This window comes from Passer montanus, unplaced genomic scaffold (genome assembly GCF_014805655.1).
Source record: "Passer montanus isolate IOZ18808 unplaced genomic scaffold, ASM1480565v1 scaffold1, whole genome shotgun sequence".
Lineage (NCBI taxonomy): Eukaryota > Metazoa > Chordata > Aves > Passeriformes > Passeridae > Passer > Passer montanus.
Window position 1 is genome coordinate 870,651 of NW_024356504.1, and position 288,358 is coordinate 1,159,008.

At 41.6% G+C, this 288,358-nt stretch overlaps 2 protein-coding genes and 1 long non-coding RNA gene across 4 annotated transcripts; 2 read left to right on the forward strand and 1 right to left on the reverse strand.

The window, feature by feature from the left end:
- Window positions 1-5,094: 5,094 nt before the first annotated feature.
- Window positions 5,095-25,344, reverse strand: BOLL (boule homolog, RNA binding protein). Of its 2 annotated transcripts, none has more exons than XM_039696857.1 (12): window positions 25,033-25,344; window positions 22,957-23,097; window positions 19,995-20,086; window positions 17,809-17,863; window positions 17,291-17,369; window positions 14,753-14,919; window positions 14,153-14,224; window positions 13,427-13,474; window positions 12,134-12,259; window positions 10,612-10,686; window positions 7,258-7,324; window positions 5,095-5,445 (listed from the first exon to the last, which is right to left on the reverse strand). In XM_039696857.1, the coding sequence occupies exons 1-11, from the start codon at window positions 25,048-25,050 to the stop codon at window positions 7,307-7,309; spliced, it is 891 nt and encodes a 296-aa protein (XP_039552791.1). In that variant the 5' UTR covers window positions 25,051-25,344; the 3' UTR covers window positions 5,095-5,445; window positions 7,258-7,306. The 2 variants fall into 2 exon arrangements, with proteins under 2 accessions (XP_039552791.1, XP_039552781.1); XM_039696847.1 differs by having other exon boundaries at window positions 22,957-23,100.
- A 9,882-nt stretch (window positions 25,345-35,226) lies between these two features.
- Window positions 35,227-214,812, forward strand: PLCL1 (phospholipase C like 1 (inactive)). The gene is made up of 6 exons (XM_039699150.1): window positions 35,227-35,741; window positions 174,069-176,540; window positions 178,715-178,918; window positions 188,421-188,496; window positions 191,597-191,706; window positions 213,074-214,812. The coding sequence occupies exons 1-6, from the start codon at window positions 35,481-35,483 to the stop codon at window positions 213,254-213,256; spliced, it is 3,306 nt and encodes a 1,101-aa protein (XP_039555084.1). The 5' UTR covers window positions 35,227-35,480; the 3' UTR covers window positions 213,257-214,812.
- A 48,618-nt stretch (window positions 214,813-263,430) lies between these two features.
- Window positions 263,431-264,451, forward strand: LOC120496448. The gene is made up of 3 exons (XR_005626301.1): window positions 263,431-263,609; window positions 263,734-263,896; window positions 264,355-264,451. It is a non-coding gene; the product is annotated as an uncharacterized LOC120496448 (long non-coding RNA).
- The last annotated feature ends 23,907 nt before the right edge of the window (window positions 264,452-288,358 follow it).

Consider the following 288,358-nt stretch of genomic DNA (forward strand, 5'->3'; position numbering starts at 1 on the left):
TGATATTACATTTCAAAATATAAATCACAGACTTTGTGAAAGGGCTACATTAACTTCAAAAATAAACAAAAATTATGATTTTACATTTCAAAATATAAATCACAGACTTTGTGAAAGGGCTACAGAATTTAAGGTGCATCACAACCACGACACAACTCCTGCTCAATCCCATGACTTACAACTGGATGAGTATTCCAAGAGGAGAACATCTCCCACCTTCCAGCCTGTTAGGCCACCACTGGGAAAAAAACATTAGTCTGGGCAGCTTGTATCAGTGAATTTGTTACAGGTAAGCTCGTCAGGGAAAAATTTTGAATAGGAATGGATCTTTACTGGTGGTACATTCTCATAGATGTACCACCAGTAAAGATCCATTCCTATTCTCAAGGGTGATGTAGTGAGCAGCATAACTGCAAATATCTTAAACCTCTACCAATTAACTAAAGTATTATTATTAATAAAGATTTCACTAGGACCAAAACTGACTCAATGAAAAACCAAAGGCATACTCCCTCTGACAAAGTCAAAATGCAAAATATTTGGACCAAACATATTTCCTATTCGGGCTGAAATGTTTGCATGTTTATAAAGGATACATGGCAAAAAAAAAAAAAAAAGAAATCAGCATTATTATTGGTTATAGATAAGTCATCACTGACAAAACGTAAGCAGAGGACATAGACATTAAAAAGATACAAGACAACAAATTACAAACAAAATTTCTTTGGAACCTGAGGATAGTTGAACAACGAGTTTGAGGACTCAAAAATAACACATTAAAAACCCCCTGAATATTAAAAACCTCAAAATGCAACATTTTTAAACTTTAGTTCCCCTTTTAGCTTTTTTTCAGGCTTACTTCCTTTGTTTTATGACTTAAAGCAAATGTAAAGTTTTTGCTTGAGTAAGGATAATGACAGAAACAGCAAAAAGCTTCCATCAGAAGAATTCTGCAACTCAGTTGTCAAGTATTTTTCACACTCCCATTCCCAAGAGCAATTACTTTAACTAAAACACTGACATTTCCTTCTTTTTTTCTCTAGAATGACAAAGATACTAACAAAGTATCAGGGTTCCATTCTGAAGGCTCTGAGGTTTGGAAATTTGCTTTTTTTCTTGAGCCTAAATGATTTTCCTTTGAAGGAAGAGTTTTGTGAATGTGACAGGAACAGTCTTGTTAAACACGTTAACTTGAGCAGAAAAGCCAACTTTTCTGCTGTAAGTTTTAACTTAAATGTTCTAAAAATAATGAACAGAGATGACAACAATGGTTTGCTTTTGCAGTCATTAAAACATAGTTTAATGATCAAAGTTAAATTTCATTTTCTCATGTTGTTTTAAAGCCATATTAAAACTCTGATACTACAATAAACAAAAGTTACAATCCAAACAGTAAATATAGACCAGCTGGAATTAAACTTGTAGCTACCAACTCAGAACTTCACTAGAAATCCAAAACTACAGAAGCTTGTTTATTATTGCTGTATTACAAGCAATTTCAATAGAAAGAGCTTTTGATTTCTAAAATTGTTAACAGTTCTCTAAAATGAGATCTGCAAATTTATTACATTTTTCTCTGTGCATTCACAGCATCTCACTTATCAAGGCAGTAGCAAGTGTATCATCTGTATCTCAATACAGTATCAAACACTAGAGCCATAAGTTAGCCACCAACTAAACCCATGGATTCTAGAAAGAACCTGCATGGGCTACACCTGGATTTTCTGTATAACAGCTATATAAAGATTAGTGTGCAGGACTGCACACAAGGCATCTATCCTGGATCCTTAAAATAAGGACTAAAGATGACTTTTTTTTTTTATTTCAATAGGAAACTTAGGAAGTTTTTATAGCAGGTGAAGTGAACCTACTATAGTACTTCAACATTACAAACGCACAAACCTATTTTACAAAAGAAAAAAAAGTATTTTGCAGCTATACAACACAACTTTTCACATTTTATAACTATGTTAAACAGAGAAGAACATTTCAAGAGAGCCATGTGTTCTGCTAGTTACTACTGGAATGCAGTTTACTCAATGACTTATTAGCTATTTTGGAAAATGAGTATCCGAATATAAAGAAATGCCAATTTAAAATGAAAACTGTGAACAGGTTTTCAGGACCAATAAATAGATTTCTGTTGCCTAAGATTTGAAGCAGGAACCAAAAATGCTAACAAACCAGAGAATTCTACATTTTACAAGAAAAAATAGCCAAACAGATATACAAAAATACCTGAGAGACAATTGCAGTAACTTTCTGCCTGTCCAAGTTTTTATCCCGTGTTAATAAAACAGAGAATGCTAGAACAAACCTTCCACAAAGGAAATGTAACATAAGCAGACAGCAGTTGCTAGAAATACTGTAACAGCTAGCTTAGTAAAAAAAACCAACTAGTTCTCAGTAGAAGATACCAATCAGTTCTCCTAAATTCTAAGGGGTGGGAGCCAGAAAATTAACTTAGTTTGCTAATATGGGAATGTGAGAGCCAATGCATAAAGGTGATTTGTTATCAATTACTGCATGCCCACAGGGCACATGGGGATACATTCCCTCCTAGCATGAGTGTGGAGCCTCACTATTATCAGTGGGAAACTGCAGAAGGCCAAGAAAACTTTCTCCAACCCCCAAAATCCTCATCTGAGGACCTACAGTTAACTAAACTACTTCTGTTTAACAGCATGGGAATCTCCACATTCCAGAAAGCTGAACTAGCAGAATAGGACTGCAGTGTAAAGGAATAAGAAGTCATGAATGCTAGAACATCAAAAAAGCACAACTGTAGGCACTGAGGAAATGTAATTCTTCCCCAGTACACATTTAATTCAACTCCAGGGATTCACACAGGTAAGTCTGTTCCATCTCAACAGTGCCTACAGGGAGATTCAGCTCCTGGAAGGTTGGTTCAGTCGCTGCTGTCTGATGTCATGCCATCACTCTTGGCAAGCACTCTGAACAAAGATGAGTACACTATAAATGAAAAGGCCTCAGTATTTCAACAGTGACTGCCAGCTTCTGGAGGAAAACCAATAGTCAGAGCTACTTGGTTTCTTCTCAGTCTCTCAAACCAAAACAAAGCTTTGTTAAGACCTGAAGATACAATCCTAACTAACAGTGCCTCCAGACTGATGTTACACATCCCACAGGGGAACACTGCAGGGACAGTTAAGTAAGTGCCTGACACTGAGTATCCTCACAAACAATCAAGTTCACATGCAAGTAAAAAGAAAGTGAGTGATCTCTGAAGCAAAGGCCATGGGATTAACTCATTATCAACAATCTAACATCTGCACCAATCAAGAGAAAATAAACTACATTTTGTGTCTGTCTGGAGTAGAGCCACAATCTGATGACATGTGACTGCACAGTATTTGTACACTTTCAAGCAATTAGTTCAAGAGACTTCCCTCTAAGCACTCTTCTTTTAAATTAGCACTCACTGTAAAATTTACTCCTTGAATCTTTGAAGCACAATTAAAAACAGGCAACTCACATTTGTAAACAAAGTGCAGATTTAAAAAATACAGGCTTAGGACTAAATCTCCAGAATCCTGGCTCAAATGTGTGTTTCCTGACACCAAGAAGCAAGGCTCCAACAGAACATAATCTTTCTTTGGTACCTTCAGAGACTAAACTTAATTAAAAAACATTTACTATGTAAAAATTCTTTCATGGAAATGAATTGGCCTTGATGAGCCAAGATTTTTGTGATAAATTTGTATCAATGAGATCTAAAATGTGAAAATTAAACAGAACTGGACAGATGTGTTTAGTGGTACAGACTTGCTCAGAAACATGAGAACCTAAAACAAATTAATACTTTCCCCTTCAAAAACAGGCTGAGCTCTACATGTCTCCAAAACAAGGGTATACTTCTTTTGATACTTACTGGTAAAACAATCTACTACACCTGCTACAGCAATAAAGTGTTAAAAAGAGAAACTATTAAAAATATATTTGTGTACATTTTTCTACCTAGCAGAAGGTGCAAAGTCACTTGAGGAAACTGGCAACAAAGACCTAACACATGGCATCTCCTTTCCTAACAATTTCAAACAGCATAAAACCAGAACTGGAGTCCAACTCTCTTCCTGAACAACACCATAAAGTATGACTGAACACCAGAAGAAATCTTAAAAGACATTTACATATCATACATGGATTATTCACTGACTACAGTGTCTGTTTGGCAAGACCTCTGAATGATTAAAAGGAAGAAAGTACCAACAAGACAAATCCACACAAAAAGAAAACCCCCAAATTACTACAAAACAGGTAAAGTTGAATAACTCAAGGATATTTTAGATAGAAAAAATAAAGGCTTCAGTGCTACAGAAGCAATAAGCCATACCTTGCAATCCTCTAAACACAGAAGCTGCATTTTCAATCTTTGGGGAATCTGATTTTGTAATGAATAGAAGGAACCCTAGGAGGTGAGAAGCAAAAACAAAAACTAAACTAACAACACACCATGACCAAACCCCAAAATTATTTTCCTGAAATCAAGGAAAAAAAGTAGTCCTTCATCTCAATTTGTGATACTTCCAGGGAGTTCCTTATTTTCATACAGACAACAGAAAACCCCAAAGAAGCAAAGAAATTTTCATTGCTTTTTCTAATTCAAGTAGCCAATTCATTCCTTTTTCTATAGCTAAAAACATACCATAAAACCAAATGCATATGCAAGAAAATTATTAGAACGAGAACAAATCATTATTCAACTAGGGGTCCAAATTTTATTTTAAAAAGTTATTACTCCAAACACTAAAATGACACACAAGTAAATTACCTTATAAAAGTAGAGAATACTGATAGCAAGAAAAATTAAGCTAGACAAATAATTTTGGAATGGAAATGAAATTCACACAGATTTAAATAACTAGATTTATCCACAGTACAAAAATGCTGTATGTGGCAAAAGGGCTTCAACTTCATAACTAATGTATCACTAAGTTTATGTAACCCAGAAATTAAAAGGTGACATTATCTCTTTAGTAGATGTATACTGGTTTTCAGTCTGGGTTAGTAACTGGAATATATACAGCAGTCTGTGTTTCAGAAATCACTCTCCTGTCCTGAAACAGGGTTTTTATCAAAAAAAGAAATGCAGAGACAAAATTATTATTTCATGTGTTTTTACCTGACCAAACTACAAAATTTCAAGCTATTTCTTGACAAAAAGTAGTGGTATTTTAACTGGGGAACCTGCAAGGAAATGTCAGAAGTTAGGAATAACATACCCTCCTCCCTGTGACAGGTATTTTAGCAAAATACATATCTAAAAACCCCAGTGTTTTACATCTGTAGAAGGTAGTGTAAACTTTTATCTTCCATTCTGTAATCTTTTCTAGGATGAAACTGATGACTTCATGCACACTGAGGTTTCAGACTCACAGATGAATGATGCAGAACATTTCTTCTCACAGAATGCGACCTCAATTCCTAAAGAGAGGGAAAAATGCTGTGTTGTTTCTTCCGTTCCAAAGTGTGTCCCATTTGCTGCATTAATAATGCTTCAATGAATAGTTACAGTCCACTATTGCATCAGCTGCACAGATTTGGTTCAAAAAGGAAAAACAGATTTTTCTTATGCACCTAGGTCATGAAGCCCACAGTGGCAGAAAATATCCTCCTTTATTTACAAGCATGCAATCTTAGAAAGAATTCAGAATTATTTTACTGAAAGAAAATAACCCAGTTTTGTTCGTTTATCATACAGTCTTACTAAAGGATGTCAAGGTATTAAAGCAATTGTATCCTCTTTATAATTGGATAGGGAAAATTTATTTTTACAAAGTATTCTTTGAAAACCTATGTAATCAATTCTGTTTTTTTTTTTTCCTTCAGCATTCTCTGTAGTGTAGATTAGAGCAGTGTTTTACTATGGGTACTTACAATAATGCTGACATTAAGTTTTTAGTAGCTGACACATAAAACCTGAACTAACAACCTGAAAGCTCTTTTATTTGTAAACTGAGAAGCAATGGACTGTGTTTACATAATTTTTCAGTGGATGCCACCAACTGCTGACAAAAGGATGGCAAGATGCAGAAAACACAGCTACCATTTTAGGTACTGGCACAAACAGATTTTAGAATACTTGCACTATTCTGTTTCTTCTTCCAAAGATGAAATTCTCTTACAGTCCCCCTATCTCAGCTGCTCTATATCCCAAAGGTACACTGTCCTTGCCTTGACTCTTTACTTAACTATGTCATATGACAGACTCAGACTGTCCTTTTTTTCTAACCTTACTTCTTAGGCCAGGCCTTTTCATCACTAACTTTTTTGGTTTTTTAAATTTAAGTTTTTACTCTCCCTTCTGGCTCTGATGGTTTCCTAATACAACCAGCTGCAGCTCATACACCTCTATCAGGATATCCAAACCACTGTAATCTCAATATAACATTCTCTTTTCATCAGTTACTGACTCCCCATCATGTTGTGCACTGCTTTTCAAAAGTTCCATGCTTTTCAGTTTTCATATCCACTTTACAGGATTTCAACCCCAATGTGCTTCTCTTTTTCTTTAGTTTAACTCTTATTAGTATAGGTAGGGCACAAACATATTCTCTTTGTCTACTGAGAAAATTAGGCTCAGTTTTACACTGGTAGGCTTCTAATATTTGTTTAAAAGCCACAGCTGGGGGGAAATCATACAGGCACATCTTAACGTACAGCAAGGCCCTGCTACAAATCAGCGAGCTGTTTAAAGGCTATCAAGTCAGAAATTGACACTAATTCTAAGATGTGCAAAACACATGTTCTTCCCTAGGCCTCCTTTCATCAAAATCCTTATTTTTTAAAAAGTGTAAGCAACAAAGAGGCAGCATTTTCACAGTAAAAGCATGCTTGAGCACCTGCCAGAGTGCACCTTCCCTATAAACACAAGCTACCGGAAATTGCACAAAATAGGGAGAAAAAGGGAAGGAGTTGTCAAAAGGGAATTAAAACAGATTTCAGAAACAAAAGAATCATACATTGGAAGTACAGAAAACTGCATTCTTACTGAAGGAAAACAATCCAAACCCATACAAAACTTAGGCAGTTTAATTAAAATGATGGAGTTTACATATACATTACCATCCCAGGAATGAATGAGACTGATATATAGGGTTTGGTTTATGAAGAGAATTATCAGCAAGCATCAAACTGCAGGAAGCAGGCAAGTGATGCTGCAGACTGTGCTAGAACTGAGCACGTTTTATTATTCACTAATTCATAAATAGCAAGCATTGCAATGAAACAACTGACCCCAAATGCCACAACTGGCAGCTGCTAGCTGTTATGGTGATGATGGATCTCAGCCACACAGGAAAGACTGGTCACAAAAAAGAAGAAAAAATAAATTAATCAGTAAAGATAGACTAGAGTGGCCCAAATGCTTAAATAGTGAATTCTCTATAGGGTCATCAAGTAAAGAGAAAGCAAAAGGAAAAAACTCACCGAAATGAAGTAAGAGCAAACAAACAGAAAAGAGAAGTTTGTAAAGAGGACACAGAATGAAGTAACATGAGAAAAAGCATGCATTCCCTGTACTTCTCCATGTTAATATCAAATTAGCAAGTGGAGTTTAAAATAGCCATTTTTGAGGCAACAGACCTAGCTGCAGCTAGTGACAAGTCCCTTGGCAATCATATAACTAGAAGTTTAGATTCACATTTCTTAGACTAACATATCTATAAACAAAAGGCTTAGCCTCTTTCAATTTCACTTACCTATACAGAAAATATGCAGCAATATTTTTTGTTGTTTCAGATGGAATATCAGACAATAACATGCAGTACAAGCATAAAATAACTAAACTTTTCCCCAAATGATTACACCAGAACTCTTATGAAAGACATGGTTTACATAAATCTACTTGCATGTGTATCTATACAAACATTTACAAACACATGTACATTTATATGTATTATACACACTGAACACAAATCTTCCCCTATTACTCTTAACTGCAGAGAAAAACAGTGTGTTATGTTGAGTTCAATTTACAGAACACTCACCATGCAAAGGCCATCATGCACCCTTATGATCTGAATGCAAGGACCCACGAACTATAGCACAAAACACACTTTACTGCCTGGTACTGCTGATGCCACCCAAAAACTCTGCTTGACACAAACTATGGGAAAGGCAACAACTGCAACAGACTAGAACCATGCCTACTGCCAAAGAGGACACTGCAGCTCAAAAGGGTAGATAATAAATAAAAAGCTAAAAGCATGAAATAAAACAAACCCTATGCACCCACTCAGTCCATGTGCCAGAACCTTTTACACTTTGCTCACTCTGTAGACTGCAATTGTGTGCTCAGCTCCTCAGGGGTCTCCCCCACTACACACAAACTATACAACTAACATTTACCAGGCCAGTGTGTCAGAACTTCAGATAAACACCTCACAAAACCAAACTTAATTCACAGATATTTGTCCTGGGCCTGAAATCAAAGATCACAAATGTCAATCCTCGCTCAAGGTTCCACTGTTACTGCAGCCCAGGTAACTTTTACTACCAGACACTATTTAACATATACTCTTTGGAAGAATCTAAACATTCATCTCCATATTAGAAGATGATATAGGACCTGAAAAATACAGTAGAGATAAGAAATCTTCTCACTTCCTAAAAAAGATGTGTCACCCAGCAGCCTTTGAGAATGAATGTCAGCCTTATCCATTTGTATAGATGGGAATATCTGAAGTCACCTCCACATGCTCATCAACAGAGCATGCTATTAACTGCCAAAAGAATTAAGCTTAAAGTCAATATATTCAACATTATTAGCAAACACACAAATACAGGGAGGAGATTAGCATTTTTGATTTAAACTTGATCTTGAATACCAAATTTGGATCTCAAAATAATTTATAGTTGGAAGTTGGAATATGTTGTTTTCTAATTTTCATTTAGCATTATTAAAAACTTTGTACTAAAAACCAGCATTTTGTTGATGTAACTCAGTAGTTACTACTATTTGTACTGATGGTAGAACAGAGAGAATGGTGTGCTGTGAGCTTCATTTCAAAGCTGTAAGAAGTCTACAACTGACAAAAATATCTGGATACCAGCTGTAGCATCCCACTCTCACCCCCCAACTTACAGCTCCTAGGGCAAAGCCCAGCAATTGCACTGGGAGTACACAGTGCAATAGAGGCAATTAGCAGATTACCTCCAAGGCACAGTCATCACTTCAGGCATTACTACTGCCCCGAGTTGGCAGTTTTCAAGCAGCACATATTTGTTGGGGTATTTTAAGTAGACTACAGCCACCAGGCCTTCTGCAGCTGGGGAGCAGGTGGTAATACCACAGCCACTTGCCTAACACATAGCAGTGTGCTGACAACATTTGCCTTTTTCAATCATTGGTGAGAGCTCAGCCACACTGCCACACAATACAAGCTGATCACGTTCATTACCTGGGAAACTGGGTATGTGAAAAGGCAGTATGAAAATTTAAAAGGGAAAGTTATATTTTAGAACTACTAATTAGTAGTAGTTCTAGTACATGAAGCTAACTAAATAAATAAAACCTAAACAACAAAGATATTAAAAATTCAGCATCAACCTGTAATGAATAAAATTATTAGAATTCAGTAAGTCTTTGGAAAGGTTTAACTATCTGTGAATCTACTTGAGACTTGAACAGAGCAGAGTTTTTAATTCTAGGTAACTAGACTTCTGAGAAAACAGGAAAGAATGTGCAAGAAATAGAGGGCACTTTATTCCAAGACAACACTTGGATTACAGCCCCCTCTGCTGGAAATATCTACTACATATTGTTACACAACAGTCCAGAAAAATGCTAAAAATCAAAATAAGTTTAAGATATGTGGAAAACAGAGTTTCTAACATGACTTTTATTCATTCATATTTAGTCTTCCACTTGCAGCTGAGTAAACACCTTTCACAGAAGAGCAAGTGCTGTAACATCAAGTATAATTACTGACAACTTTAGATCTCTGTCATCAGGCAAATCAGTTCTGACATTATTTCATATAAGGCATCAACAGCCTTATTAATTTAGGCAAGAGCACCTTAAATTGGAAACCAAAAAAATCCAACAACTTGCACCAGGTGGCATGGAATAATATTCAAATGGTCTTTCTAAATCCAAACTGCACAAGAAAACACCCAGAGGTGACTGACTGGGACAGTTTTCCATTTTCTGCATTTCAAAATATCAACTCCTCATAACATGAGGCACTTTTCTAAGGCTGAAGTAATGAATATAAGGTCAAAACCCAGAGAAAGAAACAAGGATTTGTAACCATCACCTTAAAGAACTGAAAAAGGGTCACCATTTTCTCTTGACATGTTTCTTATTTGCAGTTTACTTTGTAGCTCAGTCTTAAAATAACTAGTCATGTTTTCACTTCTTAGCTTCCCCAAATAGTTCCAAAATAAGTAACATATTTGTCCCTTTGTAACAAAACTTCAATTGAAGAAAAATCTCAGTTTCTCTCCAGTATTTCCCATTTCCTTATGTACCAATCAAGTAATAAAAGACCTTCTCAACCATTTCCCTCTTGTCTTACTGTCACTGCTTCAAGAAAGAAGACAGCAATACTGGCATGCTTTCTGTAACTATCTTGGTTTGATACTCACAGCTGCAGGCATGGCTATGTGACTCTGGACATAGGGCTGGTGATGTAGTGTTTGAACTCCATGATCAGAATACAGCTGGCATTAAAAAAAAAAAAAAGAAGCAAAAAAGCTTGTTTCACAATGTTAAGTTTTTTAAGCCTTTCATAGAAATTTAGAATCCTTAAAACTTCAAAATGTGGGCTAAACTACTGACTTTTTTAAAAGCACAACTTTAATATTTAAATCTGTTTTCCCCACAGATTAGCAAAGTTCAGTAAACTTAGTTTATCTTAAATCACTGTCACAAATCACTTTCCTTGACAGAAGTAGCAGCTTCTCTATTACAAATTTCACTCGGCTCTAATGGGAACAGTGTTTAAATGTGTAGATTAGCACATTGAAAACTTAATTCCCAGCAGTATCATACTTATAAAATATTTACATACAAGTAATACTATTCTTGGAATTGTACATCATTCTTCTGAAACACCACACACTGTTTCCTTTAACGTGAATGAATTGCCTACCTGTAAACCAAGAGCACATTATATCCAAATATTCCTTAATTAATTTTATCTATTTTCTTAGTGCTCATGGTTTTCAGATCTCTGTATACACCTTTATATCAAAATCATGAAATAGTAAGGTAAAATAGTACTCTTAATAAAATTATGATTATAAAATAAATACCAAGATTCATGTACCTTCAAAAAAGAAGAAAAACCCCCATAACCCAAGCCTTTTATTATTCAGTAACTTTGTCAGGAAATTAAATTACTTCAGCATGTCAGAATTTTCCACTTCAGATGTCTGAAATACCAGTTTTGGAATTTTTCTTGTAGTAATAAAATACACATTTACTTTTGGAATTATACCTGTTTACTAGTATTAATAACTAGATGTCCTAATTTAACATCTATTTGGCCTCCCTGCTCATGAGGAATGAATATTTGAGAAGCATCAATTAATACCAATGTGAAAAAGTGTGTAATTCAGTTTTTCCTGTAGCCATCTGCTATAATTTTTAATATACAATCATGAAGAGATTGACTGAATGATTAAGTATTTTTTGCTTAGTTTTTTGATTCCATATCAGTAAAATTTCTAATGCTTAAGAAATTTTTGAAGTACAATAAAACACTCTTAATTAATTCAGATGATCAGAATATTTAGAAACAGGCTTCTACTCACAGAATAATTACTTTAGAAAACTATTGTGGTTCAGCGATATTCAACCCAAGATCCCAAATAACAAACTCCCATTTATTTAAACATTACTTGCAAACAAAACCAATTGTCAAGTCCTTATATTGCTGTCTGTAATACCTTTGTGACTCTAAAACATTTCAGAATCAAAGCATTCTCCTAGACAGGAAGAGAAGTTCAAACTTGAGGACACCTGGAATTATTTAACATCAACATAAGCACCAGAACAGTTGACCTCACTGCTCTAACAGCCAGTGTTTAAAGAAAAAGATTGTATTTTTCAATGACAAATAAGCACTTCAATTTTCAGTACACTTTTTTACATTTTTTAAAATACCTCAGGAACTGCAGCTTCCATTAGGAGAGGTGGAGATATACATCCACCTTCCTGGTTAATTCCTATTGGCTGATAAAAGACTTCAGATGGTTGCAGATACAGGAGTGGAGGTGAAGAGGTAAGAGACTGAAAGAAAACACATTATTCTTATAAATTTTATAATTTAAGCAGGATAAAGAGTTTAATTTACAGTCTTTTTTGCTACATATAAACAAAAGATAAACCTTTAAAATGAAGTGTCAAATTAATCTTTGATTACCTGAAAGAAACTAAGCAAGAGGGAATTAGACAGAAAGGTCAGGTAGTATGAGAAAAAAAATGCCCTTCAATTTTACATGATTTTTAGATTTTATTTACATTTTGGAGAGCATTGCAAAATGCTAAAATTTGTAAAATTCATATTTAATCTCAAAATCACAGAAACATATTACAGTTAAATTTTCCCTTGCAACACCATTAACCAGCAAAACAAGTTTTTTATATTAAAATAATTAGAGTATCTCCATAATTCAGCATCTGATTTCAAAGCAGTAGATTGATCTATTAGAGTGGAACAGACCATAACTGGACAAGGCTGGCTGCTATTAAAGTAATGACACTGATTGTAACAGCTTAAGCTTCAGATTCAAACTCTTCAAGTCCCTTGAGTGTCAAGATTTCCATATTAAGCTAGTCTGACAAAACAGATAAACTCTCCCAGAGGCTTCATTGTAACAGCTCAAGCTTAAGGATCTTGGTCCTCCCTTCAGGTTCAAACTCTTCAAGTCCCTTGAGTGTCAAGATTTCCATATTAAGCTAGTCTGACAAAACAGATAAACTCTCCCCACAAAATGACTAAGTCAACAATATCTTCTCCCTACTTCAAGGGCCTGGGTTTCATTTCACCCAGTGTGTGTCCACATACTCCTGCTAACTCTACCCCTATGAAATGTCACACTTATCAGTTAATTGTTAAGTTAATATCCATTTCTTTAATCAGGTGAAATTTAGTAGTTTTTACCTGCTTCTAAAGAATTTGTCAGGTAATTTGATACGAGTATTTTGCTAAATGGAAGGGGAGGGGAAGATGTTTTCTCTACATCAGGCTTACATTGAATGTTTCAACAGATGCTATTTTATGCCTTCCATTGTAGCAGTAATTGTTGACATACATTGCTAAAATACAGCAATTAATAGTAATTAATTTCAATCAAGTTGTGAATAGCGGGAAATCTCACTCTTGGATAAGCACAGCATACCTTTAAATTAGGTGAAAAGTAATGGTAAAATGCTGTAACTATGAACTGTATTTACCTGTGGAACAGACCACTGCCACTGACTTGAAAGACACTGTGTTGGTGCCTAAAATTGAACAAGAAGATGTCAGTAATGTGGTGAAGAACAAACACACATACAATACTACTATTCTGAAATCTGTAATTAATTCTTAACTAAAAGGAGGAAATATGATTTTCATTAAGCCCCAAATTACTCTGGAACATGGTTTTGTCTATTTCCACTCCACCTCGAACTTGACCATTTCATAAACTCCAAAAACACTGAAGTCAGGTTCTCCACAGAGGTGCCCAGAGCACATGAATCAGTGGACCCAAGCTGGACCACTAAACAACGTAGCTTTAAGGGAAAGGTCTTTATGATCAGAAGGGTCAAGCACAGGAAAAGGCTCTCCAGAAATGTTATGTGGAGTCTTCATCAATGGAGCTACTTAAAACCCAACTGCACAAGTACCCAAGCAATCTGTTCTAACCAGGCCTACTCTGAGCAGGAGTCTGGCTTAGATGATAAGCCAGTTGTCCTGCAACACACAAGAAAATGTAATTTATTAAACTTTCATGTAGTTACATAAGCAGAATAAACTGTATATTACAGAAAAGTCTTCAATATGTTAAAGTTAAAATATGTTTCACACTACTATTACAAACTATTTCCTAAGAATAAACAGACCTTGGACAGTGCTGCAAATAGTACTGCATGGCTGGAGGATTAGTGATGGTCTGAAAATCTTTTTCAAACAGATACCTGATAATGGTATGTAGGAGACTGATAAACAGGTGGAGCAACCATCACAGGTGAACTGGAAACAGAGCGAGACTTCAAAAGAAAAGAAGTTACAAATCTTAATGCAGCCATTTCATCAACTGTCACTCCTATTACACACAGCTCCAGAGTACTATGATACTGAACCACCCCCCTCCCTTTCAAAAATGATTCACAAAATTTTAATCTACAACTTAAACTGCTTCAAATCCAGTGTCTCTGACAGCTTATGTTAGATCAAACAAAAATCTCTGGCATACTCACTTACACCATTCTAGAAAGCACTAGGCCATCACTATCTAGAGACAGTAAAACTTATTCCTGGGACAAGGCCCAGACTGATTATGAACTGTCCTGCTCAATAGGTCACACCAAAGGAAAAGTGCTCTGTAGAAGCAAAATAAACTGAAGTGTTATTTAAAAAAAAAACAACCAAGCAACACAAAATAAAGTCTAATATAAGGAAGCAAATTAAACACCTAGCATGAGACATAGCTGAAGCAAATGAAGCAGAAGGGACTTGAAAACACTGCAGCTCTCTTGGTCCATAGAAAAGCATAAATACCACAATAAATTCCTTACTGGCCATGGCTGCTGAACAGGAGAGACTTCAGATGTATGAAAATAAGCCACTCCATTATGGTAAACATATGGATATCCACTTGAAGTGGTCAAGTACATTGTACCAGCTTCTGGTGATACAGCAGTAGCTGTGTACATGGTACCAGCTTGTGGTGTCACAGCAGAACCTGGAATAAATATTTAAAAACTTATTAGTAAATAACTTTTTTCAGATGTATACACCACGAAAAAAAGAGAAGATCACTTTTGATCTTCACAGAAAGAACATGGAGCAGCTTGTCTAATGCCATCTCAATTCCCTCTCAAACATGAATTAAACACAACACAACATGGGGAGATTTCCAGAGAGCAATAAAAAAAAAAAAAAGGGAAAGTTAATTCTGTAGCTGAAATCACAAAATAGTAACATAGTACAGAAAAAAAATCAGGAAGAACACAACGTAAACAACATCACTAAGTTTTGGTTTTTCATCTTGCCTTGCAAAGGTAAAAACCACCGTGAAGTGCCATTTTATGAACAGAATACTGCAGAGATCACCAGAACGCTCAGTGGATGACCAAGAAAGGTCCCACAGGGGTTAAAGAGCTTTTATTGATAGTGAGAGTTTGACTAATTCCTAGAAAAGCCCTAAGACAATTGGAGACAACACAGCTGATAGATTATGCATAGACAGGCTAAGATGTTTGTTAAGATAATGTTAAGCACACCTTAGGAAAACTAAAGACTTTTTTAGCTCCAGTAAGCAATCTAGAATAGCACTTCTTGGTATCTCAGATGAGGACATCAACACAATCCCACGGCCAACAATCCTGTCCACTAGCTACCAAGTAATTGCACAAACTTTCTGCTAATGTTGAATAAGTCTCTGGCAAAGAAAAAGGAAATCTTCCTCATCAAACACAGAAAATTCATTGATGAAAAAATACATTTTGATGCTGGGGCAAACCAAGTGGTTCTCCCAATTATGCTCAAAGCTCTCACCCCAAATGATCTTATGACAGAAGAGCTAAAAATAATTTTGCAGTATGAAAGACAAGCACTATATATGTGAGCTACAGAGGACAGCAGTTTATTGTCCAGCTCTCTAATTTTGTGGAATATAATGGAATCCACAGCTCTACAGTGACATTTTAAGTCCAGGTGTTCTGGCTCCATGAACCCAAGATGAGCTGCAGTAGGACAAAGCATCGTGGTGACTGAGATACACTAAGCATGAGAGCAGACATACTGAAACCAGGCCCTGGGATGTGTCTGGATGGCAATATGATCTTGTATCACAGATTTATCCTAGGCATGAGAGACAACAAGTCTACAAATAAAGATCTCAAAAGAATACAGCAGCTTTCTTTGAAAAGCCTTTTTTAAGGATTTTTGGTTTACCTCTCTGTTGCCTCATGTCTCAATTATAACACAGAGATATGTCTCTTTTCTATCAATTTACACATTTGCTACAAGAGTCAGAGGAAGGAACTCCCACAAGTCAGGCAACACAACTGAGAAGATACAAGTCAAAGATGAAAAGTGAAATAAAGCATAGCAAGAGAATGGCATACAATCTCATGATGATAACTGAGCAAAGATCATCCTGAATAATTTCTAGAGCAAAGAAATTGTACAGTTTGAACAAGGATTCCACTTTCCCAGGCAAACAATAACCCATAGACTTACACAAGGGAAAAGGGCATACTTGGGCACAAGCAGGGGAAGAGGAAAATTTCCTGTCTTCAGCAAGTGTGTCTGCACCAACAGCAGCAGTGTACATGTGAACCACTTCTAATAGAGCACAACACACTAAAGACAGCTTCAGGATTAAACCAACATTCTTCTGTATTCTGGCCTCAGAATGAAGATGAGCAAAAGGATGGGTTTTTCCTAACTGTTCCAAAAGGTACCACAGGACAAATACTGCAGCAAAGTCCCAAAGCACACTTCACTGCCTGCTGCAATGCTACTTAAAAAAGAATTCTACTTTACATTTCTGACACACAGCCCTTACTGAAGACAACTGACAGATCTCATCTTAAAAGTTGGTGATTTATAGCCTACATTTTCAGTATCCATTCAATAGCTTAGAACAAACAGCTCAAGAAGAGAGTGGGGACTACAACCACCCATTCCTCATGGTTTCTACCAAAGAAAGCAAGATGCAACAGTCCTAATGGGTTTTTAATAACACAAAATAATCAATGAATAACAATGCCACTAACCAGCAGAGCCTGCTTTATCCTGTAGAACCTGTGAGGACACACTGAATGTTTAGATTTAAGGTTCTGCCAGGCAACTTGAATTTCCATTCAGTTTGTTCCTAGATAGGTAACTCTCTCCAATAAAGTAAAAGAAACAACATCTTGAGAGATAAAAGAACCAACACACCATAAATCTATTTATTTCAACATTTCCACTGCATGTATTTGCTTCCACTGCAAATCATGCTGAGCACATGCCAGACACAGCATTAATGCAGTGTAAGACCAGGTACATCTTGGTTAAAAACATATTCATATTGACAATACACAAATACAAGTAAAAACACATACGAGCATTAGGACTCCGCACTTGTTTTCTTATTGCTGGTCCAATATTCAATTTCTTATCCTTATAGTTGAGCTTTTTAGCCTAAAATTAAAGAAATCAGACATTATTATTTTCTACACAAATCTAGGTATCTGAGAAGTGAGAAATAGCTTAGTAGGTTAGACACATTGAGCATGAGGGCAGTTATGTTGAAACCAGATGCTAGGATATGTCTGGAACCTGGTGAAACTCCTCAAGGTTTGTTTTTAATACTAACACACAGTTAGTAGACTGCAACATAAAAGGAACTTCTGGAAGCATCATTCAAAATAGAAGAGTAGGACAAAAGAAAAAAAAAATCAGAGGATGACCAGAATATTAAAATTTAATATTAAAAAAATCTTAGATCTCTTTAAACCATTTTAACTATCAGACCGAACTTCTCTTCAAATGCAACTTTGCAATTAGAGGATCAGAGTACTCAGGCCTAGTATGAAATTAATCAATTAATTTAAAAGACATAATGGGGACTGCCACTTACATCTTGTAAAATCTTCTGTGCCTCTTCTTGGGTTTCAAATGTAACAAAGCCATACCTAAACAAAAATAACAGAAGCCTCTAAAGTTTGTATTTACAAACACAGCACATAGTTACTTGATCTACAGTACAAGTGACATTACAAGGTAAATTAATGGGTAAAAAAACAACCTAGAAGTAAAGATTTAATTAAGTGCATTCTTAGCACCTTTTTAATTACATTCAAAGATGTGGCAATATACTACCATGAATGACCAGCTGTTCTTGTTACTCAACCTTTTTTCTGTTAAAAAAAGATTTTAATCTAAACCTTTCACTTGTTGAGGTGACCAAAGATGAGACACTTGACATTTTTTTGAAGTTAATATTATACAGTGATTCATAGTACAGCTCCCACCTACTTCAGCAACAACTGTGAATGTTCCCCACTGCCACAAGCACAATCCACTATTTTAAACTGAGTTCTCAGAAAAAGCAGTGATGCAGCCATTATCTGTGAATTCTCCTGTAATTCTTAACAGGATTAGCATTAAAGAGTTCTGTGGAGATCAAGGATGAAGCAATTCTCATACTTTGTGACATAGTGTGTCTTTTACCATACCTATTAACTGCTGCAATAAATCAAACTTTCCACCCCGAACTCCTGCTTTTCCAACCCCCTCAATTCATTTCCAGAGTAATCTTGGTGGCACTGTCAGTGCCAAGTAAGTATCCAAAAGTATACAACACATAGATAAGAAAACCCAAAAAACCTTGCTCCTCCCTCTAATAAATTTGATGTCCTAAATTTCAAATAATTGTAAAATCTGTGAAATGTGTATTTCTGTGAACATGATTTGTTATTATTGTCATTTCTCAGGGTCACATTACAGAAGGTATGAGCTTCTGTCCCTCCTGCCAGCAGATCAGATTTTCCAATACAAAAGGTTATCATTCTTTGTGAGCATTTGTATGCTGATTTTAATACAGAACTTGAATAAATCTGACCAGCTGTACTTTCAAATTTGTGGGCTTTTCTTGTATTGGCTTCTCTAAAGCAGAAACATTTCCAAGTTCAAAGAAGACAAAGTATTCTCCTCCTTGGGCCCTTACCTACAGAGACTTTTCTTTCTGTAGACTGTCTGGACAATAAACTAATAGATGTAATCACAAACTTGTAAGTTTTTAAAATCAAGCTCTTGTCAAGCAGAAGCAAAGGATCTTATGTTTGGAGTTCAGCAGAAATCCTAACAGCATGGCAAGTAATTATTTTCCAACATACCTGCTGTGAGACATACGTTGGTAATCACAACTGCATAATTATTATGGGTTATATGGACACACATACACTGCAATTCTCAGATACTTCTTGGAATTTAGTAAAGGGACAAAAGGTGTGGTGACAGATCTGGGACCAAGTCTCTGAAGTCATGCAAGTGCACTCTGTGCTAAGAGCTGCAGTTAAGCACAACTTGCTGACACATATTAAGCTCTGACAGCATTAAAGCTGTCCTTACTCCTCAGGAGAGAACTTTAGAGGTGAACTCTCATGCACATTGCTTTTTGCTTCAGCCCTCTTTCCTCCCTTTGCTGGCAGTGCACTTCCCCACCTTATTGACACCACCATCCTTTGGGTTACAGCAATGATTTTACTATGCAATCTTAATCCTTCTTTGTATTTGGTCTTTGCCATTTCTCCTACTGGTGACTTCCAGTCTCAGTCTCCATTGTAAGTAACCATGATTTAGTATCAGATTTGTCCCCTATGCTGCTGGTCCAGAAATCTTCACACAAAAATCTGTTACTGCCATGCACTCCACCACAATCAGGTGTATCTCAGCTCTTCCTCCACTTTAGGCTCCTTTCCATATGGGTTTTCAGTAACAGAAATATATTTAATAACTAAATAACCTTGCTAGGATAATCTACTTAAGTAATAGGCACTAAGAAAACCTGAAAAAATTGAAACATGGATTCTCTCCTAGCTATACACAGCTTCATCTTGTAACATGACTAATAGAGTTTTAGTTATGCAAATTGGAAACATCTATATAGAAATATTAAAGGGCAAGAACAGATTTTTGCACACACAGAATAACTGAAACATCAGTGATAAAATATTATGAGCTATTAAAAAACCAATCAAATTTACTATAGTCAGCTTTCTGTTATTTTCAATTTCCACAATACACTTATTCTACTATACCAACCCCTTTGATACTCCAGCTCTGTCATTTATTATCTTCACTTCTGTCACACTGCCATACTGAGCAAAAAACTTCTTCAGGTCATTTTCATTAGTCTAGTATGGTAAATCAAGAGGGGATAAAAAGGAAAAGTTGGTTTGCATAGTTATTCAATTAATTAATTCAATGTTTACCTTAAGACTATTAATGGATGTACTTCGGATGAAATTTGCTACAAACTAATTATAACCCTGCATATGAAGACAGAAGAATGAGCCTCAGGGCCCACTTAACTACTGCATTAATTATTCAACAGTAATTCTAGAAACTTCTCATTAAAACTTCTCATGAGTAGATTTATGCAACAATTGTCCTTTTACAGTTAAGATCAATGAAGCAGGTGTACTAGATCTGAAGTTTAGTTTCTGTTAATTACATGCTAGAGCAGTTTACAGTACAAAAAAATCACTGCCATACTTTCAGCTGTAACACAACAGAGCATATAGATATACACAAGTCCCACAAATCCCCCTAAACCACAGTGATTTAGTGGTCAAATCCATTGAATATACCATGATCCCTCTTTCTGAAGAGGTTTTAACATGAGAGTCTGCAAATATGTACAAGCACACTATATGAACTCCCCACTGTAAGTAAGAAAATGTTATTTCAATGGAGAGTGGTCTAAGTCAACTTAGAGGGAAATGCCCCCTTCCAAGTATGCAGGGAATAACTTTCTAAGCTTTGTAAAGACTCACCTAAGCTTTGTCAACACTCCTCTGCCTTCTATGAATATTGTTTTACAATGTAAGCATGTATCACAAATGATGCAGTAAGCATCACTGAGTTTTAAGTTTTGTTCTACATAGCCCTTAGCTAATGCTACACCTCACACATGGTTATATACACACACCATTCATCTATGCTCTCCTTAACTTCAAGTATACCAAGTACTATTTTACTTCTTAGTTAATGACTTGGATTGTTTGTATACAATTTAGGGAATCCTCTCCAGCACATCAAAGGTTCATGTGTCTCATCCAAGCCTGAAATTGATCGGCGCCCAAAGTACTACCCAAGGATGTAAGGGCTTGCTACATGGAACTGTGAATTTGGAAAGACAAAGGTTTATGTACAGAGCAGTGCATTGATGCAGAGTAAGAAGGAAATGCTGTTCTAAGATGCACAGTGAAATCTGCAAGCATCTGTGCAAACATAACATTTAGAAACTTATGAGAAACACATATAGGACTTGCCTTTTCCTGCTTATGATAAGACAAAGGCATTTGTCAGATTCTTTAAGGAGGTTACAGGCTTAGCATTAGCCTTTGTCAGTGACACATGGCCTGCACCACTAAAGAAAGAGCTCTTCAGACCAAGATGAAAATGTTCCCAACTCTAACTTCCCTTGCTGAATTGTTTCTCTAAATTTGAGAGACCAGGTGTTTCCTCTTGAAAACAGAAATCACTGTCATGGTGATAGACAAAATGGTAAAATCATAGAAGAGCTTGCTAGAAAGCAAACAAGTTTTTTGTGGATTAACTGTCTCCCTTTTCCACAAAAATAAAGTAAACAGCTTTTGCATCATCCCAAGTGACTTGAATAAGACCTTTGGCTTAAAAAATACCCCAAAAACCCCAACACTTTTTGCCATGAGATTGACATATAAACCCTATGAGGATAAGATCAGAAATTTAAAGCTGTATTTGGTATAAAGAACCATGCTAAATGGAAGAGCAACTAAAATGGCTACAGAGGTTTCATCCTTTCTATTTCCTCACCCCTCTGCAAAAAAACTCCATCCTCTTTATGATTACAAATGTTTAAACTGCTGTTGAAAATACAATTCCATAATAAATTTTAAAGTATCAGCAACTGAATCAAGTGAAGAGACCCTTCAAAATGACCAATAAGTATGATAATTTATAAAAATGTTGATGTTATACAGAAAAGTATTTTAACCTTTGAAACTGGGGTGAAGACAGAAGAGAGCAAGAGGGGGTCTTTCTATAGCTCCAGAAATTTGCTTACTATTGGTGCAAAAAGCTACCATGCCACTTTAATGAGGTCTAAATGTACTGAAGGTCCTGTACATCTTAAAATATGAACACCTCTATTTGAATTATCTCTGCCAAATAAAATAATAAATTCTGGAATTTCTTGCATTTGTCATGCAAAACAGTCTGAGTGAATTGTCAATTCCTGTTCCTCTTCAAATGAGTCAGTAATCAGAAGGTCTAGGAGGATTAATGCAGGGAAGATGCACTCTTGGTGGGAACAAAGCAACAGCTAACCAAGCACGTTTTGCAAAAGTCAATGGCTTAATTAATTATCTAAAGTGGGAAGAGAGAAAAAACCTTAAGCTTATCACAAATGTTAAAAGCAACTGAACAAGGTAAGAGTGGCCCAATGTCCACTGCGATTTAAAGATTTCAGGGAATACACAAAGGCACGAGCTTTCTAAGAATTAAGATCAATACTGCAAATTACTCAGAGAAGCTTACATACTTCTTTTAAAAACAAACTCTTGCCTTAAAGAAAATTACTATGGTGAGGAATATACGCACTGCAATTCTTTGTGTGAACCAGAAGTGCTAGAGGAACAAAAGCCACTGACGTTTGCCCACAGGCTATATGAAACATTGTGACAGTTTATTAAATTACACTAAGTGGCATACATAAACAAAACCTTCTACATGCATTTCTGCCATCAGCTCTGCTGATGACAAAAGCTATCTTCTATGAAAAAAGAAAACTCTGAAGAAGTGGGGTGTCAAAAGGTTCTAGCAGCTAGGTGTACAGTCAACTTTGTAGGACAGTTATGCAAATAATGACTTAAAGCTTTACTCTCTACTGTAGGCTTAGCTACTAAAGTGAAGAAGAATTGCCAACTTAAACAAATACACATGACTGTCTCTCTTTTTTCCCTGTTGATTTTTATACTGTTATAAATTAAAATTTAGTAGCAAAAAGAGGGAAGAATACCTTAAAATCAATTCCTCCAACAAAGACACGATTTGGAGTAACTGTTCCAAACCTTGGAGAACCGATCAGATTATTTAACCTCACCGGTGACACAGTGTTGGGACATGAAGGTAAAGATTCTGTTTGCATCTGATCAGAGGCCTGCTGATTGAAAGAAAACATTTTCAAAATCTTACACATTATTTATCAGTAAATGAAGCAACTCTCAACAGACAATACATACAGAATTTTTCAGAAGGCACAGAAGATGCTGAACATTAACCATGCATTTTTATTCACAACGTAGCTCAGTATTTAAACACAAGTTCAATCTTAATCAAGTCAGTAAATTGGTGAATACACTATAGTCTGAAGTCCAGTGTTTAACACACTCTTCCAAACTGAACACCAATCTTGGTTCAATTTGCAAAGCACCCTGCTGCACAAACTTCAGATTATGAATTCTATTATCTTCTCTCTACTAGAAGCCCTTATTTTCAACCTATATAGAATGGACATTTTAAACTCAATCTGCGCTCTCACACACATCTACACAACTCTATTCTCTGCAACAGCATCTGGTTAATTTTCCAAGTGCTGAGCACCCATAATTCCACCACAGGAAATCAACAAGCTCCACACCCCTCTGCAGAAGAACAACCAGATTGCTCTCGCCCCACTAAAGGAACATAACTCAATGGGATCTCATGAAAACCATTATTTGGCGAAGCCTGCCTGATGTTTTAACTTCCAGCATGCTTACACTTGTGAACTGTGAAACAATTTTATTGTAAACTCTTTTCAAAACAAAGTAGTAGTGCCTTATAACGTCAATCCTAACTGCGAAGATCATAGCTGGAAAGCAGCCACATGGTGTTGTCACTAACTTCCCCAACAGGATTATTTAATTCTTCTTTAGCTACCCAAGAGTTACTCCTACTAATTCTAAGTAATGGATTAATGGTATTATTGTGGATATTTTAAAGGCAATAAATAAAGCTTAGTTCACACAATTCCACTTTTAGAGAAGACACAAGTCTTTCCTGAATGTACTAAAACACACACACTTGGGGCAAGAGGAAAAACCTGAGGCTGTTAACCTGATCTGTTCAAGAGAATCTAGTACACATCTCTCCTACTGGGAATACTACTCTAGAGTACTAACCTGAACAAACCCCACCTCTAGTAGGCAAGGAACCAACAGAGTCACTACAGTCCCCAAGAGGATTTGTTTTTGGAGCAAAACACTCCCAAGAGACAGGACAGTTTAGAGTCTCCATCTCTCACACCAAAGACAATGCTCCAATGTACAATCATCAGTAATTGTGCTCAGCGCAAAAGCTTCTGGATTCAACTATAACAATTAACAGTTGGCAGCACAGCAAAAATGGGTTCCTTACCCCAAAGAGCCCAAATTGCATTTTCTCTGTACACGTTTTAAGAGCTGATATATTAAAATAAGCCACAAATGCAAATACCCCAATGGAAGAAACGAGGAATTAATCACACCACTTAGGAACTCACAATAATGAATACTGTAAATCACAGTGAGTTTAAAGTGTCACAAGTTAAAATTTGTATTGTGATAACCACCTCCTTATCATCAGCATGGCAATAAGAGTATCACAAAAACCAAATATGTGGCATCAGCACATCACTTGCCTAAATATTTATTTCTACTGTTTTGTAAACTTCCTTTTTACCAATTTCCCCAAATAACACAGATATATATATTCACAGATATATACAATATTTTTACAGATTACTTAGTGCGCCTGGCACCTGTTCGTTAGCAGAATCACCATATTCATTTTTACACTGAATACACGCCCAGTCAGACAACCCAACTCCACAAAGGCCTGGTGATTAGGCGCACTTATCTCCCAAAACACCTCTACTTTCCACAGCCCGTGTGCTGTCCGGTCCGAGGCAGACCCCGTCGCCGCGGCACCGTGTCCCGCACACCCGGGGCCGCCAGCGCCTTCTCCACAGCCTGAGGCCGCCACGGACAAAATGGCGGCCCCGCGCGGGCGGACGCGAGCCGCGGCGCCCCAGCGGGACGGCCCCNCAGCCCCGCGGCCCCGCCGGGCTCCTCACCGCGCCCTCGGGATCCATCGGTCCTCGCAGCCGCCTCGGCCCCCGGCACGTTCCCGGCACGCGTCGCGCTCCTCAGCTCCGCCTCGCGCCCAGCTGACGCGCGCCGGCGGGGGACGGGCCTGCAACGGGCGGGGGAAGCGCAGCCTGGCGGCGGCGGTGTTAAACGCAGCACTCGGCGCGACGGAGCGGCCCTTCCCTCACACGCCTCAGCCCGCCTTTCCCGGGGAAATCTCCCTTTCCCCAAATCCCTCTCCCCGCAGCCCCCGAGTACTTTCACGGGATGGCTGCGACGGGGCGGCCGGGCGTGCTTCTGCCCCGGCACCCCCCCGCCTCAGGGCCCCGGGGCTGCCGGTCCACCCGCGCCCCCGGAGCGGGCGGCTCGCGGCCGCTGCGGTGCCCGGAGCCGCGGCCGCTTGTGCCGATGGCCCGGCGGGTGTCGGGCGGCCCGGCTGCTCTGCCCTCCCTCCGTGGCACCGGCGGCCCCGGGGCGGGCGGGGCTGAAACAGGGGTTTTGAAACAACAGGCAGGCTGTTTGAAAACAGGCTGTGGGTCTGCGATGACCTTGAAGATAAAATTTCTGGTCTACTCAAGAGAGCTGGAAAATAACACATTAATGACCACTCCCCAAAATACTCAAAATATTCGGGTTTTTTTTCCCACCCTTACTGAACTGGAGGAGAAGGACCAATAGTAATGCTTGTGTCAAGTGTACTTCAGTGGTCATTTACTGAACAGCACTGCAACCTGCCCTCCCATTCCATGATTTCATACTGTCTGCAAATGTATTTTGCCCCTAGAATATCTCTGGTATTAAACAGGTCTGGAAAAAAGTCTTTCAAATGCCAGCCTCATAATCAATGCAGGTACGAAGGTGCAGCCTGACGAAAATCCTTTATCTGCTGACAGCAGCAGCTGGTATGCAGACAAGTGTGTGCTGAGAGAACCATGCCAGAGGGAAAACTGTTTTCAAAGTGATCAAAAATGCACAGGCCAAGTCACTGCAGCTCAACTCCGAGACTCAGTGTCAGGCTCACTACTATCATTAGTTGCTCTCATGGTTTATGTTTTTTCAGTGCTTTAAAATAAAGACTTCAAGGAAGAGTATCTTGACAGTATCTACCTTATATTTTAGTTGAATTCAAATATTTGTATTTTGCTTTATTCAAATTATACCCATCCCACCTAAATCAAACAGGTCTTCACACCATGCAAGTGTCCCTGAAGCACAGAATTGCAATCCCTGTGGGACTCTACACTGCTCCTTAATTTTTTGGTGTGGCTTCAACACCTATCACCTTCTGCAACGTTACTCTTATCACACAGAATAAAAACCCATAATCCTAGAAAAGTTTCTAATAATTCTGTGCCTGTAAGATATAACAATATAATGCTTAACTCTTACTGTTGGTTTTTGGGGATTTTTTTAGCTGAGAAAATTGTATAAAAGGCAATTTTAGCAGAGCTGATACGATTTTTTAGAAGTACTTATTTTGTGAGATTACAGAACTCTGCTGAATTGCATTCAGAATATATTCAAAATATTAAATATATTTTATGAATATTTATCAGACAGGAACAAAGCTTATCTTGAGAACAGCACTACATTTTAATGATGTGAAAGGCAGAATTGCCCAAGCCTTTCATGTGCTTCATATCTTGATGTGGGGAATTTAAAGTGAGAAAAGCTGAAAGAATAAACAAACATTCAGAGACATGAAAGTGTATTTTACATAGTTTTAATTGTTGTATCTTCTACATTATACCTCCTCCTTTAGTTAAGACACCCAAATCTGGGACATTTACATTCAAAATAAGACAGTTGTGACAAAAATGGGACTTTTGCAAATAAATGAGAAAGATTGAGCTATTTTTTACTGTGATGCTTTAAAACCTGAAAATTCAACACACCTATAAATGCAGCAAGATTAGGAATAGAGCTGGTAAAAAATACTGCCATGCATACAAGATCTGAATATCAGAACAAAGGCTGCTGGGCTGCCCTGGTACTGCATGGCTGCTTCATTAAGGGAATTGTTTCCTGGTTGAGGGAGCCACTCTCAAAGGAAGTCAGGAGTGTGACTGTATTTCTGATTCCACATGTCAGCAATGTATATAGAATGAAATGATCTCCCCTGCTCTTCTCTCCCACAAATTAAAAGGCAGTGCTGGACAGTAAAAAGGCAGTAAAATACAAGAGTCTGACTATGCTGGTTCCTGTAGGTTTTTGCCTTTTGTCCTTTTTTTAGCATCAGAGAAAGAGGTTAAGTGAGGAAAAATAAACTGAAGAAAAAGCAAGAGAGAGAAAAATAGGGAGAAAAAATTAATTGGGAGGAGAAAAAGAATTCTCCAGGCAGAAAAAGACAAGTATATTTTATGAGAAATACATGGGCCTTACAACAAATTGCCATTTCACTGATTCACTGACCTTGAAAGGACCTGCTACCTTTTTTGCTTCTATTATTTTTATCTCTGGATAACAACACTAGTTTTCCCACCAGCCTTTTAAGATCCTTTCATGGAAATATAAGCATTAATATATCCTTGTCAGAAGGTGTACCTAATGAAAGATTACTTACTTCCTGCTCTTAAGTTCATAAAAATGTCTCTTAGGATGTTACTAGAAGATTGGCTTCTTTCTCTGTTGCATACACAATTGTATTAAAAGAAAAAATAAAAATATGTATCTTGTGAAGATGTACACACTAATTTCTCTTATGAGCTTGTGACTGGATTCTCTACACTGAGCTCAAATTGAAAAACCCAAGAGCTCTTAGGTGTTCAAGGACTTGGAGGAGACCTCTCGAGGCAGTTAACAGTGCTTAGAAGCACTGATGGTGGTCACATGAGAAGTTCCTCTGTGTAAAAATTATGGTCAGTGCTATTTTTCTGCAGTGAAAAATGCAGAAGGAAGTTACTAATTTCTGGTAAGTTTTCCATTTATTCAAATGGGTGTATTTCTCTTATGTGATATTCTCATTTTGCAGGCCCTTTTCCCACATTCCCTTTCTTGGGCTGGGCACATCTCTCTTCTCTATGAGCTGTGACTTCTCACTCCCTCTCAGTTTCCACCATTCTCTCTAACCTTTGTCTCTAGCTCCTACTTTGTTTCTGGTTGCCCTAACAACACTCCTGCTCATCTCCTCTTGCCTCTGTCCCCCTAATTTAAAAACAATTACTAGATACATAGGAAAAACAAGAACTCAAAGCATTGATTTTTAAAATGGATTGCTAATCTTTTCCTATTTAACCCTGAATTTGAAGAGTTTTTTCCGTATTGTTTCAGTTAGAATCTAGCTTTATGAGATTGCTTATCTGTGTGAGTGATTACAGGATTTTTATGCTTTGTTTCTATTTTCTTTTGCTCAATTTGCAATTCACTCTTTTTTTCCTATATTTGGTAGAATAGAGGCTCAGGCCATCTGTGAGCTCTGAAATGTTTTTTTTTTTACCTTTTGCTCTCCATTCAGATCAAGGGGGTTTAAGCGTTTGGACAAATAGGTAATTTAAATTCCATTTGTTTTATTTGTAGTGGCTGATAGGAAATAATCCAGTATAAGTTTTGGCCCACACTATGGACCTTGAGATTTACAAAACAAGAGACATAATTCTTCCATTCCTCCTTAGTTTTTTCCTATCCTCCCTCAAATCACAAAACTTTGAAGAGTGCTGTGTTCAAATACGGCTCACTGAGCTTCATTGTGTGTAATATCTGCTCATAAAACCATTTCTTGGCATCTTTGAACATCAGACTTGCAGAGTATATATAAGAAAAGCTCTGCTGCCTTTTGACATCTGCATAGCCTGAAGAGTTAATTCACCTGAATCTCCCAAACCTTGCTACCAAGTCTGACTGTACATCTAAGATGAGATGAAGAGAAGGTAACTGGTTAGAATAAGAGGATTCTTCCAAACCACAAAGTAAACATGTGACTCTAAGTTTGCCCAACACATTTTATTATTGATTAATCTGTAAATCTGTGTATTTGGGAGTAAAACACTCCTGGCCTTTTGTTTGCAGAATGTGCATCAGGATTAGCACAACTGAAACAAAGATACAGTGGGAATTAGGATAGTGTGTAGATTTTAACCAACAGCTGATTGAACCCCACTCAGAAAAGACACAGATAAACAGTGGTTAATAATTTATGCATGTTATACTCCTACAGTGGCAAATTTCAGGAAAATAAGCTTACTTAGATTAGTCATTAGGCTTTTTTTTTCCACGTCCTTCTAACATGACATTAAGGTACATGAGATTTTGCAATAAATTAAATACACTTCATCCCTGATGGAAAATATTCTTAATCTTCTTAAAATCCTATTCAATTAATACCAGAGGAATTTAAGTTATTTTGAGGATTACATTGTAATCATAATCAGATTGTTTTGTTTAGTTTTTTTTTTTTGAGGTGACTTTTCCTAATGAATTGAGAGAGAGGGGCCAACTTTGCATACATGAAAACAAACTAAACATAAATGTTTTTAGCAGTTTTCAAATTAATGTAACCCTGTGCTTGGAAGTGGTATCAAGGACTAGACCACCCTGCATATAATTTTAGCTTCAGTTTAAAAAGGAAGACTTTACAGGGTATCTGCTCCCTGTTTGCATATACTACTACTTTAAATCAGTGTAGAAGCTGTCAGAAATATTGCTGAGAATTACCGGCTTGACTTTTTTCACAAGAAACCAGCTTTCTTTGACATGAGGAAAATGTGGGTATAGGTCTTTCATTGTGAGGCCAGTCAGGCACAGTGATCTAAAGACAGCAATGTACATTTAACACTTACTTGCTTCAGATGCATCTGGTTTAGCATTTTTGTTTGGATCGAGGGGCAGGTTTGAAGCAAATCTCTGGATTATCCTAATTTACTGACTTGTTTCACATCATGGAGTAGTTTCTGAGTGCAGACTGAGCTCCCAGTTGAAACCATGAGCTATTGTTCTCTTCTCCAATGTGCAGATCTTCTATCCTTGGGACTGGACCTGTACCTCCACCAGAAGTGCCAATGGAATGGATTTCAGGCTCTCATCACCACGCCCTCCCCACACAGACCCACTGCTATTGGGTTACTTGATACTTTCCCTCACATCCTTATCAGGACCCCTCAGAAAGAATTTAAAGGAATTCTTTTCTCCTGGTGGTTAGGCTACTGCATAAAACCTCAATGGTCCAGGATGCTCATGATTAACTTGTTTATGTCCAAAACTAGTTAGGCAATGAGGAAGGTTGTATGATTAACAGACAGAAGGATAGCCTAAATTCCATTCTTGATATACTGACCAAATTTTCTCAAAACTCTTTATATGATTCCTGCTGATGTTGGCAGCAATTTCCTTCTGAGGTAGCAAGATTAAAGACTGTAAAGGTAGCTTTTGTACTAGAATGTTACCAGAATACTTTCTATCCTTAGTAAGAAGAATTCCTGGCTAATAGGTATCATTTAAAACTAATGCTGCTTCCCCAGCTACTGTGCAGTTCATGATAAGCCAAATCATCATCAAAAAATTGCAGGTAAGTGTGTGGGAGCCATGTACATTTCTAACACTGAATATACCCATTGAGCTAGCAAGTTACACAGTACACTTGAACCTACTCTTAAGCAATTACCAAAGAATGGAGGAAATTAAACACATCTATTGGATCATACTCTCCACAGTAGTTAACAAGTTCATGTAGCCTGAAAGTTAGCAACAACTACAATTAAATTTCTATGTATGTGTCACAGTTGAAGAAATACTACAAGCAATGATCAGAGGAGTTAAAAAGAGCTCAGTGAAAAACAGTCATTGGTAAATGTTCTCATTAAGTGGAATTACCACCTACCTTAAGCAAGAGTCATTATTATTATCATTAGACTTGAGCAAGAATTCACCTTTAAGACTCCTTCAAAAGCTCAAGGAAATTTCTGTTATAATGTATATGACATGCCTTCTCTCCCCTCCCAACAAACTAACTAGGCAACTTGCAACTAAACATGGGCAACTTGAGAAAGCTTCACTGGTTGCACAAATGAATAAACTCTGTTTTACCTAGATTGTAGCATGACTTCTGGGATTATCTCAGGCTGTCCCTTAAAAACCTTGTTAACTTCTCAAACTTCAATCACTTTGGCCAAAAATCTGAAGATGGGTTTGACTTATGATGTGAATCTTCATGCAAGTGAAATTAATTCTTGGCAAACATCTACCCTTGAAAATCAGATGGGAAAAAATGTTTAGTTATTTACAAAACTAAGTAAGATATTTTACCATTCTCCCTTAAAAATTTTCTAATGTCACTTTCTTCCTTATAACCTGGTGCCAAATTTGGTGGAAGAATCACTTTCTTACCAGGAATCTACCCTTTATTGTCTATAAAATTTGGTTCAATTGTTGCTACCTGCTATGATTTTTTACGGAATCCATCTCAGATTTTACCTCCCTTTTCATTCCAGGCTTTACCTAATCCAGGCTCCAGTCAGGATTGGGCCTGTGTCTATATAGTAAGCAGAGGCTGTGAATTAGGATTAAGTATGATCTAATTTGAGGTCCTGATTTTACCATTTCTCACACTTAATTGATGCACTCTCTTTTCTTTGGGGAAAACAATACTCGTAAAATAAAGGATTATTCCTCAGAGCTAAGAATTTGCAGAAATCTTCTATAACAACAGCATTTTAATTATTAAAAACACTGGATTTGCCTGAAAGTAACAGAAGACTGAAAAGAATTAATCAGTGACTTCATCTGGAACAAGAACATCATTAAGACAGAGGCATATCACAAAAGTCTCTGGTTAAGTTACAGAAGACAAAACATTTACAATACTAGAAGATACAATGTGATGTATAAGTGTAGTGAAGCTTTTTCAAAGATGTAGGAAGCAAGAAAAAACAAGAATTAACAAAAAAAAAAAAAGAAGAGGCATTGAATCAATGTGTGTGTGTAAATATATTTAAATATAAAAATTGAAAACATATGCAGTATGTTTGAAAATGAAGATTTAACTACATTTGCTTTACGTTGCATTTTGCAGTTGCATTTATTTCACATTGCATTTTTTACCCAGCCTAAAAGATTAATTATAGCTTTAAAGACAAAATATGACTTGGGGTTGCTTTGCCAAAATGTGAGTGAAACTTAGCAACAAGTACACATTTGTATAAATAAATGGTATCATTCTTTTTTTTTATTGTTTTATAATATCACATTCATGATGTAACAGCGCAGACACAATAACCGCTAAGACTTTAAAAAATCACTTCTTTAAGAATTATCTAGCAAAAGTTTTTCTCATCAATGCTAAAACTGCTTATGATTTGCCATCAGTGTGAATGCATATGTGAAGAAATCAACCCTTTTCCCCATTGCTTTCCCTGCCTTGTGAATTAGATGTTCATCACACAGGAAAATATGTCAGTTTTCACACTTCCTCAGCCCTGCTCAATTGGTACAGAAGAACCACTTTTGGCTCCCAGAAGAACATTTAATTTTAAGGGCTTCCCAAAATGCCATGTCTAGGTGCAAGCACTGGTTTATGTAAGCTGTGCTTCAGCACAGCTCCAAGACAACTGTATTTTCAGCCAGTTTGTGATACAAACTACACCCACTGAGGAACAATTGTGTGCCTTAAGGATGGAGATGGAGTAAGATGAGAGTAAAAAAAATCCACATTAAAACAGAAATTGGAGGCACTTGCTGACTTATGTTCAGACAAACACATAGATGTTTTTATCTACCTTACCTTCCTTAGTTTGAGTGAACTCCTTGACTCTTCTCAAAAATCTGTTCCTATCTGAAGTAGGTATGGACAGCACAGCAGTGTCTTTGTACAGGGGACTGCATGAAACTGAACACAGAACCTGTTATATACACTTATCACCAACCAGTCTTGCTTTATTTAAACTTTCTATGCAAGCACTTTTACTGTAAAGCTTCTTTTTGTCTGCTCTCTTTTTTATTAGACACTAGAAGTATCAAAACCAATTGCTCTTTTCCTTCATAATTCATGGTTCTCTACGAAGAAAAGCAGATAAATGCAGATGCCTCAGAAGCATCTAGAGATGCAGTCAGAAAAATAGATAACCTTTTATTCTCTTCTAGAGAAGAATTTAACTAAACCCTCACTTATCTGTACCATACAAAATTCTAGAACCTCTGCATCTTGTGGACAAACAGATAGAAAATACAGATAGAAAACACAAATCAAACATACAGTGTTCCATGTAGGTTTGATTTTTATGAAACATAACATCTGTAGATCTTTCCAGTTAAAGACTTCAGGTGTCAAAGGTTGTAATATAAGGGGAGAATTAAAAGGTTTTAAACCTTTGATGTCAGAAGACCATTCATTTGACAATAAATCTCTCTCTAATATTAAATGTGTCAAACATATCCTAGGAAGGATAAAGTTCTTTAATAAGTCATACACATCTCTCTGTGAAACACACTGCAGAGTTTTTGGTGGATGCAGACTTCAGTTATGCACTGTGTTGTTCCCAAATAACTAAATGAATGATTAAACTTTGTATGATTTCACAAAGTACAGGAAAGATTTGCAACATATTTCTACATGAAGCAATAATTCCCTCTATTAAAACACTGCATGATAATTACCTTCTCTGTTGTATTTAAATTAGTCTTACATCAGTCTGTGGATACATAATAAGTTTTTTTTAGTTAGTTTGGGGTTTTTTCCCCCCTCTGTGTTGCAGTGATTTGGTATGATGTCCTCTGACTTGTACAATGCAGACTGGGGTTAAGTCCTTCATTCCCTTACAGTCTCTTCTCTCCAGTATTGCTTAACATAAATGTTTCTTCAATATTCATCATTTTCTATCTTCTTTTAGTGCTACTTATTTTGTGACATTTTTCACTGAAACAAAGCAAAATAACGGTGGTATACATGTATTGTTATATTTTAACAGAAAATTTAGAAGGAAGCAAATGAAAAAAAGTTCAGTGGTGTCTAGATCTGTCCCTCAACTAGAATATCTTTGTGTTGAATCTGATAAATGCCTCAATACCCTCAACAGAAGTTCTAGACCTTTTTAAACATGGAATTCTAAATTATGTAAAAAATTTATTCTAAATTTATCTATTTTGTGTGTATACATATATAAATTTCACATCCTTTAAGCAGCAATTATGCCCTGTAGCCAGGCATTTGCTAGCAGCTAATGACAGGTTAAGGTAAGGAGGTTCTCTCTTATTTTCTTCCTTAATCAGTGACTGCCAACAGGTGCCAAGCATGTTCATTAGGGAACTACTTTAGAAACCAGGGAGAAATTAATATTCCCACAGAATCTTACTACCTTTAAAGCTGGTAGCTGTAATTTTGACTAGTCCTACATCCCCAGTGACTACCAGCTCGCCCAGCCCTACCCGTTCTATTTTCCATCTCACTGCATAATCTCTTCACCTCTTTCCCGGGCTTTCACCCTTGCCGCACTCCTCCCCACCTTTCCTGAGGTGTCCACGTGGCTAATCTCATTATGACTAAATACCCCCTGAGGAGTGACAAGGGACAGGGCGGGGCTGGCCCGCTCTCTCCCGCAGGCCGTCCCTTCCCGGGATGCTCCCGCTCCGCGCGCGGCCGCCAGGGGGCGCTCTCCGCCCTGCCAGCGCGCCCGGGCCGGGGCCGTGAGGGGCAGGGCAGGAGCGGGGCCGCCCCGCGGCGGAGCCTCACGCACCTGCTTCGCTTTCGGCTCGTTTATAACAGGCGGAGGAATGCCAGCGTGAGTCTTCGACGTCTTTTGTGAGCTGTCTCTTACGGCTCGCAGCCTCAAGGTGCCCCTTGCACCCACGGCCCCAACGCCCGGCGCTGGCAGCGTCCCTGTTCCTACCACGGTGCCTCCACTTGAGGGCTGCGCGTGCTGCAGGGTGTTTAACCTATCACCCCTTCCACACGCTGCTTTTACCCTGGCACAGAGGCAGCCCAAACCTGCCCGAAACACGCGCGGGGAAGCGTTCCGGCACACGAACGCTCTCGACGGGCAGCACGGTCCTCCACGGGCCCTCTCCGTCAAGGTCGCGGCGGAGGCGCCCAGGTGTTACAAGTCCTCCTACACCGCCCCAGCCGCCCCCCGCGCACCGCCCGTCCAGGCGTCCCGCGGGCACGCCCCTCCCCAGCGCCATTGGCTGCCGCCGCGCCGCCGGGGGGCGGCCGCGCCGCCGATTGGCCGAGCCCGCCGTCCGTCAACATAAGCCCGGCTCCTGTCACAACAGCGCGGGGCTGTGGCCGCACTTCCTGCGCGCTCGCCGCGTCCCCCGCCCCGCTGCTCTGGCACCGCGGAGTCCCGCACGGGCACCCTCCGGCCCCGGGACGGACATGGCTCCTCCGGGGAAAGTTGGCACTGCCGCCGCCGGGCCGTGAGAGGAGCGCCGCGGGACGCCGTCCGTTCCTCCGTCCGTGCGACTCCCCCGCCCTGTCAGCACCCCGGAGAAGTTGACACCGCTCGGCGGGGCGATGGCAGAGGCTGCTGGCGGCAGAGAGCAGCCGGCGGCGGGCCGTGCTCCTTCCGACGCCGCTTACCGTGCCGAAGAGGAGCCCGAGCCGGCATCCCTGGACGCCGGGGGCAGGAGGCGGGAGCGGCGGAGCGGCGTTTCGGCCGTGGGCACCGCGGAGCGCTTCCCCGGCGGCAGCCTGGGGCCGGCGGCAGCGCCCGACCCCGACGCCTGCCTGCTGGAGGCGGCCAAGGCCACCCCGCGGAGGAGCAGCATCATCAAGGTGAGGGTGTGCCGCGCCGCCGGGAAGTTTGCGCGGGTCCGGGTTGCTCAGGCTGCAGCCGCCCTTCGGTGCGCCCTGCCCGTGGGGTGGCCGGGGTGGGCAGCGGGCGGTGGGACCCTCCGGGACGGGCTGCGCGCACCCTCCGCAGGCGAAGCGGCCGCTCCGCCGCGCTGCCCCGCCTGGTGCGTGCGGAGCCCCGGGGCAAGGTGCGTGCCCGGAGCGAGCGGCTCTCCGGGGTCTGCGATGGGGTGCTGCTCCTCCCAGGGGTCGCGGTCCCCACATGTGTTCGTGCGTGACCCATGGGGCAGCTTCCCGCCGAGTTGTAAAGTTTTTGTGTAGCAGCTCGTACGTGTCCTTGTTTAATATTTATGAAGCACCTGGAAGGCAGAATAAATAGCTTCTACCGCGCTGGCTTTCTTGGTTCTTGAGCAGCAAAATATGCAGTGTCACAAATTAACAGAAGGTGTGTTTGGATACGGGCTGTAGTACAGGTTGTTGCGGAGCAGCACCGGGTGTTTAGCACCTTTAATGCGAAATTAACAGGTCGGGCGTGACCTTAAAGCCTCCGCCTTTGTTATTGTCTGGTAAGGAAAATGGTTTTATGATTATGTTGATTCTTCTTTTTTTTTCCGGTTTAATTTTTTTTTTTAAATAAACTCGGTGGTTTTGAATTAAATGGTATGTCTTTGCAAGTATGTAAGCTTAATGCCAGTTTCTGGGGAACCGATGAATGAAATCTCCTGAGCGAACTTAATTTAGCGTATGGTCACACGTGATCCTCTTGTTAGTGATTTGCACTTGGAAGGCATCGGGAGAACAGCGGAAAAGAAGATTTCTCATCTGTGAATGTGTGAAGGCACTGGGTAGAGCTCTACCTTAGTGCTGGAAGCTCAGGACGCATGCTTAGCTCTCCCAGCTTAATATGTCTATCCAACGGAAGAACAGATACGCGAAATACTTGCTTTTTGCATTTTAAAGCTATAAACGTTCAGAGCAGACCGAGGTGGTTAAATGCAAAAGAGCCTCGAGGGTCCTTTGCAAGTTTCACATTGAAGTATTAACCCATTAAGCCCAGCAAAGCGTTAAGGGTGGTTTTAGTTTTGTGAAGACATCCACTGTGTCTTTACATGGGAATGCTTCCAGTCTGAAGCTGCATAAATGTATAAATGCTTTGCTAAATCAGGACCGAAGTTCTGTAACTGTACTAGTAAGGAGGTGATATTTTCTCTTAGAATTGTGTGAAGGTTTCAAAAATCAAAAATACACAATCTTGGATTTCAGTTAAAAATGTATCATTATTTTTACAGACTATACCAGCTCCGTGTGGTAGATGTGTTTTAATGTCATAAATGGTGGATAATTGTTAATGACTGAGTAGCATTTTCACTACCGGTTGATAGCTTGATATTGATAATTTAGCACACCCGATAATAATCAGCACGTTAGTACATCGGTCACTCTTCTAACTGGAGGAAGTTCCTTGAGACATATCCCAGGATGGTGTTTAGGAGGAGAAAGATTCCTGACAGAGGTAAGGAAGTATTAATGTTCTTGTACAAGGAACTGGTAAGGCCTCATCTGAAATACTGACTAAACTCAGTTTCCCGTGCTTAGCAATGGTGCATTCAAACTGGGGCAGATGCATAGAGGGATAGCTAGGATGGGCTGGTAGGGTCTCTGGATTGAATGCTGTATGAGGGGAAAAATAGATTTCTTGGACAAAATCAAAGGACTCTTATGTGTAGATCCACTCTGGAAACTAGAAGGTTACTCTAGTAACCTAGAAGGGCCCTGTAAGGGTTTGGAATGGGCTCTTGATAGGAGTAGAATGAAAAATACCTTTGTTAATCTTAAATTTAATTGTTAGATAGATGGATATTAAATCAGGTAACATGGCTGTGTCTCATAGCAGGTGTCTGAACTTGAGAATTCACAGGCTGTGTATCTCTAAAGCACGATGTTGGGACCCCACTGAACATGGCATTTCTTTTCCCTCAAGCTTATCTCAGTGGTATGTAAAAGTGTTTTGAACATAGTTCTCCTTTGGCATTATACTAGGAAATACTATTAACCTGGGGTAGCAGCCAAAATTAAATAATGTATTTGGCTGCATTTTCAGGAATTTCTAATGTACTAGGACATGTTCATCAGGTGTTAAATGCAAATTTTAGTTGGAATTAAGATAAAACCCTTCAACTTACATTTTTCCTTTTTTCAGGACTTCAACACGCAGGATTTGTGCACAACCATTATGTTTTACAGGGAAATGAATTTTCTAATGATTTATTATGTTTATTTTACTCTGAAATGTTCATTTTTCATATAAATCTATAGTCAAAACAGTATTCCATTGCTTCCTCTAAGCTGATCTTATCTGCTGAAAAATGTGACTTTAAGCAAAGGGAATTGCGCAGTAAGGACAAGTTCTTACTCTGCAGGAGTTGAGCACTCCTGCTCTGTTTTCCATTTCTCTCCCAGCTATTTAAAAGTGTACTTTAAACATGAGTGGTCTTGCTCAATTAAGCAAAAAGTTAAAATTCTGTAAATTTAGCTGGTCAAAGTACGCTTCTAAGAGCACTTTTTCCCCAGCTGTCATTTGGAACTCTGGAAGTTTCAAGGTTAGCATCTGAGAGTTCAATTCCAGTGGAAGCCAGACTTGCTTACATTGGAGTGTTCTGGCACCCACAGTATAACTGTGAAGTACAAAGGCTGAACAGGGACTTGCTTTAAAAACCTTCCCTGCAGGAAATTCCACTTGGCATATATTTTAAGTAAAATATGAACCCTTCTAAATAATATTCAGTCCATTCATGTGCTCTATATTTGGCTTCAGAAACCAGAGAACTCATTTGTATAAAAAGAACAAAGTGTAGCCAGAAAATTGTTATTCCCATTTTGCTTTGCTGATGTTCACAGCTTTGTAGATTGAGGTAAATGTAAAATAAGACTAATGAGAAATAGTTGTAGCTGTTCTTGGGCACTAGGTTGTTTCACTAATGTGCGTTAGTTGTTGTTTTTAGATTTTGTGTTTTGGTTTTGTGGGGTTTTTTCCTAATGCGAGGAAGTGGTAAGTGGTCTTGCTACAAAACTGGAATGAGGAACCTGAAATCAGCAGACAAGAATGCTTGGAGGTAAAACTAGAGAAATGGCAAGAGATCACAGAACTTGACCTGTTTTCTAGGAAGCCTAAAGATGGAGTGTGCATTGACTAAATGATTTGCCAAGTGGTGTTGTGTTTTTTTTTTTTCCTTGCTTGTGAATAATCCTGGCCCAGTTGTTTGCAAATAGAATAATAATTGCGACCACTTTTAGGCCAGGAGAGCAGAAGACAGTGCTTGGAGAACTGGATTAGTGTTTTGCAAGCCTTCCTGTGTGGGGGGCTCTAAACAGAGTAAATGGATGCTGTTTTCCTTCTGGCATGTTCCTTCTGCCATTGCCATGTATGAGCACTTTAATAAATGAGTAGGAAGGCTGTGTAATTTGTTATGTAATGCTACTGAAATACTTTGTAGCTTTCTACCAAAATATTTCTCTGTCAATTCTTATCAGCCATCTCTCTCTGCTTTGTTTGCATGCAAGACAAACTTTTGGGATCATGTGTTTGTTTTCTTCCTGGATCTTTGTTTTAAGATACTGTAGCAGATAACGCAGCAGACTGTGCCCATGAAATGAACTTGAGTAGCAGCTGCAGACTCTCAAACTCGGAGACTTCAGTCACAGTAGAGCTGTGAGACCTTTCACTGAAGTTCTTCCAAAGGCTATTTGCCTGCTTCATGTAGAGATTTCTTTTCCTTTAAAAGCCTGTTGGGTTGTCCTTGCTTATAATACACTACTAGCCTAAGAACTGCAAGTTTTAGGGTTTTGCAGTTTAATTAATTAGTGGAAGTGTATCAAGATAGCCAGCTGTCTTATGTCAAGATTTGTATTTATGCTTGTGACATTCTCAGCTTTAAAAAAACCCCTTGCAATGAAAGCAGTGAGGCTTAGTTTCTTTCAGTTTGTTCTGATGTGTGGTGACAGAATTCAAGTATTTCAAATACATGCCACATCCATTTATGCAACGTAACTATTTAAGACTGTTTTCAGAAGACAGAGTTTTTCAGGACTCTAATGATTCTCCAGAAGCTTTTACATAGCTTTTTGTTGTGTAAGCTTGCATTTAGGCACTTGCTGCTTAATAATCTAAAACTATGACTATGTAAGAGTCATTAAAGCTGATAAACTATTTGATAGTCCAGTGCTGATTTTATCATGAATGCATTCTTTGATGTATATGTACCGGAGGAAAAAAGGACAATACGTAAGTTGAGATTATTTTAAATAATGTGGTAGAGCCTAAAAAGGTATTTAGAAGGGCAAGAATGACATGTCTAGCCATGCAAAGACTGCTACAAAATGGGAAATTCACCAGATAGATCTGGAAAAATGTAACTGGTGGGTGATGTTTTTATGTATGTAAATTACCAAACATTGTGGGAAACAGGGAATTGATATTCACTCTCTTTCATAGAATGTGAAGTCAAGGAAAAAAACAGTGGTAGTTCTTTAGCACCAGGTTGAAAGAAAATTACAATATTTCCTGATGCTGCATGTGAGTAAATCATGCATTTTACAGCCCCAGAAATCTGTGCAGTCAGACATGTAAATGGGTTTGAGCAGGTTTGAAATGACAAATTGATGAAGAGAGCTTCACAATGCACCAAAAGCATCTGGCTTTGAAAGTTCCTGAACTACAAGTGCCTGAACTCTGGGAAGCTGCAGCAAAGAATCGACCACTTTGTACTTCCTTGCTTCTTATGTGTCTCCCCAGGCGTGTACTTGTCTTGGGATACCAGCCTAGATTGATCTTTATCTAACCCAGTATCTGTTTGTTAAAAAAAAAACTTAAAGGAATTGTTAAGAGACCTAGGAAAACTGGTTTTCATTACTTCTGGTATAAAATTTCCTTAGAAATTAAAGAATCCTCTTTGTTAATTTAGTTATTTAGAATTAATGTTTGCCAGCTTTGCAGAAGAGAAGTGGTTTAAAGATATGTTTTGGTTTGCTGTGGCATAGCTGTGTTTTTTTTTTTTATAACAGTGCACCTCTATTCCATACACCACTATTTTTCCTTAAGCATCTGTTCAAGACAATTTTTGACAGAACAAATACTGGTTATAGACCTGCTTTTGTCAAATGAGTTACAGCCAGTAATTAGTATCAGTGAAGATGGGCAATTTTTCTTTGAGCTGTTGTGTTTATCACTGACATACATTCTGGTGGAGTGCAGTGGATATTTCAGACTGGGGTTTAACTTCTGTCTCTTTCCTCTTTGTTCCTAAAGCAGTATCAGTAGATCCAGTATAGCTGTGCCTAAGTTGGTAACACTGTAGTGAGAAAGATTAGGTCTTGTGGAATTTTTTGTGTCAAACTATCAATAGTAATGATCATAGCAATGGAAACCACTATATATGAAATTATTTTGGCATATGGGACTTGGGAAGCTGTCCCAAAGGCTCATCTGGCTAAAAGTCTCCTAAAAGTTAATGGGTGCCTTTACACTGACTTGTCTAAACTTTACTACTTGAAAAATTTTAAACAAACCCAAACAACATACATCCAGGACAAACTGCTTCCTTTGAAGTTCGTAGCAAAAATGTCTGCTAACTATTCTAGTAGTAGTCCATATTTCTTGGTTTGGTTCCACTTGGCACATAATGTAAGACATGACCAGTGATCTCAGTAAATGCGTGGGTACAGATGGATAAAGCCTTGTTTGAGGTGTTTTTCCATACCAGTTCAGAAGAGTCAAGGTGATTTGAGTGTCCTGCACTGGAATTACTGAAAGGTGACCTTTCTGTAGGATAACAGCAAGTCCAGTGGTCTGCAAACACAAGTTCTGGCAGGTTTTTTCAGGAAGTTGGTTGATAGGTTTTCTAGGTAAGAGGTGGGAGCTGTTAAGGTTGGGAATAAGAGATGAAGTTGGTGATACTGGTTGATTTGTTTTTCAATTATGTGCATAAAGACTTTTAGTCAGAAGTATATAAATGATAAAAAATAATATTCTGATGAAATAATGGGGCTGGTGGACAGAGCAGTGGTGGAGGAGGAAAGCTTTCTATTGCTTTCTAAATATTTCAGTTAAGCAGCTGTTAATAAAATTAAGTTTTTGTATCTGTGTGGAGATGCAAATCCTGTTTCTCATGCTAATGTTTTATTCATTTTGTAGTTCCACTGAGATCACTGCCATCTGTAACAAAAATGTTTTAATTGAGTTAATGGTATATTTTTTTTTTCTGTTCTTCCCTACAGTAGATGTGAAAATGCAGTCAGTTACTGTAGAACCAATAATACATCTGCTGTGGTGAAACATTTAGCTGGTCATTCTTGTAAGCTTAATCAACCTATTTGATTGGTAGGTGTAATTTCTGGTAATATTGGGTGATTTTTCTAAAATACGAGGAAGGATGATTAATATTACTTTTAATAACACATGTATTCTAGTTTGGGTTTTTTAAGCTAATGTGACTTGAAGGTTTTGATATGTATGACAGTTCAGGAGCTACTCAAACTTGATTAAAAAAATAAATGCTGCAAATGGCCAAATGCCTTTACTAAGTGCTAACAAGTTCTGAAGACTCATAAAGATCATTGTATGTGTAGGTTTGGAAATGTATTGACAATCAAAGCCTTGTTCTTAAATCTTTCTGTACCATAAATATTCTGGGGTTTAAAACCTACTTGTGTAGAATCCTGTTTTCTGGAAGAGTCTTATGTCTGAAGTTTGCAGTTTTAAGTGATTATTAACCCCTTCCTGAAATAATGTTCAAATTTCTTAGAGTACTGTAATATCTTCATTATAAATATCTTCAGTTGTGGTTCACTGTTTAGTGTGTATTTATTAAGTTGAAAGACTCTGGCAATTAAGACTTCATAGAGGCCTTAACTGAAACAAACTGGAATCAAACTGAGGTAAAATATTACTTCTCTTCCAGAGACACTTGCATCAATGAGATTAGCCTTGGGATTATTATTTGAGGCAGCATGCATCGGGTAATTTTATTGTGGGATGCCTATTTAAAGGTGTATCTCAATCTAAAAGATAACTGGCAACAAAGTATTACTGTACTGAGGGAATTAAAAAAAAAATATTCCAGCTCTAAATGTATACTGAGAAAATTGGATTCTCCTTCTGAGTGGCCTGCTCAGGGGAGTACTGACACACCATGTCTTAGATAATCCCAGCTGAAACAGCTACAGAAGACATTCATTAGAGTCATATTGAATTTTCCCCACAGGCTCCTCATCCTGCTGGATCCTGGTTGTCCTTCAGGTTGACCTGTGTTATGCTGCTTTGGTACTTCTTGAAGGGGTAAAAGGAGCATGTGTTTGCTGCCCAGCTCTTTGTTCAGAGTGGAAATGTGTTTGAATACTTCAAAGTTGACATACATTGATTTGTGTGGGTGTAAATGGCTGTAAAAGCTGCAGAGTGGTTGGTAATTAGGACTCAAATCATCCTTGTTCATTGGATGCCTGTTTTGGTAACTGGGATGCAACTTCTGAATGGGCAGTAAGAATCTCAGTTGGAAATCTATTCAGTATGAAGCTGGCTGCGCAATTTGCATACCTTTCAAATAAGTCTGTAATCTAGAGTGAAGTGCAGTGCTCAGCATTTATTATTTTATGGACCCAAAGTCTGTTAAGCTAATGTTGAATGGTGATTCTCCCAGAGTAGTTTGGACCTAATTACCTGTGTTGTGCTATAGGTGGACACAGGATGTTTTTAATTCATTAGATGGGTTTGATGGATTACTAATTTGTTTTGATTGTAGGCTATGAAAAAAAATTAATGCTATTTTACTCTTTCAGATAGTTTGGAGGATAAATACAACAAAAAAGGGAGTTCCTTAATTAAAATGCAGGATGCACTTGTGGTATGAGATGCCTGCTGCTCATGGAAATGTCAGTATGTGTATTGCTTTTGTGTATACTTGTGGACTTTTGTCCATTTTGTGTTGATGTATCTCCTAGAGAATGTGTCTGCTTAAAAACCAAAACAAGAGCAAGCAGCCAGACAAAAACTTCTGCCAGGAGTATTGATGAAGAAGATGCCATGAATTTTAAGAAATTCTGTTATATTGGGTCCTACTGCAGTCAATGAATTTTGAGGAGCAGGTGTGCTTTGGAGATTGCCTGAGAATGACAGGTACACCATGCTTGCAAGAAAAAGGCAGAAAGTAAATAGCAATAAGAGGTAAAACTCCTTGGTCAGGAATCAGATGCTAGTGCTTGACTACACCAGGAAAGAGCAGGGTGAGAGCGCATGTCTGGAAGCTCAAGCGAAATTCAGAAAATTGGATTATACATAATCAGAGTGCTGCTGAGAGCATGGCTGTCACAGGGAGCAGGCAAGGCTGAAATAAAACCTGGGAGCCTGGCTGGGAGGTTGGGCACTGCCCTCGGGAGTCAGCCAAGGGTGCACAAGCAGGACAGGGGTGAGGTGGAGGACCAGAGGAGCAGGATTTGAGGAAGAATTTTGAGCACAGCCATGAGGATCACACTTGCAGATGCAGCCCTGAGCTCCATTGCAGGGAAAATCACACAGGAAAATAACAGTTTGTTGCCTGAGCTGGGTTGCTCTGGTTTTGTGGTCTCTTGGGCATGCATTGTGCTAGAGGTGTGTAGGTGTTTAAGGGGACTGGCTGCTGAATGATGTCAAGTTTGGGGAACCTGGAAAAGGGCACCAGGTGGCTGCCAGAAGCCAGAGAGGGGGCTTTTTTGCCACAAACATTTATGGCAGCTCTGGTTGAGAGAACAATGGGAGGATGATTGAAGGCTGCCTTGGTCCTGCTCTTGTCAGCTTGGTGGTGATTCCTTGAATCTCTCTCTTAAGTGAAGATTGCTGCCTGTTTGGGCATCACCTATTAAGCTTTCCATACCCCTGTAGCATTTAGGCAAGCTTACCATTGAATTTTAATATCACTGTGATGTTTTAGTTTTGCTTTCATTGTTGGGATGTTTTTTTGAGGAAATAGATTATCTTGGTGATTCTGTCAGTTTTAGCCTACTTGCACAGAAGAATGACAAGAATAATTTTTACTTAGTGTTAAGTTTTCTCTTAGGACACAAAACACATTATGGGCAACACTTAGCATAAATGTAGATGAGTTCTGGGTTCTCACATTTAATTTTTTTATAAGCTGTAGTTTTGCTTGGAAGACCCATGTGAATTTTTCTTGTTGTTGTTCTTTTAATTTGATTTTATAACAACTTCCATGAATAGCTGATTAGAAGTTGTATTTGCTCACCTAGAGGGGCTGCTGAACTCTCTGAGCGAGAGCTGTCAGGAGAAAGCACTGTGAATGGATTACTGTAGGATCCTTCCTCTTTTTCTGAATGAGATTATGTAGGAGGCTATTGCATTAATTTAGCAAACGTAATAGATTAATCAAGGTACTGTATTCCATTGGAGTATGACACACCTACAGTCTGCTTCATGTAAATACTGTAATTAAAAATTCTCTGAGCACTGGCGCTAAAATAGATGTTGGAATTCATGGAACATAAGAAAAAATACTTTCTGCAAACATTTTGTGTTCAGTGATAGATGGAGCCCAGTCCCACAGACTGCCTGGAAGCTGCACAGGATTTATTGGGAATGGAGCCTTCATTTGCTGGAGCCAGCCTTGCTCTGTGGGTGACACCCAAGCCTTGGCACAGGGGTAAGGACAGGCTTGTCCTGGGACATACACATGGATGGATCCTGAAGGAAGGCTTGTCTTCTAGTGTTATGTAAAATCAGCTGTACTTGTGTATGATTTGGAAATGCAAGTTATGGTATTCACATAGCTTGTGAATTTCTTCCTCAGTGTTATGATTCACAGTGGCAGTTGCTCCCTAAAGCAATGCAGATTTTCAGTATAAACATAGTTTCTGCAGTCTGAAATCAGTGGCAATTTTTCCATTGCCATCAATGGAGGAGGGATAGGATTGAACACAAATAGCCAATCACTAAACCCTGTTATTTTCCCTCACAATTTTCTTTTTCAGACTCTTAAAATGTGGTTAATTATGTTATGCTGATTCTAGTTTGAGCTAGGCCAGGTTTGTTTGGCAAAACTGTATGACTTTAAATACAGTGCTAATACTGCTGAAGAATGAATTTTGGGGGATTATTTCTAGATAAGTTGTTCTTATTAGAAGCACAAAAAAGACTAAGATTTTATTAGAACTGAGAAAAAAATAGATGACAACTCACAGCAAATACATTTGTTTGTTTGCTTGGCAGTACTGCTGCGGCATCTGTGTGCTGAATGCAGTTTACAGTTCTGTTCTTATTCAACACTTCTTTTTCCTACATCCTTATGGATGAAAGGGAGGTACTCTTACATGGTAGTGAGGTACGCTGCTTTAATGGACAGGGCTAGTGCTTAGAAGTGAGTGATTTCAATGGACTGATCCAAATCTCCGTTTGATCTCGAGATCGAATTGGAGCCTGTTTGTGGCCTTCAGAATATTCTCCTGGTACCCTTGGTTGCCAGAGGAGTGCCAGAGAGTTCCCTACAGCAATACCTTCCCACTTTGAAGACTTATTTATTTTAACCATTATAACTACTTAAATTATTTTACATTCTCATGCTAAGCATAGATTATATAGACCAGTCCAAGGACTGTGGTATTTTCCTGCAGAAGAAGCTGGGTTGCAGCAGTAGATGGGGGAGGATAAGTAAATTGTTTGGCTTGAGAGAGTGAAATGTGAGTTAAGCATCGTGCTTTGCCTAGGCTCATCAGCTCTTCTGGGAGGGGCATGGGTGTGGAGAGCAGGTAAGGCTTAAGTGATAGGAAAAAAGGTTGATTTAATGAGATGAGGTTAACATCCTCATTTGCATTGACCAGCGTAAAGACTGTAACGATGTCCCCGTGTGCTGTGAAATGCTGACATACAAGCACTTGTGATAAAATCTTGTGCCTTTGCCCAAAGAGCTCACCTTTCAAAGGGCTAATGGCCAGTATCATGTTTACAGGTGAGCTGGGGCTGGATGGATGATCCCGTTTACCAAGAACAGATGAGACGGAGGGGAACAGGGAGCATAAACAGGGCAATGCAGAGCACAGGGCTCAGATGCTGGGAAGCTGCAGTTGTACCTGCTTGTGGCAGTGCCTGTGGTGTCTGGGGAAGAGAGCAGTTTTCTTCCTTTTGAAATTATCAAGACTTAAATGCTGATAAATAAAAAACCCTGGAGCTTAAGAGCACATTCTTATCCTGTATAGCACTACCTTGCCTTCCCAGTATGGAGTACCACACATTTTTCTTGGCTTACTTAAGAAAATTGGCATGAAGCTGGTGCCTGGCTTCCACACAGCCCTGCTCTGCAAAGAGGAAACTGTATCTCACTTCAGACCAGCTTTTAACTTCTCCAGTGATACACAGCTCTCAGCTTGAATAAACAGCTAGCTATATCCTACTGCAAGTGCATTTGGCATAGTTTTTAGAAATTTGAGGATTTGAAAGGAACAGTGTGGGCACAGTGTTCTGTTCACCAGGAGAAGAAATATCAGCTTTCTAACCTAAGAGGGTTGCAGCATTTTCTGTCTGCTTTGAACAGTTGTGAGGCAAAAGATAGGACCCTGCTGAAATCCACCATTGGTGGGGTGTAATATAGAACTTTATATTTAATCTGAAATACCATTTAGTTTGTTTATTTATCTGTACACCTACTCAAGGATTGCAGAATGTCTCTAGCTTGTGTTGTGGCATATTGCAGCCGGGAGCACATATTGAACAGTTCTCCAAATACTACTCAAGGAAAACACTGAAGTGTTTGTGTCTGGATGTGTGTATGTTCTAAAGAACATAGTTCCCACTTGCTCAGTTTATTATCTTCCCCTTCATCTATGGGAATATGTATATAAGTATTGTATATTCTTTGCATGATAGTAGAAATTCACAGAACATGTGAAATTGACTTTTTATGCACAAAATTTTGCAGTATTACATAATTTTAGCAGTGGGAAATTATGGGTTTTTTTTTCTTTGTATGAATCCAAGAACTGAATGTGGTGGTAGTTATTGGACAATACAACTTCTTTTCAAAAGGAAGAAAAGGCCATTTAAATTCAGTGTTGCAGCAGAGGTGTATGAATAAGAAGGTCAAATATGGTTTACACTGCTAAATAATCTGCATCTATTGGAAATATTTTTTCCATCTCCTCTTTTCAGAATACTGTAAATACAGCTTGGAATGGTTTATTTGGAAAGTTTTTTTTAAAAATTGTGTATGGACAAGTCTCAAGTTTTGAACTGATGATCATCAGGAGGTAGCTGAAACTAAAGCTGGTACTAGAGTGCCTATATAGTGATTTGTGTTAGGTCTTAATTAAAACATGTTTCTATGTGGACAAAGGCCATGGGCCCATTTCTTGTAAGATGGAGATGAAAATAAGAATGAGAACAACCAGAGAATGAAGAAGGGCAAACAATGCATCCATAGACTGATGTGTGTGCTGCAGAACTGGTGTGCTTACCTACAGCCTGAGCTGGTGCTTTCTGCAGAAAGCTGCTGTAGCAGGAAGAGAGGTGCAGACTGACTTGAGCTGCTGTGGCAGACTGAGATATACCAAGCACTCCTCTTGCCAACAGAATTGCTTGAACAGAGGTGTTGCAGGCCAGAGGTTGTGTGTGTTCTTCTGCCTGCTACACCAAAGTAGGATCTGATCTGTACAGTTCTTAGGTAGAAAAGACAAATTGGGAGCCTTTGACAAAGAGCTCGGTATCCCAAGTGAGCGTTACCTTTGTGAATGCTGGATAGTGGGAGTTAGAAATGAATGCCATCTTTCAGGGTAGGACCAATGAATGCCCCCAGCAGAAAAATAGCAAGTTACTTGCAGTTTGGGCAGGGGAAATTGTTCTTTGATCTTCCTGGCTATGTGTGTAAAAAGTCAGCTATACAGTTGAATTAATAAAATAGTTTGTGTGGTGGTTTTTCTTTGTTTGTGTTTGTTTTTGGCTTGGGTTTTTTGGGATGCTGTTTGTCATGCCTATCTGTATTTTAGTGGTTGTTCAAAATGCATTTTCTCTTCATGAATTTTGTATGCTTCTAATTAGAAGCTGATATCTAAATCCATGGGGAGCATTTGGGTATAACCTTGTATTGCCCCTTTGGATTTATTATGCTCCAATAAAGTAATTAATGGATGAATGCAAATATTAAAGTATATGAAAGAGTAATGTTGTAGAAAAGATGCAAACATGCTGCGTGTTTGTATAACTCGATATCATCAGTTGCTTTGCAGGTGACTTGGCAACCCCTTAATCTCTACACCAGATTTTGTTGAGGTACAAAACTTGAGGATTTCCTCCCTCTTTCATGTTTTTGAAAATACAGTGAGTTTTGTTTTCCATTTGGTTTGGTGCCTTTTTTTTGTTTGTTGTGGTTGGTTGTGGGTTTTGTTTTCTTTTTTTAGTTTAACTTTTTTGTTTTTACTGTTTTACCATTGCATATATGATATGTGTTTTGGTTGCTGTAGAGAAGATTTTACTGCATCAGGAAGGTTTTTGGGATACCTGCCATGCTTGGATGTATGGGTTGTGGCAGTTCAGTTGCAATTATCATTTTAAATCCCTTTTAAAAAAGACTGGAGAGGCTAACTTCAGGAGCATTGGACTCAAGACATCAGGGAGGTATTTAGCATCCTTCTGGAAAGACCTGAGGTGGCTGGACACATAACAGCTGTTAAATGAGCTCCTAATGGTGTCAGATGAGCCACTAAGAACCAGAGAATGCCAGGCTGCTCTCTTTTCTGTGATGATTTAGTGCTCAATAGCAGTAAAATAATCCAGGCAATGCATCAGGGAGAATTGCTGCTTTTCTCAAGTGGTTCTTTAACTTTCAAGATAAGCTTCATGGTGTTTCCAGTGATAATAATGATTAATGCTTCCTTTGCTGTTGACTGCTCTAGGGTTTGTTTCTTGGTAGTTTATATACTATACGAGAAGTTTAGCACTGTCTCTCCCAGCAGGTCATTTCCAGCCATGCCTAACTGCTTAATTAATTGAGTCATTACGATAATGGATTTGTAGTTGGTTTTACAAATCTGTCTGAGTGCCTTCTTCCCTGAGGACACCGCTGTACCTTGTTCTGAGAGGTGTGAAAAGCAAGAAGAAAAGTTTAACTGCCAAATAACTGCACAGAGGAGCATTCAGAGACTTGGAAGAGAGCAGCTCAGGAAATAATTCCATGCTCCTGCTCACTTCAAAGTATGTTCTGTGTTGTGAAATAGTTACTTTTAGGGGAAGGACTGTTTGGCTTAAAGAGAAAGCAGAACTTGTACAATGTTAGTGGAAGGACCTTTCCCATGTAATCCTGTATAAGTAATCTGCTGGAGAAATTGTTGCTTATATTAATTACTGTATGCATAGAGCCAAAACACAGGGATGTTCAGGATGGTGTCGGAGTATCTATTACTGGCAGAATACAGAGAGATAGTATGGAAGTATATATTCATAGGGACAACAAAGGCTTGTTGACCTACAAAATCCTTCCCTCGGACTGGGGCAGTGAAGGGGGAAAAATATCTCAGGAACCCAGTTAAATTTTTTTCATAACATTTCTCTTGTAGTTTTTTTTTTTTTCCCTGTAAGCAAGAGTAGTTCATGTGTGAAAGCTTCATCCTGGCTAGCCATATTTTGTCCATCGTGTAAAGCAGTGCCTGGTGTCAGGACCACAGGAGCCTTGCATGTCTGAATGTATCTGGCAGGCTTGGGGGAATAGGCTGGGTGTGTAGAGCAGGGGATCAGTGCAGAATGCTCGCAGTGGGACCTACTGTGGCCTTGGGTAAGTATTTCTAGCCTTTGCCAGAGGCTGCTTGCTATTTTTAAATAGCTGCTTTACCTCATATTTTAGGCCAAATACCTTTGCTCTTTCCTGTTTGGTTTTTTCCCCAATCTTATCTTGCCACTTAAAAATAGAACATTATATTTTACTGCTAAGCAAATAGTCATCAGTTAATGGTGAAGATCATTAATTACATTGTCAGGTTAAAAACTGGCTATCTGTAATATTTTTTCCACCTAATCATGGTATTTGCCCTGTATGTTGGATTTAAATGTATTCTGCTTTGAAACAATTTGCTATGTGAGCACTGTTTTCGAAATGTCTGGAAAAGCCACAGCAGTGGCACTCAGCCTCTGAATGTTTGCTCAGATTTTTTATTTGCCCCCACTCACTCTCCACCATAACCATGTTACTGTCAACTCAAAATCTGCTCCTTTATTTTGGTCTGTGGCCTTGCCCATACTGGAAAACAATTTGACTAAAACTGTAAAAACTACACATAGAGTCCATTTTATCAGAAAAAAAAAATTTAGTTCACTGTCATCATTGTTCCCTGCTAAGTGTGGGTTCAGCTCTGAGACACGTTTTGACTTGATGCATTTATCTTGTCGCTCTTGTATCTGTGCTGTCCCTGAGCAGATCAAAGCTGAGTATTGACCCAGTTCTTCCAGTGTGTTTGGGGTCCTACCCAAGATCACCTTGCAGCACCTTCACAACAGTAGGGTTTGCCAGGACTTGCAGGAGTCTTGCACTATGATGCCAGCACTGGACTACTAAGAATGACAATATTATGTTGTCAGCAGACTTGTTGAATCCCAGTCAGTTCTGGAGTTTTTTTCTATGATGCTTTTAAAAACTTTTGCTGTATCTAACAAAAGTGTGGTGCTGTGATTATTGCTCTTTTGGTAGGACACCCTTCCAGTGTCTCAAGACTCCAGAATATGGAATAAGCTGGATAGTTTCTATTTGAAAACTAACTTTGGATCACGTAGGAGTTACTGTGTTTATTTCTTTTACCTCCACAGTAGTGTTGAAAGCTTTTATTTTTGTTGCCATGATAACGTAGTGGTGAGTCTTTAGTTCATGTGTTATAGTTTCAGAGATGAAAACCCCATCCTTCATGTGTGTTTAAGATTGGTGGTAAGAGAAGGAAAGGTAGACACTCCCTAAGGACACTATGCAGCACAATAAAAGGTTGGTTGTTTTTTTAAATAAGCTTCTTCCCCAAAAGCAGTATGTCTACAATGCTGATTAAAAAGAGTGTGCAGGAGAGACAAATGAGAGAACAGCAGAGATTATTTTAGTGAATATGAGAGGAGTCTTTGTGATCACTCTGTAGAAGGATGAAACTTTTAGACCATTATATGAAAACAGAAATTAATTGCTTTTCTTCACTGGGCTTTGAGACTGTCAGATGCCTCTTTTGCGTTTGCTGTCGGTGAGGTTAAAGAGGACACAATGTCTCTGGTGCTGGGCTGTTTGGCTGCAGCCCCAGCCTGCACAGCCTCCCTGCTGACCACAGCTGTACAGGTGGGGAAATCACTGTTTCCTTTGGAACAGCTGTTACTGAAGGAGACACCTTTGTCTCAAATATGACAAATACTGCTTTGTGTGACAAGTTGTTAGGTACTCTTCCTGCAGCAGTTGGCTTTAAGTATTAGTGTATTTATGTCATGTTCTCTTTCTGCAAGTGGTTCTTCCTTTTTGCATAGAAGGGTGGAGACTGTGTACATTTCTCTCCCAAGCAACGTAAAAAGCTGAAGATTCTTGGAGGCTGATCCTGCTTAGTATTCAGCATTCACCTTTTGTTGGAATGTGTCCTGAAGCTATTTAGGCTTTGTATTTTTCCAGACTGATGGAGTCTCTTTAGCCCCAGAATTTTTCTTTTCAGTGCAATAATGACACTCTCTTGGCTTCATTGTTCTCGACCATTTTTCTGAATTTTTCAATGCTCGAGGCAATTTCACCGTGGTATTTGATTGCTCTCTTGGAGTCTGTGTGTTCTCACTGGGTTGGATACTTTCCCTTTGGACTTGCTCTCCCCTCCTGGAGCTGCTGTGGTGGTGTGGTAATTCAGGCAGGTCATAAATAACCCTTGACAGAGGTGTTGCTATAAACTAAATTTCTTGGCTATTTGGGAACCCTTCAGTCAGAGAACAAATCCTTGATTGCCAGTTCCTGAAATCAAGACCTCCTGCTTCCATGTAGGGAATCAGAACTGTCTGATATTTCATTCTTTCCTGCTTTGCCCTGTAGAGTTGTCTCAAAGATGAATTCAGTTGTCTTCTTACGTGGCCTTTGGAATTTGCCAGCACTGTTAAAACTCCATTATTTTGAAAAGAAGCCCCCAAATGTTATCTTCTAGGGGTTCTATAAATGATAAGTTTTTATTATGAAGAAAAGTAGTACCTTGAAAATATTTTCAGAATTAAACTGTCTATATTTCAGTGGATAAAGAAAATAACTGAAGGATACAAATGGTATTATGTTAATCAGTTTCATAACAAGCAATGGCAAGAGCTGCAGTGATGAAACAGCATAATGAGTTACTTTAAGCATGAGTTACTTTAAGCATTTGAGAAGGGATATAATCTCAACCTGCAGTTTTTAGGAGTGGAAATAAACTTTTCTAAGAGGTTTATTTTGGATACAAACTGAAAGGGATTTCAGAATGATCGATTCTGTAGCCAAACAAAACTAGAGGCTACTGTTACCAGAAGTCAGCTATTATTATTTTACTTAAAATCTGTGTAGTTCTGCTTTATTTTTCAATATATCTTGCTTGATAAGGTTACAACCATGTGAAAGGAAATCTGCTGTCTATGAAATACCTACTTCTGCTGCTTTTGCAAACTACTTTGACATATGTGTTTCTATAGAAAAGGTGGATTGCTTTCTCAAAACTCTTTAGACTTTCAAGGTGGTGAAACCTCCTTCTTCCACAAGAGAGACCACCAGGAGAAATATGCTTGGTGTTAGGCACCAAATAGCTGTTCTTCTGGATGCTGCATATTATGTATCAGACATAAATATATACATATATATTGTAGAATATACAGATTCTGAACTGGTAACCTGTTTGTTCTTCAAAGATTCTTTTATCCATGAATGGCTTTGCTCAACAGAAAACCCTTCATTTTAGCGGGTTGTCAAATCTAAATAAGATCTTATTGAAAAATCGGCTCATTAAAAGGTGTAATTGCAAAGTATATGAAAAGCACTGGGAAGAATGTGCATTACTGTAGCCAGCTCTAGGAGATATAGTTTAGTGTGGATATTAGTGACAATTGAAGACTCTGCAATTGAGTCTGGTTTAATTTCTTCCTGACACTTGTTCTTCTGAATGTCTTTGTATCTAAAAGCTCTATTTTTTTTTTGAAAGATGGAGAAATATGAGCTAAAACAACCCCTACCACAGAAAAAGTCCTCCAAGACTATTCTAGTAATGACACAAAACTAGTAAAAATATAAATAGCATTCTCAGTTCTTTCTTCCTTTGAAGAAGCGAATGGTGGAGGTTTGAGCTTTAGAGCATGTAAAAAACCGTTTGAACTATTACTTTGATATGAGTTATAGAGGTGTAACTATGGTACTTCTTATGAAAATGTTTCCATAACAAACTTCCTATTACTAATTTTTTCCACCAAAACGTTATTTAAGGCAATGAAATTCTCAGGTCCTATCTGCAATTTCTGGTAACCGACTGATTATTATTTTTTTTTTAAGTGGACATTTCAACTATTCAGGTAGTCTGTGGGGATGTATTTTCTGGAGAAACTGGTTTCCTGTTTCTAAATACCATACTTTGTGTGAGGAAAAACTCTGCAAAATGCATATTGCAAAATATTCTAAGCAGTATTTTCTTGTCAAGGTCCAGTTGCTAATGCTGTTTGTTCCTTTTGAACTTGCTGCCAGGGAAATGGGGTTTGTAATTTCTGGTGAAGTCTCTGCAGCTCGCTGTTTGGGTGTGGAGACTGTCTGGAGAGCTCTGTTGGTGCTCTCCCTCCTGCACTGGGGATGTGCTGGGGAGTTAAGGGTGTGTGAGGAGCAGCCTCGGGCTCTCACAGGTAGGGAATTGCACTCGGAAGCAAAGAAGGCTGCAGAGGCTGAGGATGTTGCTGTGCAGCTGAGGGACAAGGCACATACAACATTATTTTGTCTCTAATTTTCAGAGGATGTTTGTTCAGAAGTGTCATTTCTTATCTTTCTCATGTTAATTTATTTTGCAGTAGTTTATAATGACCACCCCAACTGCCTTGATTTTTCTCCTCACTGGAGTTGCTGTGTTTGGCTTTGTCATGGAGTTCATGTACTGAAGTGTCCTTTTGCTCACTGTTCCTCCAGATGCTTTGTTTTATGATAGCTATTTTCTGATGATCCAAGCCTTGTAATAGTTGAATCTGTAAATATTTTTATTTCATCTTTGTTAAGCAACATTACTGCAGAGCATGTTATGACAGTCCTTCAGTTCCAAATAAAGGAAGCTAATGTGCTTTCCTTTTTTTTCCCTGGGAGCTACAAAATTTTGGATGTCAAATGTAGTTCCTGCATTAAAGCAGCGTGGTGAACAAATGCACTAACATGACCATTAAATTAACAGAATGTGATGGTTTAGAACAAGCACCCTCCCTTAGGTTAGTTTACTGGTAATTTTTTGTTGTATAGAAACTATTGTCAAAATAGGTCTAGATGCAATTAATTTAGTTATAATGTAGCTCTTACACAGTTATGATTTGGGGAAGATAACTTTTAGCTTATTTCGTGTTGTGATATTTCAAAGATTCAGATAACTGAAAACACGAAGAAAATGTTTTATTTCTTGGATTGTCTTATAATTATAAATGGAAACTGATTGTTTCCTTTTTTTTAGTTCTGTTTTTAGAGAAGTGGATGAGGCCAACATTTTTTGTGCTGGGTGGGACCTTCCTCTGAATACTGTCTTGGTGATTATTCCAAGGCCTAGAAAGGTTTCAAAGCTGATGGATGAATTATTATTTCCTCTTCCTGTCTTCATTTTTTCAATTTTGTTGTGAAAGTAGGAAGCGGAGAACTGTAGGCTTGGTTGTAAATTAAATACTTCAGGCTTTTATTGTATTTTTTTTGGTACTAATATGTTCTTATTTAGCAAAACCTTGGGTTTTGGCTGTTAGTCCAAGGAAGATCTTTAAATGGTTAGTTAGGCCATGTGAAAGTGTTTTTACAAAATGTTTATGTATGCTGATCAAGATGAATTAGAGATTATGTTTAAAGGATAAGTTTTTCTGGCATCAGTGAGAGATAGCTGCTGCTGTGCTGAAGCAACCTCAGGAAGCCTTGCTGTTTCAATTGCTGCATGTACTCCTTGTGATATGCTCCTGCTTGACTTCTGGTCCCCCTCAGCAGCCTCTTGACCATGATAAAGCTGACAGCTTTACAAAAGTGTGAAACAAAATAGTCCAGGGTAGCAAAGTCCTCATTGCTTTGGCTGATGACTGTCGGACCTGCTGTAGTAGCAGTGTCTCACACCCTTGGGAAGCAAACTTGGGCTATTAAATTGTGTTGCTCTTATGCAAGTTTCTATAAAATAATTTTCAAATATAATTTTGCATTAGACAGACCTTTTTGAGGTGAAAATTATGTTAGAAAAAGGAGATGATACAATTCTAGGTGATACTGGTCTGAAAAATTCAGATTCAGAATTTGTCAACAGCTGTGCATCAGAGGTAGGTGAAGAAGAAAACATGGTCACTGAGACAGGTGTTAGTCTAAATACTAAAGTAATTAATAAGTATTTTTATTCCTACCCCAGCAATTCGTGTGGTGTAAACAGAAGCTTAGTATGTTCTGTTGCAGAGTGATGCAGTTTGGACTAGAGTACTTGGAGAAATGAGAGGCTTATCTCTTGGATTATTCATTTTAATCATGGCAATGGACTTGTAAAGCACCACTGATGTATGCCTGGCTCTGTTCTTTGCCCTCTGCGTCAACCAGACGATCTCCCACTGAATTTGTGATGTAAATCACTATAAAAGTAGACTAAGCCAGATACTGCCTTTTTTAATCCACTACACACTTGTGGATGGGACTTCAGAGATAATAATGGAGGCATTTTTTCAAATAAGACTGAGACAGGGCATTGAAACAATTTGCCCACATGCATGCTAAATATTAATCTCTAGGTTGCTTAATCTCAAGTGTCTTTGGGCAGTTTTACTGACAATTCTAAAGTTGGATTAGAAACACCTGGTAAGCCTGTGGCTCACCAGTGATGGTTAATGTTAAAAGAAGAATCTCCTCAATGTCGTGGTTAATGTTTGAGGTAGATACATCTTTGCAGTCTTCACACTCAACATTTGAACACCAGTCTCATTTTTGAGTACTGCATCTTTTGTTCATGTGTGAAAAAATCCTGGTTTGGATACGTTCATCTTTGTAAAATCTTATGTCACTTACTGTTTCTAGAAGCAAGTAAAATCAGCTCTGATGTTTGCCATGAGCAACAGATAAATCTATAGATTCAGTAAAATTGCCTTGTTGCTGATCCATAGGGTGTTCCCTGTGATCTAAAGCCTTTGTGTGTGTAGGCAAGGAGTAAAAGGACCCTGCTTTCCTACTTTTCATTAAACGTTGCTTTACTGTTAGTTACAATTCTAACTTAGGAGAACCTGCTTTTTATGCTGTGCCTCTGGTTCTGTCAGTACAGGTGGTGCACAGATTGTTCTCATCTGCTTACTGCTTCATCCTGGAGTGCTGGGGATCTGTGTCTTTATCTGCCTCTGAGATGAGAGGAGTGCATTGGCTGCCATGCCAGCCTGAGCCTCCTGAGAGTTGGTTGAGGCAAATGCCTGCCATACTGGATTTCTGCAGGGGTTCTGCTGCAGTGGGTGTGCTTCTGTTGCTGTAGGCAGATATTTATGGTTTGCAGATCTAGGACAAGACTGCAGTGGGCACCCTTGACTACTACAGTGCTGTGTGGTCTTGTGGGAAGCCTGCTGAGGTGGGCATGAGGCTGGCAGGGGTACAGGTTGGCAAACTCCCCTGCTGTGGTCGTTTACTGGGGACCATGTGCCATGTCCTTTTCCATTCTCTCCTGCTCACTTGGGTATGGATATTTTCTCACATTTGACCCCTTTCCCTCTGATTAAAGTACTTGATGCATATTGCTGAAGTAGCCAGGAGTAGGGTGGGTGAGACTCTGCCATGGCAGGGGTCAGGGAGGAGTGGGCTTTTACTGATGCTGTCATTCCTCCTGGACCTATGGCAAGGGATATTTCATCTGTTACAAAAAGGAGCCCTTCTTCAGGTTCTGTGTGTTACAATGAAGCTGTCTTGGGACTACATTTTCATTAATTCTGCTGCATTTACAGGACATCCCAAAGGTTAAATAACTGGAGTGATGGAATATGGTTATTCCAACATAGTGCTGTGCTTTAATGAGGAGTCAGAAGGATATTGCTACAATAGAGGCTACAATTGTGATTAAGAGCCTACAGAAACCTCTTTAATTACACTGTCAGCAGTCTGCTGCTGTTGTTGGATGATTGCTTTGTGCAGACTGCATAGTGAAGGAAAGATGGTGGGGGGTTGCTTCTCACTTATCTTTAGATCCATCCAGCCAGAAAACCTTTTACCATTTTTTAGGTCTGGAAGTAAATGTAGCTGCAACAGATTCCATACCAAGACCTTTTCTGTCATTATGGTTTTGTGCAATATTTCCTTTTACATGCGTATGTACAGACTGTTTCATTGAACAGCATGGTAAGCGTTTGGAAATCAAAATTTATAGTACAAATTAAATACATTTTGGGAAGCTGACACTTAAAATGGAAATAGTGGAGGAAAATGAACATATTGAACCACCCACTTGACTGCTTACTCATTCTGTTTCTTGACACACTCAGCTTCTGCTGGGTTTGCTACAGCACAGAATGACAAGAGATGATTCTTCATTTCCTTGTCCCTTGCATTGCTGTTCATGCTTGATCTGAATACTGTTACATGATCTTGATGTTCTTGGAAGGCTGCAGGGAAGAGCAGACGTCAGATATGGACTCTGCTTCGTTTCCTGGTCGAGGGTAGGTATCAGCTGTGTAGTGTAAGTAGGTAACTCTTTGGCTATATGTGCAATACTTTTTTTAAAAATAGAAACAGATTCCAGAAAGCAAAGACAAATGTTCCAGGGCCTGATTCTTACAAGCCTCTACAAGTGATTGCCCCATCTTTGACTTCTTGGGAAAACACAACTTTCAACAACAGCATAGTATGCTTTTCACTACGTATGCTTTAAACTACAAGTTGAGGTGAGCTCAACTGGTACATGACTCCCCATCTAATAGTACATGACACACAGAAAGCTCTTTCAGATAGTCTTAGAGTAAGGTCACAAAGTCAGATGTTTGAAGTGTAGGTGCTTGTGTGCAGTTATGCCTTTGAAACTTTTTCCTGACCTTTCTCCAGATATTGGCAAGGCAACTTATTTTTCCTACCTTTCCTGCTGAATGATTTTGGTATTTTAATTTTTTTTCTTGTTCTCTAAAGGCAGGTAGCTGATAGGGAAAATTTCAGCTCAGAGTTGAAAGCTGGCAAATGTGAAAGAAACTGAAAAAGGCAAGTGAGCAAAATTAACAATAGATGGTTTCATTGGCTTGGCCTTCACTGTGAATGACTTCTGAATGTGCGGCTCAAAGAGAGCTAAAAATATTTTGTCAACACTATTTAGTCAGAGTTTACCTAACAGCAGTCTAATCTGCTGAAAAAATCTTGAAGGCAATCACAAGGAAGTTTTGCTTTTTCAATTTGCTCATATCTTGTGTAGGTCACACTGATATTGTTGTATTCTCACTTTCACAATTAATGGGTTTTCATTAACCATTAAAAGCTTTTATGGGGTGTAAAGAAAGTAAAATATAAAGCATATACCCTCAAATGCAAAAATCACCTTCCATCTTCTCTGCAATAGGAGAATATTTGTGGCTCCATTTGATCTTATGGTCTCTGTTTTCTACTGAAGTCTTGGGTGAGCAGGACTGTAGTTTTGCTTACATGCACAAAGCTTTGCTGTTCAGTTCGTATTTTCTAGGCAGCAAACTGCAGACAAATCTCAACTGTGAAAAATTCAAAGAAAGCATTCTGCTGAGCTGGTTGTCATCTTGGTCTTCCAGCCCTTTTCTGGGAACCATGGCTCTGTCACCAATGCACTGTGGCTTGCTGGATCAAAGGAATGCAGTCCCTCAAAGGTAGCATCGCTGGGCTGAGCTGGGCAGCTCTGGTGCCAGGGTAGGGGAATCAGGTGATGTGTAAGGCACAGCTCAGCTCTTTGCCCACAGCAGAGAATGTCATGCTGTAAGTGTCTGTCTTCCCCTTAAGGGGAAACAACTGCAGAGCTGTTTCTTTTTAATTGTTTATGAGAAAAAAAATGCACGTACAATACCTTATAATTACTCACTCAGCGCATCCCAGGGGTAGTGTGTTTTCACAAGCATGTATTGTTTAGGTGAAATAGAGGTATTTTTTATTCTTACAGAATTTTTCATAGTGTGTAGCAAAGATAATTAACACAGAGATAATACATTTTCTTGGTGCTAATGCCTTGTTACAAATATAGGCAATTTGATTAAGAAATGAGGGAGAATGCATTTACTTCTTCCCAAAGCCCTAATGGTTTGGTTAAACCCCCCTGACAACTGTTTCTTAGTGCTAATGCTTTGTTATAAATATAGGCAATTGGATTAAGAAATGAGGGAGAATGCGTTTACTTCTTCCCAAAGCCCTAATGGTTTGGTTAAACCCCCCTGACAACTGGTCAATATTTCTTCACCTAGTGCAACAAACTAAGTATGTCTTTTGTGAAACAACAGCCTCTTCTGGGCACATTTGTCTCAGCATTTCAGCTGTCAGCAAGAGAGAGCGTGCCCTTGAGTGGAGCCCCTGATTGTTCCCTGTTCCTGAGCCTGGGATCTCGCTGCAGAGGGCTTTGATGGAGGGTGTGGCTGGGCTCTGTGGAGAACAGGGATGTGAGGATGCTGTGCTTCCTATTGAGTGTCCAGCCTGGGGTCAATTAGTGCTAGTCCCTACAAAGCCCTTGACAGCGAGTGCTTACCCATCAAAAGTGTGGTCTTGTTTACTGTTCTCCCTGCTGGAGCTCTGGGGAAATGGGTGCCACCTCCTCCTCTGCTGAGGTATAATGGGATTTTGTCAGTTGTGACAATATTGGGCTGTCTTGCTGAAAGCGAGGCTGGGCCAGCTGGTACACCAAAGCATGCTGAGTCAGCACTCCAGCTGTTCCTCTTGCTCCTGAGCTGTGCCTGGCCAGGCAGCTGGGAGCACCGAGAGCCTCCCTTTTGCAGCCTGTAGCTCTGCCTGCCCCAGCGAGCCCTGAAGACTGAAAGAAGAATAGGGTATCAGAGTGTTGTCATGGCTGAGTGTCCTTTCTCTCTTTTTTCTTATAAAAAGGAAAAACCAATTCCATTCTTCTGTTGCTTTTTCTTTTGACACCTCGTTGAAGTTCCACCTCCATTACCCTGTTCTGTGTCTTTGGACTGTTTCTTGAGAAGTGGCTAGTTAACTGATGAGGGGATTCATCTAATGGCTGCAATAATCTATTTTCTGATCTGTAAAGAATAAAATTTCAGTGTCAGGAGACTTAACTCCTGCAAGTACCTTCTGTCAATTTGCCAAAGAGAGACAAGGGATGGATGGTGGAGTGAGCAAAACTATCCCAAAACTCTAATGAAGAGAACTTGATTTTTTTGTATATAAGGGGAGAAGATAGCTCACTGCTGTGGTGCAGCTATTAGTTGATCTATTACATACATGTATTTGCTCTGTGATGCTTCACAATCATAGTAGAATGAAAATAAAAATTTCTTGTCGTGGGTTGAACAGTTATGTGACATAAAGGCTCTTTTTCTGTTGAGTTATTTGTGTTGCACACATGGGTAAGTAAGCTATTTAAGTCCTTTCAGAGTATTCTTGATGAAAAAAAAGCCTTTAAAAGGCCTTGGAAGTAATACTTTGATTATTCTTGGCCTGTTTTACATCTTTCTTATCCTTTAAAAAGTACTGGGATAGAAGAAAATTGGTATATAGCAATGTATTTTCAGGAGTTTCTTTCCTAATACTAGGCAAAAAAAACCCCCAAACAAACAAAGAGGCAAGTCATCTAAGTTATTCTCTTTGATTTTTGTGGGCTTTCTTGCAATCACTTTATCTCACTTGAAAATAGTTTTTCTGCCTGCAAACTGTGTGAAAAATACATATGCAGCAAAGGAAATTGATGAATGCTCCTCATGGGAGTAGTTCTGGCCATGAATAAAGCGTAGAATGTAAACAAATGGAAAATTTAGTATTTCCACCTGCCTAGTAATGTTTGAATTGTAACATTGGAAGAAAACCCATATAATAGGCATTGAGAGCTTTCCCCAAAGAGGCAATTTAAAGCCAATACAGCATTGTCTCCTATCAGTGCTGATCTAGCATCCTGTCTTTTATTTTCTTACTCTTTCTTACTCTTAAGGTTGGTATGAGGCAGCATGGTCTGGGAGAGTTTTCTCAGTAAGTGGGGCTGCTTTCCCCTCTGGACAGCGGAGTTCAGCTCTTCCTGCCTGATGTAATATACTTGTATACTTCCTTCTGTATGACAAGAGTGTCCCCATGTCTCCATAAGGCTTTGGTTGTGGTTGGTAGGGTGGGCATAGACCAGGGATCCAGAGTGTTGTTTAGGCAGACTATTGGGATTTTTTTTCCTTTTTTATTTTTCTCCTTTTGGTGTTTTTTTTTTTTTTTTTTTTTCAAGGTAGGAGGAGGCAATTATGCTGAAGAGAGGCAGAGACCTTTGCTTCTTACAGCCATGGGGAATTGTGGCCGCCACAAGTGTGTGCAGACGTGTTCCTCTGCCCTCGGTGCTGGCTCTGCCAGTTTTGGGACCCAGTGAGACCCTCCTGTCAGAGCAGCACACATGCTGTGTTTTGGTTTTTGGACCCTTCTTGGCTGTGGAGACTGTAGTATTAGTATTTTGTTCGTTTGTAGTCTGGCAGAGGGAGTTTGTATATCAAAGTACAGTGGCTTAGGACTGCCTCCAAAACCGACTGCAGTAACTGTGCTAAATATTTATTGTGGCTCTGCTCAGGATAATCTGAGGTAAGACCATGTTTAAACCCAGTGGAAGATCCTAGAAAGCATTTCCAGCTTTATGTTGGTTAAATCAGTTCTGTTCCTTTACAATTCTAGTGGTTTTTCCCCTTCCTTGAGGGCAGCAAATATGGCAGTCACTGACCAAATGACTGATATTTGTGGATGTACCTTGGAGCCACCAAGACTTGGGAAGTTTAGGCAGAGATCAGGGCTTCTTCTGTACTTCTGCCTGCCTGGCTGGGTAGCCCAGGCTGCACATTAGTGCTACCACTAAGATCCATCTTGGAGTGGATATTGTCTGTGTGGGATGTTGGTGGAAGAACCACAGCATTTGCAGGTGCCACATGAAAATCCAGAACTTACCTCTGGGGTGCTCACTGTGTGAACCTGTATGGTCATAGCCAACTTGATTACTAAAATAGCTCCCAAAATAACCCTTAAGATCAAGTCTCATCTAAAGAATCATCATCTGTGGCTATCACATATTGAAATTCCTAAGGAAAAAAGCAATCACTGGATGCCTTATCAGCTGCTGTTTGTTTCCCCAATTTAATTTGAATCATGATGGACAAAAAATGCTTTTTTGGGTTTTGTTTTGTACTTTTTTCTTTTAATCTTGACTGAAGAAAGCAGCATTCGTAAACACATTTTCTTTCTTATCTGTGGCTTTTAATGAAACAAATCACATGGTACTGTCACCTCTGCAGTCCCTGCAGTCCTCCATCCTGTGCATACAAAGGACAATATTCAAACCTGTACTGTGCTGTAAATTGCTGCTGAGGCAGTCAGCAGGCACTGACCCAGACGGTTCCTGGTGGTGAGGGAAATGAATGGAAAACTGAGAATCCTTTTGTGGCTGTGTTGTTTGCTTCTTGAAATTGGAGGGACTGTTTGAATACTGCATGCTTCCTGATTTCTACCCTTCCTCCCCTTCCCCCAGGATTTAAAATATTTAACTTGCTAAAAGACTTTGGTTTGAAATCCCCTAAGTGGGAAAGCGCTGATTGTTGGCAAGTTCAAGTGTAAAATTGGTTGTAAGTACTTGTGGGGGAGCAGTGCAATGGAGCTGAACAGTACATTGAAAATGAGAGTACTCTAAATCAAAACACGTTTGTTAATTAATGTTCATTGCTGGTTTCTGAGAGCACAGCTAGTAAACATGTAGTCCAAAGTCCATTTAAGTCAATCAGCAAAATCTTACTGGAATTAATTTGGACTGGATTTCTTGATTAATTCCTTCTTCTAAGATACTTTTCCTTAAATTTCTGTTATAAGGTGTAGATCTCTCTTCTTTGGATGTTTCAGGAACATGATTATATAGTGGTTTTATATGATTGAAGTGAACCAGAGAAATAACTTAGCTATTAATTAATATGGAAATGTATAATTAAACAATTTTAATTATCCAGAAAGAAACAGATAAACATGGATTCTTCTCTTTGCGTTTTTATGTATTTAAAATAACCAAAGCATATAAAAAGAGGAATTAAAAGCAGTATTTTGGGAAAGCCTAAAGTAAGTTAATATTGCTGCTTAAGGCTTGCTTTTGCCTCATCAGAATTGCTAGATGCTCAGCTTAATTTCATTTATTTTTTAATCTTAGTCTGACCCCTCTGTAGAGATGAGGGTTAATCCACTGAAAAATTGCTCTGTTCTGCATTGTGTGCTGTTAAATCTTGCAGAACGGGTTTGGTTGTTGATTATATTCCATCATTCTTGTAGTGGTCTGTAGGTCTGATTCTGTGCCCTGACATCAGACCAAATAGTATCGAGGCATTTTTCTTTTTACCCAAAGCTGTCTTGCAGTACTGGAAGCTTGTGCCAGAGATCTTGGCATCTTTCTTTCCAGCTCTCCACACAGTGCACTCTCTCTGGCTCTTCTCCCACTTGTTTTGGAAGAACATGCTGGATATTCCTCCCCTCACTATTTCCATGTAATTTTTATTTGCTTTGTGAGGGCCAGGGAAGAAGTGCTGCTCCTTCATCCAGCCTGTGAGCAGGCGCACTCCCTGGCCCCTGGGCTCCTCCAGGGCTGCTCTGGGTTTGGAGCCAGCTGGCTTGTAGCTCCTGTTTGCTCGGGGAGGCAGTTCTCAGCCTCAGGAGGGCTTGGACACGGGACATTTTGCACTGTGTGGCGTTTTTCTTTAAAACTCACCTAAATAATGGAGCAGGGATGTGCTTTCTTTATCCCTCATAAACAAACAGCTTTTCCTACATTCAAAGATGATCAATGTGGTGATTAAGTCAGCTCATGGAAGGCAGACTGTGGCAGACTATTGCCTGGGTGGTCATGTCATGGCATACCACATGTGTATGTTTTAATGCTCTCCTCTGTGGTTACACAGAATGTTTTCTTTGAGACTCCTATTTAACCAGCACACAGGAGTGGCTCTTTACCTAATGATCATCTCTTATTTGTTTTTGTCATTGTTGTGTGTGTACCCCATGCTGTATTTTCCATGTGCTGCTGAAGTGATGCTTTCAGGATAGGATTATTAACTAACTCATGAGCTTTCCCTTGGTTCTCATTAGTATAATAGCTTAGTGTTGCTCAGGCAATAATTACTTGTGCCTGCAAACTGAGGGCATATCTTTAATTTCATAAGCATAGTAACTGAGATACGGAGAAAAGAGCGTAACTTAGAACCTGATTTAAAAGGCTTTTGTTTTGAAGAGTCCTTAGTATTATATATCTATGAGAATGGATCAAAGAGGGGGTCATCATGTTTTTCTGACACATGAAGACAAGGAAGAAGAGCTGGGCTTTTTCCCCCTCTAATGTCCTTCTTGTAAATTGCAGATCTGTCTGATCTGAAATTCAGCTGGTGAAAGACATCACTTAATTTGCACAAGGCAGAGAGTGTTAAGTAACCTTAGGAGTAATCAGGCCCATCACCAATTAAGTCTCTGTTTTATCAGGAAGATGCCTGCTCTTTCCCTGCTGTTTGTCTGCTCCGAGCTGTTTGTCTGCACGCTCCCTTGTGGCAGTGGCAGATGGTTGCTGCCTCCTCCATACCAGCTACAATCCTTGCAGCACTGAAGACTAACAGGTGGCATCAGGCTGCTGCCCCCTTCTCCTCCTCTGAGTGTTGTTTGCTGCAGCTGCCAGGGCTTTTGGGATGCACCAAGCCAGGCTGGCTAACCTGGGTGCCCAGTGGGTGCCCAGGGCAGCTCTTGGGCAGCCTTGGGAGTCCCTGCATGTGATGAAGGATGGTACCATGGCCGGGTGTTCCTGTGAACTGCACTGCAGGAGAAATCCATTTACCATCTTATTCCATGGGATCTGGTACTAACTTCTCAGTTCAGTCAAACAATCAGCATTTTTGCATTGCTTTCCTGGGACCCAAAGTAAAATGCGAATAATTACATTTGGCTGTGGACTTTCTCCTTATGAAGTTGTTTTGCTTTTTCTTTTAAAAGAGCCTAGGGACTCAGTGAAGGGTTGTGTCTCAGTCCAGCTTTGTGTCTGTGACAGTGTGAAAATGGATGTTTGCACATTAATAAAAGCAGTTAAATGGGGACCAATTAGATTTATAGCTGCTTTAATGTTTTTCCTTTTTGATGCCAGAAGAAAGTAAAGGGCTTTAGTGTAAGGAGAGTGATGGCCACAGTGATCTAGCTCATCTGATTGTGAATGCTTTCTGACTACAATATAATATGCATGCAGTGCAGAAACATAAATCATAGTTCACAGTGAATCATGTTGTGAAGGCCAGTGGAAATGGTGTGGCTGTATTAGCATCTGTCCTTTGGAGTAAACAGAGATGTGTATTGCAGTAATACAAAGAATGGGGAGTTTTGGGGGGTTTTGTATGTGTGTGTTAATTTTTCATGTAGACTGGCCAGGTAAGGAGACTGTTTACAGAGCAAAAGAAATTAGGCATACTTGTTTTGTTTCATCAGTTTCCTTGCTTTATATGCTTGAGTGTCAAGATTTCACAGCACCTGTGCCTGTGTAACAGTGGTGGATGTGTACTTAGCATATATTTATTCAGTACCAATTTTTGTAACTCAATGACATTTATTCTTTCTATTCCTTTGTAAGCTGTTGGATGCAGCGTGGTGTAACTTCTCTTAGCAGGCAGGATTGAAACCCTTCTGAGTCAAATCACTCATTTGCATGAACACATTGCCTCTTGCTGATCGCAAGATACATAAATATGGAACAAAATGAACCAAAACACATAAATAAACTCCTGCAGGTACTGATGTTAATAATAATTTACAACTGTTTTTATTCTAACTCCCCATTTCACCTGCCCAATCATCAGGGTCACGGTTCCTCATGGCCCCTGTTCAAGAAAGCACTTTAATATTAGTCTTAAGGACATCGTTATTCAAGACCAGATTTTTAATATTTTCCTGTTGTTAGACCCTGTAAGACCTGGATTTAATCCCTTGTTTGAATTTCAGCATGTCCTTTTCTATTCTGAATATGGACGCTTTTTAAATTGAAGCCTGATGGGTAACTGTGTAGGGAAGGAATACTTCTTTAGACCTCATTTGATATTTTGTTACATAAAGAGGGAGAAAATAACCCTTACCAAGGAGACTATTTTTCCCATTTCCCAGTTTTACTTTTTATTCCTTATGGTGTTGTTGGTAAGGATACCCAGAGGTTTCTGCAGTACAGGTGGAGCTTCCAGTGTCTACTGGCATGTGGGAAGGATGCTCAGTTGTACCACCTGGTTCTTAAACTATTGTGTGTTGGTTAGGTGGGTTAACTGTTTGTCCTGTTGCTGGCTGTTCTGGTGTTGTTTTTGAAACAAACATAGAAGTACTTGCAGTAATTTTTCTCTTCTGAAGTTACTTTTAATGCAGTAGAGATGCAGACTGTTCTGGGTTGTTTTTTTAAAATAAGAAATAATACATCTCAAGTTTTTAGTATTTTGTGCACTCAATCAAGTGATCCAAAAAGCATGTAGCTGTGCCATTTATTACCCTCAATCATTGCTCTATTACCCTTGTTCATTGCTGTTAAAGTTTGTAGATGTTGTATGCAGGTAAGTGATTGCAGTTAGATTTTGATTCATGTGCTTATCTGGCTGGAGTGATTTTGCTTCCTTGTTTTTGCACTGCTTCTCTTTATTTTAGACTCAAATACCCAAATCACAAAAGAAACAACACACTGTGGTGCAGAAGACTGCAATTCCTTGGACTGCTGTGCCATGTCATGTTTTCAGTGTGGGAAAGAAGTGAGGATGGGCAGTGTGTTTTGCCCTTCACAAATTTTAGAGAACCCTAAAATGTAAATTTTTTTAAACCTTTTTTTCTCTCGCTCTTTTTTTTTTTTTTTTGGTCTGGTGTTGATGTTTTTGGTTGGGGTTTTTTTGTTATTTTTTTTGTTTTTTGTTTGGGTTTTTGTTTTGGTTGGTTGGTTTTTTTTCTCAGAAGAGAGGACCAAGGAAAGGAAGGTGTGAGAGGGTGTTGGAGAAGAAGGGGAATGGAGGCAAACTGACCAAGGGTTTGTTTCATTAATGTACTGAGAAGTTTGACTAGAGTGGCACATAGAACTTTCTGAGAACTCGGTCTCTTACTGTAGACATTTGTCTTCTGAAATATTGAGGCGCTCAGCTGGGAGGAGAAAACTACTCACAATATGGAGTCAGTGTGACAGAGGAGATTTGGAGAGAGATCTGAGTACTAGGGTAAAAAGGCAGAATCCTTGAAAATAGGTGCTGCTGTCCAAAAAAAGAAGAGACTCTACCTAGAAAGGGCTATGGAGGAAGATACATAGCAAGAAAGAGTCTGGAGAGATGGAGCTAACAGGAGAAAGCTGCAGTTGTGAGGGCTCTTAGTGATTTGAAATACAGAGAAGGAAAGCACTAAAGAATTAACAAGTTTGATTCACAAGTTTTTGCCTCATGTCCCTTTAAGTTATACAAGTCTTGCAAAATGGAAATCTAGAGGCCAAATGGCTTATAAGGAAGAGCATGAATGAATGCACATCGCATTCTCAACAATTTTCAATTTATTAACCAATGCAAGTTGCGTTTGGTTTATAAGCTTCAGAGAAGACAGTTGTCAGTGCCTTCATAATGCCTCACTGGTGTAATAGGGAAAATGTGTTCCTCATGTAGGGAATCAGTGCCTAATGATTAATAGCAACGTCAATGTGTGTATCTATAAAAGAACTTCATTGCTGTATTAGAATTTACTGGCTGAGGAGGAAATGGGTTGCTTCCTGTTAAATACCAAGTTATTGCTACTTTAGTCAGAGTTTTATTTGTAAGTAGGCAGCACTGTTTACTTGTAAAATCAACATGGCTTTAATTTTGTGAAATGCATGTATGGCAGTTTCTCAAAGCTAGATAAATAGAGCTGAAAGAGAACCCAGAATTTTGGTATTGTCTCCTTCAATTATCTGTAAGTGAATTCAGTTTGTACTAATGTTGTTGTTAGCCTTCTCATGGCTTGATGGAAATGAGCATGTAGAAAGTTCAGGAAGAGGCAAAACTGCTTTCAAGTCACGTTCCCAAGTGTTTTGCTGATCTGTAATGGAGAATGACAGACAAACACTGATCTGTGTTTTGTTGGCCCCTACAGTAGCACGTTAGCTTCTTTCATGTAACTTAAAATTGGGTTTGCTGCTTTGTTATTTTATTTGAATGTGCAACACAAAATGAAGTAAATCGAACATGTTTTGAGCTGACTTTCTAAAGTTGTCTTTCAATAGTCAAAATTAGGTTGTTCTCTAAGGAACCCTGAATTTTTATTTAAATGAAATTACCTAAGCACCACAGCTCTATGCAAGAGAAGGAAGTGCCTTGATGAGTACAATATTATGTTTGGATCTTTGTTAGCTTCTCAAAACACACTCTGATTGCCAAAGAAGTGTCTCCAGGCATGTCTGCCTTGTTTAGCTTGGAAGGGCAGGATTTATATTAAATATAGGTATATACAATAGAGTTTCCAGAGCACCTATTTATATATATGTACGATGGAAACTAGACAGACAAATCACCTTTTTGTTGTTTAGGTTTAAGAATTTGAGATGAAAGGAATCCTGGCATTGCTCCCCCTTGCTGGAAACTGCAAGTCCCATGGCAGCAGTCGTGGTGGAGAGGGGCTGGTGACTTATTTTTATCTGAATTTCTTGTATGTAGTTCTTGCATCTGACATGTTTCTTCCAGAACAGCTTCCCAGGGAAGGCTTTTAGGCTCAGTATGAGCTGATGCATGGGAAGCACAACACAGAGGCTTTGTCATGGGCTCTTCCAATAAGTTCAGGTGACCCTGGGTGAGTTATTTAATATCTTCATGCTTTCATTTCCCCTCCTACTCTTTGCCCTTGTATTTTGTTAGTTGGGATGGTATCATTTACTGAGCACAATGGAAAGCTTGTCTTAGATGGGTCATCCAAGTATTATTATAATCCAAATAAAAAAAGACGGATTTTTCTCGTCTCTAGTTGGAGAACTTTGACCATGAAAAGTACTAACATTGTGTTTCTGCTGTTACTTTACTACTGATAGTCTTCTTGTCCAGCTTTTCTCTTTATTTTGGATCAGATTAACACATACTTTATGCAAATGCCTGATGTTTCCAGTTGTTGATCAAACTGGGAGGATGGAGGAAAAAAGAAGTAATTCAAAGGTTATTTTTACTGAAATAAAAGAAAATAGAATTTTTCATTTTGGGTCAAATGCAGTGTTTTTGATGTGTCAAAATAATTGATTCTGATATACGTGAAGCTAACTGCGTTGACATTTTCAAAAGTGTGTTGGTTTTCCCTTGCAAAGGAAAGGGAAGTTCTCAAATCGGGGCCAGAAGTTACATTCCCCCTTTGTACCAGCTTGAACTAAGCGCGGTGTGCAGGATTTTCATTGCTGTTGGAGGGGCTGTGGAGCCAATTCCCAGCACTCCAGTGGCACACCATGAACAGCCATCATCTTTTAGCAGGCTCATAGTGGCAGTGGAAACTGGGATTTCCATGACTTCTCATGTAGGACAAGAGTAGAGCAAACAGGATCATGTGGATCCTCCACAGCTGGAGAGGGACTGGGGTTGAAGGGCAACAGGGAACAGTGGTGTGCAAATCTAACATTAATTTGTTTGTGGGCAGGTGTTTATTACAAGAGCTTGAAAATTTAATGTTGTGGAAATAGTTATAGTTTATTCTGGAACTGCTGGAATAAAATTTTAAGAGGTATGTTTTCTCGTGTACTGTTTTGCTGAATCTGAACTAAATAAGCACAAATTTTCAAAATATTTTTCTTTTTGTTGTGTCCAGAGTGTTTGGGAAAATTCACCATGTGATTTCAGTTACTCTGAAGTACAGATTTTGACAAAGTGAACTAAGTCTGGTTCTCATTTTATAGAGAAATGCCAACTGTCTTTTCTACTGGCTGTGCATTTTATAAATTAATTCAGTGGTCATGAATTAAAAACAAGACTATTAGCATGAAACTTTGTGATAATGTAAAAAAATCTTTTAATTTCCATTGCATTTCCTTGTTTGTGGTACATGCAGCACCATAGTCATAGAACAGTAACAGGAGTGAACTGATTGTCATTCACAAAGTAGCTGAGACTGAGGAGTTAGAAATATGGACTGGGAATGACATTTATAGTGTTGGCTGTGAAATACTTATGGAAATCCACTTCTTCCATAAATATTAATTTGACATTGGTTCAGGATTTAATAAGTGGAATGACTCAGGATGATAAAGATGCTTTATTACATCTGGATAGCCTTAGGCAATATTTCTGTATGCCATTAAAAAAAAGGTATGAAACAGATATGAATAGATTTTAAGTTATGGAAAGCAAAAGAGGGTAATTGGTATTTAGAGTATATAAAGTAGGGTCACATTTTTCTTTTAAATTTACATAAGTGGAATGAAAGCCAGTTCTGAATGACAAGGGAATACATCTTGATTTCTTTCCATATTTGTCACATATTTTCAAGGCACCTGTGCTATGAGTTTAAAAATGCCCATGTGCAAAGTACAGGCTTTGTTCCACTGTAGCACACATAAAAATGCTTTAACTGAAGATCCAAAATAACTCAGAGGTGACCTTTTGCTTCAAGACCTGACTGCTTTAAAGGCTATTTATAGAATAATAAAATCCTTTAGGTTGGAAAAGATCTTTAAGATCATTGAGTCCAACCATTAACCCAACACTGCCAAAAGATCATTGAGTCCAACCATTAACCCAACACTGCCAAGTCCACCATTAAACCATGTCCCCAAGTGCTACATCAATGCATTTTAAATACTTCCAGGGATGGCAGCGCCACCCTGTTCTTGGGTAGCCTGTTCCAGTGCTTGACAATCCTTCTGGTAAAGTCATGTTTCCTAATATCCAATCTAAAACTTCTCTGACACAACTTGGTCTGTCACTTGGTAGGAGAAGAGAGCATTCCTTGTTAAGTGGACATGCAGATTTCCTGAAGTGGGTTTGTTGCAAAGGAACGTTCCCAGAGAGAGGAATGCTTGCAAAACCATTCTTCATTCTTTGTTTCCTTTTGTTGATTTTTATTGCCACGTTATTTCATGGCATCCTCCAGGTCATAGGTTTGTTGTCATAGTGATGATACTAATCTTTGTAAAATAATAAAATTTAATTTTTTGACAGCAGGAAGAGAAAGTAGATCAAGTTGTTGATAGGCAGTATCATAATCATTCTTCTTGGCAGGAAACTTGTACGCATGATAAGTCTTCGTACAAAACCTAGACTTTTATCTTCTTAGGGAGATTTTAATTGCGTTTTTGATTAAAAAAAAGTTTAAGACTGTTTCAAGCTGTTGTTTACTATTCGTCTACAGCCATGAGTACTTTTTTTTAAAGGCACATGGTACTACATGTCCTTTAAAAAGAAAAGAAGCAAAAAACAAAAACCCAAAAAACCAAAGCCCCAAGCCAACCCAAACCCCTAAAAATATGAAGTTAAAACGTTCCTGCAGTGTTCCTTGGTAGCTATTTTGGTTTGACATTTTAATTATAGTCCAAAGGCCCCAACATCCCTTTAAACCTGGTTTTTATAAAAGCAGAGAATTGTCTTTGTTCTCAAGAGCTTGTAGTCCAGGAGAACGGACAAAGCAGATGTTTGAAGCAAGCATGGGGACTGGGGTCACTTTGGCTGAACCTGCACACTCAGTGCTGCCAGTACTGGCTTGTGCCATAACCTCCTACTAGTGCAAGGTGCAGTTGATCCTGTTGCTGTAGATAAACGATTTGAACTTGTTTTCATATGAAGAGTTTGTTCATTGTAAGGGCAGGTAAAGCTGGCTCCACCAGGACATCAGTTTGTCTGGAAAGTCACTGCTTTAGTTGTATAGATTTTATTTTTTATTTCTGGACATCAGTCCCTGGGGTTCAATTTCTTCTTGCTGGGCCCAAGACATTTAAGAAAAGATTTTATTGCAAGTCCCAACTAAAATAGCTCAAGCTTGTGAGAATGTGGAAGCGAGGTAACAGCTGCAAGATCGCTCCATGAGAAAGATCCTTCCAGCTATCCAAGGACAATTCTAGTACAATGGGAATGCCTGGAGGGGTGTTCTACAAAGACAGTCCTTTTTAGCTTGTGAATTTGTAATCATTTTTGACATCTGATATATGAGAGTTGGGAAAAGTTGATTTTCTTCAAAACCCTGGGGGAGGTTCCTCTAAAAAGGTAATAAATGCAATGATAGGGACTTCGCTGTGAAACTGCAGTTAAAGGCAAACCATTTATATAGTATGGAAGGCAGCTAATGAGCTAGTTCTGAATATTCTCCTTATTTAGCTTACTTTGAAATAAAACTAATGTGACTCATCTGCACAAACATCACCTTCCAGGGAAACATACCTTTGTTGCCAGTGAAGAGCAGTGGTCAGTTCCTCTGCTGCAGAGCCCAGGGTGTGATGTCCTGCAGCACCTGGGTCCTTACAGTTCCAGGTGGCCCTTCCCCCCTAAGGGACAGTCTTTTTTGTTACCAGTGTGGGAGAAGGGCTTAGATGGTTTTCATTTTATTATGAAGTTTAATGATGTCTTCATTTAGGGGAGAAAAAAGAAGTTTTAGAATTAGCTTAGTCGTGTTTTGAAGAAAAAAATGAGCCTGACACATGCTCCTCTAAGCTGTCAAATGTAGTTGGCTGGTCCCCTGTGCGTATCCTGGCGGTGAGAGCTAATGATCTCTGAAAACACTAAGGAGCAAAACTTACTGCAGGATCAGAAATCCCAGCAATGCCTACTTTGGTCCTTGGCTGCTTGTTACAAAAACCAACTTTGTAGAAATGTGAGAAGGCTCTGCTTCAGCAAACCATTTGTTGCATTTCTTTATCACATGCTTTGAATGAATGCTGAACTTGATGTGTTTTTGTATAGCACATTAGTTTTTTTCTGGTTTTGCTCCCCCTTCTACCTCCACTGAAATCTGTATGCAAATATATTTGAATATAGCTGTTTAGAGAACTTATTTCTCTCAGAACAGCATCTTAGCATGAAAATGGAAGCCAGATAAATAATAAACTAAAGTAATTCCTAGTTTTGACAAGGTATAAAAATAGCCATAACTGCTTGTTCTTTTGATTTAATACACCTTTAAATGATTTCATGATCTTCTTATGGTACGCATGACTGAATTATTTAAAAGAGGAAAACCCTAGGGACAGTGTAGCTCAGAAGTGAGTCTTTTATCTCTAGGCTGAAAGTTCAACCAGTTTGTAAGGCTGTTTTAGTATTTGGTGCACTGGATAGTCAATGCTGTCACTTGGCTAAAGCTTAGATTTATCAGGGCTCTCAGGCATCTAGGAGAGGGCTGAGGATGGCTGGAGCACTGAACACTTTGCTCCTCTTCCTCTTTGGGGTATCTTGGCTTGGAAATGGGACTGGGGTGGTAGTTTCAACAATTTCTGCTCCTGTACAGTGTGACTTGGCTATCAGTTCAGTCAGAGCATGGCAGCTGGAGGAGAAAGAGGCTCTGGCATCACATGCACCAGTCCTTGTTTTGATAAAGTAGGCAAATGGTATTTTAAATATAACTGAAGGTAGCTTTTACCTTCCCAGTTACACTGCTCTACTTTTCAGCCTGCAGATTAATTTAAAAGTATTTGTCAAGTGAAGTCTGAACATGAAATCTTCTTTTAATGGCCGCCTTCTTCAAGTGAATTGGCCAGGTATGATGATCATATATGATGCTATTAGTTTTTCCCCAGATAAAGCTTTTTTTGTGTGTGTGTGGTAGTCACACTCATATTTGGGTTTTTTGGTACCAATTTTATATTAATGTTTGTGGAAGCAAAGTATATAATTAGAGGTGGCAGGAAATCACTGTTAGTATTAATCATCTGCTTAATAGTTAAAACAGTGGGGAGAGCCAGTTGAAATAAACACTTGTTTTCCTTCTAATTATGACAAGATAAAACTTGAAGCAGTATCCAGCCATGGAGAAGACTACAGTATTCAGCTCTTAAACATCGATCAAGAAAAGGTTTTGTTATTCTTCAGAATGATTTGCCATCTGGTAGATTTTAATCTAGATCTTTCATGTACAAGAGCCATCAAAAATTTGGCTGTACACTTGTGACTGCAGGGTTCAATATCTTTTTTTTCCCCTTGCAAATGATTTCCTTCAAAATAAAACCTAATTAAAGTAATGCTGGAATACCAGTCCAGTAATGTCCTGTGCCATTTCACTACCAGTTTGACATGTAGTAATGAATTAATTAAATTCTTCAGGTTTTATAGCCAATATAACACATACTGGTTTCCATTCATGCATGCTTTATTAACGTGATGCTATGGGTATTAATGAGTTCATCCTATTGTATATCTTGTTGAAATCAGGCATGCTAGGATTTACTGTGTTAGAGAACTGCTTTGGAAGTAAGACTCTAGAATGATCTTGTTTAAAAAAAAGGCAACGCATTATGCTTGTATTTATGTTAAACTTGAAAAATGTGAAGTGCCAGATGGATGGAAGGTGTTCATTCTTCATGTTCTGCTTTTATACAAAATAGGCAAGACAGACTAGAACAGTCACTCAACTCTTAAAACCCAATGAAACACCCCAAAATGAACAAAAATCCCAAAAAGTTTCTGGAGACTACTGCTGTTTGTGGGTGGAGACCAGAGAAAAGGCAAGTGGTTGCTAACACTCTAAGAAGATGTATATCTTGAACATGAAATCAAAATGTTTGCGTTATGTCTTGTGCTTTTTTTAACCACATTAGTGGAAAGATGTGGCTTGAGCCATACGCACAGTTTATAGGCTTGGATGCTTTGGAAGTGCATGTACCTATTAAAATAACTGAGAATGAAGACAGCAGGGATTTACACAGATCAAGAGGCCTGTTAAGCAGAAAAGCTCTATGGCTTTCTGTATTGTAGAGAAAAAAAATGGTGGTGTTGAGATAAAAGGAGTTTACCTACTGCTGGTTTTGCAATGAAAGGTTTATTGACTTTTCGCAGACATCAAATAAGTTTTCACTTGCTTTTTAATTTATTGTCGTGCTGATGAGCTTCTGAAGGGGCCTCTGTCCCAGTGCAGAGCCCAGGCAAGCAGTCCAAGTGCTAGTCTCAGTCAGCAGCCCCCCACAGCCTGGCACAGAGCCTGATTATTCAAAGTACAGCAATGGGCCTGGCCATCAGCATCCCTTGGATAAGTCTGCTTTAGCAAAAAAATCATATTAGGAAGATACTGTTTCTGAGAATTCCTTTGCCCATTTGAAAGAAGCAAGTGGAGGCAAAGGCAGTCAAGTCTACTTTCCAGGTTGACAGCCTTGCTTTTGCAGCTACAGCTCTCTGGTGCCATGAGCTGCCCCTTCAGGAGAAGGAACATGCCCTGCTGATGCTGCCCAGCGCTCTGAAATACCACAAACCACATCTAGGAGGGGGCATTAGAACAGAAGTGTTGTAAGGAATCCTATTGTTGTGCTTTATCTGCCAGCTTGTTGTGTGTGAGACTGACCCTGCTGGTTCTGGGGGAAGATAAAACTGAGACATTTCTCAGAAGTGTGTGTGCACTCACTTGTGTATACAGAGACCTGCATCAAATGGCTTTTCCATGTTTGGTGATGGAGTTTTTGCCAGACTGTTTGGCACACATTTAATCAGGGATTAAAAGAGAAAGGAAATGTCCTTGTAAAAACTTCAGCAGTTAGGAAACACTTTGAAGTTCCTTTGCTGTTGCTTTCTTCTTTGATCTCCAGATTTACCAGTCATTTTTATCCCCATGAATGTGCTTATTAATTGCTTTTATATTTAATGTTTTAAGGGGGAACGCTGTTTTACCTTTAATCAGCAGTGAAGGTGCTATGATCCCGTCATTTCACTCCAGAGCAATAAAACTTACTCAGGAAATATGATAGCAAGTTTTAGATTTTTTTCTAGAAAATACTAGCACTGTAGCTGTAGCCTGTAATAATGAATCCACAGCTTACATCCAGTTCCTTCTCCAAGGTTTTAACCTTGAGATTGTTCATTACAGTACCTCATTGTAAAGTATTACAATTTGTATTTATTTTGTCAATGACAGGGACTTCCCCACAGTGAGAGAACTATGGAAATATCCAAATTTCTCATGTTTGGTTAAAAAGAAGTGGGGGAGGAAGATGTTACTAATGCCTTCTGCTACAGTGATTTGTTTCCTGGATCTGTCACACTTTCAGAGTAATTCTGAAATATTTGCAATGTAAAAGAGTTTACGCAGCATAGCACAAAGACCCAACTTTATTAACAGTTGTAGAAACCAGAACAGAAGGGAAGGAAATGGAGGTGCAATCAGAACCAGTAAAAGTTTGGCTTATTTAAAAAAAAACAGTGCTAATGTTTTTTGAGACTTCCTCCACTGTCACCAAGACTACTAACTTAGAAACCCAAATACACAATGCCCTTCACTCTATTTGGAACAACTTCAGAGTGACTGTGGACTCGGACTAATAATTGCATAGAGATTCCACATAGTTCATACTTTCAAGTCTCCCAGTTTAAAGGCTAAATCTTTACTTTTCTAACTAAACCTTGAGATTGTAGGGGTGGTAAGGCACTGAAACAAGTTGCCAGGGAGGCTGTGAATGCCCCATCCCTGAAAGTTTTCAAGGCCAGGTTGGATGGGGCTTTAAGCAACCTGGTCTAATGGGAAGTGTCCCTGTCTGTGGCAGGGAGGTTGGGATTGGATAATATTTAAGATCTCTTTCAGACCAACCTTTCTGTGACTGTCTGATTAATTTTTTTAAATGGCATCACTTAATGAGGTGTGCCTAGATCTGGTCCTCCTACTCTGAATTTATAGTTCTTTGAGGTGACTTCTTTCCTATTTGGAATAAAAGGTCAATAGTTTAAGAATATTTCTGTCACATTTTTCACGCAAGCAATGCAGTTCACTTTGTGGTGCTTGAAAGCCAATAAATAGTCCTGGCTTTTTGCAACAGCAGCATGCAGCAGCTGGGGCTGTTTGCTCTGAATTGTAACACAGACTACGGGGACTTGATAAGAAGACACTGTGTGGGAGCAAGATAAAATTATATCCTTGGGATTATACTAAAAATACATGTGTGAAAACGGTGTTTTGATGGCACAGTTTGATTTAACCTGTCCTTGAAGATACCACACCTCTTATAGCCTGGTGCTGTTTTATCTGCCTTCACAGATGACATATGGGGAAAATAAAGCACAGTGATAATGGCCAGTGTCCTGTGTATCTGAAGCTTTGCAAGCAGCAATTGCACACTGCGTTTATAACCTCAGGCACTGCATGATTTTTGTACTTATCCCTGCTTGTCAGACCACAATTCCCACTGGGTCTAAGAGCTTGTTCTACCTCTTCTCTTAAGAGCAATAGCAGAAATGTCTGTTTTTCAGAGCACGTTGTTGGAGCATTGCTTCTATACCTGTGTTCTGCAAACTGTGTTCATTTGGCTCAAACAAAAATAATGTTTGCATAATACTATGCAAACAAATAGGCACAGGAACTCTCCAAAATAAACGTAGCTTTTGTTTTGCACTATAAAAAAAAAAAGATAATGAGAATATTTGCTGCTTGGAGATTGAGGTATAAAAATCAGTATGAAGTAAGAAAGTTTTGACTCATCATAAATCGACATGGATAGGTTGTTTACTCTCTTGTAATCACCATTATACTCAGTCTTATGTATCTTAAGTCTTTCCTAGGGTCTTGCGGCATGTGTAAATTTTCTTTTAAAGATTGAGCTGTCACCAAGGATCCATTTAGTCTGGGAGAAGGAGAAGAAATCTGCACATCTTAGTCTGGCTTTACATCCCTGGAACATATTGTATATCCACATTACATTGGTTTTTTTGTTGAATAGTCTCACTTTTTGGGGCAAGCACTACTCAAGGCAGTTCATAGAATCATGGAATATGCTGAATTGGAAGGGACCCATTCTTGAAGGATTTTTAAACAATCTTACTATGTTCTTTAACTTTATTTCTTGTTTATCCTTCCTGTAAGGGAAGCTCTGTTTCTGTTTAAATACTTCTGCTAAAAGGATTTGCTGGTGTGTCTGTTTTCTGGTTTGATTTTGAGTTGCTCCCTATTCCCTTTCATTTTCCTTCCTTCTCTGCCATAACCACAAAACAGTCAGGCTGCTATGAAACAAAAATTAAAGATTATAAAGATTAGAAGGCAGCAATTATTCAAAGCCCTTCAATGAGAGCTATAATAAAAATTGAAATCCTTTATGTAATGCGCTGTATCCACTGAAAGTATTCTTTCAAATAAGGAAACAGGCTTTTACTGTCAGCATTTGCTGTGCATGGTGAGATGCTGTGAATTTGGATGAGTCTGAAGGGGTCAGGTTTGTGATCCAGCACTCCCAGGGCTATAAAACTCATGAGAACTATATAGAACATGTTTCTAAATGTTGTCCTGGAGTGAGCAGAGCACGTATTCATTAGGTGGAGATGGATCAGGCCTTTCAGATTTCTCATTTCATTGCTGAGCTATTTTATTTTGTTCTAGGTAATGGTTTTCTTGCTTCCTGTGGGCAAGAAGTGCTAAAGCAGGATCTGGTGGAAATCAGGAGTGAATTGCCTGAAATTAAAGTGAGGAGCAAGTGCTTTGTTGGGCTTGACTGTTTAAAAACATTGTGAATGTATTTCAGGAGAGAAACAGTCAAACACTACTATTTAGGCTACAGCAGATCTTCCTGGCTTCACCACCTCCAAAGCAGCCTGGGCTGCAAATTGTGTGACGGCAGTAGCCCCGTGGGACAAAAAGGGAACTGAGTCAGTGATTGGAGCTGAGCAGGACAGGGAGTTGGAGAGTGAAGACCTGATTTCAGCCTGGGTACCATGTGGGCACAGACACCCAGTTCATGGACTTCGATGGGATTTGTTGAAAGGAAAGCAGGTTTTTTTTGTTAGACTTACTCTTCAGACTGACAGTGGAAAAAATGCAGGAGTCCAGTTGGTAAAAGAAGTTTGAAAACCATTATTGTACACAGCTGTTTCACTATCACCATCCAAAAATCATCCTTTTCTGCTTCCATGGCATGTTCATCTGTGGGAGAGGAGTGGATATGCCATCTCTGCTGCTCTCTCCTGCTTACCAGCTGAATAAATCTCTTCTGAGGGTTGAGTGGGGCAAAGGCCGAGACGCAGTCAGGTTTTGCTTAAGGAATAAGCAATCAGTCTGACTCAGCATTTTTGTTTCTAATGATGTGCTTGTGTTCTCCATCCTCTTCAGGTCCTTGATTTATGCTCTAAGCAATGTGATAGTTAAATTTAGAGTTTTTTCATGTGCTATTTGATTTATTATTCAGGATGTTTTTGAAGACTTGTGTCAAGTGTTAACTTGTTCCCCAGGCTAAGAATGACTGGATTGTGGATGTGGTTGTAGCTGCTCGTACTGTCTTTGTTTCCCTGCAGGACAGGAGAGGTCATTCAAATGCTGCAGTAAATGTTGAAAAACCTGAAGCTTAGTTCCTGATTAGTTCCCTCTCCCACATCCCGTGCCCTCTGAGATTCCAGTTTTGCTAGGAGTCATAATTTTTTGCCGACTACTTTCAGAGCTCTCTTGATCCTTGTGAGACAGATTCTGGCACAGCTTGTCATACTGGAGGTAGTGCCTGTTGTCTTATGCTGGCAAGTGGAAATTATCTAGTAGCTCTTAAGTGTGCAGTATTCCTGAGGAGCAGCTTGTTTGTCTGGAATTCTACTTGAAGTTTTTCAAATACCCCCTTGTCATGCTGAATAATGTTATTGAATCCCAAGGTGAAGTTGAATTTTCTGTAGTGCCTCCTCTGCATAGTACCAGAAGAACTGAAGGCATCTGTAGCTGACCAGCAGCTTTGTCTTTTGATTTTGGAGTGCTTTTTTCAGGGATGGGGAGGTGAGAAGTGGAACCTTTTTTGGAGAAGGATCAAAATTAAATTAATTGAGGTGGTTAGTTTATAGTCCAGCTGGTAGCTTTTACTTTCTACTTATTTGTCTGATCTACTCGTCACCTTGCCAGTTTAGTTGCTGTCTTGATTTTGCAGTTTCAAAATACAGTGGGATGTCTTGTATTATCCCATGCAATGTTTAGTTGGTTATAACAACAGTTTGTCTTTGGTTCTAAAATCCCCATTGTACCATAAAATGTAATAATGTCTGCAGAAGAATTAATCACATGAAGGAAGAGGCAAACAAAACCCATGGAGGATGCAATAGGCCAAATGAATTCAGGGTGTGTTTTTTATTTGCTAGGTTTTTCTGTGTTTATTTCCTCTTTCCTTTATTATTGTCTCCTTGTGGTTTGACAGAAGATGCGAGGATGGGAAGGATCCAGCTTTGACAGAGGTCTGTCAGCCTGCTCTAAATTGCTGCAAGGCAGTTGTAAATGTAGTGTGGCCAGCACTTATGGTATATTTTATACAAACTGAGTACCCACCATCTCTTTGTTAGTTTTAGTGTTTTTTGGAAATTTGCCTCATTTCCTGGCACTGCTGATTTAATTTCACAGGCTGTATTAAATCCCCTTTTTGTTAAAAAATATCTTAAGGGGGTAAAATATTAATGTATTGTAATTCTGTTATGCATCTTCTGAATAATGCATCTGTGACACAGGTTTGTCCAGGTTTACCTACAGAAGCACTCAAAAACCCACATTTCTTCCTGAGGGCTGTTGTTCAAACACAGTATGTAGCAATTTGGCATTTCACTGAATTGTATGCAATCATGTAGGCGAAGCTGTATCTCTTGTGTGTATTTTCTGCAGCCCTCTGAATTTCTTTTGCTTAGAAAATCTGCCTCACTGTTCATTTGCAATTGCAAATAGCTCCATTGCAATAGCACCCAGAGGTGCTTCAATAGAGTGAATGCAACTTATTAAAAGATGACCATAAATCAGTAGGTCTCCAGAGTGGACTTAGTGGTTTAGCTATATTCCAAGTGAAATTAAAATCACAGAATTGCCATTAAGTTTATTAAAAAAGTATATTGTGGAGATGAGAAGCAAAAAAACCATCCAAAAACCACAAACAAAAAAACCCCCCAAAACAACAACAAAAACCCATAAAATGTAGCCAAGAAACTGCTATTATTAAAATATGCATGTTTTGTATCCTATATTGGGAAGTAATTTTTGCCAAAAGTAGAAGTGCCAGAGGCTTCCACCAGTACATTAGGGATTTCCCTAGCATTGATTTTTACAGGAAGATACTCAGCTACTCCAGTAAGGAGTGATTATAGAATAGAGGGAGGAAAAATAATGCAGGTGATATTGTGTGACACATGGGTTACTAATTATTTAGAGCATTCAGAAGTGTGGTTGGGATTTCTGGCCATGTTGAAAGAAGTGAGGAAGAGTGATGGTGGCAGACACAAGGTTAGTGTTCAGCAAGAGATTCTGAACAAAGGCTGTGGACATCTCTGTGGCCTGTGCCTTTGCAGGGAGTAGATGTGGGCTCTCTCCCTAAAGGCACGAGCAAGCACGGCTGTGTGCTGAGCAGCAGTGAATTCCAGACATCAGATCTTCTTCCCTGGTGCTCACTTGCACTGGCAGAGTGACAGAGCGATGGGCGCTGCTGGTGTGGGCTGAGATTCTCAATACTGGTAAATGAGGAAGTCTGGAAAAGCACAGAAAAACGACTGTGGGGGACTTAACAACTTCTGGGTAATGGCGTTATGAAGAATTCGTCTGTTTGCACTTGCTCAGAGCTCTCTGTAGTAGTACAGGAGCCTCATGGTGAGGGTAGATGAGTCCCCATTGTTGGAATGCTACTGTTCCTTAGTAAATCATGCAGATGTCATTATGGAGGTGTTACCGTTGTACAGGACTTGTGCAAAAGTCAGTCAGTCTGGACTAGGGGTGACCTGCTAGAGAGGGCAACAAGAGAAATTATTCAAGTGGAAAATGGTTGTCAGCCTTCAAATGTGATGTTTGGTCTGTATTGGAAGGAAATGCGGACATCTGGAATGGGAGGGAGCTGTTGTGTACCTTGTCCAGGTCCTCAATCTGGCTGAGGTTTCCAGAAGGCAAGCATGGAGACCTGGCTTCCAGACTGGCACATCAGACACAAGACAACTTGCAGATCATAGCATATTGACAGGAATTGCAAGTGCATTTAAAGATGGGGAAAATAGCAAAATATGACAGCTTTAGACATGAGGAATGTGAATAAGAGACAATGAAATTTAGCTTTGTATGTAATCAAGTGTATTGTGTGGTTGTCTATAGAAGAAAGCTGAAGCAGACATTTCAATGGGGCAAGATATTTGACAAGCAACAGTGGTGAAGAAGACTTTGGTCAAAGTTGAATGAGAGCCTGCTTGTGACTTACAGACCTGCTTTATAAAGCTGTGGTGTCTGCATTTAAAATGCTGCTTTATTTCTGTGCTTTTTCAGTGTCAGAATGACACAGATTAACAGAAAGGAGTTCAGATAAGAAAGCAATAAATAATTAAAATGTTGTAGGAGAGTCTGAAGAATGAAGCAAGTACAGATTAAGTTTGGCAACGTGTAGACAGTGGAAAGCTATAAATCTGCACCCATTTGAGTGTAATAGCAAGAAAGGGGAATGCAGCACTGCTGCTGGGTACGTGTAAGCACATTGTTCTGGCCATTGGTTGTGATAGAGCTCCATAGGCCTGGCTCTGCAGGGCACTGCCTGAAGAGGTTAGACTGCAGGAGCAGGGTCTGCATGAAGCCAGAGTGCAAACAATCATGAAGGCAAAGAACAAGATGCAAATCTCAGGAATATCAGCTGCTGGAGACTGAAATGAGAGTAATTCTGCTGTTTAGAATGGTTTAGCTTTAGAATTAGGCTAGAGGAGCATGATAAAATGCCAAATATAGAAAGGAATCACATGGAGAAGATGATGGTTAAAAAGCCCCCAAAAGCAGAAACTGGCAAATGCAGGAGATTAGACTTTAGCCATTCTCCATTATTTTTATTTGTTTGCATGAAGACATTAACAGGTATGACTCATGGTATTATAGAAAATATTACTTGGTGTTGTTTTAATTTTTCCAAGTTTTGGAGTTTTTTTGTTTGTTTATTTCTTTTTGTTGTTTCTTTACTGGCTGGAAAATGGACAGGGCTAGATTGGATGTACAGAGCTGCATTTTCATTACTGAACTCAGCTGTGCTCTCATAGATTGAATGGGCTTTTCCTTAGAAAAGTAATTAAGGAACGAAGCAGACTTTAAAAAAAATAGAGATTTAAATCAATGCTATTTTATCAAGTTTTATGTTGCAGTGTATCTTGATTTAAATTCGCAGTGTAAGTAATCTTGATGTTAAAATTCCTTCTGCTGTGGAGACTGTGAGTCTCGAGGCAGTCCAAGAGATTTTCTCTTTTGCATAGTTTACCACTGGTACGGGTTTATTGGTTTCTTAACAAAACAAAGAAATTAAGAAATCCAACTCCAGAGCAAACAAGTTTTTCTGCTGGCTCCAAAGACTCTGTGTTGGCTGCACTGATGTTTATCTAGGATACAGCCAGGGGCTCCTGGTGCTGCACCTGGGGAGTCCTGCAGGGCTCTGCCTGCACCTCTCCAGTGGTCCCCCAACACTGCCTGCCTTTCATGGAGCTGGGTTACAGCCACATCATACATCCTTCCTCAAGGCACAGGGCTGGCAGAGCCCCTAACGTTGTACCCACGTGGCAAAAGCACCTGCAGCTTCAGGAGGAGGAGGAGGAAACAAGATCTCCACGATCCTCAGATAACCTGTGGTTTGTGGTACGCAAGGCTCTCACTGATTGCCTGATTGTAGAGAAATGAAACCACTGCAGTATTCTTTGGTCTGGTAGTGTTCTACAGGGCTTGAGTAATGCTGCCTCACATGGACACTCCTGTGATCCCCATCCCTGCTCTGCTCCCCAGAAGAATAGTCGAAGCTCTGAGAACTCATCCCTTGCCTGCAGTCGAGGTCAAGACAATGAGCTGCTTGGTTGATTGAAAAAGTCTTTTAGGACAGCTGGAGTGGAGCTGATGAAAGCAGAGCCTGAAGTGTTTTCCTACCAAAAGCAGTGACTCTTGGCTAAGCTACTCTGCAAGATAAGATTGAATCAAAGCCATTCCACATTTGGAGCAAACTGTCTGTCTGCCACAGCCCCTGCACTGTTGTCATTATAAAGAATAAAGGGAAGTGGGAAAAAAGGCATTTTGGAAAAGCAGAGAGAAGCGCTGTATGAATCTGAACACCCATGCTGGGTATTCAGCTGCACAGCCTGACATTCTGTATGCACTTGCTGTCAGATTGATGTAGAAATGAGACCTGTACGTTTACCAGTTCAGCTAAATGGTAGGCAGTCAGCCACTGCCCAGACTTCCCTGGATATTTGGCTGGGGGAAGAAGGGGACAGAGTTACTGACTTTGATCAATCATTTGTTCCATTGCTGGGTTGTGAAGGAGATGCTGGTTCTTGTCTAGTTGGGAAACTTGACCTCTGTAAACTAGTGTTACCACTGAAAATAGGTGTTAGGGTAAGAGTTTTGAGATCTGGGGACAGTGCAAATGGGATCGTTAAAATTTATGTAGCCTCGAGACCCACTCTCTTTGAAAGGCTTCCCAGTGATTGTCATGACCTAAAATGCTCCTCCTCAGACCATAAAAGTGGGTCTGCCCCGAGAACTCTGCATTGTTTTAAATGCCATTAGCTACTGAGGACAGCTGACTGTGCTTTGGATCTGGAGGATGTCGGGTGGGGAGCCACCTTCAGGTGTGACCTATGAATATGTTCTGTCTCTCTGATGAGTATAGTGAGGGGGAAGGGCACCTTGAGGATATTGGGCTGGAGCTGCTGTCGGTCTCATACGTCTTCAGTCTACTTGTGGAAACAGTGGCAAAATCTTAAGAATATGGCATTTGCTGCCAGCATGTGGTAATTTATAACAGAGTGAGCACTTTGGAGTTAGGCTGGATTAGGTCCTTATAAAGCAACAGAAATCTTAGATGTAGCATGACATTGTAGATCCAGTAGTCCATAAAATTTCATGGGGTATTACCTGTCCTGTATGCATAGAGAAGAACTCAGTTGGCCTTTTTTGCAAGTTGCTTGTTTTTCTTGAGATCTAACACTTCTTTGGTTTTTTTATTTTGGAGTAACAGTTGGAGTCATGGTTATGTACACAGAGATTCAACAGCTAGGAGCTTGCAGAACTGCATATCATTTATGCTGATAAAAGATGAATTATTAATGGCTCAGGTTAAAGGAGTTTATATTGTAGTTACCATTGGTTTGGGTTGGGTTCCCCCCCTCTGCCACACTTCTTTATTTTTAAAACAAGTAACATATGTGTGCTATACAGGAGGTATGCCTGTTGTTTGTTTATACATTTCCTTCACATTCCTCAAAAATGGAGCAGTTACATGACCTCAGGATGTTGTTTCACCCTGAAAGACTCTGTTGATACTTCCAGTGTGTGTTGCTACTAGGCAATCTCGAACTTGTTTAGTGGGTGTAAAAAGTTCACACTGACGAATCTGCTGAAAATAAACTCAACAACCTGAACATTTTTGTCTGCTGCAGCTTCCCATGCTTTGTTTGATTTGGTTTGGTGCATATTGCCAAGGGGAAATCTAGGGATGTTGAAGTGTGTGAGGTGTGTGTTTTGAGGGTTCTAGGTGTTTATAATAGATGTGTGTATTTTTTAGAACACAAAAAAATTAGTGTGCTTTTTATTTAAATGCTTTGTTTAGTGGAACCAAAATAGAAAAGGAAGATAATGTTGGCAGAGACCAGAAGTAAACAGGATTGTATCACATTAAAATTATACCAATTGGGATAGGCTGCCGAAACAAATATTTATAATGGAAAAAACCCTAACTTGTGCCTGTTGGAACAGACTTTGTTCAGGCCTTTTTTTGGGCTTACAAGGTGATTGAAGGGAAGGAGGAAGAAATGATTTATGTAGTCCATTTCATGGTTGCTTTTACTGTTTTTGCACAGCACTGGAAAGAAAACCTTCAACGCAAAATCTTAGGAATTTTGCCCAAAGCAAGTCCAACAGAAAATATTTCATCTGTGTAGAGGCACAGGCATACTCACTCCTTGATCCAATAAACTAAGCATGTCCATAGTTTAAATGCTGTTGTAGTGTGTGTTAAAATTATGCATATACTGAGGGAATCTGCTGGACTGGGGATTGCTGCCAACCCGGGAGATTTGAGCATGGCCCCATGAAGTGTAGCCCACCCACCACTCTGCGTTTGCGTAGGAGGAACCACGGTCCAAATGTTTGCATTTGAGGGTACAGACCTCCCAAAGGGCGAACAAGTTTGCCATGGCATTTGCAGGATCCAAGTACATTGCACTCTGTCAGGGCTTTCACTGTGGCTAAATGCCACTAAATGCTCTGCAGCTCTTGGAAGCAGCCAAGGCAACTCCAACATTTGCTTAAGGATTAGCCCTTCCCATCCTTCAGCTGAGGCCATTAGCATTAAAAATCACAAAAAATCTCTTGCTTGCAGTGCCAGATTAGAAAGGATCATTTTCTTTAAAAAAGGGAATTTGTTAGCTCACATTTTGGATTTGAATAATTCAAACTGTGCTTGTTGCTGAGGTGTTTCTTATGATGTAGGTTTGTTTTAGTTAGTGGTATCAAGTCAGAGCTCAGTGGCCTGAAGGCATGAGCAGTTACCACATATATTTGTTTTGAAAATGCCAAGCAGAAATGATAGCTGTTTAACTTTGTGAGTGATCTTTTTGTTTTCCTCTTTCTGAAGCAATAAAATGGTTGTTGTAGGAATTTGTAGGGATACATATGATTTCCTGTGAGTCCCATTAGAAGAGAGAGCTTAATATATATTTTTCTTTTATACAGGCAGGTTGTCTGTTATGATGGGAAGAACTTTTATTTTAATATAATAGTCATGGTGTTGTTAGGCTACTGGTAAATGAATAGTGATGCATTATTAAAAGAAACTCAAGTGTTTCTTTCTCGGTGCACATACAATTAGTTAATTGTGAGCCATTGCTTGAGTTACTTACTGCTGCAAATGTAATAAAGATGCTCATTAGCACTGATGAGCCTTTAAAAAGATTTGAGTGACTAAAATGAATGCCTCTGGGATGGTTTACAGAGGTTCTCATCTTTGGTTGAGCCTTGAGAAGAGCTGTGTAGGGGGTAGTAAAGCTGTTCCAAGCATTAGTGCTTTTAGTGTGGTCAGGTGGCTCCTTCCACAAGATGAATATGAAATACAAAATTATTATTGAAAAGGAGATGTGACCTCAGTCACATAAAGTATTGGGCCAAATGAATAGTTACTATGGCTGAAAACTCACTCAGCTGACAGGGAGTAAACTCAGCAAACAAATGTCCCTTTTCATCCAAGGCATTGCTATGGATAGATGTCACTTTGTTAATGCCATCATTAAAATTAACCCCTGTCTTGGAGAAATCCCATCTTCTTAAGAAGAGACTTAGTTTTTTAGCCTGGTTGCAACTCCAAGCAAGCTATGGCACAATGATGGAGTAGCTGCTTCAAAGTGGAAGCAGGTGCAGCTGAGCCCATTGGAGAGCTGCAGTTGTGGCGTTGCAGTTGTGCAGGGAGCTGCAGTGCTGCATTCCAGGAGTGCCGGGCCCCTGACGCTGCTGCTTGTCCTCCATGTACCCCCTGCTCCCTTAGTAGAGAAAATCCGGTTGGGCTGCTTTCAGCAGTAGTAGATGATATGATAACCAGTTTTTCATCCACAAAATTAGCATGAAAGTAATGGATAGCAATGAAATAATTTTTTCTTAATTGCACAGGTTTGAGAGAGCATTAGACAATTTTTATTGCAATTTACTCTGGCATATTTTCAAATGTTAGGGTATGCCAAAAGGAAAAAAAATTAACAGATAGAAATAAAGGAAAAATAAACTCCCAGCTATGCAATGCACACCTGATTGTTAGGAAGTTTTTTTTGTGTTTTCAGATTATTTAAAACAGCTAACCAACTCCATCCATGTAGTTATATTTGTTGAAGTTTATACATGTTATGCTGTTGATGGATGGTGAATCCTGCATAGGGCTTTAATTACCAATGGGTTTAAGTCCTTCTGTGGCTGCTGGCCCCACAGCCCCTGGCATTGCCTCATGGTGTCTGCAGAGGAGGTGCAGAGTGTTGAGTGAGGGGGAGAAGGTGTCTCCTTTCTGCCAGGCAGAGTACCTGTGCACCAGAACCTGCAGCATGCTGCTACCTTGGCCCAGAGATCAAGCTCTGATGGCTGGGCTGCATTCCCTGGATTTGGCAGGGTTAGCAAGCCTTCCTCTCTCTAATGCCCCATTCTTTTTAGTGGGCCTCTGGGGGATGAGGAGTAAAAAGAACAACTAGACGTCATGAATGACTAAGAGACATGCTGTCGGTGCTATTGCTTGCTGGATTTAAAAGCAAATTAATAAGTACAATAGCAAGGCCGATATGATCACCAAATGTTTTCTACCCAGTTTATCTGACAAATGCAGTTTGAAGTGTTTGTCTAGTTATTCTTTCTAAGCAGTTATTTATGGTGTACCACATAGTGCCGTAATAAAGGCAAACTCGCTCTTTGTTTCTGCTTTATTGAAACTACCAGACTGTGAGAGCTTATCAAAGCTGTGGGTGCAGGGAGGTGTCTGCTGACTCCATTTAGATGAACCCTAGAATAGAAAGCTCTGAGGAGCAAGGCCCCTGAGAAGTATTTTGGGGTCTTCTCCTTCCCTTATTTCTGCTTTACACCAGATTGTCCCTTTGCTTTCTTTTCTGTTGTCTCCTCTTCCTTCATTGCAGCTGGCTGTGACTTTTGTGGGAGGCCCGTCACAGAGAGCGGCGTACTGTGACAAAGCAAACACAATCCCTTAGTTCAGAGTGGGGCTATGAACTTAGCACTTTACCAATTGGGCTGACATGAGTCTATTAGTTTGGGCATCCCCTGTAGATTTCATCAGTGAGAGCCTCTAAACTAGCAAAGCACCGGTTAATGCCACAGTGATGCCTGAAATTCCTGTACAAGCATCAAACCATGGCTCTTGCTGAGCTTCTCCAAGCATGTACACGTAGTTGGCTATTCTTGCTCAGGATCTTATTTTGCTCTCCTTTGAGTGTGTATTACATAAAACACAGGGAAAGATGCTTACCTGAGTAATGGTTTTCTGAACAGTGTTTGAATTGAAATACCCTGAAGGCAAAATGATAAAGTTTGAAGAAAAAATATCCAGGTCAGCATTTGTGTGCTGCATGCACACAAATTGCTATAGCAGATTTGGCAGGAATTTGTATGGTGCTCTAGACACTGTAAGCACGGACTATACATCCAGGGCTGTTTCTGTATTTAAAATAAGAAAAAAAAAGAATACTGTTGTAGTGCCATAAATTACTTCTGCATCTTCTTTTGGCTTTTCATGCAGTTAGCCTTTTAAAAAAAATTGTATTCATGATGATGGTATTTAAAGGTGCATTTGAAACAGAGCCTAACTGCTTAAAGTTTTGGTACTTTGACCTTTGTGGTCTTTGCAGATAGTTGTGGATTTTTTCTCTGTGCTCCCAATGATTCTGATTAATGTGTGAGACTGCAATTAAATACTTACACAAGTGCTTGGCAGAGGAGAGCTGGGCTTAGAGGAAAAGTACAAATAGTAGCTCAATTTTATTTTTAAAGGCTTTCAGGATCATTTCTTCAGGTCTCACACGTGTTAAAAATGGAATGCAGTCACTAAAAAAAGAGCAATAGTTTCTTCTAGCTACAAAAATGAGGCATGGGTTTTGGTTGCTCTGCCTTTACCCTACAGATTTTACTTGTAGACTCTTATTTATTCACTTGATGTATGGTATTTAATTTCAATGACATTGTTTAAAAATGTGAATTCTTGTTTGTGGCATATTTCATTCTGACAGGAGTTTAGAGAGACTTCTGTAGATATTGGTTAGAAAATATTGACATATGTAGGTGCACTAGCTTTTGTCAGCAGTTCTTTGCTGGGTGTTATGCATTGCCCTAATTGTTCCTTATGAAATTGCATGCTTGGCTGTATGAGAAAGCACAATGCATTTCTGGGGGCTGTCAGTTTGTGACTGTTCCCCTCACAACAGGATTCTTCCTCATCTTCTTTTTGCCACATTGTCAGGCTGTTTTGAGAGGGCTGAACTGGGGATGAGAGGCTCTCCCCACCCATGTGGCTCTTTCTTTTTCCCTAACTTCCTGTGAAGATTACCCTGTCCCCTCTGGAGCACTAACAGCTAATGACAAGCCCTGATGCTGACAGAAGCAATGTGATCTCTAGACTGCAGTGCCAGCTGCTTTGGAGCTGGGAAAAGATCCAAATGCTCAGCGCAGCCTGTTTTGCAAAAACAGCACTAGTATTGGATTGTTTTGGGGTCTGTGTGTGAGGGAAGCTGTACTGTGTTACTTCTTTAATTGTAGATGTCTAGAGATAAGAGGCAAAACATGTCCATTCCCAAATCTCGTGTTTGCCAGCAGTTGCTTGAATGTGTCAGGTAGTCTTCAGATAACTGCATTTCAATAAAATCAAGTTTTTCAGGTTTTACTTTTTAATTCTGAGCATTCAGAGTTGTCAATTCCCTAGCCCCTGAAGAGATGATTCCACCTGGCATCCAGTGTCATGGGAGATGGGAGGGAAGGAGATTCCCTGCTCAAGAAGCAGCTTTTTTCTGTCCGCACCATTTCCATTTCTTATTTTTGTTTCCTCTGGAAACGTTTGGCTTGCCAGAAGCTGCTGACTGACATGAGGCAAAAACATGCTATGTATCTTCTGTGAAAGGCTACCTGTATTCAGGCATCTGGAAGATCTAACTAGATCTTTATTTCTAGAGTAAGAACCGCTCAGCAGGGTTGTCAGGTGGCAAGGTGATGACAAATTATGCTTTGTTACCTTGTGCTGACTCATGTCATGCGTGTCATGCCAAACTGTAGTAGTGAAAAGCACGGAGTGGGAGACTGTACATCATTGCTTTGTCTTGTGCATGAACTGGATACAAGTTCACCTTTGGTTGTCCAAAAGGTCCTCTAAAAATAGGACCAAATGTGCCCTTTTTTTATTGCATTGGGGGTGGCGGGGGGTAATGGAGTGGTGATGGGAGTAGCTGTGGAGCTCCATATGTGTTAGATAACTGTGATGTGGTGATATGGCTCTTAGTGAAAAACAGAGATCACAGATATTCAAGTGGAGACTTCTGAATTCCAGGTGGATGTGATTTTAGTGGTTGTGTACCCCTGAAAGTGTCCTCTGGCTTTTCTATTTTTCCAAGACTTGACATCATTTAATAACTCACCTTATTGCCAAGTGAAACAGTGGAGACTAATGAAATGATTGCATAATCCCATTGAGAATGTGCTGAAAAATATTCAGAAGACAGCCACAAAATGAGCAGTCCATTGTGACTAACTCTTGGAGCCAAGAGCATTGGTTATTTTTAAAAAATCCAAAACAATAAAACAGAAACCAACCCATAGAATTTTTTCCTTTGAATTATTAAAAAATAAACACAAAAGAATATGGAAACTAAACAAGTAAAAGATTAGGGGGGCTTTTGACAGCTGTACAACTTTAGCAACCTGCAGGAGTATGGAATAATTGGAAAAGTGATGGTTGTAGCTCTGCTGAGAAGAGTATATACAACATTAGACTTAAATCTATTTAAAAAAAAACCATGATTGCCATGGAATTGGTTCTGAGGTGGAGAACAGGTTGTATCTAGCTCATATTCAACTAGCTGAACTGCGAACAACACACTAAACTTGATCAAGAGCCTCTGTTTGCTACCAGAACATGTTTCTGTGGAGCTGAATTCAGATTGTGTATGCCAGCATGTGTTTGGAAGGACAGCCAGCAGCACTGAACGCTTCTGGAGTGAGTCAGAAGGGCAGAACCTGGAAGCACCCGGCTGGTGGAGAGCTGGGTTTGCTCTGCCACCTCACAGTGCTTTGTGAGCAGACAGAAATACTGCCTCCAGCTTGCGTTTGTCCAAGTGGGTTTTGTCTTCTTGCAGAGCTGTGGGAAAGTTTAAAGGAGACTGCAGAGTGTTTAAATGGATCAGGAAGGAGCAGATTGTTGTTAACTGCATCGTCTGCTTCATCCACTCCACCTGGTAGAAGATGGGGGTAGCTGCTCTTGCAGCTTGTGCTTGCAGGTGACTTCTGGTGCTCTGCTCTGGAGGAACCAAGCTGCTGTCAGCTCCACTGAGCCAGAAAAAACAAAAAAGAGATTGCACAGGGCAAGGAGTGGGTCAGAGGCTGAAGAGTGGCAAAAGAGTTAAGTGTGCAAAAACAAAAAAAAGGAGGAAAAAAAAGGAAAGAAGCCACTAACTTAAGCTGCGGTGCATGTGGTCATTGCACGTGGCTGTGTGCTTGTTTGGAGTGATGCTTGATGTTAGGACAGGCATTTACAACAGCAGATAAAAAGATTTTTTGGGCTTTTTGGCCTCAATAGTTGCACTTATTGCTCAGGGCAAAGGCGTATGTGTTTAGTTTGGTTCCTTCCTTTTAAAAGCTGTTCTTGCTCCCTTGTCAGTAAGCTTGCCTGACAAGTTAAACAGATAGTAGGTGGAATGAATTTACGGATGGTTTACTGAGCATCTAAAAAGAGTAACTAGTCATGAGATCATTAGTAATTATACTGGCTTTGCTGAAATAATTCCTTTCCAAGTAAGTGCTACCAGCGGGCATAAATTGTTAGATGGAATCTTGTGATTCATGTAAGTGTGTATTAGGAAAAGTTAATATTATAGGAAAAAAATGAGAACAGCTGTATTTATATGGAAGTTGCAACATTTCATGTGATCACCTTCACTTATAGTATAAGCCAAGAAATGTATTTTTCACACATTTTTAGAAGAAAATTACCCTCACAGATGCTGTACATTAGCTTAGAGAAAGCAGCATGATCAATAGGGTTATGGGAGAGGATTGAGGAGATAGTTAGGGCACGTGATTCTTTTTACAGTAGTAATGTATTTTTTTTACCCTGTTCTGGTATGATTAATCCAAAACAATACACTGACAAATGAAACATACAGCACAGCTAATGTGGTAATTTTAGTTGCAGTAAAGCTGTATAGCTCCATTGGCTTTTACTGGGAAGATGCCAACTTTCTGCACTGGAATATGTGGCCAATAATTTCAGAAAAAAGTAGAGCTCCTTAAAGATGGCTATTTTATGAAGAAAATACATATTCTGTACTAATTTTGGTCTTCAGAGCTGCTACAAGATAGCCATGGAAATCAGTTCAGCTATTTGTTGAACTATTCCAGCTACTAGTTCAAATAACTTTTGTTTGAAATTACATTATAGTTTACTTAAACTGATAAATGAGTCTTGGCAAGAGGTGGCCTTCAGGGCTGAGCTCAGACACTTGCAAATGGTTCTTGTTTTCAACAGAGCTCCAACCAACAAGGAAAGAATGGACTGGTGCTTCCTGTGGTTAACACAAAGTATTACTGACATTGCACAGTCATTCTCTACCTTGTTAGTCGGGAAAAATAAAAATGTGATATAAGAATCATACTAACCTGGTGCTCAGAATGAGACACAATTAGTGCTAAAATTGTCTATTTTGTGACATTTCTCCTTAGGAACTGTCCTTAGCAGTGTTCCTAATTTCTCTATTGGCTTAGTGTCCTTTTTTATAAGAGCACTTTTAACCCTCTAAACAAGGCCACTTTTCCTTTAAATATGTGAAAAAAACCCTACTTATTATCATCAGAAAGATTTATGTGCACAGAGAGAACAGAGTACCTGAAGTGTAAAAGTTTACAGTTTAGTGTCTTAAAAAAAAAAAAATCCCTAGTGCAGTGGAACGTAGTCAAAGTTATCACTGTCTCCAGATAGAGCTACATTGTGAACTGATTTCAGAAAAAATATAGGAAACTTGATCTGTACGAGAAAACCCCCTTTTGCCAACAGTGTATGAGTCTGTTTTTAGAGGATGCCCTACTGAGAAGAAAGTGCTGGGCTATTTCACTGGTGACTCTACAGAAATTTAGGCAAGCTGTGGAAAAATACCTGCAAAAACCATTAGCTGCCACAGGAGCCAGCAGCAGCTCACAGTGTTGCCCTGCCTGGAGGCACAGGGATGTGGTAGAGGAGGTAGGGCTGGGGTCATTGCTTCCTTCTGGAGGGTCTGGTGGAGATACCCCCCATCCTTCACCCTGCAGGCACCTTTTATGGATCCCCTTCTGGGGTTGAAGGGCAGTCCTGGAAGTGGGGCATGGCCTGGCAATGGCTCAGCAGAGGTAGCTCAAATGAGCTGTATTTATAATAACCTGCATTTCGTCACTTCTTCACACACCAAGGTCAGTTTTGTCCCTTAAATGCAGGAGCTTCGAAGCAGCTGTTAACAGGTCCTTGAATGATCTAAAATCCAATAATGCTAACAGATTAGGGAACACCTCCTTTCAGAAATCAGGAAAAAATTGCCTTATGCAGCCAAACTACAAAAATAAGTATAAACCACGCTTAATATATACACAACCAGATGAGCTGTGTAAACCCACAGCCTTCCTTTCGGGGTGAAAAGAAGGAAGAGGTGCCCCAAAAAGGAGGATCTTGGCAGGGGGTGGGGAATAAAATCAACAGGCCTCTAAGTCACAAAATTATGTATAGCAGTGTAGCAAATGAGACAGTTTCTTGGCTCTGATCTAGGAAGGGAAGTCTGGAGAAGATCAAGAAGCAATAAACAACATCAGGTTATAAAGGACAAATTCTGCCAGGCAGATTTGATCAAAACTTTAGATCAAATTACACAAGTAAGTGATGAAGTGCTTGCTCTATCTAGGAAAGGATGAAACTGCTTTGTAATGAAGGGATTAGTCTTGCAGAAGCTTCTTGCTCAGCTGTGGGATGAAGTGAGTGTTCCCACCCAGGAAGGAGTGGGGAACAGCAGTGTGCAGTGCTGGGAGGAGTATCCAGGGGTCAGGTTTTGCATAAGGGCTCAGCTGAGGAGAATGAAAGCAGATTTTTCACTGAGGCTGTCAGACATGTAGATTTGGGTCTTCTTCCCAGCCTGAACTAGCTGGTGTTTGTGGGGGGGGGAATAAAATCAACAGGCCTCTAAGTCACAAAATTATGTATAGCAGTGTAGCAAATGAGACAGTTTCTTGGCTCTGATCTAGGAAGGGAAGTCTGGAGAAGATCAAGAAGCAATAAACAACATCAGGTTATAAAGGACAAATTCTGCCAGGCAGATTTGATCAAAACTTTAGATCAAATTACACAAGTAAGTGATGAAGTGCTTGCTCTATCTAGGAAAGGATGAAACTGCTTTGTAATGAAGGGATTAGTCTTGCAGAAGCTTCTTGCTCAGCTGTGGGATGAAGTGAGTGTTCCCACCCAGGAAGGAGTGGGGAACAGCAGTGTGCAGTGCTGGGAGGAGTATCCAGGGGTCAGGTTTTGCATAAGGGCTCAGCTGAGGAGAATGAAAGCAGATTTTTCACTGAGGCTGTCAGACATGTAGACTTGGGTCTTCTTCCCAGCCTGACTAGCTGGTGTTGTGTGCAGAGTCCTGACCCAGGCTGGGGGTGATTTCATAAAATGGCATGTGCTGTTTAACACTGTTTCTCTATAAAGGAAGAAGTGAGCTGCAGAGGTGGTTGAACTCGACAGTGGAATTTATTTGCTCATGCTGCTTGGCAAGTCAGAGAAATAATGTAAATGGGAGACAGTTTCTGGAAGCTTAAAAACATATTCAAGAAATAAAATAGATTCAAAGTGCAAAAGTTGGCACATTTTTGGGGAAATAATTAAAAATTCAGATACCGTGTGAAAGAAGACCCTTGGAAAACAGTAGTGCTGGAAAGGACCTGGAGTTGATCTTGGGAACGGATAACAGCATGAGCTTGGTGTGCACCAGAAAAGACATGCCAGCATCTATCTCGGTTACATTGCCTACAGGACTCTTGGTGACCTTGCTGTGAGCCAGAATTTTTTTCCAAAATTAGCAAGGAGGTATGATTTCAAAGTAAGGATTTTGTATATTTCAAAGTGCGTTTTTTTTCTTTTTTTTTTTTTTCTTTTTTTTCTTCTTTTTTTTTTTTTTCAAGGAGTGAGCTGTTGGTAAAAGAAAAGTCAACTGGTTCTGCTGAAAGCACTTTTTTAAAAATGAAAAGTTTTGGTTTGGTTTTCTAAATAATAGTATCTAGGTTGCAGAATCAAAATGTCAGGACTGGAAGAGCTTATGTGCTAAAACTAGGCTGACAGGCAAATGGAAATGTGGATGTCTTAAGGCAACTCTTTGGTAGTGTAGCTGGTGCATGCCAGTCAAACTTTAGCATGTCAAGTAAGTAGATTTGAGGAGATGTGTGGTTAAGGTCTTTAAAGGACAAATACTGATCCATTAGCAAAATAACTATAGAACACTTTCTAGGTTTTATTTGGAAACTGGATCTTATTTCTTTTGGAGAGATGTATGGTTTAGAATGTTCAAATGTCTTAGAAGGGTCTCAGCTAGGTTAAGAAGTAAATGCTTGTTTTTGCACCCAAATTGCAAACTATATGATTAGTGTGAAACAGGCATTAAAATAAAGGCGGGAAGAAGTTAAAAACATCAGAAGTTCCTGCTTGAAATACATTTGTTACTTTAGAGCTGTAGCATTCTAATTAGTAGACTTGCCCTTCGCAGAGAAGAATATATCCAAAGGGCATGGCTGCAATCCAGCTGTAATTGTGGATGTTTCTTATATCCTGCAATCACAACTCTTGCCACTGGGAAGCAACGAATGTATTCACCGTTCAGGGAAGGACTTTTTGTGTACCCAGTCGTTTAATCAGCACCTCAGTATGTAAGTAACTTTATAACCCAGTGTTAAGCAACATGTATTTCTAAGGGTTAGGTGCTTAGCAGCAGGAGGCAGGGGTGGTCCTGATCTCCCAGCATCTCTGTGCAGAAAACACTGTTCTGCCTCAGCTGTCTCCTGAAGTCTCATTCAGCTTCTGAAGCAGGTTGTGTCACTGGAGAATGGCTAATACCTGTACTTTATTCATAATTTTGGTAGTGTTTGAGGAGACTTCTTACTTGATGTGCTGGTAAGATTGGTTCAAGTTTGAAGTTGTGCTGATGAGAGCTTCTGTCCAGCAGCCTGAAGTCAAATATTTGTGCCAGTAGCTGCCTGGTGCTCTGCTGAGTGTGAGGGGGTCTTCCTCACAGAGGCAACTCTTCCTAAACACTCCCTCATTTGGGAATAGAGAGGGATAGATCATCTTCCCCCCACACTGTTTTCTCACAGGAAAGAATCTGTCTCCTCCCCATGATCTGTTTTGGAAAAAGAATGGTTCAGCATAAGCAGGATAATATCTCTGCATTTTCTTGAATTGTCGCTTAGAACAGTTTCATCATGTTCTGACAGCTTTTATGAGTGAGTATGTAGTCTGAGAGCATTTTTAGCAAAATGTTATGCAAACATTCAAGTCAGGGTATAAAACATCTTCCGGCTAGATTTTTTAGACACAGCAATTAAAAAAAAAAGTATTTTTTTTTTTTTGGGGGGCGGGGCAGGTAAAGCAGGCTTGAGAAAACAGAATAGGAAAGTCTGTAAGCAGTGTGCAGTCATCTAAGTTTGAAAAACCCAACTACACAGCTCTGCAATACAGCAGGGTGGGGTTTGTTTCATTCTGAGGGAGTAATTTTGACTCCTTTTGATTCCATTGTACTTGGTGCAAAGAAGGAAGGTGTCCTAAACAGTTTTGCTAACCAGTGCGCTGATGCTGGAAACACATTGCAATTTTACTTGTGATAGTGAAGTCATGGACACTCCTAACTGTGGAACTGGACCTACTACTGGAAGTAGTACTGAAGTGCAGCTACTACTGCAGGATGTTACTGTCTTGGAGAAAAAGATTAATGAGAATCCAGCTATGGGGCATCCAGAGGTCTCCTTTGATACTTTGATATTTGGCATGAGCAGGTGTTGTAGTGACACTTCTGTAGCTGTTAGAGCCCTGCAATTGCCCCAGTTTCATACCCCTAGAGTTTAGATTCCTTGTGTCTGCCAAGGGCTCTGCCTTGATATTGATGGTCCCTTGTGCCCCTAGGTTATATGATTAGAAGGGGATAAATACAGTCAAAGCATTTCAGACTGGTGCTTGTGCTCAAACTTAAGTTTTGCAAGGCTCTTGCACAAAGAAATCAACGATAAACTTAGTAAGTACTACATGGAAAATGTTTATTATATTGGAGGGAGACTGACATTTCCCATAAGCATGGGAATAATCCTGCCCAAGGTAACTGAATGATTCAAACTCCTACTAAGTCAAGGCCTGTAGGAGCTTCTCAAAACCTAAGAGGAAGTACCTCAGGTTATTACAGTGAAATAAGAGAAAATCTCCATACTTGTCTACTGCTCTAAAATCTCAGTCTGTGTATGATGGGAAAACATGTCTTACAAAGGATTCTTTTGAGACAAATGTTTTACATCTGTTGTCTAGGGCTGATGGTCTAAATGAAAGGGAGAAAGATTAATTCCATCTATTGACTGTGCAGCATTTTATCAGACTTATTGCAACTAAATTCACCATCTGTGCCTTTCTGTCAGGGTCAGTAATAGCTTTTCCTAAGCATTTTTTTTAGAAAGGACTTGGTTTTTCCAGTAGTGTAAATAACCCTGTGTCAATGTACATTTTGAACAAAATCATGGGGTAGTTACTACATTTTTTAAAAAGGCGTGTTTGTAAGAAGTTAAATACCCAATTTTTTATATGAGGAAATCTAACCATCTTTTCTTTGCTTCTGTGCTGAGAGATTATTCCCAGAGCACCTTGTGCATTTGAGGCTTTCTAAAATAGACTTTGTTAAAGCTGGTAAACCAGAAATGTCACTGAAGAGTCATATTATGAGATAGCGACACCTCTAATTGGAGCACCATGTCTCATGTTTACATTGGAAGTACGATACAGCTCCCTTGTGGAGTACTAGAAAAAGCAACCTCATGGATTTCCCCAGGCTTGAATTTGTCAGCCTTAACAAAAGGCAGCTATTGGTTTTGATCCCTTCCAAAATATCTCCCTGTGGTTTGAGCAGTGGGGGTTACCAGTTAGCCCTGGGTGTACCTGTCAATGTTGCACTCACTGCCTGCTTTTAAAACTTCTTATTTTAACATCTTTGGTGCACTTTTTTCATACTCCTTTTCCCAAGTTTAAGAAAGTTCTGGATCCCCTTGAGGAGCAGGTACTTCTGATGAACTTCAGGAAAAAAGAATCTCTGCAGTCACAATGCTGCTCCCCAGCTCCAGCCAGATCTGGCTGCTGCGTTTGCTCATTAGAGCGAGGATGCAAACAGCAGCAGATGCCTGTTGGTGGTAATTAGATAAAAGTACTGCAAATGCTGCACTGAGAGGGGAGGTGCTTCCCAGACAGGTTGGAGAGGGATCATTCCTATTTTGAAGGGCTGTTATTAGACTTCCCATAGCCCAGCTTTTCTGACTGTTTTGCTGGTTAAGCCAAGTGTACCTCCTTTCCTGTGTCCTACTTTCTTTCTCTTTCAGACAAGTCCCTCATTCTCCTATTTTCATTGCACATGACTCTATTAGTTGTTAGTTGGTTATGATTAATCTGCACCCCTGTGTAGGGACAATTGTTTGGCAACTCTGGTCTCATTCTTTGCATTTTGCAGAGTGTGGCCCCAGCTGCCTGGGGACACAGAGCAGAAAGTGACCTTTATTGCAGCTTGGGCTCTGATTGCTGGGTGTCAGAGCAGTTCAGTGCCAAGCTTGTGGGCTGGCTCTGGCTTTTGAGACAGGTCGTCTTCTCCTGTGCTAGCAAGAGGTGGAAGGCTGCTGCACAGAGCAGTGGGGTAGAGAGACAGGGAGGAAAATTCTTGGTTAAGAAGGATGAGCTGCCTTATGATAGCTGCTGTGTTGAGCTCAGTTCCTCTTTACATCCTCAGCCACATAAGTCATTCTCGCACGTGGAGGGGCTGTGGACCTGGGAAGAGGAACGACATCTTGCCTTGTCAGGCCAGTGCTTTGACTGACCTGGTAGCCTTAAAATAAATGGCAGGAAGACTGTTGGAGCAGGACTGCAGGAAAGGGATGCCACAGACACTGGGGGGTATTAAAAGCATTCTCTTGTGTTTTATCCAAATTGACACTTAACCTGTTGGCAGTTTTCAAGCCTGCTGCATTCCTGTCTCAGAATTAGATGTGAATGGTTTGCATTTAAGATGAGGTGGTTTTTTTAACATAAGCTACAAGTAAGTGCTCTATTGTGTATTAATATCCACAGCTCTTTGAAAACTGTGAATATAGTGCAAACTCCTCTTATGTTTAGTGGCAGTGTACAAAGTTCACTCCAACCTGCTGGCTTTGTGTTTTCTAATGCCTTGGTGAGGTCCTTAGCTGTGAAGTGGACTTTATCAGCAGCTATGTGTGATTGCAGTGCTTCAGTCCAGGTGTGGCAAGCTCTCCTAAAATGCATTTTTGTGTGGTGTTCAGTCTGTGCTTTACCTCTTGTAGTCTTGCTGTACAGTTTGGCAATTCCTCATTTACATGACCAGTCCTCTGTTTGAGTTTGGCTGTTAAAAATGCCTGCTCAGGGTGCAAGCACTCCCCTTCCCTCTGTGCTGTATCAGGGTGTGCCCAGCCAATGCACACACCCGAGACCGTACCAGTACAGGCCAGGAGCCAGTGTCACCCTGCTGGCAAGTGCAGCTTACCTGGGGGTGTGAGCAGCACTTCAGAGGAGAACATGTCAACTCTGGGCATGGAGAGGATGCTTCAGCCCCACTTTTACCTCTTACAAAGACAGGGATAAACAGAAATGAGAAAGTCTGCACAAAGATCCTGTTACCTACCTTTCTGTCTATTTGGGTTATCTTCATGGGCTCCTCATCTCACAGCATGGGCAGGGCTTCCTGGTGGAGGCTTTTCTGTTCTTTATTTTCATTCAGGTGTTGTGCTTGCAGGAGGTAATCTGGATCTGGGGGACTGTGGCTCCCCTCTAGGCTTCTAACCCAGCTGAGGATTTTTCAGATCCAAAGCCTCCCCTTGGGAATTTCTTAATCCTTACTTTGATTGAGAAGATATTTTTGGTTAATTGGCAGGGTTTTTTTGCTTTGAAGAATTATGAAGTCCTTTGGATGTGGCTGTGTGAGATATGACTCTTCCTAGGCCATGGAGTCTGTTGATTTCAGCCAAGCAGAAGAGCCCTCCTTAGCAGAATGACAATAACTCTTTTCTTTCCAGGCTAAACAGTGACCTGTTGTCAGAGCATACAGTTTTTGTGTTAAGAATCCTATGGCCTCTATAAATACTGAAGCTGCGAATATTTTAGAAAGTTGTGTAACTGAGCTATATGAAAGTAGCTTGCTTTGGACTCTTGTCTGAGGGAAAGTACAAATTATGTTGTGAACCAGAGCTCTCAGAAGATCAGTAACATCTTCCAAGACTAGTCTAGAAACACTGTTAGGTAATTGATTACTCTGATGTATTTGATGTAAAGTTAAATAAATAAAAATGCTAAGTAGGATGGTATGTCACTTTACACTGATGGTAACAAATCAGTCCTGGGGATTCTTTCTGTGTCTAATGCCATACTTAGTTTGCAGTACCCTCACAGTATATTCTTGTTTTTCACAATAAGCTGTAAGTGCTAGTTAGGAGAGAAGAGTTAGATCTTCCCACAAATTGGCTTAAGGGAATGTTTTAATGCATCTGTGCCTATATCCGTTACTGTCCCTCCTGATCCTATAATTCAAAAGCAGATGTCAGCTGCAGATAAAATGTATGACATGGCTCATGATTGGCATAGGAATTGAAGAGGAACCTCTGAGAAATGTGCTCCCTTTGCAGGGAGAAACATCAGCATGTACAGTTGAGTATGGCCTTAATGATCTTCCTTAGTCTGCAGGTCAGACCTGACATTAACCAAAGTGACTTGGAATAATTTTGATCAAATGGCTTAAAAGGTCATACGTAAATTGAGTTTTGAGGTTGCAGATGACCTTCTAATGGATTACAAGCTTTTATCATGAAAGCATCAGGTACAATTGGTTTATACTTATGAGGGGCTCTGACTAAGACTGATGAGGTGAAATTAAAAAAAAAAAGGAAAGCCAAGTTGAATTTCTCTTTGGGTTCACAGGGCTTAATTTCTTTTTAGACACTGAGACCCCTTCAGTTTGAGGATTATGTCCTAAGTAAAATAATCACATTCCGTTTAGGAATATCTGAAACGAAACTGGATGATGTATGGGAAAAAACCCTGTCAAAAGCAATCCAGCACTAGTAGTAAAATGGACTGAATAACATCAGACTGTTTGAAAAGGCCGTGTTTACCATGTCAGGAGAGAGCACACTGCAAAGTCTGGCATATTGTAATTACTTTGCTCCTAATGTACAAAAATACTGCGATGCCTCAGGTATGGCGTGATAAAAACTGCTAAGAATGTGCTGTATTTTGTCCATTTTAGCTCATACTGAAATACAGGGAGAGCATTTTCACCCTGCATTTTTTACTTTCTGGCTACCTCAGGGCTATTCTATCCAGCTGTACAGCTGATGAGGATGTGGGGGCTTGTTTCCTTGCCTCAGAAAGCAAGACTGCCTCTGTGCTGTATTTTGTCCTTTTTAGCTCATACTGAAATACAGGGAGACCATTTTCACTCTGCATTTTTACTTTCTGGCTACCTCAGGGCTGTTCTATCCAGCTGTACAGCTGATGAGGATGTGGGGGCTTGTTTCCTTGCCTCAGAAAGCAAGACTGCCTTTTGCATATTTGATTCCCATAGTATCGGGATATGCATGAACCTTTTGCTTTCTTGCCACTATTAAAATTAAGAAAAAAGAAGTGTTGAGACAGATGAATGAAGTATCAATGTAGTAAAGGGCACAAAATAAAATACTGTGGAATGTTTGCAAAATGTGGTTAATGGTCATAAATATTTTACACAGCATTAATCCCAGAGATGCTGATGGCTGGCTAGCTGTCCATATCTTTGAAACTGGATGTTTGGAAGGACTTGCTGTGATGTTTTTGCAGGCAGTTGTTTTATGGAACTTCATTCATGGGAATGTGGCTGCTCCTCAGCATACAGTCAATGTATTCTTAGAGACCAGGGAATGAAAGTAGCATCAGCTGGGATGAACTCTATTCTTGAAAGTCAAGTCAGGTTTCCTTTGAAGCTGAAATAAATTTCAGTTTTCATATTCCAAGGTTGACAGTCCTTATTCAGTAGACTTATTGAGCCTGTAGGTCCTTTAGGGTTGGCATAAAAGTTATATAAATGTAGATGTTCATTCAGTTTTCAGTCTGCAATTGCTGAAATAATTGCACAATCTATGTACTTAATGTAGTTATTCAAATAAGCTTTAAAAAATTTACTATTTACTGTTCCTGAACCCTTTAGATCTCAATTAAAATGATTTTCTAATTAGTTTGCACTACTAGGTAATGATGACAAGTGGGGATAGTGATATTTCAATCTAGAGGATATTTGGGTAATGTTAGTTTAGGAGCAAACAATTTGTCATCACTCACTTTTTGGAACAAAAGAGCTAATTCATGTTCAATTGACAGTAATTTTCATTTATAATGGTAGGTCATGCTGAAGAGTGTGTGGCAGTATGACTCAGGTTTTTAAAAATTACATCCATATGGTTGGCTTGTTTTGAAAAGCAGTTTGAAAAATAATATAGGCAAAAACATAAGTCTCTGCTGTTCCTTTCCCCATCTTATTATACAGAGGACAGCACTTGTTGTTGGAATGCCTTAAGTTAATTCTTGTTTGAAGTCAAAAGTGCAAAAGGTTGCGTGTTGTTTAGATGTTGTAGTTTTATGGGTGTTTTGTTCATTTCTTATGAGTGGTACTGAAAAGAATGAAACATAGAAAGCAGGCTATTTCTGCAGAGGCTGAAAATGGCTTCTGAGCCATTCAACTAGAGATTAATTATGGGGTAGTCAGCAAATGTTCTAGGGGGAGCTGTCCATGGAGAGTACTTGTAGGTTTAGCTGGTGGATACTTACTTGAAAGACTTAAGGGAAATGAAACATAGTAAATGAGGTGATAAATTAGACAGAGGATACATTGAAACTGTAAAATTAAATTAGGATGAAAAAGCAAACATCTTTCTAATAAGCTGTTCAAACTCAGTAGATACCTGGTTTTGACTCAGTAAATGACTGCTATCACTGAACTGAAGATCTGCAAAACTGTCTAGGGCAGAGACTGAGAAAGATGGTTTGCAATCTTTGGGTGAATGTCTTCTAAAGACAAATAACCTTTTGTTCCAGTAGATGTTCATGGGAGAAAGCTTCCATCTGCTACAAAGTATGGGGAATGTTTGGTGTTCCCCCTGCTTCCCTGTGTTTTATTTTAAAAAAGATGAAATCTTGAACTGTTTATATTCTTTTATATTTTCTGGAAGCCTCCCAGGCCTTGGGAGTGCCAGCAGAGTGAAGGTCCAAGACCCTTGGCATGCTCTAATGTAAAGTATGGGTCTTATCAAACTAACTGCTTTGGGCTTTAATTTAGAGTTGAAATGTGGAACTGTCTAGCACATTTCTGTTGCATGTAACTCTTAAAAGCAGGTTTTAAAATTTGTTTTCAATTTTCTGTTAAAAATAGAGGAGGCTGCAACAGATATAAAGAATACAGTGGTGCCAGATGCCAGAACCTTGCTATAGGCAAAAATGTTTGCTGCTCTGACCTTCATATGTAGGATTCATTTATCACATCAATGAAAGGGCTGGAGTCAGGTCATCTTGTGGGATCCTTCAGACATTTATCTTTCTGCAGCATGTGCAAGTCATATCAAATGCTTCTGGATTGCACGTCCCATAATAACTGGTTGTAACCTGCAAATGGCATGAAACTGCAGATGTCTTTTTGAGCTGACAAGCAGGGAAGGAGGAAACAGGGGAGAGTGGCAGAAAAAGGCTGAATAGAGTCAGTGAGCACAAGGCATGGGTCTGGGCAGGTGACTCCCTGCTGGGCTCCATTCCCCTTGAAGTCTTTTAGGGATGGATCACAACAGAGTGTATGGAGAAGTGGCAGCCCTTCTGAGGCTGCAGTGGTGCCCATCTCCTACTGAGGAGTGTCCTGTGGGAAAGAGACAACACAGGAACAGCAGTGCTCTAATGGAATGGTCAGTCAGACTTGCTGTCACCTTAGAGCCACCTCTCCTGCACACTTCAGTTTGTCCGTCCATTGCTCTGTGTTAGTTGGGCAAGATCCACGGTCTGTTAGACTGGACTCTGTGGAAATTGAAATCTGTTTATTACACAGAACAGCTGAAACAGACTGATAAGGTACAGGCTAGCTCCAATAAAGCCTGCAACTTAATTTAATGACAGCGAACAGTGAAAAACAATTTAATTTTAATTGCAAACTAAAGAAACATATGTATTTCTGGTTTTCTGAATAATGTAAAACAGTTTCCAGATTTTCTGTGGCTTTAAATACTAAAATGAAGATGTGTTCAGTGGAAGCTTTCACAAATGTGACACAGTGTGGAAACTTGGAATATTTTTTGCATTATAACAAGGCTGTTTTGTTTTATATGGAAAAAATACTCACTGCTTCTGCAGTGGCAGTTTATATTCCTGCAAGACTGCTGTGTAGACGAAGAGTCACAGTTTTGCTTGCAAGTGGATGCAGGGGCTTAAACAGCTGGACCATCTTATTTGTGTTACTCTTACATTTAATTTACGGGTAATACCACATGCAGTGATTTAGGCATAGTGTAGATCTATCAGGCACTTAATTAAGAATGTGGAGTCTAATCTATTAAGAGTTCCAATAAGGCATCCTCGATATTTGTGGTCTATCCATATGTAGCAAGCAGAGAGGGATGAGAAAGTTCTGGTCTGGCCACTTGGCAGTTCAGTTGTTTCCCCTCCTGCAGTGAGGCTCCACATCTTCAGGGCGCGTCTGTCCGCCAGGCCTGGAGGTGTCAGGGAGAAGAATGGCTGTTGGTGTTTCTCCACTCCATTCTTCTCTAGAAAACAGGCAGGACTCAGTTGCCTTTTATGCTTCAGCCTCTCTGATGGCTGGGCTGGGGAGCTGAAGAGAATGGTTGCTGGAGGGCTGGCTGATTTGTGTAGCTGGAAGGGTGAGGGACAGGTTAATGCCAGTGTTACCCCTTAAAAGGAGGGAGGTGCTTCTACAAGCAAAGTCTGTCTTGTGCTGTCCTGAGGTAGTGCAAGCAGGCTGTCTCCTGTAGTGCATTTGCTCAGGTTTTAAACGATGCTACTTCCCTTCCAAAATACAATTATCCAAGAAAACTGATATGAGGAAGAGGGACCCAAACTGTCTTTGCAGAAATGACTCACTGACCCTTATAAAGCTTAATGTTTTGTGCTGTCTCTCAACAACTGGATTTAATATTAACTGAGAGACAAGATGGTCTTCAATTTACTGTGTTTCACCAAGACTGAGGAGTAAAGTGGAGCTGATTTACAGGGATGAGCTGTGCAGAGAAATCTTGTGCTCTGTATAAAATAATGCTCTGTGTGCAGAGAAGGTGCAAGGCCATGCCTCTAAACAAGGCAGTGGTCTAAACATCTGTTAGTGTGGTTAAGAGCCAAATGTGAAGGAAACATTTTGGAGCTGGAAGTTGTGTGCTGGAGTTTTCCATCAGGATATGGGGAAAGACAAACCTCCCTTGAAACAGGCATTACTTTCTACTTCAATTCCAAAGTGCTGTCTGCTGAAGAGACTGCCACCAACAGAAATCCTCTTGTCTCTCATAACTGTTTCCCTTTAATCTTAGAGCATCTCCTTTCAGTTTGGTTTTTCTTTTTTCCCCCCTCTAGTTGTGCAATGAATTACACAGATGGCCTAGCATAAGGAAGAAGGAAAATAAGGATGATGCTTTTTGATGGATTTATTTGTATACAAGTCCCAGTGGACCTAAGTATTAAATAGCTTCCGTTTTTTAAAGTTGGCATAAGTATACAGAAGACTGGGCACATGTCACTAAAGCTGGATTATAATTTTTTTAGTAGATAAAGTGGATTTTAGTCTTAGAGTGGATTTTTAGTAGAAGCTTGTAAATGACTGAACTTGAGTTTCTGAAAAGTATAACATAGTGGGGGAGAAACACAAATGGTGATTGAAAGGAAATACTACTTTAGAAGAAACTTTGAAGCTGTTGTTGGGATGAGCAGGTACAAATTGCCTCTACCTATTAGTTTTTACATGCAGAAATGTTTAAACAGATAATATAAAGTACAATTGGGTATAAAATCTGCTTGTCTGTCTAGTGAGACAGTGATGAAAGTTGATGTGCCCGAACCCTGTTGGTGAATGCCTGCTGAAAAGCTGTTTTCCACTAATCCTCCATTAAAAGCTTTGGCTGCTGCTAAATGTCAGAAGGAAGGGACTGGTCAGAAAGAGGTTAAAGAGCTCACCTCTGTAATAACATATGTTAATGCACTTTGATTTTTCATTGCTTTTTTCTTTCCATTGGTGGCAACTGCTGAGTTACCTTGGGGAGAGAGGGAAGTATCTCCAGTTGCTTACAGCTCCTTTTAAAATGCAATGACTGTTGATATGCATTGGAATGCAAAGGAGTCTTGACTGAAAACTCAGCTGAAAGCAGGATCCTTGCATGCAAAGCTTTGAAGATCTGAACTTTTTTCCAGTTGCTTACAGATCCCTTTAATATGCAATCACTGTTTATATGCATTGTAATGCAAAGGAGTCTTGACTGAAAACAGCTGAAAGCAGGATCCTTGCATGCAAAGCTTTGAAGATCTGAACTTTTAAATGTAAAGGGCTAGCCAATATTTTTGGCACTGTTAGAGTTGATGAATAACCCCTGTTCATGAGTGGCAGTGCTTAGGATGCTGAGGAGTTATAGCTCTAGGGAGAAATGGCATGTGTTAGCTGAGTGTGGACACCCTGGGATTGCACTTCAGGCATTTCAGCTTCCTCCTTCAGCTGCTGGAGAAGAGGAGGAAGTGATTGTTCTTTCCTCTGCTCTTACTCATTGACCTTGGACACTCCATCCATAGTTATTGTGTATTTGAGTTATTTCTGGCTCATTGTACAGTTACATAAATGCTTGTGCTAGAAGAGTGCAGGGAGTAGGAATATTCTGCTAGAGCTGGAGGCAAAGCAGAGATACTTCGCTTCCTTCCCCTCCTGACAGCAGTGCTGGTTTCAGTTGGGAGTGGGTTTAGAATCCCGGGGTTTGCTACAACATGCTACTCTTCCTGCTCTTTATTTTGCAGCCTTTCATGTGTCTGCCCTCAGCTGCTGGTCTGTGTTCTCACAAGTTGATGTGGTTGTTTATTTCTGTGTGTTTTGTCCCCCTGCATTGTTGCTGGATCCTGCTGAATTGAATTGTAGGCATTCCAATTTTACTCTATTGACAAGGTGATAGCAGTGCATGGAGGTTCCAGAGATACCAGCAGTTTCTGGAAGAATCCCTGCATTTGATAAAATTAGAAAACTGCCTGCCTTTTACCCACCCAAGATTATTAACTCATGTTTTGCAAGCAGAGTTTAAATTCTGCAGGAATTAAGAAAAAAGAAAGTGGGTTTACTGAAGGAAACTTCCCAGGCATAGGTAATTGAGAAAATGAGTTCTGTTTGGTTGGGTGTTTTTTCATGCCAAAGGAATGCTTCTGTTTAAGGGGAGCTTTCTTGAGCACATGCCTTTCTTTGTAGTGCACTTGTGTGTTTTTCAGGCTGAGGTATATTTGCAGTTTAACTGCAAACTGTTGCTTGGCAGTGAGAGTTACAGTAATTGAAATCAACCTGTCAATAACTATATTGATTTGCCTTGTCTTTCTGGGTGTCTTCTTGAACTGAAGCATGAAAGCATGATCTAGTGGTGCCTAAAGATAGAAAATAATTTCTTTAGAACTGCAGATTCTGATAACCTCTAGAGATGTGCTTGGCTGTTGTCAAGTTGTTGTATGCATGTATGAGCATGTAGGCAGCCTGGTTTCTGTGTAGTGGCTACAGTATTCTCTCATTCTCCTAGTTCAAGACGAGTGTACAGAGGAAGCTGGAGACAGTGGTAGAGAGATGTTTTGCCTTCCAGTTGCAAAAAAATGGTCTGATTTGGAGCAGGGAGAGTGAAAAGGCATAATGAAAAATCAGTAGCTATGTGTGGGAAATTAAGCTCTTTGAGTACAGAGGGGCAAGTTTTAAATGCCTGGTGACTCCCAGATGAATTGGAATTGATCCCACAGCTTTGCAAATGGATCAGCATCTTTGGATATCAAGGCAGAGTTTGGTCAGCCCTTTAAGAAATGGGGAGTAAGCAACCTGTTTGGTGAGACTGAAGATGGAAGTGTGCAAGAGGCAAACAAGCTCAGTTCTGGCAAAGAGCTATGCGGGTTCAGTGCCTGTGAGAAGGAAGGTGGCTTATGTGGCCATCTAATAATGAACTGTTAAATAAACCTTGCAGGCCATTAAAGGATGGAAATCGTTATAAAGGATGTGCTAGCTTTTACTTACAAAGTACATTCCTGTCAAGCTTTAAGAGATGCTAATAGAAGTGAATCATATGTGGAAAATATATTTATGTGTAACTGAATCTTGTCTTTATTATGTGTGTGTTTCCACATGTGTGCAACTCACATACTGATGACTGGAATTTGTTTGCACATATACATGCTGCTGTCTAAAATCACAGCAACAAAAGATTTTAAAAAAATAATGTTGAAAGTGTGATTTGCTTAGTATATAACGCTTTTGTCCTGGTAACTACTTTTTTCAAGTTTAAAAGGGTAGGGTTTTTTTTCTCAAATAAGAATGAGAGGTTCTATTAAAACCTTTTTTTGCACAGCTAAGGTATAAATGCACAGCTAAGGTATAAATGTATGTTCAGACCTTGGCTAGTAATTAGCTTATTCTCAGATGGGTAACTTGCCTGAGGACCTAGGACACTAAACTGCCATAATTGCCTTGTAGAGATGGCTGTTTGTTTTTACACAGACTTCAGTGTTGTTGAAAATAGATTATTGTTCCACTTCCAAAGGGAGAACAGTAGGAAGAGCAGAGAAATCAGGGAGTATGGGGCTTTATGAACAGATTAAAAAAATGCTCAGGTCAAAGAATCTGAGCTCTAAATACTGTTTCTTTTCATGCACTACCAGGGTCACAATGCAGGGTGGTGGCAGTGAAAGTGCAGAATTGCAAGGATATGTTTGCATTTCATGCAAGCAGCTGAAGTGAGCAGGGCTGCAAAGCTGCAGTCTGGGATGTTTTACTGAGAGATGCCAAGCAGAGCTCTTGTGGAGAAGACTGTGAAATGATTAAAATTCTCACATGGTGGTTAATATGCTTCTTATCAATATCCTTATTTGAGATTCATGACTGTACATCACAGAAGGCTGCGTCGTGATTAAACCCACTGCACTGGTTTTCCCTTCTGCATCAAACAGGTGGAGACAAAAAGACACGAAAGGATAGCTGGCTGGAAAACATAACTGGCAAAGGAATGAGATGACAGTTGAAGAGTCAAACTCTTGGTTCATCTAAGCAGGCACAGAATTAGATTGTAGTTCTGGAAAAAGTCAAGTAGATTGTTAGCATGGCTGAGTGCCAGACTTGCTTTTTTCTGTGTTTCAAAAACCATGGTGAAGTTGGAAACATGAGTGAAATGTTAAGATCTGTTAATAAAATCTCATTCTGTCAGCCACTATGTAGCTGGTATTTCCCTTCTGGAATCAGAATGAATGGGTGAATAGTTTTAATATATAATGAGATCTTATGGGAACAACAGCATTGCAAGTAAAGGAAGAAGGATATCGAGAAGGGAATCATTCATGTGAAAGTTAGACTTGCCACGCTGGCATCTTAGTGCTAGTAGGGCACAGTCCTGAAGGCTTGTGCCAGTGTTTTAAAGCTAGAAACAGCAGGATGCTTGAACCATGAAAGCAGGCACCCTCCTGACATTATGCTGTATCAAGTCTCTTGTTCCACTTCCCTGCCTTTTACCCTGTTTTCCTCTATCCACTGGAAACTGCTCAAGGCAGAGTCATGCCTTTTATCTGGCTATAAGATGCTGCAACTTGTGAGGAACATATTTCATTGGTTGCTAGAGGAACAAGAGCATCAGTAACAGACCCTTGCATATAAAATTCTTTAAGTCTCTATAAAGATGCATTTTTCTCAATCTGTGGCAACTTGTAGATTTCTAAAAACTGAAAGTGTACACTAGAGAAGGGCTCAGTCTGTACTGAGACCAAGCTCTGTGCTGCTGACTATTCACTGTCTGGGCTGGATGGGCTTTCAGTGTGACCTTCTCATTGCCCTGGTTCTGTGTCACATGGACAGAGAAACCCCAATGGAACTTGTGTTCCTCCTGGGCAAGAGAAATGCCAGAAAACCTCCTCCATCCATGGGATATCCCTCTTTCCGTGACTACACAGTGTTGTTCAGTGCAAGCTTTATTATGCTGTACTTTTTATTAAACATCTTTATGACTTGGGCTTGACCCCCAAAGAATTTTGAGGTCATTTCTGATGGAGCTCACCCTTACTGTAGCAACATGCACCTTGCACTCCAGTGCACAAATAACCACATATTGTGGCTTTGTGTATTGCAAGATGGAGATATATTTTTAATACAGTTTAGCACAATGTTTTCCAAGCTTTTATTACCCAAGGACTGCATTGTGATGGAACATGAAATCTTTCCAGATAAAATGTTCCCAGACTTAAAATGATACTGTCTCTTATTAGCTAGCTATTAGGCATGGGATATAAACTGGATAGGATTATTTTTATGGGATGATTATTATTATTATTATTAGTTATTTAATTGGTCTTGCTCTGATGGTTTTGCCATAAAGCTTTTCTGGTGCTCTTTCACCAGCAGCATCTGGGCTATTTGCAGGTTGTGTTAAATTTCTTTCCTAAACAACTTCTGTTGATCCATCATGGACACAAATAGACAGTTAATATGTACCCAGGAGGATATGCTCATGGTGTTCTTAATTGCCTCTTGCAATAGGTTGCTGTAATACTTATATCTAATTCTTCCAGGATGTTTGTGGGTGTGTGCCCCATTCCCCATCTCTAAGGTGGTATTTTCCCTTCCATGGCTGAACCACTCTCTCTGTGTGAAAGAAAGGGCACTGGAGGCTGAGCAGAGCTGCAGGTGCTCTAAATCCATGCCCAAATAGAAAGGGTATACAACAGTTAAAATGTTCTTTAAAAAGTTATTATTTCGATATAGTGCTCAGATTTCAACTTTCCTGCCCTCCATCCTTTGAGTTACTTTTCAAGTTTGTGTGAGCTTCCAGGGTAATTTCTACTTCTAAGATCAAAAGACTTTTCACAGTTGTACAGGTGAAACTATGATGGACCTCAGGTATTTCAGAAAAGCTTTATGGAAAGGAATTTCAAGAGCTGGATCATAAATATACCTGAGCAAAACAAATACAAAGGTGGCAGACTGGCACTTCAGTGCTGAAGTGTATCTCACACCCAAACCAGCCAGTGAACAGATTCAAGAATAACAATGTACAATGTATACTCAGAAGCAGAGGAAATAGAGATTCATAGGTGTGTAATGAGGACTGCTTCTTGTAAACAGAACGGCATGAGGCATAGATGCTAATTAAGCATGCAAATTGAATTTGAAAGGATTTTAGAGCAGGGAAGACATCGAAAAGCAGGCTTGATTTTACTAGAGGATAACATGAATGATTTGCCTTTATTGTTAAACAGGATCCCTCTAGGAGCTTAGATTTAGTAGTGTGTAGAGCTGTTTAGAATCAGGAAGGGAAGTGCCAGGGTTGAATTGACAGGCTCTCCATCCTTTCAGAAATGGCAGATCTGCCCTCCTAGCTCAGGAGTTAAAAAAGGAAAAATTGAGTTTTTAAAAAACGGTTTAAACTTTTTCAAATTTAAATGAAACATTTATGACTTAGTTGGTGATTGACCTTTTAGCTCTCTCACAGTGATCAGTGCTTTGCTAGACTGCTGAAGGATTTTTTTCTCAGCTGAGAGTTACCAGTATGAAGCTGTAATTGTGGGTTTTAACTAGAGCGAGCTTTGCTGACACACCTTCCCCGCGAGCTAAAGAAATCACAGCATTTTATAACTTTCCGGAGGCCGGCAGCAGCTGGGAGAGTCTGAGCTACAGTGATCTGTCACTGTCGTTATCTTCCCATTCACAGAGCTGCAAGAGAGGACTATTAATCATCCTGCCTAGGGCCTGGGAGCGTGTGGAAATGCACAGAGAACTGCCATAACTTCTGAACAGTCAGCGTGGCAGTATCCCTTAGTTGCTGAAATACTGAATCTGAAATACTGACAGATTCATCTGAACCTGTGTGAGGACCCCTTTTTCCTTCTGGGCAGGTGTCAGAGCTGCCACCTTATCTCCCCTGGAGAAAGCAATAATCAGTTTCTTGTGGATCCCCTCCAGGAGGAGTTAGTGTGGCATGAGAGTTGGTTTGGCAGGAGGGACTAGAGGGTGTTTAGGTTTGTTGTAGGTATGAGCACTGAGGCAGTGGTGGTGAGGAAAGAGTGAGAAAAGAACAGAAGCCCCTTTCTGTATCTTGAAGGGACCACTGAGGTGGGATGAGAGCTGATGCTGGGGGATGAACGTGCCAGTTTGTCTTCAGCATAACTTCTGGTGATCTGAGTGCTTTAAGGTTGGAGTTAAAGTTTGCTAAGGTCAAGTTTTGAAAACACATGAGTGAGATTTTGTGTTGCTTGCTAAATGTTCTGGGGTTCTCAGCTTTAGGATACAGGTTGAATTGAGAAGAAGAGTTGTGCTAAACTTTGCTGTGAAGTCAGCCACAATTACTGGTTTGTGCATTTATTACATCGGTGTTACTTTTAGGGTTTTGAAAAAACCTTCTATTTCAATTACATCTGCAGATTTTCTGCACAGACAAAAGGTAGGTGTTACTATCTTCCATACAGTACAACTTCTTATTTGCAAGCACTGCTCCTTCCTTTCTTCTTCCTACATTCCCCTGTAGAAATTTCCAGGTAGTTCTCCACTAGCCTCAGGGTGAAATTTTGCCTGCACCAATATCAGTGGGGAATCTGCTGCTGATTCCAATGGGATCATTATTTCATCCTGTTTTGGGAGGAATCTTTGCCTGAGTGAATGCTGCAGGACTTGGTCCAGCAAGAGCTAGTGCTCTCTTGTCAGCAGCACAGCCTCTCCCCTTACCTAATTTCCATAATAACTTGGAGACAGCAAGGCTTTTTCAGTTTTTTTTTCTTCCCTATTAAATCTAGCCATGATGGATGCTCAGTGGAAGCTGAACATTACTTCTGCAAAACAATCTCTGTAGTAACTACAGAATTTAATGGCTTTACAGTCCCCAGACAGGCTGTGTGTACAACAGGCAGTGCAGCAAGCCCTGAGGTTGTTGGTATTGTGTTTTCTGTGGATATAAATTCCAGTTCTCTTCACTCTTTCTAGGTAAAAGCTTCTCTTTGGATAAAGGAACAGCTGATCAAAAAGGGCAGTTCTAGTCAACAGTCTTATTAATAATGACAACCCTAATATCACCATCACTTCCATATAGTTTCCATCTCAGTGACTTCACACACTTCCACTCAATAAACATTCTTATACTTGGGTAGTCAGCAAAATATTGATTATCTCCTCTACTTCATTTTGTTGTTTATGATCCAGGAAATAATAGTGAAATGACATGACTTTCCTGCACCAAAGCAGAATTCAGAACTTACATATTTTCACCTTCCATATTGTCCAAGCTCCTTCCAATCTCTAGTCACACAGAGCTGTTTCCCTAATTTAAGCCATGTCTTGATGTATCTTAAAAAGATCTAGTAATTTAGGTAAAGTATAATTCTGAAATACCTACAGTAACTATTTCCATCAGTACTGACACCAGCTGAAGAAATTTGATAAAGCAGTCACAAGTCTAGTATTTGCAACACTGTAAGGGAATTTCAGTCCTTCAAATGGTTCATGTGCTCACAGTTTGCCTGCTAAATTTATTAGGAAAATGTTAATCAGTGTTGGTTGTCAAATTCAAACAGACAATTAAAGTCACATCTTCTACACTAGCCCCAGAAGACTGCTCAAATTTATAATTTGTACAGAAGGCTGGAAATTTTAATTATTATGACAAAGACCTTCCCAAGCTGAGCACGACATGTCATTCCAATACCTCTGGCGTTTTATAGTTATTCCCATTTTTAAATGATATAACTCTTTCTATTGCCTCCAACACACTTGTATTCCAAGAAGCCAGATGTGCCAGTCAGATATGCCAATAGCTCATCCTACCTCTGAGAAGCAGGCACTGTAAACTTCAAAATCCACAACCCTCTTTAAAAACAAACCCAAAACACACACACAGTAGGAGAGCAGAGTATCTTCAGGAAGATACCGTACTCCCCCCCAGCTTTAGAAGAGAAATTTGTGAATGTAACAGCAGAGCCTCTCTGTGGAAGAGGACTCACAATCAAAGAAAAGCTGAGAAAGAAGCATCAATTCACAACACTCTGTGTTACCATGATCCCCAAGTCCTAGACTGGTTTAATAGGAGATGAAATGATACTGCACACTTTTTAAAACAAAATGACCGTCCAAAGCTTCCTTTTAAAAAATTGAGTGCCAGTTACTGTTTTGGAGACTAATGATGAGCAAAAATTTGCACACTTTATAAAACAAAAGGACCTTCCAAAGCTTCCTTTTAAAAAATTCTGAGTGCCAGTTACTGTTTTGGAGACTAATGATGAGCAAAAATGTATTGGTGCCTCTCTGGAATTAACATTGCAGAAAGGCACTGGCTAGTGTGCGCACACGGATGAATACATAACACCTTCCACCAGAAAGCTGAAGCCTCTTTGAGAAAGCACCTGCCCATAGCTCTCTTCCCTCCATTACTTCATGCTGACCTTCAAGAGCTGCTGAATGAACAGTAGGTGTTCATTTCCTGTCAGCACCTCAGCAGTGGCAGAGGAATATGAAGGGTCCTGCTGGAGTTCACGCTGCCCAGAAGACTCTTCAGCAGTGAAATCCAGCATCTTGTTAGAAAAATGTTCTTCTGCCTTGGCTGTCACAAGAGCAGACACTCCTTTGGTTCTTTCATCTCACCCAAGACAAAAATTTAAACATGTCAACCAAAAATCCTGTGAAAGAAGATTTGCAAGCAAGAGAATAGAATAGATTGCTTCATGGAAGATGCAAAGTAATCCAGTTTACCTCTCTGCAGTCACGATCCAATCTGCTGTACTAACACACGTACACACCCACCTTCCCTTCCCTGTTGTTGCTCTGAGACCAACATGAACACACAAAGGAACCCATATGCCTGAGCATAAACCTTTGGCATTATATTTGCACTCTGCATAAAGATGTGAACTTTCAACTCTGCAGCTGGAATCAGCCAGAAAGTCTCAGGCTTCACACATTTTGTGAAGACAAATTGCTATATAATCTTCCCGCATTTTCAGCCAGCACTTGCATATCCCTTCACAATGAAGGTGCCAAAAGGCATGGCTCAGAGCCAGAGGAAAAACTGCCATCATTCTTAGCAGTTTTCAGATTCAGTGCATAGATTTTGTTACATTATAAAAAAGGTGCCAAAGACTCTATAGAGACAAAGTCCCCCTTATTCTGCACTGTGCTGTCTATCATGCTTAAGATTGGAATGTTGAAAAGCCATTTCACGTATTTACATTTTAAAGCAGACCAGGGTCTTGAATCTTACAAAACCACTTTCTGTGAGGGAAAGAAGGGAAAGAAAACTGTGGTTCTGGCAACCTCAAATGAGACAAATGTTGTCCCTCCCTATCGGAAAATGGCAGGAGAATACATAGGCATGTGCACAGGCAGGTTTCACTACAGCTTAGCTCAAGTAGGTTTTTATCATCATCTGTGGGTTTCAGAACAACTTCCTGAGCACCCTGAGGAAGCGTGGGTTTTGCAGCTGAGTTCACCATAAAGCAGAGAATTCCCCAAATTGAGGGAAGAAGACTGGAACTCCCATGTCATCAGGTTGTTAAGATGTTTTTGAAACACTTGCCAAAACTATATGTTTGAGCTTAATTAATTTGCAGCAAATCGACATGAATTTTTTAAAAAAATAGTTGGAAAAGGAGACTAGTTGTCACTGAAGGAGAGTTTCTGAAGGACATAAAAGGTGAGGATAGTCCAACTTTTCTGTTTCTGGAACCCTACAACACGATGGATATTTAATACTTTAGATATGAAAGAAAGTTGGTCACGTGGTACCAGCTGGAAATAAGACACCATGTACACATAAATATCATCTACATAAACAGGGCACAAGTCATTGTGCAATAATGCTAAAAACATCTGCTCTGTTAAAATACCCAGAATGAGTAATACATTTAATACTGGTGTAAAAGCAGTCCACAGTATTGCACTTAAAACACATTCATTAAGGCTCTAAGGTGTTTTTCAGGCTTTCTTAAAAGCAATACTAATGGATGCTGCTAAAACAATAGTGTGATTTGATTTTTATAATAATAGCTAAAAAGCCTTGTAGAACACAAGACCAAGCAACAATGAGGCTGGGAACTAGAGAGCTCAGGCTTTCTTTTACACTCAATTAAATAGTTAATTATGTCATGTGCTCACTTTTTAATCACTTTAAACCAGTACAGCAGTAAAAGTAATCATTTTGTTTTTGTGAGAAAGCTTCTGTTGTATTCTTAGTTGTCAGGAATGAGAATTGTTTATGAAAAAGTAATTTATAGCAAAAGCTTATGTGAAATATAGAGCTTTATGCATAGAAAACTATATGAACCACAATTCAGAACTGACAGAAACATCAATATGCTAAAGTTTAACATTAATTCCTCATAGTTCTCGGTTCTTTAATGTACAGTTTGTAAAGTTTATATATCATATTTGCTACTCTTTCATAGAAGTTTGTATCTGTTCAGGTCATCTAAAACTGATGAAATCCCATTCATAATGTGCAATGAAAAATGATATTAGTATGATTTAAATATTGGGGCTTCATCATGGGCTCTGTTGCTTCTCCATGAAATAGGTGAAAGAAAACCCAGAAGAAAATGCATAATAAAATTTACATGGCTTTCATGCATTATCTCCTAATCCTAAACCTTACCCAGCTCTGTTCAGTGCACAGCTCAAACTCAGCATAAGGTCTGTGCACAAGCAAATGCACCACTGCCAGCAGCACCCTCAGACATGGCCCTGCAATCCATAAAAGTTTCTCCAAAAATACAAACTTCAACTCTCTTCATTTATGACATCTTTTCTCTTATTTGAATATTTCCTTCTGTATAGGTGCCACCAGCTTCAATTCACTCCAAAAGTGCTTTGCTATACTCCAGGGCTTATTTTTATTAATTGCACCACATTTATTGCCCTGCAAGAGCTCTTACAAAGCTACTGTTTTGTGCAGGCCAATGGACTGGAATAGCTTCCCAGTGCTCTTGCTTTTCCTTTAGCTTAGTTTATTTCAAGTGCAGCTCTTCTCTGGAAAATATCTCTGTCCAAATGACATGGTAGCATACCAGGGCTGTGTCCTTGCTGCCAACTGGATTCAAATGCACTGTACAGACAGGTCACCTCCAACCTCTGCATAATTCTGAGTCAGATCAGCCTCATCTAATTCATTTGTTGTAAGTCATTCTTTGTACAGTTTTTTTCTGTCATGTGGAGGGATAAAAAATTGTGTTATATGACTGTCCTTCTAGTAGCAGCAGCCTGTATTGCTGTATCCTTTTTTAGGTCTGGCAACATGGGGAGTTAATTTTCTGGAGATACTTGGCACCTTGCACTATTGGCTTCTTTGGCTCGTGTTCTGTAACAGAGAATTTTTTTTACCTCTTGCACAGGACAAACTGTATATTTTGGCCGTTTACCTTTAGGGATAGAGCTACCACTTCTGCAGATCCCTTTAGGTCATCTGGCAGCTTGTTTATACAGCTGGGACCACAAAGAGCAGTGGACTGCATTCAAAAGGATGGCAGAATGAAAACAGATACTTCCAAAGGCTGAAGTCTGTATTTCTTTGCTGAAAGAAAGGGGCAGTTTTCTGTGTTTTGTGACACCACGTTATTCTTCAGAGTCATGTTCCTAATGCTTGTTCTCACTTGCCCTGCAGAGCTCAGCAGTGACCCCATGCATCTCATACAAGTTGATAAAGACCCAGATCAGTCCTTTTTTTCCCATAGGTGTCTTGTTCCCTCGTCAGTGTCATGCACATCACACAGTTCCTAGTAAAACTGACTAAACTCTTGGTTCTCATGGGAATATGATTAGGCACAGATGATTGAAGTCCTTGTTCAAGACTCATACAGCAGAACTCCAGGTATTTGGACCACTCCCATTATCCTGAATAAGATCTCCAAAATGAGGAAGGCTATTATCATGCATATATTTTTGTCAATTGGCATATTGGTTGTTTTGTTTTGTTTTTAATCCAGCAAAAACCAAACATCCCAGTAAATTCAAATGCATGGGAATTAGTGGGTGATGCTGAAGGAGGCTGGGACTCCCCCTGAGGAGGTGATGGGGTGAAGGTGGTCGGCTCTGCAGGCTGTAACTGAGCTGTAAACAGAACACATTGCTTGTGTCAGTAGGAGTTTCTGTTTTAATTGTAGTGAGAGGGTTTTGCTTATGGAAATTAAATAGTCTGCTTAAAAAAACTATTTGATGGAGAGCCTTGCTCTTTCAGCTGCTGAATACAGTGATATAGAGCTCTGCCTGACTGGCTTAGATTTTCTTTAAACTTTTTGTTTAGAAGGGCTATTGTGCACTGTTAAATTCTGCAGGATTTTCCCCTTATGGGTGGACTGCAGATTTTGATCCAGCCTTCATTAAAAGGAAGCATGTTAGTTCGTGGCTTGGAACTGCTTTTGAATTGTATGGAAATAAAAGGATCTAAACAGCATGCAGCTGAAATTAAAAGCCATGGAAGGACAATTTCAACCAATGTGTTCTCCTGAACATATTTGGAAAACAGTGAGACAGGATCTGTGAATTTATAAATATGAAGCAATATAAAAAGAACCTTGAACTTTCAATCAAAGAGGCATGTAATTAAATTTCTCCCTGCTCCATAATTTTCTATTGTATCCTTGTTACCTTTTTTTGTCATATCTATTTGCAGCTTCACAAAACCAAAATATCTTAATTTGAATAAAACAAAAGCCTATTCATGCTTGTACTATTCATGTGGTTTAATTGGTTTACAAAATACAAATGTTCTTTGAAAGAAACTGATTTGATTTCAAGAGGCTGGGAGCTGTCCATCATACATAGTCCTTCTGCTCACAAAAGGCAAAGGAACAGAACTAGACATTAATGGGTTTGCTTCAGCTTGCTTTGTTTTTGATCCTGTTTGGGCTGAGCTCTTGCTGTTGCTCGGTGAATTCAGTAGGAAAACATTGGGGCTGTAGCTTATTGCACGAACAAAAATAGTTTTCCACATGTGAAGTTTAAATGGAGAGCTGAAAATACTTTTCAAATGCTCCACTTTCCTGTTCTAGGTAATATCAGCAAATATCAGACTGCAAAATTCATTATTGCCCTTGGAACACCTGGGCAGATGGTATTGTGTGGTAGAGGTAACACCAATTAACCAGTACAGAGCCAACCCCCCCTCCTGTGGGTTGGCTCTGTGCTGTGGTGCATACCAATGTTAGTGGGGTTAGAAAGAGATTCCAGATTAGTTTACTATTCTTTCTCTCAGTCTCTGCTCCCAGATGAGCAGGTCCTTCTTGGGGGTATCCAGAAAAAGGAGGAGGGGGATGCAGCCTTGCAAGCTTTTCCATCAACCTTCTTGCAGTAGCTGTACAGTAGCAATAAGGCACTACAGCACAGGCTAAACAGCTCAGCATGCAGGATGTCTGGTCTAATTCAAGACAAAAGAAGGAGTTAATGTAGGAAACTGTCAATCAACTCTGGAGAATGATCTATTCTGCACGAAGAACTGAATTTTATCATATGAAATAGTAGTTTATTTAATTTTTTAATGTGTTCCCTAATGCAGGGACTATCAGCTGAAGAATATTCATATTGTCTTTGGGGTCCATCTGAGAGTGGGGGAATATATGCAGGATATTTCAGGGAGGCTGCCTGCCACTGAGGCCATTTTATCATATGACTTGTTAGTAGCTTATTTATTTTTTTTATGTGTTCCCTAATGCAGTGGCCATCAGCTGAAGAATATTCATGTTGTCTTTGGGGTCCATCAGAGTGGGGGAATATATGCAGGATATTTCAGGGAGGCTGCCTGCCACTGAGGCATCTTCAGTGATGTTAGCCCCTCGTCTGTGCCCTCATGAGACCATACCCAGCATGTACAGGCTTACTCTGAAAGGGAAACACACAGAGCTGTCAGTCAAGTCTCTCTAGCTGTCAATATAGTTTATGTGTAAGCACAGACCAAAGGGCACAAGAAGATGCACAACTGACAAAGTAAATCAAATCACAGTTGACAACAGGTTGCAGATGCAGGAGAGGGCTGACAATGGATGGGCAATGGAATTTTAAAGCAGAGGGAAGTCTCTGAAGGATATGGAGATCATAAAAATGGAAAATACTGGTTACTGGCAGCAATAATCTAAACCCACAGTGTGTTACCTCAATGGGAAAGTATTTGCATGTTAAAAGAGAGATTAATGCACAGCCTAATGTGGTGGTAATAGGAAAAAAGAAAAATCTATTTGCACTGTCATTTGTCGCTCTGCATCTCCCTGACTTCTGAGGCTACTTTAAAGAAAATATTAACTCTACTGAACTGCAGATTAATTAGTGAAGCTAATGAATAATTCAAATCTTGAATTTACCCAAAACATCTCCTTTCAGTTTATGTGCTTTGCTAATAGGAAAAGAGAAGACTAGCTTCTTGTTTCATTTTTTTAAAAGCAAAAGCCTCAGTTTATCCTTTGCAAAAATGGGCTGGATCAGGAGTTCACAGTAATGGATTTAGCAACCTGCTGAACAGGCAACTGTTACCAATGGAGTGCTTTTGTTTTATGAGCGATTCATTAGCTGAATGTTGTTTCAGGTGTTTATCTCTTGACTTTTACAGATAAAAAAGGTGTAGCAACAGTTATTTTTTACTTGTTATTTGCCATGTGAAGCATCTTGCTTCACTTTTTCTGTACAAAGTAGAAATCAGCCTGGAATACAGGATCAGTATAGATTATAGAAGTGTTTTTCAGTGATGGAAGCAGAGTTGCTTACTTGATGTTTGCTGGTGGTAGGAAGAGTAGATCACATCTGGTCTTTTGTCATAAGTCCTGGGTTTGCCTATGGGAAGACTGGAAGGGAGCAGGTCTGTGCCCAGCCCAGCATTGCTGAGAAGTCTCTGCATTATGCAGCTGCTGTCACCTTCTGGTAATCTCTGAGACCCTTTGTGTCCCTTCTCCCTTCTCCCACTGCTAACTCACATGAGTGGGAGCAGCAGGGCTTTTCGCTTCTGCCCCTCACCTTGGGACAGGTGCCTCCTCCTGACACCAGCACACTACAGTGCTGCTGAAGAAAGGACCCTAGCAGGGTTGTTTTCTTGTGGTTGTGTGGGAGCTGCTGTGCCTTTTGGGGAGAAATGGGCCAACTTGGTAGGAAAAATATCACATTTGGCTCAAATACTGTGGCTGCCGAAGAGGAGCCATGTCTAGGACTTTGCTGAGCTTTCATGACCAGAACCCATGGTGGTACTTTGGGTAAAACTACCTTTTGAAAGAGATCATGAGTATGACTTGTGATTCATTTAATCAAAAGGTGCTGTCTCTGGACTGCTTCTGTGCTATCTTGTTTGCCTCATGAGAAACCTCAGAATGTGGCTGGAGCCAGTTGCTGCACAAGTTTGTGCTGCAAAGTCATAAAGCAATAGAGATGGCTGGCACACACTGGATGGCTTGAGTTTTAATATTGATCTGGAAAGCTGAGTCCTGCTTCTGAAAAGCTGGTCACCAGCCTGAGTTCATTGGTAACTTGGTGAACACTTTCTGAGCAGGAGGAAGGGGATTATGGTGGTTGGAGTTGGCTGCTGAAAGCTCTGTCTTTCTGTCACTTCTCTGAACGTGGCATGTACAGAGCAGTGCTCTGCAGAGAAGAGGGTAGTAGGTTTTGCCCATCCGAATTTGATTTGACTACTGCCATTAAAGAAGGGATAATTGTTACTGCTCACTCTTTGAAAATAAGACTATTCAGAGCCATCTTTCAGACATCTTCTAAAAGCCCTTTTCTATTGTAGGCAAATTTGCAGGGACATAATATATTCTTGCTCCCTAAAGGTTTTCCTCCACCTGCTTAGGTATAGTCCTCTGATGTTATACAGTTGCTATGGAAATAAATGACATCACTGTCTGGGGAACATGGCTTCATATGAGAAATCAATAAAGTAGAGCAAATGAATTGTCAGGCAGCTATGTTGCCTCCCTGTCTTACTAATATGAAAAAAAAAGTCATGGATGAGAAAGTGATAAATAATATTTTTTTCCCAAGGAAGTATGTGTTTTCTGAGCCAAATGTCTAGTAAGTTCTTAGACTTCAGTAGAACTACTGGTAATTCCCTTAAAGATGTATAGAGAATTCCAGTCAGTGAGTTGGTGATTTCCCACTAGTATAGCATCACATTTTGTGTTCCAGATTTTCCATTTCATTTTCTGTTTTTGGTACCAGCTGGACAGTAGAACGCCATAAAAGGAGCTGGGAGAGAACTGATTGCAGATATAATTGGAATGCCTGCAACTCCCCTCATTAGGTGCCTGGGTTGCTGCCTCTGCCTTCAGGCTGGAGGCAGCGTGGGCAGGGAGGCCACCTGCCTGCGGAAAGCTGCTGTCACCGCTGCTCCCCTTGTCCAGGGATTCAGTACAGCACTGCTGAGCCTGGCAGCTGGAGCTGTGTGACACTTGGCAGCCCCACTAGAGCCCAGCCCACTTCTTGTGGTGGTTTTACTCATAAGGTATCCCTTCCTAGGAACGAAAGGGTTTTTCCTGTTCCTCCAGGGGTTATTGTGGGTGCATTGCTGAAGATGTATGGGTGTAGGTAAAAGATGCTGCTGCTGTTGCAGCATCTTTTAAGTGGTGTCAGTGCAATAGTCCCCAGGAGGAACACAACCGAATTAAGGTCCTAACCTAAAGCGTGTGTCCTAAACAGCTCTTTCTGACATGGTTCATCAGTTAAGGAAATTAAATTGAAAATGCTTTAACTACCAGAAAAAAGGACTCTAGAGTAAGTGTTAACTTTTGTTCTTAAAACTCTAAATGGTTTAAAAACCTAGGTAAGGTCATACATGTTGTCATGTATGAAAACAGCTATAATGTAGCAACTAATAAAGCAACTAATACTTTGGAGCTTACAACATTTTTCATTGTAGTGACACTGGTCCTTACTAGTCAATGTGTGATGGACAGTCTTAAAAGGATTAGCAACCGATTCACTCCCTCACAGCAAGGCTGAGCACGAGACAGTGCTGTTTAGTGGATTTGCTGTCACACTGTGAGGAATTAGCCAGCTCTCTTCGTGACTGGAGCGCACTTGAATCCTGGGATAATTTCTGGATGAATCAGCTATGCAAGAAAAGCGCTTTCAGAGGTAAAATATATATGTTGTATGGACCCATCTAGGCAGTAGTGGGTTGTTTTGCAATAGTTCTTTAAACAAAAAAGCAGGCTTGGACTTAAAATATGTATGGAAAGGAGTCCAGCTCTGACATGATGTGTCATTACAGCTCAGATGTCAATGTAGGACTGCTGTGGTTAATGACTGAATGGAGGAGTTCAGCACTCGTACTGTATGGTTAATCTCTTTGTTCCTAAGCATTATATTTATCACTTAGCTATTGAAAAAATGCCAAGGAAGCAGTAGCAATGTCACCCAAGCATGCCCATTGCAGCAGCCTGAGCTGCCAGTAGGAAGATATTGTATATATGTAGCTTTAAACCAAGATATTTCAAAAATTGCCAGGTGTTACTTCTATGTATGAAGTCATGTGTCTGTGCAAGGCACAATGGCAGGAGGGTTTGGTGTAAAACCTGGTTTTTTTTAACAGCCTTCAAGATGCTGCAGAGTTTTTGCCAGCTGGTGTGACTGGGCTCACCTTAGTTTCCCTTTTGCAGTAACTTTCCACTCCATGTCCCAGCACAGCACAATGATGACTAATTCACTAATCCCCAAACTGGTATCAGAAACCCCACACAAGAAGATTGAGTTTGTAGCATTTCCCTATTTTAAGCACTGGGGAGAAAAACAGTATTGGGAGAAATTTATCTATGTGAAACAGGCACTGAAATGTGATAGAAACATTCTGGTAAGAAAAAGGTCTGACATTTTTTTGTCCTCTCTCTTCTTTAGAGCTGCATATGACAGCAGGAAATGTTTTTGTTTTTTTTTTAAACTCCTTTTTGTTTAAACTACTGGTACTTTAAGACTTTGGGGTGTGAGATCACCAAAGTAGCAGCAGCAACCTTCAGGGACGTGGCACATAGTTCTTGGCAGAGGTCAGTCCTGTCTGCTCCGCACACATAGTTCTATTGAAGTTGATAAAACTGTTTGTGTGGCCGAGGCAAGTAAGATTTGGCTCTCTTGGGAGATAGCTTTTAATAGAAGATGTTCACTAAGAAGCCCTGATCCTGTTGTCCAGAAATGTCCTTCATAATAAAGAAGAAGAGAATAAAACCAGGGGAAAGGTCTCTAGGAGCAGAATAGCTCACAAAGTGTATGTTTTTCATGAAATATCAATTTCGTTTTTTTTTTTAATAGCATCCAGCTAGTCAAAATGAGGAGCAGTCATGTAAATATAACCGTGAGTTCAGAGAAGCTGCCTAAATAAATAAAAAAAACAGGCACAGTTTTGCTTATTACATACTGACTGCTTTTCAGCTTTACTTTAGCACATCAGGGAGTTTCAGTGTGCCTCTCCAAGTCAGAGGAAGGGAAATAATACAGAGGATGGAAAGTGAGAAGTAGTAGAAGGCACAGATCTAGATAATAATAACAGTAGGGGCAGACTGCTTGCCATCTTGGAAATGACAGATACAAATATCCTTGAGTTTGTGCTGCAACTCTTCAAATTTATTGTAGACTCCTTGCTATTTTGGAGCATGGAAGAGGGACTAAAAGTTCTCTGGAGCCAGACAGGAGTCTTGATGTTTGCATAATGCAAAAGATGGGTCTGGAATATGATACGTTATTTACTATTTATTCCCATTCCTCTGTAGAACTAGCAAATGTCTGTTGCCCCTTCTAACTGCCTTTAAAATTTTCTTGGACCACAAATGACCATTAAAGGCATCAGGCAGCAACATTTGTAAGCATAGATGGCAGTAGATGGTGCAGCCATACCCAGGGGAGGAGGCATAATCAGCTCAAAATAGTTGACCAGACAGCTCCCACTTGGCAGGGCAAGGTCCCCTGTCACACAGGGCAGATCAGTCCCCTGCCCACGCTGGGTCAGCTCTGCTCCATGGGACCCTAGCCAAGCACCTGGCAAGCCAGCACAAAGAGACCACAGCTATGGGAGAGATCATCAAAGGGCGGCAGCTCAGTGTCCTTTATCAAGCTCCTGGATAATGCATGCAAATTCTGCAGGATGTGTGTGCAAACAACACACACTCGAAGGTTAAAGCTCTTTTATGCAGGGAGCAGCTTTCTGATGTGGTGGCAAGAGGAAGTGATGTGTGGAAGCAATGTTAATTAAATGTCACATTTACATTAGGTGCCAGGTGACTGGGTTAAAATACTGGTGCTGTGTAAAACAGAAAACAGGAGTCTTGCAATAATTTCTAGAAACCTTATCTTTATAATTTGCTTACATTCTGGTTGTTGCTGGAAGCCCCAGTCAGCAAACTGCATTATGCTAAATGTGTTCATGAAGTACTTCAAAGCAGTCCCTTCCTTAACGAGCACTGCATTTCTCTTCCAAATCCATACATGAGAAGCCACAATTGCCTGTTCATTTATGCACTGTGCCTACACAAGAAGATAATGTGCCAGTACACAAGTGGCTGTATCTCGAGGTAGTATTTATAAAAATTACATATTGACAACTATTTTGTCTTCTGTATATTTAAGTATATCCAAGATGGAGGTGGGAATTTGTTATAAGCCCTTCAGTCTCAGGAGAGAGTGGGCTAAATGGCACTTTGCAGAGAGCTAACTCATGTGTAAGGGGAGATGCTTGGTGTAAGCTCCAGGCAGGCGGAAGGGCAGGATGTCTCCTCTTGTGCTGTGGGGGTGTATGCAAAGGGATTCTGTGTGGGACCAGAGGTGACAAGGCAGTGTCTGCTCAGGTGTTTTGAAATCCTTCAGCACTGAGAAGTAATGCGCAGGAGGGTTCAGGAGGCTGGTTCCAGGAGTCTCTGAAACCATGTAAAAATCTTGGAAGATTCCAAGGGCCTGTGGGACTTTTAGGCCCTTCTGGTGTTGAAAAAGGGCTGAAAAGCATAACCCTTGAGCACAGGTTAGGTTGGCTTAATATTAGCTACAGGCATAAAGGGGCCAGTGTTTGGGACTCTGTATTAATTTAATACTCTAAAGTATTAAAGGCTAAAAATATAATTCCTACTTACTATGGTTCAACCACTGGTAGATTTGTCAATTCTTTTTTTCTTTGGATAGGGTTATATGCTTTCATGATAAAAGAAAAACCTTTATATAATATGCTCGGATTTCTCTAAATCATTTGAACTATTCATATGTGTCTTTTTGATTAAAAGCTAAATCCAGAGACCTCACATCATATTGAATTAACCTGCTAAGTGGATTTAAAACTTGAGATTTCGGAAATTAATTTAGCATGTACGTACAAACAAAGAGACCTGTTCACCTCTTCCCATAGCTGTTGTTGACAGTGCACGTTTTGTTGGTAGAGTTCGCACATGGAAGTGCAAGTAGTGAGGACATCAGCTTACAGAATTATGTAAATCACTTTTGTTTTAATTCAGCCAAAAGTAATATAGCAAGGAACAAAGAGCCCCACTTAACACAAATAAGGTAAGAAATGATGTATTTGTTAAATGGTAATATTAACCAAGCTGGTTCTAGCTTTTATGACCAAGCCTAGCTTGTGCTATTATTAAAAATCTGCTGTAAGCAATACAGCAAGTGAAGCCTAAAGTGCAACGTGAAATTCAGGGAGAGAGGTGCTGAGCTTGAAAAGGGATCACATCTCTACCACAGAGAAATGAAATAGTGTAGAGAACCATGAAAGTCAATTCTAATGTGCAGATGGTTCTCTCCGTACTCCCTTCTCAGAGCAGCCACTGAATTGCAAAGGCTGCAGCAGCACAGGCAGGAGGGGTCTCACAGTGGGCAGAAGTTAATGGTTGGCAGTGCAGTAGTGGCTGATGAGGTCAGGATTGCTCCACAACCCCACCACAGCTCCAAAGGCATGCTGACTAATATGTACATGCTTTGTGAATAAAATAGACATGTGGGAGTGCAGAATTGTTATTAAGTATAATATTAGCTCAACAGATTCAGTGCCCATGGGTTGAACGGCTTCTTTTTGTGCACAAACTTTGGGGAAGGTGTTTAAAAAGGAGTTTCTCTTTTAAATGGCCATTTCTGAGGCCTGATGGCTGTACTCAGCTTCTTGGAAGAGCAGCAACAGCATCCTTTGTGACAGATTTAGTTCAAAATCTCCCCTCTTCCCCAATTTTCTCCCTCTCTTATGTGAGGGATTTTCAGCTTGCTGCCCTGGAACAAAATTATCACAATTGTCTTGGATGTTTTCCTCTTTTTTTTTTTTTTTTTTTTTTTTTTTTTTTTTGGTAAATCTGCTCTCCTCATTTGCTGGGGACATTTGTGGAGAGGCTGTGTCAGCATCTGCTCCAGAACAGCTCCGTGTGTCTGTCAGCAGGGCAGTGGGGAGATGTTTGGCAGAGTCCTCCATCCTCCCTGCCTGCCTTGACAGCTGGATGCCACCAGCAACAGCAATGGGGCTTCATTGTGTTTAACACTGCAAAGCCCTGCATGCTGCTGGGCTGCCGGGGATGCAGTTGCAGCTCAGTGGGTGCCTCAGTGGCAAATTAAGTTTCCATTCCTGGACTCGGTACAGACATAAAAATTAAAATGAAAAAAAATAAGAGCAAATTAAAACAAGGATAATTTCACTCTCTGGTTGTACCTGCTTTGGGCACCGGAGTGCCGAGATGTGCAAATGCTCTGAGTGCACGCTGTTTGCAGGAATGAAGCTTTAGTCAATACCCATCTATGAAATCATTAAAAAGAAACAAGCCAGGCTGTCAAGGATGTGTCTTTATTAATTGAGCTGAAACTTCAGATTGGTAGAGAATATGGCTGGCAGGTGCTGGTGGATACTGACTGCCTTCAGCTATTAGTAATAACCCCAAGGCATTTGCTAAACATTGCTTTGAGATATGTTAAATGAGTTGTCAGCTCTCACGTGCTTAAAAATCTACTGAAGCAGTGACTCAGTGAGCAGAGCTGCTCATCTCAGCCAGGCTGGATGGTCTAAATCTAAATGGTACTGGAAGGGCACAGTGGGATGACAGGAATGGTCCCACCTATGGGTTGTCTTCTAAATGACTACAGACTTTCAAGATGAAGATTCTTCATCCAAGAAAAATACTATAGAAAGGAGATACAGACTGTACAAGCTTGGAACAGTATGAATAAAATAGATTGGAAACAAATGCTTATTTTTGTTCATAATAAAGCAAAGATACCACAAGTGAAACTGTCAGGCCCAAAGAATATACTTCTTTTCGTACAAGAAATATCTAAGCTTAACTGCTCTGTCAGATATATTTTGGTGGGAATGTTAAAAGCAGAACTTGTTTCAAAAAAGCAAAATCATAATGAAAAAATAGTTTGGAAGTTATTAAAAATGTCACTGCTGGCCCAGGAAGTCTCTTAGTCATAGATACCTAAAATTTGTCCAGAGGACCTGTACTAGAAAAGGGTCACCCACCTAATGCTCTCCTCTAAGTCTCCCATATTCACAACTGTCAAAGAAAGCACAGCAGGTTCTTGATTAACCTCTTTGAGCCATTCTTTATGTGATCATTCAGAAACTTGAGTACTTGAGAGATTGGGTAGGACTTTGTTTTCTCTGGTATTGACTTTTCCCTCCTGGATATGCACTGTCATTAGAGAAGGACATCGCCTATTTGCTTGTGTAGGCCTATATGGATATTAAAAAGTATCCTGCCCTCAGGAGAAAGGAGCAACCATTCTTCTCTGAGGCCTCCCCTTGAATTTAGTGAGATGATCATCATGACTAATGACTTATAAGCAAAGTAGGTGATGCACAGATACTGGAGGTTGAAGAGGATGCATGTAAACAAAACACAATTATGTTTTTGTCTTACTGGCTGGGCTAGTACAAATGTTTCGGTCACTACAGGTGGCCTGAGAAAAGACCCTCATGTAGGAGGTGAGCATTTGACCATTGAAGGAAGAAGACAGTGTGACACCAGAGAAAGTTCGTATGGTGGTTCTTTTTTTAATAACTTTTTTTGTTCTGGCTGCATACTCTGAAAGGAATATTTTCTCCCCTGTTGTGGAGCTGTATTAGTTTTTCAACAAAAGGCGCAAGGGGCCTGACAACGCACAGATAAAATCATACTGAGCTGTGCTTCCTGGAATGTGGCACATCAAACAGGCCTTTGTTGAGTGGTTAAAGAGCCTGTTTCGTTTAGATGCTATTGAGACAGAACACATTGTTTTCACAGACCCTGGGAATTATGCCCATAAAATGCGTTCAGCAGTTACATTTATGAGGCTCAATTCAGCACTGCTACGGTGTTGTTTGGGGGCCTTTAAAGACCAGGCATGAAAGCAGAGCCATAATGCTCACATTGACTCTCATCTGCTGTACTGGGCTGTCTCTTGGTGCAGCACATCCAGCACTGTGCAGGGGGTGGGGGGTCCGAGGTCCTTTTGCTTTGCTGCCCAGGGGAGGCAGCCTGTGCTCTGTCTGGCAGCTTGGCTGGGGTAGGTTCTGCTGGTCACCCTTTCAGGGGAGAAAGAGGCTGCTCTGGTGGCAAAGGGTTGAGGCTGTGGCTCCCTGAACAGGGCACGCTGATGTGCAAGGCAGCAGCCAAGACTGCAGCCCCTTGTTTGGGCTGGTGCTTCAGGCACAGTGCCCGGACCTGTGGCTCAAGACAGCAGGTCCTTCCAAAAGCTGCCAGACTGGCAGGGCTCAGCACTGCAGCCTCCAAGGGCTCTCGTGGGCTGGCTGCGTGTATTGTTGGGGGGATGAATGGTGGTTGACCTGACCAACAGAGCCAGTTCTTGGGCAGGAGAGGGAGGAGGAAAGAGATCAATGTTTTCTGTAATTCAGAGTAGACTTTTTCTCTATGGAGGGTGTTTTCTATATAAATTCTCCTTGTCTTCCCCACCTTCTTCCCTAGCCTGTGGTGAGGTGTGGTTGAGGGTACCAATTATGTAATATTTTTATATAACATTTTGTTACAATATACTATTATACATTAGTTGTGCAGTGTAACATAACTATTGTACAGTGTTACACATATTCTGTGTAATAGTGTTACACATATTCTGTGTATTAGTGTTAAGTCCTTCCCCCTGCACTTTTTCTCCTGGCTCAGCTGAAATGAGAGCCACAGCTCAGAGTGCTATGCAGAATTGCTTTTATATTCCTCAGTGCCAATTCCTAAAAAATGACAATAACAATATTTGGCAGTTTTAGGGAAGGGCTGTCTAACCTGTTGATAAATATTGACAAGGTGTTCTGTGAGTATTAATATGTAGGAAGATGACTTAAATACAGATGAACAATTTCTGAAACTTCTAGACAAATTCTGTGCTTTTTGAGGAGTGAAGTGTCCCATGATACTCCTTCAGGGGTGTTGCTGACTCTTAGGTACAGGCATGCACCATCCATAAATACATGTATTTTAGCACACACCTGGATCAGTTTCCTACATTTCTGTGTGGTTTTAGGATTGCACTGCTGGCACAAGAGAGTGAGTGTGTGGAAATGTTTGGTTTAGGGCTTAGACACACTGCAGGAGCTTGGGTTTGGACATGTTTTAAGCCACACATGGAATTGCTACTTCTGCCTCTACAGTGTGACCACTTCTGTCAGGCACCACCGACTGTTCAGAGCCTGCGGAGAGCCTAGAGCAGCTTTGGAGTTGAGAGCACCACAGGCCTCTGAAATTAATTGCTTTGCTCCTAGGTTAGGAGTGAAATAGCAAACTGGCAGTACGTGCTGATGTATTTCTTATGTGATTTTGAACTCATGCGTCTGGTTATGTAAGATATAGATGTACAAACCCAGGCTGTGTTGATTTGCTGTATTGCAGCTGTTGGTGGCATGTGATTATTTTAGTTTTAGTTTCGATATTTTTGGCAAAACTGTCTAAAGAAAAAACAAAAGCTTAGCTATGGAGCTATACTTGCCAAGAAAAAAATGAAGGTTTTTTTAGCTCCTGGCATATCTTTCTCCATTATCTGAACTGGTACACTCTACTCTACTTGTTTTAAGCTGTACACTGTATGTAGTGCTATAGCCAGCACTATCTATGGTGCCACTACCCAGACCTACTTCCCTGCCATACGTAAATGTAGGTTTCCCTTATCTCTCTGTGTCTGTACAGTCTGCCCACATGATTTGACTAAAGCTCATGTCTTCCTGCTTACACTGTGTTTCTTTGTTGAAACTGTTTTTGGGGGCATTTTTTCTTTGTGTGAGGGTTTGTTTTGTTTTGTTTTGATTTTGTTTTGTTAGGGTAGGGTGGGTTTTTTTTTGTTTTGTTTTGATTTTGTTTTGTTGTTTTGTTAGGGTGGGGTGGGTTTTTTTTGTTGTGCTTTTTTTTTTCTTAGCCGGTTGATTTAGCATAAAACCTTAGGGTTTCAAACCTATGCAGCCAATTCCTTTAGAAGTGTACACTCTTGGTAGAGTGAGTGCTCTTCAGGCTGTAGGTGTGACACCTGGACATGTGCTGTGTCAGGGCATGGTTTTTCCACAAGGCACTGGTTGTAAAAGGCTGCAGCCTGGAAAGGGAATGTCCTCTTGTTGAGTGTCAGTGCTCCAGCAAAAAGCAGAGACCACTCTAAATGCCACACTCTGCAGCACAAGGTATATGTGCCATATGTACAGAGATTCAGCCTCCAGTTGGCCAGGATTTGAAGATGAGTGTTGGATCAATGTGGTGTTTGGCATAGCTCACCCTGAGCTCTCCAGCACGACCTGCAGTTCTGGCTGGCTCCTCTGAGTCATGGCAGGAAGGGATCTCCTGGAGAGAGGAGAAGTAGTACTTCATGAAAATCAGGCTCCCCCCAGGTGTGGCAGGGAGGCTATCTTGAAATAAAAGGCTCAAACTTGCCCATCACTTTTGAAGTTAAGGAATTTAATCAGTTTATATTAATTTGAACCCACTTCTTAGAATGTTTAAACATGTACATAAATATATTGTTACAAGAAGCCTTAAAGCTAAAACTAGGCAGGGTGTTTGTAGTGCTAATTGGTGAATGATAGCTGGAAGGGCTGTGCCTTGTCACTGAATTCTGGTTTTACAGCAGAGTCCCTTTCCTGCTGGTCAGCTTACTTTCTTCAGATAGTAAAAGAAAAATGCTTCCTTTTCCCAACTGATGTCAAAGTCTGATGGATGATCTTCTTTACGTAGAAATTCCATAAAACGACCAGCTCCAAAATACTTTGAAATTTTGCAGTCTCTTCACTGCCTGTGGCTACTACCAGTGCTTTTGTCTGTCTGCTTGTTTTGAGCTGGGAAGTAAAAGGCTATATTTAGTAAGATGGTATCTTTTGATCTATAGCAAAAATTCCTGGGTGAAAGCAGTGACAGAGTGTATCTTCCACCAAAGCTGTACTGGATGAAACAGATTAAAAGTCAGGTTAGTAATTTGCTTTCCAGAGGACCTTGCTTGCACAGTTCTTGCTTGTTCATGATTTTTGTTTCAGTACTGTACTCAGATTTAGTGTTGTTTCATGTTAAGTGTGTAATTTTAAATCTGCTCAGCTGTTTTTCATGTCCTTTCAGCTAATAGAAACAAAATGAATCATCTTTATTTTAGCAATGCTTTCTGTATCTTAGCTAATGAGATTTCCAGGTAGATAATTCTTGGATTAGTTACCAGTGTTTGCAAACCCCAGACCTGGACTGGGTACTTGAGAAGGTGACGAGAGCCAAGTGGAAAAACAATGTACTAAAAGGTAGATTAAACAGCTCAATGTGTTTTGCAACACATGCATAAAATGGTCTGGAAAAATGTTGGCACTGCCCAGCAAAGCATATGGGTAAGGAAGGCTTGTGTAACTGGAACTCAGCACCTCTGCAGTTAGGCAGTATGGTAGTTTTGTTTCTTACATACTTTTTCTTACAGAAGACATCTCACTTTTTCGGTTTTTTAACTTCATGTTTCATATTGACTCCTGTTGCTTTTATACTTTACTGTCTGCTATGATCCTAATGATAGTGCAAGCATTAATCTGGTGGCTTTGGATAAACAAATCCATTTGTCTCTGGTTCAGTTGATTTATGTGTAGGAGAAGTTAATCATGTTTCTCAGTGATGAGATGTTGCTTACTTGAAAGAGCTCTCTTGGAAGAATGACCACAAGTTTACTGTCACCTGTGAGTGGAATGTGGACATTTGGAGCAGGATGAGACCCCAGCCTATGCACAAAATCTCCCAGATTTGTTGGGGGAAAGTGAGAGGTGCACCACATCCTGATTTGTTTTGCTAGAGGATCTGGAATTGTCTGAGTAGATGATGACGCCTGGTGCCTGCATGCAAGAGACTTTTTAAATTAAAAGAAGAATCTATTAGCATAGGGATGCCAGGAGAAAGCAAAGTTATTTTTAAAGCTTCCTTTCATACAGAAACTATTTTTGAAATGCTAATGGTGGTGTGTTTGCCTTGTGCTGCTGTATCATAAGCAAGATTTGCAAATGTTTAAATGCTCTCCTATTTTGACGCTTGGCAACGTCCGCTCAAATTCTGCTGGCATGTTTTTACAGCTTGTTACTACACGCCTTGGAGCTCCAGCCTGGAGAAAGGCTTTGCATCGTGAATGCAGAGGCATTAGTGTATGGAGTGCCTCTTCAGAGCCCAGCAGGAAGGGTTCAGTGGTCACTGATGGCACGTGTCTGTGGTCTGCAGTTGGAGTTTCAGCAGAGGACCATCGGACTTTGTCCTGTGGCATTTGTTCAGAGAGCAATTGAAAGGCCTTAGGTTGTGTTTTAGCATGGAAGAAGACTTTTATAAAGACATAGTAATTATTTTAAGAGGTTTTTGTGCTTTGCTGATTCTGGACAGAGTACAGAAACCACAGTGAACCAGAACCACCTAAGTCCCTGGGGAATTACATATACCTTGCACTGCGTTGTTCTGCACAGTGGTAACTTCTGCCCCAGGGCATAAGAAATCCCCAAAAGGGATTTTTTTTTTTTTTGTTGCTAGTTTTAGTGTCTTTGTTGGAGAGTCTTCTCCTGGCAAAACCTGGAAGTTTTTGGCCTCTATGGAGCTGAGCAAACAGATTTTCTCCCCCTTTACTCTGTAAGTTGGAGGCTATTTCTGGGAAAGCACTAACTCTTAGGACAGCAAGCAGCCCACTGAATCTCAAAATGCTGAATGCGCAAGTAGTTTATTGAGTTAGAATTTAAATAGCCCTGACTTGGAAACCAAGGTACATTGACTCTTATCTGTAGTTACTGCAGTCTGCTGATTTTGAATTTGCACAGCTGAGCTGCCTTTTGAATGGCAAGAAAATTGTGACCTTTGAGCATCCTATCAGCTTCTGAACACCGGCACACGAATATGTCTTTTCTTTTGAACTGCCCTAGTAATTTTTTGACATTACAGCCAGCATTTAAGACTTTCTCACTGTGAAGATGTACAGACAGATGTGTCATAAGGTACTTCATGTTCTCAGCTCTCACAGCCTCCTTCTGTACGAAGGAGATGAAGTTTTGGGAAGAGGATAAGGAGAAGTGTAGCTAAAAATAAAGATAATTGGATGATAGCAGTAAGGCAGTCTCTAGTTCAGTCTCACTTTGCAGTTCAGAGTTGCCCTGAGGTAACAGACTGCTATCTGGCCTAATCTGTCTAATATCAAGGGGAAGCTTTTCCTTGACGTCAGGACCTCGGGGACCAATTTTGCTGTGCATACCAATCATGAATGGTGCAAGCACTTCCAATGAACAGAGATCTACCTGGGCTACAGTGTTGCATTTACTGACAGCTCAGATATCTGCCATCTTTGGCTGTTGGCTGTGCCAGTTAATTCAATCACAGTAATTCAGTAAAGCTTGTGTGTGGAGCTGAGCAATGGCATGGTGAGAGGGAACCTGAGTAGCTTTTGAAGAACCCTTTTTGCATGGCTCAGATGATAGAGCAGCACTGCAGTTACAGGGGCCTGTATTGTATGGACCACTTGGGTTGTCTTGATACCCTTTAAGGAGTTGTTGGTGAATGCATCTTGTATCTGCCCCAGGATCTGGGCTGCAAGGTGTTTGCATCCCATCCATGGGTCTTTCCAGCTCCCCTTGCTCTGGTAGCAACTTAAAACTCTTACATGTTTTCCTGGGCATTCGTTTGGATAGAAGCAGTTGCTGAGCATTTTGCAGACACGGAAACTTCAAGCAGGTGAGGAGAATGGTCTGAGCATTCATTATTTGAGGTTGACAAGGACCCACAGAGATTTTGTATGTCAAGCCATGGTCCCTTCTGTGAGATCCTGGGAGAGCCAGGCTGTGTAACTGTAGGCCAATGGACATGGGAAAGGCAGAGGAGTACTGAGAGGCATGGATAGAAGAACAAAGGGAATTAAGAGCTTGCTGGTGTGTATCTCCTAATGACCTAGTGTAAGATCTAAAGAAAAGGGTGGTACAAATCATGTGATGAGGAGGAAAGAAAGATTAAAAAAAACCTATTAAGCTTCTGTTGTAATGATAGTGCTCTGTGGAAAATGAAAATTTTCTTATCTTCTTACTTAGTTAAAATATATAATTGTTCAAAATTCACACCACCACTGGAAGGTGAGTCATAAGATAATTGCAGCTGATCCACAGGACAGCTAACATTTTAATAGAAGCAGAGGTTCCTGACATCCTTTAAAAATGCTGCTTTCAAAATACTGAAATGTACAACATGTACAGCCTGTCTGGTTTTCCACATGTAGTAGGGAATATGTACTTTTCATATAAACATGTGTGGACCATCAAAAAGCAGCTGTCCTTTGGCACTGCATCTCCCCATGAGGGCTCTCTGCTGTGAACGGGAGCAGTGCTGTTCTCCCAAAGAGCAAGGGGCAGGGAGAAGCAAAAAAAAAAAAAGAGCAACAATTTCTCTTGTGTCTGCTTGTTCTGAGAAGCTTTACTGCTCTCATGCTAAAATAAAAATAGCTTCCTCTTCTACTGAGCACAGTAGCATCTGCCTGCCGCAGGCAGGCAGTGCCAGCGTCCAAATTATTGTGAATGCTCATTTGTTGGGCTGGAAGAATAACTAAAAATGTTCTTAATGTACATAATGTAAATATGGAGTAATGTTCATGGGAGATCAGGAGAGTGGCAAGACAGCTTGGGATGACAGTTTGAAAAATGTGGCTTTGTGGGAGGGGTTACTGAGGTTCTGGAGCTAAGCTCTGTTTGTAATAAACTACAAAGTGAAAAGCTCCGGAAAAGATGAATGTGAAGGACTTAGCATCAGGACACTTTGTCAGTGATGAATGGAACTTGGCTACTTTTGCTGCTTGGCAGTTTTACCTCTGCGCAGTGCCTGTTACCTTCTGGGCCATCTATAATCACACTGGCTGTGGCTGTTTGGACACACGGCACAAACCAGGACAGAGCAAACAGTTCTGCTGTCCTGCTGATGGCTCAGCTTTTTAATCAAGTACATTACATATCCACTGTGACAGAGAAGCAGACATTTTCAGGTTTTTAAAAATGACTTAAAAAAGGCTGGATTTGGAAGTACAACATCCTTTGGACTGTTATAAATTACTGTTGTTATCTTGGATGAAATGAATTTTGGAGTTCAGCTTCATCTCCCTGAAGGACACAATTTATTTGTTGTTAGCCTGAAGCATGCTTCAATTTTTAGACTGGTGTCAGTCCTAATGTAAATAAGAGGAGAAGCAGAGGCTTCATTGCAGATGGACAAACCTCCATGCTGGGCTGCTGGGAGGGCGCAGGCTCACTGTGCCAAGCCCCAGCTTTCCCTTGCTTCTGGAAGGAGAGGGGCAGCACTGGCTGTGAGCTGCCCGGGAGGCTTAGGATGGAGCAGCAAGGAGCCTGACAGGAGCAACATTAGCCAACATTAGCAGAAGCAACAACAGAATTATCTGCCAGAATTTTCTTTTCCTCAGGGATAGGGATTCCACGGTGCTGATGACAGGGTAGTCCTGTGCTTCACGTCCCTGCTTGCTCCTGGGGGCTTTCCTGGGTTTCTTCATTTAGGAGTTGGATTTCGATGATCCTCATGGATCCTTTCCAACTCAGGACATCCTATGATTTAATCTTTGCCAGTCATGACTGTTATGGACAGATGAAGCCTGATTTTGCTATCACTTCTTGTCAAACCCTTCCAGGTCAAAATTTCTGGCCTCAGTTGCCCACAGTGGCCGCATGTGCAAGACCAGTCAGATTTTGCATTCCTGCCTGGAACGAAGCACTGGGTTTTCAAGGCATGCATCTGTGGAAACAGCTGTATTTATGCTAGGAGAAAACACTTCCTCCTTGCCGGCTCCTCCCAGCAGAGCTCTCTGCAGCCCTGCCAGCCTTTTGTGGAAGAGGAGTGGCGGCTGCCGGCAGGCTGCCAGGCAGAGACTCCCTGTGCTGCTTCCAGAGGCTGTGTGGGGATGCTCCTGCTGCCCCTGGGGAGCAGGAGGGTGGCTGGGAACCAAACTGGTCGCTGGTGATTGTTCCTGATATGTGCCAGAGTAAGTTTCACTGAAAGTTTGGGACTGCATGATTTCCATGGCTTTCAAAACTTAGCAGTTCCTCCAGACTACAGAAAATGTGCATAACAAGGAAAACCAGAGGAGACAAACGAACTGCCTGCTATGTTACCATGCAAGATGGTTCATCAGTCATGCCTCCTTTAGGAGAGCACCTGGAATTGGGGAGATCAGGCAGCCACATCTGCCAAAATACCTCACCCTCAGCTGGGAGACCAAAACAATCAGGATTTCATGGTCCCTGCCATACACCTGAATTCTGTCAGATGGTGCACACAGACAGCTGGTGTCTTGGGCATTATAGTCCTTTAGGGGAGGTTTATATTACACACACATCCCATGTTTCTCCTACTTGCCTGGGAGCTACATTTTTGCATGCTCCTTATTTGAGATGTATAATAACAGGCTTTAAACAGCACATCCATAATTAGCTCTGCATAATTTAACTCCACTGCCACAAGTACGGGAAAGTGCCTTACCCTTGCTTAATCTAACAGGTGAAATGCAACGTATAAAACTTAGCATGGTAAAGTAGATGTCTTTGTCTTAAAGCAGTTCCATATGAATGTTCTTCAGAGCTTGCTTTGCTGTTACTTGCCAGGCTATGCCATACTGGTTATAACAGATTCTGCTAGAAAAGTTTCTGTACAAAAAGAATAGCAGATCCAAGTTGCAGTTAGGGCTCAGTGGTTCCGGTTTTACTGCCTGTAGTGATTTGTATGGCAGTAATGACATTCACAGATGTTGAAGTTTACGTTCCATAAATTACAAGGAATTGCAGTATTGACTGGTTTGTTCAAGAGTGGATGCTGGCGTAGTGTATGTCCTGTGTGTCTGCCTGGGGCACTGGTGTGGTGGAGCCCAAATGTGATGCTACAGGCTCCACTGATAGAGTAGAGTATGTGCTGTGTGTCTGCCTGGGACGCTGGTGTGGTGGAGCCCAAATGTGATGCTACAGGCTCCACTGATAGAGTAAGGAGCAGCTTAGCAATATTTTCTTTCCATCACCCCGGTGAATAGCTTCCTGTAGCATCATTTGTTTTGGAGATGAAGCTGTTACTGTTCAATGATTTGAGACATTAAGAAAACACTCCTGTGTTTTGTTTCTAAGTGGATTAGAAATGTGCGGGAGAGAATATTCCCTTCTGTGTTTGGCAGTTCGAGAAATAATCGTGATTGGAATCTTCATGGCTTTCCTGTTGTGTCAGAGGTTTGGTTAGTTCAAGCAATTGAGAACAATTAAAATGGTGTCAGGCTATAAGTCTGTCTGAATTTGGTAGCTGTGCTTTTCAGCCATGGTGGCACAGATCTCCTTTCTATGCTGTTGTACAATGTACCGACACACTCTAGATTTTTTTGATTTATCTTTGCTGCTGAATCTCTGGACACAATAGGTCCTCTTGACTGTTTGACCAGCTTAGTGGTACCAGATTTTAATTTGCTCTCAGTTAAGCTAAAAGCTTTCCTCAGTGAGAAGAGGATCCTGTTCTGTACACCTTTGCACTTCAGTGGAATATGTACATTGTTCAGGTATTTGCAGACCATACAAATCCCATCACTTTTCTTTGGGAATAAACAATATGCTGGCTCTTTTATTCAAGGCCAGAGTAGCTGAAATAGCATTTACTGTTTTTACAAAGGATTTCTTCTGTCTTTGTCAGCAGTAACAAGTTACCATTAACTACTCTGGGCAGCAATTTTCTCATTAGGTATTTTAATGAACACAGAAAGGTTTGAATTTCTTCTTATTTCCACCTTCCTTCTGGTAAACGCAGCTCCTAGATGGTACAGGAACCACGGCTTCCAAAGCAGGTCTTGGTTCTTAATGTAGGCTGCATTAATGAGTGTAGGAATTACAATACCAAACTCATCAGCTCCATGAACATACCATGTAGATAAAGGGAAAAGATCTTTAAAGTTGTTTGGGTTTTTTTTTTGTTTTTTTTTTGTTTGTTTGTTTGTTTGTTTTTTGGGGTTTTTTTTTCCCCAAAAAGAGAGCTTATGTAGCAAAGAGTTGCTATAGGGATTTTTGGTTAATAGAATAATTATACTGTTAGAACAGACTGGGCAGCAGTGTTGCTGCCATGCTGGAAAATATACTGTTGCTTCACTGTGCTGATGGAAGAGGTCTTTTGAGGATGTGCTTTGGGTCATAGGAAAGACCCAGTCCTGTTATTCTCATAAGTGAGCCTCCTTAGCTGTCTCTGGTATTTCTTTTTCTTTTTTTTCTTCCTTCTTTTCCAAATTCAGTTTTTCCTCATCTTCCATATTAAAGGTGAAACCAAAGGAGAAGTTTCTGTGGGACAAATTAATGTAACTAATAAATTACAATTCAACTATAAATGTTGAGCTTTTTTTTTAACAAAAAAGAAATACCCTGCTGTTTTCCAGCCTCTTGATATCTTCCACATCTCTGATACTGATAGAGGTGTCAGGCTTCCCCAAGTGACAGCCTCAGATGGAGCTACAGGAGGAACTTCCACAGCATTGTTCTTTCAGCTGCAGTTTACTTTTTGGTAACCTGCAGATTGTTGTGTGTTTTAATTCAGTTAGTGGCTGGTTGTCCTTTGCCTTTGCTCACTGTCCTTTTACTGCTGCCCTTCGGTGGCTCTCGGGTGTCACTGTGGTTCTCCTTCCAGTTCTGCCTTTGCTTCTCTCTCTGCTGCTGCTTCACCTCCCTTCCACCAGTGTAGGCCCTGGGTGCTGCTGGGGTGGATGTGGGGGAGTGGAGGTGCAGTGTTAGGTGCCTGATGTGCTTATGTGCTATAGCAGGGAACGGGTTATCATGAGCTACCAGAACCTGTTGGGACCCTGTGTTTTTAACTTCACTCAATATGTATGAGAAAATGCCCAAGAAAGTGCCCTGAAGATTATTTTCATCAACCTGTACACAATATCTGTTGATCTGTTTTTTCAGGTAAAATTTAAACTATATTGTGTTGCCCAGAATGTAACTTTGATATTCTGTGCTGGATGATCGTAGTGCAGTCTCCATTTGTGGCCTGATGTTCCAGCACTGCTCTGTGTGCTGCACCACACAATGGGATTAGTGATGTTTAATTATTTCAGTTCTCCCAACTGAAACACATGTACTCTTTCTTAATCTTTGTTTAAACACCTCAGTGCCTAATTCAACTCACTCTTAATGAGCCAGCTTCTTTCAGTCACCCTTAATCCAGCTCAAGTGCTTTTGTGCACTGCAGTTTCACATAATTTCTGCAGGGGATGAACAGTTTGCCCTTATTACTTGTCTGCTGGGTAAACTGAAAAGGTAGATCACATCGACTCTCTGAGCTCCACTGAGGGCTTCCCTTGCCTTTGGTATAGCACCCAGTTTGTCGTGTTTTGTAGGCAAATGTGTGGCCTTTTTGCTGCTGCTGTCTGTGAATGTGAAGCACAGTTGCTATTCATTTTCAGAGGATTTCTAGGTCAGGTTCAATTTCAGTCACACTCAGTGTTTCTGAGCTAGCGTATTTATTGGCTATTCTAAAAGTTTTGGTTCAGATGTCTTTCAAGACACTCATAGTTCTTTTAAATATCTCTGTATTTCTGCCCTATTTTAAGATGTCTCTGCTTTGCTTTTAGCCTGACAGAAAACAATTTTCACGGCTTCTGCTACATAGCTGTCAGTTTTGGTATCAGAGAGGCTTGGGGGTTGCTGTACTCTGAGGGATGACTCCCTCTGTTTCAAAATGATGACAGGGAAAATTTAGGAATGCTGAAAGAAGCAAAGGCATATTGGTAGTCTTTCCTCTGGCAAAAATTAGAAACTAGTCCGCTGGCATTTCAGAAATGTCAGCTTCATGTTCCAGAACACTTTTTTTTCCCTTTTGCGTATGCTGAAAGTCAGATATTTAACCTCAAATGATATTTGGAGAAACTTCCTTACTCTAGCATCACTCACCATATTATCTCAGATAAGGCTTATAAATTACAAAAAATGTTTTATACCAGAGTTTAGTAATTCCAGGTTCGTGGGTGGATTTGCCATGGGATGCACAAAGTTTGAATCCTTCTGTAGTCTTAGCTGTGTGAGCAGATTCTGAAGTCAAATCTAATCTTGGCTGAAACAAGCAGTTTTTAAAAACAATTCTCAACTGTTGTGTGAGTTTGGTAAGTCACTTTAAAAGGGGTCTTAGAACATGAACATTTGAATAAGTGACCTGATTTTTTAAGGCTTCAAGTATTTGCAGCACCAGATGTCATCTGTTGTTTTAATATGGGGATGTAACATGGACTAAGATGTATGGCTTTCCAATGTGAAAATGTCAATGTTAACTTTTCCCCCTGAATTTGTGTAAAACTGAACTAAGCCTGATGTTTGTGTTGTTTGGATTGTTTTTTTTTTCCCCTTCAAAGCTGCATCCATGTAACAAACTACCAATTTACCTACATATAAATTCTGCAGAAGCAGAGTTAGGCAAGTCTTTGCGGTCAACACTGTGGCTTTTTTTTGTTAACTGAAACATGGGGTTTATTCCTTCCTATTTTTAAATGGATGACCTCCAAAGCTGCATCCATGTAACAAACTACCAATTTACCTACATATAAATTCTGCAGAAGCAGAGTTAGGCAAGTCTTTGTGGTCAACACTGTGGCTTTTTTTTTTTGTTAACTGAAACATGGGGTTTATTCCTTCCTATTTTTAAATGGATGGAGTTGAGAGTTTAATTTCCTGTCAGAAGGTCACATGAATGAGAATGGCAGAAAAAGCTTCTTCAAGTTGTCTTCTTTTCTTGTGCCTATGGGTTAATTTGTTTCAGAAGCAGAAACAGACTGTTTTCTCCTCATCTGCTGAAGATAAAAGTTGTAGCTGTCTGGGAGGTCCCATCCACATTGGAGGGTGTGGCTGGCAGGGCATTGGTTGGTGTTCCTGAAGATACCTTTTGCTCAGAGCTGCACTTCCCTCGTGTTGATTCCATGTGCTGCTGTGGCCATGTTTGTCTGCATCCATCCCTGGCAGCTGGTGCTTATGCCCATTTGTCTATATTTCATAGCAAATGTGTGGCTCATTTTACACAAATCTTTCCTATCCATCCCTTAGTCTTCCAGGATGTTCCTAACGTTCCAAACTAGAAAAAAAAAAAAAAAAAAAGACTATGCAAAATGAGTGGCATTTGGCTAATGAACACTTCCGTGCAAGATTTTACACCAAGCATATTTTCCTGAAAATAGTATATTTGGCAAGTAGTGAAATTCTTGGAAAGGAAAAACTTATGATATACTGAGCAGGGGAAGGCTGCATGTGCTTGTGATTTGGAAAAGTGAGAACAGTCTGTCTGAATCTTCATTTCCTGGGAAATTAAAAGCATTTTAATGCTTCACAACTTGAGCTCAAGCAGAATTTAAGTGGGGGAATGTGTCTCAGAGTCAGCAATGGTGAGAAGGAATAAGAGAGCAAGAGAGCTGAATCTGTGAAGTGTAATTGTGAGCAAGTGGTGGCATGAAGAGTAGATGCCAACCCTGTTAGCACAAAAAAAAGCTTTTGTCTCACACTTGTACAGACATGTCCTGGAAGGCACTTGGCATGAACAGAAAGAAGCTGCAGCATGAAAAGCATGCAGAGAGACTGTTCTGACATAGGGAAAGCACTAGGTGGTTGTTGTTTGCTGTAAAAACTAAAAGAGAGGGAGAAGATGCCAGAGGAGTAGGCAGGACAAACCCCAACCCAAGTTCAACTGAAGTGTTTTTCCCCAGTAAAGAAGGAGGCTAGTGGGGCAATTTCACTTTAATCACTGAAAATTTGGAAAATGATCCTATGGATTCATAGTACTACTGTGACATCTGTGTAGACGTTGACTTAGGTAAATTAGAATTAGGTAAAATAGTAGTTTGCACTACTTGGATGGAGAAGGTTCTGATTGATGTGGTGTCTCTGTTGTCTGCCATATGGGTGTGGAGTGGCAGGACATGAACATGGAAGAAGATTCAGGTGCCTGGGTGACCTTTGCCTTCATCCTGCTGAGCCAGCATCAAGAGGGGAAGGGGAGCAGCAGCACCCTGCTGAGTGGAAGCCCCCAGGGTCAGGACATGGTGCTTCCCTGCTGAGAGAGTGGGACAGGGGGTCACTTTCCATCCAGCTGGAGGAGCAATGAGAGCAAGCTGTGCTCTGGAGGAAACTGTTGTTTCTTCTCTCTCTGGGTCCTAAGGTTTCTTTGACTTGATGGCTGAAGATACACTTACGAGAGGAAAATGTGATCCTAAGCAGAAATCCCTTAAATCTTTATTTTCCATGAGATATTGAGGAAGGGTCAGAGGTTCTGGGAAGAAACGTCCGGTATTTTGATCAGCAAATAAAATACAATTTATTTGTGGGCTTTTATTTAATTTCCTGTTTTTGAGATTACTATGGGATTTGCAGTGAGGAGATGGATATTCCAGCTCAGTTTTTGCCTTCAGACCTTTGGTGCTGGAAGTATACTCTGTTTACAGAGCTGCAGTTGACCTTCTTTAAATAAACTAAAAAGCACTGGAAATGTATTTCTGGCTTGCAGAGTTCAGGATGTCCCATCCAGAACATGCATTCACGTGAACAGCGTAACAGTCACAGTAACTGCAGTTTTTCAGCTTTCAGTGGTAGACATGTGGTTTTTAGAAGAGTTTTTGAGGGAAGCGGGACCTACAGAACCTTCTGTTGCAACCAAAAACCCAGCCAAAGAATCAGCAAAGCAGCTGATACTTGCAGAGTTGATGCATCACACCTGAAGTGTTGAAGTGGCTGGGGGCAAGTGTTAGTTTTGCATCCACCCTGTGCAGGTGTCTGGGACCTGCAGCTCTCAGCTCAGGGCTGAGATCACCCTTCTGCTCACAAGGCTGTGGTGGTCTTCTCCAAGGAAACACAGTGGGCTGGACACAGTCCAGAGCATCTGCCTGAGGAAGAAGCAGCTTGTGGTCCTGCTAACCAAAGTAGACCCTTGGCAGGGTGAGGAACAGCCCATGGGAAGCTGCAGGGTCATGGTGGGATGCTGGTGGCTCCTGTCTGGCAGTGAGTGCTGCCCTGGCTGTAGGAGAAATGCACTGGGCAGTGCTCCTGCCATGAGCCCTGGTTCACTGAGTGCCCTCAGGCCTTCCTTTCCCCTAGGTGGAGGTTGAGGTAGCACGCTTCTGTTTGATGTTGGAGCCTTGGTTTTCTTTTCTCTTTCAGTGAAATCCTACTAATGAAATTTGTCAGTGAACTTTTCCTACTTCTCACCCTTTTCTTCAACAGCCTCAGAAACTCAGAATGTCAGAAACTCGTTTGTGGTAAAGAAAACTTCCTGTTTTGCTTGATGTTGTCTTGCTGAGTCTCATGTTCCTTCTGCGATGACAGAGGTGCATAAAACTGTCCAATTTGAGAAGTGTTCAGAAAGTAAACTTTAGGTTTCTGTAACTGGTTGAAATTATCTCTTTAGCAGATTACCAAGAAATGGAAGTTCACTGATGTAACTATTGAGTGTCTTGTTCTGAGTTGTAGAAACATCAGTAAGTAACCTGACCAGAATTATTTGTTAGATGAATGAGTGATGTATTTTATTTTGATAGAGGCAAAACAGACAATTCTGATGAAATTTTGCTGTCTTCAGCTTTTTGAAGTTGGTGCTGCCCTCATGCCTTGGTTTGGTTTTGTTTTTTTGTTGTTTGCTTGGGCTTTTTTAAGCAAAACTCTTGAGAGATAGGTGTGAGAAGAGTAATTCTCCCTCATATTTGAACTAAAGGACTTGAATATATATATTTTAACTGATATTTTTCCACTTAAAAATATTTTTTTTCGTATTCCAGTCTGTTGAAATCAGCAGAACTATGCAGATTTGCACCAGTTTGGAGACAGAACATTTTCTTGATGCATTTTTAATTCCAAATTCTTAAAAGTATATGTACTTTATTAATAGAAAGAAGCTTTTCATTTCAAGGTACGTGCAAATACTTTTTCTGGACAGTTAAATGATCTAAAGTCACCTGGAATTTCTTTCCTTGTGACATTTTACTTAACTTTCCACATTTTGGAGAAATATGTATTGCCTTCAGATGAACAATCTCTTTTTACTCCTATTAAATTCCATGTGGAGGTATGAATATATATAATTAGAGACTTGGGGACAGGCTGTGAAATAGAAAATGAGAGAGCAAGACTTCTCCATTTCTGAAATCATCTCAGTGTCATCCACTAATTAAAGTGACCTTCTTGTGCCCAGGATATTGTGTGGCTGTGAGAGCACTGCGCATGGGACAGAGGGAGCTTAAGGCAAAGCCTTTGGCTCTTGCAGGAATGGAGTCCTGAAAAACGCACCATTTGGGAGGTGCTATGGCTGGTCTCAATGAGTCTGAAGCATATAAATTGTATTAAAACCACCATGGCTCTTTCCAGAAGGTGCTGCTGAATTAAGAGCATGCCAGAATCCATGGTGTTAGGCAGAGCTTAGTGTAAAGCAGACCATTATTATTGGGGGGTGAGGCCAAATATAGTGGCACACCTGTGCAGCTCAACAGGAGTTACTTTTATAAAAGTATCTTTATGTGCAAATTGTGTTGATCTTAATTTGAAAACAGCAGCAATATGCTTAACAGACTTAAGTAAAACGTGAATAGTCACTTGACAGATGAGAGGTTTTTTGTCTTTTTATTTGTTCATATAGGCTCCTGTTAAAAGCTGATGCTTTCTGTTATACACAATTTTGAAATAGCTTTTAATAATCCGACTTTAAGCCTCAAATGTTGTACTTAACTGTTAATTAATAGAAGCCTGAATCAGATTAAGAGTTGAAAGTTCTTACACAGGGAGCAAAGTTCAGATGTACTATCTGTAAAGAACTTACAGTAAATGCAACCCCAGGTGTAAGAATGTTGAGGCACTGTGCTGGGTGTGGTAAGCAGCAGTTACACTAGAGATGCTGTAGATAGGAGAATGTAGATTCTTTATCTTGCTCTGCTCTTGAGACTCTTGGTGCGGTAACAGAAACCTCAGCCTGTGCTAATGGGAGCAGGGCTTCTTGGGGACTGTGCAGCAGATATTTTCAGTGCATTAGAGGTATTAACCTGTCAGTCAGCTTGGAAGAACAAACTGAATGCTTTTAAAGATAAATCTGTAACACTGTTTTTCAGTAGTACACTGCATTTTCTGAGAAATGTCAACTAACACCCAAAAAACTTTGATTTATTAAGCAGTTGGTAAGCTACAGAATTGGTGTTTGTCCTGCTGTAATTAGTTATCTATAATGAAGCCCTACATAGGTGTTAGGCACATGGAGGTGAAATTATGTGTATATATTCCTTTGTAGAGCTTCATATTTTAAATTTGTTTGTGCAGGTCCATACTTGAGACTTGATCACTGAATTCCCTTCCACCAGATTGCCAAGTGCTTTTTGTTGATATGGACTTCAGTTGGGCCATGCTTTGCAAATTTTATGGAAAAGAATAGCTCATACGGACTTCATATGCATTCATTAATTGCTTTTTTCTCTTTTATCCCTTCTGATAGAGAAGTTTAAGGGATAGTGAGCTTTGAGGATCTAGATTTGCCCTTTTTGGGGAAGGTGGGGATGCTGACATGACAGATGAGCATGGCCAGAGCTTGGGGGTAGGTCATGGTTGTCCTTGGAGGAAAGCAGTATTGCTGTGGCAATATCCATCTGCTGTTTGCATACTTGTGTATTCTGGTTTCCCTGTTGCATTATTGGCAGTGTTTAACAAGGCATGTCACTTATGCTTGTCTTGTGATCTCTTATCAGTTAAAGCCACATTTGCAAGGAGCAGAGAGTACATTCCCAGTCTGATGGACCATCCCAAACCAGTCAGTCTGGACGGACTTTCTGAATGCCATGAAAATAATAGTTTAGTTGTTGTGTGACAACTAAATGCTTTAAAAATTATTTTTGTAATGGATTACTTATATTTGCATTGCAGCTTATGAGTCTGTGTCAGTGCCACAGCACGAGGCATACTCATCCCATAGGAATGGTCCTCTGCTGGCAGAGTAAGTAGAGAGGGCCTCCTTCCTGGCTGTGCCCCTCTCTCTTCTGGTGTGCCTTCCCCCTGCCTCCCACCTGTGTACCCTGGTGCCTCCACTGAGTGAAGGAAGGCAGAATTTAATCTGGAGGGGAAGCTGTTCTGCCTGAGTGGGCAAATAGAAGGAAACTGTCTCATTGACTGTGATGCTTTAATCTTTTTTTATGAGCTACCTGGAGTGCAGAGCCCTTTATTTGATCCACCATTAGAGCTGGCAGGGGCACAGCAGGATCTCTGCTAGTTTGAGCTGAAGGTTTGAGTAGCTTTTGCCAGCTGCCTTCCCCTTGGCAAATCTCCCTGTGAGCAGAAGCGAGAGCAGGGTGTCTTGGTGTGTGCAGCTGGATGCAGCCCCCGGGAAGCCCAGCAGCAGCTGTGCTGTGGCAGGGCTGGGCTCCTGCTTCCTTGGGAAGCCCAGCAGCAGCTGTTCCCTGAGTGCTCTGCTGTGGCAGGGCTGGGCTCCTGCTTCCTCTCCTGGTCTTGGGAGAGCCTGTGCATCCACGGCAGATGGGTGGGAGCAGTGCCCGTGTTTCCTGAAGGTTCAGTCCTGCAGGCCCTCGTGTGGGCCAAGGGCTGCCATCCCCTCACTGCACGCTGGCAGCGTGCCTGGTGAATCTGCTTTGCACGTGGGCTGCATTGAATCTGTATGAAAGGAAATGGTGCATCCTTGTTTACCTTTTACCTTTCCATGTCCTCCTGCAGTTGCTCCCTCCTCCCTGTTGAACTGCAGCCCCTAGGCAGGGACTTGCCATCATCTTGGCAGGGATGTTCCTGCTGCAGCATGACAAGCTAGCAAGGACCTTCCCTTCCTTAGCCTCACTGGGTCCGTAGGCTCCCTTCCCTTTCCCTTGTCCCCTCCAGGCAGGGGAAGAGGCTTCCATCTTCCTCCTTAAAACATTCACCTTGTTGACTGTGACCACTTATTTATAGTGTGTGCCTAAGCTGTGATGTTTGACCTCCCTGTGTGGCTGGGGCAAAATTCTGTCTGCCAGAGAGACTGACTGGGCTCTCGGCTTGCTCAAGAGAAGGAGTTTTAGTCTATAATGTAACAGATGAGTGAAAAGCTCTAAATGGAAAATCAATGGCAGGCTAATGATCACAGCCAGAGTAATGGTTTTAAATCCCTGTTTTTCATATCTTGTAAATGAATATAAAAGTTAGCAGTTTCAAAGGAGATGTTGAACAATGTAGCATGAGTGTTAAATTTAGCATGAATTGGGGGAGAATGAGGAGAGCAGCATATGGTCACATTAAACACAGGAGCCATGAGTGAGACAGGCCATCGTGTTCCCACAGCCACAGCACTGGGAATGGAGAGGGATTCATGGGAAAATGCACCCTTGAAATCCTGGTGGGTTTGTTGCTCTTTCCACAGAAACCTTGAACTTTTTTGTTTAAAGTAAGCTGCTTACATCAGTGGGAAGCTTAACAGCGCTTGAAACAGCTCCCCACCCACTTTCCATTTTTGTTGAGGGTGAAAAATACTGATGAGTGGAGCCTGATAAGGTCAGTTCATTTAATGCAAATCTTGAGTCCATTTTGCAATTAAATATACTTTCATTTTTCACAAACTCTTTTCCACTTCCATTTTAAAATTACTCTTGCATAACATAGGAAATGTCTTAAACCACCACCCCATAGAACATATGTGGTAATATAGAGAAGAAAATAACTGCTCTTACTAGGCTTTATCTCAAACTGTATGATTTATTGTTACTGCTCTGTGTAATTTCTCTTTATTGTTAGCACAGTATTTATTTTTAATTATTATTAACACACTTATTCTGTTTTAATAGCCTGACTGATGAGCCAGTGTATTTTCTGAGTGTCTTTTAAATTAAATTTCCTTTTAAGATTTTTTTTTTATTTTAGAAATTAGAACAATGCAAGTAATATTCAACCTTTTAGGCCAACTGTTGCCTCTTTTTTCACACACCTACCATTGCTGTGCAGCACCCCGTTGCAACAGCTGGTTGCTGCCATCACACAACTGTTTACTAACCACTAATTATAGCACTCCACAATAGAAAAGAAAACATTGAGCATACTGTGTTGGTATTTTTAAGGGTAGCTAGCTGGTTTTATTTCCTACTACTCTTGTTAGTTGCATGTTAGCTAACTTGCACCCCAGTGTGTTCTGCTGAAGGTTGTTTATATCACCCATGCTGAGGTCTTGTCAGGCTGTGGTTGTTGTTATTTTGCTGATGACAGGGCTATAAATTAATTTTGAATTGGATAGCTCTGGGAGACAAAACTCCCACATGTAAGAAATGGTCCACAAACAGATGAAAATTTGTGTTTGAACACCAACCATTGTTTGTGACTTTTTTTTTAATACAAATATTTTTTAATTTAATAAGGAAAGACAGAATAGGATTGAGCTTCACTGTGCAAGGGGAGCCAAGTTTCAGCATAGGTGAACTACTTGGGGCACTGGAGGTTCATGATCTGAATAAGCAAAATCTCTCAGAAAGTCCTAAAACCATCTGGGCTGGCAGTGCATAGCTGGAGGGGGTAATGCAGTCTTGGTATCTCAAGAGCACATCTGTGCTAACCAAGTCATTGGGTTTTGCTCTGTCTCTCTCTTTCATCTTTCTTAATATATTTATAGAAGAGAAGTACTTCCAGACACATCTTCCTACAAAGAGGACTTGTGAGAAACATTATGTGCTTTCAAATAAGGAATGAAATGTACTCGCTGATCAATTTTCTGTCCTCATTAAGTCTCTCAGAGGTGAGTTCAAGGGAAGAAATAAAGATGGGAAGAGTTTGGAAATGAAGTATATTTACAATGAAAAAAGATAACTCAAGAATACTGAAAAAGGCTGAAACTCAATGGCTGGAGAGATGGAGAACAGACTCAATTATCCTAATGTGCAGCTGCACTACCACATGTATTGTTTTCACTTTACTATCAGATATTTAATGCACGTGGGTAGCCAATGTTCTCTTTTTGTTTGTTCTAAATATTTCCTATGTGTAATGCAGTAAAAGATGTTGTTCTCTGTTGTTAGAACAGAACAATTTGGTAAAGAAACACTCATCAGTGTTTGCACACACTACATATTTAATGACAGACTAATAATAGAAAGCTTATTCATGTAATAAAGGAAAGGTAAAAAAAATAATGGCAAGCAAACTCATACCTTGAATCTGGAATTTCAGTTTCAGGAAAAGAATCTTATCATAGTGATCCACTTCTAGTAATTAGTTGTAATTCACTGTTAGACCAAATTTGCATACAGTGTGCAAGGTGAACCTCTCCTGTTCCTGGATGCACAAGTGAGATTATTTCTGTGTTGTGTTCCTGGAAATTCCAAAGGTGCACAAAAGAGCATCGTTTTGGTTTCTACCAAGCAGGAATGTGTCTGTAGCCAGCAAGGTCCCAGAGCTCTGAAACTCGGATTTCCACTATGTAGACTATTTCACTTGGGGGGAGAAGGGGCAAGATGAGTTTTTTGGGTCTTGAAGGGAAGTTATACTAAATTGTTCCCTGTTTGAGGTAAGGTTCATTTCTTGGATTTGAGCTTACAGTGAGACAGGCAAAAATAGTGTTAATGCACAGCTATGTATGAGCAGTATTTTCCATTTATCTGACAGATGAAACAACGCTGCTGAAGTTTAATGAACAAATGAAGTAATCGTGCATTATCTTGTGAGATAGTCCTTATAAGAAACAGAAGTATATAAATCTAAAATCTCCATAAATGAGGGAAGATGAGGAAAAACATTCAGATAATTCTGCTGGTTTTCCACAATGTTGCATGATTTGCTATTTTATTCTTCTTTATTTATTATTTTATTCATCTTTATTTATTACTTTATTCTTCTTATTTTATTTATTACTTTATTATTCTGGCTAAATTTTGAGGTGCAAACTTCATTAAAACAATCCTTCTTCTATCATCAGTTTCTTATATTTGCTGGTGTTTCAGAAGATATGTGAGCTAATAATTCTTGAGTTTAGGCAAGACCAGTTTGCTTTCTCCCCATACATTATATGTTGACAGACATAGCATGCATTCATTCCACTGTTTCCTCTTCCTTCTAATTTTCATAGAGCGAGAGAGAAGCAGCTAAACATGTGAGGGGAAAAAAAGAAAATTGATAAACATCCTTTATAATGTTTGCTGATGGGGAGGATAAAGGAGGATTCAGCATAGAAGGCCCCAGTTAGGCACACACTAGTGAATGAGCAGTTTACTTTTAGCTGGCTGTTTGCACCAGAAGGAAGTACCTTCAGTGAGAAGAGAGTTCTCAGGTTTTGCAGCAGCCCTAGAAGCAGGACCATGCTTTGTTTTCCACCTGCTCTGCTGCATGTGTGCAGGCATTTGGAGTTGAGTTAAGGTTTCACATGACCCTGAGATTGTCTCTATCACATAAGGGATGAGAACAAGTCCTGACAACCTCCAGGATGCAGGGGAAGATTTAAGAAAATGCACTGTCATATTTGGTTTTTTCCTTGCTCTTTATCAAGCTCAGGTCTCCCTAATCTTGGCAATGGCACCTCAAAATACAGGTTACATGTTAGGCCTATTCAGTGACAATACTTTTTATTTGTCAGTCAGCACCAGGAAGGTAAGGGGCAATTGGATTGATCTTTAGTCTTTACATGCAGTGGAAGTCTACATCTTCCCTTTGCTTTCTTGTCTCAGTAGACTGTGGAGGGAGATCAAGGAGGAGGGGGACTTTCAGTGAGAGAAGAGTGGGAAGGTGAATGCCATCTTGTGACTAGCTCCTTGCTGTGTGTCCTTCAGAATCAGCAGTTTGGTGTGTGGGACATTTGCATGCAGCTTACACTTTGGAATGTGCATGTCAGAAGCAAATTGCCTTGGGAAGACAATTATAGGTCAAACACATTTCATATTTTTCCATATGCTTCATTGTGAATACGTACAGAATAACATTGCTTTTATATAGGCTGCTTTTTGACTACAGTGAAGTCTCTCAATGTTGCTTGGAGCTCAAGAATTAAGTAGTTTTAAATGGGGTTTATAATCTGAGATAGCTGAAGCTATTTTTAACATGTAGGGTGTGATTTGGCTCTCTTGTGTTCTCAGTTTTATCCATTGTAGCGTGGCTGATAAGAGCTGTTGTTGCGTGCTGTGCGTTCTTTGTCTCAGCCATGAGGATGCTGACTTCCTCCCTTTTATTTCAGGAGGTCATTAGTGCTGATGAGATTAGAGGTTTATAACTTCAGGTCCAAGTCATTATTCCTAATTTAATCAATGTATTTGAAAATGTTTCCTCTAATAAAATTGTAATGACTTTATATGATTTGTCATGCTTATCAAAAACATGGTTTAAAAATTTTTGTATTTTGAGACCCTGAGCTTCTGAAGAGTAGACATTAGTACATCATTGCTAGGCCAATTTCCTGCCTCTCTGTCTGTCTGCACTGTAAATCAGAATAACCTAGTCAGTGTAATCACAGTGATGTACAGCCAGCCTGGCACTGGAGTCAGGCCTTTGCAAACAGCATAAAACCCTGGGAGAGGTCCCTTGTGCGTGATTGCTTCTCTGCCGCCACCTTCATCATTCAGCAGGGTGCTTTGCCTCCCTAGGAAAGAGAATATCAGCGGGCTCATGATAAAGGAAAAAATAACCATCTATAATGTAGAGGCTTGACTGGAGAAATGGCTTTTATGTTGCAAGGGGAATGAGCTAAATAGCCTCCCACAGTAACTAAGGTAAGGGGAAAGCAATAGTGTTACAATAGGGCTGGGTGTTAGTTTAGAGGCTCTTGAAGAAAATGAATCCAAATGCTTGGTTTTCAGGAATGCTCCTGGAATGTGCTAGGACTACTATTTAATTCAAATTACATTTCTCATAAGGTGTACTGTATGCATTTGTGTTCAGGCAGGTGAAGAAGGAACAGGGGACATGAATTTAGTATATGCCAGGTGGATGAGTCCCCTGCTTGAACACACAGCTGCTGCTGCTCCGTGTGCTGGTCCCCCCAGGTCAGCTTTTGTGGGTTGGAGAAGGAATGGAAATCATGTGAGTGATTTTGATCTTGCAGGTGATGAAATTATGCAAGGGGGGAGGATTTGACTGTGTCTGAGGTCGAATGAGGGGTCTGTGGGAGGGATGACAATTTTATGAGCTCTTGGCATTGTTTAGTGTCCAGAAAGCAGGGTGGTGGAGTTGTTAGGGGTGGGTGCAGTTGTGATGGAGGGGCTGCTGTCAGACAGTGCAATGCACTGGCAGCAGAGGGGAGTCAGCTCACTGGGATTCCCTGCATGGACTTTGGGGTGGTACTGCTTCTCAATGCTCCTGGAGAGGAAAAGCCTCCCTGCAGGGCAGTGCTTACGGTACAAATGACCAAGTCCTACTGCACTCTGCCTCTAACCCTTCTCAGTCTGAAAGCAGTGTGTGGGTAAGAACACCAAGAGAGGTTTTTGCCTGTGTGTTTTAGCAGCGTGGTGGCTGCAGATACGGCAGCGTAACTGGCAAATCACAGTAGGCAGATGGCAGGTCTCGCACTAGGAGAGGATGTGTAAACGACCAAAGATAGGTTTTAACAGCCTTTTTCAAAGCCAGAAGTTTGTCACTGTATAAGCTCTCAGTCTAAACATCCCTGTGAAATTTCAAGCCTCAAGTCTACTAGTAGTTTATTAAACACTTTTGGCAACTGAAATGGATGCTGTGAGTCACTGTGTGCACGCATGAGTGGGGGTGTCTTGCATGTCGCAGGCATTTGCTGCCTCTGTGCTGGTTGATGGGCTTACCCAGCTGGCCAACCTGCCTCAGGTCTGCACAGGACGAGCAGAAGGAAAACCAACCCTTGGAAACAGTCATGCACAAAATGCTTTTGTTTGTTGACAAGCTAGGGCAGAGCCACTGCCCGTAAAGCGGTGACATACTGAGTGTGTCTGGCTGTCCCGGTGTGTCTCTGCCCTTGGGCGTCCATTGGAAGCATGAGCCTCTGCTGCCACTGGAGGCTTGGTTCAGTTTGACCTTTAGTCTTAGGGATAAGAACTGCTGATTGCCTTCTGTATCCCCCGTCTTTGCTGTGTAGGGCTGCGTGGGGATGTGCTGGTGCTCTGCAGGCAGATGAAAAGATCAGGCTGGCTTTTCTCCCCTTCTGACTGCTATTCTTTTTTTTTTCCAGACTGATCTGTTTTAACAGCAAGACTCAGTTAAGGAGAAGAGTATTTCCTGTACATATTGCCCTGTGCAAATATGTAATGTAATTCAGCTCTGTGGAGCTGCCATATTTTCTTCTAACATCAGTGCTGGCGCTGCCCATTAGTAATATCCATTTTCTTTTTTCAGGTGTTTTAAGACTGTAGAGAAATAATTTCTATTTCCCAGGACCTAACAGGTAGAGTGATGTTAGCCACCTCAGCAAGTAAGCTAAGGATAAATACAGCCAGATTACCACAAAATTGGGATCAAACCATTAGCAGCTGGAGCAGCAGATCACCATCAAATCAGCAATCCAAAACTAACTGTAGTGGTTAAAATACCCTCCTTTTATTGATGTCAATAGTGCAACTCTCAGTAACATTTGTTGAGAAGGAAATGTGCTCTCAGGAGAACCAAGGTTTTCTTTTTCATATGCTTTTTTAATGATGATGGAAAGCTGAAGAGAGTGAGGTGTCAAAAGCTCTATCTTGTCCCCTTCTGAAGTGTGCTGCTGATGCCTGACAGCCACTTCTACATGGGCCCCTGTTTATTACTTCTGCCCTTTGTTTATATTTTTTCGCCCTCTTTGTGTATTGCTATTCTCACTGGTCTTTTTCCCTTTTTTTCTTTGACTTGAACTCTGTGACTCATGCCTTTATTTTTCTTTATGTTCCCACTCTCCTTAAGGGCTCCCCACTCACTGTAAGAGTACATTGCAATATACAACATTTCATTGTCTCTCTTATTTATTTCATAACTAGAAAATGAAATGAAGTCATGGAATGGGATTTATTTATGGAATCAGAGAAAGTGTTTCAGCAAATGACCAGCAGCATCAGTAGAGCCTGGTTGTATATGGTGCTGTGTCCGAATCATGTGTGCACTTAGAAATTCAGGCTGAAGCTGGTGACTAGTTTGAGGAGGACAAAGTTTATTACTTTTACTTCTTTGAACCAAACAGATGAGCCTCTGGAAACATCAGAAATCATAGCTTTGGAGAGAAGAGCTGCAGGGCTCACTTCGTGACAGTGATCCTGTAGATCTTGCATGTAGATTGAACAGTCTGATGAAAATCATTGTGAGTTTGAAGTTAGGAATAGGTCCAAAATGGGGAGCACCACCTGGGAGCTGTTGGTAGGTGAATGCTGGTGTGTCAAACCATGTTAGGTCATTTGAAGCAATTAGCAGTGGGAAGAAGTGGGGTTAGGCTTCTCTAGAGCAGCAGCTCTGGAAAGTGGATATTGCACTGCATGGCTCCCCTGTTATCACTTCTCTCCTGGTGAATGTTTTTGGAGAGGTGGAAGGTGGTCTTCAGCCGCTGCTGGGGGAAGCTGAGGCAGATGAGCACACACTGTGTGTGTTTGTGTGGGTTGCTGGTGGAGTTCAAGGCTTCTGTTTTGCTAAGGGGCCATTTTTGGCTTGGTGAGTGAAAAAACTGTTTGGAGTTTCCTGAGTCATGTACTATTACTGCTATACTGCATTTAGGAACTATTTCCTTTTGTTTTCCTGCTATTTGACTAACAGAGTTCAGCTAGACAGCCCTTGATCCTGCTGGCATGTTACTGGCAGTGAAAGATGAGTTTAGAAAGAAAATAGACCCCTGAAACTTAATTCAGTGGTGCCAGTCCCTGCTGCTGGCTGAGTAGACTATTGTTTCAAACTCATGCTCTTAGGTGTTTCTTCTTATTTTTTGTTTTATTTGCATTAGGGAGAAGATAAATTGGTTCAGCAGCATCTGTGCATCACCACTGACATTTTAATTTTCAGTTAAAAGATTTTAATGAAAATCCAACATAATTCAGTATGAAAAATGAGATTGAATTGGTATTATACATGCAGACTGAACCAATGTCAATTTACGTATCAGTTTCAGGAACAGCTCTGTCTGATTAATTCAGGCGGTAGCAATGTTTGCTGTTAAGGGGCTCTAGTTGCTCTTTTTATATAATTCTGCTGTTATTCTACCAAGATAATTATAGAGACAGAAGCTTTGTGCTGGTTTTCCCAGTTTCTCTCTGATAGAGTTCTTTTCTTCTTCTGCTTCTCTGTCTCTTTCTGGATGCTGTGTAAGCATCCCTGCAAGATGTTATTGCCCTCTGGGCTTCAAGGAGAGATTTGTGTAGAGAAAATGTTTGCTCTTGCAATGCCTCAGAATGTACCAAGCTTTTTTTTATTATTATGCAAGTTGCATTTGGAAAGGTGTTGGTGGAATCCCTTCATGGCTCTCGTTTTAGCTGTGTGTGATGTGTTCTTATACAGCTGCATGCTAGTGCTTGTGTCCGTGCGTCCTGTCTCAAGCCACAGGACTTAGCACAGCTTTACTCTCAATTCCTTGTGTTAGTCACAAATGGAGTATAAACATGTCCAGGATGTGTATTTAAAATGCATCTATTTGCCAAACACTGTCTCTTTGCAAAGGCCTAAATGGAAAACACAAGATGATTTTCCAGGCCTTAAGTCCCATTTTTCCCTGTAGAGTAAACACCTGCATCTGATCAACTTGAGGCATTTTCTGTCTCTGAAAATTCTGATTAAGCTATGGGCAGCATGTAATTTTCATGGTGAAGCTGTGCATATGGCCTGCTTTGGAACCTGGTTTTGAGTTTGTGCAGAAGTTCTGCACAAGGTCTGCCGAAAGAAACATTTTTTCATGTTGTCACTGTATAAGTCTTTAAAAAGGAAATGGCAGAGGTAGTGTGGCACTTCTGCATATGTTTTCTGGTATTATGTGAGTAAGATCTCTCAAATACAAGAAGGAAAAACAATTACAATTAAACTTTTAAGAAACCAGCATATGGTATTATCCAAACTGAGCCATTTATTATACCTTAATTATTGGGGGAACTCATGGTGAAAAGGGTATGGTTTAGGTTAAGAGGCTTCAAGTCCATGTCTCCTGCCTGCCCTGAGATTATCTTTATGGTTAGAAATGAAAAGGGTTGTTTTCATATATGTAGTCTGTCTTTTTTTCTGGAAGATATTCCAAGCAATCATGTTGAAAAAACACTTGGGAATGACGTGTGGTGTCTTTTCTGCAAAGAAACATTTTATTTTACCAAGACAACTGTTTGACTTATTTCTGCTGCATGCTGCTACATTCCTACCATGAAGATATGATTCACAAAACATGTAGGCTTGATACAGAGCTTGAGCAGTCTCTGAAAACAGAGGGGCGGTTTTGTGGCTCGGTGTTACAACATGTCAGCAGCATTCACAGCATGTCTGCCTTCTGTTTCCTGCATGATTGTGGATGCCTCAGAGATCAGCAAAGCACTAAAATATCTCTTTAAGTTTCACTGAATACAGTAGATCTGTGTTTAAATGCCTCATTGACTCAGCAAGAGCTGGGGATGTATCATCAGATCTGTGCTTCATGCAAAACGGAATAATAGAACTTGTGTTTATGTGGATATCACTCTGGAGTCAGATCTGTAGCTTCAGTGGTTGTAAGTACCTCTGACTCTGTGGAAAATATATGTGGCATGTGTACCTGAGTTTTTCAGAAACAGGATGCAAGGAAAACCTGCTTCATATGCAGTCTTGTGTATGTGCCTATTGGATTTCAGAATTCAATTTCAAGCCCTGTATTTTCAGGCAGCAGAGAAAGAGGAAGCTCCAAGCTTAGCATAAAGGTATCCAGAATGAGTGGGTCACCAAAAGTAAACTCTAAACTGTGGAAGGTAACAGCCCAGCTCAGTTAATACTCTAAAAGTGTTCTACCCTTCAGTTCTTCACAGGTTTAGATATACCACTTTGCCTGCTTCTGGTAATCACGTTGACCCTGAAATCAAAGCATATATTCAGACCCACTTCAAAATTTGTCCTTTGTAGTTTAGTATTGTGGGTGATTTCTGGATGGTGTAGTTTTCATGGTTTCATACACTTACCAAGTGAAAGTGCACCTGAGTTTATTCTGGGGCACATTCTTACTGATAGGAGAAAACAGTTTTCTGTGAGAGTTTAGGAAGGAACCACAGATTGAGATTGGGTTATGCCAATTTACACCCAAAATCTCTGTCTCGATGTGGTGGTGCACAGTGCAGTGCTTGTTGAATTACCACATTTCACTTGAAGCTCTGAAATCAGTGTTTGAGTTTTAAAATACCAGCAAATGGTTGCAGGCTGGAACATTCCTTTTATATCAGGGCAGTAATGCTATTTCAGTTTGCTGAGCAAAACTGAAAGTGTGCTTTGATTAACAGAGTAATTTAGCAATTACAGAATATCTGATGTGCCTCAATTTACCTAGTAGCTGAGCAACTCAGTGACAGGTAATGTGTCACTTTTAATTGTCTTTGCAAAATGAGTTAGAATTGTATTATTTCCCAGAGTACATAGTTAAAAAACACATTTGCCACTTTACTGCTTTACCAGGAGTTGATTATTTTTCTCTTAGTTACTAAAGAACCCAGATGAAAACACTCTATGGGAAAGAAAATAAATTGATTTGGCTTATGTATAGGCATAAGGAGGAACATATTTTTAATAAGCTTCAATATTGATTCAAAGTGAGAAAACAGCAGAGACAAAACCTACTGAAATTAATAAGGTATGGAGTTTAGTGTTGATGGTAGTTCTAAAAAGATTTAATTTTTGTTACTCTGTCTGTAAAATATCTGGTTCTGTTCAAGTGTTTTTGTACTTTTCTCCTGACTCCAAAGATGCCTTAAAATAGTATTTCCAGAAAATACTGTATAGTTAAGAATAGGACTTCCACAAATCTCATACATTGCTCCTGTGGGCTAGGTTCTGCATTCATTAAATTGAGCTAAATAAACAACAATTGCCTTGTGTGAACTAAGGGACTTCAGTGTGATTCGGCTCCGTGTGAGCATTAGGGCATTCATATTTTACTGCAGCCTCTGCTGCTGAACTACAAGACAGAAGCATGTGCATACCATTTACCACATCCAAGGGCACTGTCTAGGCTGTTTTCTACCTTTTCTATATTTTTGCTTTAGGAAACATGATGATAGTGTTAGAAACTGCACTGCAAACATTGCATGCTGTATGCAGCAAGTAGAGCTGTTCTGCAATTACATAAGGTAGTTCAGATGAAAGAGCCTCTGTGTTCTGTGTCTGAGAGAGGAGACTTAATTAAGACAGACAAATTCTTCTGGGTATAACAAAGCAATTCTCCGGTTACAGCCCTGATTAGACTGCAGTTCTTCTAAATGCATTACCAAAGTCTTCGTTATTATAATTAAACAGATATAAAATATGTTGTCCCTTCATTGCATAAAGCTTTGCTTTAGGGTTAAGATGAGAAATTTCATCAAGAGCTTTGAAACAGAAAGCTGACAAGCAAAGCAGGTGATTTCTATATTTTTCTATAATTTTTGTAATTTTGTCCTTTTTAGTATTCCATTTAAAGACAGACACAGAAAATCTTAAGCAGTCTATTTACAGCAATGTTATTTTCCTGAGGCAACCAGCCAGGAAAAACTGGTGTCATCTGTAAAAATGGAGCTCAGACATTGGCCTCTTCCAGGTATGGTGGGTTTGGAGCAGTCCAGCCTGAGAATGGGTGTGCTTCCCTGTGTCCAGAGCACTCACTGCTGCTGGTTTCCTCCAGGGTGCTCTCTTGCTTACCTCTGGCCTCTTCTTTCCAAGAGTTAGCAAGTCCTGCCGCTGAACAGAGATGTTGCTCCAAGGTGAATAAAGGGAAAAAGTATACGTGTTTGGGAACATTAATTTCTCATACATCCAACTAAAGGAACTGATGAAAAATAACAAGAAAGAAGGGAAGGAGTTGATACTTCAAGAAGAAACTGACTTTTTCTCATCATTTGTCTTTTTACTGTATCTGTTTATGTAAAAAACACCATTAAATTTAGAATCTGTTTCCCTGGTGGGAGGGATTATTTTTAAAAGTCTCAAAAAGCCAGAGCTCTGGGATTTAAAAAGGACTTGAGGAGCTGTTGGATGAACAAATGCATAGTCACACCTATTTTACTCTAAATACAATATTAACAAATGAACAGTGTGACCGTGGGGACAGTGTGTGTGTAAGTGTTTGTAAGATTAAAGCTTAAAATGAGCAACAACTGCATCACACAGTTGTTGCAAATCATAATCTATTTTAAAGGGCCCATTGAATGAACTGTGAGTTCTGAGCTGATTTTTGTCTATGCAAAAGTGGCTCCCCAGTGCTCACTTATGTCACTCTTCTGCTACCACTTGTTCACACTCACAAAACTAACCGTGGCCAGTGTTTAGCTGTCCTTGAGTACCCTCTTGAATTGCTCTGGGCAGAGTCTTGGTGTTAATGACAACTGTGCAAGATAGGGGAAGCTTTGTGGTTTAGCAGTGGGGCCTGTGGCTTTTTGTCCTCGAGAAGGCAAATACCAAACTTGGACCTCTTAAAAGAAAAAGCTTCCCCAAACTTCTGGCCCAACTGCTCCTGCCCCCACTCCTAGACATCCCTTTTTCTGCCACGTATCTCCCCAGGTGAGGGGATGGGTGAAGACCTGGCAGAAGCTGGCTTTTCTCTGAAGGTGCTGAGATTTGTGTGTCAGAAACATTTCTGAGTCTTGTGTAAACCATGAAACAAATCCAGAGCAGACAGTGTGTCCTCAGGGTCCTTCTGGGCTTCTGAGCTGAACTAGAAGCCAGGAGGTTCCCACTCTTCTGGCTGCAAATCCAACATTTTTCTTCTTGCTCACCATTTTCTAAATGTTGCAAGTGACTTGGAGATTTGAAGTGTTACTTTCTCCACATAAGTGCTAAGTTATGTTGCAGCTGTAGTTATACAGCAGTTAGAGTTAATTTTTTTTCTAAAACCCCTATAACCACTAGTTCATAAAATTAAATATTAACTGGATGGAGGCAATTACACCAGGTTGGTGATATGCTTAAACTGTAAAAATTCATGTATAAAACACAAGGGATTGTAATACTCAAGCATGCACATAGTTTAATTCTAAGATAAAAGATTTATGATTATTTAGCAAATATATATATATATATATGTGGACAGGATAAAACTACATTATAATTACATTCCTTTAGTTGTTAAAAAAACCAAAACCAAATGAGCAATTGGGTTTTCTTCTCCCTAAGATATGGGCTCTGGGAAATAGGAAAGTTTTGCCCTTGAAGGTGGATAATTTTGAAGGAATGCGATTAAAAATTGTAGCACATCTCCATAGCAAATCACTTATTCTTTAAATAAATTGGATGTTTACGATGCTGCAGTTTGCAGCTTTTCAAGGTGCTTGTAACCTGCCTAATTTACTTCTTATTTTGATAAGTAATGAAAACATTCTGTGTCTGCATTGGGTAAAAATTTGGAATACGCCTACTTATGAGAGTCACATAATAAGATTTAATGAGGCTACCACAGCTGTTTCTTGAATCCTTCTTTCTTTTCTATTAATGGAGAAATCTGTGTTTTGCTTGTAAGGGAGATGCTTAATTTGTCATACCGTTGCTAAGTGCACCACTGAAATAATTGTTTCACTTGTACATTTTCAGCCCTGCCAACTCCTTTAGCAGTTTATGAGCAGTTTCATGGCTTGAAACTGCTCTGATACCAGCAGGCATGGTTTATGTGGAAACCTTGCTTTTCAGTCTAAGGGTGCTGAAGGGGGATGTCTGCTATGCACTGTGCCCATAGATGCAAAGCTAAAAAGCTGTAGATGGGAGTAAAATAAAAGTAGAAAATACTTGAGGAATTTTTGAGCCTGCGGTTAAGTACAGCCACATTTCGGTGCCCATATTGTAGAGGAGCAGTCAAAAGCTTTCTGCTGTCCCTGCTTTGTGATGGAGCTTGTTGACAAGGTGTGAGCACAGGGGTTAATAAATCACAAGCAGGACAGTGCCACCTCTACGCACATGAGGGGGCTGCTGCAGGGAGCTGTGCATTATAGGTCAGATAAAACACTGCCCTGTCTTGCCCATATGCTTCATATTTGCCTTTATGTATTTTAGCTCAACCTATTTTATAATTCAATTACGACTGACAATTGGAATTTAAAAAAAATCCCATTAAACCAGTTTCATTACCTAATTTTATTGATTTTTGTAACTTCATTGCTAATTTTAGGTATAGGGGCTTGTCTGAATCGGTGCAAATGTGATTAATGAAGAAATAATTTAAGTTGATTAAAAAGGGTTTAAAATAATGTGATTAGCCTGTTGAGATTTGTGTGGCTTATTGGATTACACATTTTATTCCTGGAGGACTGTGTAAGATTCAGAATGAAATTAAATTGGTCACCCTATTTTGGGCCCCCAGTGCTTGGTAATCTCTAGTGCCATGATACCAGACCAGAAGGCACAGTCCCATTCAACTGTTTTCTCTTGGAAAGATATGGGATTTAATTTTTGAGTTAATACCTAGATAATCAGGCCAAAAAATAGCACTGAAGTCTGGTCTGCTCTCCATTAAATAGGGCTTAAATGAAATCATGTTTGATCTCATGGGATGTCCTTTGGGAAGGAATCAGGTGCTGATGAAAAAGTGATGAAGACTCTACAGCCATCCTTGGGAGATTGTGACCATTGTCAGTTTTGCTTTTCTTGTTTAGACTCTTGACTTGATTTTGAATGTGTCTATTTCCAAGATTTAAAAGAATATATCACTCGATAGTACTGATCTTCTCATAATCTTTTATAATCATCTTCATAATCAATGATCCTTGTGGATCCTTTTGAGTTTCTAGGGGATCCATAAGGAAATGTAATTTGAAGAACTTCTTAAAGTACATTAACTAAGGGCTCAATTAAACTACTGAATTGATAGCACTATATTCTGAAAAAAAGAGCCCAGATATCCCTTAATTAGAGCATGGGGTGTCTGTTAAGTTTTTCCCTTATATTCAGGCACATTTTTATTAATAATAAAACAATAATTATCAATACAGACAATATATGTATTAAACTAAAAGAATCTGTAATCCTTTACTTGAATGTGTTTTCCAAAATCTTTCTGATTCTTGTGGCACTTGTGAATTTCCCAATTTTCAAGGTAATTTCTAAACTGAGAGCATCACATGATGGACAAATACAGCAATATTATAACTTTTCTATCCTGAGCAGATACTATGTTTATACAACCAAGTATACTGGTTTGTGTGTGATCTTTTTGTTATATTCTATGCTGATCATCCGTGATGACAAAGTTGGCTTCTTTTTAAGCCAGAATTATTCTCCTGCATCAGAGTCCTGTAAAGAAGAACTGGCCCTGTGTTTTTAGAATTACAGCCTTGTATTTTGCTCCTTATTGGCAGATACTTATTTTTTTATGTATTGCCTGTCAAGCAGTCTTTTGACTGCTGACTCACATTCTGTTATTCATCACTGTTGAAGCTTGGCTTTGTATCATCTCTAGACTCCATGTGTATTGATTTTATGCTTTCTTCCAGGTCACTCTAAAAATGCTAAATAGCACTGGGCTAAAGAATGGGTCCCTGCAGGATCCCATTTGAAGCATTTCTTCATGATGAGTGTTTCACATTTACTGTTGTATTTGAAAGTTATCATTTATCTTGTGTTTGATCAATTTAATGTCTTCTGAGTTTATTTTTATTGCTGTATCTTCTTAATCAAAATGTCATTCACTACCAAGTCATCTACATTGCAGAAACCATAATACATTAGGGTCTATTACAATGACTTCATGTGTATCAACCAAACTTTTAATATCGTAAAAGCACAGATATCAGGTTAGTCTGACAAGCTCTGTTTTCCATAATGTTGGAAATAGGTAATATTAATAATCTTTTTATTCTTAATCAAATCTTTTTGCAGCTTTTCCATTATTTTGACAGTGAAAATTACCCACTCATAGGTGCAGTGCCAATCAAGTATTTAGAGGTGTAATGAAGGGGAGTACTACTTGGGCATGTTTTTCCTTAGCCAGGTCTTTCTAAATTTATTTGGCTTTTCCTCCTGAGTTGCTACTGGCATTCTCTTAATTTTTGTCTCAGATGCCTTCAAAGGAGGTTCTGTTACAGAAGGAGGATTTGTACAATGGAGTTCTCCTGGGAATGCTGAAGCTGAGATCCCCTTTTTCCACAACTTGCTGCTACTACTTCTGCTTGAAGATGGAAAGTGTCTTTCTGTCTTTCTCAGCTTTATATTCCCTGCAGGATGATGAGTTCAATCCATGTCCAAGGTGCCCTTGCAGACTAAGAAGGATTAGAGCCTGTGAGCAACCCAAGCACTTGAAAAAAACAGAATATTTGGGAGTAGTAGTGGTTGGAGACATTACATCTGATGAGCTGGGTCAGTCCCTTACAAACTATAAGCCTCCTTCCAGCTGGGAGTAGATCTGGCACTTGAAGTGTCCTTAGTGAAGGGGCTTTTTCTTCGGGGAGAATGGAGAGTATCCATGAAAAATTTTCATCAGGGTGGTGTCTTCTGTAGGCTTATATGGAGACATTGTGTGTATGTATTGAAGAGTCATACAGGAATCTGTTCTTCTCTGTAGATGTTACTTAGTGCACAAAGGGAGAGCTACTTGTACTGATGGAAACCAGCTGGATGAAGCTTCAACACGTGTCTTCTGTAGGCTTATATGGAGACGTGTGTGTGTATTGAAGTGTCATACAGGAATCTCTTTCTCTCTGTAGATGTTACTTAGTGCACAAAGGGAGAGCTACTTGTACTGATGGAAACCAGCTGGATGAAGCTTCAACAACAATGGCACAAAGCTTTGGGAAGTGACAGCCTCATTACAGACTCTCATCTTCTTGTGCTCTTGGAAGTTTTTCAACCTTGGCTTCATGGCCCTACTTATAAAAAAGAAGGGAAAAGTAGTAACTTCAGCATGATATCACACCAGAAAACAAACCTTTCTTGCATTGTGTGCTTTTCATTTCAAAAAAACATTTCCAGATGGAGTCTTTATGTGCTGCTGGTTTGTTATTTTGCTCTAATTTGTCATTTAAACAGCAAAGGTAAATCATCTTCAAGGTAAAATTGAATAAATTTGGTAGTGCTAGTCATTTTAAAAAGAAAAGGAAAAAAGCAAGTACACAACAAAGCATTTCTTAAACAGCAAATCATTTTAGTTCAGGTGTTTTCCCTGAAGATCTGCTCCAGACATTCTTTTGTATCTCCTTCCAATCTTACACAACAGTACTTGAAAGTGTTTTTTAGTAATGGAGCAAAAGAGGAAATCAGACAAGCCATTATAGTCTTGCCTCCTCTTGAGCTTCTCCATGGGGACTATTGTCTTCACTCAGTTTTCCTGCCCTTGCAGTGTACCCATTTTGCAGGGTGACTTTTTTCACCAGAAGCTGACCATATTTATTATTATGGGTCTTGGTGAGAGCCCAGTGCCCATACCCAATGTCCTGGTAGTCCTGGGGAGCCTGCTGTAAGTACAGATATTACTCACTGCTCCCCAGGACAGTTTTATTCCTGTGTCTGAGCTCCCTTAGTCCTTGCTCTCTATGAATTATGATAGTGCTGATGTTTCTGTGTGGAGCTTGTGCTTGAGTTAAGCTGTTGGTTAGTGACACCTCATTGGCTTTGCAGACATGCCAGTAGGACTGTTTAGGTATTTGGAGAATTGTTGGCCACTGTGTTCTGAAGCTGTTTCTCATGTATGTGTCCATGTTGTATTTTTGGTCGGCCTTAAGTTTTCTCTTTGCTCCATTATGTGTGTAGCTCAGCTTTTAACAGCACGTGTATTAAATTTTGGATCTGGTCTTTGTTCCCCGTGTGCACAAATCCCTGAATTAGTAGGGAGAGGCTACTGCGGTTGATCTCACAGCAGTAACATCTGCTCTTGCCATCCTCTGAGCTGTGTGTTAGCCCAAGTGTGACTGGCAGCATCCCAGTAGCTGCCTGCACCAGGGATAAGGTGGTTTGGCTGTTCAGCCCCTGTGCACAAGTAGCTGCTTCATGCCATGAGTTGTCAGCCTGGATGAATTTTGAGTAGGCAACCTTTTCTTTGTTGACACGTGAGTTGTCACAGTGGGTATGTACCTGATACTTAGATCCTACAGGCCTTGCCAAGAAAGATTAGAGGGAGTTTGGCTCCTTAATTTGGTGTTATAACAGGGGCTGTGAGGAGAGTTGATAAAATCTGCAGAATGGTCAGTCCAAGGATGGTCAGAGCATGGCTGAGATTTACAGAAGAAAGTTTTGTGTGCTAAGGATAAATACTGGCTTCCAGTGATCATTGCTACCTGTTCTAGTCATGTGCTGGTAGTGTGGGCTCAAGCTTTGATCTACATCCGGTCAAATGGATTGAGCCCTAGATGTGTATGATATCCAGTTGCAGCCCTGGCCCAGGCTTTGACTTTGTGGTTTTTTTGGATGGTTTATATAAATCTTGCCTGCTCTGGCTCACTTCATTCTAGAAAAATTACTGTCATTTGTCAACCTGCTACACAGTGCTTTGAGTGCCATTAGTGACTCACTGACTTCTTTACTTTCTGTCTAAAGGTACATTTTCCACCAAAAGTAAAGCCACAAGTACAGTAAAGCCTTAAGATTTTCAGGGACTGGGATTCTGTCTTTGTGTAACTGAAATGTCTAAAAGTATCCCTCCCAAGATTATCCTGTAGAGTTAATTAGTTTCTCTTAGAAAACAGAAAATCAGGTAATCAGTTGGCCATTTAACTGGGTCATCTGGAGTTTCCAGCTCAGGTAGCTTTTAGGACTATTTATTACAGTCTACTTGTGAGAACAGACTAAGCTGTCTATTACTGATTGCTTAGTGCTAGGTTCAGGAGAAATGTCAAAGATTAGAATCAAAGTGGTGAAAATGTGAATTGTTTTTTTGGGAAATAGCTCTTAATCACACTTTTAAGGAGTTTATCTCTCAGGATTGTTACTGAATTTCTCCCGCTTTTCAGGACGCTGCAGGTCTTTAAGGGTTTTTGGTGTCTTTGGTTATGTGATGGTTTTTGCCTTTCTTATCCTCTTTAGCGGAATCCTGGAGGACTGTCAGCACTTTAGAGAGCCTTCAGATAACTTCATTTCAGACAAATAAAGCTTGACCTTTGTGTGCAGGTTTGCTATCTAGTTCTTATTATTGCCCTTGTTCCTAACTTTAGATGGGCAATTTGTGTCCTACAGTTTTGACAAAGAGGGTGGGATGAGGTGAAGAGCATGTTTACTCATTTTTTTTTTAATCCCACTTATTTTTTTCTGTTAGCTCTTTGATTTAAACAGCAGAAGTTTGAGCAGTCAGAGGTCAGGGTGAATGGGGTGGAGTTTTCCCACAACTGCTGATGACTTAGTGATCCTACTGTTTATGTATCCAGTCCCTCTGACGAGGATGATGTGTTCAACAGGAGAGCTTCTCCTATTTTGGGAGAGTGCTTAGAGTGGTGTTCTGAATCCTTCCTTTAGAATCATTGAGAAAATGTTAGGATGCAGTCAGGCCAGCACAGAGACATCTCCTTGGACCTTAATGATTTCAGAGCAGCAGTGCATATGCTGAAATTGAAGTGCATATTGATGTGGTCTTGTGTTTGATGTCTTGAGGTGTTTTATGTAAAAAGAACTGAAGGAGACCCTAGTTTTGAGTCACTTTGAAAAGTGTCTTGCCTTGGAAACACAAGGTTTCCCGTGTAAGTGGGGATTGCCTTTCTGTACTTGCACATTGCATGCAAACTGATTGTGTTTGTTTCCAGGAAGAGTGCTTTGTAAGGAGCATGGTTGTCGCTGGTAGGAAAGATCTTAGAGTGAAAAATCTATGAGTTAGGTCTTTATTTTCACATTGATGTAGATTTATCTTATTTAGAAAATATCATCCTTTCTTTTTCATCTTTTACTGCCACAATAAATTCAGTTTCATCATTACAAGTGACTGAGGGTAAAGGGCAGTTCTAGGCCAGTTATTGTCCTGTTACCTAGACAAGATCAATTTTGATGACCTTAGCATCTTGGAGAAAGATAGACTTCCCAGTTCCAAGATTCAGGGCTGCATCTAATTGTGCTTGCTTATTGCTTAGGTTAATGAAGAGGAACAAGTGCTGTTGCATGGGTGAACACTGAGGAGAGGTTTTTTTTGTGTTTTGCAGTGGGAATGTTATTGGCAGATGGCACAAGAGAGAAGGTTTCCTATCTATGTATGTAAGATGTTGGCAGCTTTTATTTTGCTGGGTGACTGTACTTGTTCCTGTTCTTAGCATTCAGTAAAATGGAGCAGCAGTTTAGCCACTGGAGACACTGCTGCACAATATTCTTAGCTGGATGTCTTGTTTTGGAAGATCAATATGTTGAAATTGGATTATGGTAGAGAAAGCAATAGCTACACTAAAATTAAAACACAATGTCTGGAGTCACAGTTGAACAAGCGTAAGATCAGTGAGGAGGCACAGGGTACAGAAATAGTCCCCTCCAGGCATTGATGTGAGTGGGGCTCAGTGGTGGGAGGACACTCCTCTGCTCCCCAGAGTGGTCTCTGGGGATCTGGAGGTGTGTGGCCTGGCTAAACCATGGTGTCAGGATCCAGAGTGCCTTGCTCAAGCATTATGTGTGTGGTAATGCAAAGGTGAGTGCCTGGACTGTCAGTCTGAGAAAACAGCATTGGAACTTACAGAAACACCTTTTGACTTTTTGCTAGACTGAAATAATTAACTTTGTGATAATTATGAATGAAAACTTTCACATTATATCTAAAGTAACAGCTCTCACTTTGAAAGAGTGAGTATGCTCTTAGTCTGGAGAGACCAAGAGGGGAATAGCCAATGCAGCAGTAAGCTCAGTTAGCAATTGCAGTTTTGTGGGATTTGTGTGTATTGTACATTAGATGGAGGACATTGTTAGTACGAGTTAAAATAATCCCATCAGTGTCAATAATAATTAAATCTTGTAAATTGTAAGCAATTAGTCTGTGGATTAGGCTTGAATTCTGTTCAGTTGATTGAAAGATGCAGCGTAGTCCTACTCTGATACAAAGTGCTGTTGTACAATTCTGATGCTCCTTACATACCACTAAGTACAAAACCAGAAGTATCCGCCAAAAATAAAAGCAGGTAAAGATGATACAGAGGATAACCTAATCCCCACCAAAATCTCTGAGGGGTTAAGACTAAGTGTTAAAAGGAAATTTTTGTTGTTTGTCCATGAGGTCAATTAGGGGTTTTTTTTCCCAGCTGAATACCTGAAAAATGGCTGATTAATTCCCTGACTTGCTTTGATCAAAAGACATGGGTATCTTGGAACTAAAAATAAATGTCTTTTATTTTTTGCAGAAAATAAGGTATTTACATAACATTTGTGCCTCCCTAGCTAAGACAAAATGACAGACCCGTAGATAAATCAGATAGGCCGCTCTGATGAGATTTCCAGGTCTGGCCCTGAGGAACCTCTGTCAAGGAATTAATCACTGCAGATTCTGAGGCCGTTAATACCTCTTACTATATGAGAAAAATAATCCTAATTAATGATCAATCTTAAATCTAAATACTGCTCCTGTAAACATAAGGAAATAAAAAAGAAGAGGCTCTTCTAAAACCCATGGAGTAATCTGCTACATTCGTTTGTATTCATTAGCATCTACTGCCTGGAGATGTTCATAACCAAAGCCGTGTATTAACACACAGTATGTTAATGCAGGAACAGAATATTTTAGCATAAAACTGTAATTTGAAAAGGAACTGACCTGAGGCACTCACTTCGTTGCCTTTCTTCCTGTTTCTTTCAGACCCATTCTCATAATAAGTACTAAATAAATGGCAAGAGTAATTATTCTTGTCAGTAGAAGTCTCTGTACTTGTATAATGAGAAATCTTTGTCATAAGAAGTTTAGAGGTCTTAATTTTGTTCCCAATAGATCCCATGCTTTTAAATTCAGTAGTTAAGGGCCTGGAGGTTTGGAAATGTTTTGGATGTTATTGAATGAAGTGAGTGAATGACAACAGCAATTTTGTAGAAACATTCATACTGACTAATCTGCTGGAAGTGTCTATACAGACATGCAAATGAAGAGCGGAGAGATCCTTGTGAGCACCAAAACTGGTGCTCTGTGGCTTGGGGAGCACACAAGGACCTGCTGAGACGGTGCAGAGCATCAAAGGACAAGGATGGGTGGATGGAGGGCCCTGCTAGAGCAGGACTTATTCATAGGATCTGCAGAGGAGTATTGCCTGAGCAGGTTGAATGACACAGCAGATCAGCTGCAGCTGAGAGGAACCAGCTGCTGGGGTAGGGAAGGTCCAGGCTGCAGAGGGTTTGGGAGTCAGGGGTTTTGGCATCTCAAAGCAGATCCCCAGGGGCTGTTGGGAAGCTGGTGCCTGGTGCATGTCTGATGTCTGGGCCTGAGGCAGCAGGGTGGAGGGCTGAGTGCTTAGTCCCAGCATCAACATTTCCTTGCTTTGGGGTTCCTTTTCCATTCAAAATTCGGGCAGCTGAGGTCCCTTCAACAACAGAAGGCAGAGAACTAAGGAAGTATTGCTAGTGGCTAGGGAAGTAGGAGGGAAAGCAATTTTAACAAGTCTTTAACAATTAATTTCAGTCTTAAGTAATGTTTTAAAAATATTTTTGGTAGCTGTTGGATAGTTTATATACTAATGGGGTAGATGGTAATCATGCGAGAAAAGAATGATTTATACTTCATAATTATTGTGAGATGTTTTGAATTTATAATATGAAGGGAAAGGTTCAACTTTAGTTGCTGCACTGACATTACAGCTTTGTAGGCAGCTGGGTTTACAAGAAGTAGTTGATACTGAAAAGACAGTCACATGTCTGGCTGAGTATTTTCTCAAGAGGTGTTGGAATATATATTCTAAAGACCAAGGCTTTGGATTTCTTGTCTGGCTGTCCATTTTGCTGCAGTGCTTTGTAGTTGTTGTACACAGAAATGACCAGAATGTTGTACTCAGAAATGACCACAGCTACTTTTCCAAACAAGTGGGGAGACAAGAGAGTGTGATATATCTGCTTTGAAACTGGTCATAACATATACAACTGGATACTGCCTCCTGTAGCAAGTTGCTGAGATCTGGAAGACAGTTTAATAGCTGCAAATGTCACTCATGAAAACTTGCTATCTCTAATGCCACAGTCAATCAAGTTGCTTTATAGCTCAGTATATTTTATAGCTCAGTAGGGAACTGAATCGCAGGAAGGAATAAGATGTTGTGTTTTGAGGTTCAGAAGAACATTAATTACCTTTACATAAATGTACCTTTTGTATTATTTATGCACTTGCAGAATGGGCAAAGAAAACATGCTAATTTTTTAAAATGTAATTATTCCACAGGATCCTTCAAACCAAAAATGTGGAAGAAAGAAAACAGTGTCCTTCAGCAGCATGCCATCAGAGAAGAAAATAAGCAGTGCCAGCGACTGTATCAGCTTTATGCAGGCTGGGTGTGAACTGAAGAAAGTGCGTCCAAATTCCCGGATTTATAACCGTTTTTTTACTCTGGATCCTGACCTGCAGGCTCTTCGCTGGGAGCCTTCCAAGAAGGATCTGGACAAAGCCAAGCTTGATATTTCTGCTATAAAAGAAATCAGACTAGGGAAGAACACAGAGACATTCAGGAATAACGGACTTGCAGATCAGATTTCTGAGGACTGTGCTCTGTCAGTAATTCATGGTGAGAACTATGAGTCCCTTGACTTGGTTGCCAATTCAGCTGATGTGGCCAATATTTGGGTATCAGGACTAAGGTACTTAGTTTCTCGTAGCAAACAACCCCTGGACTTGATGGAAAGCAGCCATAATACCCCACGGTTTGCCTGGTTAAAAGCTGTATTTGAAGCAGCAGATGTTGATGGCAATGGCATAATGTTAGAAGATACAGCTGTGGAGCTAATAAAGAAGCTTAACCCCACCTTAAAGGAATCAAAGATTAGATTAAAATTTAAGGAAATTCAGAAGAGCAAAGAGAAACTGACAACACGAGTAACAAAAGAAGAGTTTTGTGAAGCGTTCAGTGAACTTTGCACAAGACCTGAAGTGTATTTCTTACTTGTGCAGATATCCAAAAACAAAGAGTACCTGGATGCCAATGACCTCATGCTGTTTTTAGAGGCTGAGCAAGGAGTGACCCACATAACAGAAGAAATGTGTCTAGATATTATACGCAGGTATGAGCTTTCTGAAGAAGGGCGGTTGAAAGGTTTTCTTGCAATTGATGGGTTTACTCAATACTTATTGTCCTCAGAATGTGATATTTTTGACCCAGAGCACAAAAAAATAGTCCAAGACATGACACAGCCTTTGTCACATTACTACATCAATGCATCCCACAACACATATCTAATAGAAGACCAGCTCAGAGGGCCGGCTGATATCAATGGTTATGTCAGAGCTCTGAAGATGAGCTGCCGGAGTATTGAGCTGGACGTCTGTGACGGCCCAGATAATGAACCCATTATTTGTAACCGCAACAACATGACGTCGCCGCTTGCCTTTCGAAATGTCATCGAAGTAATAAACAAATTGGCCTTCTTTGCCTCAGAATACCCTCTTATTCTCTGCTTGGGGAACCACTGCTCTGTACAGCAGCAGAAGGTGATGGTGCAACACATGAAAAGAATCTTTGGAAACAAACTGTACACAGAGGCACCTTTATCCTCAGAAGCCTACCTCCCATCACCTGAGAAACTGAAAATGAAGATCATTGTGAAGGGGAAGAAACTGCCCTGTGACCAGGATGTATTAGAAGGAGAGGTCACAGATGAAGATGAAGAGGCTGAAATATCCCGAAGACTGTCAGAGGATTTCTCGAGGGAACCAAAGCTGATCTGGCTCTGCAAGGAGTTGTCTGACTTGGTGTCCCTATGCAAATCTATCCAGTACAAAGACTTTGAGACATCCATGAAATCTCAAAATTATTGGGAAATGTGCTCCTTCAGTGAGGCAGAAGCCAGTCGGATTGCAAATGAATACCCTGAAGATTTTGTTAACTACAACAAAAAGTTTCTGTCCAGGGTATACCCGAGTGCTATGAGGATAGACTCCAGTAACTTAAATCCTCAAGATTTTTGGAACTGTGGTTGCCAGATAGTGGCAATGAACTATCAGACCCCAGGGCCCATGATGGACCTACACACTGGTTGGTTTCTACAGAACGGGGGATGCGGGTATGTTCTCAGACCTTCAGTGATGCGTGACGAAGTGTCTTACTTCAGCGCAAATACCAAGGGTATTGTTCCTGGGGTCTCCCCGCAGGTCCTACATGTCAAAATTATCAGTGGGCAGAATTTTCCAAAGCCCAAGGGTGCGTGTGCAAAAGGGGATGTCATAGACCCCTATGTCTGCATAGAAATACATGGAATTCCTGCAGACTGCACCGAACAAAGAACTAAAACTGTGCAGCAGAACAGTGACAACCCTATTTTTGATGAAAGCTTTGAGTTCCAGATCAATCTACCGGAGCTGGCCATGATCCGCTTTGTTGTTTTGGATGATGACTACATTGGGGATGAGTTCATAGGACAGTACACCATCCCACTGGAGTGCTTACAGCCCGGATACAGGCACATCCCACTGCGCTCTTTTGTTGGTGACATCATGGAGCACGTTACCCTCTTTGTTCACATTGCAATAACCAACCGAAGTGGAGGCGGGAAGGCACAGAAGCGTAGCCTCTCAGTGAGGATAGGGAAGAAAGCAAGGGAGTACACCATGCTGAGGAACACTGGTCTCAAGATTATTGATGACATCTTTAAGCTGGCAGTGCACCCATTGCGGGAGGCTACTGACATGAGAGAAAATATGCAGGTATGAGACTTCCATTGTATGTGTTGGTGTGTCCTGAATGTGAAAGTCTTGGTGTGAGCTGCTGCTAGGGCAGGCTTGCTGAAACTGGTGGAAGCTGGTGAAACTTCAGACCCACAGCTCTTGTCAGCCTTTAAATGGACATTGGCAGGCTGATAGCTACGGGTGCTAACTAACAAGCAAATGTAAGATTAGGCAGAAATGCTTTAAAAATCAGCATGCCCTCTCCAAACATGTTTTACTGGTTAATTTTGTTTTCCTGAGAAAGCAGAATTGAGGGTACATTTGTGTCCTTTGCCTCTGGTCCCAAATACTACATTTCCTCATTGGTTTTAAAAAACATCAACAAGCTTTTGTTTTGCTAATTGAGTGAGAGTTATACTCTTAATTTTCTTTGGTGGAATATAAGAAGCAGTCAGTGAATATGTCATTAAGGTCTTGTGTACACCAAAGAAACCCACTGTGCAAAGAGCAGCATGTTTTCCTGAGTGTGTGTTGCCACTGTTTGCCCCAGGGCTGCAGATGTTCAACATAGGCAGTGATTGCCACTTGGATTGCAGTTTCCTCCCTGCTGAATAGCTGTTTTGTCTTGGCTGGTTGAGGGCTGGCACAGACACCAGTGCCGTGTCCTGGCTCAGAGGGTCCCCTGGCACTCTGTCCATGCTGCTGCATGCAGCAGAGCCCGCTGTGGCCAGCAGCATCAGGGCCCAGGTGCACAGCACTGTCTAATGTGCTTGGGTTGGACCTTGTGGTTGGCAGGATGTGAAGTGGCAGCAAAGCCAAACAACAATGTCCCCAGTGCTCTCTGCTGTGATGGGAGCGACTGAGGGTTGATTAAAGGACAACTCAACTCTGAGCTTCAGGCACTGCCTAGAAACAAAACTGAGTTGCATTAAACAATGAGTTTTCCATAATAAATAGCTGGAATCAGCTGTAGCTATCTCCTTGGTAAAGATACAGAAACAGTTCATTTTTTTTCTCTTGAGAACAGGAGAAAAACATGTAGCACTTCACTGACCCCATTCTTCTGGATGGAGTCTAAAGCAAATGAAATGTTGACAGCTGGAAAAGTTTACAAAATGACATAAGCTTTAAATCACTCCCAAAGGAATTGTCTCAGCATATTTTTAAGAATGGGAAACTCTTCTCAGCCTTTCCTTTCCTTCAGGCCTTGAAAGTAACTAGTTTGAACTGCTGACTCCACCTTCTGTCTAGGTCAGGCACTATATGTGAACTATATAAATGAAAATTCTCTAAATTTGACTCAGAAACAGTATTAATGTACCTTCCAAGCAAAAGTTCAGTAAAAGATCATGTTCTGGAGAATGCTGTGTCAAGACACAGTTTTGGATTTAACTGCATGCTGTCATATTTAATTAATGAGAAAAACATAGCCAGGCATTGTTTGATTATTGGGGTTTTTTTCAGCAAGTTGTGGGAGGAACATTTGCAAGGTATGGGTTGTTATGATATCTTACTTGGCTATTGTGCATCTTGGTCACTTCTTGTACAACTCAAGAAGGTAAATGATGGGTGCATGTCAGCTGTGTATCCTCTGACCTGATAAATAAATAAATCCTGGCGTGTCATTTTCGTTTGACCTGTATATCTGGTATTGATTTTCTTACATGTGACCTATGAAGGGGAAAGAGTGTGTTTCTTTATGATGTGATAATGTAAGGCTGAAAACAAAGTGAGTTTTTCCTGCTTGCCTTTCCCATGGGAAATACAAGATCAGTCAAACTTGTTCTTGCTGGAGGATGATAATGGTGGGAGAACAAAGTGATTACAGCATCAAAAGCAATTGGAGTCTAAGCAGTTGGGAAGAGAAATAGCATTTTAGGCTGATGGTTTAATATGCTGGGGACCAGAACTTGTCCCTGTTAGGGCTGGATTTGCAAGGCAAAGTAGCTGATGAGCTGGCTGTTGGGATGCCTGAGCCTGGGAGAAAGCTGGAGCTGGTGGTAGGCTTTGGGACAGAGAGTGGGACTGGCAGGGAATCCCTGTGTGAGATGGAATCCCATGGTCTGTGGAGGGGCAGGGGATGCTGAACAGCAGGATAGCACTGCCTCCCATCAGAGGAGAGAAGAAGAAAGGGCTGTCAAGGTGATGGCAGGTGGGGGGGGACTGAGTGGTGAGTGGCTGCCCATGCTGAAGTGTTTGTGTCCCTTGCCCAGAACGCCATGGTGTCGGTGAAGGAGCTGTGCGGGCTGCCGCCCATCGCCAGCCTCAAGCAGTGCATCCTGACCCTGTCCTCGCGCCTCGTCAGCAGCGACAACGCGCCCTCGGTGGCCCTCTGCATGAAGGACACCTTTCCTTACCTGGAACCTCTGGGGACCGTGCCCGATGTGCAGAAAAAGGTCCTGGCAGCGTATGACCTGGTAAGCACTGCTGCCTCTGCCTTTCCCCACTGTTGTGGACAGGGCAGGCTGTGCCCGCTGGCTTTCACACACCCAAATGTTCCAGTGAAACAAACAAGGCTCTTCAAATGACTCGGGCTCTGCAAGATGGCCTTCAATCACCACAATGCCACACTGGGCTTTTTGTTATTGTTTCCTTTTTTAAACACGGTTGTGGCTAGCACAGGTTGGTGTTTGAAGAGGACTTTGTTTACAAAACTAGCGGCAATTCAGCCTGTACTGGCACTGGTAGTCCTTGTCCTTGGGAAGCAGCAAGATTTGTGTGCTGCCCTTCTCTGGCCTCCTCGCAGCAGAGAACAAGGCCAGTAGACAGGGAGCTGCAGCATGGGAGTTCCCAGGCAAAGCTGAGCCCTCCCTTTCCCTACCCTTTGCAGCAGCACTGTTAAGTACTGCCCCTGTCCCTGTCAGATGAAGTCAGTGTTGCCCTTGTTGGAAGGGAATGTTAAAATGTCCGTTTTCCTGCACAGGCAAGGAGAGGTCAGTATGGTACAGGAATGCTTACACAAATGTAGAGACACGAGCTGGAATCGTTCCAGATGAGTGCTGCTGCTCGTTGTATGACATATGTCACTGCTGCGGGTGACTGAGCAACAGCTGTGCGTGACTTCCAGCAGCAGAAGTTGCTGTCACACTGTGCCTCTTGGGCCGTGGGGTGCCCCGCTGCTTCCCAACCTTTTTGGCAGTCTGCAGCAACCGATAGCAAGATGCACAGTTCAGCCGAGCCTGACTGGAACAGTGCACTGTGGCAGCCAGGCTGGATCACCACTCATGTTCAGGGGACAGCAGTTTTTTCTGCAGCTTGCATTCGTAAGGAATAAAATGATGAATAATGCTGGGAGTATCAAATTGCTTCCAGAGACCCTGATGTGTTGCAACGAGTGGTCGCAGCTTTGACCAGTTATTCATTGTGCCAAATGCCCATCTCCTTACCATCTCATATTTTGCCTTTATAACACACTTTTCAACGGAAAATCCACTTGCGGGGTGGGAGAAGACACTGATGTTGATTAAAACAGAAATACTAAAAGTACTCTTAAATAACCCCTGGGTTACTTCCAGAATAGTTTCTAGTACTTGGAAGTGATTAAGTAATGGTAATAAAATGCCAGATGTAACAATACCAGAACAAGGATTTGCAAATCCAGTTGATTCCCTTATTTTAGATGGAATCTTTTGGGGTAGATTTGCTACATGGTCTCATGTCTTTGTGAAAGAGCAAATACCACATAAATAAGAGATTTTTCTGTCTTTGGAGGCCTGCTTAATGGAGTTTTACCAAAATGAACGTGTCATCTCTTATCTTTGTAATTATATACTGAAGAGTACACTTGGGACTTTTCAAGGCCTCCTTGTACTTTGGAAACAGTTTTTCAATTTAAATAGGTGAAAGGCCTCTTTTGGATCTAGACAGAAACACTTGTATAACTGTTTTAAATAATGGTTGTTCTCACATTTGTCTCCAATGGGGGGAAATGTAACTTGAATGTCAAGAGAGCATGCAAACAGTTCAAAACCAGAGAGAGAGAGGAGGGAGTTGTGCCTTGCCTACGCAAGGATTGATTTGAGATATAATTTTGTTAAGGAGAGCATGATACTTTTATTTTTACCTACTTTGGCTGTGACTGCCTCTTACTTTTTTAAAACTATTCGCTTCTGAAAAAGAAAGCTGGATTTAATAAGTGGGTTTGCTACATTTTGGATGCTTGCCTTTTGAGACAATGCCAAGAGCAGAATATTGAAAACTATTTAGCCTTTTCTGTGTTTGAATAAATGAACTGTCTCTATCAATCTTAATATTTGAAATCACAGTGTGGGAAGGGGTTTGCATTTTCAATGTTGATAAGGGGCTTCTCCTTGCTATGTAATGACTTCATATAATCCAGTGTATATTTCTTTTTAATATTTTTGGTGCAAATGAGAACACAAGGAGATGTTGGTGGAAAGCAATATAAAATATTTTAGCTTATTTATTAATTTTAATTCAAGATATGCTACAGTTCAGCCTTTTATATTGTTGATAAATATGGCTTCAAGGAACTGGGTCCACAAGTGCTTGCTGCATGTCTCTTCACTTCAAAGCGCTTTCCAAATGAAAAGGCCTAATAGCATTTTTAAATGCATAAAATAAAATCTGTTTATATTGGCTTGTCTCTTGTATGAACAGGCCATACTTCTTAGTTCCTTTTACAGTAAAATGGAAAAAAGTTTGACCTTAAATCTCATAGTGTGACTGCAGATCTGCCTCACTCACTGGACCCCACAGTACAGGGAGCTTGAATGCTGGGCAAACACTTCCTCACCACCTCTGAAAAACTACATGTGCCACATTCTTTGAAAAACCTGCTTCAAAAATAATTTCTGATAAAAACAGCCCTAATGTGTTAGAATTTTTCCCCCTTACAGGAAGTTGCGAACTGAATATACCTTTTTATTTTACCATGGAAAGTATAGCCTCTGCCTGTGTGCTTGATGGGGCATGCACAGGGCTGAGGGTCCGGGGAAATGGAGGTGCAAGTGCTCAGAAACCTGCCACAATGATCTGGAAAACAATTAACTGTCTGTTCCCTCCTGCTCAGCCTTTGTCAGCTGTGAGATAGACAAAGACCCATTTGTGCAGTTTGTTTGTTTTTTCCTGGGCAATTAATTTTACCATTGTGCTCTGCATTAAATATTTTCTTTTGAGAGAGACCTTATTAGAATAAAATTTCATGTGCTGTGTTTAAGGAACCAGAACAGTTTTTCAGGACTGCGTTTCCCTCGTTTTCTGGTGGCATTGCAGTGGTTTAGTGGAGCTGTACTGTTGGCCATGTCTCATGTAGGAAGAGGCTTCATTGATAATACTGGGTTGTATAGAAGTTTCTGCAGAGGAGGGGAGGGAATAGGATTTGCCAAAATCAAGAAAATAAGGTGGTCTGTTGACAGGACACAGCCATTTTGAAAAGTGTGTCAATGATCAGAAATACAGTGTAGAATGGCTAATTTCAATTTACAGCTTTAGTTGATTCCATACATAGAGCATGCTGAATGGATTCTGGTCATGCTGTCATTGCTTCCCACGCACACATCCTAAGATGATGTACTCTGCCACTTTTAGAGTTGTTCTTCAGAGCTATCCTTTCCCAAGGGAAGGGCTCTCACTCTGCCTCTCTACCTGTGTGCTCCCCCTTGTCAGTGGTTGTTCAGGTGGGCAGCATGTGCAGTGTGCCTCACAACCTGTCAAATTAATGCTGGTGTTCTTTGATCACACCTAGAAAGGAGTTACTCCATGTGAAGAGAAGGGATGGGGCCCAGCTGGACCTGACAGATGGTTGAATTATTCATTGCAAACTGTTACCCTGTGAAGTTAGGATTTTTTTTGGTCAAGAATTGTTTGGAAACAGATTGTGGTTACTATGTCTGCACGATATATTCATGTGCTGATGCAAGCATGCATGAACTCAGGGACACTTGTGCACTTTGCATTTCAGTTATTGGTTAAGCATTATTTTCCTCCAAGATCAAATTATTGAATAATTTGAAAATCAGAAGTGATAAACAAGTGATAATAAATGTTCTTGGTTTTGCCCAATCTCCTGGGTCATGTGCATACAGAAATTTTGCTAAGGAAAATTAGGTGTCCAGGTTATCTTTATGTGTTTTCAAATCGTAAATAACTATTTGAAAGAAGTGTAAAAAATATTGAGCAATTAAGGACAGGGTAGCTGCAAGTAATGCTAAGAACCTCTTAATTAAGAACATCTTGGCCGACATGGAGCTGGATTGGGGATTTTTGAGAGGACAAGGAGCATCCATGAGGTTGCTGGGAAATAAGAAGAGGTATTTTAATGGCAGTGGTTTTGTTGGCATGGGTATCAATCCATGCATGCTAGCAGAGGTCTGCTGAAGTGTTTGTCTGCTGTTCTTTCATATTCAGTCATTTTGGGTTTGTATTGGTGCAGGCATGACGACATTCCCAAGAAGAAAGTCCTTTTTCCCAGCTATTATGTAAATGCAAAATGACTAAGTAGATTTTTGTGAGCTTTTTCACTGAAGTTCATACCTCAGCTGGGATATAGTCATCCCCAGAGGAGCATTTTTCACAATTCTCTAAGCAGCTGAAGACAGGGGATATTGCAGAGCAGAGCAACCACTGCCAAAGAAGTGTCATAACGCACTGACGTCAAACACAGTCCAGCACATGGACATCGTCTTGAATTTGTATTTGTTTTAAAGAATTTTCCATCCAAAATTGGACAGAGACTGAGAAAGTTAGTTTCTTTTTCTACTTATTAAGGAAAGTCCTGTTTCTTTCTGTGCTTCCTACAATTCTCTCACCCACAGCTCTCAAAGTTTCTCGCTCTGATTGCCCGTGTCCATTAGTCACTTCTAAAACAGAACCAGAAAAGAGTCAAATCAGAACTCCCCTTGGAGAAGGAAGTTCCAGTTGGATACTTCAGTTACGCTGTTTTAGCATAAACATATTGAAAACTGACCTCTCTCATTTCCTCCATTACTCCTTTTGTTCTGTAGAGGACTGGTCTTCATGCACAGATCACATCCTGCAACAATGATTTCATATTTTCCCAGAAATATTTCTAACTGAAAACATAAAGTTGGAATTTAAGGTGAATTTTATGCGGTTTCGTCTCCAGTTTGTATCCATAAGGTATTTCAGATGTTTCCAGCTCACGTGACCATCCTTAATAGCTGTTTTTCATGCTGGGTTGTTGCAGGAAAAGACTCTGATACTGAAATCTAGCTTGAGCTATATTGGGACAAAGAGACAAGGTGAGGGACAGAATGGTGGCCAGCAGCATTCTTTCTATGTCCTGGCACTGCATACCCATCTTTCTTTTCTTGCAAAACTTGCTGACACACAGCTGATGGCTTGGTTGCTTTTTGTCCCAGACGTGTACAAGAAATACTCAACACTAAAAGGAATTCTCTTCAAATTTTCATGAGCTCAGTTTTCTCTTCAGCTATTTCGTGAATTGGTTGTGGTTTTGAAACCTCTTTTAGTTTTGATTGTTGGTGGGTTTGGTTTGTTTTTGACGGGTTTTTTGTGGTTTTGTTTTGTATCCAGGCAAAACTCTTCATTGTCAATGAAAGGCATAGAAAATGGGGACAATGGCCATGAGGAGACACCTAAGAGAAAACTTCCTTTTAGTCTGAAGTTCAGTCAATTTCTGTTTTAAACTTTGGAATATATATGAAAGGTTTCCTTGAACTGTCCATTTTATCTCATTTATCTTTCCAGCAGGAGCAGTACTTTAATTTGCCACCAGGAGCTTTTCCTCTCTTTTTTTTGTCTTCTTTTGGTGAGACTGCTGTGTTAATTTCCTCTCTCCTTTTCAATTTATAGAATAATTCACAATGAAAAGAAGAAATTGGTCTGTAGCACAAGAGTTCATTAAAGTAAAAAGAACATTCTTTTGTTCAGTTTGTACTGATCCTGTGATTAAACTGCCCTTAGTACAGGCAGTAAATAACCCTGTTAATTTCATGTGAGTAATATGATGCCCTCAGTATTAAGATATTTTAAATTTCACTTAAAATGTATTTAGTTTAACAGAAGTGACAAAGTAAAGCATTGTTCTTTGTGTGAAGCACTGGGATTTTAAATTTGATATTCCATGCTATTCTCAGACAGTGGAGTGAGACAGGTCAGTTATGTTTTCAGCCCTTGGTCTGTTTCACTTCCTGGGTCTCATATACCGGATGAGGAGAGAACTCCTGGGTTTGTGCCAGCTCCTGCTTCCTGTGCTTTTTTGTGAGAATCCACCATAAGTGTTACAGAGAGCTTCAAGTGGGTTGAGATTAATCAAGTTTATACTTCTTCTCTATACCAGAATCAGGTTTTATGTGCTTTCATTCTTTTTTTTTTGTCTGATTTCCTCCTCAACCTTCCAGTTATGTTAAACACATCGATCAGTAAAGTTTATCACCTTTCTGACATGGAAAATGCAAGTTATCCCAAAAAATCCTGCCAGCTTCAGCAGTTGATAAAAATTTCCTCCCTCCAAGTGGACCCAGATACCAACGAACATCCATCCTCTAAAAGTTGCTTTTCAGTAAATGTCACTTGGATGGTAATCCCTTGAAGCTCAGCATTCAGGAGTTAACACACTCTGGTGGAGCACAGGAGTCCTGAGGGAGTAGGACATCTCTTGCTCTGTGAGAGTCACTCATGGAAGCGAGCTGCCGTTTGGGATCTGACATTAAACAACATCCTGATGGGCTCCAGCCAGATGGCTGGGACTACACAGCTGCCTGGAGGGCTGCTCAGAGGAAAGAAGCAAGGAAATTCATGCTGAAACATGAGAAATCTCACTGTTCAGTTTTGAGATAGGTTGGTGGGTTTCAATATATTACTGGCAAAAGTGGCCTTGAAAATCTCAGCCGGTCCTGTATGAGGTTACCTTCCCAGCAGAAAATCTCACGGCCTTCCATGTTGTGTTTTTAGTGCTTCTGGTTCTTGTCACTTCTAGAAGAAGTAGGTGACATCCTATCAGATGTGATAGCAGCTGGAAAAGCAGGAAATTACTCAGACTTTGATATCATGGGCTCATTTCAAAACTAGAGACAGAAGAGAAAAAGTGTATCTAGATGCCATGACCCTATGCTGTGACTTTATTCTTGGATAGCAGTTCTTGCCTGTTATACTCTTGTCTGTTTGAATCAGTCTGTTCTTCCAAGTGAACACCCAGGCTTTGTCCTTGCCCTATCTTGTTGTTCCCATCTTTTACAGCAGCATTAGGAAGGAGGACCTCATGCCCTCTGAAACTGTACATGCAGCTCTTGCTGGGGGCAGAGTCTGGCCTGTCATGTAGGGATATGGGGTCCTGCACGTTGTTTTATCAGAGATGGTAAAGGTGCCATAGGCCAGGCAAAATCTTACCTCGTAACTGGCTTGGGTCCCATGATTTCTACCTAGTGCATTATTTCCTAAAGAATGTGAGAGGGAGGATTCCAGGTGATGAACTGAGGTTGTCCTTTAACCCTAGTTACTGAGCTGAGGAACGCTGAAACCACTTTCAGGATTTGTTGTGGGACAAAAGCTGCTTATTTTTGTCAAGATTACTGCAGGTAGGAAGATAGGAACAGGTTAAATTCTGCTACATGATCTGTTTTTAATTGTTTGTTCTTGCTGAGCTGAAAGTAGTGAGACTTTGATGTTAGCATCAAAGGAGTAGAGGGTTGCTCTACCTACTCTGCAGTAAGGGAAAATTGACATCCTAGTGCTACTTTGCTCTTAAAAAATGAATATAATACCTTCATGTCTGAGAATCCTTAAACAGGCATGCCAGAAACTCCTGGGAATAGGCCCAGTAGTTGCACGATTCTTGAGCCTGCTTTTTTTGTGTGTGGTGGTATAATTTCCTGTGGCTCTATATATATATGCATGTGTGTATATAAAAACCTCACAAGTCACATTCTGCTTGAGGGATCTGAGCACAGGAGAGTCTGACACAAGGGATGTCCTGTACCAGCTTGGCTGCAGCTGACCTCACAGGGCAAACCTTGCTGTGGGGTAGAAACACAGACACAGACCCAGTGGGGACCCAAGCCCAGGGTGATGGCTGCATGGGGTGCAGGAGCCATGGGAGGTGCTGGGATCTCCTGGCTGGACTGGGCAGTGCAGGTACTGCCTCACAGACCCCAGCTCTGTGTGTGCAAGAGCAAAGAGCACGTTTGGCCTCTGGCTGCCTCTCCAGTGACTTCCAGGATTTTTGGGACTCCTACTGAGTTCACTGCGCAGACCAGCCTTTGGGATTTGTAGCTGTCAGCTGAATGGCTCCTTCAGCGCAAAAGGAGAATGTGCTGTGTTACAGAAAATCCAGAGATTGGGTAAAAATTGTAATTTCTTTCTAGATGACAAGTGAAAATATCAAAGAGCGAAAAAATCAATGTGGTGCATGAACAAGTAAGTAATAAGAATGAAAGGCAAAGGACACTATTGAAAGTAATTTAAATCTCAGGCATATCCACTGGGCATGTTCTGTTAAAAAACAATTTTGCACTCTCTAGGTATATCAGGCTTTTTTTCACTCTGCCTGTGAAGCTGATAATGGGTTTTGTTTTCTATGTGTTGTTTTTTATATCAAAGGAAAGGCATAGGTATTTTTGTTAAATACAGCCTTAGTACATTTAATTAGAAATAAAGATGAGATGAGCAGCAAAATTTGGATCTAAATTCCTCCAGAATTTGGAAGTTTGAGTGTGACAAGTGGAAGCGTCTCTCATTCTTTGTGTCTAATTAAAACAGTAAGATGTGCTAATTTGCAAGTGTTAATTTATTACTGTTATGCTGTCTTCTACTAAAATCATTGAAACCTACTACTTGGGTTTTCATATTTAGTGTATTTGAAAGCAGGGAGGCTTTTAGCAGTTGCAGCATTTTGGCAAAGCTTTCAGGTGGTGATTTTTCTAATTTCAGGGTGTAACATCAGGCAGTCACTCTTCAGTTTGCTTCATTTCTAATTGAAATGCACTGCTCTCATGTTTGGGTTTGATTGAGGTTTGTGGTGGACATCCCACAACAGTGAGGTTATTCTCAGGCACAGTTTGTTAAACAGCATGTTCTTGCCTTCCATACCAGATGTATGTACCATCTTTTGTAATTCACCAAACAGAACAATGGGACAATATTCTTGTTTGCCTGGGCTTCTGAGAGGTTTTCGAGGCTTGCTCCCATCAAAGGAGAAGAGTATTTGCATGTAGGGAGGCTCAGGAAACTCCTCAGGTAATGGACCCTTCATTTGTTTGCTGTTAATGGGCTATTTTAAGAAGATGTGTAAGTAGGGAAGTCTCTTGAAACTGGTGAGTAGGCTTGTTGAAACTGCTGCTTTTGGTTTGTTTGCTTTTAGGTGGATTTTTTGGGGTTTTTTGATTTTTTGTGTTGTCTTTTCTGTTAAACTTCAGAAGGATAGGATTTGGATCTCCATTTCTCAGAGGAGAAACTTAAGAACTGCTATTGGTATCTGAATTTCTGCATAGAATAAAATCCAGCACAAGGCTTAAATACCTCTGGAAATCACCTCTATTCATGATTTGGTAAAATACCTTTGGAAATCAGCTCTATTCATGACTTGGTAACATTTTTAATAAGCACCTATGTCGAGGACTATACTTACTTCCCCTTTTAAGAAAATACCAGTTAGAAAGCGTTTAGTTGAACACAGAATGAAGTTTGTCTGCTAAATGTTTTCTTCTGAAATCACTTGTGTTTCCTTCATATTGTTTGCAGTGGTGTCTCACGATGTAAAACAACTGTCCATTAACTTTTGGAACAAAACGTTTTCAGAGCAACTGATACTTAGCATGATAGAGATCTGGGAGGCCCCCATAGGAAGGAAGGATCCAATATTTATCATATCACTCTCAGAGCAAGCCTCCTTTCCAGTTTCAGCCTTTGTACTTTCTGTGTGTTAGATGTTGCAGGAAACTCTAGTAATGCTGGTTTTTTTCTACTTTTTTTTGACAGATGATTCAAGAGAGCAGGGTTCTTATTGAGACTGCAGACACCACTCATGACAAGATTGTTCAGTGCCAGAAAGCAGGTAATCCATTTATAGTGAGCAGTTCTGGGTGGAAGATGGGAAAATAATGTGCTATCATTTACTTACAGTTTGTGACTAATATAGCATTTTTCACCTGGATGTAAGTGAGCATTTTGGTCTTTCTCTAGCATTCTCTACCCTCCTGAAGGCTCATCTTCCAATAGCAATGCAGGTGTTAGATCAGACAAAAATGCTCAGCTTTCACCTTAGAAGCTATTTCTCCATCTGCTCTATAGCTCTGAACTGTCTGACAGCATTTAAATTAGTCAAATGAACCAAAAAGGTGGGGGTGAGAAAGGATGGTGCCTTTACTGAGTGCATTCTCTAGCTCAGTTTTTCCTGTGAGCACAGAGCAGGCAAGAGGTTTATATAACCACAGGACCACAACAATTATAAATACTATTGTTTCTGATAGGCATTTTTGGATTTGGCAAGTGATGCAGGCTACAGCCATTTCCTTGTATTAAATGTAAATAATGAATGAAACTGCTGTCTTGTAGTTAATGCTTTAATTCATCTTTTTAATTAGGAGAAACTGGAAGCTGTTTCAACAGTAGCCTTTAACTGATTTCATGTGGTGCAGGAGCAGGATGGAGCCTGGTCTCTGCTCTTTAGCCATGCTGGCATTGTGGTAGCAAAGGGACGAGAGGCAAGTGGCCATGTCTGGCTGGAGGTTGTGGGCCTCACTGTGACATGCCTTGGGTTCTGTGCATCTGCATAAGCAGATAAAATAAAATTCCTCTGCCCAAAGCCTTCGTTGTGTGCAGAGGGTTAAGGAAAGGGACAGTAACAGGGAAATGCAGCACCAGGAGCGTCTCTACAAGGTAAAATTTAAGAGCAATACTTGGCACTAAAGTGCTAAGCCACCAGCATCAGCCACCTTTCTGCTCAGCTTGATCTGTGCAGAGAGAAGAACCCATGACATTTGCCTGGGCTCTGGAGTCTTTGTGAGCAGGAGATATGTATGGAAAATACCAGCAGTGCAGTACTGTGCCACCACACTGATCTCCAGAGTTTCATGCAGTTCTCCTCTCCTTCCTTCCCCCTAGGGGGAAAAAAAATCACTTGTGTTCAGTTTGCTGCTGCATCTTCTTGTGTTTTCATTTTTGTTTGCTTTATTAGCCTTAAAATGTCTGATTGAGAAGGCAACTGGAGAGATAAGAAGTGCTTCTCTGAAGCCATGGGATTTAAAGAGAGGAAAGGACTAAGAGATATCCCTCCCCATGCTCATTTGCCAATTAGTTTGTTGCAAATGTTACCCAGCAAATTTTTATCTAACACTTTAAATGTGGCGAGATGAAGCACTCAAAATTAAGAGGTGTCAGAGGTATAATTGCCTGTGACAGTGTCCTTTACCTCACCTCAGTGCTGTTTCCTTTGAACATGTGCTCCACCAGCCCTCTGCTTCATAGCCTGTTTTGGAGTGGGTTCCATGTGCCTCAGGGTCCTGCTGGCTCTCCCAGACTGGTTCTTGTGTGACTGGTTTTTTATTGTTGTTTTTTTTAAATGTGCAGGCTCAGCCCAATGCACAGTGGTAGCAGCAGCCTGGAAGGCTGACCCCACTGAAAGCTTTTGCTGGTGTTGCTACCTGCAGCTTAACATATGTTTGTGGCTCCCTCTTTCTGGGGCAGTGCTGTATCCAAGTTACAGATGGAGAAGTGAGGTCCAGAGGGAAGAATAACTGAAAGGATGCTGCATGAAGGCAGGACTGTCCACGCAGAGCTAAGATCCATTAGCCTTCTTATGTTTTCCCAGGATAAAGCAAGTAATTTGAAGATTTTCTTGTACTAATTGAAGTGAAATGATTTGTAAATCAGTTGGCATGAAGCACACCTGAAAGGAAATCTTGCTTGGGGTGCAGTTATTTATACAGTTTTCCAAAGGATGTACTGGAGGAATTCTGTTAGCCTTGACAAGAAAAGCCTGTGAATGGGCAAAGTTTTAAAATATAAACAACAGAGAAATCTTGCATTGTGTGGGGTTGAACATCCTCAGTGTTATTGAGCTCCTGGAATCGGTGCATGGGAAGGAAAACCAATGTTAGTCTTCCAGGAGTGCTTGGGGCAAGCTGTGCTGGGTGCAAGCCTGCCTTGGACTGTCCTTCAGCCACCTGCCAAGCTGCCTCTGCATCTACACTGTACAGGTGTTCTCTCCATTGGCATTTCTTTGATGTCATTTCAACGAAGCTCAAATTCGTGAGTGACATTTATCCTAAAGGGTTAAGGGAGGGAGAGCTATGAAACAACTGGAGATGGAGCTTGGTTTGTTCAGCCAGGATAGGCTTCATATGCTTTGGAGTTTAGTGCCAGTTTGGCCTTTGTAAGGTGCAAATTAAGGGAACACAAGCAGCTCTTTTCCATTTTGTCTCTCAATCCACACTAGACTAAGAAATGGTTGCATACACTGTGCAGATCTTGTGAAATTGGTGGTCTAATTGGATACCTTAAGATTTTTAATCTCAGATTTCCCAAATTTTTGTATCCAGCAACAGATCTGCAGACATTTGCCACAGAAACTAGCAATGAAGTGCAACAGGGCTTTGGTTGGAAGTCTCAGTTCTCCATGCTGCAGGAGTCACAATCCTGTGATTAGAGTTATGTGCTTCTGATGTGATTTATCACTGCGGAGTACAAGGGCTTTTCTGTATGACTGATTAAGATTAATGAGGAGATGTGCATTGGAGCCTGCATTGGCTGTGCTGAACAGGTATCCTCCACATGTGTCAGACAGCCTTCCAAGGTGCAAAGTCATCAGCTCAAGGAGAGTGACAAGCAATTGCCTTTTGTCGCAGTATTGGCAGCAGTGCAGGCTGCAGGCAGAAGTGCTGGAGGAGTGTCTGTGCAGGGACCAGTGCTTGTGTAGAACCCCAGCACTGGTAAGGAGAGCCACAAACCAAGTGGAAGCACAGCCCCAAAACTGTACATGCTACTTTTATCCTGGAAAATGTTCTCCCAGGATGGAGTAATAAAAAGAAAAGGAAGGGGGGAAAGCACAGAAGGAGGTTGTAGGAAGTCCCAGCTGCAAGACTGAAAATGCTCACTCAACATTTTTATGGGAAAATCAGTTGTGTTTTGAGTGATGTGGCAATCTGTGTTTTTAGGAATGGAATTCCATGAAGAGCTTCATAACCTTGGGACAAAAGAAGGTTTGAAAGGAAGAAAATTAAGCAAAGCCATTGAGAGTTTTGCATGGAATATCACAGTGCTGAAGGTAAGCACAGAAAGTACCACCTCCTGTCTCATATTAACTTTATAAGTAAACTTTGCTCTTTTAGCTTCTCTGTTTGAACATCTCACTAATTCTGAAGACACAGAATTAGTGAGATGTTCTTTTTTTAATGGGATGTATCAATTACCCCCACTTGTTGATATTTATCAAATATATGAATTACACCTCTGATTTGGAAGCTGTGAAGGGAATTTATCTAAGCCTTGAACAGGAGAGGAAAGTTTGCTTATGGTTTGTATCATCAGGGACTTGGGTTTGGTTGTCTGTTCTGCCCCATGCACCCTGAAAGTGACCTGTTTGAGATCACTGTGTGTCAAATACTTCTTCTGTAAAATGAGAAGTGGAGCATCTCTTTGGGAAGGGACAGGGGGCTGGAGGGGCTGTCAATAAAAAACATGAGGAATATTTTAGATCCTACAGGATTATGTTTCCAAAGTGCAGTGCTGTCCAAATAGCCACAAGGGGATTTTCACCCCTTCATGGTGGCTGTGCAGGGACATACCACGGGGTGAAGTTGTTACTCACTGGGCTTTAGCCACTGGCTTTGCATCAATCAGCCATGAATTGTCATGGCAGCTGTGACTGAGCTGGGGTGAAAACAGCTAGGGACAGCCAGGCATGGAAAGAGGAGAGGATTTGCTGGAGCTGCAGCAGAAGACAAGGAGAGGGCCTGAACCAGGCATTCAGGTTGTTAGCATTCAACTCACACCTTTCCCAGCCTCATTTCATTCCCACCTTGCTCTCATAGTTCACACTTCCCTTCTCTCTGTCCCAGCTGCTCCCTTGCTCCTGCTCCCAGGCTGCTCTGTCTGGCAGCATCTTCCTGTGACCTCCCAGTGCCTTTCCCTTTGCTGAAATCCCAGAGCAAGCCAGGTCATGAAAGGGAATTTTTACTAAGTTCCTCATCAAATATACTCCTAAATGTAGCATGCAAGCGCAGTAGGACAGGTATGCATCACCATTGTGGTGCTGGAAAGACCCTTAACATGCCTTGAGCAGGAGAAGGAAAAAGGAATTGGGAACAGAGAGGCTGAGGGGCAGAAGCATGTGGGAGAGGCCATTGGTGGTAAGGAAGGGTTAGAGAAGACCTGGAACACCTGTGGTTTCCTGCATGCCTTGATTCACCATGAGAGTGGAGAAGTGAGGAATGGAGTCAGTGTCAGCTCAGTTAATGGGATCTATCATGAAGAGAAAAGTCAACCAGTTCAAACGTACTGACTTAAATAGATAACCTATTCCACACAGAGCAATTGAGGTTAGTAGCTGGAGTCACCCCCCCTCCTCCTCCAAAGCACACTAAGCAGCTCTGAACATTAATCTGAATACCTTTTGCTGTGTTAGGTAAAAGAAATGTCTAATGATCAGAGTCACTCTAAATGTTTTGATTTTTTAGATGTTTGTCAAATATGAAGTTTGCACCTCTGAGGGTGACCTATGATTAATGAATATACAAGTAGGGGATCAAAGAAACAGTTTCCATGGAAAATAATTGCTGCCTAGGACATATAGTCAACTTACTTGAAACAGCTTTTAAAAAATCTAGTTAAGGTCAAGGAATAATTTACTTGTTTCATTTGTAAGCCACAACTTCTTTTCTACCTTTCTCTCACAGTAAAATATTCACAGAGTTTGTGACAACCATCCATGAAATGCACATGAAACATTTTTTCATTCTGACTGAAGTCCAACTCAGGGATGACATTAGAAAACTGGGAATGAAGTTGTGCCTTGGGTGTGTGATATGAAACCATCAGTAATTGCTCTGTCATCTTTTTTTTCTCTTAAAAATACTGTCTTTCAGTGACCCTACCCATAACAAATCTCCTCTTTAGCACTGAGTCTTCTCAGTGCTGGTGAGAGCCAGTCAGGAGGATTTGGTGTGAAGAGACTGACAGCCCCACCCCACTCAAGCCATAGGTGTCCTCCCTGTGTCCAGTGGCAGAGTGGACATTACAAATATATTTCGCTAGATGTTGTTATAGGGTTGTAAGAAAAGGAAAAAAATATCCCATTACATCTCACAAATGCATCAGCTGCTTTACCTGAGGTGAGTGAGTGGCTGATGAGAGAAAGGCTCTTTGTGTGCTCAGGGTTGTTGGAGGCAATTACATCACGTGGCAGGAGTCAGTTTGTGTGAGTTGCCCGTGAGCAGTAGCAGGTATTGTGCTGTTCTTGTGCTGTGAAATGATTAATAGTCTTTTCCTAGGCTAGTGAAGCCAAGGCATATTTAATTAATGTGTTTCTTTATAAAGACTCATTGCAGTAAGTAAGCTTTGAATAAAACAGGAGATGCAATAAGAAATTGCTACTGGCAAAATCATTAAATAGCTACAGACTGCAAGATTAAAGTGTATTTTGTAAAAATCCTAACTGTGGTCATTTGTCATGTTTAAAAATGCCCTGGGGTGCTTTTTAGAGGTGAATCAAAATAGTATGTAAATTTCTTCCTTAGTTTATATAAACTTAATTACATATTAGTAATGCCCACTATAAGGACAAACTGTTTGCCAGAAGGTAAAAATGTTACTAAAAGAATGGATGTTTTAACTTGGTGACAGTCTAACTAGTCAGCTTTGACATCAATATTTATAAAATACCACCTCTTCCTCCTTAGATTCTAGATGTATAGAACACTGTCATGTTCACAGTCAGTAATACTGAGAGGCATAATTTAAGTACAGTAGACAGAAGAATCATGCTCTCACAGCAATATTACAGGAATAGTTTAAATATAGTTTCACTTTAACTTTTATTTCCATGCAGCACCAGCTCTGTCTCTTTGTTTTCTTCTCTGTATTTAATTGAGTGCCAGTAGAATGCAAAGGTAGTGAAAGAAGTGTTGTGTTAACCCCCTCACAGGGACCATGGTGTTAGGAACCCTTAATTTCACCCTATGAGGCACGCTAAGCTGCTCAGCTCAGCTGAGGCAGTTGTTCTGGTGTGACCCTCCCTTGTCACAGAGGGTCATTATTAATTTTCATAAGGTGTTTCATGTTTTTAAAGCAGGTGACTGTCCCTTTCCCAGAGCAGAGGCTTTTATGTAGTTGTGTGGGCTCGTGTTTGTTTCTCCCCAGATGCTGGTGCTTCTCCCACCTGCCTGGCAGGGCCACCTCTGCTCTGTTTCCTGGGGCTGCTTTTGCGGTGAGCTCCTCCTGCCTGCCCTGCGAGAGAGGGGAGCACCAGAGCCTGGAAGGCAGAAGCTGAGGAGCCTCCTTGGGGCAGTTCTGATGAGTTCTGAGAGCAGGGACATAAGCCCTGCCATAACCTCAGTGCCACTGTAGAGCACAGGGTGGTTTCCAGGTCAGGTACATGTGGGTGATGTCCTGCAGAGCCAGGTCAAGTCTGCTCCTGGCCTTCCTGGCACAGGACAGCGCCAGCTGCCACCTCTGCTGGGGCTCTTCAGCCCACTCCGTCTGCCCCTCCCATGGGATCTTGCACCAAGCATTTTGCAGTAACTGAGGCACTCGGCATCTGTCACATGAGAAAACCACTGATTAAGTGACTGCTATATGAGGTTTTGAGAATGTTTGAGGAAAAAAAGTTGCAGCCTGCAAAACTACTCTTAATTGCTGAGGAAAACCTGTCACAGACTGCCAGGAGGTGTTCACTCGGGCAAGAAGTTGGGATCCGCCTGAGTCCCAAGAGCCTGGCAAGTAAGTCAAACAAAGTTTGAGTATGTTGACTGTGATTCACATTAACTGCTTTCATGTGGACATGCTTTGACAGCCTGCAGACAGATTTTTCTGGGCTCTTTGTGCTTTGGTGGGTCAGCACATAAAAAGTCTAGAAACAATACCAAGAGGTACTTGTATGTTGATGGTAAATATCCAGATAGTTAATATGCCAACATGCCTGCTTATTTAAAGACAAAACATGGGAAAAAAAAAAGATAAAAGTGGTGTTTACTGTTTTGGTCTTCTGCTGAAGGGCAAAAGACTGTTTGATTCTAGTCTGCTCTGAAATGCATGTGGGTTTTTAAATCTTTTTTTTTTGCTCCCCATGATAAGATTTTGCCCCTGCTGTCTTAAGTCTGTCTGTTCTGACTAGGACTCCAACTATTAGTGCATGACACAAGACATCAAGTGGTTACATTTTCAGGGCTTGTTTCAGCTCTCATCCATGAGTGTATCTGTTAATTATCCTGCATTTAAATGAATGCTGATTAGCTATATCAAGAGAAGTCTGTTGAATGCAGAAGGTACAATTATTAAATTGCTAATGCAGTACTCTCTTTGGAGGAGGCCTCCACAATTTTATTATGTGGTTGTGATCAATGTTAGCTTTAGTGTATGTGATTTTATACAGCAGAACTGTGCAGAAATGGCACTTTAGCAGGATGATGTCCTTCAGTTGCTTGGGAGACCTGCAGCATTCCAGACCCCCTCACTTGGGTGGCAGAGCCCCCAAATGCACACTTAAAGGCTACTTGCAGAGATTAAAGCGAGATTTCTGACAGATGTACGTACAGACTGCCTGCCCTCACCTAAACTGAGGCAAATTTATCATCACTGTAAGGTATCAGTTTTCTTTTTGAAGAAAAACTACTTGTCAGATAGTGATTGATATTCTAAAGTACCTTAAATACAGAGTTTCTGATGATCTTTGGAAGATCTAGGTCCATTCCCAGCCTTAATTTAAGGATTTTTATAGTGCACTATAGAAGTGTTTTTGAATGGGTATTCTACAGTATTATAAAATCTTGAGGCATTTATATGGATCTTTTCATATCAGTCCTTTTTCCTGCATTAGGCATGAACCATGGCTTTTTTCCTTGGCATGGTGCAGAGTGGACAGCAGAGCAGCACAGCAGAATCGTAGGAACCTTATATATAGTTAAGCACAATGTAACAATCTGCTCTGCCACTTATTATTTATTGTTGCTAAAGGATTTGCATGACAATTTATGCTATCCAGATCTCAAGTGAGAGCATGATGGATTCACGAGTCCCCACAAAGCTCCTGTATTCTATGTATATATATTTTATTCACTCTAAGTGTCAGTTAGGCTTTCCTCTCACCCCCAAAAATTCCTGATACCATATATCCCTCTTTTTCCTGGCATATGACTGTGGACATAAGCACATTGGTGCTCAATTTGTGAAACGTCAAAAATGGATGAAATATAAGCCGTAGTGTCTTAGCAACAAATTCTTGTTATTTGCTGTCATCTTCTGACAGTGATAGTGCAGCAGGAGCAGTAGGCAGGAGTGGTTTGTGTGGCTTGGAGTTTTCATACCTGCATTTAAATGCAGGACTCACTGTGTTATTCCACATCAACTCACCTCATATCTGCTCATACCCAGATAAATGCATTTTGAATGTGATTACTCCAAGGCTCTTTTTCCAGAGAGACTAAATATCTTTCCTTTCTAGCTTTCTAGTCCCCACATTGTTTGCATTTGCTTTGCTGATACAGTTCAGGTTTTTGAACTAAGAGCAGTGTTTCACGCTTCTAAACCTCTCCAGACTCTGTGCCCTGGCTAGTTTTGAAGGCTCTGCTGCCTTATGCTAAGACATGCTCAGCTGCAGCAGAGATTATCTGAGCCAGTCAGTCTGTGATTGAGTGGCAGATTTTACAAAAGTGAGGAAAGGCAGAGTTGTTCTAATGGATCACATAGTGACTAGATCAGCTTTGTCTCTTATACATGAACTGATGACAAAAAGGAGAAAATTAATAAAAAACTTGCTGCCTTTCTGAGAGTGCTAGAGGCAAGGTGAAGAGGGCATCAAGGTGAACATCTATTTAGTCCTGTAAATAGGACTAAAATTTAGTTCAATGTGCTTGCTTGGAAGCAGTTAATTTAAAAGTAGAGGGAAAGATGAGGGAGGAGGTAGTTTTGGGTTTTTCTTTACTGAATCTGAGAAAGAGTCTGGAGGAGCCACATGGGAGCACAACTTCTTCCTATACTTCTGTGTACTCTGAATGCAGAGGTGAGTGCAGTGGAGGCTCCCAGCTTCAGGGCTGGTTCCAGGGCAAAGCCTCTGTTCCTGGCTCTCAGGACAGCTCCAGGACTCTTCTGTATGCAGAGGTGTTGCAAGATTTTTCTGGGATAGGGAATTTAGAGTCCTTGAACAATCGTGAGTTGTGAGATAAGGAGGTAAGTATTATGCTTCACATGCCAAGCTGTTTTGATCAGTGTATTTTGTAAACTCAGGGAACCAAACCATGCAATTATTAGGCAGGATAGGCAGATCTTTCTTGTACCTAGCAGAGTGTTGTTCTCTACTGATTTGATTGATAAAGACCACCTCCATAAATGATGAATGCACTGTTTTTTGTTGGTTTTGCCCAAGCCCAAAGGCAGGACACAGAGCTCTTCAACAGACAGTCTCCATGGATTTTGTCAGTTGTATCTGGTGATGGAAGCTTCTCAAGTTGCTTCAGCACTGTGCATTAAGGTAAAAGGAGTGTAATCCCAGTCCAACAGGAGTACTAGTTAATCAGCTGGAATATCCTGTTGTTCTTGGCCCTCAGCCATGCTGCCAGAGCATTGCTCCAGGGAGGATGTAGTGAGCAGTCTCAACAAGTACAACATGACTTCTCTAGGTACCTGGCTGTTCCCTGTGAGTTTTTGAAGCCCTAATGGTGTTTCTGACAAGGTCTCTGTTTTCTTGGCCAAGGAAAATTCCAAGACACAAGTTGGATTCAGAACAAGCCAAATATATGTGTGTGTTTAAAATACATGTGAAGGCCACCCAGACAATCTTAAATCTTCAAGTACCAACTGCTGGCAATAGCAGGGACTAAGCAGAGAGCAAAGATAACCAGGGTTCACAGCTGTTGATGACCTCCTTCATGGTCCTGTGAGTTTCTCTAGGGCATGAAGTCCCAGGATAGCCTGACAAAGAGAAGAGACTTTGTCCCCTGTTATTCAGTTATTGCTGGGGTTTTGTTGAATAATGTCACAGCGGGAGTGTTTCACTGACTGGCAAGGAATGATTGTCCAGATATTCAGATCAGGCAGAGTCTGTGTTTATGCGTCCAGGCACATGGGCCTGCACTCGCCTGCCTGCAGTGCTGGTGCTTGTGAGGAGCAGCACTCACTCCCCAGTGACACACAGCCCCTGAAGAACCAAAGCCAATTAATAGTTTCTGTTCTTCCAGGGAGCACACACAGTTTTCTCTCTTTTCTACAGCCTTTTTCACCTATTTGGGTAAAAAAAATAGCACTGGAAGGGCTAGTGAGAAGCTGTGTAGTTCCTCATGCTGGTGAATATTTAGCTGCTGTGGATCTAAGCTCTGCCCAGGTATTTGGCATGGAAGGTGCTTGTTATGAGGCTGTACTGTTTTCCATGGGGATACCCAATACCTGGCAGACCCAGGGAGCCATCTGGCTGTTGGAGAAAGAGCTGATGGCCAGAGTCATCTGAGCAAAAGTGTGTGTTCCTGCCAATTTTCTCACTTTGCTCTTCTTCCTTCAGTGCCAATGCTCTATTCCTACAGGTGTTTCATAATGGTGCATTTAGGGACAAGACCTTCCTGCAGTCAGTGTGGACCCAAGTGTATGACAGACCAAAAATAGAGAGTCACTGAAGTTCATCCAGAAAACAAGTATTGTCACATGCCTTCCTTTGATATAAACTTTTTTTTTTTACTGTAATATTGAGTTCGGAAACTCGGATCTAAATATTACTCCTTCGTTCCATTGGGATGGGTTTGTATGTGTGCAAACACACATGCATGCATGTATACAGGAGGTGACACAGACCATCAAATATATGTGCAAAACAACACTAACTATGACACAAAAGGTAGAGACCAGAATAAATGAAAGGTGGTATGAAAAGCCCTGAGTGATACCTTTTTGAGTTCTTGAATTTGACTAAAATAAGCCAGAGATGGATCTCAAGCAATCTTGTGATACCTTTTCTTTTGAGTGATGTGTCAAATTGCCAAAAGCCATGGATCTGATGCCAAGCTGCTGGCTGTGCTTGCAGGGTGAGATGCATTGTGTTGTGATGGGAGACAGAGCCAGGAGCATGTGGGGTCGCTGTGCCTGGTACCCCTTGTGCCAGGGCCACCTCAGCAGCACGGGCTTTGAGCCCAGCCAAGGGTTGGCACACTGAGGTGCTGTGCATAGAAAACCACTTTTAGTATCACTTGACAAATGGAGGCTTGTCAAGATGTTTGAAAGACAAAATAGATGCCCAGCTCTCTCTCTCTTGTGTAGGCTTGCAGCTCAGTGAAGCCCTCTCCTTGGCTGTCTGTCCTAACTCCATTACCTCTCTGTGCTTCTCTCTCATCTCAGTCTTTACTGTTTCTTCTCCCCAGCCTCAAATCCCATTCCCTCTGCCTTGCCCCAGTTGTGTCATCTAAATCATGCCAGTGTGGGGGGAAATCCACCTGTGAGCCCCACCCTTGATGTAGACTAAGCTTTGCGTGGCTCTAACGCTGTCCCTCACCAAGATGCAGTTCCTGGGAGTTACTCCTGTACTTGGTGCCACCTTTGCCCTGGGGTGGCTGTGTGGGACCTGACACTTCTGTGCTTGTGTCTTGGGGCAGACCCATCACAGCCTGTGTCCCATCTGTGCTGCTCACGTCACTGTTCTCTACCAGCCTGGCAGGGATTTTGTCACCTGGGTGTGAAGGCCAGCTTCTCCTGAGGGGGTGTGTCATTCAGCCCAAAGCCCCTGCAACTGGAAAAGTAATTAATAATGTTCATGTGGAATACAAAGAGAGTTTGTTCTCTGAAAGCTGTTTTGGGCAGCAACAAGATTATCACCTATGAAGAGGTTATTTGAAAAATCAGCAGGTAGGGTCACAAGTTTCTTGAAGATAATAATCTTTTGAGGAGAAGTAGCTACTCCTGCATGTATGTGCTTGGGCAGAACTGTGCTGGAAAGTTGGTACTATTAGGGGAGACAGTGGCAAGAAGAGGGGTGGCGTGAAGGAAAGGTGGATGAATGTAGGTGATTCCCCACCAAAGGAGGATTGCTTGGGTATAAAATCTGAGTCAGTTTTTACTGACCACTCTCAGGAAGATAATGCAGACAGAAACTGGAGGTGGCATAGGAACTTAAGCAACTTCTGCCATCACCCCCTCCCTCCCCTGCAACAGTGATGCTTTTATCTGAGGTATGGATATCAAAGACTGCTGTACTTGCAGTGGAGTTAATTAACACAACCTGGAAGACATGCAAATTGGGAATCTAGTTTGTGCCAATCAGACAATGTGACCTTGTTCAAAGGAATTAAGAAGGCTGTAATGAAAGCACGAATTTCTGCAGAAATTCACACATTTCTTGCTTCTATCTGTTAATGGCTGTACGAACAAAGAACAGGAGACAAGGACCCGCTACCCCTGTCAGGTGTTCTGGATTGCAGGGTAACCCAGGCAAAGCTGGCAGCCCTGCCCTCACAGCTCAGGCAGAAAGGCAGTGCTGCAGGGCTGGGAGCCTTTGCTCTGGGCCCTTGGGTGGCACTGGGTGAGTGCCCGAGGCAGGACCACTGCCCCAGTGGCTGGCACTCACCGAGGGGCTTGGAGGGACATTTTCCTTCCTGGGCTGGCAATGGCCCACACTACCTTTTCTGGATGTTTATTCATGCCACTGAAAGGCTCTGGGAATGGAGGCCTCTGCTTCGAAGGCATCCATGGTGGGTCTCCATGAGGGAGCCTCCACCTACAGCTACTTTCTGAATTTGTTGAGTATCAAGGAGAGACCAGGGCACTGATTTGTACACGACAAGAACATTAAAAGAAAATTGCTTGAACGTTGCTTTTTTCCAGCATTTGCTTATTGTTAAATCTGTGCTGTGACATTCCCTGGGAGCTGTAACTGGTACTCACCTGAAATGGTTGTGTTTGAGTGGTGTGTGATAAGAGGTTCAGCATCTTCTAAAAATTACTCTTGTGGTATATTTAGAGCTCCTTACAGCTCCTGTTAGCGAACCACATAGTTTCCTAGAGCTTAGATATTATGACAAGCTGTCTGCCCCTTTTGTTGTGTGAATTATGTGCCAGCATCTACAAAACCTGCTCCCTGTGGTGGAATGGGTATCTAATTTAAGATAATTCCTGGGGGGAGCTCAGGAGGTGATGAAAGCTGCTGGTTGCTCCATTGGAACGTCCTCCTCTGCAGTTGCTAAGGCGATGTTTGGGTTTTCCCTGGCACAGTCAGTAACCTCAGTGAAATCCAGGTATATATTTTATAATGGAGTACCTGGCCCTTGTGCTTGGTTGAAGCTGGGGGCTGGCATGTCTCTGTGTGAAAGCCAAGTCCTCACCTTCTCCCTCCTGAGCATTGCTAGAAATCCTCTCTCCACATGTCAGAATGTGCAAAACGCGATTGTTAGCCAGGACCTCTGACTTCTTCTGTACTTTTGTGTGAGTGTATGAGTCATGGGAGCCAAACTCTGAATCCAGCAGGGAGTGATTTGCTGGCATGACCTTCCCCATTTCATTGTGCCAGTCTAGAGTCCATTACTGCCTCCTGACATTGAAAAGTGTTCATCCACACCACTACATATTCTGAGGGTTGTGGTTAAAGTAAAATGCTCTTTAACTCAATGGTGGTATTGATTCATTTTTGTTGTCTGGAGCCACTAGCAGTAGAAGGCTGTGGAGTAAAGATTTCTGTGTTTACATGTGTAATTATTGGAAATATGGGTCTGCTGGGATGGCTGGAACAGTGAAAAGCCAAAAACTGCATTAAGTGAAAGTTGTAGGTGTTCAGAGAGACCAGGCATTTACTCTGCAGTTATTCTCCCCTAGATCATGGTAGACCCCATAAGTCCTAAATGTGGCAGACATTTCAAAAACCTTGCACAGGAGCTAGGAAAATGAGAAGCCCAAGTACTTGTAGGTGGAAGAAAGTTTTTACTGTAGGAACAACAGATTGGGAAACTGCAATCTTGTATTTTTGACAGCTGCAGTCTTCTTTTACATGGGTCAAAGGAATTCGAGTGTCAGGTGATGAAACCCGCGGGAGATAAAGGACACTTTGTTATGGGTCATTTCCCCAAGTACAGGTGGGGTCCATTTGAGGAGAAAAGCAGAGACAAAACCAGTGATTCATGTGCTGAGGCAGCTGCTCATTATTTTTAGATCCCAAAAATAAAAAGATGGCATTTCTGATGTCAGAAAAGCGATTACATGAGAGCAGTCAGACTTTGAGGAGTAAGTTAAAAATGCATATTTAGTAGCTCTTTTCTCCAGTACCCTCTGTGCTACAGATATAGGTCTGGTATTGGCAGGAAGAGCCTGACTGATAAGCTGTGATTGCTCTGAATAGTAATAATAGAGGTGATAATTGCAGTTAAGTTCTCACTCTGTTCCCTGGCTTTCCACTCCATTGGGTGGTGACCTAGGGATGCTGTGTGTAGCAGTGGGGAGGAGCTGAGCCACATGAAGGCACAGAAAAGCAAAAAAGTGGGGTTTTTTTACCTTTTCAGGCATTGGTGGTGGTGGTAGTTGAATAACCTGAGCAGCCTAATGTAACAGTCTGGGATAAAGGGGCTGGGAATGGAATCTGCCAGCAGCAGCAGGACAGTTTCCTTCGGAGGGTAGCTCAGTGGTCTGATGCTGGATAGTCTAAACTCATTCTCCAACCCTCCCCAGTAACTGTGGAGGTATTATAACAGCCATCTGTAGTAATGGCTTAAAAATTGAGCTCAGTTTAGCTGAAAAGCCTCATATTTTCTGTGGCATAGTCTTGTAATGGATTGTAAATTATGCTTGTTCAGTTTCCCTCATTGACATATTGGGGCAATCAATTTGTAAATGAATACTACCCCTATCCTGCACCACTAATTTTTGTGCTTGGCTCACTCAGTTTGCTGTGTTCCAATTCCCACCCTTCTAAAAAGCAGAAACAGAGATTTCTTGCTTCCACCCAGGCCTGTTTCTGACCCCTGCTGATTTTCTCCTCCCCTCTCAGTCACTTCCTTTCAGTAGCTCTCTGCCTGCTGGGTCAGTCAGTGTTCTGCTTACAAAAATAACCCCATCTGCTCCTGTTTGTACTTGATTTCACATCTGCACTGGGAAGGCAGGGCTGGGATTCTCCCAGGGGAAACAAGCGTGTAAGGCCCACAGGAGCCTCTTTAACCACTGGCTGGCAGAACATGAGCAGAGAGGGTGGCTCAGCTCTGCTTTTACTGAGCTCACTGTCCAGCCTTACCAGCAAACCTGCCTTTGACAGCAGGGCACCAGAATGACAGGAACGATCCCTGGACAGGGGTGAAGCAAGTCAGCACATTTGCTCAGGGATCCCATAAAAACCTGTTTTCTCCTAGTACTTAGACAGCAGTTTGTGCTATTTTTTCCTTTTTGCACTTAAACCTTCATGCGATTTGGAGGCTTTGTTCTCAGCTTAAAGCTTTCTGCATCAGCATAAAGTTGTTTGTGGCCTGTGCTGCTCGTGAACTGATTAGAAACTGGCTGCCCAAAGCTCCTAGCATGAAGGGAGGAGAGGAGTGCCTTGTTCCCATCCGGGGGATAGGAGTAGGGAGCTTGGATGGCTTCTGCAGATTGCCATGGCCCAGTCAGCTGGTGGTGTTGGCCAGCAGCCACTGCACCAGCAGCGTTTGCAAACCACACAGTTGCTAAGGCACTAGTGCGTGTGGCAGGCAGAAAGGAGCACAGCCTTAGGAGCTGCATGTGGGAGCAGGGCTGAAGGTGCTCTGTCCACAGTCTGCTCTGACTGGCACAATTTGATTTCATCTAGATTAGATTATTTCAGTTAGCATTAAGCACAGCTGTAGGTATTTTTTAAGCTGGTATCTCCAGCAATTCAAAGGAGAGCAGTGACTGTGTAACATTGCTGCAACACTCCCTCCCTGCAAAAAACCCCTAACCAGCAAAGATGATATTGCTTTCAGTCAAAACAGAATCAGCTCAGAGTTGGCCACTAAACCCTTTCCAGGCTCTGATGAACTTCAGGGACATTTTGCTGAAAGACAAAAAGACATCCCTGCAATGAAGGACATGATTTTGGTGTTAATCGTGTGCTTGCAGCCTGTGCATCTGAGAGTCGGTACAGAGGGCACCAGGTAGCAAGGCCTGCCAGCCAAATGTTTTGCTTGGGGGTTGCCTTTCACAGGTCTTGCATTAGCTGCAGAACATCTCTTTTTCTGCAGCTGGTCCTTTTACTCAGAAAAATCAGTTGCAAAAAAAAAAGTTATCCACTTTCTGCCTCATCTTCCTTCCCGTTTTGTTTTTCTGGGACTCTCTGGACCTTACTGGAGTTACCAGTTAGTGCTGGTGCTGGCACCTGTGTGCAATTGGGTTTTGTGATGAAAGGAGGACTAAAAAATAAGTGCCTGGACATACAGCTTCAATTTTCATTTCATGGCTATGTATCAAAAATAAACAGTGCCCAAATTGCTTCAGAGATATGGGGTTTTCTTATTATTAGTTGTGCACTCCTGGGCTTTCAGCCAACCCTGTGATTTTAAACTTATCACCAGAAAAAAAGGCAGGTTTCTAGCATGGAGGGGTTGACAGCAAGAGTCTGTACATTTGTGGCTGTGCTTACAAACTGTCTGCCTGACGTAGTGCCTGAGACACACAGGCAGCTGAACTGCTCAGCACATGGCTAACATCAAATTAATGGCATTATTTCTGCAAGCAAATTCCTGCTGCAGCACAGTTACAGTCAATGTTCACATTCATTGCTTTTGACAGCCTGATATAACATAATTTAAATGCCCATGTGAGACAGAAGCATAGGCATTTATTTAAAAAATAATAATAATAAAAGCCCGCTTTTTTTAATACATAAAATGTCTGCTTGAAGGAATAAATTAGCAGCCATACAGTGCAATTGATTTGCAAGAGCCCCTGAATTTCAGTGAAGAGCTCTTTTTAAAGATCAGTAGGGAAGACTGTAGCTTTTGCCACTTTGGTGTTCAAACAAATGCTTGGTGTTAATTCCTTGTCAGGTTTTGATCAAGGGTTTGGGGGGCCACTCAACTGAGTTTGAGAGCAAGCTGGCCATATATGTCCTTTGCCTTTGTCTTGTTAGGCAAATCCTGTAAGAGAATTACAAATATAGACCCTCTTTCTTAAGTTGCCATGGCTGCACAAAGCAGTGATATCCTCATGCTGGCAAGGCCAGCAGCCAGAATCGGAAGGTTTTCTAAGTATTTGCTTCTTTTGTAATTGCCTGACTGTTCTCATTGAGGTTCTCCTTGTTTGTTCAGTTCCACCTCCCAGGCTGCCCTCAGAGTTGTGTTTGGCTGTGTCACATAAATTGGGAATATACAAGTGGTGGACTGGCAGTTCTGTAATAACTAGGGAGCCTTGCCCAGTGTGGTGAAGTGGGGGCTGTTTCTTGGTATCCAGCACAACAATTTAGATTTAATTGCACCTTTCCAACAGCTGGAAAAGAAGGCAAGAAATAGTATGGATGTTTTTCAAGGGAGAGCCATTCCAGCAGAGACAGGTGGTGTTCCCTCTTCCCAACCATTATGTCATGCCGCGTGCTTTGGGTTGCCTGCTTGGCTGTGCAATGAACTGTCACCAGCCTCCTAGAAAACTAACCAGGCTCATGCAGAACAGCTCTGTAAATCCCTTTAGGTCATCCTCCCCAATGCAAACCTTTGGGGTGAGATGCAAATGGCAAATGAAATCAGTGTAAAACTTTTTGGTTTTGCTTGGGATGGCCTAATACTGAAGAGCTGTCAGATTGGTCTAGTTTGGGAGTTTAAATAAAAGTAATGAAAATCAGATGGAACTGGTTTTCAGGTAATATTGTTTTTAACACACCACATTTACATGGCTAGCATCAGGCCCCATCCCTGGGTCAGACTACCCACCTGCAGTCACATATCCACTGGGTGTGTGCAGCCCGTGCTGTGTAATGGCATCCAAGCCACAAGTGAGGTGAACATTTGGTCTGGGTTACAAGTTAGGGCCATTCTAATTTCTGCTTCCTTTGCTCATTATTTATTTATTTATTCATTCTATTTATTGTCGTGTGTTTATTAATTTTTATTAACTTCCTCTGTGTCCTTTTGCTATCTGAACCCCCTAGAGAGATCTGTGTCTCAAAGAGGACCAGGCTGATCCCCTGGATCCTGCTGGGTGCTTAGGGCAAGCCGTGGCTGCATGGGCTCTGTGCAAGTGCCCTAATCCGGATTCCCACCCACTTTCCCTTCAACTGCTAAAAGACCTTTCTGCTTTTATGTGGGACCAGATTGTTTTGGAGTTGCCTTGTGAATTTTCCCAGCCACCTGGAGTAATGCTGGTGTTGTCCTCTCTCCCTTACAACTGGCTGCACTGAAAAAGAGACTGTGCTTTGTAAAGGGTACTGGCAGAGATAGTTGCTCCTTAGCTCTTGTCCCAGCAGTTGTCCTCAGGTTAGCAGGAGGCTGCTGGGATGTGTCACCTTAGGGCTGAGTGTCTTGGTGAGGCAATGAGTGCCCTCAAGGCCTTGAGTGCTTCTTGCAGGCATGGTTTTGTCTTCGAGAGACTCAAATATCAGGTGCAAATGGGATTTTTTTTTCCCTGAGTAAAGGAAAATAGTTGGGACATACAGAGCAGTCAGGGCTGTTCTGTGCTTCCTGGGAAAAAAGAGCTTGAGTTTCTACCCACTCAGCTCCCTGTGCAATGACAGGCAGGAAAGCCTGGAGCCAGCATCTGTATGGCTGATTCATGAAGTAAATGGAGGAAAGAAAATATGAGAATAACTTGGGTTAGATACAGAATTAGGAGGAGATTGTTCCTGTTAACTATCCATCTCCTCCTCTTTGTCATCATCCTCAGCCTTGTTCTCCTAGGCGTCCCAGCTGCTGGCTACAGTGCGTTGAGCAGATCAGCCCTAGAGCTCTGACCTTGGTGCTTGTCACAACCTTAGATGATTTCACTTGGTTTTCATCGTGTAACCTTGTGTCAAACTGCACACAATAATCTATTTCACAGCAGTTACGCTTTGCTGCTCGTGCTTACACAGATTTAGCACTTTATATATAATGGGAACTGCTTTTCCCTAGGTGGATGTTTTCTTTTCCATACATCTCAGATCTGTTCTCTGTGTGATATAATTGATTCCCAGTTGTTTCCTTCTTGCAAATTTTTGCTAGACCCTACTTTGGGAAATGGGAGAGAAGGTCTCTGGCTGTCAGTAACATGCTGATATATCAAAATGAGATGCTCAGTTTGATGTCTGAAATCACCAGCACATCCTGCAAAATGGAATGACTCAGGCCCCAGCAAGCAGTCGGTCTGATCACCTGATTTACTCAGTGTCAAAGTTGCTGCTGGTTTCAGCCAGGTAGAAACAAGCTCTTGCATGTGGTTTACAATTGGTAAGTGGGAAGCTGTGTCCAAAACCCAGACCATAAACGATACACCACTAGCACAAGGAATGCCATTTAAGTGCCATCTTTTTTATTTATGGCCTTTTTATTTTCCTGTTAGGAAGTGAATTTCTGCTGTGCAAGGATTTAAAGATAAATTGGCAAGTAACATTTGGACCCTGCTTTTTCTGTGGTGTAATGCATTTTTGCAATCCTTTATTTTCAGTGTGTGAGAAGTGATTATAGCTTTGTGTCTAATCTTTGTGTACAGTCATTTTTCATGCCAGCATGTGCATTATGATCTCTGTCACAGACAATAAAGCAAAGCTGTTGACAAACTTTATGCAGTAATAATGAAAAGGGTGGGTTTTTACAGTCTGCATTGATTCAGCAACACTATGTTTTTGGAGTAGTCTGTTCTGAAATGTGAATATATCATAATCAAATTCAAATCAATTGTTCCCACATTTAGCTTTGAAGGATGCATGGAAAAATATCTGCTTTTTGTAATAAGTTTAGCATAACAGTCTGATTGTTTCATTAATGATTTCCTACCCAATATTACATTTTCAAAGCCATATGCAATCATTTAATTGTGTGCCTCCTTATTAATATTAAACACAATTAGTCCTACTGTGACACTTTGAAAATGCACCCCTTGACCCCTTGCAGTAAATGCTGCCTTCACACAGAGTATCCCAACGTGAGAGCAGCTCTCCAGCATTTGGTGTCCCTTGGCACAGATTGTCAGTGCTGTTTCTGTGCCTGTGTTGCCTCTGAAATGTGGAGTGGCTGTTTCATTTGACTGTGTCTGGCTTTTTCAGCCACCCGCTGGCATCCACTGGAGATTTTACTTTGTGATTAAATAGTAATGAAAGAGCTTGATTCTTTGAGAATAAGTTAAAAAATAACAGTAATATCACGAGCATGATGTGGGATGGGTGTTAAAACCTCTGCTATTTGTTTGTATTTACTCAGCCCTTGAGGATTGGAGAGAAAAGCTCCCATAATGTGCTGTCAGAGAATGTGTCTGCTCAGGAGATAAGCAACTGTCTGCTTTAGCAAGCAGCAGATTAGAAAATGGCTTTCACAGCTACTGCTTCAGCCTCCCTGGAAACACGGCCAGTTTGGAAGGCCAGGAAAGCCCCGTTGCTCAGCGTGGGATTTTCTGCTTCACCAGGAGCAGTGCAAGGTGCTCATGTGGGGCAGCTGTCAGTGCAGCTCACTCCTGCATGGGCCCACTCTTGGCATTCAGGGTCCTCCTGCAGCCCCTGGTGCTGCCAGCACAGAGGCTGTGGGTGCTGCCAGTGCCATAACTGGGGTCCCTGGTGCTGGGGGTGCCCACAGCCTGGCCTAGATTTGCAGAGTGCTTTTCTAGAAAGCATAGAAACAGTAATTATTAGTGACCATGCCCATATATTTATATTTTTGTAAAAATATACATGCAATGTATATAAAAGAAATAATATTGTGAGGTTGAACACAAAATGGTGCCACTGACCAAACTCAGCTTTCATTTCCCCAGCCCCAGAGTGGGTTGCTGTTGGATTTAGAGCTGTCATCTTGACTCAAAAACTTTGGTATTTGATTTGGTAAAAACCAACCAACCAACCTACAACTATATGGAATTTGTCCCATCTATAGCCATTACCAGTGTCTGTCCAGAGCTACTTGTGCTTCTTAAAGCCTTTCATGGCTTGTCACAGGAACTGAACAATATTTAAAACCATGTCAAATTAAGGGTTTCCTAAGCAGTATTAACCTGTCAAGGTAAAGACTTGTAATCTTGCAGCTGCTTGACAAGCTGCATTATTTGTCCTGTAATGTTAATTTGTGCTGAGGCTCTGCAGTTAGGTGTAGTTAGGTGTATGAAACCTGACTTTCAATGTTCGTTAAGGCTAAATGAAAATGGCCCCTTGATGAGTTTTTGTTAGAACACTTGATTAGTCTCTTCTGGCTTAATTCACTGTCCTGCCAAATGCTTGAGTTTAAACTTTCTCATGAGTTTTTATTTTCAGAAGAGCTGATGATACCCATAGCAGAAGGAAGATAGATAGATAGATAGATAGATAGATAGATAGATGCATGCATGCTGAGGTGGACTGTCATGGTCTCTCCTTGTCTGAAAGAGAGAGGCTTTGTTTGTAAGGGTGAGCAGGATGGTTCTGTGCAGAGATGCTCACAATGACTGGTCTGTGAAGGTTGTTTCAATGCAATCATGCTTGTAAAGTTTACTCTAGCTTCTATCCAGTATTTAGTTTGTTAAGGTGTTGACACAATTTTGCTGACATTCTTCTTAAGTGGATTATGCTCACAGCCAGCTTTCAAAGCAAACAGATGGCTCTTCAAACGGAGCATTGCACACAGATTTTTTTTTAATGGTGTCTCTAGAATTATGACAGCTCTGTCAGAGAGGGCTAGTTTGTCGTTAATTTTCTCATGACAGATGATTCAAAATAATTTTTGCTTCTTCGTCTTGCTCAAATGAACCAGCTGTTTAAAAATAAAAATCACAAGGAGACCAAGACATAAATCAATTGCTCTGTACATGAATGGAATTGCACTATTTTGATAAGTCCACTTCTGTTTTTAGATCACTGTAAAATAAGAATATCTTCAAAATATTGGAAGTATGCTCAGGAGGCATGTGTTTCTTCTTGGAACCCGAAGACATGTTGTGCATTGCCTCAGACAAAATCTGTAATCTGAATTGCCTGTGTACTCAAATGTGAAATCAGAATATATATAAGGGAGAGCGAGTGGCTTGGCACTTTCATGTGGGGCGTGAAGTCCCTTGGCTTCTGCAGACTTCAGGTGAGAGTCTGGGCAGGGCAGACTAGGGCTGTTGGCCCCCAGGTGGTGCATCTATTCCCAAATAGCGTCCATCCATGGGTGTCTCAGTCCCTGGACAAACACAGTTTGTGGGCCACCATGAGAAACATTTCCAAGCTTTGACCTCACCCTGGAAAGGGGTTGCTTCTTGCACTGAGGGCATTTTTCTGTTCGTGGACATGCACACAGAGTGCCAGGTTTTGGCTTGGAGAAGTTAAGGCTGCAAAGTATGGTCACACTGATTTTTTCCTGTTTGATGGTGAGGTCTTTGGTGTCTTTGGTCCTGTGTTCATAAGAAGTAGCAGCCAGGGGTATTTCATCCTAAACCAAAACTATTTCAAACTGCATTTGTGCAGTTTGAAGAGATGGAAGATGTATTGAGGAGATACATTGAGGACCCTTTCTGCTAACATTATCGTGTTGTTAATGATACGTACTTTATTTATGTGCTGGTGTTGTCTCTGTCACTACAGCACTGGCGCTATTCCTCTGCCATTTGCAGATTGGGAGGGGCACCAAGGTGGCCTGGGTGCTCCAGGCAGCTCTGGGGCTCTTGAATTCCTGCCTACTGTCTTTAACCATAAGCAAAACCTCTGACATAAAAGTAAGTTCAGAGCTGTGAAAAATAGCTGCTGCATAATTTATTCTTGTTTTGTTTTTTCACACCGTGCTTGCTGACTGGATCCCAAGCTCTTTGTCTGTGTATTCCCAGAACTGTCATTCTGCTGAGACACAAATCCCTTCAAAAGAGCTTCATAGCAAATAGCACAGAGCTGCTCACGCAGTCCCAGTGCTTTTTGTTATTCTCACACTGAGTTGTATTCCCAGCATCTGGATGGTGATTTGCATCGTTCAGCAGGGACAAATCTGTGACACCAGGAGATGAGGCAATCATGTTCTCAGGCACAGGCTTCGTCCCTGGATGACGTGGTGTCCCACGTGGTGTTTACCAGTGCTGCAGCCTTGCAAGCCACCATTGTTGGTTGTGAACATTGTGTACAGGGGTTCAGACCCTGCGAGTGCAGTGCCAGGCACTGGCAAAAAGGGAACTGTGCTCATTGGTGTAGGATAAATCCTTCCTCTTAGCTCTGGGGAAAGGGAGAGCAGGGATGCTCCCACTGCTGGAAGGTGTCACACTGTGACTCATCCAACACATCTGACTGGTTTGGAGAACCCAAGGAAGGGCAAGTGATCAGTCACCCCTCCAGTGAGCCCAAGGTCCTGCTGTAGTGTCTCTTGTGTCCTGTGAGGCCCATCAAAGTACCTGTGATTTGCAGGTGGTCAGGCTGGGTGGCAGGGATCTGAATGTGACATTTCAGTCAGCGGAGGTATTCCTTATGAGTGGAACCAGCTGCAGCATGTGCTGTACTTGGGATGACATTAGGAGAAGAGGAGCTCAAGTTCTTACTGATACTGAGTTTTAATAACCAGATGCATCTCCTGGCTTTTATTTATTTGTATGCTGTAGCTCCAGAATCTCGTCACTTCATGGTACTTGAGATATCAATATTGCATAAATATTCATTTTGCCATTTCTGAACCCCAACTCCTTAATACAAATTTCATGTAACGCATTTTTCCTGATTGTTACAAATTGGATTGATATCCTGTTAGTCACCTCATTTTTACATGCTCTGAGAAGATACAGAAGCAGCATGTTCATGAAGTCTCATTCCCATTTGCCTTCTTGAAGATCCCAAACAAAATGGTTCAGAACGGTTCACTGGAGTGCTATGGGATGGTGTGTTTCATATGGGCACAGCTTGGCCTGCTCTGCTGAAGGAGGGCCCGAGGCTGGGTATCAAATCCAGGTGGAAGGAGGGGTGGGTTATCAGGGTCTCTCAGCTCCTAAGGGACCCCTGGGAACACGTGGCCTTTGCCATGGGGGAAGTGATGCCAGGGAGCAGGGAGGGAGCAGTAGCTTGGGGAGAGTGGCACCATGTGCCATCACTGCCCTGGCCCTGGCAGGACCTTGCTGTTGACTGTGGAAGAGGAAATGCCTTATCCTGCAGCTTCCTTCTGTTCAGGCTGAAATTACCTCCCAAGGCTGGTGACATGGAAGTGGGAGGAGTCTGGTGCCTGTCCCACCCTGTCCAGTGCCAGCTGCTTTCTTCCTCACTGTGCTGGTGCCAAGCTGCAGGAGGGGCTTCAGTCCCATTTCCAGGGGGCAGAGGTGATTTGAGACGGGACCTGTAGGGACGCAGGAGCTGTATTGCTGCTTTTGGTCCTGAGCGATGTGTGCAATCCCTGACTCTCTCCTGCATGTCTGTGCATCCCCAGGGCCAAGGAGATCTCCTGAAGAACGCCAAGAACGAAGCCCTGGAGAACATGAAGCAGATCCAGCTGGCATGCCTGTCGTGCGGACTGAGCAAAACTGGGAGCGGGCAGGCGGATGCCAAGGCAAAACGGTGCCTGGAGGCAATACAGGAGAAGGACACTGGAGATGAGAATGGGAGGCTGTGAGGAGATGCAGGGCTGTCACATTTGTCACAGATTTCAATAATTCTAAACTATTTTTTTAAAGCATTTAAAAACTCACACAGGAGTGCCCTCTACAGGGTGTGATAGTATTAAAATCCTCACAATGTCAGTATTTTAATGCAGTTAATTTATCCAAGTTAAACTCTGGTAGTGAGATTTCTAATGAAGCCAAGCTGTCTGTATGCAAGTGCGTGTGTGTGTGCGCACATGCAAATCCTGTAAACACCCTTTCATGCATTACATTAGCCATTTGCTAATTTATTCCTTTGTCATCTTTTGAATAGGCTTATTCATTCTGAAGATCAAAACAAATTGAGAGCACTTGTATCAGTTTTGGGCTTTACTTTACTCTCCAGCTTTTATCATTTTACTTATAGGTTATATTATTGTTACGCTGCTTAAACAAACAGACAAACCACAACAAATTTCACTGACAGCTGCTTTTGTGAAGACAAAACCGGTGGTTTGCTGCAGACCCTGAAGGTGATAAATTACAGCCAAGTAAACAGGATATGGAATGATCAGAGTTGCTAAGTAGATTATCAGTAGATTTGAGGTGTATTTTTTGCTGAATTTAGCAAACTGCTCTTCAAGGTACACCTAGACAACACATACTAACGTAAGAACTAGCTAATTTAGTTTATTCCAGCAAAACATTGCTACCTTGTAGATCTGCAAGACAGCTACAGTCTGTGCTGATAGGCATTAACTTGAGTAGTAATGACCATAGCTAGTCAGCCCTGTAATTATGGGGAGAGCTGTGAATACTCTTTGGTGGTCATGAACGCTGAATGTGACCTTCAGGCTGTTCTGAAACAGCCAGTGGTGCCAGTATTAAAGGAAGGTTTTTTAGATTTCACAACATGTGAGCTTTAGTGCAAGATGTGTGAGAGGTCAGGCCTTACTTGCCACCTTCTGTGTAGATGTTGGAGTCAGCTGGATGAAGCAAGCAGGCTCTGACCTAATGTTTTTATGGTTAAAATCAGCTGTGCTAGAGATTTAAAAGCAGGGCTGAAGAACTGCTACAGGTGTAGTGTAGAGAAATAGCTTGGGGAAAAACAGGGTGCCAGCATTTTTGTGCAGCAACTACAAATATCCTAACACGTGTCATGTGTTTGGGGAAGTTCTGAGAATTGGCTGCCTCTTTGTGCCACTCTGGAAAGGAGACAGAGAATGTCCTGAAGCATCCTCGTCCCTCCCGATGTCCGGCCCACGTGTGCTCACAACATTCATTTCAATTGTTTAAGTACTGTGCTTGAGTGGAATATTTGTGTTAACAGGACTAAGTGTTTTATGGTTATAAAAATACTATATTTATTTAAAGCATTGCTTTTATTTTTAAAAGCTACTTTTTAAATTAATTTGATTAACAAATATGCTAATTTTCTGAACTTAACAAAAAGTAATTGCTGAAAGTTTGATCATTGGAAAATCTTATATAGCTATTGTGTTAAGTTATTTTTGACTTCTTAATAACACTATTATGTTCATGTTGCACATTACTGAGAGAGTAAAGCTATGAAACAACTTTGACCCATGATTTTGCAGTGATTTTACATGACCCTGGATGAAGGTGGGTTAGAGTGGGTAAGTTGCTTGAGAGAAGGTCCTGCTCTCACAGCAGCTGTGTTATTGTAAAGGTTATAACTCAGGTGCCTTAAATACCATTTCAGTAAAATTTGCCATACTTGTTCAGATCCAGCCCTAAATGCTCTGTTTATCTCTCCATTAGATTATGAGTGTGTGTTCAGACTTCACTGAGGTCTGGAGAAAATGTCTTTCATGTTTCAGGCAAGGCATAAAGCCCACATCAATGGTGTAAGTGTGCATGTTCACATTTTCCCCTCTTGGGTTATGTTTGTACAAAAACAACACTTGGCCTTCACTACTTACAGTTAGGGATGATGGAAACTGTTACCCCAGCATCATCAGCTGCTAAGGATCAGCCTTTGGAAAGCATCCCTCTCAGAAGGAAGAGGTTGCTTCAGGAAGGTGAGTGGCTTGCCTCTTGGTGCTTCATTTAAATCTAGAAATATCTTGATTTCCTCAATCTAAAAGCTGTCCTAATGTCTGTACAGGAAGTGCTGGCAAAGTACCTTCTCTGATGTTAGGAAGAAATGAACATGAAATTACAGAGAGAAGGGCTTTCTTTCTGTGCCCACGTGGAGAGAGGGTATTACATAGCTCTCACTCTGGATGCATTAGGAGAACCCAAAGTGGCTGGATGGAAATGCCATAGCATGCACACACACCTTTCATACCATGTTTAGCATTCATGTAGTGTCCTGTGCCAAGGTCATGCATTCTGTGCCAAAATACAGGAGTAGAGAATTTGGGATTGTCCTAGCTGGGACCCAGAACCCCGCAGCTGAAGCAGCTCCACCCTTCCTCCTGTACCAAGGAGCAGCAAAAGCTCATCTCACCTTCCTCTGAGCTCCTTTGAAATCATTGGGAACGAAGTGAATGATAAAGTGCCAGTTGGTGTAATAAAAATTCAGCCTTGAGGGAGAACACATGGAAAAATCATATCCAACATCAGCAACAAACACACACACAGAGGATTGAGTGCCTGGCCTTTTTGGGAAATGTTTCATGGCATGCCTGGCTTCTTGCAGTGGAACAACAGCCTTCTCTGGGCCCTCTGCTGGCACAATTTGCCTGATGTCCCATGTGAATGCGTGGGTATTATCTGTATCACTTCTATGGGAGTCATGTCAGGAAGGTGTTACAGGTATTTGCAGCTGCTTACAGAGTAATTGAACAGGTAGAAATCAGAGAAGCTCTCAGGGACTGGTGTGAGGAGCTGTCTGCCAGAAGGGAGCACAGGACTGAATCTACCTGAGTTCTCTCTGTCGCTGAGGCCTCCATCTTTACAGTATTTGTTTTATCTTTGTCATTCTCTCAACTGTAAGATAAGACTGATGATGTTTTCCTTCCCAGGCACAGATTAATTACACATTTCTGGAAAACCTTTGAGTTTGCTCTTGCTCTCAGGAGGACAACCAGGCACTGTAACACCAGTGTCTGCCAAATCCTTCCACTGCTGGTGAGCACAGGTGAGGCAGCACACAATCACCACTCCCAAGGGCCTCGGTTCCTCCAGGGGTCAGGGATGTCTTGTCCACGTGTTTGTGTGTCTGACCCCTACCAAACTGCACCTTTGGTCAAGTGTGGCAGAGGGGCAGCCGCCTCACAGCTGTTAAATTCCTGCATGATTCCCAAGCAAGGATGGGGCAGGCAGCTCACAGAGGCCCCAGCATGGGGCACAGGGCTGCAGTGTCACTGTACCAGTGAGGGGGACACTGGGGGCCATGAGAAAAAGATGGATGCAGAGGTTTTGCTTGGATTTTGCTGCTTATATACATGCATGAAGGAATCCAGCCATGAAGCATGGGAAGTAGCTGAATTAGTCCAGCTGTTCACAGACCTGATTAGTCTTAAATCAGCAGGAATAGTTTTTACCAAATTTCATGTGCTGACATGACCAGTAGGACTTGACCCCTTTCCCCTCCCTTCCTGAATTCAGCATGACTTAAAGCACCATGCTGTTCCACTGCTTTCTGTATCATTTTTCATGTATTTAGTTTTTTTTTTTTAAAGGGATAATGCTGCTTCCCAGTGCAGAGAAGGTGAAAGTTTTGTTCCTCTTTCCGAGATTCATTTTCCAAAATAAATTATCAGATAGTTGCATGCATTTAGAGAGTGCTTTCCTGTATGATATGCCGTCTCTCTGTTCAGACTAAAACATTAGGTCATAGCCTTCTTGGCATGGGTCCCACTCCTACAGGGTTAGGAGCAGCCTCAGGCAGGGGACTAACTCAGGAAGCTTCACAAAAAAAAAGGGTGAGGGGGTCACAGGAGCAGTGTCTTCAGGTCTCCACCACTCCCTGTGGGGCTGAGCATGGTGGCCCTGGCTCATATCTCAGCAGCAGTAGGTGAAGTACACATTCAATAAAACCAGATTTGGTTCTTTTTGGCCCCTCTCTCTGCCCTAGGTAGGCATGAAAATCCATCATTACCATAACAGTGTACCAGTGAAGCTGTCTCCAAATTGCCACACCAAGCAAAGGGCAGCTGGGGAGCACTGCTGGGATGTGTTTCATGGGTCCAGAGTGTGAGTGCTCTTTGAGACTGTTCTGGCACGGTCCTGGCAGGCTGCCTTTGCACAGTCTCAGGCTGAGCAGTCTTGCATTTGCTTTCCATAGCAAGTCCCTGAAAAAATGTTTCCTTTTTGAAGTGATGTTGAGAGCTTTGTGAGTTCATTAACCAAGATGTGACTGACCCAGCCAGAAATGTGATGCAAGTTCTGTCTCACCAGCTGTTTCTCTGCAACAGAGAGTACTGTGTGAACATGCCCCTGATCAAGCAGGTCACGTTTTAAATGAGGATGTTACACTCTTCCTGATTATTTGAAACACTTTATGAATAAATTGCTTTTGCAGAAAATACTCATGGAGTAATTCCAAGAAAACATGCAGACAACAAATTCTCAGCAGACAAATCTTGAGCAGGAGACAGTGTTGTGTTTGACAGCTGTTTGCTGTGCACAGTCCACACCACCCTCCTCTGGGAACTGGAAGAAAAATGAATGATTCCAAAGGCAAGTTTGAGTTATTGATGTTAGAAGTTTTTTCCCTGTTAAGTTTCACAGCAGAGACTCATTCATTTAGAAAGACATGAATATAATAGAATTGGGAAGCAAATGTGATACTTGAGGCCAAAAGTGTGCTTGGAGAGGAGGTGGCGTGCTGGGTGTGGGGCTGTGCTTGGGGGAGCACTGGGTGAGAGCCCAGCAGGAGCCATCAGCCCCCCTGCAGTGGCAGAAGAGGGCTGTTTGGCCAGGGAGCAGTTTGGTAGCTGGTGGGGTTTGTTGGCACCAGCAGAAGTTTGCAGAGACCTCAGTGAGGGTTGTAGGTGCAATGGGAATTTGTCCCATCCCTGATCCGTGGTTTATTGAGGTGGGAGAAAGAGGATTAACCTGGCTTGTTTGGAAGCACATATGGGGAGAATGGAGGCTAGAGATGAATTATTTGTGTGCTTCCTCAGATAGCATCTGGTGAACCATCTACATGTAATGCAATTAAAAACAAGATAGAAATTATGGTTTGGACAGCAGGAGCTGCTGTGATTTCTTACGATGCTGATGGATGGAGAGGGGAGCTTTGCAGTTGCAGCAGTAGTGTGCCCTGTGTGGGGGAGAAACTGAGATCTGCTGCTGCCTCCTGCACCTGGCAAACAGGGCAGAGCAGGGGCTGCTGCTGTGCTTCATTGCTGGGTCCTCCCAAGGTGGAAGGTGAGTGTGCTGGAGGGGCAGAAACAAAGCATGGAAGAACATACCAGAATGGGCAATTCCATTGCTTGCTGCTGTTGATGTACTCTGCCTTCAGGATTCACCAGCCCTGACTCAGCTGTGCTCTGCTGGTTTGCAGCAGCCTTCCTGCACAAGGTATTTCCAAAGTCAGCACAGCTAGAGCTGAGCTGTGCTACCAACTCCCCCCTGGACATCTGCTTTGCTCCTTTTCTTTGTGGTCCTTGATGGACTCCAGTTTTTATGGAATCTGAGCAGCAAGAAGGAAATGCTTTTGGGCAGGGCCAGTGGGCACCCAGCCCGTGGCCACAGGGACCCTTCTCTGGGATGTGTGGGGCTGCCCTGGGCAAGTGGCAGCTCCCTGTGGAGCTCCATCAGAGACTGCCTGGTGAAGCTGTTTTTAGGAGGCTCAGATTAACCATAGCATCAGGGGGCTCAGCTCCTACCAAAGCCAAGCTGTAATTTCACCTGCTGATGTTTGACAGCATTTTGCTGGTATCTTGTCTTTAAGTAACTGGTTATCCACACAAACTGCTCTGCTGATTCCTAGTGAGACCCATCCCAGCTTCCCACTGCCTTGCCAAGGCTAGCAGTGTGTTGTCCCAGCTCCTGAGGGAGAGGGGGGCAGCACTGTTTCGGGACTGCCATTAGACTGTGGTGTGGAAGCAGAGTTACTCTGAGAGATCTGATGCACTGGCCAAGAAAACCATCTTGAGGTGTACACCCACAGGCAGCTGATGATGTGTCAGGGCACCTTTGTCAGATCAGCTGAAACATTTTGGAAGGAACTGAGTGCAGAGTTTGTCATCAGAGTAAACCAAAAATGCTGACTCCATGAGACTGGCTCAGGTTTGCAAACTGTTTGAGGTTGGCTTGGAGTTGCTTTGAGGCACATGCCCCTTAGGGCAAGCAGAAGATGATCCTGTGTTTCTGGAAAGCCTGCTTTGGTATTTAGTGTTTGAGCAGGGGCAGGGTGTGTGTAAGTGACTGCCTGCAATCCAGCAGGCTGGGGGCATTAGCAAACCCAGGTGTGTCTTTTTTGGTTACTGATTCTGACTTGGTATTTCTTAGCAAGGTGATTGCAATTAACCAGTAGCTGTGATTCAATTGGAATTGTCCCCTCCAGGTCTTGAGGAGATATGTGAAAACTGACATTGTGATCTGTCACACTCTGTGCGTGGAGGCTGTTGGCTGGGGATTTTTTTTGTTAATACTTAAAGGTCATAATTATCATCCAGTGAACACAAATATCCACAGGAAAAAAATGTTTCTACCAGACATCAAATTAAGGATAGATGAAAGTCTCCAGTGTGGAGTCAGATGACACCATTAATGAAGACAGAATGGTATCAGTTTTGATTTCTCTCATTATTTGTGTGAATTTGGATGTGAAAATTGACTGACTAGTATTTATTAATGATGTGTATGGGAAAGAGGCTTAGGCCTGGTGAGGAATTTTTATGGGGTAGCATTACACCACAGGGCGTCTGGATCCCAGCTGTACAGCAAGGAAAATACAGCTCATGTGTCCCAAGTTCCTAAGGAAGCAGATAGCTCTAAGCCTTGCCCTTTTTTCTGGTAGGTGGACAGAGCACAGACAATACTCTGAGCCATATCCTGGAGAGGCTCAGGTGCACCCCTGTGTGGTACCCTCCAACCACTGGGAGCTCCTCAAGAGGACCAAGGGGCTCCTGCTCAGAGAAACTGCACAAACAGCAGCATCTCAGCATGCTGGGGAGAGCAGGGGGTCTCCTGAGCACTGCCTGGAGCAGCAGTTCTGGCCATGGGGCTGCTGGCCTTGTGCAAGGCAGCTTTTCCTGGGCAGCTGAACCCCCTCTATTGTCAGTGCTGAAATTGGTGTCTTTAGGCAGCCATTTATCCCATCTCTTTAAACTGAGCTCTTCAGGAAATGAATAGTTTTATCCCAACAGTGCCTGTTTCATGCCATGTCTTGCAAGTATTTATAGTGGAAACCCTTAAAGGGTAACCAAACTTTTACCTGCATAACAGACAGCTGGCTGTGACAGCTTGCCACAAGGTGTACACGTGTATCTCTGTGGTCATTTGTCAGGTTCTTTGAACAAGAAAATGCAGGGAAGCTGGTGGGGATTCAGGTTACCCTGCACACAGAGGGGCAGATGTTTGCATGTGGCTGCTGTTTGCAAAGAACTGTTTTGTCATAATAAATGATTGAATCGTGAAGTGAATTTGCACATCTGCAAATCCAAAGGACAGGGGGAATGGGTGGCTTTCAGTCCCACAGCCCTTGTGCTCACTGCCCTGGGCACTGGGGCCTGAGGTGGACTGTGCTCTGCCATGGGGGCACCAGCTGAGAGAAGCCCCTGTAGCAAATGCCATATACTCCTGTCCCAAGCAGGAGACACACAGAAAGTCACAGGGAGGAAATGGAGACCTGTCAGGAAGCTAAAGTGCCACATCTTGTTTTGTGTGGTACTGACATTGCAACCTTGCCTGATGGGAACATGACGATAATCTGCAAGGCACTGCAGTAGGCACAGGGAGTTTCCTGAAATTTGGGAGGTCACCACTGGGGATCCTATGGTGTCTCTGCTTTCTCACATAACATGTTTCAGCCCCCACAGTGAGGCAAATTAACCTTTTCCCTTGGACTAGCAATGCTTTTCTAGCATATCATGCATCCTCTATTTCCTACTTCACTGAAAACAGTTGCACCCTCTCCTGGGAAAGGGAAATTGATTGTAAGGAGTTCAAAGAACAAAAGCTGAGCAGGTGGCTTTCTAGATTATACAGTTTTCTTGGCAAGAGCTGCTTCTCTGAGCAATGTGCCTGCCTGCAAAAGAGAAACACCGAGAGCACTCTAATTCCCTGGGACAGGAGCAGCAGCAGCTGGAGAGTGAAGGTTGTGCAGAGTGAAGCTGAAAGGATGAATCTGTTTAACTGCACATCCCATTAAAACTGGCGGCTGGACAGAAAATTGCCTCTAACAGCATCCAGAACGGCTGAGACGTCAGACAGGGATTTAGGGCGGGTGCCTGTGTGATTATGTCTGCCAGAGAGGCTCAGTGTGGAGCACAGCCCTGCCTCTGCCTCCTGCCAGGGCACAGGGTCAGCCCTGGAGCACGGACAGAGAGGGGCAGTGGGGCCTGGCACGTGCCCTGCTCAGCGCTGGGCACGATGCACGGGCACAGGGGGGATGCCAGAGTGGGGTGAGCAGCCTCTGAGCTCACGCTGTACTTTAGCAAGTGAATGTCTTCATCTTGGAAAAATCACCTCAGTCCTCTGAGGTCCCTGCTGAGCGCTTGGTTTGTGCCAGATGGCAGTGGGATGGCTTTTGTAGGCCATAAAAGCACCATTTTTGTAGTGCCCATTCAAGGAAGGGAGAGTTTTGTCCTCTTTTCCTGGAAGAGCTCCTGTGGGACTCCTGGACTCCTGTCGCTGGGACTGTCATTATTTTACTGTTTATTATTTTAACAGTATTGTACCCTGCAATGATTCTGCTTTCTACATCCATCAGGTGGGGCAGCTTGTGCTCCCTGGACACACGAGGGACATGGAGACAGTGCAGAGTTTGGCTGATGGGGACCTGAGATCTGTGGCACAGCAGGGAACCAAATTTCTCCCCAGGAATGCAGTGCAGCTCTTTGCCTTTCCCATGCAGCCCTGTCCTCTGTGAACCTCCAAGTCCAAGATAAATTTTTAACTGCAGGGTTAAGCTTTTCTTTAAGACAGATGACAGAGAGATGATGAGGGATAAAGGTAATTAATGACATCAGTCTGTCTTTCAAATAAAAGTTGTTTTATGAGTGATTGGACAGAAACTTTTGAAAGCAGAATTTAAGCAGGCATAAGATTAGCCAAGATTAGTAAGGATTTCTGCCTGGTAGCCTAAATCTATGTCTTTCACTTAGTAATCCTTCTTTCAGGTCAATGAATCTTCTTTTAAGAAGGAAAAAATACAGGTTATACAAGAGAGTTCAAGAGTTTCACTTATCATGTGAAAGGGGTATAGAGCTGTTTCCAACATCTAAACTGCTTCCACCATTTAAGGGAACCTGTGCTGTTATCTCAGAGGAAGCCACAGAGACATCTCTTCTTGTGCTATGCTGATGCACATATGGAGAGCTGCCCAAAAATGCTTCAGTTACAGAATTTTCCTGTTCCCTTCATATAATGGTATCTGAGCTCATCCTTTAGGACAAGATCACATACTTTTTTGTGCTGAACGGAAGCACAGAAGACCAAAGGTTTCCTGCAGCTGAAGCACATTCCCACTATACACAGGACATCCCTAGGGGCTCTGCACTGGCTGTGGTGTGCTGTGAGCTGGGCTACACATATGAGGTGCCTGGTGTGAGCCTGTGGGGGGATGGCAAATGGCCTTCATGACTGTGTTCCACATTCCAGTGCAGGAGGTGAGCCAGAGTTGGGTGCCATGTGTACCCTCACTTCATGGAAAAGAGGCTTCTTTAACTGTAGATGAGCTGGTGATCTTCAGCTGACTTTGCTTGACTGGGACAAGTGTCCTTCCCACAGAGCATGCATGTCATTTCATCCCATAGGCATTTACTGGGGTCATTTCTCTATTCATCCTACAGGCTTGATCACATTCTGTTTTATTTCCAAGAGCTGAGCTAATGCTGCAGGTACTCCCACCCTGCAGCAGCTGGGAGGCAAGGCCTTCATTTAAACCTGGTGGAGAGATATTTGTGTTAATGTCTTGGAAATCATGTTTGTGAAGGGTTACAGTGTGAGCACAAGCAGTGGCTGTGACTCAGCTGCTGGGCTGTAACTTGGTTGCCTGTTTGTACACCAAGAAGAAACCTAAATTCTATTCCCCAGTAGTTGAATGGTGTTCAACATACATGGACAACTAAACAGCCTAGACCTGAAAGTTAATTAAGATCAACATAATTAAGGTTAAAGTAGTTATGAATATGAGTATCTCCAACAGCATTTGATACAGTTTAGCAAATTTCTTTTAAATTCACGATTTGAGTTAATGGAGACTAAATTTCCTGTATTTCATGTCCTGAGCTGTTGAACTGTCCATGGTTTCAGGGCAGCTCCCTTTGGTTTAATGCATGGCAACTACTCAGCAATGGAAAACTGGCAGCAAGGTGAGAGAATAGGGCAGTTAACTGAAATAAAGAAATTCCAGTCTGAGAGACTGTGTTTTGTCAGTCTAGTCCCTCGTGCTTTGGTTGAGCTGTATGGCAGTGAGCTTTCCCAGCTCATCCCCAAGGCACAGATGATGTCAGTCTCCCACTGGAAAGTCAGCTGGTGCCCTGCTGAACTGGGTGGCCATGTGAGCACAGCAGGGTATTGCACAGTTAGTCCCCAGCAGTAAATGTGGTCATGTTCTTTTATCACTCAAGTCTTGCCAAAAGCAGAAGAAGAGCACAGAGGTGCTGGCTGGTGGTCAGGGCTCTTTCAGTCCACCACCCACCATCCTCCCTGTTCCCAGCCTCTGGAGGAGCTGAGGACACCCTGCCAAGCCTGTCCATCATTGAAGGGTACATCTCTCCCTCACAAAAATCAGCCACTGAGGAGGCTGCAGCAGCAAGAACACAGCTTGGGGACCTGAGCCAGCCCATTGTCACATCAAGGGATGTGTTTTCCTGAGTGACTCCATCTCCTCTGGCACCAAGGTGAGAGCAGTGTCTCCTATGCCTCTGTCAGATGAACTTGGCTGCTTCCCATGGCCTCTGGAGAACAGCTTTTCTTGCCTTCACCTTGGAGGGAGGTTGGGAATAGCACAGATGCACCTCAGCCTGGGAAGCCTTACTCTAGGTTTTGTGGGAAAGCACATTTTTCAGCCTGGAGTTTCTGGGTTTTGTACATTGTTCAGCCTGGCCCACTGCTGAGCTGTCAGCCTGTCCTCTGTTTGCATGAGCAGCTGAGAGATTTTCTGTGCTAACTGAATGCCCTCCTAGCTCTGAAGGGGCTGTTCATCTCTCTGCTTGCTAAGGCTTTTGCACTCGTGTTTTCTTCTGAAGCAGAGTTTGGTGGTACAAACCACTCTGACACTGCTGCTGAAATTGAGGCAAGCTGGAGAGCACATACCACACACACAGGTAAGGTGGTAAAATGAGCCCTGTCTGTGACCTGTGTCAAGAGAAGTCACAGGAATCAGTTTCCACTCTCTCAAATCATGAGGGCATGTGAATGACTGCTGACTAACAGAAGGGAGAGGAGAAGGGACAGGAGGCCTGCTGCAAGCACAGTATATTTCCATTCTGTGGGGAGTAACTTGTGCTGTGACTCTGTGGAAAAGGAGTGAATTTCTCACCTTGACTTCCAGATTGCACGTTGAAGCCTTTGTGGATGGGGCAAAGCTGAACAAATGTGATTTGAGTCCAACCTACCTTTTCATTGTACTCTGATGCAGACATGAAACAAGTTGTACACCACTGGCGTAATCTTCAGCCTGCTAATTTTTTCAATATTTTACATTGTTTCAGATGCATTTAAGGGAATATAATTTATTCACCACCCATCTGGCATCTTTATCTGAGCTTAATATTCATCTGCGGTTTGAGTAAAATGAATATTTCACACTTTAAATTATGCATGTACATTATGTATGATGCCAGCACTGCTGGCATCTCAGGCTCAAAGACCTGTGCAGTTACCTGAGTCTCACACATTTTTTGGTGTCTCCTATTAGACATCCCCATCCTATTAGATGGGGAATTTTGCTGGCCTGCCAGAAGCCGTGCCTGGCTGCAGCAGACCATGTCCTGTAGGATGCACAGGGGGAGGCTGGCAGAGCTGACCTGTGCTGGGAACTTAAGAGCTTTCTTCTTGAACAAAACCCGTGAGCCCTTTGTTTTCCCCTTCAGAACAGTGGGCTTTGCTGCTCCTCTTCCACCTCCATTTTCCCCTGGTTAGCAATTTCCTGACTGTGCTTTCTGTGTTTTATTCTCTCCTCTCCCTTTCTTCCCTTCCCTCCCGGTGAGCACGGTGCTGCTCCCTGGCAGTTGCCATAGAGATAACACCCTTATCTCTGCCTCTGCTTTTCTTTTCTGCCCCTCTGGCAGAGCCAGTTGCATCATCCCAAATGTGCCTGCCCTGCTCCCTGCCACATGAGCAGGCTGTCCTGCAGAATGGGGAGCTGAGTACCCCTGTCCCAGATGGATGCCTGAGCCACTAGATTGTACTTCAGGCTCCCAGGAAGTTGCACTGGTTGGTGCAGTGTACTGAAGGACACTGAATCCCCAAGCAGTACTATGGCAGGACTGGGCCCAGAGTTCCTACTGGCTCTTCCCAGCTCTGTGCCTTCAAATCTCATGTGTCTGTCAGCCACATGCAGCTGGACACAAACGGTGCCATTTTCCATGGGGAGAACCCCCAGTGTCTCAGGGTCAGCTCAGAGGTGCCATTTGGGACTCCAAGGGCAGCAGAGTCCCAATTGTTTAGGCCAGGAGAAATCCTGTGACATTCCTGATTTTGGGAGGAAGCACCACACTGTCAGTCATGTGTGACTGGATGTGCATGGTGGCCATTTTCCCTGGGGAAAAAACCTCACTCCACCTTCTACCTTCACGCTGCCGGAGGCCCTGATCTGCTTGGGTGCAATGGCCAGAGCAGAGTGCCAGTGTCTGTGAACAATGGAGTGCCATAAACCCCTGTTGGGTGGGGTGTGCAGGAGAGAGGCAAAGAAGGAACAAGGGACATTGTCAGGGTCAGCCCTTTCATTTCCCTCCCTCAGTGCCCTGGTGTGAGTTCAGGTTGCTGCAATCTGGAGCTGACTCATAGCAGCACTGAGAGATTCTGTGCTGATGACTGGCTGAGAGATGAGAGGTAACTGGTTTTCTTCCCAATCTAATCTCACACCCCAGGGAGAAGTGATCATGTGGAAACAAAGCAAAGTGCTGAGAGTTACTGTCCTCTGCTGACCTCATGAATATGATTATCTGAACGGATAACTTTTACTTGGCAGCTTTGTGCATGCTGTTCTGGGTTCACAATAATCAATATGCCTTCAAGAAGCTTATCCTAAATCCTTCTGACAAATTATTAATAGAATTAATTTGAGCAGTCATACAATACAGAAAACTTAGACTTTCTCCTGTTCAAAAGCTTGGCTGCGCTGCTGAGAATGCAGTATGCAAGATATTAATTTTGCCTTCTACTTCCCCAAAATGATTTTCTGACAGAAGAGAAGCTTTGTTCTTTTGAAGTGCAGTAGAAATAGCAACACAGCCGCTCCAAACTGAGGCTAGATTTGATCAGGTGCAGGTAGATATTTGGAAGAGTCTGTATTTTCCTCCTGTATTCGCAGACATTTAGAGGAAATGTGTCTATATATGGCAAAAATGAACAGAACAGCAGAGAACCTTGAAAAGTTCAGAAAAGGGAACAGTTTCTCAAGCACTGCAGGACAAAACCTGTCCTGCTTCCACCTACATTGGAAGAAAGGAGGATATTATGAACTGAGTGATACTCCTAATGTGCAGTACCAGTTAATTGTTGGATGTTACAGAAAATATTCTCTTTGTCACCTTCAGTAGGGCACAGGGGATTTGACTAGAGGTGGAATCACAGAGAGATGACTGTCTTCCCTGCAGAGACTCAGATGGAAGGAACACTTTGACAGGGTAAATTATATGCAGGACAAAGACCTTCTGATCACAGCTGGTTTCAATGGGCTGATTTGAATGGGAATACTCAGAGCTGAGGGCAAACTTTGCTGATGACTCTGAGTTGTGTATTTCAGTGAAGGAATTATAAGGTTTTTATTTTCAGTCCTTCTGAGATTTCCTGTTCCCTACTGACACTGCTACTAAAATGTTAAAAGATCTGAAGGGATGGAAAACAGCCCACTTGTGATGTTTGCTTTCCTGCTGAGCAGCCACTAGCAGGACAATTTTACCAATTAGTTAGAACCTTAAGAAAATTTTGCTGCGACTTTGTAATAGCCGACTCTGTCCTTCACAGGAGGAAGCATAGCCTTTAGAGAACATACTGACTTGGCCCTCTGAAGCCTAAAGCTGAGTTTGAGATATCTCATCTTGTCTTGGAGAGGAGCCTAGTCCTTGTCCACTTCTTAAAAATTATACTTTTCTAGTGAGGCTGGGCTGTTCCTGTTGCAAGTTCTTCCTGGCAGTGACAGTACTGTATGTTTGAGGTCTTGCCACCACAGCATCTTGATAATGTCTGGTGAATTCTTGCTTTAACTGTAGGATACCTATACAAATTGAAATGTGGGATGTGGAAAGTACAACACTAGTTCATATAAAAACAGTTTCTGTCATCAGGTTACTCTCCAGGCCATTGGATTGTGGTTCAAGGCTATTCAGCTGTTTGACAACTGTCACTGCCTCAGGATTCCAGGCTCTTACTGCTTTTAAAGATTGCCTCTTGTCCTGTGGCTGATGGATGAGTGGTTTGGTCCTCAAACTGTCTTAGCAGCACTTCTGAGATGCAGGATTTTAACTATGAAATAGTAAAAAAAAAAAGTCACTACTTTCTCCCCCTGCTGACTAGAGAAAATAGATCCAACAGATAACAGCTTTGAGATGAGCCAGATGTGGATGTGTTTTCCCCAGATCCAGAGCTTCAGACCCTGTGTTTATGGTCCCAGCAGCTGCACATGTGCACATCCCCTCTGGGTGGCTGACCTGTTCTCCCATGGAAGCAGCCATTGACTCCAGGGCCTGTCTGGTTCCCCGGGTGGCTGCAGCAGCACCATGGTGCAAGTGACATTTTTAATGTTACAGCACTGCTGAACCATGTTGCCAGAGCTGAAATAAAACCAAAGTGGCTGAAGCCAGTGGCTGTGCTGGCTGGGTGAAAGATGTTCCAGATGTCCTGATCACTGTGTAATTTCCAGAAATACATCTGCATTTCTTCTCCCACAGTATTCTGAAAAAAGCTGCAGGGCAGCAGCAAGAGACACAGGTGGCCAGCGGCTCCAGCACACCCCAGTCCTAATGGGAAATCTAGTCTAAGCACACAAAAGTCTGTCTGTGTGCATCTGTGTTGGAAGCAGACACTGAATTTTTCACTTCTTTCTCATGCCAGAGGGGCTGCCTGCTCACCTGGCTCGCCAAGAGCATTAGGAAGTCTCTGGGGCAGCCTGAGCACCAGCTTGTTTAGGGCTTGTTTTGGGAAACTCATCCTGACCTCAGCTTTGTAGGCCATCATGCCTGTGGTGTCACTGTTCTCACCCTGTGGTGCTCGTGGACAGGGCCCAGCACAGCCCTGTGGTGCTGTTATCCTGGCTGGGTCAGCATGCACAGCACCTGCTCCTTCCAGAGACAGATCACAAAGCAAATGAGATGAATACGTCCCACACTAACACATTATCAGTAACCAAACATACAAAGGAAGAAGGTGGTGACTTCAGTGGAAGTCACCTGAGTGAAGCCAAAGGTGCTTTTAAATGTCCACTTCTTCTTGCCAAGATACTCTTTGGGGGGGAAAAAAAAAAAATTGCATTTTGAGAAAAACTCGACCTTGCTTGAAGGTTGGAGAATCCCAGAAGCTTTTGTGTTTGTTTGATTGTTTGCTCCTTCTTGCACTGATTTCCTGGCAATTCCTGCTTGAAGGTTTTACTGGACAATGACGGAATCCTTTTGGCTTGCCTTCCAGAAAGCAGATCATCACAAGAAAAATATTTCATGTGTCACATTTTGCAGACAAACCTGAAAAGAACTTGGATGTTTCCCTTCCCCTGAACTTGCTCCCAGATCTCACAGGCCATTTTATTCAAGCAATGTGGCAAAAGCCTGCATTGCAGTGACTTCAAAGGAGCCTCAATGAGCCATCTTTATTAAAGATTGGCCCATACTTTACTCCAAGGAGAATCCTGAGCTGTGCTGCCTTTGGGCACAAAAGTTGTGATGCTTCTGTTTCATGTAAGGTCCCATTAAAGGGTTTGTGTGACCAAGTGTGTAAGGCTTAGCACTGATGTTAAATGGACTCTTTGTACACAATGTTTTACACCCCAAAAGATGGTATTCAACTGCTGATTGTAACAATTACCTGTGTCCTGCAACAAAAGTACTGAACAAGATGCTGGATCAAAGTCATCTCTTGCACCTGATTACAGTTTCCTTATTTTGAGAACACTGAGTCAGAAATGAGCTCTTCCTGAGCATGCTGTGCCCTCAGCAGCTGGATGTCCACCAGGTAAGTAAAGATTCTGTGCTGTTTCAGGAACTCTACTCAGTGCTTGTCTCCCAGGAGAGGTCTGAGGCAAGGGTTGGTGACCTTGAGGTGTGACCTAACCCCAAAACTGAGACCTTTGGATCATCGCTTTCTAATGGAATGCTGCAATGAGGTACCTGGCAATGAACCTGTTTTAATTACAGTGATCCATAAAACCTTGGTGTCTGACACTAGGCTTTGCAATGCCATTTGTTGGTCACTACAATGTCTAAGCCTGTTCTCTCAGGCAGACTTCCTCTCTAGAGCAGGGAGAAGTCTTGTCCTGATGTCTGGACCTTTCTAGAGGCCTGAGAGTATTTGCCCTCAGCCAGGTGGGTGGCTGGGCAGAGCTGTGGCCTGTTCCAAAGGGCTTGTTGTCCTTGTCTCCCCACTCAGGCCTGGGTAGTCTCAGTTTTGAGGCCACTGGGATTTGAGTATGAGGCTGATTCTTCAGAGGCAGCATCTGTTCTTAGCTCTATCTGAAAGTTTTGTGCAAATTCTCTAGCAAAAGTAAAGTTTCATGAGCAAAGTGTAACCAGAAATCAGCAGATTTCAGTGGTAAAAGGAGTGGGTAGGAAAGAAACTCACCTGCAGTCTGTTTTAATTATATGTTGTGAAGTATAGGGGCCCTAACTATGCCAGTCAAGCATCCTCTGAAGAATAGAACTATCTGCATGTTTTATCTTCAACAACACTGGGGTTTTTTACATTTCTATAGGGAATTAAGCTGCTCTTTCATGAGGTGGATCTGGGGCAGTATGTGCCTGTGTCCTAAATTCCTGATAAGAGGAGAGGAGTTATGTAACTGGCACGAGGAGATCAAAACTCCTGCTATGCTGGGCTCACTCAATAAAAATGGTATCAGGGGAAAATACATGCCAAAGTACACTTAAATAAACAGCACAGAGGCAATGGACCTGAATGACATATGGAAGGGTTGCAGGGAAAACACAGTAATTTTAGTAGTGATTTAAGAGTTCAGAGGAGCAGTGGCAGATTAGGGGTAAATTCAGTGTTCTGACTGTTGCAAAGAGCTGATTATTTTCATAAGAAAGTTTTTTTGTTTTACTTTTGTTTTTTTTCTATCCAATCTTAGCTGACTGGTGTGAAATTTGGCAGTGTGTGCTGGATCAGAGCACATTCCCACTGAAACCCAGTTTAAAGGCTTCCATAGGCTTGTCAGTTTTCCAGGATCTATCCAACTCCACAAATATTTATCAAGCAGATAAGCTTTTACAGCAACTCATTCTAAACCATTGAAGTTATTTCTTGGAAAAGATAAAATTTGTTAAGAAAAGAAACCCTATTAAAATTTCCTAAGAGATAGCACTCCAATGACAACTGTCCTCCTAAATGCCCAGCATAAAAAGGAAGAATAGCATGGCATTTGATTTCCTGAGTGCTAAGATACAAGCTAAGAGCAACAAATATTGTCCCTGTTTGGTTTGAAATGGAGCCATGCACGTGCTGGCACTCCTGTGCAGTCCTTGCAGTTCTGCAGTGTTTTCCCATCCTGCTTGGAGCCTTCACACAGGCATTGTGTGTGTGTGTGCCTCTGTAGGTATTTGGAGCTACCCAAAGAGGCTTACACTGCTCAGTTTTACCAGTTTTTTAAAACGTTATTCTGTTGTGTCTGAAAAACAAAAGGAAGACTATAGCCTATCTTATATTATTCATGTGTATGCTGCATTCTGGCTTTCTCAGAATTTGGTGTAACAGAGGTACATTTTCATGGGTCAGATCCCCCCCCTTCCTCAAGCCTAATGCAAGGCAGCTATAAATTAGCCATGCAGTGCTTTCACAGTGCTGGGGCACAGACAAGAGGGGTCTGACGGGCAAATGCATTTGGTAAAAGGTCGGACTAACTAAAAGGAATTCCAAGTTAAACAGAGAGCCTTTAACAAATTTCCATTGGGCTCTGATGAGGTCAGACCAGGATGTGTGAAGGCAAAATAATCTCTCAGCACTCAATAGGAGCAGGTCTATAAACCCTGTAGGATCATTGGCATTTTTTGCTCTTTGCCTCCTATTTCTGGTCTCAAAACTGTCAAAGCCCCAGCCTCTTCAGAGCCTCATACTGCAAAAAGGCACTCCTCCCTGGAAATCTTACTGACTGTGGAACAGAAGGATCCACTGGAAATGCCCCTGACGTCCCTCAGTGGAGATGTGCTATTACACATTGATTGCAGAGTCTTAATGTTGCCTGTGAAAATGAGAATGTGCTCACTTTTGTTAAATGTCAATGTTTTCAGAGATGTGGAAAGAGATACCAAAGGGTGTGGGGAGAAGGGACAGATAATGTTGCTTGCTTTTCCCTTTAGGACTGGGATAGCTGAGTTTCATGGAGGTGTTCTGAGTCCTGCCACTGCTTGGAAATGAAAACCAGGGCGGGAAACAAAGGTTTAGCTGTAGCAGCAGTGCAGCTGGGAATGCTCATTACAAACAGCAAGTGTCATTATGGTGGTGTGGAAAACTCATCAGTACCTCTACTACCTTTCAAGAACTCCTACCTTCCTTCCCTCCTCTTGGTACACTCTTGCAGCCTGCTGCTAGAAGGCCTCATGCATCCTGCTTTCTGTTTGTTCTACTCCTGGCCCTTGGTTCTTCCATCAGCTGCTCTCAAACAACCTTCTTTTGCCAATCTAATACACACTAGACATCTAATTTTAGAAGAGAAATGGTCTCAGGTGTTTTTCTGATTGACACTAATACATTGTTCTTAAACAGCTTCTTGATTTTTAATCTTCCAAAGGTGATGTAGCACTTGGAAAAGCAGCCTCATTTGGGCCTCCTTTACCTGCTGTTTTACATTTCTGTGATGAGAATTACAAGTAAAATCACATTTCAAAGTCTTTAACCATGGTCTGAAGGTTAATACCAAGGGGTCACCTTCTGCATTTCCCTCAAATCTTAGCAGGAATACTTGGTTCCTGTGCATGTCACAATTTCTGTGCCATACCAGCTATGGTTGTTAAAAAATCACTTGGTTGGAGGTAAAGCTGAGCTGTGATATGTGTTGTTTGACCTTATAAAACACAAGCGTGAGGCTAAGATCCAACAAGAGTGATGACTTCATCCTTTAGATACCAAAGCTAAATATTCTAATTTTGTGAGGAGAAAAGAAAGACACCATTTTGCATCTGTGGGATGTTGTTGGTACTTTTTCTGTCTCCTACCTGAACTCGGGCACCTAAGGATTACATTTTTCTTGTTGACTCCATTTTCTCAGCTGAGTTTACAGCATCTATGCTGAGCTTTTATGGCTTGATCCAAAACCTGCACAAAAGGATAAAATATTTTCAGAAAACTTCTTAACTTTAATGCCTGTGATGTCTTTTCACAAAGAATTTGCTGTGATTTAGCAGCATGACTACTGTATAAAATGCTATAACTAGCATGATCTACCTAACTTTGTAGAGACATGTAATAAAGAGTAAAACAAAATTGCATGGTCTTGGGGAAAAGAAAACAGAATACACAAGGAGGTTGAGAAAACTTTGTTTCTTCTCCATAATATTAGCGGGTTTAAGAAACATTACTACTCTAAAACCTCAGCCTAGGATAGAATCGCTGCAACCTTACAGAAGAAGACACACATTATAGTAGGATGTCTTGAAACATCCTTTTCTTTGTTTATATGTAGTATCCCTGGGAAGAAAAAAGCACGGCTTTCATTCACAAATGAATCACTGATTGTCTGAGCAACAGGTTAAGAAAACAATAATAGCAAAAAGAAAGAAAAAGGCACAGCAGATATTTTGATGACTAGTCAAACAGCAGTGTCTCTTGCCAGGTGTGCCTCATTCTAATGCCACCCTGTTGTCCCCCCAAAGGATCAGTGTGGTTTGTAGCTGTACACAAATTCTGGAGAGTGCCACTCTCTTACAAATACAGCCCCTCTCACCTCTTTGTTCTTGGTATGTGCCAGCCACGATCAGTAAAGTATAACGAGCCCTTTCAATACCTTCATTTTTCTCTTCCATTTTAGGGTCGTCTTTTTAAGCCTGCTTTTGGTTTTGCTGTAATGTGATGCTAATTCTATTATAAGTCAAAATGTTGACAGGCGTATGCTTCCTCTGTAGGTTTGGAGCTTGTGGGTGAATAACATGTCTGTGCCACATTTAGCTTTGTGCTTTGCTGGAACAGGCTGTTCCAACACATCCGGTTTTTTTCTCCTAGGCCTCACCTTTCTGCCCATATGAAATGCAAGCTGCTTGCTATTTCATATCTTGCTCCTTTATAATGAGTTAATTCTTTTCCTACACTGTCTCCCTCCTACTGCCCCACCTTTTTTACAGCTCTGTAGAATTTTTTAAGCATGAATGGATCTCTTTAAGCCAAGTGCTGTGCTTGATTGCTGCTGTGTATTTAGGGTACCTATAGTGCTCTCATGGCTCAGAGTCCCTGTGGAAGACCATGGAGACCAAGGAGATGGCCATGGTTCCCAGGGAACTGAGACGTTGAATTTGCATCCTGTGTTTTGACGCCAAACTCTGGAAGGAGAGCTTAGGCATTTCTTAATGTCTCTGTTTTCTTGTAAGCAAGAGCTGCAGTTGCCATGGATATGTTTTGAGATCTTAAATGGAAGGGGGAGAGGTTGAGAAGGCACGTGCCATGCAGCCAGTGCACTTAGACCACAGTGTCTTCAGGAGCTGCAGCCAAGCAGACCAAACTCAGCAATGTGAAGTCCAAACTCATCTACTGAATGGACAGAATGAACCTGGACAAACAGCAAAGAAGGACTGGTGGAATGTGATTTGTGAATGCCAACCAGCAGTGACTGCTGCTCAAAAATCAGGTATTCAGGGGACCTGCTGCTCAGCAGCAACCTGCAGAGTTATTCCCATATCACTCCTGTGTTGGGAGCAGACCCCAGCCCTTGAACCACACCCACCATGGAGCAGAGAGCAGAGTCATGTAAAAAGAAACAGCACATCTGAATTTCCTCTCCCTATTTATAGCTCTGTTCAAGGGAACACAACTTTTTCCTGGAAAGGAACCATCGTAAAACTATTTGGTGGTATAAGAAAAGTGCCATCACTGCAGCATCACCTGGTGCCCCAGCCCTGCCACCTCTCTGTGCCCCACTTGGCCGTGCAGTGGTGACATCAGGGCTGGGTTCATCCCGCAGCCAAAACTGCAGCCATGGCTGGGGCAGCATCTCCAGCATCACCGCCACATCCCAAAGGCAGGGATGCCAGGACCTGGGGAGGCTGAGTGTCCTGACAACTTGGGTACAGAGGCTCCCAGGACCAAGTCATCTGGGGATGTTAAGGACCCCACTATCTGGGGCACCCACCCCACGTCTGGGGGACTCAATGTGTGTCTGCTTATAGAGAAACAATATTGCAAAGAAAAAATCATCTTAGTAAATATTTATCTGAGTGCCACATACTGTATATATTTGAATTGGCTGACTGTATTCAGTAACAGGGTTTGCCAGCAAATGGACAGTCTTGTGTGCAAAATACTTCAGTTCAAACAATTAAAGATCTGTCAGATTTCCACCAGATGAGTAGTTATTTAATTAAGTGAGGATATATATCCTGTACTATTTAATACACAATAAAATTAGTTTAATGAATATGTGAGCTTAGATTAAGGCTGCTAATTTAATCACTGACAGCAGAGTCTCTCTATGTGGAAAATAATGCTTTTGCATTGACACATTAATGGTTACTTTTTTTTTCATGCAGTTATTTTACATGCAAAGATTCAAAACCCACCATTTTCCGGGAGGCAGAAATAAAACTGCAAAAGCTGTAGAGGAAGCTGGGCAGGGAGCTGTGGTTCTGACTTTCTGACAGAGAAAAAAGTAATTTTGGAGGGGAGCAGAGCCTGACTTTTTATTGGAAAAAATCAGTCAGGTGAAAAACTCTTGATCAGTCACCACAGTTGCCTCAACTGGTTCTGAACATCTTAATTTCCCGATACCCAGTTCCAGGTTTTTGCAGGAGAACTGTGGCTTCTTGCTGACCAGTCCTTCACTCCCAGCACACTGATTTCTCCAAAACAGATTTCATGATTTTGTATGAGTGCTGCATCTGCTGCATGTGCTGCATTAAATTAATATTGTGTGTACTGGTGTCAGGAGACAGAATAAATAGCCTCTAAGCAGACAGAAGGCTATATTTAGGTCTAGGCTGAGTATGCCCTCTGCCTGCCAAATGCAAAAAATCCAAACCCTAATGTCTCTTCATTTCCTGCTAGAGACTTACATACAGATTTTTCCTCCTTGTGTTTTAAACCTTTCAGACATGGTTGCAGTGTCAGGGAGCTGCTCTGTGGCAGCTCCAAGAGCACACGGTGTGACTTCCACGCTGTCAGGGCCATGGGGCACTAAATGGGCTCTCCCTGTCCCTGCCCAGCCTCCCCTGGGGCCTCTCCTCAGCCCAGCCATGGGCCAGAATTCTGCTTGAGTCCGTGCCCCAGAGCTGCCACAGGAAGCTCAGCTCAGCACAGCCTCGGCTCTGCTCTGCCAAGCCCACTTCCATCCCCAAGGCCTGCCCAGCCATTCTGGGACTGTGGCTGATCCAGGTTTCCTTCACCAGGCATGAACCTGACCCCCACCCCTGTGGGTACATCCTGGCTTGGCCTTGTCCTATCCCCATTCCCAGGATGTTGCTGGAGCTGCTCCCAGGCTTCCCTGGTCCTCGGCTGGGGTTCCCCTGGGAGCACCCACTGCCTCTGTCATTCACAGTGCCCTGACACACGTGGTGTCAGCCTTCCAAACACCACCATGGAAAGACCCCTTTCACCATTTCAGCTAAGAAAGGTTAATCCAGAAGGGACTTGGGCTAAAGTGTACACAAAGGGCTTCTATGGTTCCTGCTTTATGATTTTTCACCAGGAGCACAGGACTCCCCTTTAAAGAGGCAGTGTGTCTCTGGGAAGCAGCCTCTGTCATGGTGGAACACAGAGGTTCCTGAGTTAGATTTAAATGAAATGCAGTGGATATCACACAGAATCCAGCTGTGAGACTCAGCATGGGCTAAATTTATCCTGTTCTCTGCACTCTGCTGTACTCTGCTTTAGAGGTTTGACAAATGGTCTACAGGTCTGAATATTTCAGAAACAGCCTGGCATTACTCCCAGGTTCAAATAGAAAGTAAAGACTGCCAAAAGACATTGGGAAAAGAAAAAGAGCTGCTTGTCACCAGCACTTAGAGGACTTTGGCCTTTCAAGAGGAGATTCTGAGCTCCTGATGAGAGCAGACTTTCATAAACTGCAATCTAGTTTTACAATTGTATAGCCAGGCTGGATCTTTTGTTCCCAGAACTTCTGAAGTTGCTAAAAAAATAGTTATGAAAACCTCTTTTTTCTTTCCCTTTTGCCAAGACCGAGTCCCTCAGTAATGCTGAGCCTGTGCATATTGCTCTCTCTGCAAGTTATCATGAAATGGAGAATCAGAGCATGAACCTTTGTGGGGAAGACAGTTGAAGAGATAGGAGAGCAATTTCCCCTTCCACATATTGCTTCCTTCCCTGTGCAGACTATGTGTAGATATGAGTGGAAAATCACCATAAGCCCAAACTGTTTGGAAACACATTGTAGCATGAAAGTCAGGTTGCTCAGGTCCCATTTAATGCCCAGCACAAAGTAATGCTTTGTGACCCACTGTTCCAGAAAAGGATGGTTTGTTTTAAATGTTTCAGTCCAGGACTATGCCTCACTGTGCCATCTGTGTTTTGAATGCAGCAGGTTCTGTTGTGCAGGTACATATATATATGGTGTATGTGTAAGTGAGAGAAGCTAAGGGTGACTATCTACCTGCTTCCACTTCTCATTTCATGGACTAGACAGATATCTGTATCATTGCTTAACCTCAGGCTAAGATTAGTGGCACTAGAAGCTTTCTATACAATTCACTGGAGAGGTAGCAAGGCCTTTTTCCACAGCCAAATGCTTATTTCCAGTATCCAGCAGAATACAAATCTCCTGGATGAACTGCAGATTCAAAACTGACTATGAATGACCAAGGGAATGATACAACTTCTTTAGCCAGGTAAGACACAGACTTTGATCTTGGACAGTAGTAAAAATGCTGCTTTGATTTAATTGTCACTTAAATGGGTGTAAACCAGGAGTAGCTCATGTAAATTTTACATCTGTACTTCACCTTCTGGTAAGTCTCATGGGCTCAATGGTAAAGTGATCTAATTCAAAATGTCATTGAGTATTTATTCAGAATGAGTTTTACCAAAGTACTCTGGAGCACTTTTCTATTTGAAAGGAGAAAGTAAGTTAAAAAAAAAAGGTATTTTACAAGGAAAAGTCAAGGCAAGAACACTCGGCATGAAGGTCTGGTTAGACACATGGCAGCATTTAATCCTTACAGTTCCTAATCCTTCTTGCAACACTGGGAGCTTTTCAGCTCTTGCTCCTGGACATACTGACTGCTAAGAGGACAGAGCAGTCCCAGGCTCCTCATTTTGTCTTGGCTTAATGGGAGCAGTGTAAAGGACAAGATGCAGCATATGTTAAAAGTATATACCTGTGGGCTCATGTGTCATGCAGCTGCAAGGCTGCTGCCTCACAGAAGTAATAAGTAATATGGCCCAGAAACAGCCATTATAATCAGGTGTATGGCAGCCAAGTGAGTAACACTGCCAGGAGGAATGCCTGCAGTACAGTACAGCAGTTGTGAAATACTGATTAAGAAGTCCTAAAGTGCCTGCTTGCCTCTGACAAGTCATTCCTGCTGAAGCAGGCATGTTTCCAGGCTAATAGTTTCTAAGTGCACTTTCAGGCTTACACGTTTTGGATGTCTTTAGCTGAAGCTGGTTTGTTCTTCCTGTCTGTATATGCAATGCCTCTTATCATAACCCATCATTTCAGCTTATCAGCTCTCTCCTGAGAATCTTGAGTTCCTCAGCAGAACTGACTGGAAACTCCCCTCCTGCATCATTTCCTGGACGATTCAGTCAAGCTCTAATAAGATCAGTTTCTTATGGTAAAGAGAACACTAAAGGTATCAGCTGCTTTTCTTCTTCTTGACTTTTTTTTGCCTTGTCCTTATTGTATGTGAAAGGTGAGGATGAAATCTACCTCTGTCAGATACAGACTGCTGTTAAAAATAGACATGTGTCAAGTAAGATGTCCTCGGGGATGAGGTATTGCTGGCAACCTGATCAAACCCATCACTTTGCAATTTTTACTTTCCTATTCCCCCCCATCCCCTTACATGAATACATTGTTGCTCAGAGGTTTTGTTACTTATTTTAAATAAACTCTTCCTGCACTAGTTAACAGCAATCTATAAATTAAGCAAGCTGTTGTGCAAGGGTCAATAATTAATATTATATATTCTATTTATGTTAGAGCTTTATCCCAATGTCATTTGATCATTGTGAGAAGTCACATTAATAATATTAAAGATAAAACTGAAAACAGAACTTAATAATATTCCTGTTCTGGAAAACCTTTTCTACTTCAAAAAGCCTTAGGATCTTGACAGCACCTCATTCAGTACAGAGGTATTCATAATATTGCTGTGGGCTCCTGAGAGTCACTCTGCTGCACTTATTTGTGCTAGTTCTGCCTGCAGTCTGCTCAGCCCCTCACTCCCAAAAGTGTTTGTCAGATTAATTTTGTGATGTACGTGGCCTTTTGAGGTCTCCAGTTAAAAGAAGTGTTAAAGCTACAAGACATTCTTAGCTGTTGACAGCTACAAGACATTTTCCTAATCAAAAGGAGCAAGTTCAGAGTATGGTTGTTATTGCTGCTTCTGTTCTTTTTTAAACTTCCTTATGGTAATTGTGCCAAATGTCACTCTTTGAAGAACATGAAGGAGCTGATCAAGTTAAATTCCAAGATTGCTTTGTCATCATAAAAGGGTAAGGAGTGACTGCCAATACTCTTTATGGAAAACAAATGGGGGGTCTAAGTTTCTTTCTCTGTTTTTTCTTGAGTGGATTAAATCCCAATTTGTGGTGGCAGGTATGAGAGCAGGACAAGAATCCTGGGCAACAATCCAGGGGAAAATGCATGCCAACACCTAAAAGTGAACTAATTGAGAATTGGTTCCTCCTTGCACACTTAAGGCTGGAAGTTAGTGACAAATAGTGATGAAAGTCACTCTTTCCTCCAGCAGAACAATGTCCTGCTTTACTCTATTGGTAATTTCCTATTGGCGTTTGTCAAGTGTCTCTTTGGGAGCATGAATGACCCTACAGCAGAGAGCTGCTAGTATCTTCTACTTTGTGCAATAAGAGTGGTTTGGCTTCACTTTTGAGGCTTCAGAGCTTGACAAGTTTTAAAGAAATGTATATATGTTGGTGTGTATGTCATACATACACACACACACATAGCTGCTTATCTACATATAAAGGCAAATTCATAGTTGATTAATGTTCTTGTGGCTATAAATACTGATGATATAGGAAATGCAATATGACCTTTTAAAAATAATGTATTAGTACATGCTAAAGTACAGGCTCCCATTGTAACTCAGTTGCTATTTACTAATTAACAAAATTAACTTTCCCAGACACAAATGGGAATTATTGAGGTTTAACTGTTATTTTGACTTTTGGTGGTTTAAAAATTTCCATGGCAAATCTCTTCTTTATAAGTATCAGATGTTCTTCAAGGTTAGCTTGTGTAATGCAGTGCTGAGAGCAGTTGAATTTTTTCACTGGTGCTGGTGACTCCAAATCTCCTGCACATCTGCAGTGTGCACCTACTGCTCTGGAGCAGAGGTACCTGCAACTGCCTGGCCTTCACTGACAGGTATATAGGAAATCAGCTGTGGTATTTGATGTAATTAGCTCAGTTTCATTTGTGGGGAGATGGTTACAGTGGTGATCTCAGCAGAGTTTAGACAGCGTGATCAAGCTGAAAAGCAATACTGGACAGAAGTGACAAATATGCTTACTCATATAGAGATCCAGCTGTCAATTCTTCTAAAAACTTCTCTGCTGGATGTGGATACCACTGCTGGGAGCACAATAGAAAGAAAAGTGTGCTGTCCTTAGTCAAAATCCTTTTGTGACTATCTCATGAGCTTGAACTTGTCCTGCTGCTGTGTGTGCTCAAGAGCAGATTGGCAGTGTAGTAGTGAGTCTTTGATGTCAAAACATTACAGAGCATTTAGAGTTGCCACTGGCTAATGCCATTTTAAGTGTGAGAGAGAGTTTGAATGTGATTTACAGTAAAGGCCCTTCATTTGTAGGTCACTGAGGGATGGAAAGCCTCACCCTGCCTGCCTGTGTGAACTTGGCTGTTGATCAACACAGTAGCAGGAGCTGGGGTTCCCTGCCAGGGGAGATGTTGAATGCACACGGTGCCCATCACAAGGAGGTAATGACAGAATGATCTCACAGTACCAAGAGTTGTGATCTGTGATAGAGATGAAAGATGGAGAGAGCGAAAATGGAAACAGAGCCATAAGAGGGTGATGATAAAGTCTCTTTTGAGTAAAGATCTTGTGATGATGTGAGGCTCCCAATGGGAATGGTGCCTCTTCAGGAACAAATTTCCATTCATATCCCAGCATTTGGCTCTGTTAATGGGACCTCTTTGTATGGAACAGCTTCTTCTGCAGGGCAGGATATGTCATGGCGGTGTCAGTCTTCATACCAAGCACAGTGCATGAAAAAAGCCAGTTTATGCTGGCAAAGCAAAGAGTTAAGTTCTGCTTACTGAAGAAAAACACAAAAATGAGAAAAGCTTAAGTACATCTGGCACTTATCCCTTGGATTAGAGGATCTGAAGCATCTCTCAGCTTCAGAAACCTCAAGAGACCAATTCAGAAATTCAGCAAGATGGTATTTTTCAGTGGACTTCCATCCACTTCTCACTGGTATTTGGGACAGAGGAATGGTGTCATTTTTGTTGAGTACCAATGAAGCTTTAAAATCTTTCACTGAGAACAATTAAAAAATAAGGTAAAAATACAGTTGGAAATTCTGTGGCCATTGGAGGACACATATGTGTCCTGCACATTCTGCAAATAATGAAGCTGATAAGGAAGATACAGCCAGCCCCATCAATCCAGCTGTTACCTTTTACATACAGGTGAAGACAGCACACTTTAATATCTGGGATTTTTGGACAGGCTTGTGTCCTAAAAAGCCATAAGACATCAGTTGCAGTTATCACTGGAATTCTTGCAGTTTGCACAAGTAAAGCCACAGGGTTTAAGTTTATACTAAAATCATGCAAGTGTTCTGCATTTTCTTCTCAAGCATAACACTCTTCACTGTCTTATCATGAAAATCTCCTGTGCTTGGAAGCAAGAAGGCTAAATTGGTTGCAGAGATCTATTTTTCTAACAGCTTTTCTTCCCTGTAAACCATGGGGCATGCCAGTATCACCTTAAAAACATAAAATATGAATATATGCTGGTAGATTTTATGCATTGCTCACATATCTTATGCTAGAACTAACATGTCTTAGTCAGCTATTTAATGTTATGTGACCCTTTGCTCTTGCATTCCAATGTCACCAGTGTCACACTGTTAAACATTAACTTGACAATTATTTTCTAAAGCACAACTTGACTTCATTAACCTTTTGTAAGGACACTTGATGTTAAAATATGACACTAGCTTGTTCTAAGCTTAACGTGGTGATGCACTTCATGCTTTATTGCTCTTAATGATGTATTAGCAGATACAATTTATCCTTTCATAGAGATAATAAATCATTTTATATTTATTTGGCCCTTGGGTCTAAGGCACAGGTACACTTTGTTGTTTATTATAGAAGCTAACAAAACATTTTGGGGCATTAAATCCTGTGGTGCCTTAAGTTTTAGATTTCATAGTTTCCAGGTTCTGTACTGCATTAGTATGTAACTCTGACCTTCATATAAAGTGTTAGCAAGTTCTCTTCACAGTTTAGTCAGACAAAACAAACCTTTTCCAGCCCGAAACCAAGGACACCATTGCAGCTTCAGGCCCAAAAAGTACCAACAACTGAGGAGAGCAATCTGGGAGGATGGGACTTTATACCTGAAGCTGTAATTGGACAATTAACTCCAATATGTAAATGGACCAAAACTTAGAAAAGTGTGAAAACTCATGACTGGTCATCCATCTTTGGGTCTGTCTTGGGTGGAGGCATGGCCGGGCTCTTGTACTGCCCAAGGAATATCCTTTAAAGGCCTTTTAATAAATACCTACTTTATTCCTTAAACACTGCCTAGCCTCTGTTCCAGGTAGCCTCTTTAGGCATCACTTAATTGCTTTCTGTTAACAGATGCCCATTAGCCATTACTGCTGAAAATGATGAAAATACTAAGAATGCTTTCATATCCCCAGTGAGACTGAAACTGGGCAGCTCCCCATGTTTCTTGATAATATTCAGGAGAGGTTTCCTCTCCAAGGTCCTATTTTCTGTAATAATTGGTCTCAGCTGTCCAGTTTGGCCTCTTAATGATTTTAAATATTTTATGATTTAATAAAAGAAATTAGTAAAATAAGCTTGATACAAATTTCAGCCTTGGGCTTTCTTTTCTCTCACTCTGCACTAGTAGTGAAGATGATTGCTTTTCTAGTAGTAGTATTCCTCCTAGGTGTCTTTTCCATGGACTGCTATAGAGCTTATCACTGTGTTCTAAGTTCCTCTTATTTGTCTAGGGACTTTAGGTTTTGTTTTGTTTTCTTTATGGTTCATGCAAGAACTAAGCTCTAGGCTAAAGATATATAAAGAGAACCAGAAATTATGAGGATCTTCTCTCTCAAAGTAATTTCTTTTAATAATTTTTGGTGCTGAAGAAATCCCAAGCAAACTCCTTATTTGGTCAGTTTAAGAGAAGGAAGAGGTCACGAAGAGACACCAGCTGTCAGATGGAGAGCCTTTCCAAAATCCTTTAGACCAAACTTTAAGGAACACCCAGTGTAGACAAGAACAATATTTCTGAGTAGATGCAGCTCTTTGATCTTTCCTGGGATGTCTCCTGTGACAAGAGTTTGTGAAACACTACTCTGCTGTTAGGTGTTAAAACTGCATCCGAACAATGAAATGGAGAAGGAAAAGCTCTCATTATTTTCCTGCTCATCTACACCTCTTTCTTTTTCTTGTAACTTGTGCTCTGGCTGAGATGGGATCACCAGTGAAATTTCTATGCTTTGTCTGGAGATGGGCAATGCATTGATTCTGAAAATAACATCAGGGACTATTATCCGTACAATGAACTCCCAGAATAAAGCCCTGGATGACAAGATTAACCAAAAGGTCACACAGCTAGGTACAGAGCTGGCTTTGGTTGTGGTGCCTGGGCCATATGGCTCTGCAATGCAGTGCACAGGTACGTCCTCCTCAGAACTCCAAATCAGGTAGAAATTAGAAAGGCACATTAGCTCTGTCGAGTGCTGGTGAAACTGCTGCAGGAATTCTGTATCTGCTCCTGGTAGATTTGGTTTTAGCTCACAAGGAGTATGTACCTTGAAAAATATAAAATCTCTTTTGTCTCCCAGTCCTGGGCAACCAGCTGCCTTCTGATTTTTTATGTACAGGATTCCCTTACCTCCTGTCTTCTTGAAAGTGTCCAGTTGAAGCAGGACAGGGGACTGTGTCTACAAGGATCAAGAAGGATCTTGTTTTGAAAGCATTAGATAAATCAGATTCAAATCACACTGATAGCTCTGTAACAAACCTTTCTATTCCCTTGGCCTATTCTTCAAAGAGAAATGCCCTGAATAAGAATCCACAGTGCTTTGCTTAATCTGTAAGAATAACATGCAGTCCTGTTTCTTTTCAGTATAGTTGTAAGCCATATCTCAGGACTGGAATGCCAGTTTCATTGCCTGTACACACTAGGAGGTGACTGCAGCATAGAAACAACAGAATTTTTATGCATCTCATTCTGTGATTGTTGCTTTTACCTCCTAGTATTTAATGATGGGAAAGCTTTTTTTCTCTCATGCATATGCTATAATGCTTTCAGGTGACTCCTTTGTGAAATAGCATGAAACTTCCAGTGAAGTAGCACATTTGTACATGTTAGGGATTCTGCTGGGAATAAGCACATTTTCTGGAAGTCATTCTCCAGGTAAGACACCAGAATGTTATACCTGCTCTCTTTGATCTCCATTTCCCAGCTGCATCCTGGCACAGCAGTGGGCAGAGTGACCCAGGCTGATCAGGAACCAGTTGCCAACCTCTGCTATGGGTTTGGCCCTTCAGGGGAGCTCAGGGGTGGCCGTTCCCAGCAGGGCACTGTGGCAGAAGAGCTCACTGCCACCTCTGAGTAGGTTGACAGCTACCTTGGTGACAAACCAAAACTCAGAGTGTCATTTAAGATACAAAACCCTGCTTCGAAAACAATTCTCAGAAAATTGAGCTCACAAAGCACTCAAGATTGAGACAGTAGAAATAATTTCTCTGACTCGCATTGCCAAGGGGAATCATGGCTTCTGGAGAACTCTGAATTGATCCAGATACAGAGTTGGAAAGGCAGAGAGGTAAATGCTGCTGGAGCTGGGCAGGGAGCCAGTGTGCTGTTCTCTTCCAGACTTTCATGGCTGCACAGAGCATAGCATCTCCCTCTACCATTTAGTAAATTTATGACATCACCAGCTGTTACCAGGGAAACACAGAAAATACAGATTTGGATCTTGGCAGCTAGGTATAAAGAGAAAATATCTTGCTCTTTTGGGGGTCAAAAAGGAAAGCTGAAACAAATTCCAAAACAACTTTGAATTGGAACAAAATTGAGGTAGATCAGTAATTCCAAACCAAACAATTTACCTGCTGAAGTGACAGCGTGGTCCCTGTTATGTTCCTCACAGAAAACGAACATAGGGGATCAAGTGCAGGACTTGTAACTTCATGCAGCTTAAACATTGTTCAGACATAAGACCACTGCCATTGACGTACAACTTCAGTTCTGATCAGTGGATTTAACAAGTTACTTTTAGGGATGTGATATCCTCTCACCTATGATTTTTCAGAAAGTGCTGATTGCTGCCTCTTGAGAAAGAGTTTGCTGGTGTTCCAAATCAAAGAAAGTATGTAGTGTTGAGCTTTGATAAAATGGTGTGCACATACCATTACTGTTCTGATGAAGTATGTGCTTTTCATAGCTTTTAAAAATGTGGGGTTTGTGAGAACTGATGTTTTCAGACATGCATTTTATGATATTTAGGTGCTTGAGATTTTTGAAGTTATGCAAATCACATTTTTGTCTTTTAGTAGCATTAGCTGACATTTTATTTGTTGCACGTTAAAACGAAAACCCTGCTTTTTAAATGGATTATTCTTTGAGTATTGAGTAGTTGAGACCCAGCCAGTATGAGCTCTTGTGCAGGTCTGTTTGATTTAATTCACGTTTCAGAAGATGTACAGGTGTGGTGTGTACTTGAGCTACCCAGAAACAAATGCATCTTTGCAGCAGATGGAACAAGCTCGAGTGGGGACTCCAGCTCATCTCTGAAATTGTAACAACTGCTTTGCCTCTATTGCAACTGGAATTGTGACAGGTAGCTGCTTTGCCTCTATTAATGCCTGCAAGGCTGTGGACTGTGTGACTGGAGATCCCAAATCAGAAAGGTAGAGGCTGTTATGCTCACCAGAAGTGCAGGAAGATCTAAGACAATCTGTGTGGAGTGCTAAAGAGCAGTGGACTCACCATATTTGGCTGTATCTCCCCTAAGGAGCAAAATTATGTAGGGAAAAATCCCTCTAATGCTAATCTGGTGTTAAATATATCTATGATGAAGGTTCTTATGTGGACACTGAGCAAATTTTAGCACTGTTCCACAACTCTTGTCTTAAACAACACAGGAACATGTTTGATCTGATTTGTGTCCTCCATGTTGAAACTCGGGCAAGATCTGGTTGCCAAACAAGAAGTCTCTTTCTCATTTTGTTGGTGGACTTGGGTCCTAGAATTTCTATGTCACAAGAGCAGTTTGCATACAATCTGGATCTTGTTATCTGCAATATGGTTCAGTGTTCCCTGTTGTGCCTTGTTTCAGTGGGATAATGACCAAGGAAGCTGCTGAGACATGGATGGATTGCCAGGGATATGTCACGAGAAAGCTGTCCAGAGTCCTCTGCCCACATGCTGTGATGCTGGCTCGCATTCCAAAGCAGGGATGCACACAGAGGAGATCCTTCGTGCTCTGAAGAACTTAGCTATCTATGCAAGTTCCTTTTTTATCCTTTATAGTGAGTCACTTGGAAAGGCTCCTTTTTTGGTCCTCTTCAGTTTGACTGATGGTTCCTTTTGCTTGTATGCCGAGTCACAGCCCTGAGACTTGTGACTGAGCCTGCAGTAGCTTGTGACTGGGGCTGTTGTCTTGGTTTATCTTCTCTGGAGTGGTGGAAATATTCTTCTCTTCTTTTTAAGGACATCAAGGATGTTTCTGACCAGGAAGGAATTTAACTCTTGAGAGAATTAATGGGCAATCAGCATAGAGTTCTACCTGCAGACTATCTGGTTGCAGATTTGAACTGAAATTTCCATGAGGAGAACATTTTCTGTGGTCATTTCATGGTGTTTGCAGCCACTGCCATGGTCATAGAACTCAGTGCACTCCTGTTCTCTGCACATACGTCTCCAGTTCCACTTTGCAAATGCTGTGTCCTCTGGAGCTACTCTTCAGTACCCACAGGGATCAGTAGGAAGTACTTCAGCCCTGTGCACATCCCACACAGCATTTAGGAAAACAAATCAATATGACAAGTCTGCATTAATCAGACCAATATATGATACTTATTATTTTATATACACTGGCTCTTATAATTGTAAATTATGATGGGGCACCTTCATTTTGTTGCTGATGTCCTCCCTTTATGTGGTGCAGTGGAACAGGAGGGGCAGTTTTATAGGACATACAGGGACAGAAAGACAAGGAGCCCCAACTGGATGGGAACCCTGTCCTCTGAAGAAGTTACTTGTGAAGATCCAGAAAGTAAATCATTAAATCTGGTAACTGCATTGATGTGAGTTTGTAACACAAACAGACCCAGCATAATTCTCTCCATTCCTTCTGAATGGCACTGTGTTGGGAAAGGTGATAAAGAAAATTTCTGCTGTGCTGGTTATGTTTAGGATAGATGAAAACCCCTCTAAAGATGACACCCTCTTGTTCTCTTTCATGACCTTCTGATGTATCTTAAGTCTTGGTTGCTGACTAAGGTAGCAGCACAGATAATCAAGCTTTTAAAGGACCTATTTTATAAATCTAATAACAACATTAGGAGAAGCTGAGGTGTATTCTTCTCTTACAGTGTATCATTAAAAGAACTGGTATCATATTTTCCCTTAAAATAGCTCCTAAAAAGTATCTGGGCTGACTTTCAGGCACCAGTAGGATGACCGTTAGGAAGCAAACCTTAGTGCTTCCTTCTTTAGAATGAAAAGGACACTGCATGAGAGACACTTTTCAAAGAATGCCTCACCATCAGGCCTGTGCTGAGGGATTTGGTGCCCTGCAGCTAGGAATACTTAGAAGTGTCAAGCAGAAAAGGGACTCAAGCCAGTCCTGAGTTGCTAAGTTCCTCTAAAGAGATTTTGCCAAAAAAGGAGAGGAATTTATCACCTATTAGAACATAGTTTGGCTGTACTATGCAAGCAATTTAATAAAGTCTTTCTGTATGAGTACTGGAAGTTTTTGAAATGAAAGAAGTAGGGCTGCTTCATGTGCACTGAAAAATTTTTTGCTATTGACTTCACTGAGCCATGGCTCTTCACCAGATCCTTATCCTGAAGGGCTAAAGTGCCCTTAAAAGAGCAACTGCAAATTTATAACTCATAATTGGAGTCCTCAGCTGACATGATAACCAGCATCACTCTTGCTTAGAATCTCACCCTGCAAACCTGTAGCCCCTGACTATAGTATTCACTCAGGAGATTGCTTTGTCCCCGATTATTTTTACTGGAATTTTTGTTGATAATAAAGAGCATCTCATTTCAAAGAAGTGTTTAAAGTTAACTTATACTCCTGAGTACATAGTGTTTCAGTGCTTGGGCTTCAAACACTCTGGAACAGGCTGATTTGTTTAATAGCTGCAGTCCTGACTGGAATGTTTTTAAATTGTGTAAACATTCCTACTAGTTTTATGGGTTGCTAAACTTTTTTTTTTATTTTTAATTTAATGTGGGTACAAATTTAACTTGACAGTGTACTTTCCAAGCCTCCATTAAATAGGGCCAACTTGCTATTGATAGAGGAATATCTCTGGACTAGCATTATGATGCCTTGCAATGGAAGACTTTTCATTAACTCTGACTAGAAAAAGAAACCCAACCTAACATATATTTGTGAGATTTTACTGTGCCTTAATGTCTGCGAGACCCCTGCTGGTGGAAAGGGGAAGAGATGGGAACGAAAACCCAAAGATAATTTAGTGGAGAAAGGAATTTATTTTCAGAGTATGTTGTGTTTGCCAGTCACTGTTACCATGCAGCCACCAAAGACCTGAGTGCTTTGAAACTTCTCCCTTGCAGGTTGCAGTTTGTTGGTGCTTTCCTCACATAATTGTGTTTCCCCTCTCTTCAGTGTGTCAGTGCTACTTTAAAAGATCAGTATAGAAATCTTCAGCTACACCATCTGGTTTCAGTTTTCCTTAATTTGGTGTCAGCCAAGATCATAATCATCATACAGTCCAGATGATTAAAAGGGACAGAGTTAAACCTGTTGCATTTTAGGGATTTAAAGCCTTCCTTTTCCTCCTGTAAATTTTGACCTTTTCAAAATGAGCTTCCCGCTCCCCCAGAGAAAGTGGAACATAAAATAAATGTTTGCTACTTTTCCAGAGGAGCCAAATTCCATGCATTCTGGCTGCTTTTCACTGACACAAAAATTTTCCAAAATAATTTGTCATTATTTACAAAATGACACTGTATGTTACTGTAACAACAACAGCTAACTTGGCCCTTTGAAAGTTACATACTTGCTCAAGAAATTTCAATCTAATAGGCAAAACACTGATCGCAACGACCTTGGGAAAACACAACCTCAAGACAATAGTGGATGTTTGTGATTGTTTTGAAATCTTCTGGCTGGAACAGTTTCCCATTGAGGCAGTTTGTGCCTGTGTCACACCCCATGGAGGGGTTCTCTTGGTTGCCCTGTCTGCAGCCTGGCTCCTGAAGAGGTAAAGAAGGAGCCAGGGCAGCTTTAGTCCCTTCTGCTGGGAGTTCCCTGGGGAAGGAAAATGTGCTGTGCATAAAAAATCTGTGTAACTGTTGACTGATTGTCTGCCTGGTGCAGGGACTAAGCAGAGCTGGGGTGAGTACCAATCCATGCCATGTAGGCTTGTTTCCTCTTTCCTGGTAGCAGGACTGAGCCTTGGGAAAGTTACTTAGTGGGATCATTGAAAAGGCTTGATGAGCTGCTGAACTCTTCCTTGTCTAGTTTCATCTCTCTAGGTTGCCTCAAATTATCACTGAACTTTATTATTTTTATACACACACAACTTTTAAATCCACACAAATGACTTTTTTTTTTTTTTTTGCTGAAAATGCATTACACACTTCTCAGACCTTGCAGCTGGTTGAGCACCAATGAAGGAAATAAATTTGGTAACTGAGCTGGGAAAGAAAGGTGCTTGGAGATGCAGTTTCTGATGCTTTCTTGTAGATATTCCCATCAGACCATACAAAGAACTCTTCCCATCTATATCAAGAAAGAAACAGAAGAATATAAAAATTTTAAAAAGGCTTTTCAAACGAAAACCTTTGGGAGTTTAATTAAATGTACTGTGAGAAAAATGCGCAGTTCACTTACAGCTATTGACTTGAGGTTTATAGAGTCTTGCCAAGTCCTGGAATGAATGTAGCTTTAATGTTGGAGCATTTGTTCGGTGCATTTTTTTAGGCTGAAGCAATGAGAAAATACATACCTAGATTCCACATATATACTAAAAAGGAAAGGTTTGGATGGCAAGTAATGAATATGACTTATTTAAAACTTGCAGTTCTCTTAAGAGAAAATTTTCAGTTAGTTCCTTGAAAATTCAGGAGTTTTCAAGGATTGTATGGGATGAAGATGAAGAACAGCACCTTGTCCACATTTTGGTTGACATCCCATAACATGTAGGTGATATGTGGGTCATTTCGGCCTCACTCATGCTGGATACTCTGTTTTACAGACTCACGTGCCGCATTCTGCTAAAGACACGCTGGGGACGCCTCAGCAGAGCTTTGATTCCTCCTCACTTACATCCTTCCTCTTGCTGGTAAGTGCAGCGCACACCCGCTGGCCTTTTCACCCGTTCATTTCTTTCCCCGCGTGTCCCAAAGCGCTCCCCTGCCGGGGAAGGCTGCCTGCTGCTGCAGCAGTGCCCGGCCCCTTCCTTGCGGGCTGTGCTCCGGCCGGCTGGTCCCGGCGGGCCGGGAGCTCGGGCCGTGCCCGCGGGGGCCCTCTGGCGGGACGCGCCCGGCAGGAATCTCGATGGAGCCGCTCGTGTCCCAGGCTGGAACAGCGTCGGGAATTCTCACAGCTCGTTGCCCAAGCGCAAGAATGTTCTCTCTCCTTTGGTGATGGGCGCAGGTGCTTTTAGTGACACGTTCAGTTTTACAGCGGCACGCACTGTCACCTGCAGGAGCAGCTGGTACCTGGCGCTTCCCAGAGGTTTGGGAGAAATCAGATCCTGCAAAGAGGGGCAGCACTCAGAAATGCAGGTATTGCTGCTATTGTGCAGACAGAGAAAACATTAAGCAGACAGAAATCGGAATTATTTCAAGAAGTACCAGAGCTATTGGTGAAAACGACTGCAACTGCAGACAGAGGGAGATATTCCCAAAGCAAGTCAGAAAACAAATAAATAAAAAGGCATAAGAAGAAAGCTGAGCACTCTGGGTCCAAGATGTGATTTGTGGAACATTACACAATAGCCTCAAATTGAAACAGAGGATGTATTATTGCCTGTAATGAGAGGGGCTGGGAAGGAAAACTATGCAAAGACAGAGAAACATGTCTAGAGCGCTAGGGCTGGAAAAATTCTCCAGAGAGAACATCACAAAAACTGACCTCCTCATGACCTTTAGTAGAATTCAGAGTTGTAAAGATCTGGCAATTTTTTTTTTCTAAGTCTGAGGCTCTGTGTGGAACTACTGTAATAGATGTCACTGTTTTAAAGCAAAATTACTTAAAAATGTTCCTAGATGAATATTTAAAATTATTGTTCCCGTGTTTCAGTCTTTCAGGTAGTTTTGTCTTTATTTGAGGACACACAATTTTCATGTAGCTTGTAGGTAGTTCTGCACGTTTTGGGCACTCTGTCCCATGTTCACACCACACAGAGGGACACAACACTGCTGACCTAAGCTTGTTCTTTAGGAATGATTTTTTGCTCCTAATAAAACACAATGTCTTCTTTTAAGTACTGAGTTCTATGAATGCATCCCCTATTTAGATGCCTTGTATTTTCAATGTAATTTTTCCTACTTCAGAGCTATACCTGCAACAGGAGAAAATATGCATCAGAGAAAATATACCTCTAGTGCTAATTGTATTTGCCATTATTTGAGAGTACAGAACATGCAGGTCTGTATTTCTGATATATCCCCAGCAGTACTTTCTGTGAGTAATCAAACTGGAAGCAATACATTCCCCTTTTTGAAGAAAATCTGGTTTTTGTCAGCAAGTATGTCAGTAGTTTGTCCATCCTAGTTCCTTTATCTGGGATTGTCTTGGATGTCTTAAAAAATTCCAGTGATTTAAAATCTGTCTTAAATTATCCTCACTAGCTTCAAACCCATATGAAATACTGTTCCACCCATGAAGTGTGTCTGGTCACCATGAACAGGAGAAGAGAAAATAGCAAGGATCAGGTAACTGATCTGGGCACAAAACTGGAGCAAAGAGAAAAGGTAACTATAGAGACAGGGATTTCCACTGGTAAAGAGGAAATAAATTACCACCACAACTCAATAAATGTGGGCAAAGGTTCTAGTCTAGGCTCAATTTCTCAGGTCCCTGTCTGTAAGACTTTTAATTGACAGGCTGGTGGTTTTCAACACAAGTTCACTTCCAAATGCAAGAGAAATAGCAGTGACAGGGGTGGTATAAAATACAGATTGATTCTGTAGTGAGGTTACTGGACTTAGGAAAAGACTTCATCTCTCCAGGAAAAGCTGGTCTCCTGTAGTGTAGCTCCATCAGATGTAGGAACTCTGGCAAGGAGCAGTTTGACCACCCATTTCTGTAATTACGGTGACAAACTAATCTTGCATCAGGGAACCCAATCCACTTCACTCGTGTCTTCTGAACATTGCAGGAGAAATGCTTGGCTCTCCTGGGTTCCATAAAAGCCCTGAATGCAGCTTCTGACCCCTGTGGAAAGTCCCTGCCTGCAGGCACTGCAGGAATTGCAGCTGGGAGGAGCACTGACTGCTACGGAAGGTACAGCAGGTGTCCTGAGAGCTCACAACAGGGCCATAAACCTGAGCAGAAGTGTCTGAAAGAGAGGATTGCCACCTAAAAGGAGGACATGAAGCAGCCTTCTTTTTGCCAACCTGGAGGTGAGGCCTAAGGGAAGACCCAACAGGGTTGTTAAGGCAGGCTAAACAAAAGTGGTGGGAAGTTTTGGCATGCCAGTGGAGATTCCAATTTCTCCCTTGGAGCATTGGGAAAGAGAGGAGTTTTGCTGGATGTCTTTCAGTCTGTTGGATCCACTGGAGAACACTTCTGCCAGGAAATCCAGATCAGTAATTGCACAAGTTGCACCCAATGCTAGACCCTTGTCTTGGGTCAAGGGACAAGATATGCCTGGCAGAGCTGGGAGGAAGCGAGGGATGGAAGGAAGGCTTTGTGTCCAGACTGGTCAGTGTTGGGACCCTTTTTCCAGCCTGCACTTAGCTCACATTTGTAGCTCCTGTGGTGCACAAATATCTGTAATGCCAAACACTTGTCTGTAACACCAAACACTTCCTGGATGGGCTTTGCTGGGTACCCAGGCTGGCAGAAGCAGTGCAGATCAGTGGATGCTCAGAAATACCATCAGGACCTTTCATCACAGCAGCTTCTGGTCTCATTCTGACATTTTCTCTGTTAGAGAAAAACTGTGCACATTTGTACATGTCACCATGCTCAAGTGAGCTGCTGCTGCTGTGGAGAGGCTGTGTGTGCCTAGGTGGAGCTCCAGACCATCATAACTACCTCACTCAGTACCTGGGCTGTGCTGGGACACTGAAGAGTGCTGAAATCAAATCAACCCCATCAGGATGCAGGGATAAAGAAGCATTTCAAAAACTAATTGTTACAAAATCACACCAGTTCTTACCATGCAAATTTTTTTTTTTTTTTTGGTAGAACTGGCTCAGTGGCACATCTCTTGAACTGTGAAGAAGTGGGTAAGATTTAGATTATCAGGTATCCTTCTCAGTCTTCAAGGCAAAAAAGTCACACAGCTGAGCTTTGTCACTTGGAGGTGAAAGCTGGCAGGAACCAGTCAGGAGCAGGAGGTTTTACCACACTCAAAAAACCAAACCAAAACACAAACAAATCAAGAAACTAGAAATACTTGATGCTGCCAGTGTTAGGCTGCAGCTGGAGTCATAGGAAGCAGTGCCACAGCTGTTTGACACACATTTTGACAAGTTCACTTTTACTGCTGTGCCCCGATGTGCCCCTATGGGAGACCTGCAGTAGAGTGCGGTGCTGTGTCATTTACTTCTGGGGCGTTTGTGCGAGGAAGGGATGGGCACTGTGCATCAGTGACACACAGACTCAGTTGCTGACTTTTAAAAATAAGGATTTTCTGGCTTTTTTACCAGTTTGAGTGAATATACTCAAAAATTTTGTTGTTGTTGTGGTGGTGGTTTTTTGTTTGGGGTTTTTTTTTTTTTTTTTTTTTTTTTTAATTGGTCACTGGCCATTGTACAGGAGTAATCGATGTAGAGTTTGCAGCATTAGTAACTATTTGCAGTTCACAGAATCAGGCGCTCGGAACGGGTCAGGCTGGAAGGGACCACAAAGGATCATCTGGCCCCAGCCCCCTGCTCAAGCACAGCACTGCACTACCAGGTGTTCTGTAATGTCTTTTACCGCTTTTTTTTTATCATTACCGAGGAATGATAACTGAATTGTCAGTATCAGCGGCGATGGCAAGGGTCTAATGCTGTCGTGCAGAACCATTTTTGCTGAAGTTCGCACTCCAGCGCAGACAGCGCAGCCTTGAAACCCTCATTGACGGTCCGGATGTTAATTGTCCGAACGGGGGTGAATCTGGCGAGAAGGGGCAGCCTGTCCGTGAGGGCCGCGCTCGGGAGCGTCTCTGCGCGGCCCGGGGAGTGCCAGCGGCCCGGCAGAAGGCCGCAGACCCCGGGCTCGCTCCCGTTTTCCCGGGGGAATCCCGGGTTTTCCCCGGGCCGCGCGCTCCGCCCCCTCAGGGCGCCGGGCCCGCCGTGCGCGCGGCCGGCCGGCAGGGGGCAGCAACCGGGAGCGGCTCCCGGCGGGAAGGGCCCAGCGGCCGCCGCTCCCCTGTGTGGGACCTGCCATCCCCCCCCCGCCAACAGCGACCCCATCGCCTCCGCGCTCCTCCCGGCGTGTGGCAGCGCCCTGAGGGGCCGGCCGGCGGCCCGAGGCGTCGCTTTGCCCTTGTAAACACTTGCGAGCACCCCGCTGGAGCTGCCCTGGCCGCCGCTGCCCCGGCGCCGCTCGGCGCACAAGCAGCAGCTTGGGTACCGTGCCCCGCAGTCTGACGTTTTTGTTTCTTGACAACTTCATCCGTCTTTTTAGCAGGTTTTGTTTTGGACAGAGGTTTCCTGCGTATTTACTGTCTCTTCTAAACCAAGTGCAATGTGTAATATTGAGACGCGTTGTGAATAAGCAGAATTTGTTAGCTTGTTAAAATTAAGTGATTCCTGGTAAGCACAGGGTATAATCCTATACTTAGACTTCTGACTCTCATTTACTTCGCAGCACAACTTTTTGTCTTGGACACACACTTCAGCGCTACAAATTAATCTCTGAGGTGAGACACCGCGTTGCCTTTGGCGAGGAAAGCTTGCTTTTGTAGTAGTAGTGACTAATTTACACGCCTGCCCCCGCTCTCTTTCTAGCCTTCTATTCATAAGCAATATATCAAGGGTGGACCAATGCCAGCAGAACAGCCTGTCTTCAGGAAAGATACTAGCTTTTTTTTCACCCTTGCTTGACTCTACTTGTGCTGGCACAGAAAGTCTGTCAGTACAACCTCCATCGTTACCTTATTTTTCCTTGTTTCCTTTCCTCCTACTCCAGTTCCCTCCAACCCTTCAACTTCTTCCTGATAAATATCTTGATGCTGAGGAAGGCGCTAACAGGAGTTTGCGAGCATTTTAATTTAGAAGTCGTTCTTTCTGAGATTGATTTCGAGGAAGCAAAAGTCCCTTTGTAACTGTCACTTGAATATTTCACATCTGATACAAATGCCTTTCTGCTTTGCTCAGGTTTATTACGAGCTGCTCTGTAGCCACAGAAGTGCTCAGGCTTCTTGCTGAAATTGCACCCAGCCATGCCTTTCTGCAAGGCGAGGGAGAAAGGAGGTCCACAGGAGTTCATGTTAACAATGACTCTAAATGCCCGTTTCCCACACATCTTTGCTAGCACAAACAGCAAAAATAGTCCACTTGCACAGAATCTGATTCAGCTTTCTTGCATTCCGCAATAACAGATGGATTGCTAGACTGTTTACTGTTGCTTCCCACAAACTTCCTGTTAGTAAACTCCTGTATTATTTATGAAACAAAAAAATTACAAAGAAGTATCTTAGCTGATTACTGCCTGCTGGTGAACCACTGCCAGAGAAACTTTTTATACAAATATGTTTATGGGAGCAAGGATCCCTTCTGGTGCAGTTGTTGGGGTATTATTATTATTTTTACAATTGTTTGTTTCACTGTTTCCTGTGACCCTATTGTGCTGTGCTCCCGAGAAGGCATTTCCTGCAGTCAATTTGCAGTTGAGATATCTGTGAATGTGTAAAGGAGCTCGGGGTGGGGGGAAAAGCAGCACACATACATGTTACAGAGATCAGCTATGAATAGGAAATATTTAAAGCCTTGTTGCTTTGCAATGACAATGACGAATGAGATTTTCCTAATGTGGCATTAATCTCTGCTGACCCAGCTTAGGAAGCCGAGTGTCTCGGAGCTTTTTGACAGAAAACAGGGAATAGTGCTCTGTCGACCACCTTCATGCTACTTCTGACATAAGCAGACAGTAAATGTGAAGAAACTTTATTTTCCTCTCAGACTGGCTGTTAAACTGCACAAAAGAGAGGAGCTGAGAGGAGCACTTTGTTTGCACTGCACACCATAGATTAGACTGATTTCTGACTCTCAGTGTTGTGGGAGAGGAGGCCAGCCTGAAATCTGTCTGTTCAATTTTATCAACAGAGCTAGTGAATTTTAAAAATCATTTGTAATAAAGAAGAGCAGAATGTAATGCAAAAATATGAAATTTGTATATTACCAAAAGTCCTTTTAGTGTTTTTAGAAATAACACTTGACCTAAAGTCATTCTGTTTTTTAAAATAGTTGCTATTATATTTCATTGAGATTCTGTTCTATTTATGTATTCTGTATGAATGAACTGGCTGCTCCACCTGATATTTATGATTGTAGTCATGCATTATATATACACACAGAAACAGAATGAAATTTTTCCTGATCTGAGACACAGATAATTTTTCCTCGAGGTTTTTTATTTGATTCCCTAAACCAAAACCAAAACTCAAACCAGCACTGCGGAGCGAGCACTTTAACGTTAGCCCTGCTACGTGGATCGTTCACTGCATGAGGTTTAACAAAAAAAGCTGCTGTGTGTTATAGGCAACTGCAGGATGCCGATTAAACCATTGCATACCTTTATATGACCTGTACTTGCAAAAAAACCTGGTGTCAGGTGGAACAGGGCATTTACTGATCCTGGGGCAGAGCTCCTTCCCGAGTGTTGGAGTGAGTCGGCGTCACGTAAGCGATCACTCATTTCAAGTCATAGTAAGAATATGTCTTCTCTGAGCAAACTCTTTCCTCTGCCTCCTCAAACACCCTCGCTCAGAGCTCCTGCTGACAGAAACAGAATTCAATAGAATTAAGGCAGATGATCAGTGGCACTATCTCCTGATGCTTCAATCCACAAACAAGAATCTTGTGGCAGATGTTTCTGCACTTTATGCAAATAGGAACTTCATGGATCAGTTTTCTTTTCCTCCACGGAATATATGCAGCTGGAAAATAGAAATCCAGCTCCGCAGCACAAAGTGGGGGGGAAAAAAAATCATGCTGCTGACCAAACAGGAGAAAGCGATCTGTAGCTGTGAAATCAAATAATTAAACTGCTGGTTCTCAGGATCATTTCTGGGCTTAATCAAGTGGTGTATGCGACGATCCAGGTTTTGTGGGCTCTTTCTGCAGCAGCGCTGTGGCTCACAAGTCGTTTCTGGAACGGGAAAAAGAGATCTCTCTTGTGCTGTGTGTAATGTTTCCTCATAAATATTTTTCTTTCTTTTACCCTTTCTGATATGCTGTTTTCATTCTCACAGTAGCTGTGGATAGCTGTATTAGATGTGATACGTAAGTGTATTAAAATAGTGGAGTTTGCACACGAAGAAAGGGTTTCAGCCCATTATATGTAATAAATAGGGTATAGACATTTATATAAACTGAATGGGTTTAGGTATGTTCTTTATAATAGCATGAAAGCTGGACATGTGAGAATGACTGATGAAAAGGAAAAGAATAATTTCCTTCCTGTTGGTTGAAAGGAAAAAAATAACTCTTAAACTTAGAGGAGGTTCTAAGGAAATGTAGTTTTATAAATTATTGTGTAATATGTAAAATCATGCAATACAGAAGAGCTGTAGAATGCCACCTAATATAACCCTAGAAAATCATGAAAGGTGATAATCCTAAATGCAATTATTTTAAAAAAGCTATTTTTATTACTATTACTAAATAAAATCAATACCACTATTTTAGACTGATTTGTTCTTCTTCTGATTTTATATATTTCTTTGAAGATTTCTGTGGAAGTATTTTTTATCTTCAGACATCAGAATAAGTCTCACGAGTTGTTAGACAACATCTGTATCTCATTTTCTCGGTGAGGCTTTTGTTAATTTGTATATTTTCGGTGTTTTAATATCTCTTGTGGGTCACAAATTTTTTTTTTCCAAATTTTCAATTAATACTTAATTCAAAGCCTGTATCTGGCACTGTGTGAACATTCAGTAAGGATCTATGATAAATTTTATTTATAAATACACAAAGCCTGGTTTTGTGGTATTGTCTAGAACCTTCATTTCATGACTAGTCAAATTCTGGGAAAAGATCTTTATTCAATTCAGATGTACTACATTATTTTCTTCAAAAGCCCCCTTCTGTACGTCTTCCAGTTAAATTTGCAATAAACATTAGTGATTTTACCTGGATTTATTTTAATTGAGTTTCTTAAAAAAACCAAGCACAAAACCAACACCCAAAGATGCAGTGCCATTTCTAGGAAAAGAGGAAAGAAAGGCTCCACGTGTGAAAATGACAATCATGCTGCACTGACTCTAATTCAGGTACCAGCAAACACTTGCCAATACGTCTGTATGTTCTATATCATGTCTGCTTTTGCAAGTGGCTGTGCAGCTAGTGAAGTTCTGCAGTTAAGGTACAGTTTGAGCTCACCTGTGTCTGAAAAGTCAAATACAATTTGAGACTCAAGTATTAATAGAATAAACTTAATTTTATTTTTTTTATAGGTGCAGCTGCATTTTCGATTTAATTATAGGCTCCCACAGTAGTAATTTTTCCGTGACCTACTCAATCTCAAAAGTCAGAAAATTGCTTCTTTTTTAAAGCTGACAATAGCACGGTATGTTTCCAAAGGAAAAAGACAAATTACAGCAAATCATTACTTTAAGCATATTTAAATAGCTGGGAAGAAATCCTAATTGAAAAGTTTGCTAAAATGTGAAAAAGTTAGTGGTGCTTTTTTTCTTTTTTAGAAAAAGATTATTCTCATATTTGTAACATTGCAAGCTGCTTATGATATGATGCCTTTCCTTTCTCTGCTCATCCCTCTACTTCTTTTCTTTCTGATGTGGTTGGACACAATGTTTTTAGGAAGCAAAAATTTTAACTGGAGAGAAATAAATCTGTAGATGTGTTTAATAATGTAATTTGGCTATTTCTTGTGACGCTGAGACAAAGATAATGGGAATCTTTGTATTTCTTTGCATGAGCTCCAGACCAGTCTGTGAGGCTTTATTATCCAGTAGTAGCATTACTGCCAATAATGGTGTTCTAACCACAATTGTTCATAAAGGGGAAAAAAAAAAGGTATCATAAAATAGGCTTGACAGTCATGAAATGCACCCTGGCCCTTCCAAAAACCTCCTCCCCAATAAGCCTCTGCTTTTTCCCCATTATCCCTGAATCTTCTCATGTTTTTTCCTGCTTCTGAACTTTCCCCCAGCACCCAGAAACCTCCTCCCCAATAAGCCTGTGCTTTTCCCCCTTATCCCTGAATCTTCTCATGTTTTTTCCTGCTTCTGAACTTTCCCCCAGCAGGGCCCTTTCCCTGACAGCCCTCTAGGACTGTGGCAGGGTTTTGGCAGCTCATCCCCAGGGTATCTGCAGCAGGCCAGCGCCCAGAGCGCAGAGGCAGGACAGCCCCAGGCCCTCAGGAGATTTTGGAGGGGTTGGTGAATGCAGACACCATGGGAGGAGGTGGGCTGGCCAGCAGGAACCACTCTTGGCATTCCCTCATGGAAGAAAGGAGAAAAAGAAAGCTGGCACTGGGGTCCCTTCTTGTGCCACAAAATAGCTGGAAAAAAAGAGTTGTCTGTTAAGGCAGGTAGCCATGGCAATGTGCCTTCAGCTGTTTCCCCAAGGGAGCTCACTGAAGAAGGTGCTGCTCTCCTGTATCTGCTGAAGTGCTTGAGCTCTTCCCCACCCATTCTCTGTGTTTCCTATATATAAATGACTGAAGCTGTTAAAATTAGGCCCAGACCATGGTCCCGTGACAAAAAGCAGTGGTTAGCATGATTCTTATTACAAAAACCCCCAACCATTAGAGGGGAAATTAGCTGTATTTTTCACTTATTTTCCAGCAGGTCAGGTTTACCCACATGCCTCTTCCCATAAGACACACAAAAGGATCCAGCTCTTATCCCAGAGCAGTGCAAAAGGACAGTGCAAGGGCTGGTTCCTGTGCGAGGGGCAGCTGGAGGCGAGTGCAGGAGCAGCACTGCAGGAGCAGCACTGCAGGCTCCATCTGCAGCCGTGCTGGGCTGCTTGTCCTGCAGCTGTTCGGGGCTGGGATCCGTCGGTCGCTCTGTTCTCTGTCCTGGTGCTACTTCTCTTCTGGCTTGTACGTCAGAGGGGCTGTGTGCAAAACCAATCGGCATCCAAGGATTGTTCTGGCAAGCAGTGTTTTTCATTTAAAGCCAAAATGAAAAATGAGGTAAAGTTTGTCATACTTGCCTGATTCTTTTTCTTACTGTTACTTCTGTTTTCTTCACTCGTGTGCAAAAAGGGGAGTTTAAGTATGAAGGAGGTGGATTTTTCTTGCCTTTTTTTTTGTCCAATCTTTCAGTCATTTATGAGACTATGTTGTTGTGTTTTCTGACCCACCTGATCCCAGACCAGGCTGATCTACAGTCTTATTTTTATGACAGATGGCTGATCACCAGCACAGCTGAGTTAGGGGCCTCAATGAAAGGACCTTGACCCCCCAGCCAGCATCTCTTGAGGAATTCTCTTTGTTGGATGCTTTCAGCTGAGGCCTCTCCCAAAGTCGAAGGTGATTTCTATTTGCCAAAGTGGGAAGACAACGGGAGGCAGAATAAAGATGAAAACCCAAGCAGTCAGTTGAACTTGTTCAGACTGATACCAGCCCAAGGTATTCAGGCAGAAGCTAACCCAAGGTTTCCCTAACCTTGGCAGAAGTGCAGGAAATAGTTGCAGGAGGATGAAGTGTTCTTGAACTGTTTCTCCAATGTATCAAGCACAAGCAGGCTATTCTTCAGTATTAAGCACGTGCTTCTCTTTTCTTCCCCTTTAAAGAAACTTTTTATTGTAGACTATAAAAGGGGGGGGCAGGGGGGAAATCAATCAATCTCTGTTTGTGGACCCCTGTGCTGCATCTATGCTATCCAAGGACAAAGATGCAAATCAGGACCTCCCCAGCATAATAGCATTTAGAAGGCAAATTTCTTGCTGAAGTCTTATAGCAAAAGAAATAGCTGTGCTCAAGTGTTATTTTAAACAAAAAGGAAAAAGATTAATTAACCACATTCTTTAAAACATCAGCTTCCCTGGATACATCAGAAACAGCATTCCAGATAAAAGCAGCATGATGTGAAAAGACCTGATCAGCAACATATTGGTGTCTGGGCTTGGGGACTAATGTAAGAACTTAAAGACTTGGCTAGAGAATATATCCTGAGAAGCACAAACATATAAGAGGATGCCAAACCATGAAAGGCTTCCTTTGCACTGAGAATTCAGAAGTCGGCGTGTTGACAAGCAGAGAAGCCAATGCTGCTAGCAAAGCACATAGGGTGATGAATAAACGCAGATTTTGGGAGCCTAGGAGGAGATCTAGAAAGGGGCCAACTGATTTAGCCACGTTTTTAAGTCTCTACACCCAGCATTTAGGTGCTGTCAAGCCTCAGGCCTCCTCCCCAGCTGCCCGTGATGAGGTTTCACGGACTGGGGCAGCCGGCTTTGACTCAGTGTGTGCATCAGTGTTCAGTTCTCGGAGGGGGTGCAGAGACTGCCGAGACACTGGCTGCAGCAGGCTGCCTGAGCCATTTGTTGAGCCTATGGGAGAGTCAGGTTTAATTTCCTGCTCAGATGCGCTGCATTTTCTGGCTGTTGGCTCAGCAGTAGGCTCCTGGAGTGCCTCCCTGGGGGCCAGATACACCTCCTCCTGTGTACCAGGGGAGAGCCTGGAGGCTGTGTGGGATCTGAGCTGTTCTCTGGCTGGCACAGCACGTTCGAGGCAGATGTATGCCTCTGTAACTGTGACATCCCACTAGCGTCTCTGGAGCTACTGCAGCAGGAATGCTGGCTTGAAACGCTTGAGCCATGAGCAAAGTAAGTGAACAGATATGGCTCGTGCAGTTCTTAAACATGAGACCTGGCCACATATTATTAATTGGGAGAGTCTCTTTGGGATGCCAGTGGAGAAGTAGTATTCTTCTCTTGAGAGGAAAAAATGCAATTTTCCTCCAGCTGCACTTAAAATTGGATAGTTCAGTAATTAGCTGAGAAATAACAGATTTACATATGAAGCAATATAGCAAAGGAAGGGTAGTTGTTAGGTACTAGTTAATGTGCAGTCTGATTTGTGATGGATAAGCTAAGTTTAAAAGCTATATTCTAAGGAAAATGGACATAACTGCAAAAAATATGGGATGTACATATGATGAGAAAAAAACCCCAAAAACCTCTTTACCTAAAAAGAAATTTGAGAGGGCAGTCATGGGAAAAAACACTGATGGCTTCCTCTTTTGCATTTAGCATAAGCCTACCATGCAACCGCCCAAGATAAACACTGTCTTTTTCTGGTTTGGAAAACATCTTGAATGTCCTTTAAACTTGTTGACTTGCTCCACTTTTGTCAGGCCTTCTTGCATAAGCACATTGCTCCCAACATAATCATCCCTTGAGACGTACTCATGTTATTATCAGGTACCTCCTGGGGGCTGAGCACCTACCCTGCAAGGATGCTGGTAAGTACTTGCAGGCACCTCTTCTTCAGCAGAGATCAACGTCTGTGCAGCTGATGGCTCTCATTCTTGTTTGGTTGGCAGGGATGGTGTCACTAAACTTGAGCTCACTTGTCACAATGGAATTCAATTATCTGCTGGAGAGAAGCCCTGACAGCTGTGGCGTAGGTTTTTCAATGTGATGTTGCCTGGATCGCAAGAAAAATATCAAGGGCTGGTGAGAACAGCCATGTTCTAAAAGCATCTCCGCCTGGGTTAGACCACTGCCTACCAAAGAGGTACGTGGGATTATATTGAAGTTATTTATTGACTGTCATGTCAGATCATGGTTAAAGTTTATCTTTACTGCAAGTTGTCCTTAGGAATTCTTTTAGTTCATCAAAAGTAACTTTTCTTTTCCAGGGCGTAAGTTGGAAGCACAGTGTTTGTTTACCACATTGCCCCTGGGTTTGCCTCTGGCTTGTGCATCCTGGGGGAGAGGCAGTGGGTCTGCTGCTGGTTCCTCAAACATTGACATCTGTGATGGCCTTCTGTAGTGAAAGCATTTTCCTAGCAGCAGCATCAGGTAAGACCTCACAGTTTTCTTATGGTAATGGTTATCATTGATAAACTAAGGAAATGTGAGCTGAAAAAAAGAACAAGTGTGTGTATGTGTGTGTTTGTTTTGTGGTTTGTTTTTTTTTTTAATGGAACATTGCCTTAGCTTGTATACCATAGTATTGGGATTTCTTAATTTTTAGCTTTTTTCCTGTTGGCAAACAAGTACTCATACCAGTAGCTCTCTAAGGTTGCTGACAAGCTCTGAGATGCTGAAGGCACTTTTATAATAAATTCTGCTATACTCTTGCACGAGTAAAGGACCCATACTGTGAATAGGAAGGTGGCCCAGCTGGCATTTGGTTGCCCTACTGCCAGCCTTGGAGAAACACCCAACCACCTGGATGCACACACACCTCTGGGAAACCTAAAGGGAGACCAGGATTTACCCCCTGATTTACACCCCTGAATCCACCTATCCTCCAGGATCCAGGAACATTGTCCCTCAACCACTGTGGGAAATCTGTGAGAGCCAAGCTGCACCACACCAGAGGCTAACATGCATGTCTTTTGGGAAATCCTGGCTGTGTCCCCTGGGCTTCAGGTAAGCTCTCCCTAAATCACAGAATGTTCTGAGTTGGAAGAGACACACAAGGATCATCAAGGCCAACTCTTAGGTGAATAGCTCCTATGGGATCAAACCCACAACCTTGGCATTATTAGCATCATGCTCTGACCAGTGGAACTGATGTCCTGGGGACCATGGCTCCAGTCTCTTCCTTCCCCTTCCTGGGTTGAAGCAGAAAATACATTTTCAGTGGTGGAGGGGAGACACTCCATCACCTTCATTAAAAAAGTGAATCCTTCTTGGCCCCAAGGATGTATTTCTGTCTGGAGACTTTCTGTGTATTAAGGAACAGATGCTTGTGCACTTTTTAGGTCACTGTCAGATTAAACCATGCATGGTGCAAGTCAATATTTCTTGTGCCTGTCATCCAGGAGCTTCCTGGGCTAGGTTTGGAAATTAAACCACAGAGCTGCACTTCGTCTGTCCGTGCCCCACCCAAATGAGGGGAAAGGCACCTTGGTAAGGCCCTGTGCTCCTGCCTCAAGCTGCAAGGGATGACCTGTCTGGCAAGAGCTTTGGAAAGGAGTTTCTTCTCCAAAAAGTGAGTGTGTTGTAATGTGTTTGCATTATCCACTGTCAGCTCTTGATGACTGCCATTAGGATTAGAAACAATTTGGAAATTCTGGAGTTAAAAGTATGTAAGTTGCATGAAGATAATACTTAATAAACACGAATACATGGTAGAGAGATTTTTTTCCATCCTTTAATATGACTTTTAGACTTACAAGCTTTTATCTTATTTTATGGGGCCATGTGAAATAAATTAAATGTAACACAAGATGCTGTTAAAAAAGATTTTATGACATTGAGAACTGGTTCTATATTAGGACCAGATCTTACAAAGGCTTATTGATGTGAGCAGTTTTGCTCCCATAGATAAGCTGTGGAGTCAGCTATGGCTAACCATTTAAATGCTCAGAATCAGGCCCTCATTTTGGATGCACTTCTCATTGTTAAATCAATGTGAAAGTGAAATCTGTCTCCTCTCAAAAGGAAATTGCCAAGACTTTCTACGCTAAGATTTGGGATCTGTAGAAAATGAAGCCTTTTTATTTTTTCTTCCCTCCAATAATCTGTTCAGTGAACAAGCTGTGAAAAATAGTTCTATATTTTTTCCATGTGATGCAGCAGACGGTAAATTTCCATTTAAAAGAATGATCAGAGTAGCTGCTGGCACTGAACTCTGTTGTCTTAGTCAAATCTACTTACAAAGAGTTTACAGCAATACAATAGCTTATTATTTCACTCAACCAGAAATCAGATGAAAAAGGCAAAGGGGAAGCCTGAAGTAGGTTCATGGTCAGAATTCTTTTCTTCCTTAACATCTTGGGGTGTTTTTAATGCAGGAGTTGAGATCAGTAGTTTTATGTATAAGGAGGAGACTACTTCTTTTCACCTCTACTTTTGTATGCTGTGAAATAATCAGACTATGCACTTCTATAGTGCCTTTCTTCTGTGGATCTGAAAGCACTTTACAAACATTAATTAAAGTCTCACAACACCCATGTGGAGGTAAAGGAGCATTGTTTGTGTATCTAATGCAAAGGCTTAACCTGATTCTTTAAGTACTCTAGCAGGAAAATAATGGAATAGCCAAAGCAAATTAATCTAACTGAATTGCTGGGAGCATTTATATGTGTGTGTGCATGTGTATACGTGTATATATGTGTGTGTGTGTCTGTGTGCATATGTGCCTGCATCTCTGTGCTGCTGGAAGCCTCAGACTGCACCTCCTCTGCCCTGCACATCCTGCCTGTTGTTGTCTCAGGGGATTTGAAGTGTGCTGCTGCTTCTCTCTGTATAATGCCTTGGGTCCATCAACAAATGTGTATCTTCTAGGAAACCTGGGGAAAGCTTGCATTGCCATTGATTATGCTAAGATTAGTTTTAAAAATTTAAAAGACTGAAAATGTCTTTTTCTTGATCACCAAATTTATGAATAAAAATAATAGGTGAGCAGTGAGGACCCAGAAGGGGTTTTTGCCACCTGAGCGGGACCCCTGTGGTGGAGGCTCCAGCACCTGTCCTCTTTGACTGCCCCTTGTTCTCAAGCCTGGTGGCCTTGTCCTTGCTGCTGTTACTTCCCAAGTCTCCCATCCCAGGGAGGTTTGGGTGCAGCTCTGCAGAGACAGCTGCGGGGTGGGCTTGGCTCCTGCTGGGGCTGCCAAGTCCCCTCCATGTCTGGAGGCAGGAGAGGGGCATTGTCCTACTGCAGCTTAATGCTGGGCTTGGCTTGGCTATGCACAGCAACAATGCCTGTGTTAAAATATGTTAAATTATTTTACGGACTTTATAGAAAGGGTGTTGCCCTCCTCAAGAGCATCATTCCTGAAGAAGTTTATTCCCTGTACTTTGCCAGGTAGGTGCCCACCCCATGCCCTGGGCAGGTAGAGTTGTGCTGAGTATCTCCACCTATCCATCTTTGCTGCTTTGATTTCCTGCTGCTGTCTCTTCAGCCCCAGTGAAAGGCTAGAGCAGCCTCAGCCCAGGGTGTCTGAGAGGGAAGGCTGATTCATCATGGCTCTCTGCTTACACTGGCAGAAATGAAAATGAAGTGAGGGAATTAATCAAAATGGAGGAAACTCAAGCTGAAAGACCAAGCAACTCTTCTATTTTCAGCTCAGTGCTGTAGTGTACAGGCCTTTCTCCCACTTGTGCAGCCCAGAACTGCTGAACTCTTGCAGCCTGACTTCTCTTTTCCTTAAACAAATCAGATGAAAAAAAATTTTTTCTAGTGGTTAGAGGATGGCATTATTTTCTTTCTTTGGATCAAAGCTGTAGGGAAATAGGTCCACATGACTACCATGAATTTGAAATGTGATCAGATGGCTACTAAAAGCAAAAAGGGCCCCAGAGCCATGAGCTTTTGTCAGCCCTAGTCCCACATGCTGTTACAGTCTAAAAATGCTTTTGGGTCACCAGCATTAGATCCTTTTCTTAATCTTCATCATGTCTTCTTTCTGCTAATTTTACTTTCACAGTCTGATGTAGGCTCTAAGATCTTCAGTGCAAAGAGAGCATCTTTTATCTTTGTAAAGTGTCATGCAAACTTAGGGTGGTACGTAAATATTTAATAATAATATTAGTGATGAAGAGTAGAGTCCTGGAGGAACATGTCTCCTTCCTTGCAGATGCAGAAGATATTGTGGTAATTTGGGTACTGTTTCATTTCCCCGGGGAGAATTTCTCTGCTCACTCATTTTCCAGTTGCTTCTGTCATCATCTTGAGTAAGGCTATTGGGGCACAATACTTTTGACTGGGAATGACTTAATTTGAATTGGGCAAATAACAGCTTTTTCACTTGAGACTCTGAAAAAAAATCCTCAAAAATACAAGTTCCCTTTTTTCATATTAGAAAAATGGAAACCTGCGGGGGAAAGTTGTCCAGAGGTGCCCAAAAAGGAGACCTGTGAGCTCTTGTGATGCTGGAGGTGGCTGATCTGTGCTCCCTGACAGCTGTGGAGGGGCTTCAAGGTGCTTGGGCTGGGGCAGCATCAGAGGAAGCAGGCTGCAGGGAGCTCCAAACTGTCCCCAGCACTCTGCTCATCAACCTTTCTTACTTCTTTTTAGTAGCCAAAATAATTTTTAGATGGTTTGGCTATATAAGTAGATTTACTTTATAAGAGGGTTTATACTGTACCTACTTAAATTTTCTAATGATTGTAGCCAATAGCAATTAATTTAAAATAATTAAGACAAATATACACATTAAATTGCCAAGCACTACATTTTTCTCATTCATTATGACTTAATAGACTTCAGTATATATGTTCAGCCTTTACTAATTGCACAGTTGAAAATTCTTTACGACTTTGAGGAGTTCAACATTTTCTGTCTTTACTGGCTACATCCTCTTAGCATAATCGTAGTCTTAATTTTGTTTAACTTATGCTAAAGCAAAATATGAATCTAAACCACAGGAGGCAAATAAAACACGTCATTGTACAGTTCAGTACATTTTATAAAACCATTTTACAACATGAACCATCTATCCATTCTGCTCAATGGAGTAAATGGGATCTAACCATGCTTTAAGGACTGTGCTCATCTTTAAACGGATTAGTTTCTCTCCTTATTACAAAACACAGGCATCTATACCAGGTCTAATGTCTAATTTTATATACAATTAAATGGGTAAGCCCTGTTGCCTCCAGCATAATCATTTAATCATTGTTATTTACCTTGAGGATTTTGGGTAGGATCAGAGACTCAGTTCTCCTGTTGCTGTGTGGTGTGGGGCGAGCCTCAGCAGGGAGGAGACCCTTATGATCCTGGTTGCTGCATGTAAAATGGGATGGAGATGTACAGAAGGGCCAAGCTCATGGCCTGGAGTCGGCAGGAGATCAGGGAAGACTGAGCCTCGTGCCTGGTGCTGGTTGGGCAGCAGGGATGGGGTAGGAAGGTGGAGACAGGGACTGGTGTCAGTGGGGTCACTGGAGGGGCAGAGCGGAGCTGCAAGCTGTGCCCACTTCCATCTGTGCCAGATTTGGGGTGCATGTCCTCAAGACAGGACCCAGTCAAAGGCAGTGTGGCTGGGGCAGCAAAGCAGGGTTGGGGTGCTCATGGGACAGCCTTGGAGATGGGTTTGGTGGGGATGAGCACTTCAGGGAGTGCTGTGAGGATGCAGCACTACAGTCACAGGCACGAGCATTCTCCTGCCCATGGCACCTACGTGGTGATGCATCTTCCCTGCTCTGCACCAGGAGCAGGGAAAGGAAACCTCGAGCAAAGGTTAATGCTTAAAAAACCCCCAGGGCAGGGAGGAGGCAGCCGGGGCTGGCAGCAGCTCAGCAGCCGGGGCTGGGTGTCGGCCGGGAGCCCATTTGCTCATAGCAGCGCCTGGTTAAACCCGCAGCCTGCACATGGCTTTAACCAAGTGCGGTGCAGCGACGAGCGAGGGGCTGCCTTTGGCATGAGGGCTCTGCTCGGCCCCGCCATTAGGGGAGGAAGGCTGAGATTTGCGCTGGCAAACAGGCTTCCTTCTCTATTGCGTAACTCTTTTTTTTTCCTCCTTTTTCCCCCTTTTTTTTAAAAATCGTGTTTAACACTTGTACAATTTGGTGAAATTACAAGCCCGCGAGGACAGAGGGAGAAGCCAGTCTGTTTAAAAAATAAAAAGAGGACATGATTACTTTGCTGAAGCTGTACTTTCTATTTTCTCTTCCAAAAGAGACAAAGGGAATAAATACTTAAAACCCAGTGGTGACGACAGTGAAGCAATCATGCAGTCGCTGGATACCTTTGTCTCAGGGGGGCATGTAGTAATTTTTACATGTCTGCCACTGGGTGTCAAACCTTTCTTTTCTTCCCCTTTCCATTTTGGATGGCCAAACTGATTATCTAAAATAGAAAATTAGCACACAATGGCTTTACTCTGTGATACCCCTTATGCAACTAATGGGCAAAGCTTGTTAATTGGTTGTAAATGCCAGCAGGTTGCCAAGATAATACTTCAGAAATAAGCGGGTATTCTGATAATTACAGCAATCTTCATCTATAAAAGCTTAAGTAGATGAAGTACTGGCTGGCTTAAAACCAAGATTTATCCCGCTGCACTCACATTAAAAGAAAAAATAAGATGAAAACAATAATGTAGCAAAACAATTATATAGCAGGAAGCATTGTAGGTTTTAGAGATTGTGAAAACTCAGAAAGTAAAACAGTGCTGTAATAACCAGTTATGGAAAAATAGGCCATTTACATTTGTGTATAATTAAATAGTAGGCTATGCAATTTCACTTTTTAAAGTAAACTGCCTTTTCCTTTTTTTATAGGGCAACGTAGCCATAATTGCTGCATTAAAGCTTTAATGAAAGAAAAAAGCAGCAGATCAAGATGACATGTAACATCCACATTTGTACTGTGGTGTTCTGCTTGTTTAGTAATGGGAAGCTACTGAGGAGATTAAAATTGCAGAATTCTTCTTAGTTTTTTTCCCCGAAAATTGCTATAGGAAGATCATTCAAAGTCTAAAATTCATACAGTTTATTTTCCTACCTTCAATCCACAAGGATTTAATGGCTTTCCTAAATCTCAGAGTGTCTGAAGACATACTTTCTTGCAAAAAGGGAGATATTATTTCAGCTCATAGAAATTATCAAAAGTAAGCAGCTCAAACTTGAAGTGTAGAGGTCTCACCTCATGTTTTAGATTATTACTGCAAATGCTGAACACTATTTTTAAACTCAGGGCTGCTTTTCAGCTTTCCTGTCAGAATGATCAACAGGTTGATATATAATCTTGTTATTTGTAATTTTTAGATTTTTTTTACATGTTACAAACAAATTGTAAAGTGCAGCAAAGCCAGGCTCAGCTGTGTTAAAGCTCTGGACTAAGGGTACAAGTTTTCAAACTAAAGTTTTGTCTATGATAGTGTAAAAGCAAGAGTTGATATTGGGGTAGGAGAAAGCCTTTTTTTAAAATGACTTTGGATGCATTTCATGGACTGCTTTTAATAATTGATGCCTCCTACAAATGAGGGAATGTTTTGGCACATTTTGGCACATTTTGTCAGGAGCACCACAGAGACAGAAGAGTGTAGGGTATTCCTGAGGGGCTGCTTTGCTTGGGCTTTAGGGGAAAAGGCAATGTCAGCCTGGAATGCCCTTCCTGCTGGGTGTCCAGGGGTCTGTGTTGTTGGCTTGCAGGTAAGAAGGGTCTGCCCCTAGGTAGTGCTGCTCTGCTGGAGCACTGGCCCTTCCCCTGCCTGCAGAACAAGGGGGCTGCAGAGAGCCCTTTCCTGGGGGATGAATCCATCTGCCTGGCATGGTCCTGGGCGCAAGGCACTGGCACTGGCACAAGAGCAGACCACACTATATTTTTCCAGACACAGAAAACAGGATGTGACATGCCCTCTGGTGGGGTCAGCCTTGTGGGACACTGGTGGAAATGCTGGAAATAAGGCACACCATGCCGTGGAAAGTCAGATTTGCATGCGTGCACTTTCTTATCTCCATCAAATATTTGATGGAGATGTCTTTCCTGTGTGTGGTCATGCAACATCTACTTGAAATTTTTCTCACATATAATCCATAAAAAAATCAAAAGAGCCCAGTGCGCCACTAGGGATAGCTCGCTATGCCGACAAACCCCTTAAATTCTGGCAAATAAAGAGGTGCACCTTGTCACCTAAACCCTCTGGGAAAACGAGGTCTGAAAGCACAGGGGCTGCCAGGGGAGAGGGGTGTGAGGCCAGCCCTGCTGCCTGCCAGCCCCAGGCCCTGCACACATAATGGACTTTCCTAGTTAGTACATAATATATGGCACTTGTCCGAAGTGTGGCTGCAGGAACCAGCAGAGGAAGAAATAACTTGACGAGATCCTTTAATGGATCTCTCTCTCTTGTCTTCCAAGAACAAAATAAATATGAGACTTTTTCAACCGGCGTATATATCCATTTATGCTTTAAAAATTCATGAGCATAGGTTTCATATGATGGTGTAGTTACTATGGTAATTGTTTATTAATCTGGAGGAGCCTGGTAATTACCACAGTACAGTTTATGTAACTCAAGCTCAGAGTTAAAGTGTGGTTATGATTTCTTTACACATCCATCTTTTAGACACTTTTTTCAACTTTTTTTTATTTTTATTTAACAGAATATGCATTTTCCCCTCTCAGTTCTACTTTTATCCAAATGCATTTCTGGAAGTGTAGAGAGAGTGCAAAAATGACAGAGAAAAGCTTGCTCGGAGTTGGCAGGCCAGGACAGTCAGGAAAAAATGTGCAGAGTTAAGTTGCAGGTGGATATTTTTTAATTAAAAAAATGATGTCTTTCTCTTTTCCCTGGAGGATGGCTCGTTTGTGGGAGGGCAGCAAGGGGCAGAGGAAAGAAGGTGGCAAAGTGGGGATGTTGCAGCAGCCCATGTGTCAAGCCTGGGACCGTCCCCCCAGCTGAGCACAAGGCTGAGGGATGTGGGACTGTGAGACAATGTGTGTGCATTGTCCTGCAGCTCTCATGTTTGTGTGTGGCAGAGGCACACAAAAAGAAAATCACATGTACTGGACTAAGGATGAATGGCTGGCTGGCTTTGGCATTTGGGGGATTTTTTGGTGTTGTGTGAGGTTTGCTAATGGAGATCAAAATGGAGAATGCAGGAGTGGTGAGGTACCTGCCAGGTACACCATGGTCCTTCAGGAACTCCTGCTGCCAGCTCTCTTCAGCCCCGACAGTCTCCCAGGAACATGTACTTGCCCTTCCTGGATAAATTTCACTTAAAAATTGAGTTTATTCATTCAATTTTTTTTCTTTTTTTTCAGAGAAGTGCCACTAATCTTATCACTGTAAGGATACTGTCCAGAAACTCAAGAAACAAAAAACAATTTGAGTGGTTTTTGGCATTTTTTTTCCTTTTATCTACGAGCTCCTTTCTCCCAGAGAGTGAAAAATTGTGCCCACTGTGAATTTTGTTCCTGTGGTGATTCTAGTTGCGAGACAATTATTGGCGCCAGTTCATTCTGCGATGACCCCTGAGCCAGGAGCTGGCGGGTGAGCCCTCCTGGCCTGTCCCCGCTCTCTCCTGCCGGCTTGCGCGGCTGGCGGGCTGGAGAAACTCCCTGCTCGGCCTGGCTTCATTGCTGAGAGATTCACATTATTTATATGGAAAAAGTGCAGGATGCCATCTCCCCGCTCGCTCTGCCTGCATAAATTGCGCGTGTTTATTATTCATCGTAACACAGCACATTCTCTGTTTCTGTGTCACTTGTCACTAATCACTTATGCATCTGATGTGCGGATCCAGAGCAGGTTCTTAAGCATTCTTGGCTTCAAAACATAAGATATGCATGGGTAAGAGTTTATCCCACCCCCAAAATAACAACTTTGATACATTTTCAAAAGGGAAAGTGCATATGTTACAGTACTCAGGAGCAGCAATAACCAAACTAGCTGAGAAGTGACACGGACTTGGGTTATTTTCTTGTTGCTTTCTTTTTTTTTTTTCTTCTTTTTTTTTTTTGGTTTCTCTTTAGTATTTCATGAAAGTGTGTAAAAATCTTAACATTTGAATGCCACACGCTTCATTCTGTCTGCGAGATAAAGGACATTTCTCTAAAAGAAACATACGCTCCTTGTTCCTTGTTTTGATTCCCCGTACAGCTTGTCACAATGCATTTACATTTTGCCCATACATTTGGATTTGCAACCCGAGCTGTGCTTTTGAGGAAGGGATGCAAACTCTTTTCTTTGACTTTTGGGTGTCAGTTGGGCCCTGACTGTAGCGGGGCAGGCACAGAGGACGCAGGCTGTACACACCCTTGCAGCTTCCACTGTGACCCACAGCCCTAGGCCACAGCAGCTCCTTTGTGGGGGGCTGCCACCTGCGTTGGCCACCAGCTGGGGAAGACTCTTTCCTGGAGGGTTTTTCTCTCCCCTGTTGCACCTCACTCCCTTCCCAGCCTGCCTCCCAAACCCACAGAAGCCAACTGCCAAACCTCAGTGGACAGCAGCACTGTGTCTACCCCACCTTTTCCCTGCATATTTCTTCCTCCTCTTGTGTACTCTGGGAAATGCCAGAAATTTCCCTTTCCTTGTGTGGATCTGCTCTAGGGAGCACGGTGGAAATGCTGGCAACCCTGAGTACCCTGTGTTTAAGATGATGGCATGTTTTTCCCTTTCTCATGGTGCTGGATGAGTGGCACTAAGAGTGTGAGGTTGGGGATGGAGAGAGACCCCAAACAGGCTCGTCAGGGACAGCATTGGTCCAGAGCCTTCTGGAGTTTGGGTACCACTGTGAATAATGGTTGTTCAGCTGGGCAAATGCCATCTCTCAGGTTGAGCATATGGAAAACATTCTTGCATTTTCTGGTAGTTGACCTGATTGCTCTGCAACTCTGCAAACCTGGTGAGCACAGCCAGTACAGGGTCCACCCACAGGTCTCCTCACGAGCTCCAGCATCAGACCCCTGAAAGAGATGACGGCTCAGCTGTATCTCCACTGGTCTGTGGCTCACCTGCACCATGCCTGGCCTTATGGGAGGGCAGTGTGCAGAGCAGCTGCCAGAACAGTAGCCTGGGATGACTTATATTGAATTTAATTTCCTGGAATCATAGGATGGTTTGGGTTGGAAGGGGCCTTAAAGATCATCTAGTTCAAGGCTGCTGAAATGAAGCCTGCTTACTGACCCTGGCAGCTGAAAACACAGGGGTTTCATCCAAGGAGAGACAGAATTTGAATTGTTCCTTGTTCTGCTGATATCTGATGGGAACAACCTTACTAATGACTTCCAATTGCAAGTCCTCCTTGACTGTGTAGTGCAGTCAGCCCTATGATAACACCAGAGAGGCAGCTTGAAATTAGGATACACAAGACTGATGCCAAAAATATGTCAGTGTGGAAGGTCATTAAGAATTATCCATTTGTGCATGTTCACATGCCAGCAGTACCTTAAGTGATTACCTTAGAGGAAAGGATTTGTCTAATGAACATATGAATTAACAATATAAAATTGTGATTGATAAATCAAATAAGAATTTACAATTTGCCAATGAATCTAACTGGAATGGAGTTTCACTGGATGTGAATGTGAGGGGAGCTGTTGGTGCTCTTTGCTAAAAATTACTCTTGGTGGTATTTTTCCACTTTATGACACCACAGTTGTAGGTGACTGATCTAAAAATCAGCCTGCCTGTACCTCAGGCAGGGACACGTTGTTCCAAAGATCTTGGCTCATCATTTCCAGTAGTTATTTTTTAAACCTCTCCACCTACACCTTTATTGATCTTTCGGGGCTTTTTTAGGCTCAGCTAAGAAATTAACCTAGACTGGTATTGGCAGACAAATGACGGGGTTTTCATGTAATAGTTGGTAGAATCCTGGTTAAGTATTTTTACATTTAGGCACTCAGATAAAAGCAGCTGATATTTAACTCTGCTTTTCTGCATGGACATAGCTCAGGTGGGACTTTTGATTTTTGTTTCTGAAAGATAGATTACATTAATATTTTCCTGAGTTGTGGATTATACCTCCCCCACAAAGACTTTTTCAAGTCTAGAAGAGCAAGATATTTAGGTTTAAAAACTGTCTGGTACAGCTGGGCTTTTTTTTTTTTTCCTTCTAAAGCTGTACCCTTGTAGTGGTTAAGATCAGTGCAATCCACACATTGTTTTTCAAAAGAAGCCCTTATTGGCAGATACACTTCATTTGACATTTACAATAAACGTTTCATGATTCCTTACTGCATCTTCACCTTTTTGGCTTATGCCTTTTTGGGTTTGGGGCATTCCTAGTGAGCACCAGCTACAAAATGCTGTTAAAACTGCTGCTAGTCTAGCTCTTGTCAAACTGCATGCGAAAGACCCAGATAATAAGAAAGTACTAAAGGAGTTGTTACATTTCATTACTCTGTGTCATTAATGTCTTCTTATGTGCTAATGAACCAAGTTAGGTCATAAATGTCTTTGAAATATAAGATAATTGAGGGGTTTTTTGGCTTGATATAAAGGGGTAACTTCAGCCTGTTGGGTTTGTAGTGCCCTGAGTACCACTTCTTTTGCAAACTAAAAATTGTCACAGTAAAATCTACTGTTTAGTTGAGGTGGAAATTTCAAAGAATGCTTAATTTCAATTTTGCTACTAAAATGGTTTGGGTAATCATGAAACGTGTAACATCAGTTACCAAAACCATGCACATCATTTGACATTTCATTTGGCAGAAATGGTGTTGATTTGGGGCTCTCCAGTGCATTCCTGGCTGTGGAGAGCTCCATGAGGGCATCCAAGGCACACAAACACAGAGAGAGAGAGAGAGCCAGCAGCATCTTTTTTCTTTATTTGTTGGTAATATTACAGGATGCCCCAGGAGGCTCCTACGTCCAGAGTCATGGGCCTCCCTTCTGTTTTCTTTTTTCCTATACCTAGCAGCTGTTGATTCAAATTTTTTACACTTTTTTTTTTTTTTTTTTTTTTTTTTTTTTGGTCCCAGACCTGGGACACTTTCTGTGTAATTTATAGCATGTAATTCTTAGTGAGAAAATGCCCTAAATGTAAAAATAGTAGTAAGAACGTGAAGGTAAAAACATTTGCTTGCTGCTGTAACTGGAAAACAGTGCACTAAGAATCAGCGTATACTTAAATGATGTCTTTGTGCCTGTGGACATTATGGGAAACACAGCAGCCAAGCTCCATTGTACAGCAGGCGTCCCAATGTGTAGAATTCCCGAGGGGAGGGGAGGGAAGGGGAGAGGGAGCCGGTCAGAAGTGGCCCATCCAGGCAGTGCCCTGTCCCTGGAAAGGACAGGGTTGGGAGGGCTCTGTGCGGGCTCAGGAAGGCAGGAGCGTCCTTGTGCCTCGCTGTGCGCTGGAGTGGCGCGGCTCCCTCGCAGAGAAGGGAGCGGGAGGCGGCTCACGGGGCTGCCTGCAGCCCTGCGCCGCACAACGTCCCGGGAAGCTGCGCAGAGAAGCATGACACAAGCCTTGAAACATTTAGGGAGGGGGCATGTTATTTTAATATCCTTTTTTGTGCTTAATAGAAAAGGGGTTTGTGGTTAATTCTTTATTATCTCCGACAGCAGTTCTCGCTTCGGCTCCTCTTTCTTTAACTGCCAAGCTAGCATTTTCCTTTTTTATTGCTCCTTTCTTCGAGGTTTGCTTTGGAATAGTGCCAGTTATCATTTCCCATTAGGGCAAATATTGCATCAAACTCATGATTAGGGATTTGAGGGCTTGGGAATATCATTCTCTAACATTTGTCTTTCATTTTCGAAGTCTTTTTCTCTCTCTTTGTACACACACATATGCGCACATGCCTGCATATCTGTGGATATACATATGTGTATATGTATTTATAGAGAAGAAGAAAGAGTGAGCTGCATGTGCCTGATTGCACGGGTAGGTTTACATGTATGCATGTGTCTGTTTGCATGTAACGTTTAAACCTCGTCTCCTAGACAAAGGAAAAGGGAAGAGCTTTCCCCTTGTGTGCGATTTCAGAGGACTCAGAAGGTTAATAAAGGAGAAGAATAACAGATTTGTTTGTATGTTTTGGGTTAAATACTTCAGTTTTGCAGAGAAGGAAGGTGTTAAGAACACACACTGTGAGCGTGGAGATGAAGCCACTGCTAGGGAGCTGCTATCAGTTTTACCGACCCTACAAAACTGGGGAACAACACTGCCTAATTTTTCAGTGTGCCTTTTATGGTACCTTTCCTATTACCTTTACCTGTACATATATAGCCACTTCATGTCTAGCACATCCCTTGAATAAAGTGGCAAAAAATATTACATTTCTAGAAATGAGCTATTCTGCTGTATGAACATATGCTGCACCACTTATACTGAAGAATGATACAGATACTTAGACTCTGACCTGGACATCTTGAATAGTGTCCTGAATCACTAAAGATGCCTATTTCTCTTGGTTAAATGTGGCCTAAATGTCCCGAGGCAGACAAGAGACTGTGCCGGACATGGGCACTGATTTAGGCTCCTGGCGTCTGGATTCTGGCTTAATCTACCTCTTCCCTTGCTTACTTCCCAACACTTAGGCACTTCTAAAATGTTCCAAAATCTTTCCAGCTGCCACCTATTTCTGATGCTGGCTCACAAAACCCAACACCCGCATTCAGTACCTAATTTTAGGAGGATTTTTGCAGACTATTTTTTTTTTCCTGGTAAAACTTTGCTTACGCCTGGCCTGGGGGAAGGCATGTTACAGGTGGTTCTCCCCACCAGGTGCTCTTATGGGAATTGTGGTGACGCCTGGGATCTGTGCTCCCCTCCTCCACCACCCTCCTGAGCCCCCTCCCAAAAAAGGGTTCCCGAGAGCCAGGCACCATCCTCCTTCACACCCGGCAAATCACTTAACCTCTCAGCACGTCGGCTTTCGCAGCTGTTAACACGGGGAATGGTTTTATTTCGCCTCCTCTCGTAAAGAGCATTGCGGCTCTCATCGACCCGAGGCCAAGCATTATTTCCACTTACAGATAAGTTGGATTTTGGCAGCTGGTGAGAGGAAGGCAAGCACATTCATCTGGGTAAAATCCCCTGGCTGGAGAAATAGCCAACGGGGAAGTTTTATAAGGCAGGCACAAAGCAATATCAACAATATCCAGAGCAAATCTTGTATCGGAGTTGTTATTTTTGCTCTGACCTGGCAGTGGTCGGCTGGGGAATTGGGGGGTCTGGGAGGAGACTGGAGCAGGCGAGCAGCAGAGCGGTGCCGGCCAGCTCAGCTGGGGTGGTGCTGACACTCACAGCTCCCGACAGGTTCCTAAATACATATATTTCCAGGCAGCCAATTTGCCTCCAAAAAATTTATTCTTCAAGGCTTCTTCCCATCTGCCAAAAGAAAACATGTCATTTATAAAAAACCCCGAAAATTTAACACTGACAGACAGGAGTGCGTCGTTGAGCTACAGCCCTAGGCTTTTACCTGAGCCTAGCACCGGAACCGAGTGGGGAAACAGCCCTGTCACCCACAAGCTTTATGAATAGTCACCTTTTAATTGTTCTTTTCCCTTTATTCACAGTTCACCCTTTCTTTTTTTCCAAAAAATACCATACTTACTTCATTAAAATTTCTGCAAAAAATGAGCCCAGGCAAAGTGACTCAGTCACTGTGCAGATGAAATACAATGTCACCTCTTTTCCTGCTCCTAGTACAATGGCTGTAGGTTAAAATCACTACAGTAATTTTAGTAATTTATACTGTAATCCAGACTGATAAACTTAACTCCATGTTTCTAGCTCTGCCCTGCTTCTTCTGCCCTCCCTTCCTAAAAATAAAGTCATAATCCCCCCATGGGAAAGCTTTAAGTTGAGAAAAGGTACAGTAAACTCCCAGTTATTTTAGAAGTCTTTAAGTGATTAAGGCAAAAGGATGGTTAATTATAATATTCTAAAAACACAGCTGCTAAAAAAAAGTTTCCAGCAGCCACCAACTTATTATTTTGTCATCATCTTAGACATACTTATGACATATGGGAAAAATAAAAGATTAAATCTCTGTCCCCAAACTGCCCCCACAGCCACGCAGTCCTGGAACAAGCAACATCTTCGGAAAGAAGGAGGCTCGGCCTGACTCCCTGCCAGTGTGCGCAGGGGCGGCTTCCAGCCCCACGTTCACTTTCACAGCCTTGAAAGCTGAATCTTCTGTGGGGTTTGCAAAACATCAGCTGGGAAAACTGTGGCTAAATCAAGAGCAACCACAGTTTGCCAGGGAACAAATATCCCAGCTTTGGCCATGCCAATCTTCTGTGCACTCCGCTTATGTTTTCATTTCTCACACACCACAGAAATAGAAAAGTCATTGCTGGTATTGCCAGTGGGGCTGAATTATGGAGCCCCATAAACATTTTCTTTCTGCCTCAGTAAAGAGCAGCAGCCTTCTCCCCATGCCCACATTGTTGAGGCTACCTCAAAAATAAACCTGCCTACAAGAGGAAACCACAGTGGGTTTCCCAGAGGCGGATGGTGCCTTGGGTGGAGAAAGGATTTTCTATTGCCAGTTTCTCCATATGTCGAGGCCAAAGTGAGTAAGGAGCCCTTGGTGTGGTGTGGCACCCGGGAAGTTGGGTGGCAGTGGGCGACTGTTATTGTCAGCAGTGTTATTTATGCTGATGTTCTTTAAAAAAATCACCCACTTCATTTTAAAACTACAGATCAAGCAGGATGGCTTCTAACTTATGATCAAGGTGGAGCCTGCTGAGGAAACCAGAGACACTTAAATGAAAAGTAGATGTTGCTTCAAACACTAACCAGAAGCTGTGGTTGCATGAGTGGCAGAGCAGTGTCTGTGGTGGCTTGGTGGGGAGATCAGACTTTCTATGAGTAAAGTCTGACCATCCCCTTATTACAACCAAGCCATAAGCAGCTAAGGAATACAGCATTAACCTTTGTGCTGCAGCAGCGTACCAGTTATACATACTGCAATATAATTCCTCTTAGTTATATGGGAGGCAGAGATCATGGCTGTGATGGTGTTTGTACAAATCTCTGGTAAAAGAATCCATCCACACTGGGAGAACAGCAGAGTGTCTCTCATTTCCCAGTGTGGGCATCAACTATTCTGATGTGGGAGGAAAGAAGGCATGCCTGCCCACCAAAGAAACACTACCAGCTCTTTACAGAGAAATGGCATTGGATGTTTAGAAAAATACTAGCCCATGTTGGTTCCAAACCTTCCAGATCTGTCTGTGGCACATCTCGGAGTTGCCACAGACATTGGCAATGCTGCCCCAGCAGTGCTGGTCCTGCATAGGGGCTGACAAGTGCCAGTGCTGCAGGTGGCTCTCATGAGACCCCAAAATCCAGGATGTGCCTGTGTGTGCCTTTCTCTGAGCTGTTCTTTCCTCCAGTGTCCTGTCAGCATGGGCTGAGCGCTCACAAATAGAGCTGATAATGCTTGTCACTGAGATTTCAGCTTGAGTCTCAGGAGAAAGGGAAGTTTGGACACCTGGGAAATTATATCCATCCTGAAGCTAAACATGTGCTAATTTTTGAGTTGTGAGTGTAATGGAAATGTGCACTCCTGTACACGGGTGTGTACATACCAGGGGTACCTGGCGCAGCAATACACAGCCTCTCTACAGTCTCCCAGTTACAGGAAACCGCTCCCAAAGCTTGCTAGAAAATGTCTGCAGGAGGATGTGAAGCGCAAACTGGGGTAGCAGCAGGATGAAGAGCAGTAACATGCCTTCTTTGCCAACATGTTTTTCTCCCTACATGCCACTCTCCAACCCCTTTTTTCCTGTGGAGCAGCTGGGATGTCATGCACGTGCACCAATGTGTACAAGCTTGGTGACAGCCATGCCACCAACTGGCCACCTGCGCGGAGCTGAAATCCAGCTACATAGAGCACCAGGGGTAATTCCCTGGGGCAGGAAAGTGTCTGATCCCTCCTCTCCACTCTCTGGTACCACTTGTTTAATGAAAATTATGCATCAAAGTGGCTGTAGCAGCAGGGTGGGATGGTGCCTCACCCCAAAGCCACTCAGGCTAGTGGAGGTGGTGTCCCTCACTATGGAGTCTCTGGGTCAGGACAGTAACAGCAATAACACCATCAGAATTGTTCTCATGGGCTCACAGGGCTGCAAAGCCCACCAGCAGCCACCTTTGGGCTCACACCAGTCCAGGGGAAGGTGTTCTGGTTTTCTGCTCCTCACAAAAACACCTGTCTGCACTCAGGAGGTTTTTCCACCACTTCCCATGAAAGGCTCATCCAAACACCTTTAGTGTCATCATAGCTTGTGTTAAGTCAGTATAACACAGACCAGCTAAAGTTTATAGTGCTGTTTTTATAGAGGAGCATTTATTTCTTGTATCAACTCTCATGGATGTTTTATCTGTTTTATATCCCATTGAATCCTCTGTGAAACTGCACTAGTTTACAATAATTTTATTACTTTATTAATTAAACGTTTTCCAACAAGCTAGCTATGGCATTTCTTATCATCAAGGGTTCCATTAGTTTTTAATGGTGTGAGACAAAATTACCATTTACCCACATGCAATTTAAGAAGCATCATTAACGCAGAGAAAGCACCAGGTGGGATTTCTAATAGTTACTGTTTCTCATTTTTGTTTTTATTTAAAAGGAATAACTGGTTTTGAGGTTTTTGCTGCAAGGTTGCCAAATCCTCACTTTGTTTTTTATGTTCAAGATAATTTAAAATAATGTTCTTCTATCTCCTTAGGCTCTTCTCCACACTATTTCCCTTATCAGCACATCGCGTGGTGCGTACGCAGTGTCTCGGTGCAGCCGGGTGAGTGTGTTGTCTGCACAGTAATCACCAAGAACAAAGACTCATCTGCACGGTCAGTGAGCAGGGCTGGGGGGCCCTGTGTCACACGTGTGCCTGAGACACTGCCTGGCTTTGCAGGGCTGTGGCAGGAGGGAGCTGAGCCCGTGCAAACCCCAAACCACACTCAGCGCCCACACTGTGTGGCTCAGGGTCCACAGGCACCGGTCACTGGGTCCCACAGGAGCCATCCCAAGCACAGGAGAGTGGGAAGTGCTCCTTGGCCATGCTCATCCATGGCATCAGGGACCTGCACCGAGAGGACAGGAAGTGGCAACCCGCCTTTTTAAAGTTCTTGAGAAACTTTCACAGTTTGATACTTTGATATTGGTGTTCCTTGTCAAAGACAAGGGAAATCCTACGATTGTAGTAAATATTTATCTTAAACAAAATGAGAATAATTAAATGGCACCTTCATTACTATATTCTATTCAATTATGCTGACTATTAACTAATTGCTGACTCAGTCCATTTACATGTTAATAAATGTCTACGTTTAAGGTCCTTCTTGGGTAATTTTCTAGGTTTAACGATACGGAATTGCAGTCTTTTTCCCCCCCCATGGAATCATTGCTTTTGCTTAATTCCGTGGCCTCCTGCTGCCACGCAAGGATGTGGGTGGTACAAACCTGCCCCTGGCCACGGGCACGCGGTGGGTCCGAGCTGGGGCCTCGCCGGCGAGATGGAGCGCGAGGGTCCAGATGGTGCACGATCCCGTGAACCGCTGAGCGCGAAGCGCGCGGGAGGGTGTTAGGGATATTTAGTGGGATGTGTTTGACAAGGTGTTTCCTTATTTAAAGGGGAGGGGAGGAAAAGGCAGATGGTGTGGCTGTTTCTAATGACATTCCCTGGCTGGGTTTTTTAACAGCAGACATGAGAGGGGCATAAGCACCTGACGCGCCTGTCTGCTTGGATGCTGGGAGGGAAGGGACGCTGACAAAACAGGTCCCACCGCCACCCTGCTACCTGTTCTGCTTATTTAATATGCCAGGGTGCCTGGTGAGGCTGATGGAAGGGTCTGTCCTGGGCCAAAGTCCCCAGAGCCACTGGCGCAGTGTTTACCATGTCACTTTGTCACATCGCAGCCACACAGCTTGGGGGAAACAGCACTTTCCCAGAACCCCACCCTGCACCCTTTGCTTCCCCACTCCCCTCTCCCTCCAGCCTCATCCTGTCTTATTTTCCTGCTCTCTGAGCTGTCTTCTTGCCCAGGTGCCTGTGCTGGCACTGTGCTGCACTGTGCAGCTGTGCCCCACTGCAGGCTGGAGCTGCTGCCTGCCCAGTGGCCTCCTGGAAACACCTGGGGCTATGCTCTGGGTGGGAGAAGGGAGAGTGCAAGTGGTGTTTTCCTCTTGGAGGTTTTTAAGCACACTACAACCAGAAGTGGTCTGATATTTTTGTATGCTTAGGAGCTTCTATGAAAATAGAAACAAACGCTGAGTTTCCTAAATGGGCAGATAATTGTTCCATGATGGAGAGCAAACAAATGCACAGGGATGTCCTCTGCTTTAAATGTACGTTGCTCTGAACTCCTGGTCAGATAAATTTCTAATTAATTTGCTTGTGCAAGACATGGAACAAAATCTCCGATTTTATATTACTTAGAGCAAGAGGTGCAAAAATATCTTCTTTCATTCTTCCACATTATCTTATTTCTTGCCTGCAAAGGGACTCGGGTGGCCGTCCTGGGGGCGATGCCACGGCAAGCCCCAGTGGGAGTTGCCAAATGCCAGGGGGTGGCAGAGCTCCCGGCAGCCTGTGGCAGGAACCCCCGCGCCTGGGCCGGTTTGGAAGCGGTGCCAGGCGGGCAGGCGGGCAGCGCAGAGCTGCGACTGGCACTTTATGCTAATGGCTCAGCCATTATTTATTCCTTTGGAATTCATTACAGTCGCATTATTTGCGATCGGCTCCTTTAGTGTCACGAATGCACCCGTAGGATTTTTTTCTCGTGACCTAATTAATAATGAAGGATTCTGTCTGGAGGCGCCGCCGTTCGCGGGGTTTCGAGGCAGCGCAGCGGCGCAGCGAGCGGGGCTCGGCGGCTCCGTGCGGGTGACAAACGTGCCGGCAAACGCTGCTCAGCCGCACGGGCAGGGCCGGCCACGGGCTCTGCAGGCTCCATCAGCTCACCCGGGGCCAGCCCCTCAGGCCAGGCGTCCTGGGCAGCCCCAGCTTTCTCTCTGTTCAGAGTACTTTTTGTTTTTGGCGGCAGCAGATCAGAGCTGACTCTCCTATCAAAATCAAAGATGAGCACCGACCTTGTCTAAAGCAGAAAAAAACTTCAACAGTATTTTGGGGAAATTCTGTCTCAGTTTTCGTTGACCAGTAATATATTTGGGTATTGTAAAGCTGTACAGGAAGAGAAGGTTTTCACTGACAGAAAATCTTCACTATTTTACTTGAAGTAAATATTTTTCTTTGAACATGGTATTTAAACAAAACAAAACAAACAAACAAAAACGTAACTTTTTAAAACGTGAAATTTCCAGCAATACATAAAAAGCAATTCTATTTGAAAGCACTGAAGTGACATTGACTTCACTAATTTTTTCCCTCCTCAAGAACCTTGGCAATACCCAAAAGAGTATAGTCTCTTTTTTCCCCCAAGGAAGTTCTCACCCAAGTTTTTTGCCAAGACCTACTTTTATGTGAACCCATGCCATCCATCAGCTCCATTTCACACTGACCCCGAGCCTGGGTAAATGTGGCACCACAACAAGGAAATGGCTTCATCCTTCCCTACTCAACACCTCCTTGCTAAAAATGGTTCAGTTCAGCAGCAGGGATGTCAGTTCACACTGATGTCTGGGCTAAGTTCATTCCTGGAGGAGTGGTGCAGGGAAGTCCCTGTCCCTTGCAAATCCATCTCAGCTGAGCAGGTTGATCTGCACCGTATTTTTTTTATTTTCACAAAGTCACATAATTTCAAATCTCCCTGTGGAGCAACAAGCAAACTTTAAAAATATTTGTGAAACCCTATAAACAGTTATAATGTTATAAATAATATTTTTGTGAATGCAAACCTACTCCTCTGTTTCCCACAAGCACAGCCTGGGGGGACTGTAAAAGGCAGCATGGCAGCTCTGGGTCCAGAGAACATTTACTGCAACATTCCAGGGGCTCATCTCCCTCTGGGGTGGTGGGAGCTGGGCAGAGCCAAAGTGGTGGCTGCCAGCTTGGTTTGGGTTTTGCAGCAGGAGCTGGGGTGCTCCCAGCACCCTGGCAGGCACACCCAGACCCACACAGCAGGGAAAAGCCCACCCGTGAGCTTCATACCTTTGGCACAAGTACTGTAGACAACTTCATTTCAGATTTTTAAGGCTAAAGCAATGATCTTGTTTCATTTTGTTACAGTGAATACTGACAGTCCAGGTAATCAACCTGAACTAACAGCAAAAACTGTGTCTAGCTGTGGACTCATTTACAGATACAGCTAAAGTTGTAACATGCTGTGAATTTTCCTTTATGTATCCATTGTTGCCTACATTCAGAGAGAATGGTTCTCTGGCTCATCCCTCCTGAGAGTTTCAGGTTGGCATAAGACCTTAAATCCTTTATGAACAGCTGAAAGACAAACAACTGAAGTATTTGCTAGCATCAAGTCATAGAATACCTTGCAGTAATACTTCAGGAGCAAATTTCCTAAAAAAACCCCAAAACCCAAGGTTTTTTTAGGCAAGCAAAGAAGGATTGTTAGAAATCTGTTTATGGTGTGACATTTTAAATAGCAAGGGGAAGGGCCTCACCCACTCCCTTTGCAAACCTCCTGATAGTGCCATGCCACTGCCAGGTGGGAAGTCCTCCTGGGCAAGCAGGACCTCCTGCCTGTGCTGGTGCATGCTGCTGCAGGGCTGGATTCTTCCTACTCGTTGCTATTGGCTTTAGGTCCTTACAGAGAAAATCACTGAAGCAAAAGTCCTTTAAGGACCACAAGTAAATGCCTTTTGTGTCAGAAAGCGCGCAGTGGAAACTCCTCAGTTAGGACATGCCCATGCAGCTTACTGTGCTTGGCCATCTGATTCCTCTTCTCAGGTATAATCACTTAGGACAGTCCCACAGCAGCATTTTTATGTAGAAGACATGGGTGCACAGAGATTTCCAAGGAAAGAAAGAAATAACTGGAGGCCTGAATCTTTCCTTCAGTGCATGGGAAGGTGAAGGAAGTTGTCAGGAGCATCACTGTCCCACCAGTGCACAAAAGAGCTACCTGTCCCCACCATGGTGGTGACAAAAAGCTGTGTGACAACATCTCTCTCTTCCTCTTAGGGACATTACAAAACTAAAATGAGTGAAATAAGGTGCCTTCAAAGCCTCAGAAGGAAACCACCAACCATAGTCACTGTAGAGGCTGCTCCCTCTCTGAGAACACAGTGTCAGAAGCTCAGGAGCTCCCCTCCAGTGGGGCCACCTGAAGGGCTGCACATCACCTGTCCCTTTGTTTTTTTCTAAACAGAAATAAGCTGCTCTGGCTGGTGTGCAAAATCACATAACACACACACTTCCTAACAGACCAGTCAAGTGATGTCTTTGTTGTGCAGATATAGGTACATACATACCTCTCTCCACACCCGTTTCATTATTTGATTGGCAAGTACCTGAGGTGGGTGTGTGGGGAGTACATGTGTGTTTTGTTTGCTTGTGTGATCACTGCAGAGAAATCCACATTAAATAGGGAATTGGAGACTGTGTTTCTCTAGCTGAAATCCAGCTTAATTTTAGAGCAAATACTGCTACCAAAAGCGCTGCCAGAGTCTGCATTGCACAACTCCAGACAGCATCTTTCACAAAACAATTATATTTTTTCTAGATGTAGTGAAAGCCTTGAAAAAAGTTTACTTGATGTCTAACCAAGCAATGCTGCATCTTCAGATTTGAAGGAGAGCTCAGAAAGTTAGTTTTTTATTATTCTTCATTTAAGTATTATTTTTTAATTGCAGCGTATTAAACATAAAATCTGGTACAATCTTTAAAAATAAATAGGACCTAACTATAAATGGGCCCTGTTGTGTTTTTATCTTTGACAAGCAAGTAATTGCTTCTCAAATTTATCAGTTTGTTTATGCAAAAACCATTTACCAAGCCTAGCTCAAAAGCATCAATTTCATCATTATCATCTTATTAATTTAGCCAAGCTATAACACAGCTGATTATTCCTGAGTAATATCCTCTGCAGCACATCATGTGTGGCAAAACCATCTGTACAGTACCTATTTAATAAATAAACCCTCGGCTAAATGTCTCTGTTTATTGAGAACTAATGTTTATAGAAAATATAATGGAACTCAATAAATAACTCAGCTTCATCAACCTGCATATGAATCAGTATGAAGAACGCTGACATCATCACCTTTCAAGTACCAGAGAAAGCAAAATTACCCAAAAGAGCTATAGAGTCAATATTAAGGCATTAAAACTGCAATGAAGGCATATTAATGCTTAAAACTTCATTGTTGGCAGTAGAATTGCCACCACGGACATATTTTATAACTCTAAGAATACTTAGGCTTTATGACTGTTTCTTTGTTGAGTGCCTTGCACTTAATGTAGTTTTCCACTTTAAATAAAAAAAACCCTCAAGATCTTAAAAAAAAAAAAAGGGAAAAAGAAAATTGCTGATTCCAAGCATTCATTTTTAAAATAATGCAAACTGCTGATTCCAATTGTTCGGATGGAGGAAAAGGCAAACTTATTTAACTCTATGCTTCCTGAGCTCCTGGCAGCAGGCACGGGGTGTGCCGAGGTGAAAATTGCTCAGCAGCACTGCACAAAGATTACAGAGCAGTCCATGCACAGCCTAAGACATTATTAATAGAATTCCTGGGTTTAGGGGAAAGAAAAATGAATAGAATTGCGGCAGACATTGGGATACTTATTGATTGCTGGTTGTTCCTACAACAGCAGCTCTCACTCGTTTATTTGATTTGGTGCTTTACAACTGCTTCTCTGCCACAAATCAGGCATTTAAAACATATCTCTACACCATCAGCAAATAGTAACAGATTAATTTCTTACAGCTCCTTTCCTGGGGCCCTCTGAGAGCTATTTTTCTTTGTTTATATTTTGCTGTCTTTATTTGTGAGGAATATCACTCCATGCATGCAATTTAAGCAAGGGCACTGCAAGG

Bases quoted from the DNA above. Each gene is read 5' to 3' on its own strand.
- PLCL1 (XM_039699150.1), top strand. From the start codon at position 35,481: ATGGCAGAGGCTGCTGGCGGCAGAGAGCAGCCGGCGGCGGGCCGTGCT. The intron at 35,742-174,068 runs GTGAGGGTGTGC...ATTATTCCACAG, and splicing joins GGAGGAGCAGCATCATCAAG to GATCCTTCAAACCAAAAATG. The intron at 176,541-178,714 runs GTATGAGACTTC...TCCCTTGCCCAG, and splicing joins ACATGAGAGAAAATATGCAG to AACGCCATGGTGTCGGTGAA.
- BOLL (XM_039696847.1), bottom strand. The intron at 17,864-19,994 runs GTTGGTATAGTA...ATTTTTGTTTAG, and splicing joins AGAGCTGGAGTATCAAAGGG to GTATGGCTTTGTTACATTTG. The intron at 13,475-14,152 runs GTATCTGTTTGA...GTTCAATTTTAG, and splicing joins CTCCTACATACCATTATCAG to GCACCAACACAGTGTCTTTC.